Source organism: Lycorma delicatula, chromosome 4, assembly GCF_047948215.1.
Source record: "Lycorma delicatula isolate Av1 chromosome 4, ASM4794821v1, whole genome shotgun sequence".
Classification (NCBI taxonomy): Eukaryota; Metazoa; Arthropoda; class Insecta; order Hemiptera; family Fulgoridae; genus Lycorma; species Lycorma delicatula.
Window position 1 is genome coordinate 7,471,186 of NC_134458.1, and position 240,130 is coordinate 7,711,315.

At 32.2% G+C, this 240,130-nt stretch overlaps 1 protein-coding gene across 1 annotated transcript; it reads left to right on the top strand.

The window, feature by feature from the left end:
* Positions 1 to 18,505: 18,505 nt before the first annotated feature.
* Positions 18,506 to 229,901, top strand: LOC142323080 (tetratricopeptide repeat protein 28). Its single transcript, XM_075362243.1, has 31 exons — positions 18,506 to 18,806; positions 103,088 to 103,345; positions 117,002 to 117,149; positions 118,669 to 118,895; positions 121,999 to 122,203; positions 123,555 to 123,763; positions 126,380 to 126,565; positions 133,700 to 133,939; positions 136,969 to 137,247; positions 140,609 to 140,837; positions 141,246 to 141,478; positions 143,199 to 143,489; positions 146,692 to 147,026; positions 153,485 to 153,771; positions 156,063 to 156,340; positions 161,010 to 161,268; positions 168,033 to 168,165; positions 169,294 to 169,470; positions 173,641 to 173,822; positions 175,987 to 176,170; positions 180,057 to 180,243; positions 184,927 to 185,103; positions 186,833 to 187,093; positions 189,674 to 189,883; positions 191,149 to 191,226; positions 194,876 to 195,029; positions 196,059 to 196,253; positions 200,885 to 200,992; positions 211,742 to 211,974; positions 214,452 to 215,350; positions 221,359 to 229,901. The coding sequence occupies exons 1-31, from the start codon at positions 18,783 to 18,785 to the stop codon at positions 221,732 to 221,734; spliced, it is 7,242 nt and encodes a 2,413-aa protein (XP_075218358.1). The 5' UTR covers positions 18,506 to 18,782; the 3' UTR covers positions 221,735 to 229,901.
* The last annotated feature ends 10,229 nt before the right edge of the window (positions 229,902 to 240,130 follow it).

The window sequence follows — 240,130 nt, forward strand, 5'->3', positions numbered from 1 at the left end:
ATTTTGAAATGGTGAGTTCATGAAGGTGTGAAATTAAGTTATGAAGCCTGTTTAAAAATGTATTTTGTTTATTTGGTTAAAATTTGTTACATTGTCCAGTAGTACCTAATCTACCTACCTGTGCCAACATATTATTTCAGAAGAATGAGTATGTGTGTCTACTCATTTACAGATAAAAATCTCCTAGTGTGGTAAAAATAAAAGCCCAGACTAAACAAAGTCCAAGCTTTAAAAATGAAGCTATCAGGTGATGTGTAATATTTTATTTGTTAACATGAAGAATTTTATAATTCTTTAATCTTACAGCTTTAAAAATATTAAATACTAAATTACTCTCTTTCAAAACATACTGTGATTTTTCCTTCCACAAATCCTTTTCTCCCTAATTAGTAATATCTTCTTTAGTGGATCCACCGATCCTCCAGTGAAAAAGATGCTATTACCTCTGAAAGCCCCTTTGGAAGAAAAAGTTCCAGAATTCAGAAACTAAAGTATTTAATAATTTTTATATGCTCGTTTTCTGGCACATAATTATGTATGAATGTATTTCTACAATGATACACATTACTGTTCTTGAGATGTTTTTGTAGAAGTTTATCTTTTCACAGAATGCTAAAGTGTCAGGGATGACAATGATAGTGACAATGTTTTATCCTGATTCTGAAATCGGTGCTGGTTTTATGTATGAGTTAGAATTTAGATTTATTCCTGTACAGTAGTAAATTTAGAGTTAGAATTTAGATTTCTTTCCATGTTATTTGAATATTTATTGAATTTTTGGCTAGATACTCTGATAATTTTTATATTTTCTTTTTATATTACAATAAATTGGGATGAAAGTTGCTCACAAATGAAAAAAAAAAAAAACAGGATATAATTTTAGAACAAAAAACAAGGCAAATGAAACTTTCAGTTACATAATATATTTGATAGGAAAACACAATGCTCCTCCAGCATTTTCTTTATAAACTATACTGATCCAATTGCATTAAAGCCATATACTGGACAAAGAAGATGTCATTTCAAAGCTAAACAAACAATTCACAACTATACTAGCTGTACATTTACCAACAACCTTAATAAAATAGATCACAAATACAATAACATAAATAGTAATGTAGAAATTCTGTACTCGCACAAAAAATACAACATCTCAAAGTTATGAATAGTAAGAAATATAAGAAAAATACAAAATAGTGATATAACAAACAGACAAAAATTCAGATTTAAAGTATTTTAAAGTATTTGTCATCCTATTTTAAAAAACCAAAATTAATAATAATAACTGGAATTTAAATCATAATATAACAATTTCACTAGTTATTGACAAGAGCTACCCATTCATAACCAAAAATATTTTGATTTGATTAAACCAACAATACATTTAAAATCTGACTTTTTTTTTAAGTAATAAAAAAATTACATTACTTCCACCACTGACTACCATAGACAATAAAATTTTAATTTTCTAGTTAGTCTTCCTTTATTTTCTAGTTCCACATTTTCTTTGGTAGTGAGACATAAGGAATTAATAGGGTGAATGAAAAAAAAGTAAAACACAGGATTATATAGTTAACAGATTTTTTTCTATCAGGGTTTGAATAAGATTTGTCGTAAATTGTTGATTTTCAATAAAATGTGAATAACAGTCCATCTACATGTGTACTTCCATGGCTTTTAAATTTTATATATATTCCATCATCATTTTCCTTAACAAATCTCATTTTAGCATCATGTATTCTACTTATTCCTCCTGGGCTCATTACCCACAACTTTATTAAACAAAAATCTATGAACTAATGATGTACTTTATGTAGCACTAATTTGCACTTTATGAGTTGAAGCACCTATTATTTAATATTGATTGAATGTGCTTGTATTTTGTATCCTAACACGCTTCATTTCCTATCATACCTTTCCCTAGAAAATATAATCAAATATGGTGGCAGATTTAATAGCGAACAAATAGGAAAATGTCTATAAAATACCAAAGCCTACTGGGCCCCTTTTGATATGAAGACAGGGCCATGAAAATTTATCTCAGGGAAGCTTTGGTTTTCATGAATGTGAGTGATGAAGTGTAATGAAGCTCAACATCTGCATCATATAATATAAATACTCGTACAAGAAAATTTTCTTAGCCTCTCTCACTTTAACTTCAATAATTAACTTGTATGATATTCTCTTATTGTCTCGAGTAACCCAGGGAAAGGTTTGGGTAACTGATCGCAGAAGGAAAGTAGGTCAGTAGCAGATTTGTGTTGGGTGGCAGGGGATGACTTTTTGTTACCTCAGTTTTTTCCTTTTAACCTGATAATCTAGACAGTCTTAGATGTCTCAGGGAGTAGTGACCTTATCATTATTTTCCTCAAATTGGAATTATGAAATGAGATACAGAGGAAAATCTGAAATCCAGTTATTGTGGGATATTGTGAGAAGAGCTTCTCCTCTGAGTAGTTACATTATAGGATTTCATGTGGATTGAATTTTTATCAAAATTCAATGTATGAAAAAAGTAATAAATTAATCAAAATGTTAGTAGTCCAAAAAAAAATTGTTCGAATAACTGTGCCTAAGCGCACCTTCCATTATTCAGAACTTATGCCGCTGGATCACTAATATCTTTAAATAAAGTCCTTGTTAGTGTGATCAATACATATTTTATTTATATTTAATTTATAACACATTTAGATATATTTTCACTTATTTAAATATTATATTATTAGTAACTTATTTCACATTGTTGAGTTTAAAAATATGTACATATACAATATTTATGTTTAAAAAGTATTATAATTAATGCATTCATATTTAGTTTCACATTTTAAGTTACATCTTATACTGTTTTATTTACACTAACAAGACTATTATAAAGACAAAATATATAATACAAAACAGCTGATGAACTCAACTAGATTAATAAATTTATATGATTTATATAATTAAGAAGAAAAGAGTTACATAGTTTATTTATCATTAATAAGGAAGACATGAAACTGAACATAGCTGCCCATCAAAAACCCCGAGGATTTTTCCTTTATAATACTGAAATGAAATATTACAAGTAATAACATGAAATAATATAAATAATCTTTGTTTGTAATCTCAATAAGTTTAACAGTATAATTATAAATATGTATTATACAAAGAAAGATAATATAAGATGCTGTATAATAACATGATTATTGAAGAAAAGTTACAGCTAATAACATGAAATAATAAATGATTATAAATGTATATTATACAATATGATATAAATATCAGAAAAAAAAAGGTTAATTATACATATTACTTAAGTAAATTATTGAATCAAGTTTCAAATTATGTTCACATTGATTGTACATAATACAATAATAAATACTAATGAATAACTATAATCATAGAGCTTGGATATATGATAAGTTGCTTTATCAAAAATATTTTCTTTGTAACAAGTAAGTGCATATATATATATATCTTAATAATCATCTTTACTAGTAAATCGGGTAATCTATACCGCTTATTGTACCTAACTCATATAGATTAGGATATCTTTAAAAGTGTTGTTCGTGAGTTCTTATGACAGGTGTATTCATTGGCGAGCATCTCACTCCAATGAAGATTTAGCGTAAATAATGCATAAATATCAGAAATCTATTCCGATTAGGATCAATAATCTGCTAAAATAAATAAATAATACATAAATATCAGAATATATTCTGATTGGGATTGATAAACTACTAGAAATGAACATATGTACATGTTGTCTGTACGTTCATATTTGTTTTGTATGTATGTATGCATGTTGTGCTTGTTTGTACATGTATGTAGTAAACAACCAGTCTGTAAATTGTTTAAAAGTGTAGAGCAATATGAACGTATATAGAGCAATAATTACATTAAAATGCATCTGGCTTATAACAATAATACACTAATCAACAGATTAAATCATAACATGAGGTTACAATTATAACATGAAATTACAATAATAAGATAAAGTATAAGTATTAAATCAAATAATATATCTTGAAAATATCATTTAAAATATCTAATTATTTATTTAAATAATAAAATTTATGTAAATCCTTAAAAGTTGGTAAAAACCATAATTTATGTCTCTTTAGCGAACTATTAGCTGTGTGTACATCCACAACTCTGACCAAATTGTCAGAACCTGGATAAACGTGGGTTACAACTCCATGCTTCCAATGCATGGGTCAAATATTTTCGTTGTTGATCAGAACTGGATCTTCAACTGAAAGGTTACGGGTGGAAAAACACCATTTCTTGCATTGTTGAAGATAGTGCAGATAGTCCTTTGACCATCATTTCCAAATGGACTGTATAAGTCTTTGGGGTAGTTGCCATTACCTATTCACGTAATTTCAACTCTTTGATAACTGGTTTCAGGTAAAGATGTGAGAGGACATCCAATAAGAAAAATGTCCTGTTCAAAGTGATACTGGATCTTTATAGTCTGTGGAAATAGCAAAAATAGGGCGAGAGTTAAGACAAGCCTCAATTTGTGTCAACACTGTATAAAATTCCTCAAAGTTGAGAATTGTTTTTCCTATTACACAACATATATGATATTTGGCACTTTTGATTGAACTTTCCCATAAACCACCAAAATGGGGCGATGAAGGAGGAATAAATGACCAAGTAATTCCTTGTAATGTTGAAAAGGTCTGAATATTTGTTTTAAAATTTGTCTGACTAAAAGTTGATACAAGTTGTACAAAATATTTCTAGCAGAATGAAAAAGTTAGCACCGTTATCAGAAAATATTTTAGCAGGTATACCTCTGCATGAAATGCAGAAAAGGCGGAAATAAATGATTGCGAAGTCAAATCAGAAAGTAACTGTAAATGAATAACCTTAGTGGCTAAACATATAAAAAGATTTACTCAATGTTTTAGATCTCTGCCAGCCATGACAAATTACAACACTGATAAACATCATTTTTGTTTCCTAACATGTGATACGTGATTTTAATCGTTTTTTGATGCTGAAAACGAATATGAACTCAGAATCATTCTATCGCCCACCATTTTTGAAAAATTTTTAAACTTTAATTATAGGATTTTTTTTATTTTTCAACATATAGCATTCTAAGCTCCTATATTGTATTTTGTTAGCCCATTTTTTATTGTTTATCTTTGTTAATGTAATTTGTAAGCTATAAATAAACAATACTAGACAAAGAATTAAATCATATCATAGTCACATATTATTACATCATATCTAATACTGAATGAATTAATTTTGTTTAGTCTTATTGCTGTCTTAAGTTTGTTAACAGTGCAGTGTCATAATGCCTCGAAATTGTGTAAATGATGTGGATGCCTTTTGTTATTATGTGGTGAGTTTACCATAAAATCAAATAGAAAAATCATTACACCTTTAATTAAAAAAGCATATCATTTGTACTTTCAGTATAAAATTGGTGATCAGGATAAGACGTGGGCTCCTCATATAATATGCACTAATTACTCTGTATATTTAAGTGGATGACTGAAAAGTACACTGAAGGCTTTGCCGTTTGGTGTACCTATGGTTTGGCTTGAACCAAAGGATCATGTAATTGATTGCTATTCTTGTTTAGCAAGTGCGTCTGGAATTTCTAAAAAATCTAGACATACTGTAAAATATCCTTCATTGCAATCTACAATCAGGCCTGTACCTCACCGTGAAATTATTCCATTTCTTGAGCCACCTGTGAATGTATGTTTCGAAAGTAGCGATGAAGAATCAGGCAGTACTGCAGAAGACAAAAATGATTTTAATTTTGATTTTGAATTATCTTCCAATAAGCCACTTCTTATATCATAAGGTGAATTAAATTACTTGGTTAGGGATTTCAATTTATCAAAAAATCAAGCTGAACTGTTAGGATCAAGACTGCAAGGTTGGAATTTAATTAAAAAAATACAAAAATTTTGGGCTTTCGAAGCCAACTAAAAGAACTTTCTCAGTACTTTATTGACAAAAATAATTTGGTTTATTACACAAATATTGATGAGCTTATGTTGCACTTAGAAGAAGTTCATAAACCTGAGAGCTGGTGTCTTTTCATACATTCATCCAAGTATAGTTTAAAAGTGGTTCAACTACACAACAGTAACAAATATCCTTCGATACCAATTGCTTATGGTATTAATTTGAAAGAAACATATGATGAAAGATGTTCTTGAAAAAATAAATTATAAAAAACATACCTGGAACATATGTGGTGATTTGAAAGTTATAGTTATTTTGTTTGGCTACACTAAGTACATGTGTTTTCTTTGCGAATGGGACAGCCGAGCTAGGGATAAACATTATGTTACCAAAGATTGGAAGAAACGAGACAACTTAACTCCAAATGGGAAAAATATTATCCATGAGCCCTTAGTTGAACCCAAAAAAAATATTTTTACCCCCCTCCATATCAAGCTAGGAGTAGTGAAAAATTTTGTAAAAGCAATGATGAAGGATAGTCCTGGATTTTTGTACATCAGGCAGAAATTTCTGAATGTAACTGAAGGAAAAATATAAGAAGGAATATTTGTTGGTCCTCAAATAAGAGAGTTGGTCAAAGATGATGTATTTAACTCAATGTTAAATAATGTAGAAAGTGCAGCTTGGACTTCAGTTAAAAACGTTTGCAAAAGATTTTTCGGCAAACAAAAATCTGACAATTACCACGATATTGTTAATCAACTTCTTACTTCATACAGAATTATGGGATGTAATATGTCTCTGAAAATACATTTCCTCCGCTCACATCTGAATTTTTCCCTGACTACCTCAGAGAAGTAAGTGTAACACGTTCACCGTGTTTGTCACGGTGAACGTGACAAACACGGTGAACGTTTCCACCAAGACATTTCAGTGATAAAAGGCTGCTATAAAGGGAAATGGAATACTAACATGCTAGTCAATTACTGTTGAACATTAATTCAGGATGTGCCTGAGGCTATTTATAAAAGAAAAGTACCAGTGAAATCATTCTAACAGGTATGCCCATGAAAAATTATATATTTTACAGATTTTAACTATTTTTTCCCTTTTTTTTTTGAAGCGTAATTTATTTAAAAGTAAGGGTGGTAGAAAAATTGTATTTACAGATCTGTAATGTACGCAAAAAAGCAATTCAATAAATGGCATCACACTTAGAGAAACATTAAAAAAGTTTTTTTTGTCTATCAGTGTAATTGGGCCACTATAATCTACTGTGCAAGAAGAGAATGTATGGGAAGGAATCACTCTAACAGGTAGTAATTGACCAAGTTGTTGGGATTGAGGTTTTGCATCAAACCTAAAGTAAGTTAAACACTTATGAATGATTGACAAAATGATTCTATTTGCATTTATTATCCAGTATCTATGTTGCAGTGAATGATGTGTTAATTGTACACCAGAGTGTAAGAATCTTCAGTCTTCAGAGTTGATAACTAATTTCATAATGTTTGCACTAGGGTGTAAAATGATAGCATGTTTAACATGATATTCTAGGAAAGAATGTTGAAGTCTAACTCCTACACAAATTAAACCTAAATCATCCAAGAATGGATCTAGAGAACTAAGCTTACTTTGTTTATCAATAACCTGATTATTTTTAAGATTCTTTATCTCATTATTGAAATACATTGATTGTGACTGACATATAAATAAGTAAAGAATATGATCTAATTCCTTAGTGGTTAGAATACCAAAGTTACACTCAGACGGTTTTGATTTAATATTGTGAATGAATCTGAAACAGAAGCTAAGTGTTCGTAATAAAGCATGTAAAATTGAAAACTTTTATTTGTAATCAGATACAACATTAGATACACATGAAATTAAAATAGTTTTATGTCTTTCCAATAAGCATTCAGGATTTAAATTATCATCATTAAATGCAATATTACGATCCGTTGGCCAGTGGGAAGAAGATTGTAATAGCCAAGGAGGACCATGCCACCACCATGACATATCAAGTAATTTGGTTGGTGAGCAACCTGTAGACAGTACATCTGCTGGATTAGCAGAGAATTTGATGTAATGCCAATTGGTAATTGAAGTGTTTTACTGAATTTCAGCAACTTGGTCAGTTACCACCTTTAGAGTGATTCCTTTCCAAACATTCTCTTTTTGTGCATTAGATTATAGTGGCCCAATTTTAATTCGTCATGGTGGGCACAGAAATCTAAAACATTGACTTTATTCCTTTCTAAGGAATAAATTTACTCAACCAATTAAAATAAGGATGAGAAATGGAAAATGGTTTAGATTACTGGAATATGGAATTTAATTTCATTAACTCGTAAAAAGCTGGAAATAATACAAATGATGAAGTAAAAAATATGTATTCTAGGAATTTGTGATCAGTGATGGAATGGGAGGAACATACTAAAAAATTAGAGGAAAGGAAAGAATTTGCAACAGTCACTAATGCTTGCAACAGCTGCAAGTGCTGGCTCCAAATCCGAATGAATTAAGGACGTTTATTGATGTCCCAATACTACAAGGGAGAAGGTATAGGTACAGAAGATATGTGAAGACAAACATTTTTTTAAGGAAAATATTGAAGATGATAAAGGGATGGAAACAAAATTTAGAGTTTGGTGTGTTGGTCAGTAGAGGAGCCTGACTAGTACATTTTTCTAAAATTGACAATCACTGGTTATATTCTCATAAATAAAAATGAAACATTTTTTTTTTTTGTCTTTGTTAATAGAGATTCCAGAATACTTATAGATTAATGTTATGACATTTGTTAACATACTTTTGATCATAGGTAGATCATTTCAAAATATTATATATACATAATTATCATTAACTAATTAAAATTATGTATATCAAATGGTAGTAATTTTATAAAAATACACCCCTCTCCCACATATTTAATGTATTTAATAGAAAATGATGATGAAATTGCCATCTGCATCCAAAATAACTTGAAACATTATACATTACTTTATAGAAAATACTATTTTCAACTTTTCTAATACTTTTCGATTTAGTTAAAGGAAGTCAGTTTAAAAATCAATGTTAGGATTGAATACCATACTCAGAAAATTTCATGAAGTGTTTTATGACACTCCATTACAAACTACAATAATTTTTTTCTATGTATACCTCCATCCCCACTTTTTTTAGGTCTACGTGGAGTAATATTTCAAAAAGTAATGTGAAATTTGGCTTCTTTATCCTAATTATTCTGTGAAATAATGTATATATTCGTGCCAAATGTTGTTGATGCTATAGAATAATATTTTTGCCCACCTACCTTTTGATCAACAGTAAAAAATTATGATCAATTAAAAAAAGTAACAACTAATTTAATTCAGTGTTTCAAAATGTATTAATATTTATAAAAAAATACCCAATTTGCTCATAAAAAAAGATCTGTATTTGGAGATTAATGTAAATATTATTATGAAATTTAATTTCACATTCTAAAACTGATACATTATTAAACAGCACATATTTTTTTTTTTTTTTTTTTTTTTTTTTTTTTTAAGAACTACCCAAATTTTCTGTATTGGATCTTATTACATACTGTTTAGTAATATAAAAGAAAAGTAAACTAAAAACAATTTTGTCCCCCATTCTTTTCAGCAAATTATGTATTTATCCTTATCTTCAATAAAATTTCATATACATAAATTAAATAATTTATGGAGATGAAAGTTAAAGATTGATGATTTTCACCTTTCTTTGGCTCTCAATAACTGTTTTTGAAAACTTTTTTCATTTTCTTTCTTTTAACTTGGCTTTGTAACAAATTTTAGGTTATTATCCCAAATAATTAGTTATATATAGAAAGAGTTGAGGGAAACCTTTATTCCCATTTCAAACTCCAGCAGGTAATACGTTTTTTTAAATTCCTTTCTTAGAAAGTTTTAAATATCAAATAAAGGTCTCTACTGAGTTTCAAGCCTTTACTGTAAAGTGTTACTGATATATATATATATATATATATATATATATATATATATATATATATATATATATAACTGAGGTGGTGAGGAGGTAATGTCTCAAATCAATTATTAATGAAAATTAAAATACCAGACAAATGGAATTCTTGTGAAATAAATGGAAATTATTACTTAAAGCTCTGGCTTTATTACATAAAAATTATTTTCTTACTACATTGTAAAGAAAGTTTTTTAATAATGAATTCATTAATATTTTCTTTTGTATTAATGTAAGCAATAATTAATTATTTTTTACTAGTTTTCTGCTTGAATGAATTAATAACAGTGCAAAAAACATTTATCTCTAAAACTAAATACATGTTTAAAATAATATCTTCTATAAAGTCGAAGGGAAATTGTAAACAGTATAGTTAAAAATTGTAAGTTTTATCATACAGCCATAAAATTGGCAGCGTAATTACAAATTATTAATAGAAGTTACCGCGCAGTTATTACTGACATATTCCCAATATCTTGGTTGAACAAATTCGTGAATTAAAGGCTAGCAGCCTAACGTGTTTGTGTACACATGTTCGTTCACGTTAATTCTGAAAATATCTCGACCGCTTCCTTTATCTTAATCTGGATCTTCCGGTCTTCCCGCTGTTTTATTTCCTTTTTCACTCATCAGTTAGCGATACGTAGAGGATAGATTATTATGTCGGGAGTTAATGTATCTAAAGTGTAAAAACGTATTTGGTAAAAACAAATTACTAAAATTTTGAACTAAAAATGTGAAATCCTGTTTTTTTTTAAGCTGTTTCTTTATCTAAATTTAGGCCGCTCTCTAAAAGTAATAAATATATGAATATACGCTATTATAAAATCATTATTATAATCTTGGTATTTCCTTGCAGTAAAACATATTTCTGAACTAACGCAAAGAATAGAATATTTCAAGGACGCTTGTCCACCAAATATCACTATTACGTACATCGCATACAACTTTCAGTTAAACAAATAATTGGATGTAATAAAACGGATTCATCGTTCCCACAATTAATAATTTGCACGTTCGACTACGTTTTTAAGTAACAGTGTACTTTTAAATTTCTTCATTAGCCGGCGTCGTAAATCTTATCAACATTCTACTTTAATATTTTGTTAACGGTTTCGCCTTTCTATCATCTGTATTTAATAAACATTTTTATCGATTCGTACGCCACGCTCGCAAGTTATAGGATCGGTAAGGAAGTGAAGAAGTTCGGTGTGGAACTAGAACTTTCTTTACTTTGTCTTAAATTTACTATTTACTTGTTAAAGCCCCGTAATCGTTGTAGACGACCTGGCATGATTCGCTCCCGAAAATTAAATAGCCATTCTCTAGAAAAATAAGTACCCTAAGCCAGATTTATTAAGGAAAATGAGCAGAGATATCTTATTATCTTCCCGAGCAAGTTAAATATACGGTTACACATAGTATCAGCCCTAAGAATGAACATTCACCAAATAATTAACTATATAATGAATATCATTACTCTCAGAGAAAGTAATTTTAATCGAAGACTTTTGCGTCAGATGTTTTACACGCATTACAACTACTGAATAGCAAAAGTTTAGTTACCCTTTTCTGTTATAAAATAATGCATTAAATGCGCCGCTTCAGCACAATAGAAGATGTAAACTGATTGTTCCACCTTACACCGAGAAAATAATTTATATTAGTAATTAGTGAGGAGTAACCGTGACGTATTCTTTTCCTTTTATTAGTTTAGAAAAAGCTTTAACTCAGTTTATTAATCGTATCGTTTGTAAATCCAAGTTGTAATCGGAAAGCCATCTTTTGTAACGTTAGAATATTTTTAATATTTAAAAAAATATTATTCAGTACTAAAATATTTTTCATTTATTTAAATTTTAAACTGTTTGGCTTTGCTCGATTCGTTCCAAGAACAGTAAGATATGAATTGTCGTTTAAGCGTTGATGTCATATAAACGAATATAACGATTATTTGGAAGAAAGTCAATTAAACAGAATTTAACTGTTATTGAAAATGAATTCCAGCACTACTGCAATTTGCGATTCGCTTCAGTTTTACAGATTATATTATAGTCGATCCCGTGCTACAGGTTCATATTATTATTATTTAAGTTCTTTTTTATTTTTTAGTTCTTTTTTTTAATATCGAATTATAAGTTATTTTCAGCCATAAACGCTTAAATACTGAGTACCTGTATTTGTATACACGCTTACAATTATAAATGCATTATATAGATATATAGATAGATAAAATTATACAGAATGTGACCCATGAAGAGGTCTCTGATTGGCTGTAGGTCATTTGTTTACCAACCGACTTCATATGAAGTTTTACAAGAATACTAAAATAAGTCACAAAAATTAAACCAAAATAAATCAGCTTTGCCTTCTGTATTTTTGCATAAAAAAATTTTGTGACATTTCTTAAAATAAAATTCCAGTTTTTAGTATTTGAAGAAACCTATCTTACAGTGAAAAACTATATTATTATAAGCTAATGTTTTTCCATAATTATAAAAATAGATATTTTATCCTGACTGGTATATAATAATAATAATAATCGCATCATTATAAGATAAAAAGTAGTTGTGATTAAAGTTCATATTAATAATAAAAAAAAAACACACAATTAGTAATGTTAAGCTATACACATAAAATATAAAAGAGATTACAAAAAATTTATTCACACTTCAAAAGGCGCTGTTGAAAATTATTTGAGCATTTATTTATGTACACTTTGAACAGGATGAGAAAATTACGTTTATTGAAGTAGTTTAATTATTATTTTAACATTTATTGGCAATATCTTTTCTGTAAAAGAAAATCTTTTAATTTTATTTTAAGTAAATTTGTGGGAAAAATTTTTAAACGGTTCGGCAATTTATTAAAATTGGCAACAGAAGCATAATAAGGCCCTTCTCGTAAGTCGAAGTATTATGTTAAGTCGATGGGAAAACTGCTTCGGTAGAAGTTGATACTGTTACGTTTTAAGAGTAAGAGATAGTTTGTTTTAATAAAGATTTCAGATTCATAATATATAAACACTAGGATTAGTTATCGTATCCAGTTTTCTAAGTATGTCTATGCGATAAATAAATACAAATAAAACATTTTAATAATAACAGAATAAGAATCTCTAGTCAAACTGAAGTTATCCACAGATGCACATTAACAACGCAAAAAAACAAAAAAAAAAAAAACAAAAAACGGTGAAAGGATGCCTAAACATATCCTCAGCAAGATTTCCATAAATTCTTTTTCGATGACCTTGTTTAAGTCATCGTCAATATTTATAGTAGGAAGATACATCTATTCCTTCAAATAACTCCATAAAAAGGAGTTAAATCTCGACATTAATAGCACGATCTATAGATTACATCGACATTACTGTGTCTGCCTATATTGACATTTTTATAGAAAATATATTAAAAAAGTTGTTTTACTGAAATAAACAGTAAGAGTTCAAAAACCGTAAAAAAATAATAATTAAAATATAAAACTAATATTTTTTTTTTTAATTTTATTAAGTTTTCTTATTTTCCATTTTAGAAATGCTTAGAGAAATACAGCAATCGATTTAAAAAAAAATAAATTATAGTAATTAGTAATTCAAACTGTCATAAAAAAAAAACAAAGTATTTACGTTTCTTTTATAAAACGCATGAAAAAATGTGAAATTACTATTGCAGTTTAATCATTTAAGACATTAATAATTCTTTATTATGCTTAATTGAAAAAAATATGTACAGAAATATAAACATAAGACAAACTCGAACTGAAGCTGGTAAGTTACAAATCTTTTTTTCACTTCTCGGATTTATGAAGAAAATAAAAAATAAAAGGTTAAATAATAATAATAATACGATTCAGAAGGTTCTCTCTTTTAAACACGGATGTAATTGTAAAATCTTTAAAAAAACCTGGAAGAACGATTCCAACAAAGATGACAACGGTGATCGACTGAGCCTACCCGTGATGAAGCTTTCACTGCGTTACTGTAAATTCTTAACCGGCTAGTTACGACCGTTAACCTAAATCGTGTCTGATACTATTCTACTAAAAGTAAGTTAGAAACTTTCAACAGTGAAACCGAATTAAAAGGTTTACGGCAAAAAATAAGCGGTTATTTCAAATAACCTTTCATTTTCGGCGTAAAAAATCATTATATTTAGCCTATGAAAAAAAACATGTTTTTACCATTAAAAAAAATTTTGTCCAGTATTTCTAAAAGGATTTTTACAAATTATTATTCCTACGGGCTTAACTTCTAATTTTTTTTTTTGCCTAAAAAAAACATATTAGTAAGACTGAAGTAATAACTATTATTTTACCGCTATTAACGTTTATGTTTTAACGGTCTAGTTAGTTCAGATTATTGAAGTTTTACTGTAGAATTTTCTGGTTGAAAGAGAACAAGAATTGGTTACTGTAAGAATGTATTATATTTTCTATTCCATTTTTAGCCTTTTCTGAACAGGTATTTTTATAAAATTAAATAAGGTGAAAACTAATGTTAATATGTTAGGAATCATTCGAATAGAATTTCAAGGAAGTAGCAGATTCTACGATTAGAATAGATTTTCCATAAAAATTCTACTTTTATTTTTTCATAAAAAATAGGCATTTTATATGCGCTTTCATAACAACGCGCTTATTAATTGCTTTCATAACAACGGTATTTTAACACTTTTCTCTAACCAGAGATTAAACCTAGATTTGTGTAATAGATGGATAACTTTAGAATTTCTTTTTAACCAAACTCGAGTAATATGTAATCTGTCAACGTAAATATCAATCAACATTGAAATCTACTTTTTTCGCGCTAAAAAAGGCCTGTTTCCATTATCTTAGAATTTTGAAATTTGGCGTACGATCTAAATGTCACCAAAATTGGATCGATTGTTAACATTAGCGATAAAAAATATCTTTAGATTTTTATAATAGAGTTCGCCTAAAAATTAGGATTTTCCAAAATGTTTAATTTTTAAAAATCAGACTTATTTTAAATTTAAAAAAATTTTAATTGTAACGAAGAATTTATTTTTACTTATTAAAATCAAATAAGAAGCATATCTGATAAAAATACGTTATACGAAGTAAAAACCTTAATAAAATAACGAATAAAAAAAATGAAAGAAGAGATTTAAAAAAATTAAAACTAACTAGTCGAGCGTTTCGAATGTTATCGTTCTCAGGAATTACTTTTACTAAAATAAATACAAAACGTGAAAATAAAACAACATGAATGAATAAAATTAAAATAAATTATTAAAAATCAAAAGTCAAAGAACTAAAAGAAAAACTACTCAGTTTATAAATAAAAGTTTATAAATAAAACCAAAGCCTGGAAAATACACGTTTAAAAAAACAACTGAGCTGTATACAGTAAAATTAAAAACAAAAAGGCTAATTACCACAAATTTAATTTTTTCCCTAGACCGGTAGGTAAATTCCGTTTAATACCCCTTAAATTCAGATAAGGTTTATATGAAGACGGACGTAAGTAGGAAATTCAGTAATCGTGCAAATATAACCTCATTAAAATAAAATTGATAAAACAACTTTAATAGAGAAACCATTACGATTTTTTTTGTTTTATTTTTTATTCCATAATAAAAAAAATTATAATAATTAGTTTTCGGTTAAATAACAGAAATAAACTGTCTGTCATTCATAGGTCTTGGGTACCAAAGGATATCATATTAGACATATTAAAATACACAGGTGTTTGTTTGGAATAGAACACTAATTTTTCATAAAAATAAAAAATATATTTAGAACTTGCAGCCGAGAAATTTAAATCGGTAATTAGTATCATCTAGAAAATAGCCGGATTTAAGCAAGACGCCTCTGCCTACATCATTAGTGCATCTTTGCTTTGCACACCTACAAAATATTACAATATTGTTTGTCGTATTAGCTTACATGCATAAAAATTTGACTCTATAGGTCTCAGTAGCGTTATTTAAAAAATGATACCGTTAGGTCGGCTTCAAGTCTTAAATACATCGGTTTAAAGTATTTGAGAAAAGTGGAGTCTTTATGAAGGGTTTTGACTAATATAGGGTTTGTAAGGGACAAAGCTTCCTTTACTGATTTGTAATGAAATATAAAAAACAATACAAGAGTGTCTGCTTTTTGGCAAACCTCCGTAATTACCTATATAGTTTCTTAAAAGGAACATAACATCCGACTTAAGGAAAACTTGAAGAAGTTTTATACTTCTCTCCCTTATCACTTCTCTCCCTATCACAAGTTTTAAAATCACTAAATCGATCTTAAAATCTCCTGGATTTTTATTCCCTAGTTTCATCAGAAGTAACGCTTATATTTAGATTATTATCAGCGAAGATAATCGTGGAAGCGGTTGTAGTAAAAAAAATCTAAATTTAAGTTTTATCAATTCTTAGGGTAAGGCCGTACATACAGGCGAAACGCTGAGTGTTAAGAAAACATTTTAAATATATGTATGTCTGCGGCGTTACGGATACAGGACTGAGGCGAAGCGACAAACGACACAGATTCTGTTTTATGTTTTAATTAAATAGTGAGCGGTGAATGCAAACGAATTTGATGAATTTTTGCGCGTACCTTAATGCTACAACAAATTGTTCTGAGCCGATGGATCTTCTCCAGTTTTTTAGATGATGATATTCTCCGTAAGTATATCGACACCTATTAATCGAATGTACTCGTACTTTCTTTTTCTTCGGCCGAACACTAAAACAAATGCTTTTATCCGATTTTAAGAAAGGAGTTCTCATCGAACCGATCTCGGCAACGGTATACCGACGACTGAACTAAAAATTGTGACGATTTTTGCCGTTTACGAGATACTGGCTTGCCGCTCAGCATTTCTACCGCTCCGCAGTATATCCTTAGCCGTATAGAACGATTTTTTCAACTCGAATGAAATAACAGGTTGCACCGCTATCGATTATAAAATAAATTTTCTCGCTATGCTAAAATACCTATTTTAATATCATATAAAATCATATCAAAACAAAATTAACATATTTAATTTTCTTCATCGGGAAATTGAGGTTTAAGTTGTGACTATTGTTTTAATAATTTTACCTCTTACATCTGAACGAATGAAAGAAAATTTATTCGTATACAATTCACATCCAAGTCGTTTAGTTTGTAAGGGAAGAAGGTACCATTAAGCATTTAACTTTATACATAAAAATTATGATAGTACAACTTTTTTTTTGTCTAATTTTGTTTAATTTAAGATATATTTCTATACATAATAAATCTGGTTACCTTTGGTCTTTATCTTATCAATATATAATGTAAATGGAACTGAATAGAGCATGGTGACCAATCTAGTGTTTTATTGGTATTCACTAGCCTTTTCCTTTTTACTCATACTGTAATTTGTTTTTCATACATTTTTACAATTTTAATTCTTATTTGTTTTATTTCATAAATAAAAGAAGTATTTTTTCAGTTTTTTTCACGAATCTATTTTTCTTTAAATTTATCCATTTTAATTTTGTTTTGTGCATTTATGATTATTTTTTTATCTACTAAGAATGACTGCGTAACTGTCGAAATTCTCATAAAATTATGCATTTATATGTATATAAAAAGTATAAAAACTTTAATATTTAAAAAAAAAAGTATATAAAAGTATATACTAAGTAAAAAGATAAAAGATATACTAAGTAAAGTAGATAAAGTATATAAAAGTATAAAAAGTATAATATATAAAATATATTAAAAGTATATATATATATATATATATATATATATATATATATATATATACTTTCATGAAAGATTTTCATTCTAAATATATAGAATGAAAATTTAGCTTTTTCCCATTTAGTTGACTCGGTTGTTTTAATTTCTCCACAGCATAGAAAAAATTGAGGTTATTAAAAAATTGTTATTTCGTCTGCGTTTTCTCTAAGCAGATTTGCTTAGGCGTTTGGACGCCTAAGCAAATGAATTACTACTATTTGCCATTAAATGTATTTGTATTTGGTTATGAGTAAATCTTACTTACTCGAGCAAATTAAATATTGTATAAAAAGAAATCAGAAATTAAGTGACTAGCGGTAGCTTAATTGACACCTTCAACTTTATGAGACCGAATGATTATGAAATAGTGTAACTCACAAACGTGTATGAAAACACACACACATTAACAAAGCACAAACATTAACACGCCAAAGAAAGAGTGAATGAGAGAGAAAGGATTGTCATGTTTGTGTTCGTATATATATATATATATATATATATATTAAAATGTGTATGCACTCGGCAGAGGGTTGCTAGTAATAGCATGTACCTCTTGTTTGCTGTAAGCGATTGAACTTTCGTTCCAGCAATATCGATTGTTATTTTGCTTAATAATTCTGTTGTTTTATAACCTTCATTCCTACCTGGTTCTTTCCTTCTCAAGGCTTTTGGGGAGTGTGTTCATGTCGGAGCAGCGTCTGAGAGAGGAGTAGGATAGAGTACTGAGGAGGAGGTGAGGAGAAAAGAAGGAAGATGGCCAGTCACCGCATTCCAAGATGGCTGCCGTGCTGGAATGCGGTGGGTGCTGCGATAGTAGGGTATACTTCAATCGGTAGAGCGTCCGTCGTTGTGTTTGGTTGTGTTGTGTACTGTTCGTTGTCGTTGCGATATGTCGAGTGGTATCGTTCGTCGTATTGCGTTTGAAAATGAGTTCTTTAACGACAAATTTTTTTCCAATGAGTTTATCGTTTATAATTAAACCGTACAGACTTTAGAGCCGTTTCTGTAAAAGAAAGGAGTCGATAGAAGGGCTGGAAACAGTGATGAAGTGGAGGTAAGACAGCAGGAGCCGCAGTCATGTTACAAGGATATTATCTAACTGGACGAGGAAGGACTGTACAGAAATGTCACAACGGGATCTCTCAGAGGTGAGTGTTTTTATAATTTTGGTATAGTTTTTCTTCAAAAGTAGCCTTATTTTTTTTTTAATGTACCTGTATGGCTACTCGCCTAATCGTTACCTAGTAGGGATAAGTTTACTTACGTAATGTTTTACAAAATGAATTGTAGTGTTTACTTATTCGAGAGCGTTCAGATTTTAAGTACTTTAATACGGGAAAATAATGAATTTTGAAAGGTAAACGATTAAATCAAGTTTTCGCGTAATCCACTCCATCTCGTTTTACTCTGGTAATGCCGACCGACATTATATCTGCACGTCCGATAGTGGAAACCTCATGGAGTCGCTTTCGTTGTATTTTAATATCATTCAGACAGTTTAATCCGTGCAAAACTTAGTCTAGAGTAATTTTGTATCTGATAACCGCTGTAGGGAACAGGTTTATCATAGTCTCTGTGGTGGTTATGAGTTATTAAAACATATAACTTCAGTTTCGTTTATATTATATTTTATATAACCTAGTCGTTAATACGGTCTGTATATACGTATTCACGTATATACAGATACGTACACACGTATAACACGATCGTCGAGTTTGCGATTTTTAATTCAAATCTATTATAATTATTTCCTTAATTCTTACAATCCTGCGACGTTAAAATAATATTCTATCGAGATTTTAATAGTAGATATTACTGAAGATTTTTTTTAATGTGTAAAATGTTACTTAATAATTTCAAAAGAATAACTTAACTTTTCGTTACGTTAAAGTCGTTTATATTCTTTAGTTCTGACCTAGTCAATCATTTTGACCGGCGTTTGCATGAAATTTTAGGTAATGAAATAATTTCTGTTTTAGTCATAAATATATCGTTCAACGATTATTCAAAACTTATTCTATCGTCGAAATAAAGTGAAACATTTACAAGTCTCTAACATCGATAACCATTGATAACGGTTAACTAGTGATTTGTACACGATTAAAATATCTTGTGAACTGTATTAATATAGCCATTATTATATCGATAAACCGTATACTTTTGACTTTAGAAGGAACCATCTCATTACTCTTAGCTTATTATGCCTCATTAAAGATAAAATTTTGGTAACTTTGGACGCTTAATCTTTCGTCGATAAGATTTACATTCCACGTATGTTTTAACCGATTTTCCGATTCGGCTGTTGTAAGCTTATTATTTATAGAAAAATTAATTTAATTTTTTGTTTGGCTTTTTATTTTACAAAATTCATCAGTTTTATATAGGCCTATAGCCTACTCGATTTAGTCTAGATTTACCGCCTCGACCGGTGAAGTAAAAAAAAATTAAAACCGGTCGTGTTTAATTATTTAGTTTTCCGGTTTAATGTATTTTGTAATAATTTGTTATTAAAATATTGATTATTCCTGCAAAATATTACGGTATAATTTTATTACACTTTTTCTTTTTTCTTTACTTCGTTATAATGAAAGTGAAGCCGGCCTCCGTTATTTATAAATGTCATTTTATAATAAATTATTCGGCGCAGTTAAAAATCGGGAACTTAAAAATAACGCGACAGTATTTTATAGTATTAAAATTACATCGGTCTGATGAATTTGTAAATCGTTTATTTTTAGATCGGCAATATAAACAATTTATAAAATAAAAAAGACTCGGTATGATGTAAGAAGTATATATGTATATTATGTCACTTCTGCTACATCGAGCATTATTTCTTTTCAAGGGTGCTGTTAATCCGTCGACTATTGTACTGTGAATCGGCTGACCGGCAGCAAAGCAGCTCGTTTTGATGTCTATTAATTAATACGTCACATTTGAATTAACGTCGCGATTTATTTTGGTCGTTTATCTTCGATTGTTTTCTTACAGCGTATTAATTTGTGTTTATTACTGTTGAAAATGAGATTGATTGGTGGTCGTTCGTAATATCGTTTGCACGTACGGGGTTTCGATGTGTGAGGGCTTGAATATCAGGATACAGAAATCGGTGGTTTTTAGTCGTATATTTAAGGTGGTTGTGTAATTGTTATAAAAAAAATATATTAGGCTGTAAATATTGACTTAATAATACTGGCATATTCAATTTTCAGTACAGGTCGATGATAGGATGTAAAGATCTAAGCGGGTTTGAAATATAATATTCATTATTTTATTATTCGTAATATAACATCGCATTTTCTCTTTTAATATATCAAAATAATTTTATTTAAGTAATTTATTATGAATTATTTATTCAACTTTATTATTCGATATCGTTTTAATATTTTAATATTTATTGATTTACTAATGTCGGGTTTAAGTGGTGTATGCGATGCATTAATTCATTATACATTAATTAATCACTACTATCTGCCCCAGACTTCCTTACAGTTGCATCTCGTACGTAAAGTATCAGATGTACAAACTTTACGATTCGGAGATGATCTCTGTCAGAGTAATGTTGCTCGTTATACAGGTAGTCCCTGCAGCGGGTAAAGTGAAGTTGTTAATCGTAGGCCTGAATATCACCTGCGTTTCGGAGGGCTTATCCTGTGCTGATATGCGACTATTTATTCGGCTCGATGCAGAATGTAACGAGAAAACGCTTAACTCCTTACTTTTGCGATTAAGCTCTGTACGGGATACGTGTCGGTTAGTTCAGTGCCGTCGTCCGGGCGGCCGGTGTCTCGTCGCGCTTCATCTATATCCGTTACATTTGGATTTAAAATACATACATTATTGTTTAATTTTAAGAAATACATATCTGCGGTAGGACCGTATCGAGAATTTTACGGCCCAGAGGCCGTTATCGTAAGTTATCGACGAGCTTGTTTCGATAAGTACCTTTTAGTACGCCTTAGCGCTCCCTTTTGGATTGTAATTTTAAAAATTGTTTACTTTTAAAAGTATTCTTTTATTGAGAAAAGTATTCCTGTAAGCGATGCTGTATGGGAGGGGGATGTAGTCGAACGAATTATAAATTATACGATCGGTTTTTAATTATAATGAAATGAAACAAAAAGATGATTCCGGTTTTATCTGAACATTTATTACTGTAATAATATCCAGCCGGTGACAGACTTTATCGTATAAAATTGAAAAAAAAAGAAGAGTCGTTCAAATGAGGCTGCTACGAAAGGTGAGACCAGGTCCTTCTCACCGCGATGTACTTAATCTGCGTTATATATGATATTTACAGAATTTGCGTATCGCTTAAAATGTAACCCCTCCGCAGAAGGTAAACGTCGAGAATTATATTATCGCCCGTACGATTTTATTTACTTATTTTCTTATCGGATGAAAATTAATATATATTAAAAATAAAAAAAATCTGTAACGATTTTGTTAAACCGATATAAATTTATACGGTTTATCGTAAATTAATTCCTGTGCTCTATTTTAATGCATCGTAAACGGTGCCTAAAAGTACTTCAAATAACGATATTTTCAATTATTTTAACGCGAAAGATACGTCTTTTTAATTTATCTTCTACTTACAGAGGTAGAGGACTTTATCGCAAAATAAAAGTTGAACGTTATTTCCGTTCTGCCAGCTTATCGTTTCGAAAAAGTAATGAAATTATGTCGACTGGTTGGAAGTATAAAAAAAAAGATAAAACTCTGTATTTAGGTGAATTATAATTCTCAAACTCTCCGGTAAGGTCTAAAAATACATTGACTTCGTCTTGTTTAGAAAATATTGTTTAGAGAATTTTAAATTGATAGAAATTTCAGCCTATCGATTTATGTTGTATAGCATCTAGTACGTTATTTTGATCTCGGTCTTTTTTACGACCGAGTTCAAATTAATATCGTCTGCGGTAAAATATCGCTACTAATGAAAGTTACTTTCTATAAGAGGAGTAATTTATTCGTATACGTTATACATCGTATTATAAAGATGTCGCATATCGCCTTAAATATCTGCGTTTCAACGGGTTAGTAATGCTGAAGGTGGGTCATTTCATGTCAAGTGGACCAGTTTTGAAAATCGTCCCCAGTTGACCATTTCTAAATATCATAAAATTTTTGGTAGAGGTTCCCCAAGGTCTGAAATGCCACTTTACTAAATCGCAGCTCTTTATCTGCCATGGCTGATTTTTTGTGGCCTATTGAAAAAGAGGTACTTACTTATAGTTTGTGGACACATGTAATAGTTGTTATCTTTGACTAACAATTTTGACGGCAATAATAAAGATACAGATTCGAATTTTGATACTGTTGGTTAACTTTTTATGCTATATCCGAGTATGTTAGTCACAAGTTTCTGTTGGAACCTGGTTTTGAGATATAGCAGCTGAAATTCAGCCAAAAAATTTGTCGCAACATTTTAGAAGTCGAAGTTTGAGATTATAAATTTCCTTATCTAATTCCAGTGGCGGCTCGTAGCTAAAATTTGTGGGGGTGCTGCTCCAGAAAATTATTTTCTGGGCCTTTTAAAGGCCATGGTTAGTTTTCTATAAAATTAAAGAACCGAATACAAATGAATCAAATAGAATAGCTGGAAGCAGGATAATAATCTAATTCTAAACTTTACCATATTCAAGAATATGGTACATGGTTTTCAAGCACATTGTGCTTAAAAACCGTATTCGGTTTAACCGAATAAATAATAAAATGTCAATACAGATAATATTTTTTAGTATTATTAGATAATAACTTAATAAAACGTCCGCTTAAAACTCTGTAGTCCAATGGTGCTTAATTAAAATTTGTATGTACACAGAAACAAAAACTTAATTATTTTTTTACTAATTATCTTCTCTTTCACCCTTCCAGCGTGTTTTTGGACAGATTTGGCAATCAAAGACCTCTTGCTTTCCGCCATCTTCTAGCACTACTGAAAAAACCGTTTTCATATTCCTTCCACCGACTAAACTAGAAAAGGCAACGAACAAGGAACGTTCCATACACACGCTGTATAAAATAAAACTACCTTCCACATCGGCACTCCAGGGTCGGCACGGGAGCGACAGTGCTCTCTTTCCTCGCAGCCTCGCGTGCAGCTTTCTGTGTGTGTGCATGCGCACAACAGCCAAACACCACGCCGCTGGAACTGTGAAGTGCACAGTTCCATATAAAGATTTTTGTATCTTTTTCATAAACTGGGGGATGGTTACTGACATTAAGCTTGAGGATAATATATTATACACCTATAAAGTAGGAATTAAAGAAAAAAGTACTTATTATATGACATTTTATCGATAATATCAAGTGGAAATAGGGGGTGCTGCTGTTCCACAGTCGGAATGAGACTTCGTAATTTGAAAAAGGGAATAATTGTGTGTAGAATCCTTTAGTTTCAAAGCAACTGGAATCTTATGTCAGGAGAAATCCATCACCAAATTTGGTCAAAAGGTTTTTATCATGATTTTTGGTCCATCTTCTAAGGCTTATACAGGGTCATTCACGGGAACCGGATGTTTTTAAAATAATCATAAAAAATTAAATATTTACTTTAAAAAGTTTTATTGGTACTGAAACACTTGTTAAATCAAAGCATTTGTTACTTACTCATGAACGAAAAATTATGTCCGGCAAGTGATGTCCATTTTGGGCAATACATTGTTGTAACCTTTCACGGTAACTGGCCTCAATTCTTTGCAGCAAGTCTATATCAATCTGGGTGACATGATGACGAATCTTTAGGGGGATCTTTAGGTCCTTCAATGTACGCGGTTTATTGCCGTACACACGCGATTTCAGAAACCCCCACAGAAAAAAATCACAACTACTCAAGTCGGGGGACCGAGGGGGCCAAGGAATGTCGCCGAATCTGAAAACGATCCGTCCCGGAAACAAGTTACGGAGAACAGCCATCGTTGCCCTCGCTGTGTGCGCTGTAGCTCCATCCTGCTGGAATAACACATTTTGAAAATCGATTCCCCGGTTTCGTAACTCAGGGATGAAAACGTATTCAACATCGTAATGTAACTATCAGCTGTTACAGTTACGGCAGCGTCATTTTCTTCAAAAAAATATGGTCCAATAACACCGACCTTAGCTATTGCACACCAGACAGTCACCTTTGGGCTATGAAGTGGTCTCTCGTGAAGCTGATGTGGGTTTCTTTCTGCCCAATACCGGCAATTCTGTTTGTTGACGAAGCCATTCAGATGAAAATGGGCTTCGTCACTCATTAACAATAACAAATTTTCATTTTCTTTGTAAACGGTAAGCATTTGTCGACAAAATTGTAATCGCTGCGTGAAACCTTGCTCGTTTACTGCTGCACGACGGCTATCTTGTAAGGATGGAAATGCAGGTCTGTATGCAGAATTCGTCTTACCGTACTTGTGCTCATTTGAAGCGCTGCTGAATGCCTCTGAATAGAGCGGCGTGGGCTTCTGACAATGGCTTCCCTTACTCGTTTGATGTTCTCCGGAGTGCTAGCATTTCGTCGGGGACCCGGTGGTTTTTTCTTCAATATTGAACCGCTTGTTCGAAGGTTGTTTACCCATCGCAATATTGTGTTACGAGAAGGGACACTTGCATTACGATGAATATTAAACTGATGGCAAAAATCTCGCTGAACAGCAGTTACGGATTCGTCATTTCGCACAAAACTGTCATACGCGTACAGGCGTTGGTCTAGCGTCCACGGCTCCATCTCAACAACTAAAATGTAAATGCTATGAACAAAGGAAACGTCAGACACCAGCCACGTTCCCCTCCCACCACGAACGCCCGAGTACAACCCACTTCAATAACATCCGGTTCCCGTGGATGACTCTGTATCTCAGGTATACCTTCTCAGATTTTGTTTTTGACCCGTGTATTATAGTAGGTAAGAAAGATTTTCAAAGATAATTAATCTTTTGCATGTGACAGATTTTTAATCAGTGGACATTTCTATTTGATTAAAACAGCTGAAGGTGGAAAAACATTCAATGTTTCAGAAAATTATTAGATTTTTTAAAGAATGTTCTAAAACTTACAATATCTTGAAAAAAATTTGCAGTGTTCCAGAAAAGTTTGGACTATTGTAGAACTTTCTTGGCTGATCTGGGGAAAAAATCCATTTTCTAGAAATTTCTAGAGTATTCTGAAAAACTTCATTCTATAGAGCATTATAGAAAGTTTTGGAATATTCTGGAAAACTCCATTCTCCATAACATTCTAGAAATTTCTGGAAAATTCTATTCTTCTAGAACATTCTAGAATGTTCTTTATTTTGAAGAAAGGGTAGTATGTAAGCATCAAGTTTTTTTTTTGAATTATTGAATAACCTCTACAATCAGTTGTGACATTTACTGTTTATCTTCAACTATGTTTTGAATTGTTTTAAAATGATTGAAGTTCTTGGCTTCTGTCATTTTGGCAAGCATGATGGCTCTGAATGCCACAAGTCTTTAACATTTAATTATGGAAAAACGTTTTCGTTGTCTGTGAAAGAACTATCAGTAATGGACAAAGAACGTTTACAGCGGTGATCTGGAATAAGCTTTACTGAAGATGCTGACATACGAGGGACGATCAGAAAGTAAGTTACACCCCCTCTATAAAACAAACATATACTTATAAGACAATTTTTTTTTATTGAACAAAAAACTGCATATTTTTATCTATTTTTCGACATAATCACCAAGTTTTTCTAAACACTTTTCATACCTTGTGACAAGTTTTTCAATTCCACTCTCATAAAAGTTTCATCCAATTTCCTTCAACTATTTCAGGACAGCTTCCTTCAGTTCATCATCGTTAGCGAAACGCTGCCCTCCCATGTCTCGCTTGAGAGGACCAAACAGGTGGTAGTCGCAGGATGCTAGATCAGGACTGTAAGGCGGATGAGACTACACATCCCACTTGAATTACTGCAGTAACTCCGTTGTCACATGAACTGAATTAGGAGTAGCGTTGTAGTGAAGAAAAACGACTCCATCGCTCAATCTTCCGGGTCTTCGATCTTTAATGGCTTTACGCAATTGTTTTAAACTCACAGTAAGATTCGGCATTGATTTTTGTTCCTCGGGGCATAAATTTACTGTAAACAACTCCCTCAGAATCGAAAAAGACTGTCAGCATAACCTTTCGAACATGTGGGGATGTTTTCACTATTTTTGGCTGTGACAAATTTTTGTCTCCAATTATGTGATGCTCATTTAGTCTCGGGAGTGTAATGAAGCACGCAACTCTTATTCCCTGTAATGATTTGTTTAAAAAACTAGAACCGTCCTGGAATAACGTTGAAGAAAAGAAAGAGCAGACGCAAAACGTTGATGTTTGTGGTTGTCGGTCAACATATGTTGCACCTATCGTGCACACATCTTACGGTAACCAAGCTGATCGTGAATAATCGCAAACACACTACCATAACTGATGTTAAGTTCACTTGTAATCTCTCTAATTTTAAAGCGCCGGTTACTCAAGATCATTTCATTCACGCGTTCCGTGTTACCCGTCGTGTTTGCAGTTGAAGGACGCCTAGCACGCAGTTCGTCACTCACATTTGTTCTTCCGTTTTTGAACATTTGGCACCATTTTGTGATCATGGGGCGTGACATTGCATTCTCACCGTATACCTCAACAATTTGGCGATGAATTTCACAACAATTGTAATTTTTTGCCCACAAAAATTGGACTACTGAACGCACTTCAATGCTGGACGAAACTTCTAAAGGACACGCCATATTGACAACGACACTACACACGTACTGAATGTCCCTCAGGACATTGCTCCCTCAGGAGCAATTCTGTACGACATTCATAAACGTGAAGACAACATAAACCAGTGTTGTCACCACAAGACATTAATTATCCCTTTCAGTTCAAGAACAAAGCAAGGGTGTAACTTATTTTTTGATCCACCTCTCGTATGTTCCTATCATAAAGCTGTTTTGCTGATGAAGTTGAATTCCCACAGAAGAACTGCTGTAATCCATTTGGAAAAGAGTCGCACAAAGCCAGAAAAGGATTGTGGTCTATTGATATTGATTCTACTGATCAATTAAAAGCTTTAACAAATTATAACTTCAAGCGAGTTCAAAGGTTTTCACGATTTAGGCAAGAATTGGCTCAAAGAGAGATTCACCCAAAGGATGATTAACTAGAATCAGAATCTAGTGATGTGAAAATGCTAGAGGCTTCTGTAAGAATGGATGCCTCACTGTCACCACTTGTAATCTCTTCTTTGAAGCTTAAATAAATATGTCAGCAAACGGGATTCAAAAGGCTACCTGTAGCAGAAGGTAAGAAGAACACAAGATACTATTGCTACTACAGCAACAGTAATAGTAGGTTTGAGTGTTAATGTAATGCAAGCATTAAAGAGTAAGCAGTGTCAAGGATGTAAAGATCTGGATAATATCCTGATTGAAGAGCTCGAAGCCAAACTTTGAATCTCAACTCACCCACAACAAGTTATACTCCAGTAGCTGGCGTATTGAGAAAACAGCTGATGAATTCCAGGTTTCAATGTAAATAGTGAAGCAGGCCAGGAAGCTCAAATTTGAAGTTGGTTATTTTGGGGACACCAGAAAAAAGGAGGAAAAATTGAAGGATGATATTAGATCAGATTCTCAAATGTCTTGAAGATGATGAATTTTCCCGAATCTCCAGGAAAGAAAGATTTTTTTTCAGTTAAGATCACTGGTGAAAAGTCCACATGCAGAAACGTTTACTTCTGTGCAATTTAAAAGAGATTTCCGTAGCTTATTGCACACATTAAGGCCGTGAAATTGACTGCTCAAACTTTTGTGAACTTAGGCCAAAATAGTGCAATACAGTTGGTTCTGCTGGCACACATTCAGTTTGTATTTGTCATTCATCAAAATGTTAAGCTTATGATAGCTGCAGTATCCATCAAGGATGACAGCAAGGCAATGATTGAGAAAACTGTCTGCAGCTTAGAATCTAAGGATTGCACGCTACAACATTGTGAACAGTGTCCTGGAAAAACTTGATTGGAGTCCTATTTATTAGATGAGCTTAAAGGTTATGACTTGGAGGAATTAATAGAATATAAGGCAGATCATACAGACAGCGACACATTGGAGACGCAGCAGGCGACTTCGGAGAATTTTATTAAAGAGCATTCCTTAAAGATTCTTTGCCTGACTAACCAGCATTTTGTTTCAAAACCTCAAACTTCATATATAAAAAACTGAAGGAAAATTTAAATGATATTCATATCATTATCCTATTGGATTTAACTGAGAATTATTCTTTTGTTGTGCAAGATGCTGTATAGAGATTCCATTGGGGAAACAGCCAAGCTACACTGTAGCCATTCATAGTTTATTCGACCTGATCAGAAAAGCCGGCTAAGCAGTCGTCACAGAATTGCTGGAACGAGAGAGAACCACCATTTTAAGCCGGTTAGCAAAGCTAAAATTCCAAGTCAGCAGTCTTATATACTTCAGTATTTGAAGCTGATGTTTATGAAACTGATAAACCTACTCAAGGCATACCACCTACCATCTTGCAACCAGGCCAATATGTGGCTTGCATGTATGACAATGCTTGGTGGATTGGAAATATATGTGATACATCATTTGAAGAACATGATGCCCTCATTAGTTTTATGCACACTCATGGTGCAGCTCGTTCTTATCATTGGTCCCCTAGAAAGGACACTTGCTGGATTCCAGAACAGCATATTTTTACTACTCTTGAAACACCATCAACCACATCATCAGGACAATATATGTATCCAGAATACATTCCAGTCTATGATTGAGAAACAATTTAAGCGCTAAAGTGGAATTAAAAGTATTGTGCTAAACGTTTCTAACTACTTTAGATATTTTCATTTTATTTTAAACTACTGTGTGTACTACTACGGCTATATTTCATTTTGTTTATGATTTTAGCATTTTTGTGTATGTGTAATACATATTTTTAAAAATTGTGCTTACCGTAGCACATATAATTAGTTGAAACTGTCTCTGCATTCAATAGGATGCAAGGTACAGATAATACAGTTAACAACTTTGTATTAACAGGGAACAAAACGGATGATATTAGTTAATAAAAAATTACTTTCTACTAGAGAGTTATTCATTTAATTCAAAAACATTACGGAAAACTAGCTCCTTTTGTGAAACGTGCATCTTTAAACTTTTTTTTTGACATTTATAAACTACAGGTCAATAAACAAACTGCATGGATTTTTTAATTTAAAAAGGCTCTTTTTAGCTCTTATAGAAATAACAAAATCTAATAAGGTATACCTGAGATATAAGCTTTCAAAGGTAGGTCAAAAATCGAACTAAAATATTTTTGACTAAATTTGATGATGAATATCCCCTTAGCCTGCAGTCGCTTTGAAACTTTAGGTTGTTACACACAATTATGCTGTTTTTCAGGTTAAAATGTCTCGTTCCGATTAAAGTACTAGATAAGGAATTATACAAATTCAAACTTTGGCTTACAAAATGTCGCAGCAACTTTTTAGCTGAATTTCAGCTGCTATATATCAAAACCAGGTGCTAAAAGAAACTTGTGAACAAGATATTTGAATTCAGCATAAAATGTTAACCGAAAGTATTAAAACTCAAACGTATAGCTTTCAAAATTATAAGTCAAAATTATAATTTTTTGCATGTACGCGCGAACTACCAGTAAGTACCCTTTTTTTAAGAGATCACAGAAAATCAGCAATAGCAGATATAGAACTACAATTTGGTTAAATTGCATTTAATACCACAGCGAATTTCCACGCAAAATTTGATGAAGTTTGGAGATGGTCGACTGGGGACCCCTGCTCCACTTGACAGAGAATGACCCATGTAATATGTACGGTTCGTCGAATATGGTTATGGAAAAGCACTTTCTCTAATAACTTAATGTAAAATAATGTAGTCGATAATTTGAGATTGTAATAGTTTGACAAATTATAAAAATTATGTTTCTAGGTGCATTTATAAAAAAAGTAATTTAAATGAATAATAACATTTTTTTTAAAATGTTGTATTACTCGTATTTCTGATTGTATTTTTTGCGTTAAGCCAAAAACGTGTATGTATTATTTTCTGATAGCCAACAAAAAAATCTACGTCGAGATTAAGCATTCCCTTATAAAAGAAAAAATCTCAGTACATAAACCAGACTGAATTTTGTAATTACAAATTAAATAGTTTTTGAGATATAAAGCTGATATATAAAAAACAACACACGCGCGCGCACAACACGTGCACCTTATAAATTATTTAAAAAGAAAATTCCAACATCTCATCACACTTCAAATAACCTCTCTGTTATTAATTTACTTTACATAGCTCTCATAATAATGGTGTGATTTTTCATGTACTGAATATATGTGAAAATAAAGGCTTGAAATAATTGTATACACACAGTAGAAAGTTGATTTTACTAAACAAGTTCATACATTGAAAGTTAAATTTTATAAATAATTTCTTTTTTTTTTGTAAATATATATATATTTAGAGAGAGAGAGAGAGAGAGAGAGAGAGAGAGAGAGAATGTTTTAGAGTTTTTAGTATTTCTTTATTCAAGGGACGTTATTACCGCCGAGAAAATGTAAAAATCCGAAGAGGTGTTATTTTTGACAAATAATTGTTTACTTCAGTTATCTTATATAACAGCGGGAAAAGAATGCATAACCACCGTTATTAAGATTACCCAATATAATTTAGTTTAAATTGTAAAAATTTAAGTTAAATTATTTAGCAGTCTAGTGTGTGTGTGTGTGTGTGTGTGTGTGTGTTCGCGTGCGGAATGGTCTACGTGATGTACTTTTTATTCACTCTTATTACGAAAAAAAGATAGGATTTTTTTACCAATTTTATTTGGGTTTTACAAATTCCAAAATAACACAATATACTGAGTGTTCTAAAAGAGTGTTTTAGAGTATACTGAGTGTTTTAAAAGAGGCCCTAACCTCATTAGTTTAGTCTATAAATAATAGTATATTGGCAAACATTTAACGTAATAATTTACAAAAGGTGTTAAATAATTACAAAATGATGTTTATCCGCTTCTATGCACTTGTCAACACGTTTGACCACGTTCCTAGCTACTCTTGTTAGCTGTGCCCTACCTATTTCCTGGATGGCATCGGTAATGTTTGTATTTGATTCCTGCAGAGTGTGTGGATCGTTCCTATAAAAACTTCAAGTAACCCCGCAGGAAGAAGTCTGGACTGGCCAGATCAGGGAATCTCGGTGGCCGTAATCCGTTAGAAGCATTCTTCCACCGAGAAAATCCTGTAGCATCTCCGTGTAGAGAGTGATGTATGGGAAGCGGCGCTGTCTGCTGTTGCAACCGGCAGCCACGCCCATCGTCTCGCAGTAAGGCTATGAACTGTTGGATGATTTCTTGGTAGACAGCAGCATCCACAGTTTTTTTTTTTTTTAAACAGGGTCCTATTCGTCGTCTTGAAACCGAACACCATGTAGATCAGGGGTACTGAGAACCAGGGGTTTTCAGTACCCCTGATCTGGTAATTCTGACTATTACCATACCCCCGAGGTGAAACCACGCTTTATCTGTGAAAAACAGTCGATCTAAAATACCGATGTTGCCTCTAATGAAGTTCTTGAATCACCGACAGTAGTGAACCCTTTCAGCCGAGTCGGCATTAGTTAGCTTATAGAAAACCTGCATTCGATACTGATAACTTTTCAGCTTTCTCCCCTTGCAGTGTAGGCTGAAACTAGTGAATTGCTGTTTTCCCAGCTTAGTCTCAGTTTTGACCGTGTTCCTGGCTACTCTTGTTAGCTGTACCCTGTCTGTTTCCCGGATGGCATCGTAATGTTTATCTTCAATTCCGACAGAGTGTGTGGATCGTTTCTGTAGCTATTGCTTTTAAGTAACCCCACAGAAAGAAGTCTCGCAAAGATTTACGAGGTTGAAATCGCCTCTTAATGTCCTGTACGATCTGCCTCGTACATCCTCGTACGATCTGCATTGTATCCTGCGTCGTATCTTTTATTACTCAATGTGCAGGCAATAAACAGTTATTTATTTTTTGTTAACGATGAGTCGGAGAGATACCATTTACGTTCCCCTCACACAAGTGGGGGAGTGTCGGACTCGCACGGGTTCGGCTAGATGTTGTTAGAAGCCTATGTGTACCCGCACCCTACCGACTAAAACTCCTCTTTCACCCCTGGCTCCTCACCCTTCCTGGAACAGCTTAAGCAAGCACTACATCTAGAAGGTGGGGGAGTAGTACACCCATACACTCATTCATACACCGTACATAGTAATGCGTAGGTTACTCACAACTGAACAGTATAGTAACATCATACAAAACAAGACCAAAGGTTATGCTGCAAGAACACATACTATAATTAGAACATATTCAGTAAGCATCTAATCACGGACCATAGGGTCACGCCATCATGCATACTCAGTAATGCATTGGTCAATCACAGAGATAAAAACTTAAACTAAAAGACAAACAAATGTTCACCAAAATACATACAGGCTCAAAACATACTGCAATACATGTTCAACACTCATCTATCAGTCATCAGACTCTCGTCAGTATACTAGACAACCGTAAAACAAAACTAACTTAACAAAGTTAAATGTCAAATACAAATTAATAAATATTATACAACGCACAAAATGCAATCAGAGCAGTAAAAATGATCTTGTAGTAAAAAAAACAACGGAGGGTGCGTGGTCTGTCCTCCACGCGCCTTCCGGCCCGGTGCTCCATTTCGGTTCTCCTCATATGCATGTAGCTTTCTCATCACTGTCTTGACGAAGTCTTCCACTGCCCTCCATTGCGCCTCATCCTGCGTGAGGATCCTTTGTGTTTCCTCAGGGTGAAACATGTGATCGATGTTTAGTTTTTCAAGCATCTCGCTCCTTTCATCGGTGAATCTTGGGCATGCAAAAAATACGTGAAGGGGGTTCTCCTCCGCGTCACATTCGGGGCAGGTGTCCGCGTGGTCAAGCCTAAATCTGTATAGGTAAAATCTAAAACCTCCATGACCCGCCAGGAACTGTGTTATCTTGTATCCCAGCCAGCCATGTCTCCTATTACTCCAATGTTTAACATTGCTTATGAGCTGATGGGTCCATCTGCCCTTCTTAGACCGGTCCCTCCGCTCCTGCCACATTTCCATCAGCTCATCTTGAATTTCCTTTTTTATTCTTTTCCGCTGCAGACAGTGGTCCTAGTTTCAAGAGCCTGCGACGCTATATAATTTCTAAATTTATAGGCAGGAGTCCGGCTAAAACCAGGTATTTGATCGCTGGCTGTTATACTACCTGTTTTCCGTTCAGGATCACCCTCAATGTTGGTCTTCTTTTAGTAGCAGTAACAACGACCAGCTCCGTCTTCTCTGGTGCCAGAACAAGAACTGCGGCCGTTATGACGAAGGAAGAGCCGGATCCTTTTCAGGCTTCGGCACTAATACCGGTCTCTGTCCTTTCCATATACTCAGGAAGACTCCTTCTCTCAAGCATGCGTTGTAGGTTTCGAGAAAGACCTCCGGCGCAGCCCGGGCCGCTACCTTAACCGCCTTGTTCGGCAGTAGATCCGGGCCAGGTGCCTTAGCAGATGATTTCTTATGATCGCCCCATTCAGTTCCTCGTTGGTAAATAACGGAGGGACCTCAAGATCGGGGACGTTCTCAGTCACTTCTCGCGGGGAAAAAGTCCATTTACGATGTCAGCAGTCTCGTGTCCAGTTGTTGTGTGCGGTGCCCTAGGTCTGATGGCACTCTTGACCAATATGGCGTAAGGATAGGTTGATACTTACGATCCAATTATAAATTACGCTAAGATTTTACTATATGCGACCGACTGTATTACTTTTGTGACCGACTACTTTACTTTTGTAAAATCAATTATTTAATACTAGATATTTAACAGTTATTAAACCTATAAAATGAAATAAAATTAAATGAAATTTAGCGTGTTTGTAGTCACTTATAAAATTAAAAATATACGCAGTTGTAACTAAGACCGACTGTGTTACTCTATGGCCGTTTATGTTACTAATTTCGACCTACTAAGTTACTATTTAAAGTTGATTATTAAGTTAATTTTAAAACGTAAAATATTTAACACTATTGAATTCACCTATTTAAACCCTAAAAGATTAGTTTATTTCTTTTATCATTCACTTATAAATATAAAATATACGTAATTGTAACTAAGACCGACTGTGTTACTACCTATGACCAAATTACTAATATTGACCTACTAAGTTACTATTCAAACTTGTTTATTAAATTAATTTTAAAACTTGTAATATTTAACACTATTGAATTCACTTATTTAAACTCTAAAAAATTATTTTATTTCACTTATTTAAATTAGCACACCTCTAAATTTTGTGGGAGTGGACCGAGCTACTATATTACCTTGTTATATCGCGTCAAAAATGTCGGTGTTGGTATTTTACTTAACCTAACGTTTTTTTTTTTCACTTAATTAATTTTAAGACTATCTTTATAATTTTGTTTACTTTTTAAATACTTCCTAAGTGTATTTTATACTAAAAAACAATCACTTTAACAACTAATATCCTAAAAATACTGATTTAAAGCACTATCCGTAATCACTGCTAACGCTATACTACTAGTCCGTCCAACTCGTTTACTAAAATTTTAATAACTTAAAAAACTACAAAAGGTTTCGAACTCCGCACTTGTACGATTGTTAAATAGTCATTCTTGTATAGTTTAACACCCAAATCACTGCGATAAATTCAATATAGCACCTTGTAGAGATAAATATTACTAGAAGTGGCAAATGGCCGCCATCCGTCACTAAAACTCAACCTAGCCGTCAGGCAATAAACAGCCCTATTGTACCGACATCTTTTACATTATTTTATCCATCACACACCAGTATATAAATTGTAATAATAATACGCATTTAATATGAACTACTGAGTGATGGGGCCTCTTTTAAGTTGAACACTCTGTACTTGGATGATAAATAGGTCAGGTTGCGTATTCTTTATTTTTTTAGAAATATACATCACCAAATAACTGACATTCTAGGATTAAGAATACATCATACACTGTGTTCAGCGTAAGAGCTAACCTAGTTGTCTGTAGTAATGAAATTTTAGTGCACCGTGTGCGATTGCGTTTGTGCAGTAATGTACCGGCTATCACCGGGTTAGTCTAGTGGTGAACGCGTCTTCGCAAATCAGCTGATTTTGAAGTCTAGAGTTCCAACATTCAAATCGTGATAAAGGCAGTTACTTTTATACGGATTTGAATACTAGATCCGTGGATAGCGCTGTTCTTTGGTGGTTGGGTTTCAATTAACCACACGTCTCAGAAACGGTCGACCTGAGACTGTACAACAGGGGTGGCCAACAAGTCGATCGCGATTGACCGGTCGATCGCGAGGCCAATTTTGGTCGATCGTCGATCGCTCGCAATGTCTCGGATGGAATTCCGTGTACCATGGACTTTGAAGCGATTGTAGAAGACAAAACCTTTTAGGATTTGTTTAATGCATTCTGGGAATTTGACAAAGTCATAAATTCCTAGAATTCTGACAGCCTGACACTGTGATCATTTTAAGTTAGTAAAAATTATCTAGGAAAAGTGTCGGAAAATCGAATTTTTTAGGTACCGCATGCACGGAATGCTGCTATCAAAAGTTGGGTCTGGAAATTTATTTTCTTCATGAGCCTATATCTCGAAAACTTAATAAGCGATTTAAAAAATAATATATTTTACTTATCTACCCATACCTCGCTGTAATGCACCTTATATTGAAACACAGTGTATAAACATAGAATGCATTTCACACCACTTCTTCACCCTTAGACTACGCCTATGACAACGAGTCGATCGCGACTCACTTTTTAAGTCGATCTTACATACAGAAAAGTTGGCCACCCCTGCTGTACAAGACTACACTTCACTTACACTCATACCATCCTCATTCATCCTCGGAAGTAATACCTGACGGTGATTCCCGGAGGCTAAACAGGAAAAAAGTATCGGCTGACTCAGTTTGTTATTCCTCACCGATATTTATATAATATTTTATCGTCTATCGTGTTTTTGTCAACAGCGATATAACTTTAAATTTAGCTGCCGTGTAATTTATTCGTACATAACTCGAATCAGTTGGCGCCAAATAAAAATATCAAACATAAATCATATAATTTGTACGCGTAACTTTCCACACAGTCTATTACAATGCCACACGTTTTGTTTACAAGATAGCTCTAAAGTTAAACTAGTATAAACAAAGTCATGTAAAATGTATTTTTAATATATCTTGCATTAATACTGCCGTTGCGATTCTGATCGACACAGTAATTGGCAATTGGCAAGGAGCCGACTAGAAGTTGGTGATCACTACTTTGTTATAGCCGATCTAATTACCGAATTTTAGTGATACAGATCCCTGTTCACTTGAATCTCAAGCAATAACAATTTTTTTTTTATAATTCTCTTTATAAAATATAACATATATATACACTTTGGTTACTTTTTATAACTTTGGTTGTTGAGTAAAATATAAGAAATTTTAAACATTTACAGAACATACATTTCTTCAGCCAAATTAAAAAAAAAAATTAAAAAACATCTACCAAAAATTAGAATTAAAACTGTTTTACTAATATACCAAAATTTATTTAAAATTTCTTCCAATATGTTGTTTTATGTAATATTAGTACAGTACTGTCAATACTGTATTAAATACAGAACATAAAACATATTGAAAGAAATTTAAAAAAATTTTTGGTAAATTAATAAAAACGTTTTAATTCTAATTTTTAGTAGATGTTTTTAATTTTTTTTTAAAATTTTGGCTAAAGAAATATATGTTCTATAAATGTTTAAAATTTCTTACATTTTACTCAATAACCAAAGTTATAAAAAGTAACCAAAATGTAAAGGTGTTGGAGAATAGTTATATGTGTAAATGTAAATGAAGATAAATCAGAAAACATTACTGAAGATGGGTTTATGCCCGAAAGTGCTCTAATGTAGTGAAAATAAAGGTAATTCTGTACTTGGCGGATTCAATATATGTATAGTTAAAATTTAACGTACAAAGGAATTATGGACTATAAAAAGTTTAATTTAAATAAATGCATTTATATCGAAAAAACGGAAAGAATTTCATTCAGGGCGTAATAAATAAAAAGGTTCATGTAAACCTCATAAAAGTTGAAGTAAATTTGACCAAACTAAAGTAAAATTTTTTAAGCTATTCTCCATGTTTCGTTGACGTAATTTCATAAATTTTGTTAGAATTAAGCCCACTACAAATTTTTTTGTGAAGGGCTTAAATAATTTCGTTTTAAAAATGTATTTGTTTACTGTTAATTTAACGAAGTTATACGTTAAAAATAAACAATCTTTTTCTGTGAGATACCGTTTTTTTGTGATTTACAATACTTTCTCGTAAATTACAAGAGATACAGTTCTAGGGCCTGTGTGATTCAGTTTTTCAGGTCAAAAACTATAATTGTACCGTAATTTAAGTTCCAAGAAGTTCCAAGAATTTCAGTACTGGTCCATTTTGTCCGTGGAAGAGAAATCAAGATGAAAATATTTCGCAAGCTACAACTTGAAAACTAAGCGTTTCCGAACTCATGTTTTTATGAAGTTTCTCTCCTTATTTTCAGTTGTAAAACATGTCCAGTAATTCTTTCCGTTTCTTTGTGAGACACTCTTTGTGTGTGTGGGAACGCGCGCGTGCGAATGTATTACCCGCGCTCAAACTGTTAATATCTTTTCTTTTCTTTTTTTTTCTTTTTCCTGTTTAGCCTCCGGTAACTACCGTTTTTAGATAATTCTTCAGAGGATGAATGAGGATGATATGTATGAGTGTAAATGAAGTGTAGTCTTGTACATTCTCAGTTCGACCATTCCTGAGATGTGTGGTTAATTGAAACCCAACCACCAAAGAACACCGGTATCCAGGATCTAGTATTCAAATCCGTGTAAAAATAACTGGCTTTACTAGGACTTGAACGCTGGAACTCTCGGCTTCCAAATCAGCTGATTTGGGAAGACGCGTTCACCACAAGACCAATCCGGTGGGTTAAACTGTTAATATCTATTTATCATAATCGATATTCAAGGAAAGGTACTTACCAACTGAAAAAATAATGAAACGTTTATCCCCATGTTATCGAAAGTCTGCATTTGTCTGGTTTTTAATGTTTCTACCTGAATGGCTCTCAGAGTGGTCGGTCTACTTGTGTCGAGCACTCGTAAGGGACAGTACCGTAGAGATAGTACCGTAGATAAGGAATAGGTACATGTTTTCTTATCGGTTTAGTATCTAAGATGAAATAATGTGGTACTTATACTGTAGAATATATGGATAAATGCTAATTTATAATTCCAAAATTTCAACAAAAAACATTACTGAAAATGTGGATAGTCTACAAAGATGTTAGGATATATTATTAACAATTCTGCACTTTATTATATTGAAAATTATTTACTCTGTCTCTCTCTCTCCCTATGTCTGTCTGTGTGTGTGTGTGTGTGTGTGTGTGTGTGTGTGCGCGTGTGTGTGTGTGTGTGTGCGTGTGTGTGTGTGCGTGCGCGTTCGTATCGTTTAATGAAAAGCTATTTCGGGATTCATATTAATTCCCTGATGTACTCTAGATATTTTTAAACAAAATTTAATACCGATCGCTGTTTAGAATGATAATTTAAAAAAAATAAAATCTATATTTAAATAATTGCAGTTAAAATATTAGATTAAAAATTGTTGAATTTTAATTTTTAGTTAAATTATTTTAAGATTCTTTACAAATAAATTTTGCACAAAAATTAGGGATGTAGGATTCGTATTTGTATCTGAAATAGATATCTAAATGCACATAGCTAACTCAGTACATAACATATAATAAATTAACACTGTTTGAAAGCGGGTAACTTAGAAAATTCGAGGATACTAAGGCATGTTCGGAATAATTCTGACTAAGATTTTGTATTGTCCCGCAATTACATTTTTGCTACGCGTGTTTCTTAACAATAATTACAGACTTCTAATATCGATTTTTCATAGTAAGTCTTTTCTAACTTAAGACTTCTTTGCCGTTTCAGGATTTTAGAGACTTTTAAGCTCCCGTTTTTTTTTTTTACTCTTTATTAAAAAAAAAAATATGACTTGTCAATTCGATTTTTGAGTACCACCAAACAAGTAAATCGTGTACAATATAAATGTACTTAAAAGTTCAAATTCGTTTTTGAATGGTGGAATCACGGATGTAATTTTCTAGTTAAGATCGTTGCTGTGAAAATGCTTGTTAATGAAATTATAAGCTGGCAGTATAAATGAATTATGTGCTTAGAAAGTGGTACCTGCAATCAGAATATTGTTACATTAATTCGTCACGTTGGATTTTCTCGAGGTTTAGGCCTTCGGGGAGTTTAGTAAAAGTAAGCAAAATATTAGTTTTCAATTATGGTCCTGCCATTTCTTGATCGCAGTAATCTTTGATATAAAATAACTATAAAACTAGTTTTACGTAACAGTGTGTTTTATTATCATTTAATTTTATTGTCATTTAATATCAGTTACTTGTGATTGTCTTGTTGATTAAATGAATTATAGAATTCTGAAATATGTGATAACATGATAGGCAATAATAAAACAAACGTAATGACGACTTTTTTAGGAGAAGTTTAGAAGATGCAATTGTATTTTGCTAACATGATCAAAATCAAAAGAGTATTGTTGTTTAATCGTTTGTCGTTTTAATTGTTGTTATTATTTTTAAATTATGAAAAAAAGTCAATTTTACTGAGGAATTTAAATTAATAAATAAAGATCATTTTAAAATTTAAATGGAATTTTTCTCAACGTTTTGTTCATTTAGCTACGATCATAACAGAAAAGGCTGGGATAATATCGCATAAATTATTATAATTTAAGCCTGTTCGATCTTATGGGTACACGTGTATATTATATCGTTTTTGTATAATTTATGTTGGATCCTAACGATTTATCGACTAACGATACTGCCAAAAAATAATATTCATAACAACGCTGTATCCTTATAGATCGACTCGATATATCGGTAAAACAAGCGAATCGATTATACATCCGGTCGGAAGAAAGGATATAATATAACAGTTGTTGTTGTTTAGACTGTGTTCTATTTTAGAATAGTAACTTTATAGTCTATAATTATGTTTATATTTGCCGAAAATAAGTGAACATATAATAATTCTGATGAATCTGCTATAAATATTTTCGTGCGTTAAAATGTAGTATGTAGTTTTGCGGTATGTAAGCAACTATGGGTTTTTACCTGGTATTATGGGATTTAGGTCGATGGAAGTTCTAATAAGCGTACCGCACTTGGAAGTTACCTATCGCCGCAGGTGGGTCACCTTCCACTATGAAAGTATACGAACTGTGTTTAGATAAGAAAACGTTTAATAAGAGAGTACCTCTTAAAGTAACTTACATTCATCGCCCGATAAAAAATGATAAATATATTTATCTATATTTTCACAGAAGTTATTTAAGTTAATATCGCGGTAATTTTCTTTTCAAATAAATTTCGTCTGATTTTTTGTAGATATGCTTCCTATTAATCTTTTTTAACGATCAAAAAAGTTATAAATGGTCGCTAACAGTAAGTGACAAAACAGAATTGTACAAGTGGGCGGGTACATATTTCCCGATTAAATTTTTGAACGGGTTCCTGAAGGCGTGTTATTTCCACTGATTTTAATCGTATAATTTTAATGCTCACTGTACCCACCGGTTTTATATTTTAGCTAAAGAGAAGGGGCTAGCGGGTAATTTTTCACTTTAACCTGACAACGTCGCGTTAGTAATTAATTTTTACTACAGTACGTGCACTGTTGTAAAAATTAATCTGAATAGGACATTACTTATATAAAGATTGTAAAATAAAGGCAAACAATACGTTGGTTACTTAAGTAGTAGCAACAAAAAAAAATTTGCCTTGAAAATTTATTCGTGCCACACAACAGGACAGAAGAAATAGTGTGTGTATCTCCGCTTGCCGATCCATTCGTTTCTTTCAATAATATTGATCTTTTAATAATTTGAATATTAAATGCGTACATTTAGAATGATTAAAACTAAAATTTTCGAACAAAAACCATTTTTTGTTTTGTTTTAATCAATCGTACTAATGTGTTATACGAATTAAGTTCAGTGAAAATAACTAAGAAATCTGCTTAATAAACACACATTCATCAGCGAGTTATCTTTTGGCTTTGCATTTTTACTTACGAGGATTTTCACGTCGAGTCGTTTTTAGGTTACACACAAAAGTACAGTGGGCATAGGCGTAACCACGGTGAGGCAGGGTGGAGCGCTTGCCCCCTTTGGCTCATGGTCAAACGGAACATTATAGGTCAATATCAATGATAATAGTGCTGCGCCCCAAGAAAGCAAGCTTGAATCGGGGCGGGGGCGCTCACTAGTAGAGTGGGAAACTGGTGGTTCAAGGTCTGGATGGTCATGGTAAAACTCGAGGATTATAGAACGTTCCAGGTTGAATTTAGCGGAAAAGTTTCAGTACCTTCTGTTCCCTACTTAAGCGCTGCAATCAGTGCGAGCGAGTCAGTTGAGTGAGTTTGAGCGAGTTCAGACCGCAATCCCGTTAACAATACAGCAATCTAAAATGGATATTGAAACTTTTTTAGCACGAAAGTCATGTATCTATTATTTTCATTTGAGTCGATGAATTGCAAAACCTAAAAATGAATTAAAGCAACCTTAAATGTTCAGGAAATGCGAAGACTGTGTATTTGTTTGTAATAATAGTGATTTTGATGTTGTCTTTATTAGTGAAATTTTAAGAAAAATCATACAATACTAAAAAAGGAAATAATAACAAGTATTGCACGCTCCAATAATTTTAAATAACCGCTGAAATTGTAATAGCTACTTTTGCAGCAGTTTTGCTTAATTAGATGGTTTTGAATTTTGAAATAGTTGATTTTACAACTAGTTACTTCTGCTGGTTGCAAATAATAAAACAGATTTGTACAGAATATTAAAGGTTTATTAAAAATACCATCATTCAATAATAAAAAAAAAAAAAAAAAAACATTGATAGCTAATATAAATAGTGAATGGTTCAAATTTCATAACAGTCCAGTTTTTGTTGTGATCAAGTTCAATCACTACAAAATTTGTTATGTTAAACACAACACAATCTTGACACAAAAATTTCTAACCTCAAATCAGAACCGCGCTGGTTCACATTAATTTCATTCTTTACATAGCCACAGCCTGTTAAGATTTGACCATTCCATCAGTTTCTTTGTGCTTTTTATACTTATTTCACTAATACGCTTTCCTAGAAATGAAAAAATTTACTTTCGTAAATTTGAAAAAAATTACAATAGATGGTTTTGAAACTCATCCACTCATTAGGTTGAGAACATGTTACACGAACAAAAAAAAAAGTTCTTTCTGATTTTCAAAACCCTGTAACTTTGTTAAAAATGATTGTATGGAGACAATAAAAAAACATTTTTAAGCTTGAATTTTCTAGTTGAGAGTCCGTTCAGAAGCGTAAATTCTTAATTGCTTTAACTTTTGTGGGAATTGTAGTAGTAGTTATTTATTTTCTTTTAGGGAGACAGAAGAGGAAGCAACTAGATAAAAGTAGTAGCTAAAGTGATAATGGCGGAGAAGAAAAATCGAAGCAGAATGTTGGTGAAAAATCGTGCGGATTTTCGCTACCATCTGGTTCTGGTGTACAGGATCAAACGTATTGATAATGATTAACTGGCTTCGTTGAGTATGATCTCATCTCAAAAAAAGGAAGTTTTAAAAAATTGTTTGTCACCACCTCCAAGTTATGTTGCTAGGGATGCTGTGCAATTAAAAAGAAAATTCCAATACAGCTGTTTGGCGGATTATGCTCCTCGGCTGGCGTAATCCAAGAAATTAAAGGGCGCGTTGTTCATTTACTGTGTGTTGTTTCCATCAACTAATGTGCATGGTGTTTTGGGTTCTTTCACAGTGAGGCCCTTTAGTTGCTGTAAAGACGCACGAATTCACGAAATCTCACACGTCATCTCAGTGGCACAAATCGGCGGCCACAGCAGCAAAATATTTTGTTGAAAATATACCCGTTGATGTGCAGCTGATTTCTATCCACCAATAAGAAACAGAAGCCAACAAGAAAATTGTTGCATCAATAATTTCGACTGTGATGTTTTGTGGTACACATGACCTACCTTGAGGGGCAAAGAAAATCATGAAGGTGTTTTTGAAAACTAGATCAAACTCAAAATTGACGCTGGTGACCACATCTTAAAAAGAGCACATAGAAAAAGGCGCAAAAAATGCCACTTACTTGTCACCACTGATTCAAAGTGATGTAATCAGTTATGTGACGACGTCGTTAGAGACATCACTACTGACGTAAAAAAAGCGTGTTCTTAAAGTATCCTGGCAGACGAGAACAGTGACATATCAGGGAAAGAGCAAATTTCCATTGGGATTAGATTTTTTGACGAAGAAAAGATATGGTTCGTGAAAAATTTCTAGGTTTTGTAGAGTTGACTGACGTAAATGCAAAATCTGTATCATCTGCAATTAACAACTTTGTAGAAAAGATAGGCCTTGGTCCAGAAATGTGCGTCGGACAAGGATACAATGGGTGATCCAGTATGGTAGGAAAGGATGGTGGTATCCAGAAAATTTTTTGACAAAATTATACGAGAGCGTTATACTTTCACTGTGCTAGTCACAAACTGAACTTAGTTGTAAACGACTTAAACGAAATAACAGTGATTCTAAATACGGTCCCCACAATAATAGAAATAATAAGATTCTTTCGAGAATCGGCCCTTCATCGAAAATGCATACCGAATATAACAATGCTCTGACCAATACCCATTGGTCTCAAAGGTATAAAAGTATCGCTACATTCAAGAAACAAGTGCAAATCGTTATGGCGCTTGAAAAACTATTAATAGACTGTAACAATGCAACGAGAAAAACTGCTTTTCAAATGCATTGCGCTGCTACAAAATCAGAATTCATTATTAGTTTTTGTCTCATAGCAAAATATTCGGTACTCTTGCAACTGGTGGTAAATGCTCTTCACTCAACAAGTGTGTACTTAGTTCAGTATGCAAGTCACATAAAAAATAATCCCTTTTGGCACGCCGGAAGTCGGAGGTAGACTTCACCGGTGCTAAGTAGGGAATAAAAAATATTTCCACCTTTAAGTTAAGAAAAAACTTCAAATTTACTGAATACGACAATGGTTGCATGTGAAAAAAGTTTCACATGTTTGACATACGACAATCCCCATCTTCTTACAATTCCAGCAACATTTTGGTCATTCCTTGCCGTAAGGGTTGGTTATATCAAAAATTGTTTGAGATAAACGTTTTAGGTAATGTTTAGAGGACTAACGACCACTTTATACCGATTCGATACTGTGCCTAATAAGGGAGGTACAATTTCTTATCTCTTCAAAACTCCATTTTTTCCACCCCCTGGGCCAATGGTTGGTGATATCAAAACACTTTGCTTACATAAGTTTTAGGCCCTTATCCAAAGAATAGTAGGAACTTTAAACGAATTCGATATTTTACTTAATAAGAAAGTTTTAACGATATTTTGTTTTTTCGAAAAAGCCCCCCCCCATTTCCACCCCAAAGGTTCGATTTTGTCTATTAACGAATTCGACCGAGATTTTGGGTCGTTATATTTTATGTATCAATTTGAAAGTGATTGGAGGAAAATTACTGCAGCTATCGTGTCTACAAGAAAGTGAAATATATATGTATATATACTTATATATATATGTACATATAACCTTTGAACTGACGGTGGTGTTGGGGTCTGGGGGATGTGAAACGCGAAAATATGTTGAAATTTTCCGGAAGCAAATCATGGTACCCAATTCAACAGGTAGCTTTCTAATGAAATCTACCTAAGATCACAGACATCATGAGAAAACATCGTGGAAATGCGGTTGTTGAAACTGAAAGTGTTATAGCAGAGGCTGAAACAATCGCCGAACATCTTGGAACAGATTTCAATGTGCCGCGAGTCTTAAATCAGCAGAAACATCGTGCGAATCCACCAGCACAGACTCCATCTAGCCTTTAATGGATCTATATTAATGTGTTTATAACTTAATCATAGTACGTACGTCAAATTTTTAAACGGTGATTTATTATTTATTGAATTTTGACAGTTTCTACCTTGACCAATCTTCTTGATGTAATCCCTTTACTTAAAATTTAAGGCATAATTTTTTATTCTTATAAAAAAAATTGTTACTAGGTTTTTAAAAAATAACGTAATCTAATTTTTGAGTCTTCTATTCCATTTATAATGTTTCTGTAATCTTCTATAATGTGTCATGTTCGATAGTTATACTTCCTGTTGCATAAAAGTCGTATAATGCTATTAATAATTAATTAATTTAATTAATAATTAAATGAATTTAATGCGTCGACGCAATTTAATTTAATCTCGACGCAATACTAAACTACTCTTTAAAGCAAACGTTCACTGTTATTTATTTGTGTACAATTATTAGTAAAACGAAAATGGTCCTCCGAATTCGTTTGTAAAAAAATAAAATTCTGAATTTAGATACGCATTTCAATTGTTAAAACGATTATCATCAGTAGATTCAGGGCGGTTAGTAAATGTATATTCTAATATAAAAACACCACTTAAAAATAAATAAATAAATGTAAAAGAAATATTGAAAAGTAAACTAAACATAACTTTCGAAACTCAACAGAAAATAGCATGTGTTTTCTTTTTTGTAAGTTGATGTATTTACAGTTTTTCAAAAGTATTGATTTTGTTATTTATTGCTATTATTTTTTTAAGTGTTTTTTTTACAATAATTTACTAATTCACCCGTATCTACTGGTGATGATTGTTGTAACGACAGAAATGCGTATTTAAATTAAGAATTTTATTTTGTTAATGTTTTTTAAGCGATTATAAATTCCGTCTCGTGTCGATTTTATTTTAATAACCGTTTAGCGCATCTCATTACTTTTAACAATCTTTATTGAGAAAAATTAAAAACAAGTGGAAGAACATGTGACGTGATGTGTCCCAGGATTTTAATGACTTACTGCCACCTTCTTAAGTTTTTAATTTGTTCATATGTATGTGGGGTAAATGAATGAAAATTTACTATATTACCTCCCTTTGTTTTTTTGGTTGTAATGTTCGTCTACAACGAGAATAGAGCTCCAAAGAATGTAGTAGCGGTGAGCTACTATAGAAGTGAAAACATTATCCAGTAGTAGTAATTCAAAACCGACTGCTATTATTTATTAATTACTGTATGTTAACCATTTTTTAAATTTAATTTTAATCTCTTCATTTAAAAAGTTTATCTGTATAATTATTATAACCCATGAAATACATTTTACGCCTTTAATTACTTAAAAATCTAAAACATTACTAAATAAAATTTAATGACATTGTTAGTTGAAATAAAATAATTTAAATAAAAATTATCATATTAAATGAAATGAATTTTGAAATATGTAACTTTAAAAAATTTAATCAGTTGCTTTTCGTTGCAGAATCATTAAATAAAAATTCACAGTTCTCAAAACAAATTTCTAATAAAAGAACATTCTATAATTAAGTTAAATAATTCGTTATTTTACAGAGTTTATCTTATTAACACGTTTGCAGTATTTCATATAATAAAATTATGAACGTAATTATAAACAAACTGAACTTTAGCGTTGTAACGGAACATGAAAAACGTCTAGTCAACTGAGGGTGATGCTAGATCTGAATCTGATGTCTCACCTGCAGTGTAATCACTCGCATTAGAATCTTGTTCACAGTCTTCACCAATATTAATTGTAATAGAATCTGTTGCATCTTCTAAAACCATATTTTTTCCAGTATTCTTCCTCTACTTTTATTGTGTTTTATGTAACCTTTCCGGTTATCCTTCGTCACACTCATCATTGCATTATCTCTTGTAATTCAGTTAGATTTAAACTAGCAGTGACGTTATGATCTCTTATCAGTCATTTCACCTTAGCCCTTGGCGATTCAGTGGCGTTCGGATCACACATATAAGGAGGAATCCGCTGAACTTCGTGTCCATGCTCCCGCAGTAATTTGTCAATTTTGAACTATTTTTCAATTAATTTAAACAAATCAACTTTTCTCTTTTTCGAATTACACGCAACATTTTTCTTTCTAACCACGAGATCACATCTTTCTTCAGCGAACTGGTGGGTGCCTTATCTACTTGTTTAATGGGTATGACTCATTGTCCGATACCACAACTGAATGTGAAGGTAAGTTCGGTATTAGCTTCTCCTGAAATTACTTTTCAAAATTTGTAGCATTCATCTGACCGTGATAGTCACCCGATGTTGTTCCTGCTTTAAATAGGAGTGCCGAATTCTGTTAAACCCCGTTGACTGACCCGACGGTAATAATAATCAAACGATTGCCTCCTCCTATTATGAGTTAAGATACCCGGAACGTCAACGGTTTGCCAGCATTTTTGGAACGTTGTTACTGTCTACCAGACTTTCATTCATATAAAATATTATTCGGCCTTCGCTGAAATTCTGTAATGTACTGAAGTTATTCAGCCCTCCAATTTACAATATCTTGCCTTTCAATAAGAAATTTTCTCTTTTTAATGCATTTTTTCCACTTAAATCCCATTTCATGCAGTACCTTTCTTAAAATTTATTTCCCCCTTGGAAAATGTGTTTTCTCTGACAATTAACAAAGCTTTTTACAAGATGGAATACTTCGTTCTCGCAGGTAGTAGTCCGAAATAGTATTTCTAATTACGCCCCTATCAAAATCATCCACGGTCACATTACGAGAATCAGGACGTTTTCCTGGTGTAGAGAGCTTCTCACTCTCATTAGAATCTATACATTTTTTGTTTTGAAACGCCTGAAAGTAGCTGTTTTTTCGGAAGCCATTTAGCGGTAAAGAAAGTGTTGTTTTTTTGCTTCTTCATAGCACATTTTAATTATCCGGGAAATAACATTTCATTCGAGGTTATGTACAGTCGCGCCTTTTTTACGAAGAGACATTTTTAAAAAAGCCCGTAATAAAAAAAAAAAGAAAGGAATACGGTCTAACAAAATGAAACAGAAATTTGACAGTAGTTCTATACCCGAACAGCGAATCACAATAATCTGCAAAAAAATTGTTTTTCTATTAAAACTGTTTTGTACTGTACTAAACGTAGACTGTTCGCGGTCGGAGATGACCTGAACAGTTTATTTCTGTATCGTAGGCCTATATTTGTTGTTGGTATTAGTAGTCTTACTCATTATCGTGCTGTCATTTTTGTTATTTATTAATCATCGAAACGATTGTATGTATGTAGCAGTAATATAAACCGGTTATGACATTGTCACTTGCCCGTATTTGTTACTATAGTTTTAATTTTTTTATTTTGGTGGTTATACATACATATTAAATCCCTAATGAGATGTACGTGATATTTAATGAATTTGTTTACCGTAACAAAACAGAAGAAAATGAAATGTATTTTAATTTATATTCATCTGTAAGCAATTTTTTTATTCGATCAGTTAATTCAACATTTCTTATATTTATAATTCAGGCATATATGTTATTACATGTTATCAGAACGTGTGTTGATAAAAAATAATGAAATATTAAGTAATAAAAAAGTAAACCAAAGTTGTTGATACAAATGATGTTTTTATTGTGAATATTACGTACGTGTGTGTGAGAGACAGATTGACGAAGGGGATTGCTACTTCCCTCCGCATGCCTCATACCGCATCATTATTCTCGGGCTGGCTAAACATTAGCTTAGCAGCGTATTAAATATTCATACGCTTGGTGTTTAATAAAGAATTAGAACAATTAAAACCGTTTCAGAGTTGGTTTAACAATTTGTGGAAACAAAAAATTGTATTATTATTTGTTAATAATCTATAAAAGTGAGAATTAACTAAAATGAACGGTTTTCGAAAAAAAAAAATTGTAAGAAACTAAATTTTTGCCACCATTTTGGAAAATGTTGGCTCATATAGTCTTGTATGCAATTGAATTTTTATCATTTCAATCATGAGGCAAGGGAAAATGTAGCTTTATAGTCTCTTGCTCCCATGATTTTTTTTTAATATTATTTTTGGACGTGTAATGATTTTACTACAAAAGAATTCTGATAATATTAAATGAAAATATTTTATAATGTTTCTTCTTTTTTCTACCTCTAAAATCGTAAAACACCTCACTTAGAACCGATTTTCCCCAATATATTATTATTTATTTATTTCATTCGTTTTAAAATATTAAATATTTGGTGCAGCAGCAATAATAAAAAAAACCTTATTGGATAACTATATCTAATTTATAGGGATAAAGAAAGGTATATATTTATTAAAGGGGATTATTTTTTTCTGTATTAATAGCTAGCTGAACTAAAATTCACCAACCGGGTGAAATCTGAACTTTCCTGGGTCAAAACAGCAAAATGATAGACGACACGACCTTGGCCCTGAAAACCCCGCTCGACCGAGTAGTAATGAAGCAGAGAAAGAATGCAAATACTTTCTTTATTTTTCTTTCCAAACGGTGTTTTTTTTCTGTTCCCTTTTTAATACTTATCAATTCTTGTGTTTGTTTATTACTACGAATTTGTATGTTGTCGAGGAATTATTTATAAATACAGGCTATGAGCTAAAATATTAGAGACCTATAGTTGTTTTTTATTGATGAAAATAGACTAGCGAATATTTCACTTATAGCAGAAACACTATTAGATCGCTTCCAAATCTAGTCCAAGGTATAAAACAAGGGGAATGAATATTGAATATTCGATCTAAATAATTTGTTTCCCCGAAGTTGGAAATCTGCAGGAAAGAATATTTAGTCGATTGATGTTTTTGCGCTTAGTTGCCAGAACACTGTCTATATGTACAAGCAGCAGCTTATATAGCTGACAGTAGTACAAGCTACTGTTTTGTAAAACTTCTTACATTTTTTTCCGTTATATAACTGAATAGAGTATTTATTTATACGCTAAATTTAATTTGTAATTTACAAAAGTGTATAGCGATAGTTATAATGGAGTTATATGCCGTGGTAAAAAAAAAAAACGAAACAAACGTGATTTAAATATTAAGGTTAATTCAAATGGCAAGAGAAATTTGTTGACGCATGTAAAACTGATATAACCTAAAAATTAAAAATGGATTGAAAAACCTAACTTGAAATCAGATTGGTGTATGAAAAGTGAACCGAAATGTAGGCAGTCTTTTAAAAACGTTTTTAGAAAAAGAAACTTGTTATATCTTTACGGTTTAATTCTAGATTGTAATTGCCGGTTTTCTTTTATATTAATATTTCAAACGCCTTATAGTAAAAAAGGAACAACCCGTAATTGTACTAGGTAAGAAAATGCGCATTTTGTTTGATTACTTAGTATAATACCTGTTATGCCGGATGAAAAATTATTTTAGGTTGTGTACTGAATAGAAAAAAATAAATTTTTTTTCAAAACCAATCATATGAAGTACGAATTTATCTAAAATATTATTTTATGAATCTTCTTTTACGGTTTATTCTAATTTAATTTGTAAATGTTTACTTTGTAAAACGCGCGCGCGCGCGCACACACACTTACATATTCATCTGTATTTTGTTTAATATTTATATATAATTTTTTTTTTCTTTCAGTTGAAGTACCTGGAAACGATCGTAAATTTCAATATCTTCAGAAAAATCAGGGTTTTTTGGGGTGCGGGAGAAGTTGGATCCCTAATTCGAAAAAAATTCCATTCTTTGTATCGTTAAATAGTTACTTTTTGTTTTTTGTGTGCGGTCTTTTTTAATGTTTCTATTTTACACGTTAATAATTTCAACGCATCACTCGTTTATTAAAAATTTAAAAATATTTTGAAATTGAGTGGGCAAAACTCGTTTTTGGTGTATAAAATTTATTACTATATTTAGTGATACGAAAATAGCTGTTGTTTGGCCATTTTAAATTTGCATATCTTAAATTTTTAATTTTACAAATTTACAAATTGTTCAATTTAAATTTACAAATCATACATTTTTTTTATTAACATAACGTATTGTAATGCAATTTTTTTTGTAGATTAGAAATACGTTTGTTAATGTTGATTTTGTATTTTCATTTGTTTGAATGGTTTCAAACACGTATTATTAGTCTCTTTTATGTTCTGTGAAATTTTTAACATCATAAACTTTGGTAAATCCTTATAATCTCAGTTATGTATTTTTCTTTACGCTGAATAAATACGTTTTATTATCGCAAACAATAAATTGCGATCTTAAAATATTTTGATCGATAAACCGATCAAGACTTTCACCGGTCGACTGCTAAATATAAAAAATCATTATCGCGTATATTTAAAAATTTACTTGCAAGAATCAGGTAGCCCTTAAGTGAACCTGATTTGACCTTACCAGGACAAAAATGTCACACGCATTGTGACATTGTATGAAGAAGCCGTAATAAATTTTAATTAAATAGGAGAGTTAAAATTAAAACTTTTTATCCTTTTTGGGTTTTTCGAAAATAATACAGAAATCAATTTATAGAAAAATATCCAGATCGTTATAAAAAGTTTTAAAAGCTAAGTTACTTTTATGATTTTTTTGTCCTTTTTTCATTGTTATAAGTTCTATTTCATCAAAGAAAACGTAAATAAATATTTTATTTTTATCGGTTCGTAACAGTAAGTTGTATACATCAAGTCAGGAATCGGTAGGTGTGCTGCTTCATAGATAAAAAAGAACCGTTCCGCAATTTGTTTGCACTGTGATTATAGCATCCCAAAACATTAATTATAAAATAAAAATAACAATTAAAGTTTACGTTGATAATTAAAAATAATAGTAAAGTAATAGTGGATGCACTAAATAAATAAACTACAAAATAATTGACAAGTGTTAATTAAAATTATTTTTACACAAGTTGAATATTTAAAAACTTATCTACAGAGAGTGTTACTTCTTCAAAAGAAGATCGTCTAAATTGATTTATAAATAAAATCGGGAGGAAAGATTTTGCATTTATTTATTAAAAATGACAACGGAAGTATAATAAGATCCTTTCTCGTATGCCGAACTATTGTTACACAAGAACAGTTTGATGTATGGCTTTGTTTTATTTTTTTCTTTTAGTAATATGGTAGCGCATTTGTCAATTGTAACGTGATGATAAATTAATATCTTTAATTCATTAAATATCGGTCTATGTAATACATAACTATGGGCGCCACTTTAGGATTTTGAAGATGCGTACCGATTTCTGGAGGAAGCCTAAAGAAATTATATATTATATTTCTGAACGGAATACATTGTAAAAGCATAATAAATATGTGATAATGATGACGTTGTTTATTAAGATGTTTCAAAACAAAATAGTACGGTTTTTATTTGTTGCGAGCAAAATCAATTTCATCGTTCCTCGAGAATTTGTCATATAACAAAACACACAAAAATTTTATATTAGCAAACAGATATACATACCATCGTTGGGACTAATACCGAAACGGAATAATTTTCATGCGATTAGCAATTTTACGTCGATATGAAACGTATAACTTAAATTGAAAAATGTAGGTCCAGATATGTTCAAAAATTTTAAAAAAGGTGTTTTTTGCCTTGACATGAATTTCCCTTTTGATTTTCATATTGTTCACAGAAAAATTTCTATTTTCATCTCGAATGAAAGAATTTTGCAGACATTTTTATACGTAGCTTATCGGGCAAATTCGTAATTCTAATTCACTGCGTGTGCCTTACGTTTCATTAACTTTTCGATACCCTTTTAATTTACGAGGGTAAGTCAATTATTATCCGCAATTTACTTATATTTTTGTTTATGTTGGTAGTACTGTCGTCTTGCGTAAATAATGCATGCGTGGTTTAATTGTTGTTATGTCTGTGCAGGTTTGATGGTGCTAGGTTAGTTCCATTATCGCTGCCCTGCCGTTAACCATGGCTGCTCCGTTTTCTGTTTCCACCAAAGAAGAGCAGTGTTCAGCGATCTGTTCTTTGTGGTCGGAAAGTGTATCAGGGGCCGAAATTCATCGAAGACTTTCGGTACAGTACGGGAACAGTGTGTTGCCGCAACGGAGTGTCTACAAATGGTTGAAAAATTCAAAATTGGTCGCACAAGTGTTACGCACGACGAAGGAGCCGGACGACCGTTTACCGCCACAAATGAGGAAAATACTGAGCGTGCACGTGACATAGTTTTCTTAGACAGACGAGTAAGTATTGAAGTGGCACATTGTCTGCAAATTAGTCACAGTTCTGCCTACGAAATCATCCACAACAGAGTTGGGTGTCATAAAGTCTGTGCACGATGGGTCCCAAAACAACTCGCACAGTTGCATAAACAAACACACTTGGACATCTGCCAAAAACATTTGGATCTCTGTGGTAATCTTCTTAGACAGAATTATCACTGGCAACGAAACATGGATCCATCATTACAAGTCGGAGAGTAAACGGCAGAGTATGGAATGGAAACATCGAAATTCGCCCTGCAAAAAAAAAGGTTCAAGACCCAACCGTCCGCAGGAAAACTGATGCTTACGGGTTTTTGGGATTCACAAGGCCCAGTACTGGAATATTATGAGGAAAGGGGCACGACAATAAATAGTGCGCATTACATTGAGATGCTTACTGCCAAGGTGAAGCCTGCGATTCGAAATAAACGCCGAGGACTGCTGTCGAAAGGTGTTGTGTTGTTGCACGACAATGCCCGTCCACATACTGCTGCCCACACTACTGAAACTCCACTTTGAAGTACCGGCTCATCCTCCGTATAATCCTGATGTTGCCCCTTCTGACTACCACTTGTTTGGTCCATTCAAAGAGGCATTAAAGGGCCGTCGATTTACCTCGGACGAAACGGTGAAAGAAGCGGTGCATTCCTGGTTCGCAGCTCAACCGAAACCTTCTTTTATGAGGGCATCATAAAGCTTGTGCAACGATGGACCAAGTGCGTTGAAATTGAAGGGGTAAATGCGGATAATAATTGACTTACCCTCGTATAATTGACGGTCGACCCCTGAGGGTATGTAGCTTCCAACAGTCAAATCACAAACAAGAGCTGCAATATATTTTTGTGTGAATTACCACAAAATATATTAAGCATAATGTTTTAAAGGACGCTTTTTCTGTGGATTGCGGAACAAGATTTTGTGTTGTTTAGCTATCGATATATTTTTGGTTATCGTTCGAAGCACGGCACGCATTCAGCACGCTCATCCAAGGGACGCACGAATCAATCCTTCCCCCGTTCAGAACGGTTCAACAGTGACAGTAACGATTTTTCGACAGGGACGAACCCGGTTCGGGCTCATCGTTTTCTACAGAGACGCCCAAACTATTCCCGTGGAATAAACCGACTCCAGTCAATTCACCGCGTGAGGCGGAGTCACTCCACCGATGAGCAACCCGCAACGAGAATTAAACCCGGCCCGGATCCACCTGCATGTGGTGGACTCACCCGGTGTAGTGTCCAGGTCTGACTGTATAGGCCTCCGTCCAGTTAGGTCGAAATACAAGAAGGTTGCGTTTTCAAACCTTGGGCAGAGCAGAACCCGCACCGGATTTGAAAATGCAATTTTTCTGCTTGTTCTAATTAATAAAGGCCATCAGATTCTCCGCTACTAGAGTTTCAGCCGGCTGACAGAGAAGTTTTTGTATTATATTATCTTCTTGTCACTGGGGAGCTTAACAGTGTCCCGTGTTACCAGAAACCGATCGGTTTTCGTACATCTACAGCCGACCCGATTGCTTTCCGAATTTAGTCTTTCACGGTACAAGGTTCCGGAAAACCCGGTATGTGGACATTTATTGCAATTGAAATTATGGTATACATAGGTTGAAACTTCAGTATCTTATCTGCTTTTGTGTTTCTCTGCCTTAAAACGCTACAATCCACAAATGCTTTAGAACTTTTTCTTTTTTCAGAATCTTCGTTTGAAACTAGTAGATTTCCTTTCTGTTTCGTATACTTTTGGTTTTATTATTATTACTCTGAATTGTACGCTTCAATTTTTTAAAGTTTTACTACGTAACGGTATATGTTCTTTTTTTTACCAGATAAATATAATTTATTTAAAATTTAAAATTATGTATGATAATTTTTAAAAATTTTAACCCGCTGTATTTTGTATGGTAAATTAAAAAACAATTTTTTTTCTGGCTGTGCACAGGTGTATTTTATATTTTATACAATACATATGTGTCTTTTTTTTACTGCAGTTAATGTTCTTGTATCGTGACGCATTTTTTTGGCGATCAGAATCAGACAGGTGCTTCTTACCATCATTACCTAACATCTTCAACCGGTTGAGTCTCCTTTCTACTTTTTGAAGGTCTGGAGAGTCCTTGTGGGGGACTCAACTGACGATGGACGTCCTCCTCTGGCATTTTACCAAATAATATAAAACCTCTCCTAGGTATTGGCGAAAATGAATTAGGTGTAAAACTTCTTTCTTATTTATTTTTAATTTTTCTGCCTGTAATTTATATTGTAACCGTGCGTTAGCGACAGCTAAATCAATATATGTGTAAATATTCCGACGACGACAGCTGTTGACACGGTTACACGGTGTTTTATTATTTTTGTTTTTATAATTTGTTATATGTTGCCGTGAAATGATATCTCGTTATGCTTGGTTGTCGCAAAACATAAATATTTGTGTCAGTTTGTTTTTAAATTTTTCAAAAACGCAACTTACAAATGATATCTTTCATCTAGTAGCGGCATAAGACACGGAAAAAAAGCAATTTGATACTATACTAGTGGACATTTTCCTTCAAGTTAATCGGGCAGCCTTGGAAAAGTCGCTGTAATATTATTATGGCAATCGACTTGTTAAATTTATTATCTGTAAAATTTAAGAGAAAGCTTGAGCGAAAGCTAAACTGTTTTCTTGTCCGACCGGGTTATCTATCCTCTTACTAACGATGATGCAAACGTTCCGAACCTCTCGTTTCACACACTAGTTTTGTGTTGGTACGAAAAGAAATTATATAACCCTTACTCTCGGGAAAGTTTATTGACCCCTCTGCACTACGATTTCCGTTTTTTTGTTTGTTTTCTTTTAACCTGTTAAATTCGTCTTATTATTTAGAGTATTCATTCAAATGTTTGACAACTCTTTATTTAACGGTCGTTTCAGTTAGAATATTAGAATATTTTTATTTTATTTTTTAAATAAAAATACCGCGCTCTTGTTCTGAATCGTGAAATGTTATTGCAATTCTTTAAGCTTTTCACTTTATAGAAGTGTTATTTCATTTCTTCATCGGAAACTTTTATTCCGGTTCACCGATTTCTTGTACGTTCTTCTTGAGCTTTAATCACGTCTTGCATTACGTTTGTAAGGCGAGATTTGTTTTTCTTTCATCGTACCCGTTTTCCTTACTCTTAAATTTTTTTGGTTTTATTCTAAAAAAACATTAATGTTTTCATGAAATCGTTCAGCGTTTGTTGTTATATTCTACGATGTGTTTTTGTTTACCGTTGGCATTGCTTTATATAATATTTTTTTACGCTTCATTTCTTTTACGATACAATAATCTTATTGATATTTTCTCCTGCGTTGTCTTACCGGATGAGACTCCTATTTTTCTATTTCAATCATTATCGTCGAGGGTATCCATCCGTACCTATTCCATCAAATTTATTTGCCGCACACAGCAATTTTTTTTTTATATGTGCATTGAAGCGTATTTATCTACTTCAACGATTATTTTTTCTTTTTACTTGAGGAAGGATGAAAAAAAAATATTTTAATTCTATAGTATGTTTATATTTTGTCGCTTCTAATTTGCAATAATTGCTTTTACCTTTAATAAAACGTAAAATTTCAAAAAACCCCTTACAATTTTTAACGTTTCTGTAATTGTTTTTCACTGAACGGTCAAAATAAATTTTTATCTATTTGAATTGCGAAGCTTATTTCGTTTAAAAGGACTTCTCCAATTATTTTATCCGTATAAATCAAGAAATTTTTTATTCTAAATTCGTTATTTAAGATTTAATTCTAGAACAGCTTCTTTGATTGATTTTAAAAAAACTGTTTTTTATTTAATGCGTTTTTCTTTGAAAAATGCATTCCTTTGACTCCTTTGTGAATATTTTAACGGTTCTTTCAGCGAAAATAAACAAATTTTTGTACTGTTGTAATATCTCTTGTTTAGTTTATGTTATTATTAATAAAAATAAAATTAATGCTGTATATAAAGTAAAAACTTCTTTGATCGATAAATAATTAAAACTTTTTAACATTTTATGATATTAAGACTTCTTATTTATTGTTGTTTGTGGGCTATTATATATATATATATATATAATTTAATTTGTATTAATTAAGAATAAAGGTATCAAAAAAGAAATAATTTAATTAATGAGAAATTAATAAATTTAAACTTCTTGTAAATTACTTGTTAATAATATATTATTTACAATCAGAATGACGAATCCGCCACGGTTAATTATGTTAGCAGGTGTATTACCTAGAATGTTTTGCAAGTATATTAATGTTTCCGTAATTAAAAAAAAATTACAATAATGTTTAAAACGAAAAATCAAGCGTCCTCCTATTTCACGCTATTCTCAGTTTTAACGTGTTGTATTTGTTACCTCTTAAATTATTTACATCGTTTATTAATAATCGCGTGTAAAAATTATATAATAATAAATTGCGATGAAGTAATTTAAAATAGTTTAATTAAAATAAAATTAGAAGTTTCTGAATACGATTTCCCGTAGCTGATATTTTTCAAGTAGGATATTTCGTATTTTTAAATACTTTTTCTAATCTTGTGATAGAATTTTGTGATTTGTTTTTACTTTTTAATGCGATCAAAATACAATTTTATATTTTTTGAGTCGCATAAAAAATAAAATAATAATATATTAAAATAAAATAAAATAATTTTATATTTTTTGAGTCGCTGTAATACATGTCCATAACAATCGTGAAGTAGTTTAATTTACTGTAACTTTGAAAGAAAAATTTATGGATGCATCAAGGAGTTCATTTTAAGCACCGAGAGGTTTGCCGAACTCATCGATGCGGTAATTCAGTTCCTGACATTCACTACGGAGAATCGGACTGATAAATCTTATTACTTCCGTGATCCGCTGTCTCAGTTTTTGGATACTATGTAGGCATTTCCTTCGTAAAACCAGTTGAGTAAACGTTCAGCGTTGTAAAATCGATGGAAAATATTACTATCCACCTCTCATGATCCATCGCTAGAAAAATGTATTATTGAGAAAATCATTGGACGCGCGTTTACTTAATGCGAAAGGGATTGCCGTGTTTAAAATGATATTATCATCTTCTGTTTGGTTAGAGAAACGGGTAAAGGCATCTACAGGCACTAAAACATTTTCGTTGTTGCCGATCGTGTTGAGAATATCGGTAGCGAACTCATATACTCGTATACTTCTACGTTATCGCCTGAACGTAAATAGTGCAGTATCTGGAGTCTGTATACTGATAAGTTAAGATGCTTTTTGAAGTAGTTTATCAATAGACGTGTTTACAAAGATAACACGAATTTAAGTCAGTCCGAGTCGACGAACTTATTTGCACACGTATTATTTTCTGGGAATACATAGATATCTTTCGAATGTTTTCTTTGCTTTCATCACCGGGCGATGGCGCAGCTGTAGATTTTCAACCGGTTGAAAATCCACCGGTGAACTTTCTTTCAACTGGTGATCTGAACGACTGATATTTCGATTTGATCAAACTCTCTTTGCAACAGAGCCACGGATTCAAATCATGGTAGTCGCTACACGCATTGAATCCTCTTCCGTACAATTACCGTCTCGGACGGTCGTTCACCGTGTTAAGAGCGCACCTTTCTCTGCGCTTGAAAATGATGTCCATACACTTCTATGCACCTGTCAACGCGTTTGACCACATTCCTGGCTATTCTTGTTAGCTGTACTCTGTTTCTCCCGGATGGCATCGGTAATGTTTGTATTCAATTTCTGCAGGGTGTGTGGATCGGTCCTACAAACAATTTCTTTTAAGTCACTCCCCGCAGAAAGAAGTCTGGATTAGTCAGATCAGGGGATCTTGATGGTCACAATCCTTTAGAAATGATTCGCCCACCGGAAGAATCCTGTAGCATCTCCACAGTAGAGCAAGATGTCTGGCAAATGGCGCTGTCCTGTTGCAACCAGCAGCCACGCCCATCTTTTTGCAGTAAGGCTATGAACTGTTGGATGATTTGTTGGTAGACGGCAGCATCCACAGATTTTCAAAAAACAGAGTCCTATTCGTCGTCTTGAAACCGCACACCTTTTTTGTGGGTATAGGGGAAATTCAAAGAAATGTACGGGTTTTCAGTACCCCTGTCCGGTAGTTCTGACTATTACCATACCCACCGAGATGAAACCACGCTTCATCTGTGAAAATTTTAACAAAAACAACACACGATTATGCTACGTTGTTCAAAAGCCAATGCTCGATACAGACTGGCAATTCCCAAATGTGCAGGCAATAAACAGTCCTCCCTGCTCCAGGTTTTGTCGTACCAACATCTGTTACATTATTTATCCATTTCACACCGATATTTACATTTTAACTAAAATATGCATTCGATACAGTGTGGACGCGAATTTAGAGATTATGGGTTTTTTTTTAACACGAGCTTGTACATGTGGACAAGATCCTAAAAATTTAATTAACGGAAGTATAATGAATTAATTATTTGGTTCTGATCATAAAATGGAAATCTTAAAATTTGTTTATAAATACTCTTAATAAATAAAATGTTTCTGTTAATAGAGGGGCATTTATTTAATATTGAAAGAATATTATGAAATGAATTATAATTCGGACTACATTGAACGGATTTATACTATGTACCATAAATTCAGCGTAAAAATCGTTGTAAAAAAATCGTTTTTTTTGTTTCTAAAAAATCTTCCCCGGCCTAAAATAACATAACTTTTCTTAATTAGTTTATTAAAATAAAAATTAGTATATAAATTAATATTTTATTAAATGAAATCGACAATCATGATAATATTGATAAATGTTGTCTAACATTTTTATTATTCGTAGAAAAATATTTTTTCATCTACGTTAAGCTTTTAAAACATGAATTTTGATATAACTTTTTGAAAGCGCTATGTTTGATTTTTCAAATCTTTAATCAAAGGAAAGTTACTTGTATCCTTAAAATGGAACATCAAATTTGATGAATAAAAAATCAATATGAAATATAGTTTTTTTTTTAGACTGGTTAGTTAAGTATCTCATATAGAACACTATTCTGTTACACACTTAAAATACCTTTATTTATAAAACCTTTCTTAGTTCTAAAAGAATAGATTAAAATTCTAAAACGACATTATTGATTGTAAAAGGTTTTTTGTTAAATATAATTCGATTTTGATTAACATTTGAGTTAAAACGAATTCAAAATTTTGATCCAGGCGCAGGAATTATTGTTGCGGTCGTGTCATATCATCCGGAATAATTTTTTTAACGGGCAAATTTAACTTTTTTTTTTTTTTTTGAGATTACGGGGTGATTTAGAGGAAGAATTTCGGTTTTTATTCCTATCATTACTGTGAGCCCGATATTAGTAAAATGAACTGTTTGCTACCGTTCTACGGTATTCCTAAATCAGAACATTTCTATTTCAGTATTATTTTAATACTTAAAAAATGATATATAGAGATTTTGTATAATTTATTTGTGTGTGTATGTGTGTGCGCGCGCGCCAGCGTGTGTGTAAGACGTAAAAACTTATCACCGTTTATCGCATGGTGAACTCTTCTTTTATCATTTGGGTAGCCTATTACAAAAACGAGGGTTGAAATCTAATTTTATATATATATATATATATATGTGTGTGTGTGTGTGTGTGTGTGTGTGTGTGTAGAATTTGATCGTTGTGGAATTAGAAGGTTACAAAGAGGTTCACAGGAAATCTGTGGACTTGCTGTCGATCGTCGAGAACTAATGGAGTTCACCTCGCTAGGGATCTCGATTAGTAATGAAACTCGCCGTGGTTTTATCAAGGACAAGCCGTTTCACAGTCTGCGTGGTTTTATTATACGTAATGGATTATATGGGAGGGAATTTAATTTTCTTTACTTTGACGAAAGAAAAAAACGTGCGAGACTCAAGTGGTAAAGAAGTGATTATTAAAGCCGGATTGCTATTATTATGATCATTTGTTGCCGGTTATTTTCAGAATTGAAGGCAACTGATTTTAAAATTACCTTTAAACTGATCATTATAAATAAAATGAATTAAATAATTTTTTTTCAAGTAATTGTGTTCAGTAAAATTGTAGTTTCAAATTAATTAACTTTTTTCACATCGCTTCAAAGAGATATGAAATACGTACAAAATTATGAAATAAACGTTGACTGTAATTAAGAAATTTGAAAAATAGTACGTAATATAAAGTATAGCTAGTGCTAGACTAAACGTCATGAAATTCCCCAGGTTTTATTACACTAAATCGGTGATTGACGCTTCTGTACTTGAATATTGCAAGCTAGTATTGATAACAGGTTCCCGAACTAAAATTTACGTTTAGTTAAACAAACGATTGAAAGCACAAATGTATTCTCATTTTAAGAAAGGTATAAGTTTTCCTTAATAATTTCAAAATATAATTTTATTTACGTTTTGTGTTTAGATTACTCACAATAATTACGGTTTTCATTATCGGCAATTTAATTTTTGTATTTTACACAGGTTATTCTTACGCAAATAATCCTTTTATCTCCAGCTATGGCTTTTCGTTTATATTTTTATCCCTTTATGATAAGAATGGTAGAAACGATTTTAATTCAAATTCTAGAAATCTTTTTAAATTTTAATTTGACTTTTAACTGTTCTAACTTAAAATATGTATAGAAGTCTCTCTGCTTCATCTTAAAAAATAAATAAACATTTTTTTCATTAAAACGGGCAAAAAATAAAAGCTATGTAATAAAGATAAAAGTCGTATACAAGAAAAACGAGAGACCGGTAATAAAAATAAATAAATAAAAAAAAAAGAGTTGTAAAAAGAAAAGTACTGTTGAGAAACACAATGTAAAGACTACTACCGAACTTAGGTATTTTAAGGTTGCTAGAATTTTGAGATATATTTTAACATAAGTTTTCCGATTAATAATTTGTACTTTTATAGAAAACCTGCGACACAACTTGTTCCTTTAAATCGGTAGCCTTATCGAACGAATTTCTTCATTCTTTGTTAGTTTACGTGCCACTTCATTATTTCACCTTTTAAGATCACGGGCAATTTAGTTACCGGCTGCTACACGGCGACTTCCGGCGGCTAAGTGTTTCTTGTTGCGTCGAGTATTTTATGGAACGGGTTGTCATTCCCTATCGTGTGACGTCACATGAATTAGGCGAAGTAGGTTTCCTAGTGGCGCCTGGCTGTTCCCCTGCGCCTTTTATTTCGCCATTTCAGAGACCTCCGAGCGTTCAACGATTTACGTACGAGCACCATCGTCAGGATCAACGAAACGGTAGGATGATTCACAGTACAATGGCGGAACCCTTCCGTTTCCAGCGTATCGGTTCGGTACGCACGCCAGGAATCCGAAATTACTTTTATCTTATCATTTCTCTTCGAAGCATTTATTTAAGTAACATTCCTATATCGTTAAAAATAAGTAAACAGGGCATTTGAACAAGTAATCAGTGTCGCCGGAATTTTATAAAAGTACTGATAATCTTTTTTTTGTGTTTTCACGAAAAAATTCTTTTAATTTCAGAATGACATTATGTTTTAAAGATGCAATATTAAGCGATCTTGACGACAAATTTGTAAAGTATTTTCAGATCGTCTATGTAGGTAATGTATTTTTCGTTTAAAAATATCTTTCATTCGTTATTAGGTAAACATTTGCGGTTAAATCAGAAATAAAAGTTTTCTTCAAATTAAAATGAAAAGCACACAGAAAAAACACCGATCGAATGAGAACATTCTCCTTTATTGGATTCAGTTTTAAACGTATTTTATTATAAGTAATCGATTTTTGTTGTAGAATAATTTAGTGCAAATATTGGTTATTTATAACATGTAAACTATCAGCAGACCTATTCGTGTATCCGTAAAATCATACAACTTTAGAAAAAAGTAATTCAATGCTGTTATTTAAAATTTTATTCTGTAATATATATATATTAATTAATTAATTAAAACATATATGCACTTATATATGTTTTAATTAAGACTATTTTTAATTTGAATTATTAACACCAAAGTATACAGAAAAAATTGTAAATCCTGTGTATTGCGTTTTAAAAACAATTCATTCCGTATTTTAACTAAAAGTAAACTTTCTAAAAAATATTTTAGCATAAAAATGTACGTTTCCTTTGTTATTTAAAATTCTGTAAACTAATATAATTTAAAACAATGAAACGTCGAAAGATAGATTTTTAAAAATTATATTACGGTGATTCCGTTTACATTGAAAAAAAAAATGTTTAAACTTAACATTTTCCTTCAGCTACCCTTTTTCAGATAACATATTCTAGTTTTATAAATAATCTTTAAAACATTCCGAATTAATTTGTATTGGAAAAGACAGGTAAATGCAATACTTCATACTCAACATTGATTTTTGCAAAAAAAAAACTTTGAAGTGATAAAACCTAAACCGTATAAAATTTTTAAGTTTCATATTATTTAATTTGCAATCAGAGGTTTTCCTCACATTAATAAATAAGAATCGACAAATCGGGAAGTACCTATCGGTTAATTGTGATCGATTAATTAAAGGAAACTTGACGGTGTTCAAAACTTATCGATTTAATTAAGATTCGAGCAGAACAAATTTTCGTGGTATTTTGATAACTTCGGCACAGATGTTATAATGGGAAAAAAAAATAAACTTTATAATTTGTTCCCACGAGGTAAAAAAACAATTCAACCGAATTTGAGTTAATGAATGAATAAAGAGAAGATAACACCGAGTAAAATAAAGTGCGAGTAAGAAAAAAATCGAGTTTATTAACAGACTGAATTAAATCATTCATAAAGTGCACAGATTAATAATGCAGCAAACATTGTGCATTTAGTAATGTAATTGTAAGCGATTTATATTCCTTCCGATCTAAATTTAGTGTTATGTTTAATTTTTTTTATAAAGAACAAGTATTTTCTTTCCTACAATAATATGAGCACTCTTTTGTTTATAGAAAAAAATTCTTGTATTTTAAACATTAAATTTTCCAGCTAATAAAGATCACCAATGGAAACATTTCAGCGGGAGTACATTCGGTAACTTGCATTGTTAATTTGTGTATATCATTAATTCTATTGTTCATCATCACCTTCACAAATGCCAGTCTAAATGATTTATTAAAAAAACAAATTATGGTTTAAATCTAACTCAATTTTACGATCGTTCCACACTTATTTGAAGTGGAATGAATAAAAATGGCACTCATTAACTTTTTCTTAGCCTGTTTTTTCTTCTTAATAGAAGAATTCCAATAGCGAAATTAAAATTAATAGATTAACAGAAAATTAATTAGAAAGTAAAATAAAATCATCCTCGATATTTTTTGCCTTAATTTTGAAGTAGGTTAACTGTAAAAAATTGGCTAATGTATTACGCAACCAGAATAAATTGTTTTACATTGTTATCAGAAATAATAAACAAAAATTGTTCGCCATTTACACATGCATATGCGCGCGCGCACACACACAAACACAATTATATATATATATATATAGAGAGAGAGAGAGAGAGAGACAGAGACAGAGACAGAGACTCACACACAGTCCCGAGAGGTGTTGGCCAAACTTGAGGGACTTACTCAGGACTTGAAAATAAAAAAAAAAGGTTATTGTAGATAAATGCCCTATTTCTATTCATTTTCCCCTTGTTCTGTCATCATTCTGTTTATTTTTTTCATGGGGTTCATGGCACACGTAGAGAGGTGTGCAAGAAGGCTGGAAGGGTCACCTCGGCGGTAACCAGATTGATGATGAATGTCAGTGGCCCTAGAACCTCTAAGAGGAAAGTTGTAGTGGCCACGGTGACCTCCGTCATGATGTACGCGGCACCGATGTGGTACGGAGCCCTAAGATTAAGCGCAACAGGCAATGGGTGCACAGTATCTATCGGAGACTCGCACTGACAGTAATCCAGGCATACAGGTCGGTGTCCCTTGTGATCGCAGGAATGCTACCTGTGGATCTCAAGGCGAAAGAACGTTTAGCTAAACACGAAAGCAGGGATCCCACGGAGGCTAGGAGGGACTTGGTAGTTTAATTGCAAAAGAGGTGGGAAGGTGGTCGCATCGTCTAATACCATGATGGGAGTCGAAGGATGTTGGAGTAGATGTTCGACTTGGCTTCGAAGAGTACTCTCGAAGAAGTTTGAGGAGGAAGAAGTCTGAACACAGGGTAGTGCTTGGCCTCGAAGTGAGGGCGAAAGGTCAACCTTTAGGGGTGGGCTGCGGGTCCAACAGGATCGCCGTTTCTGGGTGCCCCCGGGGAACGCTGGATGCCCTCACGGAAGGGCAGCACGGGAAGTGCCCGTACGACGTTTTTTTTACGTCGCGATGGCGATGTATATCTGGGGTTAGTACCGTTGCCGCGTGCTGGGAGGGTTTTTAGTGGGTCCCTGCTGCGGCAGGAAACCCGACACAACCAGCAGTACGGGCGTCTGGTTGCAGATTTTCCCTCCTCGTACGTAAAAAAAAAAAAAAGGTTTGACAACTTTGTGCCTCTTCTACTATTACTAATAATAAAAATTATTATTAATATGTGTGTGTGTTGTGTGTATACACGTGTGCGCACACACAAAATACAATTATTTTATGCATACACACACACACACACACACACACACACCCATGTATATATATATAAGATGTTGTTCCCTATTCATCATGAACGCCCAGCAAAAACTGCTCAAGATAAATTGAAAACTTTTATACACATTCGTCTAACGGTGTAAGTGCGTATAAAGAAAAGATTTTTTGAAATTCCTAGTTTAAAGCGCGAAAATGGAGTAACGTTAAATTTTACATTTTTTTTTTTATTTCTCTGTAACAAACGAAGAAATCAACTTGATTTTTGGTGTGTGTAATTTTCATGTGAATGTCTAAAAACCCATTTCTATATTTTTTTAGATTTGAACTTGAAAGAGGTGATGGTAAATAATTTCGAACAATGAGTACAAAATTTCCCGTTTCCTACTAAATTAAACAAGATATTCACTCGATTTGGACTCGGCACCGTTTACTCTTCAGATAAATATCTAAAAACCATTTTCGAATTTTTGAATTTTAATATTTTAAAGGATAAAAGAACATAAATAGTTTTTTACATTTTTACCGTTTTATGCTACCGCTGTTGAATCGGTCTTTATGAGATTTGATAACATTGTGATGGTAATTTATATTTGTAATTTTGACTGTGTATTTCGTGAGTGAAGCCGCGACAGGAAATCTAAAAACCAAACTGCTGCTCTGAAGAAATTGCATTACACTGATAGTTTTTTAAACTGAACAGGCTTTAATTTTTATTTTTCATCATTATTTTCACAAGCATGAGTTTAATGAACAAAGGGAGAGCCCCTGGCAAGACGGGAAGGGCGAACGAAGCGAGCCCTGCCCGGCTATCTTTCTATTTTTATTTTTTCAACTAGTGCACATTTCGTATTATTTTTGTTAATTTCTTTTGTTAAGATACTTTGTATTTTTGATTAATTACTCGTTTTTTGTATTTCAAAAATAAATAATTTTGGCGTTGAGGAATTAATTTTTGTATTCATGTTCAAATCTGATCGTGTATTTCACGAGTGAAGCCGCGACGTAAAATGTTAATAAACGATATCAATGGATCACAAATTTACATTGCGTAGGAAATTTCTAATTTCTTAACAGAACATATACAGTTTTACTTCATGTCATGTAATTTTAAAATTATATTTTTAACAAGTTCTTTCTGTTCTTTGTACAGTGAAAACTATTAACTGATAACTGTTAGCCTTACTTAAATCCGCTCTAATCTTAGTATTATAAATTACGTTTCATCGTTTCATTTTAAACATTCTAACCTTACTTTTAATTAGTTATTTCGTTAGTTCAAGTTTAACAGAGATTTTGAGCAGTCTGAATGAGTTTAAACGAATTAACTTTCATTTTTTGGGATTACTACTGAAAAGTTTATCGTAAATTAATTTATTTTTTTTTTTTACATAAAATTCAAATTGGCATTCAGTGAGTTAGTTTGCGGTAAAAGAAAAATTTTCCTACTGTAGTATTAACATAGATCCTAGTAAGAAGGTGAAGACATCACCAGTGAGGGTTGAATAAATTACGCGGTTCTTATTGACCTCCGAAAATGAAAATGAAGAAGGAAAGGAATATTTTTTTCAACGGGGCTCAGTTGAATATTTTAAGAGTAGCACAAAATTTTACCTTAAAGAAAAATTTTGATTTTATTCATTTTAATTAATAAAAGAGGTAGTTTATCGATACCAATTTCCAGTTGCGGAACATTTATCTGGTTTCAGTTAAAATTTGTTTTAAAAACGATCTTCAATGATACTGGTCGAATGAATTTCTGAATTTCATAAATTTACTAACTACAAATACGATAAAATTATCACAGCGTTTTAATAATTAAAATGAAATAGGCAAAGTGTAGTGGTAGGCGGTCGCTGCTGATTTCCTTACGGTTTGTTTAAATTAGTCCCAAATAATAGAAGTAATGCATCAGAGTTATTAAATTCCGGGTTATAAGTCAAGATTTTGGAACCCAAAGTATTAACGATAATTCAAGGGTCGATGCTTAATTAAAATAGTTTAATTTTTCAGAATTAGTGTATAGAAATAAAAATTATGTTAACACAGTAACGGCACTTCTTAAAAATAAAAAAGAATGGTTATTTATCAAAATATTTTTAAACCGTGGTATTAATAATATTATTACTCACAATTAAAAAAAAAAAATTATTGTCGCTCGTAAATTGTCAGCCTTAAGAAGCCTGAAAATTGAATAACTAATCTCCTACAGTTATATTTAGACAATTTTATTTCTTCAACGGCCTGCGTTATAAGATGACATTTTTAGAAAATTATTTATGAATTGTTTCATTTTAATTTCTTGTAATATATGCGATAGCAAGGTTTTTCATTCATTAATGAGGAAAACCTCATTCAAGGTTTTTCTTCGCATAATCTCTAACTTCATCAATTCTTTTGGCAAAAACATATAAAAATTATCCTTTTCAGACTTGGGTGCGTTCTCTGTTGCAGGATTTGCATCAGTGATACTTTCTCTTTCAACTCTAAATCTGCTCTAAGTATTCTAGAACCAATGGGCTCCTACTTAACCAACTTCTTGTATATAGTTTCTTTTAAAATTTATACCAACCCCTTCTTTTGTCTTACAACCTTTCTCAATCCCTGACTAAATAATATGACCTTTTTCCAGATTAAACTCCCCAACGCCTTTCTTCTTCGTCTCATTAACCCTTAATACACCAGTTATGAATCTCCATCTCATCCTCAATCTCGCAATTCTTCCCAGTAAAAGAGGTCGTATTCCATATGTTCCAAAAGTCAGTATTTCTTTGTTCATTCTAGTGCGATTCCGTTTATCCGGCCCGGCTACTTCTATTTGTTCTTTGTGAATAATTTAAATTCGTACAACGCGGGTTATTAGCCCTGCGGTAGAATATCCAGGTAATGGGGCTCTTAAAACGTCCTGGCCAGCCTGATTGTGGGTTATCCCTTTTCCTCATTTCACAACAATTATGTTCTAGGTCGTTATGTTAGGCTCTTGTATGCGTTTAATGGCAAACGTTTGATTAAAAGTGGAAGTTCAGCCGTCAGGAAATGTAAATATTTTTTCACCATTGAGCCCTTTCAAGTAAAAAACGGATATATAAGTGGTCACCCAAAATAACAGCTCATACGTTTAAAGAAAACTGATATTGGTGAATTCTCAGAAACGACTTGAGGGTTTTCAATTGACCACATGTGCATGTTGGAAGTGTTAAGAATGGCCGATTTTTTAAATTTGGCTTATCGGTAAAGAATATACCATTAAAAAAATTGTTATAAGTACATTTTCGGATAAGCCGTTGGCAAAGCTGAACACGGTGAGTGTAATATAGCTTTTATACGGTAAAATAGCTTTTATTCGTTAATAATGATAGGCATGGAGTTGCCGCTCGTGCAAAATCTTCCAAACTGTTGCATTATTAACAATAAACTCAAAGGCCAGTTCTCTAGTACTTTTTCGGGATGTTAGATATTTCATCTTGCACACCCTTCTTGAATTCGGCTGTATATATATATATATATATATATATATATATATCACATCAATATTGATGTGGTCGTCCTGATTTACCACGTTTTTCAGGTTTTAACCTTCCTGTGTCTTTCAGCCGTCTATGAATGGATGAAAACATTGTGCGAGTAGCTAAAACTTGATTGAGAAAGTGATCCTAATAATAATAGTCGTCTCGTCTCAGGAGTGTTGCAACGTGTGAAACCGTAGATTAAGTGCATATCAGCTATTTATAAGTTAATATAAAGTGATTCACAGCACGGTGAGTAAGATAATGGTAAAAAAAAAAAAAAAAATAGTAAACTCGTACAACACAGATAAATGTACTCACTTGGTCAATCAGTTATAAAAGACCAGTTGGGTATTAGTTTTTTTTCTTTACATTTACGACAATTATTTGTTGTTTACAACATCTGTTTTAAACCATATTATTTTTAATTATTGAAAAATAAGAACTGCGCACAAGAATCTAAATGGTATCGAGAGGATTCAACAGAAACCTGGTATCTTTGAAAGAGTCCGGCAGTCAATGAAAAAAACGTCTGGTTGCTTGTATTTTGAATGAGGGCCGCGATTTTGAACAGCTACTGTAGTTTATTTTATTAATGTTTTATTATCTGATACAATAATATTTATTGTTGTTAAATAAATTTTAATCGGATAAAAACAGTGTTTAATAACCAGTGTCTGTTTATTAAACGAAAAACATGTAATGCAAATTATTTTTCAATATTTATATTATTTATTATTATAATATTTTTCCTGATTTCAATAATATTTTTTTTGTCATATTTTCAGTATTATGAATTATTACAATTTATTACATGATAAAATTAATAAAATTATTCCGGTTGAGATCGTGTCCAGTTATTTAATTTTATTTGGAAGGAAATAAAAACTGTTTTTTTAATTTAGAGTAACTCACGTCAAGAATGTCTGCCATAACTTTGTTATGTGTGAGCTGATGTGAATAAATAAGGTACCATTTTCTTTGTCATAAAACGCTTACTTTACACTTGTTTGTAAACATAACAATTAAATGACCAAGCGGTTGCAAAGATATTAACGATTAAAAAGTTTACATGAATTGAGAGATCAGGTTCAATATTTTAATACAAGTGAACTTCTACCCTACATACGAAATTTCAGCTCGATACAATTAATTATTCCTGAGAAATAATTTTTATATAAATGATACAAAATGGCGGATAGTGGGTAAAGTAATCGTTCCGGTCATATGTTGATGTAAAGTTCTTTTCATTATTTCAATGTGAGAAACCATCCCTTGAATTTTTGAAACGGTTTTTATAAACACTCTGTATATATAATACTGTTTGCCGTTTGTAAATGTATTTCTAATGCACTATAGTAAAAAACCAAATAAAACAACCTTGTAAATATGACTCATTTGGTTTAATTGCAAATGCGCAAACCTTGAACTCCTTAACCGTAGTCTACTTGACCGTAGCTATCTCTCTTTACAAGTGCCGAGCTTCACATCGCTTGTTATACTTAATATATTTTCGTCACATTTTCGTAGTATTTGAATGATAGTGCAAGGTTAGTCGCTCCTCATATCTGTATACGCTAAAACCTGTTGCTTGCAAAATTGTCGCGTGTCCATATTATTTCTTGGACATCTAAAAACATTTTAACAAAGTGTAATCGAAAGAAATATTTGCCGGTTGAAAATGGAAAATATTCATCTGTTATTGCATTTTATTAGTTTATACATAGTGATACTAGTTTCATTTTTCTTCTATACATGAGAATACTAATATCAAACTCGGCTATCTCCACCCGAGTGAATTTTTCAGGAGAGCATAAAAACTGTTTAGCTATTAAGCAGGTGATATAAAACATTGAAATTTTAGCACTAGTTTTTCCTATGGTCACCGATATGGAATGGAATTCAAAAGTGGCGGGAGTTTAACAAATTCTCCCTTCGATTCGCAGAGCCTGGACAGTCCCTTGCTGCTGTATGATTCTGTAATCGGGCGTGTTTCTAAAGTTTATTTTAATGTCGGGTCTAAGTTTCAAGTTTTGTTATATTTTATGGACGGATTTGTGAATAGCATTCCATATCCGTTTGGACCAGCGTTCTCAAACCCATTTCTGGGTCCGACCGCAGGAGACTAGGCTGTTTAAAACTATGCCTCCGACGTAATTCCCCTTCAGACCGTCCGCTGAAGTCCTTTCGGTACTAGCGCTTCATAGGCTAGCAGGAATACGGCACTACGGGGCCCTCACCGATATCATATCACTTACATCTGCATAATTAGTTTGAGAGGTTATTGTAGGAATACAGATTGAATTATAGAGATAATCTTGTTTGATTCTCACTCGTGGATATAGCCACGTTTGATCTGAACTTTGTTCCAGTCATACGGCTTCAAAAATACTAATTCTTTACTTAGTAATATGTTTTAAAATATTACATGCGGTCAAAGTAAAGTGTTTCTTTCTTAATTTCATTAGTTTAATAGCTACTTTCTAGGAATATAGAAGAAAATTTCTAGAATATCCGCTAAAGAGTTCACCAGACTACCAAAAGAAAATATCAATATTTGTTCAACAAATTTATTACTTTGAAAAAATAAATTTGTTTACAAACAAAAAAAGTAAAACTAGTAACACAATTAACACCGTGTATAAAAAGAGTTACTTTTTATATTCCGTGAATTATTGTCAAATAAAACCACAGGAAAATAAACCAGAAACAACATATTCAAGAGATCCATTTTATTTGTTTATTCAAAGCAAACCAAGAAACTAACTAATAGCAAAACTTAATACTGGAAAATAAATAATTAATTGTAAAGAATCTAAACATAGAGGCAATTTATTTCATCTTCATTATACGGTTCACAGAATTGTTCTTCTGGGGGAGGGTTGACCCTGGGTAGGTAGATAATTTTTTTCAACGTCAACATAATACTGAAATGTTTCGATCTCTCGCCGATTTTCCCCGTAGTGCGTCTCCAACAAATTATTCAGGTGTTTGATCTCTCCAGGTTTTATGTTCTCTTAATTTCCTATAGTTATTTCATTAGGCTGGATATCATCAGTCGACGAGTCTTCTTAGAAATGGATTTGTACCGACCACATGATGTGTTATAAAACTGTTCACCTCGAATTAAAACTGTACGTGAAATCTTTGACCTTTTCAGAAAAAAAGTGTTTACATAAGGAATTCTTAAAATTTTACGAACTAGTATTCTTGAATACTCGTAAGGCCTCACTCTTCCAGTCATTTACTATAAAATCATTACCAAATTTTTGACGGGAAGAAGTGCTAATTATATTTTCATGTTGGTATGGAGAATCAATTATTTGCTTCTTTTTAATTTTATTTTCAATATTACTAAAAACTCTGTCGGGGGAAGAAATGAATGCCCCTGACAGGAAATTGTGAAGCATTAAGAAGCCATTTGGAGCACACACAAAATTATTCGATTCTTGTTCCCTCCCGCACGTGCATCTACTACTAGTCTTATCTATAGAGTTTAGTTTATGAAATACTGCAGATGCTATCTGGTTTGAGCATTTTGTAGAAGTATCTTCCGTCCAACAGTACCTTGTACAGTTTGCAGGATTTACTTCACTTTTCCAATGACCTTGCACAATAGTAAAATTGTGAAGGTAAAGTTGACGCGAATAGTACGCTTGTTGGTCCGGTACTTTAGGGAGGCGAATATGTTTTTTGTAGGTCATAAGATAGAATAAGAAGATCGCGATCAGTATCCTTTAGTAGCTTGTAAAAGGCCTTGGCTCTAAGCTTATGGACTCTTTTAGTAATAATCAATTCTTGCTTCTTTTTAAGATCTTTTCCCATCTTCATTTGCTGGGTGAGCACGATACAAGTTGAACACATTTCAGACCTGGGACTTTTAAAACTCAGATTAAAACATCCGTTAAATGAGCACGAGTCATCTTTAAATCTTCACATATTTGCGCGATGTACATTTTAAAAAGTTTGTGCTCAGATCTGATGACAGATATTTCCTTACAGAACATCCTCGGCAATAATGAGACTCAATACACGGTAGTGAGCAGATAAACATTTTAATAGCGTCCGTTTTAGGTCGATGTATAGCTATTTTTCTATCACCTCCACGTTTTTCTGTGGCCACGTTGCCTGTTGCAACAAATGTTTTAGCAACATAATCGACCGAATCTCGTTTAGTTTGGAGAACATTAAGAATTGTAGGTTTGCATACAGGGATGTACTTTTACCGTTCTGACATAAAATTTTAACTGTAGACTTAACCGGGAACCGGGTAAGTCCTGATCTATCTGTACTTTACTACTATAAAAACGGTTATGAAATGATAAAATGTCTTTCATTATTGAAATTCAACACTTCAACACGTTGGTGCCATGTTTACACGTCGGGTACTGAGACAAGAATGATAGTGAGTATTTGTAAAGAAAAAGAAAGAAAGGTATATCAAGCCGTTTTGTATAAACACCCCTTATTTTGACCGCTGCAAAAAATTAAAAATTGCATCTCGGTAGTGAATTTTGAATTATTAGGCCTACAGAAACAAAAATAAAATAACAGCCTAACTAACCTCAGTTGTTTTGCCACATTTCTCTTCCACTTCTCAGGTTGATGAATTCTCTTCCTGGCTTTCGTTGGAGAAACTGCCGTTACTGATTCTTCCATATTATAATTCAAACAACTTTAAGGGGACCACTTGGTCCTATACTTGGAATATCAATAAAAGTTCATTTTCTAGGTAACTATCGTAACTGTCAACATGATTTCTGTTTTGTTTTAAAGAACACATCTGTTTACATATATTGAACTAAAAACATAAAATTAGTGTTTTATAATGTTTTTAATTTTTTTTTTTTACAAACGTCTAATTTTTTTAGAAGTTCTTTGTGCTGCATTTTGAAATTTTATGCTGTATTTTAATACTAATATTGTTAGTTCCACTTGTTCAGTTTTTTGTGCTGAACAAGCTAAAACAAAATTGAAGGTGATATCTCTAATAGTTTCTGAAAAAAAGTAATAAAACTACTGAAAAAGTAAATTTACGGAAAACGCAAAAACAAAAAATAAATAAATAGGGGCCTATCTCGTTTAGTGCATTCTTGCTACATATGATGGATTTTCACCTTCCTCAATCGGTTCTTCTAACCTCCATTTTACAACGTGCCTATCCTTCCTAATTTTTTTCTCAAGTTCTAACTGATCTTTTTCCGCCTGCTTTATTCGTCGTAGGTCCAACGACCTCATCACACTGAAATAATTTTTACCAGGTTCCAGTTCAATTTTTTCAAGCGGTTTACATTTTTCAATACGTCCATCATTGAAATGTATTACTGCTTGAGATACACCAAATTTCAATGTAGTTGTTTCGTTTAAAATTTTGTAATATAAATTCATGTTTCTAGCGGACTAATTTGATGATTCATCCGTCGGGAGGATAAATAATTTTTACAATGTGGTGTTGAAAGCATTATATTTTAAACGTAACTGAATACATTCATAATGTTCATAAAAAAGAATAAAAAATACACAATTGTTGCAACGTATGTGAACGCTTGTCGTTCGAGAGGAGAGAAAAGAGACCAAGCGGCCATAGGAAGAACTAAATAGTTCCTACGTCATAATAGTGTAGAAATACTCCAAACAGTAGTTCGTTGTACAAATGTGTTCTTGGGCACATAACTCCAAATTACGTAATTTAGCGACTCGTTAACGTTTTGTGTTTTTGCTGGAAGGCATTTTTCAGTAGCTCAGGGTTGCTAAATCTTGAAAAACCGGTTTTATAAATTGCATTATTTTTTGGGGCAAATTGAAATTATCATTATTATATTTTTCTCTTCTTTTCATGGCTTGTTCTAACTTGCACAAAGTTTTGTCATCTTTTGGACACAACTTATGTAGTAGATTCTCGTTCGATGAAATTTCGTGAAAATACTCTGCCAAAACTGATTGTTTTAAATCATTAACGGTTTTATTGGTGTTTCTTCTAATTGCCAGTCCATAGTAGATCTGTAGTTGCAGGATGGCAGCATCAGTTATATTGTCTACCTCCAACGGGAGTCCCATCAGGTAGTTTCTTGGTTTTCTTTTTGAGGTTTTTAATCTGGAGCTCATACGCTTCTGAAAGTGTCCTATGCATTCGATTTTATTTAACGCTACATCATTCCCAAAAGGTTGGCATGAAGATACTTCAGCAAATGCCTTGCTATCACCATCGCCAAGAAATTCGGTATAACGAACACTGTAAGACGGTACTGATCGTAGCTCACCTAATTCCATTATTCCCACTTTATCCTGAATAATTTGCAATGCATTTATTGTTGTGAGTATTGTTCATTTTATCATACAGATACAGCATTTTGAAATTATTTCAATATCTACAACTTTTCCAGTTATTAAGGACGATGCAGAAACTACTTCATTCAGGGAAGTGTGTCCACGCTTCTGCCACGTCCCGTTAATAGCTACTGCAAATTCTCTATTGTTATCAGTTTGTAAAACCGTTTCTCCGACGGCATTTCTCAAAAAATCTTTGCGCACAAGTTTGAAATAGATTGTAAATAGTCGGAATGTATGAGAAACAAATTCACAGGAGGACAGATTCATAATAGCACATAGTTTCTCAGCTGCCGCTCTGCCTTTCCCTATAATTCGTATACCATAAACTAAACTAAGGTTTAAGTTATAGAATTTTTTTATTTCATCATTGACTGTAGTTTCTATAACATCACAGTTTTCAGAAACCACTTTTACGTTGCATTTATCATTAACACAACACCAAATTTACATACCGCAATATTATCCAGTAATTGTTCTAACTTATTCAAATTAACAATTTCGTATAGCCAATCACGTACACTGTCTTGTTTATCAAATTTTAAATGTGGACTTTCTGTGGTAATCGAAGATGATGAATAATTATCACAACTTTTTTCTTGACGGTTAGGATCGGTATCAGAAATAGGCTGTAGTTTTGAAGGTCTTATCGTAAATTTGTCCCTATTGAACTTTATTATTTTTTTACGCATTCTAACGATGGACACACAGAACACACGTAAAAATCAAACAACTCCATAACTCTGTCTACGAAAAGCTAACCAACACAAAGCCCAAGGCAAAACAGTAGATAATCAGCTGTTATAAATAAACAGAGTTCTACAAAGTGTTCAAGCTAGCCGACTTGAGATTACAAAAACATCAGAAATATAGAAAATCCCCCTAAAAAAATTATTTACTGTTAGAACTACGCTGTACGAACCGGAATTAGAATTTTTCGACAAATATGCATGTAGAAATTTTTTTTTTCCACACTTCTTTGCCATTTTAAAGAGCTAATTCTTCTGTATAATTATCCGTAAAAAAGACAAAAATCAATTGAAAAAAAAAAATGTTTACCAAGTGGTCCCCTTAAACTAAACTATAGACTTTAATCGAAACAAAAGACGTATTTTCTGAGCCAACTTCAGCAATAAAAAAAACATAACCTTATAGAACAAAATTCCAGCTGTTGTGTCATGTGACCTCAAAATGCTCACTCATTGGCTGCTTTAGAGGTGGCCTTGTTTTAAATCGTGGTGGAGATAGCCGACTTTGTTCTGAACATTAATTTTTAAATTACAATTTAACTAGATTTTATTCGAGATTGAATTCAACTCGCTGTTTATTCTTATAGATATTTTTTTATCAAGGATTCTCATATAAACTCAATTTGGAAAAATATTGGATTTAGCCGACTTTGATACTAGTAGTCTTACATTTAAAAAAAATAGGATCACAAAATACCGCGCAATATATCTGTGATTATTGTAAAAAGGTCAGTAAAATTTCTCAGTAATTAATTGCATGACCTCATTTTACCTCTTTTCAATCTTTCACACATTTGATCATTACTAATGTATTTTAATAATATAATTATAATTACACGGACTCCGTTCGCTTGCTTCTATTTATCAGGAGAATACATTTACATTATGCGATTTTTTTGTGTAGTATTTAATAAAAAATATTTTTAAAAAATTGTAAAACCACTCTTATATTGAATGCACTAAAATGTACAAAATAAAAAAAATATGTAAAAAAAATTGAGTATGCTACTTCTTAAATTAAACGCAGTAAAAGGTAAAAAATAATTTTAGGTCGGGATTTAAAAACGGATTCGGCAAACAAACTTTGTTGGTGATATGTAAAATTATGTGACAGCGTCAAATTAAAAATTGATGTTTTTGCCAATTTTTTCATATGCGTGGTGAATGGCCTAAAGAGTTAGGAGCAAAGATTTGTGCTTTGACATGAGCTCCCCACTCTTTAGGCCATTGATCACGCATATTAAAAAATTGGCAAAAACATCAAATTTTTAATTTGAGGCGATGACTTTCACATATTCTTACATATTATCATTAAAGCTTGTCAAATCCATTCTGAGACACCGTCCTAAAATTATTTTTTACCTTTTAGTGCGTTTAATTTAAGAATGGTTTTAAATTTTTTTTTTACATATTTTTTTATCTTCTACTTTTTAATGCATTTAATATGAGTGGTTTTTAAAAAAATTCTTTTTAATATATGTTTTATTTTCTCAATTTTTAGTCTTAATAAGATTATACTTCACAGCTGCGCTAGCGCACAGGTTTGAGCGATTCTTCAAAGTTTTGAATTCCGGATTTCCAAACTCCAGTCATAATTTAACAACAGTTGCGAGCAATTTTTTCTCACCGTGTGTGCGGTCGCGTGTTCAAGTTCTGTCGGTAGCAAAATTACTTTTTTGATTTTTTTTCTCAGTTTTAAGGTGATTTTGATAGTTTGTAATTTACGCGGGAAAAATGAGCACTTCTTACTTATGATCGAAGAGGAGTAATGACTTATTTACTAGCTCACAAGTATCATGAATCATGAGACATAAATACTGAATGTAACGGCTGTATGAAATTTGAATTTTTTCCTCAGCCGTAGAAAAATTACTTGCGTTCAATTTAATCAATTGAAACGACAATATCAACAGCGGATAATTCTTTCGCTAAGAAAATATGAATGTAAACAAGGTTGCATAAGTTCAAGGGACTTTTTTTCTCTTTATTAAGGGGTATTTTTCCACTTATTAACGCATCTTAGCGACTTGAAAATGTTGCTAAAATGTGTTGTCATCAGGAGCAAACCTGTATGCAAAATTTCAGAGCGAATGAATAAGTGGAAGTGCTTCAAAATTCGACTGAAAAGTTGCGTACCATGAATCTCGGATACGTAGTTCAAGAGCGAGTTAATATAAGAATGGTAGTAATAAAAACAGATTATTTTTTAACGAGTATCTTAAAAATATCATTTTAGAATTTTATTTCAATTTTCTTGTTTTTCAATTTCATCTCAAAACAGCTTCTTTTCATAATTAATTACATCATACGGAATGTCCCGTGAGTTGTCCAAACGTTAGGGATTGATTCAGGACATCAAAATAAATAAAAAAAGTTCATATAGACAAATGCTCTATCTCGCTTCTTTTTCCCCTCTTTTTGCCATTCTGTATTTTTTCTTAATTAAAAATTTTTATCTTGAGAACGGATTGGTATATTTTAATAAAATTTTGTATGTCCATCTACAAAATAGATTTTGAAAATTTCAAAATGGCGGCGAATAAATGTTTTTAATTGTTAATAGCTCTGTAAATATTTGCTTTATGGAATTATATTTTTAACGTATAAAATGTTAAGCCTTTATTATAAACACAATGACACGTCATTTGTTCTAATCGATTGATGAACGGTCGAGATACGGCTGAAATTGTGAAATAGATAGCAAGAATTGTGCAGTCTTGACATCTTTACAGTGGGTTCGGAAAATTGCTGTGCACTGGAATGATTTAAGTGTAATGACAAAACCCCCTTAATTATTACTTTGTATTGTTTTTTCTTTATTTTATAGAAACTGATGTTACAATAACTTGAATAGCTTATAAAAGGTGTTGAAAATGACCTCCTCCGACATCAATACAACACTGCACACGTTTCAGTATTGTTTTCAAACACTTTAACCGGCTGATATACTGGAATGTCTCGTACGTATGCCGTAATTGCGGTTTTTAGTCCCGTCCATTCTGCGCGATCTGTTGCGATACATTGTTTGTTTCACTGCCCCCCGTAGAAAGTAATTTGAGGGCAGTCAGATCGGGTGATCTTGCAGGCCACAAACCCCCTCGAAATGATTCGCTCACCGAAGTTATTTCGTAAAAAAGTCATCGACCTGTTAGCTGTGTGCGCTGTGGCGCCATCTTGTTAGAACCGACCGTGATTGATTCCCAGTTCTATTAACCGACTGATGAAGACTGTTAAAACAGCACAATTACGATTATTAACTTTATTTTCAAAAAAGGTTGGACCCACAACGCTCATTCTACTCGCACCGACCCAGACGACAGTTTTCGCTTCGTATAGAAATTGTTCGTGTAATTCACGGGGGTTAGTTATCAAAATCGTGTATTTTGTGAATTAATATACCCTCCTAGATGAAACCACGCTTCATCTGTAAAAAATCGTAATGTCGAGGATACATACGGAATCTTGGTCCGTAAAACGTTGATAATAATTTAGTCTTTCGGCATAATTTGAAGATTTCAGTTTTTGAATACGCATTACTTTGAAGGGGAAAATTTTCAGTTATTTTCTTACGGTTTTATATTCGGTAGCAAATCCTAACGCATTGACTTCGGTGAACCTTCGGCCATAGTATCCGAAATATGAAGAAGCTTCTGTTCGATTAGTTTAGGTGGTCTTCCGTTTCGATCGGCGTCTTCGACAGAGCCTATTACCCGAAAAGTTCGAACTGCATTGCGGTGAGGAACAGGAGTATTTCGAAACCTTTTGGAAAACTAAATCGGTTTACTTGTCGCACCTTCACGAAAGATGTGTTCGACGAGAAAAATGTGTTTCTCTATCGAAAGAACCGTTACGTTTGTTGCGACTATTGATTCCGATAAACGAAACAACACGAAGCACGTTAAGTTACAACTCATCAACTGACGTCTTGGTTTATTACTGAGCGACGCCCAAAGCCCGACGAACCCACAGGGCAACCGATCTAATGCCTAAAGAAAAGAATGCACCGCATAATTCTAAAGCATACTGCACAGCGAATTCCCGAACGCATTGACACTGAACAACAAAATTATTTTTTTCGTCTGGATGAAAAAATATGTGATCATGATAGAACTTTTCAAAGAACGTTCTCTACTTTTTCGATTGAATTATGTAAATAAATTTTCTGCATCACCCGTTGGGTTTTTTGTGATACGTAGGTAAACTTTGTTTGAACTCTTAGTAATAATTATTAATAATAAAGATTATTAGTAATTTATTTTAATTTTGTTAGTGAAGGAAGTGAAAACCGGTACAAAATTATCATCTGCATAATGTTTGCGATCCAGTTAATCTCAGTCATATCGCTGCTGTTTTCAACCGATTTTAACTAATGAGCTGCCATTTTGTTTTATAATAAAAGGCTTAACACTTTAGGTAATAAAACGTAATTCGATGAAACTAATATTTAAAAAATTTTAACGGCCGCCATTTTAGAATTTTCAAAGGTAAAATTTTTAAACATATTTATGTCGAAGACGTTATTTAAGATGTAATTTGGGTACAAGTACGCCTAAGTTTTATAAGATATCTCAATCCGTTCTTAATATATAGTTTTTTATTAAAAAAACTGATTACAACTAATGAGGTGTCATGTGTTTTTTTTTTTTATTATCATCTTTTATGGCCGCATAGGATCACTTTAGTCAAACCGTTATCCAAGTCCCTTCGAAGGAACTGTTCGGACCTTGTGGTCCTCCCGGTACTTTTTCATGCGTTCCGACCTTCGTGCCCTTGTTTTTATTGCGAGTTTATTTCTTGTGAGTGTGAAGCGAGTGTTTTTGTCTTTGATTTTTTCGTTTAATTTTATCCTGTCTGTGGTGTCTTCTGGTGTAAGGCCAGTTGCCTTCAGACCCTCTCTTATTTACTCTGATCCATCTGCATTCTGTCTTAGTGTTTTTGAGTCGATATTGTATTGTATTGTCAGAAGTCTCGAATCTTGCATCCTCTTGATGTGTCCAAAGAATCTTAGTCTCCTCTTATACACGGTATCAGTGGTGGGTTCTAACTCTTTGTACACGACTTTGTTGGGCACAATCCACCACTACCCATCTTTTTGGTACTTTTTGCTGATGTAGGTTCTTCCAGTTGTTCTTTCGATTTTCTGGAGTCTGTTGGTCTTTGATTGTTCGTTCAGGTAAAAGAATGTTTCTGCTGTATATGAGGCTTCCGGTTTTATAAATGTTTTGTAGCGTCTTATTTTTGGTTTTATCGATAAACATTTTTTACTGTAGGTGTATCAGGTTAATTTTTGTGCATTAACTAGTTTTTTGTTCTTGTCTGGATTGAGGTTTTTCGTTTAGCTTGTTTGTTATTATTTCTCCGTGGTATTTAAATCGGGTTACTATTTTGACTTTTTTACTGTTTATGTTTACTTCTTTTAATTGTGTTGGATTTTGAGACATAATTTCTGTCTTTTCAAATCATATTTTGAGGAAAATTTTATTTGCAAAGTTTTGAAGTTCTAATATCTACGTTTTTAGTTTCGTCGATGTAGTTTACTGTCAGTGCCAAGTCGTCGGCGAAACCGAGGAAGTTTGTTTTGATTTTTTGGCTTATTTTTATTTTTGGAGGACATTGTTTTAGCCATTCCCTCATTACCATTTCCAGAGCGCAGTTGAATAGTTGCGTTGAGAGTCCGTCGCCTTGGTGCACTTCTTTTTTGATCTCAAGTGGTTCCGAGAATTCGTCTGTGGATTTCACTTTTGACTTACTGTTTTTGAGGGTAAGTTTTATCGTGTTTATTTATTTGATATTTAGATCGAGGTGTGTTTGAATTTTTAGTAGGAATTTTCTGTGGATGCAGTCGTATGCTTTCTTAAAGTTTACAAATGTTATCACCATGTCTCGTCTTCTTTTTCTGTAGTTATCCATTATTAGCTTGAGACTCGTGATCTGGTCTGGACAGCTGCTCCAGGGTCTGAAACTTCTGTGGTATTCTCGTAGTTCTTTCTCGAGTTGCGAATCGATCCTGTTGAGTATGATTCTTGAAAAGGTTTTGTATATTGTGTCTAAGAGTGAGATTCCTCCGTAGCTGTTAGAGTGTGTTTTGTTGGCTTTTTTTTGTATGGCGGATGGATAAGGGCTGTCGTCCAGTATTCTGGTAGTTCTACAATCCAGATGTTGACAAGCTGTTAATGAAGAGCGATTTTTGCTGGTATTACTGTATCTTTCCAGATCTCTACAATGATCTTATCTTCTGCTGCTGCTTTGTAATTTTTCATCTCGCCCAACGCTTGGTAGACTTCTTTTATTGTGAGAGGGTTGATGTTTTCCGGTGGTGGTGTTATTGGAGTTCTGGTGTCGAATTTGGGAGTTCTGTCAGTTCTTCCAAATTTAGGAGTTTGTTGAAATATTTAGCTAGGATTTTCGCGTTGTCTTTATTGTTACGGGCGATTATGGTTTTCATCCTTCATTAGTGGGGTTAGGGGTTCGTATTCTTGAAGTTGATTTTTGAAGGTTTTGTGGTAGTCTCTCGACTGCGTTTTGTTGAATTATTCTGTTGATTTCAGTGCGTCTGTATGGGTGTTGTCTTTTTATTTTCCTTAGGTTTCGGGTGATTTCTTTGTTTAACTTGATTTTGGAGGATGGTTCTGATTTTGGGGATCAGTGTAATAGCCACGCCTAATGTTTCTTCTCCACTGTTTCATCGCATTCGCTGTTCCATCGTTGATGCTTTTTATGTGGTTTTATTGGGGCCAATTCTTCTGCGATTTGTTTGTAGTTGTCGACTAGGTCTTCGAGTTTATCCGTAGTTTTTTTGTTTGATTTTTGGTAATTTTCATTCTCGATTAGTTGGGTAGGGTCTATTTTTATTTTAGTTTTAGGGGCTTAGTTTTTTTGCTTCCTTTGGGGAGTCAATTTAATTTTAATCTTAACTACGTAGCGAACTGAGCGTATGTCTACTCCTCGGAGGACTTTTTACTTGTAGAGCTCTTTTCGGTCGTGTTTGTCAAAGAAGACATGATCTAGTTGTTCGAATAACTATACCTTACTGCGCTGGATCTTTTATACCTTTAAATAAATTGATTGTTATTCTGTTGAAAACATGTTTATTTTGTAAATAATTTAACACGTATTTATATTGATTATAACATATTTACACAGGATATCCTTTACAGTTTATATTAGATTATATTACGTTTAACTAGTGCACATGTAATCGATTATGTGTTTTTTATTAGAATAATATATTTATTAAGAGTAAAGTTAAGGCGGCAGGCTTCAGTATTCATTTGCTATCGTTATTAAAAAGCGACTGTCATCGGGCATAAGCCTAGTTTTTCTAAATTTAATAAATAAGTAAATGAATATAAACGTGTAATATAATACAAGAACTTTAATGTACGGTTTAAGTATTAATCTAACATTTTGTAATTTATGTTTTCAGTTAAAACATGTTTTGTTTTCAGTTTTTAAAATAAACATTTTGTTTTATTCAGTCTATTTTTCATCCGCGATGGAAAGAAAAAGTTATAAAACAAAATATATCTAATGATGATTTTACTGAAGTTTTTATATAGATATGTTTCCACAAGCCATACGTTCCGGGAACGGGGAATTTTGTTCCGTTAAGAATCTTTACTCGGGTGATTCTTTTCAATTTTAAAGAAAACAATTCTTTGTTTACTTTTATTTTTCAGCTGTTGTCGCAAAATTGTTGATAAAAATGTGCGCTTCCATCCCGGGTAAAAATTCTTCGTCCTTCTGAGGGTTTGTAGCCGAAGATGGAAGCAGGTTGCTTTGAGATTTCGTCTTATCGAGGTCGTTCGTATCTTACTGTATTTCCACCGAGAGTAAATCTCCTTTATCACCACCTATCTATCTTCCTTGTCCTTGATTCCTTCCTTCTCATTTTCGGTTCTTTTATATATCGATCGTGTTAATTTCTTTCTGAGGATACTGAGATTTTAGAGTAAACGCTACGGTCTGATCTGTCGAGGGCAGCCTGTGGATCGTACCTGGAACTCGTGTTTTCTGTTCAGTTGTTATGTCTAATGAGACTTAAGCGCCTGTCCGATGTAATCAGGGCTCTAAATGCTTCTTAAAATACAAATTACTATAGAGCACCAAAACCGGTTCATCGTATACAAACGAGCAAAACTCTGTAAAAGTTCAGATTAAACGAATATTTAATTCCTCCTCGGGTAGCGTCTTTATGAAAGAATCATTCACCACTACCTACTGTTAATTTATCTTTTGTTATTTGCCGTCGTATAAGAAGACGGAAAGAAAATATATTGAAAGAGGAAGATAAACAGACGGAACGTTTTTCAAAATATGTAATTTTTGATATGCGGGGAATACATTAATATAAAAACTTGTAAATCGTTAAAATTTCTATAAAAGTAAAGATAAACGATTATTTAAAAGCTCGATAAAGAAAATTTCTGTCGATAATTTGTTCTATTCGATCGGTGATGTATTACTTTTCAACGGAAACATCCTGTTAACGTAGTATGTTAAAGTATAACTGTGTTTACCTCTACAGCCCAACCGTTTTATCTTGATGGTTGCTGTCTATCGATCCCGGAGTGCATACTATCCACCTTGAATAAATCGAATTAACTTTTTTCTCTTTTACGTTATTCATTATAACGACAAATTAGATTTTGTTTTATATCCGTAACATCTACTGTTATGCACTAAAACATGAAAACGGGTGATAATATTTAAACGGTGGTAGGTGATATTTTAAATTATATATTATAACGCTGATGTACAAACGATTAATAACTTCATTAGGTCGGTACGATAAATTATTTTCATCGACCGCTTTAATGTAAAGCGTAGTAGTAAAGTTTAGTTTTAATTTAGAAAGTCTATGTCGATTAGTTTTCACGAATTAATCCAGTAATCGTGTACAAAGTCTGTAAGGAGATAAATTATTTATACTTCGGTGAATTATGTAAATAAAATGTTATCGCTTTTTTTTTATAGGCCTAGTTTAATTTGGGTGTTCTATTAAATTATTATTTTTGAATCGTGAGTGTTTATTGACATCCACTGTCTGCGCTAAAGCTCGTCTTCTTAATGAATCTTAGGAGTTAGCAAACAAACTTTTTCTATTCTTTATATCTGTTAATATCCAAATTTCTATACCTAATCCCTAATATACTTCTTGACAGCTACATTTGAGTAACCGTCAAATTCTCCTTCACTCCCTCTACGGTTATCCAAACGTGTGAAATATTGCTGGGTTTAAACACACCTTCGAAGTCTAACCCTTCAGCTTGAAATCCATTCGATCTACTTTCTTTACACTTCTATATTTCTTCCCGACTAATGCCAATTCTTTTTGCAATCTCTATTTTTAGGGGTTTTTGAAAGACAACCTTTTTCTCGGTCAGACAAACTCGTTTAAATGTTCAACAATTTTTTCTCGTACGGTGTTGAATTTGTCATTACTTTTATCTTATCAGAATTAAGTCTCGATCAAGCTATGCTCTTTCTTTTATATATTTAGTCGGCATATCTTCAAATTTTTCCGATTTTGAAGCAATCAAAACTTCATCTGCAGATTACAAGTCGTTCTTCTGCAGATAAACGTTCTTCCGTTTATCTTTATCTTGAGCTTTTTCCCCGATTTATCTCTTTAAAAATATTATTCGAAAACCAATTGCAAATCACCGGAGGAAGAAAACCAAATCTGTCTATCTCCTGCTCTTTCAACCTCTTCCAAAATGTTTAAAAATATCTTACGGAAAGCTAATGTATAACAATAAATATGCTCGTATCGGGTTATAATTATAACTTCAGAATAATTATATAACATGATTTATGTTACGCTAAAGATGGTGAATAAGTATGTATAATATCGTATGTATAAGTATGTATATCGTATTAGCTTTAGTAGGTAATATGTTTTTAATGTTAATGTGAAATTTGCTGAAATGTTTTTTCTCTTAAAAAAAAATATCCGCACAATATATATTTCCTTTGCTAATTTTATCATATACTATGATGTCGGATGGGAAATAATTGTCAAGATAAAGCGAGATGCCTTTACTTTTGGTAACCGTTATACTTAATGAGTTTTAGAATCCTTTAATTTAAAGAGAATTGCGTGAAATGTGACCCGAATTTCTTGTTTTATTGATCGGTTTTTCATCAATTCGGCCAAGTAGCTACCTAAATTGAGGTAGGCAGTTTAATTTTAACGATCAAACAAGTTATTTCTCGAAATTCGTTGTTTTTTTGTACCTGAATCACGATCTAAGAAATTACATTTACGGTTTACTTCGAAAGAACAATACCCAGAGTTGTAACTAACCCGTCAAAATTATACTCCTCGTAATGAGATATAATTATTATACTACCAGCAGTTCTGTTTTTCATGTCGTACAAAATATCTGTAACCTACTCGAGAAAAATTTCCTTTGTTTTGGAATAAACCTCTTTTAAAGGAAATTCATACTTTTATATAGCGAGGGAGTAGTTAAATATCGATCCCCTAATCGACTATTTAAGAAATAATCTTTTAAAACGATAAATTTTTACAATCCAGCTGAGATAAATCTATTCCAAAATTGCAAATTTAACGGTATAATTAGCGTTTCGAATATCTATTTTCAATTCATCATCTTGTGGTATTTTTATCACAGACTTCTCTGTAATAATCGCGTTAAGAAAAATACGGGATACGCAAATTGCAAATCTTAGCTGATATTTAAATTTATTCGTAAAAACGGGGTAAACGCGGGTCGATAAATCGGGAGTCATATACAGGGCGTTTCGTAATGTTCTTCGGAGTTTCGAAAATTCATTAACAAAAGCTATTTCACTCATAAGGATAAAACAAGTACTGTGCGAAAGAGTACTTCAAATAGTTTTTTCCACGTATACTAGACAGTTAGTAAACCATTTGCTCGCTAGGCGTCGACAGTAGAGAAAATGGCTGCCACGGGAAGCGAGAAGTCGTTTTGTGTGTTAGAATTTCACTTGTCAAGTCAGTAATTTCTGTGCAGCGTGCGTTTCGGTCGAAATTTCATAAGGAGCCACCAAGTGACAATTCAGTTCGTGCATGATATAAATAATTCAGTGAAACCGGTTGCTTGTGCAAGCGAAAATGAACTGGTCGTCCATCAACCTCAGAAGTCAATATCGAACGTTTGCGTGCAAGTTTCATTCGCAGCCCGTCAAAATCGACTGCGGCTGCAGGCAGAGAATTAGGAATTCCGAAAACAACAGTGTGGAGAGTTCTCCGTAAACGTTTATTATGCAAGACCGTACCGTCTTCAATTAATCCAGCGTCTTTCTGATGGAGACAAAACACGTAGGCTCGATTTTTGTTTAGTTACAGAAAAAGATGTTGTTAGATGAAGGTTTTGTAAACAAGATAATTTTCAGCGATGAAGCTACTTTCATATTAGCGGCAAAGTAAACCGTCATAACGTGCGAGTTTGGGGAACTGAATACCCACACGCTTATGTGCAACACATTCTGGATTCTCCGAAAGTAAACGTTTTTTGTGCGATCTCTCGTGAGCCAGTGTATGGGCAGTGGTTTTTTATGGAAACGACAGTAACCGTCATGATATATCTGGATATGTTACAATTATGGCTTATACCTCAGCTACTCAACGACTTCATTTTCCAGCAAGATGGCTGTCCTGCCCATTTTCATAACGAGGTTCGACAGTACCTTAACACAACATTACCTCGGCGCTGGATAGGACGTGCGTCTGAAGAAGACCAACACATTATGCTGTGGCCACCAAGATCACCAGACCTCACGCCATGTGATTTCTTTCTCTGGGGATACGTGAAAGATAAGGTATTTATCCCACCGATGCCGCACGATATCGCTGAGCTAAAGGATCGCATAATCAATGCGATCAACTCTATCGAAAATGACATGTTAAAACGAGTTTGGCAAGAGCTAAACTTGATGTACGCCGTGTCACCAGAGTAGCACATATTGAACATTTATAGATTTTAACAAAAACTGTTTTTAGTCCCTGCATCAAATCGTACAATTTTCATTTAGGTAAGTGAAATACTTTTTTTTGTACTGAATTTTTGTAACTCCTAAGAGCATTATGAAACGCCCTGTAATATTCGCTCTGTTCATTAAAAAAAGTAGCTGTACTTGGAAACGATCAGCTGTGTATAAAATTCTTGGAAAATTTTAAGGAAATTTCTATTATTAACATTCCTCATAAAAAAAGTTTATAATTTCAAAAACACATCGTATTATTTTCTTAAAAAAGATAAAGTGATTTTTAATGCAGTCGATAAGAATTTTTTGCGGACCAGAATTGAATTATGATTTAACGCGTCTATAAAATGGTACCGTGCATCATCACTCAGAATATAACATTAACGATTTTGTTCTGTCGATGTTATCCCAGAGTTAAAATCGTGCATATATCTTTGTTATTATGAGTATTCGTAAGTATTATTATAAGTATTTAAACTGAAATAATCCAAATTTTATATTTTACCATTATCTTTGATAGGCTTTGTCATCGACACAAAAATTAAAAAATTATACTTTATTTTTTACTCGTTTAACATTTAAATATCAAAATCCTAAACTCGGTAGGGTAAAAAATGTGTAAATTAAAACCGTATCTACTTTTCCCCTGGTCGTAAGCTTATCAAACGATATGTTTTAGTTAGAAATTGATGGAAGTATATTTTACTGTTAACGCCCCAATATTTTATTCGTCTAATTTACCCTAAATTTATTTGGAAAAACTTTCTACTAAGGTGGAAAGGATCTGTCTGATAACTGTTACTATTTAGTGAAGGTATCATTGCTATACTTTCTGGATATGTACAGGTTAACCGGTTTGTGGTAACGTTGAAATAAATCAAACCAGATTTCGGACTTCCCACTTCCGACGTAAAAAAAAAAGAAAAGATTTCGAGCTGTCGACCGTACGTACGTACAATAATAATTTATATTATTAGTAGTATTACAAATTATCGTAGTTTTATATCAATTTAATTATAATTTGTTTGTGTAAAACAACTGATTTAAAGTAATTAGCGGTAATAATTATTCGGTTTCAAAATTATCGAGGATTTACATCTTCATCTAAAATTATTTGATTTTAAACAGCAATTTATTATAAAACATTGGTAAAGACACGTGTTGGCGCCAGTCAAAGAAAATTTAAAATGATAATAATGATCGCGTTCTTATTCGTGCCTGTCCGCAATATGAACAAATATAATGTTATTTATTAGACTGTTATTATTTCTTATCTTATTTATCGACTGTTGTCCCTTCTGAAAAACTTTAAAAAGGATGATACAAATTAGCCCTTTTGTAATGTCGTAGGTAGAACCCTTAGTTCAGGAAAAGTACTCGTTACACCTACCTGCCTCGTCTGCTCGTGTTGTAAATCTCGTTATATTAGTTTTTCGATTTTTAAGTCTACTCCAAATCTGCATACGGACTGATCAAAAACTGGCTATTTAATTACCAAATATTTTATTTATTTATTAGTACTGAAACGTTCGAATTTGTATCTTTTGGTTAATATATAAAACAGGGTAACTGCATCTTTACAAATCGGTAGTTCTGTTATATCTGAACCCTCATAGGAAGTGTCGTCGTACGGATTGAAGGTAAAATATCAGTGTCGGCTATATAAGAATTATAGCCGAAGACAAGCTGAATCAAATTAAATAACGTCGCGTAAGTTTATAGCAGTTGAATTGATAAAACGTAATTTTACCAATTAATAGTACCCAATTTTGAATTTTATGGTGCTGGGAGCACATTATTTATTCAGTATTAATTATATTTAGTAAGTATTGAATATTGTTTTCCATTTATTAATAGTGAATGAATTATTTAAACGTAAAAATAAATATTAAACGTTTTATATATATATATATATAAAACGTTTAATTATACTGTTTTATGATTCTTTATATTTGTTTGATTATATTATTTTAATTTTATTATTAATATATGTTATTTATAACACGTCTACTTAGTTTGTGTGTGCGTGTGCGCGCACGATTAAATTATAGAAATAAAATCGAAATTCTTCTTCATCTTTTAACCGGATTTTTCTTTTATTTTATACTTTTTCTACATCTCTATTAGATGATCTAAATGTATAGAATAATTAATTTTTCCAGCAGTTTGTAATTACCTAGCTATCGATCGATCTATCCCCATGTTTTTTCAAAGGAATTCCTCCTTTGAAACTTAGCTACTTCTCTTACAATTTAAATAAATAATTCAGTTTCGTAGTTAGTATTTTGTTTAATAACTTTAATGAAGCGTTTAAAAAATGAATTCCTTTATAATTTTCTAGCCTTATTTTATCATTCTGTTTTCAAAAGAGCTAATAGAAAAGTATTTCAATCCTGTAACACAAGATTCATTCATAAAGATCCTGATTAAAGCGTCAGTATCGTGTAAATCTTGGTTATCTATCGAAGAACGCCGGTCTATTCGCAGATAGGTGACTGCAGAGAGCTCACACATAACTATTTATGGACGACTGTCACGTTTATAAACGGGCAGACGAAACAAATAGCCTTGTGGCGACGTAACAAGAGTACTACTTTTAAAGAAAAGCATTCTTTATATTTTTTTCATATTTTATCGAATTGTATCGATAGACTTTTGTATCTGTAATAGAATGTATGTCGCGATGAAATCGCCTTGTTTTTGCTGCTTTGATTATAAAAATTTATTTTTTATAAGTTTTAGAGCTAACTTATTCCAAACGTATATTTACGGTTAATAATTATGTAATTTATAAACGGTTTAAAATATTTATAATTCAGTTATTGATTGCGGAATAACTTTTCAGTTATCACAACTTTGGATTTCTATACGTATAACTTAAATAATTCAATATATAATAAAACTGGTTAAGCTAAATATAGAATAAATAAATCGTCGAGAAGTAATTGTCGAGGTAATATCCGCCTTGGTGTAGTACCTTAGTTAGGGTAATTACTCTATGTATTTACCGCTAGTTCAAATAATAAATAAATATAGACATTTATCGCTTCATAATTAGATATGATCCTTTAATATTTGAATGAATAATACAAGATTATGTATAAGTGTATATAAATGCTTTTAATGATTCCATAAATGATACGTTGTTGAGTCCATGAAAATTGATAGAAGAAGGCTGGAAGAAGACTGACTGAGACTACGGCCACACGAGCGTTTTTTTCATGCTGTAAAGGCAGATTCTTCTCACGCAGCTTGAAATCCATACACAGCTGGCCACACGTGCGTGTTTTTGTAATGCGAGCTCAGTCGTTTGTTTATGCTCTCCAGTACAACATGAATTCATTTTCAATAAATAAAAATGCTGTTAACACGTTAAGTGCCTTATTAATTGTTCGCCTAAGACGTCGTCGACGTCAAAGAACGTACTGGGTACATCCTATTCTAAGTGACCGATCAGTTATGGGAAAAATTTACACTTCTACATAGTAAGCTGAAAGGATACCCAGACAAGTTTTTTTGAGTATCTTAGAATGTCCATATCTTCATTTGAAACACTATCTAAGGTAAGATGAAATTAGAAAAAGTGACATTTGTAATGGGGAACAGTATAAGTGCACAAGAAAAGCTAGCAGTAACTTTAAGGTTAGTGTTAATTTTTTACAACATATTTTTACGATGTAGTTTATTTTTCATAAGATTATAATTATCAGTTAATTTTAAGTATTAAGAAAAGACAACATCCTCATCTTCATACAACTGTCTACCTACTATTGATGGTGCCTTGGATGTGGCCGATATCGATGACAGGGTGCTGTTAACAGAGGATGGAGTTGATTTGGAAGTACTCTGGGAAGAATTACGATTCGGATAGCTGTACGCCTGGATAAGTTGCATAAATTGAATTTGAAACTGAAGCTTGTAACTTGGGGTTTCGTCTTTTTTATATGTGGCAACTGTGACATCAGAATCATTTCATCTGGGCCCTGCATTACTTTTCTAAATTTTTCTACAGGATATTGAGAATTTCTCTTTCAAAAGGATCTGACTTTCGCTTGTTTGGCATGCGTGAACATAGTCCAGCAACAATAGCTGGCTCTTCGGTTTTTACTGCTGGTGCTTCACTTGCTTCAGTATTCATCCTTTCATGATCAGTATCAATGTTCCCCAAAGTCCTCTTAAAAAAAAATTCAAATAACCTCCAAAAAATGAAAATACGTCCAAAAACTTAAGAAAGAGTTTTTTTAAGAATACTAATTAAAGATTATATTCGTTTTGTACAAAATGAAGAGACAAAACACTTACGATCAGTTTTGGTAGTGATGAAAGGAGAGTGCATGGGAGCCAGTTGTAGAAGAGTGGAAGACAATCGGTGATCAAAACGAAAAAGTTTAAATTTCCCTCATTGCTTGGGAGCAATTGATGGCAAATATATAAGTTATAAAATCGTGGGGTTCAGTTAATATTTTAATTACAAGAAGTTTTTTCTATTGTGTTAATGGTTGTAGTTGATTCTAACTATTATTTGCGATATATCGATGAAGGAGACTCAAATATATTGAAAGCAACTGAGCTAGGTAAAAAGGTTTACCTAACTTTAAACTTGCCTCAGCCTGTAGCTTTGCCTAACGATCCGTCTGGACAACCAATTCCCTACGTTTTTGTAGCTGACGAAGCTACTTATAACTTATAACTTAAAAATAAAATTTAATTTTTATTACTACTTACTAACATTAGATTTTGTGTTTACGTCCATTTGGTCCCATTTTTCACCAATAACATTCTTAGTTACATCGATCCAAGCATCCCTTTTCAGTTTACGGTTTTTGAAATCATTATGCCTTGTACCGTAAAGATATGGATATTTTTCAATTTCAAGAATGATAAGCTTACAATCCAAGTAGTATTCCACGATATAATTATTTTTGTAAAATCAAATTTTTATTTTTTAGGAATTATGAAGGAGTCTTCGCTTTTCAGATACCATATATATATATATATATACAGGGTGTCCCATATAAAACGCAACCCAACCTTATATTGGTAGATATTGAAATAATAAAAAAGGCATGTGTAATGTAAATGTAATTTTTATTATTACCATCCATTACCTTACATTTAGAGTAAATGTTGGAAGTGGCCGCCATCTTCTTGAATAGAAGCTTCAATTCTTTTTACAGCGTTTCTTGCAACTTTTTTCTAAGTTTGTGGCTGAATATTTAATACAGCTTGTTCAATATTGACTTTCAATTGTTCAAGTGTTCGCGGTTTGTTGCTGTAGGCTTTTTCTTTGAGGTTACCCCGTAGAAAAAAATCCGCCGCAGTCAACTCTGGAGATCTTGGTGGCCACAAGCCTCGACCGATAACACGATTACCAAAGAATTCCTCAACGAAATCAGAAGTTGAACCTGCGTAGTGCGATGTCGCACCGTCATGTTGTAGCCAGCAGTGTCTGTCTTCCTCTTCCAAGAGTGCGATGAACTGAAATAAAATATCCTGATATCGTTCTGTATTAATGGTGTACTCGAAAAAAAATAGGACCGATTATTTTCTTCAGCGATATCGCGCGCCACACGCCCAACTTCTCCGGGTGTAATTGTTTTTCGTGATAAACGTGGAGATTTTCAGCACTCCAAATTCTACTGTTTTGGCTGTTTACGTAGCCATCCAAATGAAACAGTGCTTCATCTGTTAAAAATAACGAATCCATAACATTAATTCCCTCACGCAGAAATCGACGGAACCGTTGACAATATTGAAGCCGTTTTTCTTTGTCGGGCTCAAAAAGTTGATGAACCGTTTGAATGCGATAAGGTCGTAATTGAAATTGTTTGGTCGCCCGATGAACAGTCGATTAAGACAAATTAATTTCAGCAGACAAACGTCTGATCGATTTATTTGGCGAGGCGAGTAATCGGTCTTTGATTTCAGTGACTGTATCTGTATTCAACACTGACGCAGATCTTTTGTGTTCCTTGTTATTAACAGAACCGGTGTCTCTAAATTTTGCAACTAACCTTAATACTGATGTTTTGTTAGGAGCTGGTTTATGTGGGTACTTATGGCGAAACAAATCTTGCACTGCAACCACTGATTTCGTACTGAAGTACGACTCGACAATGAAAACACGTTCATCTAGCGAAAACACCATCTTGTCTCTAGCAATACACTGAACGTTATGATTGCATTGTTGTTACTATCGGTAGTATTCTACTGCGTCGCCGCGATGTTCAGATGTTGGACGAATCTATTTCAGTAACGAGTAGGGGAGTAAGCTTGACTTTTGAAATTTCATGGATGAGTGATTGATGGGTTGCGTTTTATATGGGACGCTTTGTATATGCTTAGATTGAGGAATATTCTCTTGAGATAACTTACGGGATCTATTTTGATAGTGTCATCTCGTAGCGACAGACAGTTATGATTATCATCGATATTTGAATGATCTAGTTTATTGTTAGAATATTGTGGGTACTGTTTATTATTATTGTAAAATTATTTGATCGATACCTTAGGTTGTGGTTTCTCAGTAACAAAATGTCTTTTTACGATCGATCCCTGTTGTCTCATCTGGATTTGTTGCCCAGAATAGCATGAATCAGGTTCTTTCAACTTTCCTTCGATTATTTTTTTCTAATTATATGTATGATTACCAATAATCATATGTATGATTGAACGCTACCAGTTTTTCTCTGTGACTGATTCTTAGATAAGTATTAATTTCAGAGTTACTACTTTCTAATTTAGAATCATTAAATTTGACCATATGGATGAGTGTATTGCGTTTCTTAGCGCAAATCTTACATCGATTTTTTGAATAACATTGATTAATGGAATGCCTTTACGCAAACAATTAGAACAACAGTTATTATTTTCCATAAAGGCTTTACGATCATCAACAGGACAAGTTTAAAAATTCCTTACGTTGATATAAGTAATGATTTGAATTACAGAATTAACATTGGTTAAAGTTAAATTTTGAATAAAAATAGACATTTTTCTTTCATGATTTAAAGTAAAGCATTTCGTAAAAAGTTTAGTTGAGTTATTGTAGCGATTTACTTTGACATTGTTTCCTGAATATATTTGCTTATTTGAAGTGACTACGTTAACGTTTTCTAGAAGTTGTCTTCTCATTTTGAGAAATTCTACAGTCTTTAAAGTTGCGAAACCTTTGATTTGACAATTTCTTATTCCATAATCTTAAAGTGTTATAATCCAGTTTAGATCCTAGAAATTGGATTAACAGGAAGTTGCATTGTTTTAAGTGAATTTACATGTGAGGATATTTTGTTAATAAAATTTGAAAAAGTATCTACAGATTGTCTTTTTATGGAATCTGAACTTACGATGAAATTAGCATTATGAAATGCGATTAAATATTTGTTGTCAAATCGTACCTTTAATAATTCTAGAGCAATAATATAATTTTCGTTAGTTATTGGCAAATTTTTAATGATGCCTAATCCTTCATTTTTTAATAAAGCATGTAAATAATGATGTAGTTTTTGTAAATTTGTTAAATCAGTATTATTATTTATTAAGTCGATAAATATTTTATAAAAATGCTGCCACTCTAACACATTACATCTAAATATACCTGCATATACCAACATACCTATATTGATTGGTTGTAATTGTGTTTGTTTAAATATTGTATTTGAATTAATTTCTTTATTAGATGATTTTTGATTATTATTATTACCATTTATTAAATGTTGCAATTTGTGTTCTGTAATGCACAAGTCTTGTTCGAATTGTTCACGATCCAAAAATAAATCATCATCATCAAATTCCATTTCAATTTTTGATTGAATGATGTTATATCTGTCTTGCAAATCAAGAAGATTCCTTAACTTAATTTGTAAGTCAATTTAATCAGTAAAGCTGCGAATTCTCGTTATAGAGGCCTTTACTGACCCTCTTTGTCATATTACATAGATCATGAATAAATTACGAATTATGAAGAAAATACGCTAATAAATTATTACATAAATGATGAAACAATGGTAAATTAAATGTAATAATAAATTAAGAAAGATGTTACGTTAATGATCTGCATGCTGTGAGATCTTTATGCAGCAGATTGTTAAATATGAAGATTCTTCAGTGATGTTTCTTGAAATTGAAGATTTTATCCGCAGTTGTGGTAGATAAAATGATGAATCCTTCAAAGTGTAGATTACACATATCTGCGGTCGGAGGACCAAAAAATATATGTCGAATATGAACTGTACGGAGCCGAGTGCATTCGAAAGGAGCTGTGTGAACTTATAGAAAGACCTTTAAATTTTAAAGTCCTTCTTAAATAAACTTTTAATGACATGCACTGAGTCTGAACAGTAATTTCAAAATTAAAACATACTGTTATTATTTCTGTTTAGGAATTCAGTCAAATAAATATAGTGAGTACGCTGTAAAAATATATGAAGTTTTTATCGTATCATTTATGCATTACATTTTGTTCTTACCTGTACTTTAAATTCCACAAGGAACGTACTGAAGATTGCGGGTCCGGAAGAGCATGCGGATAGTTAGTAACAAATGCGCACGCGTAGACCGACGCTGTTGACAATTCAGTCGGCCTGTATCGATGCATGGCCTCCAGTACTTCAACATTTTATTACTAATTCCATTTCCTTCAGTTGATTTTTATTACTTATCAATTTAATCGCTTTTTAACTTCTTAATAAGTTTCAGCATTTTTTTCTTCCTCACATATATCATGTTTTTTCCCCCTGAAAGAACTAGGGGTGTAGTCGACTCATGTATGTATTTCGATATTCTCAAAGGTTATTTACTTGTTCGCTTTTGTCTTCTGATGATGCAGCAACCACCACATTATTTTTTTTGAGCTCCTGAAAAGTCAGGTTCCATATCTAGAAAATTTTTCCAGAAGTTATTTTTAATATTTTTTATTTTGGATTTACAGTCCGGGTAACGAAATAAAGTAGAATTAAAATCTTTCAATTTTATATTATTTTTTTAAGAACTGGTCTAAACAGCATGAAATGCGTCATTTTCATAAACCACTAGAAAAAGCTGTTTTTTTCGTTCCTTTTTGTATAACAGTTCTGTTAAATATTTAGTTACCTTTATCAATACTTCAGAATCCCAAAAAATCGCAAACTTGTTAAGACCCATAAGTACTTGTCCTTATAAGGAGGAGAGCCCTTACAATTCTTAGTCGGTACACAGGGCTGTCCCCCTTCTCTCTTTGGGTGTGCTCGGTTACAGGACCGTCTTGGGCGATGCCGCTGTATCTCCTCTTTCGGAATAGGGAGGCAGTGTACAAGGGGAAAATAAGGCGGCTGCGTAGGCCTCACTTGTTCGCAGGCGGCAGGACAGATGGGATCGGTCGACGAAGGGTAGACGGACCTACACACTGATCCCGGACCTCCAGAAACGGCTGAACGCAAGGAAGAGAAACTGGAGTACGAGTCCATTCGGTTTCTGACCGGTCACGGTCACTTTAAAGCATATCTGTGCGCGCAGACATTGAGACCCTTCGCGGAGTGCGATTATTACGGAAGGGTAGACGCCTCAGAACACACGATGTTCGAGTGCGACCGGTTCTTGCTGCACAAGGAAATATGCTCGAGAATATCGGCACGTTTATCCCAGATAACATCATGGGACCTATGCTGAAGACCGAACGGGAACGGCATACCTGTCGAAGATGTTGGTCAGGATTATCCGCACAAAGAAGTGGCGGAGGAAGTACAGGGGCCTTCTGACTTTTTCTTTATTTAAATCAGCTCCAGCCCCGAAGAAAAGAAATTAAAATAAAAAAAGTGAAAAAAATAGTAGTCCGTATGAGGAAGTTGCGCTGTTGAGAGCATGCTACCGAGTAATCTTATTTGCCTGGTGCCGGGCAACAACTGCTTTTAAATTACTTTGAACAAATAAATATTTCATTCTCATCGATACATTATATATATATTTATTTATCGATACATTAATGGGTAGGTGTACTACTTCACGGATAAATAAAGGGAATGGATGGATCAAAGGAAAACATAGTTAAACTAAAATCTTGATCAGATAGTTCAAAATACACAGATAATAATAATATTAAAAAATAGATGTATTTAAATTTATATTAATTATATAAATATAAACACAAAATAACGTTAAGGTAAATACATGAAGATACTAAATATTAAAAATAAATGAAAAACAATTAATTCAGAAAGCTTTAATGAAAATTATTTTAGCGCGTAATAATGTACAAGCTGAAAGGAGATGCAAAATATTTTACGATTTATAAAAAAAAAAATAGTATTTAAGAACTCATGGGTTATATTGCTTCTTTAAAGAATTTTTTTGATTTTATTTAAAATAAATTTGTGGAAAGATTATATCGAAATGCTTCGGTTTTTTTTTTAACGGCGACGGAAAAAGGGCACTTCTTCTACATTAAAGCAATAATTTAGCAACTTCCGATTCAAAAATCGTATATCTTCGGGCGACTTTTGATTTTGTTTTGTACACAAAAACGTGTTGTCTGGTGTGGTTTTTTGTTTTAGGAGTAAGTGATTATTATCTTTTCCAGAAATTTTATACGTTCGTAAATAAAATTTCTTGGGCGAAGTAAAACTTTTAACTTAACTAAATATCAGCCAACACGATTCATATTTACGAGCACCAAACAATAATCTGAATCCATTTTTTATTTTTAATCTTTAAAACTAGTTATGATATTTTTCTGGGAACCTCCAGAAATGATATATTCTGACAGGAATATACGTAGGCATAATAAATATTTAATAATGATGACAAGTTTAACGTTTTTTAAAGACTTTTCAAAACTGAACGGCACACGGTATCATCATCTTATTGCTAACGAAATCAATTTGATCGAAAATTTGGTAACAGAAATATTATCGTCATCATTAATGGAAATATAGATATACTATCCTCGTGATTAGCAGTGTGATGTCAGTTTGACGGTTTTATCCATATTTAAATTTAAAAAGTTATAATCCATCCGGTGAATAATTTTTTTAAACTGCTAATGTAGAATTTAAAAAAATTATCTTTGGATATAGATGCGATTGTATAATCTGCAAAAAGGGTTACGTTGAACGATTCATTGTTAGAATCAAAATGTTCTGTTCATTCATTAATTATTATTAAAGAAAACGTTCCTCTCCCTCTCCAATAATAATAATTAGTGTATATTGTTATAAGCTTTAGATTAGATTTAATTTCAAATCTTGAATCACCCTATACTCAGTACTGAGTCCCCAGGGAGATAAAAGAAGTAAATAAATGAAAATTTTGATTACATTGCGATAGATAAACGACTACTTCCCCGAACAGAGTAACAAGTCCAGGTTCTGCAGTTCATAGGTGGAACCATTTGATTTAGTTTTGTTCTCAATGTGAAATTGGTTTTTGAAAAGTGCATGGAAGATAAATTTCAGTGTTAAGGATATATTGAAACAATTTGTAAATATATATAAAATCTTGAATTTTCATTCTTATATGGAGAATTCAGATCTTTTTTTTTAAAAGAAGAAGAAAAGTCGGGTATCATTAATTGTTTTTTTAACCAATCCTCTTTTTGGTTGAGATCAAATGGGTTAATTTAATAGACAAAATATGAAATTTATTTTCCGAAGTCAGTGTAGATGGAAAAAAGGTTAATTATAACATTTTAAATTCCTTGTCGACAAGACTGTTCTTTGTTTTTCTCTGGCTTTATGCTGGGTTAATGGTAACATTTTTTTTGATCAGATACCTTTCCTCACAGCTACTATGAAATGCCTGCAGTACGTGGTGTAAATACACAATTTATTAATCATACCCAATGATATCACTGATATTACCCGATGAAATTACTGCTGTGTAATTTGGAAACTGAAATACTCAACATTTACTTGATCGAATCTGGTCATAAGTTGAATCTGTTAATTTCATGTAACTGATGAAAAGTCTTATCTGATGTTTTATATGTTAAGTGAATTTGTCAGGTTATCATTATTATTCGCTAAAATGTTCAATCATGAAAATGCCGGAGTCCTTGAATAGGGAAATAGTTTCCCTGGCCTGGTTGATGTAATTCCCTGATGAAAATCCTTGTATTATATATAATATTTTGTAAAACACATTAAAAATTAGAAATACCTTTATACACCCATGTACCATGCACATCTAGGTTTAGAAAATTGAAGAAAGTAAAAAAAAAAATATTGTTACTTTTTTGCATTTTATTAAAAAAATCACAATACAAGATTGAACATAAAATAGGACTACATCTGTAGCCTCTTATATATTGTCAAATAAATAAATTTTACCTAAAAAACAAATAGTTAAAGACTTTTTTTAAAATAATTTGATAAAGAATTGTCAAATAAATTTTGAAAGTTGACTCAAATTTCATGAATTTCCTTTGAAATACTATAGTAAAATGGATTTTGAATGGGTAAAAAACAGAAATATTTCATCAAGAAAGCCCCAACTATTCATCAAGAACCTCTACCTATTCAAGGAAAACCCTAAAAAATGTAAAAGATTTATGGACCAATGAATTTCATAAGCAAGGGATTTTATTATTTCAGTTTTTTGGGAAAGTAAATTTTATTAATGCAGTAATAAAAATGTACATTAAAAAAATTTTCTTCAAGAGGAAGACAACACATCCTATAACTATTTTAACTAAAAGACTATTTAAGTTAAGTTTACAATGTAGCTTTTTTAAACGGTTCAACTGCTCTTATAAAGTGAATGAATTGACAGATAAATATAAATCAGTGTAGTCAATTTTAGTATGATATTAAAAGGTAATCTTGAAGTAATAGTATTTTGAGCAGTATATAGGCAATATTACAATTTTATTTATATAGATTTGAAGGTTTGTACTCTGACAGCCTTTGCCTTTCATCCAGATTGCTGTGGCTTTGAATCCTGATCAGGTTAAGCATTTTTCACTGATTAAAAAATTCTATACTTATCAATAAAAAAAAATTTTTTAAAAGTGGTTTGGGTAGCTGTAATTGTGTAATTACCCGAGGGAGAATAAATAAATAAAAATTTAGATTTCATCTGTAATTGCCAGAATATCCATTCTTATATCATTTTGTGTATAAATAAAAAAAAATTAACTCATGGTTTTAATTAAAGTCTACAAGAATGTGTGTGTGTCAAGGTTTTTGTTTTAATTTTGCAATAGACTTCCACAAACTGGGGAGATACACAATTATTTCTCATGAGAATGAGTTGATATACTGTTTCTAATTATTTATGTTTAATTATGTATTATTAATAAATTCAGTCTAAATTGTGAGAATAGTAAAATTTAATTAGTATTGAAAAAAGTTTTAAAAATCAAAGATGGTACACATGTATATTTATAAAAACTTCACCTGCTCGTGAGTCAGCTGTCACTCATACAGTAAGCTTCTCAGAAACTGTTGCCTGGAGTACTGAATTTTGTGTTATTGTTGCGTGTAACATTGGTTTTGAATTTGGTTTTAAAATATCTTTGATGTTTACGGTCTAAAAGTGTGTATAATTTAAATTGTGTTTGTTCATTTAGAACGTTATGTTTCTGGGCTTTTATATTATGATTCACTCAAGGATTCCTAGTTTGTGTTGTTTGTTGTATATATGTACAGTACAGTTTCTGTATTATTGATATCACTATGTTGGATCATTGCTATTTGGCTTGTTTCAGTGAGGTCATTTGCAAAAGTGTTTCAGTGAGGTAGTCATCTGATTTTATGAGTTTTTTTGAATAAATTTTATGAACAAACAAGATGCATCCTGTAATATTTTACATACATATCATTGTAAACAAATATGGCAGTAACATTGTTAACACAATTACAGTGTTGTAAATACACTATTCTGTATTAATGCAGTAGGTACAGTATAAAAATTTATATATTCCAAATCATTATTGAGGTGGAATTTCTGTAATTGAGGTTAGATTTGGTTTGGAGGTACAAACATGATTGTATATGTTTGATAAAGTATATAGTAGCTTAGTAACCTAATATGAAAATGAGTGTTTTATTAAATTTTATTTTTCTAGGTGGAGCCAGAGGGAACGTCGGAGTTACCAGCTGCTAGTAAAGCATTGTTCTTGGAGAAGGTGCGGCAGTCAAATGCAGCATGCCAAGGTGGAGACTATGCAAAGGCTGTTGCATTATATGCAGATGCATTGCAGTTGGACCCTACTAACCATATTCTCTATTCAAATCGATCGGCTGCACTGGTCAAAATGGGACAGTTCCAGCAAGCACTCCAAGATGCTACTCGTGCTAGAGAACTTAATCCAAAATGGCCAAAGGTAAAACTATAATCCATATTTCAAAATACTGAATTATTATCAATTTTTATGAGTAAATAGCTTCCTGTAATTAATTTTAAATAATGAGCATAAAAAAATTGTGAATAAGTAGATATAAATAAATTTCTGTCAGCATGAGTTGCCAAACCGCTTAGTATTAACATTATTGAAGTATTTTTCACTGGCTCTGCTTTTTTCAGAATTTAATAACAGAATTACATTAAGATCATTTTATTATTTTTATAAGCATGTTGTTCTAACATTCTTCTAAAAATTGATACTATTAAAGTAAACCAACTGTATTTCCTGATTATTCACTATAATTCAGACGATAACCATTTTTTCTGTTACTTTTACTGATTTACAGTCATTTTACTGATTTATTCTATTCTCTGTCCCTTTTTGTTTTGACCTAATCTTTTAACCTCAGCCTATTTGTTAAATCTTACATCCGTAATTATCTTTTATTATATAGTCCATTTTTGTCTTCCAGTAAAGTTTTACCTTCTAGTTATCCATCTCTTTCATTGAACTGACCAAATCAGGATGACTTAACTTATGGTCAACCAGCCTAGTACATCTTTCAGATTCTGTTTCAGTTTCTTTATTCTTCTATTTATGTTAAGGCTTCTTAATTTTGTACTTAACTACCTATTTTTCAAGATCCTCCCAAAACACAGCATTTTAAAAGACTATTTTTTCCTTTTGAATCTTCCTGTGGTCCATGTTTCACCACTGCAAAGCATTATAGTCTGCACAGATATTTTCAGTAATTTTCCCCTAATTCTATTTGTACTTATTATACTAAACATTTTTTTTTTGTATGAAAATTTTCCTTGTAACAGTGTTGATTCTAAAACCTAAAAATATTCATTTAGTGGACTGTATTTCCAAGAGTGATTCATCCGTGGGGTGTATAATAAATAATGTGTGTAATTGGTCAAAAATATTATTATGATTGTTCATTGAAAAACCATTAATAGCTTAATGTTAACTAATCTTACAATCGTGAATGTTATATGTCGACATGAATTCTCTTGATTTACGAAGCATACGATTATAAAGAAGAAATCAAAACATAATTTTTTTTTTGTCTTCAGTCATTTGACTGGTTTGATGCAGCTCTCCAAGATTCCCCATCTAGTGCTAGTCGTTTCATTTCAGTATACCCTCTACATCCCTAACAATTTGTTTTACATATTCGAAACGTGGCCTGCCTACACAATTTTTCCCTTCTACCTGTCCTTCCAATATTAAAGCGACTATTCCAGGATGCCTTAGTATGTGGCCTATAAGTCTGTCTCTTCTTTTAACTATATTTTTCCAAATGCTTCTTTCTTCAAGAACAATTTAGATTCGGAGTAACAGTACAAGGTGAAAAGATAAAGATGCTAAGATTTGCTGATGATATAGTAATTCTAGCCGAGAGTAAAAAGGATTTAGAAGAAACAATGAACGGCATAGATGAAGTCCTACGCAAGAACTATCGCATGAAAATAAACAAGAAGAAAACAAAAGTAATGAAATGTAGTAGAAATAACAAAGATGGACCACTGAATGTGAAAATAGGAGGAGAAAAGATTATGGAGGTAGAAGAATTTTGTTATTTGGGAAGTAGAATTACTAAAGATGGACGAAACAGGTGCGATATAAAATGCTGAATAGCACAAGCTAAACGAGCCTTCAGTAAGAAATATAATTTGTTTACATCAAAAATTAATTTAAATGTCAGGAAAAGATTTTTGAAAGTGCATGTTTGGAGTGTCGCTTTTATATGGAAGTGAATCTTGGACAATCGGAGTATCTGAGAAGAAAAGATTAGAAGCTTTTGAAATGTGGTGCTATAGGAGAATGTTAAAAATCAGATGGGTGGATAAAGTGACAAATGAAGAGGTATTGCGGCAAATAGATGAAGAAAGAAGCATTTGGATAATATAGTTAAAAGAAGAGACAGACTTATAGGCCACATACTAAGGCATCCTGGAATAGTAGCTTTAATATTGGAAGGACAGGTAGAAGGGAAAAATTGCGTAGGCAGGCCACGTTTGGAATATGCAAAACAAATTGTTAGGGATGTAGGATGTAGAGGGTATACTGAAATGAAACGACTAGCACTAGCTAGGGAATCTTGGAGAGCTGCATCAAACCAGTCAAATGACTGAAGACAAAAAAAAAAGAAGATTTTTCATTCAGGTGGAAGAGTGTTTCTGCTGCATATGAGGCTTCCGGTTTTATAACTGTGTTGTAGTGTCTTATTTTTGCATTTATAGATAGACTTTTTTACAGTAGGTGACCAGGTTAATTTTGTACTTCAGCTACTTTTGTGCTTTTGTTATTTTAATATAAACATACATATTTTTAAAATATAGTAAATGATAATATAAGCATTTTGAAATTTTGTTCATTTTCAGTTTAGTACAATTAGTATGTCTCATCAGAATTTTTTGTAAGCTTGTTAAAAGTAGATGGTTCAGGATTACAATATACATTTTTAATTATTATATATTAATTTATTATAGTTTTTAATGATTTTTATTTTTTGAATCCTATTAAAATATTTTAAATATGCTACTATGTAAAAAAGCTTTTGTCAGTATTGTTTTGCTAGTTTACTTAATTGATGTTATATTTAATTGACTTATTTTATACTTTTATTTCTTAAATTATCAGTTTCTTTTTACTTTTATGCCGATAACTCTTACTTTAAAATTATCACTTTCTATATATATACATATATATATAAGTTTGCTCCTTGAAGGAGCAACTACCAGAGCAATGTGTGCAACTGTACGTTAACATATGAAACATTATGTTCAGTTTAAATCTGATCTGTACAAAACAATTAATAGGAAGCAGACTATACACCAACAAAAAAACCTTGGGCAGCAAATTTGCCCTAGGTATACATATCTTAAGCTACGTAGATGGTCAGTCAAAAAAGAACTGACATATTTCAAAATACAATGGTTTTTTAGGTAGATTTCATAAGAAAGCTACCTTTTATAATAGGTACCATGATTCGACTTCTAGAAAATTTCTACATATCTTCGGGTTTCACATCCCCCAGACCCCAAACCATCATCAGTTCAAAAGTTTATATATATATATATATATATATTTCACTTTCTTGTGGACACAATAGCTGCTGTAATTTTGCGCCAATCACTTTCAAATTTATACATAAAATATAATGACCCAAAATCTCAGTCGAGTTCATTAATGGGAAAATCAGACCACGAAGGGTGGAATGGGGGGGCTTTTTCGAAAAAAACAAAATATTGCTATAACTTTCTTATTAAGTAAAATATCGCATTCGTTCAAAGTTCCTACTATTCTTTGGATAAGGGCTTAAAACTTATCTAAGTAAAGTCTTTTGATATCACCAACCATTGGCCCAGGGTGTGGAAAAATGGGGTTTTGAAGACCAAAAAATCATACCTCCCTTAATAGGATCAGTAACAAATCAGTTTAAAGTGGTCGTTAGTCCTCTAAACATTACCTAAAACTTTTGTGTGAAACAATTTTTGATATGACCAACCCTTACGACAAGGGATCACCAAAATGTTGCTGGAATTGTAAGAAGATGGGGCTTGTTGTATGCTAAACATGTGAAACTTTTTTCACATGCAACCATTGTCGTATTGAGTAAATTAGAAGTTTTTCTTAACTTTAAGGTGGAAATTTGTTTATTCCCTACTTAGCACCAGTGAAATCTACCTCCGCCTTCCGGTGTGCGAAAGGGATTTTTTTTATTTTACACTGATATATATATATATAGTTTGAACAGCAAATTTGGGAGATTTTGTTAGCTATGATTTAAAAATTGTATGCTTTAAATGTCCTCCTTTCATGTTGATGTATTACAAACTATGTATAAAATAGTCCATGACACTTTGAGGAAGTATCCAGTGTGATGTTAATTTCATGGCAGATTTTCTCTTTCATTTTGTTTTTCATTCCAGGTTTGTTGAAAAAATTCTACTTTTGAAATATCCTTATAGAAAACAGTCATCAGCTGAAAAATCTGGAGAGCAAGCTAGCTGGAAAATATTGCCAAAATTGAAACAGGTTATATAAAATAAACAAGATCTGTCAGGCAGCGTGGTTAATTCCCCAACTTCTTACAGTAGTGATCGGCTGTAACTGTTATGCTTGCCCTTCATCATCCAAAGAAATATGAACCTACAATTTTAAATGCTGAAATTCCACCCCTTAGGGTTATTGATGGGTTTGCCATTGGTTATCACTCAGGATTGATAGTTTTGTTTATTTATTTACGTTTAATATTAAAATGAGTTCCATCACTCATTTTAATGTAAAAATGAGTTCCATCACTCATGAAATGTATTTTAGAAATATTGAAATCACATCTTTCAATTCAAAAGAATTTCTACAAAAATCTAAGTGGTTATTCTTAATATCGTCATGTGTGGTTGCTGTCTTGTACGGGTGCAGTTTAAAAATCATGTAATTTATGCTTAATATTAAGCTCTGAAAATCTAGGGGCCTGAGGTGATTTTTTAACTGAGCATCTAGAAAATCCTGTTGAACTGATACTTACACACAAACAGTATTGAGGAGTTCTCATGTTTTGTGTCTTATGGGAGGTTTGTCATCCAAAACCAGCCCAGAAGAATGGAATTTTTACTTGTAAAGAAGTGAGTTATAACTACTTGCACTATGATTATTAAAACACACAGTAAATTGCCTTTGGGTTGCAATTTTTTTAATTTTTGTAAAAAAAACTCCACACAATGACATGATTCATTCATATTCCATTGATTGATCTCGAAAGCTATGATGCCTGTGTTTTTGGTTATACTACTTTATGAATCAGTTTGACCAACCATACATAAATTATATTAGAAAGAAATGTCTGTTACTTTTGACTGATCATATATGTGTGTGTGTGCACGCGTGTAAACCATTGAATGACAAGTAGTCAAGTAGTAGAAAATGCTTCACACAAACACATATTTTTACGAATATGGTACTTAAACTGAGGTATAGGCTGTAGCATTAATAAAAATAATGGGCAAAATTTAAGAAATTGATTTTTATACAGGTTGACTTCATAGAAACTAAACTAATCAAATTTTCATATGTTTAGATGTTTCATGGTGTTGTTTTTATGGATTTGACACCTGTAGCATAACTCTTATTTTATAAATTTAATAGCAAGGAACTGCCATAAATATTAAAAACTTAACATTAAATTCTCTTTTATGTTTCTATTTTTAAAATAATTAATTGATTTTAAACAATCAAGAAACTGGAAAACACATTTTTTATTGGAAAAAATAAAATATGTAATTCTGAATGAGATAAGTTTTAACATTATTTAAAAAATACAGTCAACACTATTAAAACACTAATTTATTACAATAATACTATTAAAATATGTTATAGATCTATAAAATAGATAACAGAAAATTTTTAGTTTTCTTTTTTAGTTACATATTTAGATAAATGTACAAAGGAATCAATTTATAAAAAAAAGATTGCAACTACATTTAAAATTAGTAATTCAGTAAAGACCAGAATATTATATCTGTTAACTCTACTGGCTGTTTATTATACTGAGTTCAGGGTTCAATAACCAATATGGATGGAAATAAACTGTAAATCAGGTGGTATCTACCTGATTAGACCTTAGTAAAGGGATTTATTAAAATTCTTTTGAAATGACTAATGATGTACACAATAGGATTTTTTAAATTATTGTAATTTATAATTTTTTTATATACTGACATCAAGCTGGTAAAATATCTGTTTATTGTACATGCTTCAAGGTACAAAATAGCTATTAATTGTTGTTGTTATATTTATTATAACTTACTTTTTATTTATGAAAGATCTTTAATCATTTCTGTGAATTGTACTTTTTTTTAAGTGGCATCAACTGTTATGGTCATTAACCATTAAGAAATAAAAAACAGTACACGTTGAAACTGCACCCAACAATGTTTAACTTTGGTGATCTATGGGAATGGTAACCAGTTTATTAAATTTAAACTGGCACCCATTGACGGCTTCAGCTGTTGGCATTTTATGGTTATTTTACACCTTTCATTTTTCATAATGCTATTCCTGGAGATTATGTGTTTCAGAACCAAATCGTTAAAGAAGGTACAGTTTAATATCACATGCTTGGAAATCCTGTGAGTAATATTAAAAATGTGTCTAATTTATTGAAACCATAAAAAAGGAACCATTAGATTTAAAATCATTATTTTTAATTTGATGTAAATTATTAAAATTTAGTTTACTAAAAATGTTAGATTTAACTAATTGTTAACAAAGTCCCGGGAAAAGTGTTAAACTAATCCAATCAACCCCACCAAGGGGTCGTCATTCTGTGGGTTAGTTGTCCTCTATCTCTTCCTGCCCTTCCTTACTTCCCTGAACAAATGCCACAAGAATGGATCAATAGTTTTGGTTCCATCTGGTTCAATATTAGCATCTTCCGATAGCTGGTAGGGCAGCTGCTTCTTCTTTAGAAATTACTGGGGTAATGACCTTGTGTGTCTGGAACTGATCAAGGACTTTTTTCCTACTAGTTTTTGTTTTATAAAAAGCCCAGATAGTGCCTGAGGTGTCTTTTTGGTAAAGGCAGACTTCCCATTCCTGACAGTATACATTCAATTATTTATTAACAGATTCATTTTAATTATTTCTGGTTTTATTATTTTTTGATTGTTAAAGTAATTAAAAAGTTCAAAATTTTGTAATTAATTAGGTTCAAAAGTAGCAAAAAAAATTACCCCTCGTACATATTTTTAAATGTTTTTAGGTCCTCTGAATTAAAAAATATTTTGCTATAATAATTATAATAAATGTGTTTAAAGGTAAACAGAATACAATCATTTGAAACATACAATAAACAAAAATAAATTTATCCATAATATCAACATAAAATTAATATTACTTTATTACAGAGAAAAAAAAAAAATTATAATCTTCTACACTTACACTGAGGACTAAATTAAATCTGGTCACTGAATTGCCTTCGGAGGTAGGTGACACCTGCAGTTTGAGCAACGTCAGCAGAGTCCATGTGATTGACGACGACGAGTCCAGAAGACCTAAATACAAGGCTGGAGATATCTTAAAAGACGAGCAATCTGTATTGGGTGAACAAACAGAGGTGAGATGAAGCAAGTATAGAATATTTTATGATTCTAACATGGATGACAAAAATACAATGTATATTATATTAAAAGCTCTGAGGAGAATCTCAAGTAATACTACTAATTTGTCCTATATAGTGCCGAACAATAAGATCGGCAATTATATGAAGAAGATTGTATCGTACTTGAATAGGGAAAAAGAGGACACGATAAAAGTTTTGACCCTACATACTGATGGGGCTGCCACGCAGGTCAGGCCTGGACAAATACGTATCAAGAAGGCTACTCCACCTGCGGAGGATAGTAGGACAATAGTAGTTAAGTCTGAGGGCAAAACATATGCAGAGCTCCTGGGAGCAATGAAGACGGCTGTAGGTAGAGACGACGTTAAAGATGTAATCTCATTAAAAAAGGGAAAAAACGAAGAGGTTCTGGTCAGAATACAGGGCTCAAAACGTGCTGCAGAGTTTTTGAGTATACTGAAAGATAAGGTGGCGGATCTAAAAGTGGATCTGAAGACTAGAGCTGATTGGTGTACGACTGTTCATATTAGGGATGTCGAGAGCGACACCACTGAGGAGGAGATTTTGGCCGTAATTACAAGGATTGGCGATACTGACGAGGTTAAGATCTCTTCTAGAAGACCAGGTTTTGCTGAAACCAAAAATGTGACGGTGATTACATCTTACAAGGCAGCCTGTAAAATGGTAGAACAACGGTTACGAATAGGCTGGGTAAATTGTAGAGCTTTTATACGTGAAGAAGGGGAGAAATGTTTTAGATGGTGGGGCACTGGCCATCGACGTCAGGATTGTAAAGGCCCGCATAGAACTAACCTCTGCTTTAATTGTGGTGGAAAAAGGCACCTGATAGCTAACTGCCAGGAACCTAAGAAATGTCTTACATGTAATAGTCAAGAACACAGAACAGGGGCTTGGCAGTGTATTAAAAACCAGAATGCTTAGAATACTGCAGGCTAACGTCAACAGGAGTACACTGTCTCACAATCTAGTCTCCAGAATAGTTGCGGAAAAGAATGCTGACTTTTTGGTTAGCCGAATATCTATGAGGCTGCAAGATCCGGATGGCAGACAGACACGGAGGGAGACGTAGCTTTTAAGGATATCAGCCACAGAATTGCATGGAGACTAAGTTACAGAGGCAAGGGCATAGTGACGGTAGAGACGTCTATGGCGCTAATTGTGGGTGTATATATATATCACCTAATGTTGATTGTAGAGTATTTAACAGTTCACTTGATGTGCTGCAAAATGTAGTTAACAACACAGATAAAAAGATTATTATGCTTGGTGATTTCAACAGCAGATTGGTGGCAACCGGCGGTCGACGCATGAATAAAAGAGGAGAATTGTTAACTGAACTTATGGAGACCGTTGGTTGCCATTGCATAAATGATGATACACCAACCTTTGAGGCCAGGGGTCACACCTCCATTCTTGACCTAGCAATTTTGGATAACAGATGGAGGAGCCAACAGTGGAACTGGGAGATCTTCCAGCAGGACATAGCAAGCGACCATTATGCCACGATGTTGATTCTAGAGGACATTAGTTTCAAGAGTAATGATCAAACTCCTGTACTTAGATTTTCCGTTGATCAAATAGACGTGATAACCAACAGAGTGGCTGCCAGACTGTCAACGATGGAGAACTTGCGCCAGAAGCATTGTCTAACGTTATCAAGCAGGAAATGGACAGGGAGTCACGTAATGGAGTCAAAAAGCATATGGTTTATTGGTGGACAAGAGAGATAGCGTACCTAAGGCAGACGTTACAAGCTAAAAGACGCATCAAACAAAGACTCAGACTAGTAGGTGGGCAGAGATATCAGGAAGCATCCATTAAATACATTGATGCTAGAAGAGCCCTTAATAGAACAATAAGGAGAGAAAAAAGAGAGCATTGAGCTAGGTTATGTGCTGATTTAGATAACGAACCATGGGGGATGGCCTACAAAATTATTACTAAAAGATTTGGAAGATGTCTCCCCGTTCTTACAAAAGAATGTACCGAAGCACAAATACCCAGTCTTTTTCCTCGCATGATGGTTGAGGAGAGTATCCCTACTGAGTGTGACAGTAGACGATTTGCCTTAAGTGAGCTGCAATGTGCTGGGGGCATGTTGGCCGTTAAGAAAAGTCCAGGACCGGACAAGATTCCAGCGGCAATCATCAAGAGCCTTATTAAAAAAGCGCCATGGGAAATGCTTGAGGTGGCCAGCCACGGGCTGATTAATAAATCTTTCCCGGAGTGTTGGAAGGAGGCTAGGGTTGTCTTCTTGCCGAAGAACACAGGTAATGGGGGACAACTGACCTTCAGACCTTTGAGCCTTCTCAACACGATGGGGAAGGTTGTCGAAAAAATGCTGGCTGGCCGCATTGTGCAGGAGGTGGAGGAGGGTGCTGGAATTAGTGCAAATCAATATGGTTTTTGGAGAGGTAGATCCACCGTACATGCTATCAACAGAGTAGTGAACTGGGCTGATGAAGCTAGAAGCGGCACTAGGCGGACGAGAAGTATTCCTCTACTTGTTTCTCTTGATGTAAAGAATGCATTTGGATCCATCGCATGGAAACATATAAATACAGCACTGGTAGAGAAAGGAATTAGTCCATACTTGTGGAGACAGGTAGAGGAGTATCTCAGAGATTGAAGGTGTGCAGTCAGTGCACAAGAAGAAGAGGTACTTTTTAGCATGTGCAGTGGTGTGCCACAAGGCTCAGTGCTCGGTCCACTGTTATGGGTCCTGGCCTTTGATGGAGTCCTCCAGCAGACATACCCTGAAGGGGTTCAGCTTTTGGCTTACGCTGACGACTTGGCAGTACTCATTCAGGCCAAAACAATTGATGAGGTAAAAGATAAGGCAAATTCAGCACTCGAAATAGTTGGTAGATGGCTGCATTCAAGAGGACTACAGCTCTCGGTGGATAAGTGCAAATATATCAAATTTACCGGTAGAAGGGTGTTGGAACCAGTGGATATATATATAGAAGGTAATAACATTGCTGAAGTTCAGGTATTGAGATACTTGGGAGTTACTCTGCAAAGAAATTGTTGTTTCACTGAACATGTGTTGAACGTCTGTCATAGCGCAGAGAAAACGATTAAAAGCTTGAACGTTATTATTTCAAAGCACAGAGCACAGCTCCTAGGGTATCGAAAAGGAGACTACTTGTGACAACCGTAGTCTCATCGATTTTGTATGTGGTTCCTGCATGGTGGCCTGCTATGACTATTAACAGGAACAAGGACAAATTAAAAAAGATACACAGGAAGGTATTGCTTGGAGTAGCATCCGCTTACAGAACGGTCTCGTGGCCCTCTGTGTGCTTTCTGGTGTGCCCACTATTGATCTCATTGCTAGACACAGGGTTGAGAGGTTTTTAGGACGTGTGGATAATGAAGTCAGACAAGATATTAAAAATATATGGCAGGAAAGATGGCTGCAGGCTGGGGTAGCCAGATGGACCAGATCCTTGATCCCTGATATAGTTAGATGGACAGGTGACGCCACGGAGAAATAGATTACCACGTCACACAGTTGTTAACTGGCCATGGGTGCTTTAATGAATACTTCCACAAAGTTGGCAAAAGAGATCAACCTATGTGCATGTATTGTAACGAACGTGACGATGTAGAGCATACTTTCCTGAATTGCCAAAAATGGCAAATGCTAAGATACAATGCTGGTATTGACGGAAAGACTCCGAGAGAGATAATAGATCATATGCTCAGTAGGGTAGAGAATTGGAGAAAGGTTGTAGAGTTCATAAGGTCAGTTCTTAAACAAAAAATTATAGATGAAAGGAATATGGGTTTTTAGATTGTGGTTTGGGTGGACAGCCTCAGCGGTGAGAGCCAGCATGCTGAGGTGTGCTGGTTTCGATGAGCCGCTGAAGACTCCTTGGGTTGACTGTTAGGTTTTCTTAACTAAGTTAAAAAAGGGAAAAAAAATCTCAACTGATAGGCCTGACCTGCCATGCCGGTATATAGCCGGTAGGTGGGGAGGGCCTATTAGAGTAACGGACACTCCCCTGGGTGGCGTAATACCATCAAGTCGGTCCGGCCCAGGGGAGTAGAGAAGTTAAAAAAAAAAAAGTTGGTAAATACATATGCATTTCCCCAAGAAAAACTACAAAGGGAGAACCATATCCTTTCCTTCTCCCAGAAAAACGAAACAAAGCAGATAATTCTTTATAACTTAAAAAATCTGTTACTTTTCTTTTAAATACAAAAGATAAATAAAGCACTATTTCATCCCTCCAAGAAAAATAAAATAAAAATAAAACTACAAGAAGACTATTGGATGTGCCTAATAATCAAATGTTCAGACTAGTTGTCTTCTATACAGTGTGGTCATTTTTACACAACAGTTTTATCTAATCTAGCTCATTCAAGTATTTCATCAACTCATCCTGTTCCAAAAGAAGTATATTGAACCATACCGTCCTACCTGAGATCAAATACAAACATCTACCAGTAAAGTATAACAAATCTGTTTCGAAGTAAACAGATATTATAGGGTAGTATTAGCGTAGACTAAACAATTTAAAAAATATTTTTGAATACTCTCCAAGTCCTTTTGACTTCTGGTAGTTCTAGATATCGCTTCATATCAGTTTTGATTGCAGCGTTAGATTGCCATATTTTCTGAGTATTACTTAAAATTAGTCCCTTCCAGATGCTTATTAAAACAAATTTCATGGCTGTCAGTTTTTATCGTAAATATGGGTACATCAACAAAGGTGTAAATATAACTTCTAAATATTTGCATCTATTTACAGTTAATCTGTTCTATTTACAATTATCTGTTTACAACTTTATACAAAAGAAATAGTTTTACACTTGCCACTGTAAAACTATTTCTTTCTATTTCCTGTTTAGCCTCCGAGAATCACCGTTCAGGTATTACTTCAGAGGATGAATGAGGATGATATGTATGACTGTAAATAGTCTCACTTCTACCATTCCTGAGATGTATGGTTAATTGAATCCCAACCACCAAAGAACACTGGTATCCACGATCTAGTATTCAAATCCATATTAAAGTAACTGCTTTTACTAGGACTTGAATGCTGGAACTCTCGACTTCCAAATCAGCTGATTTCAGAAGACGCATTCACCGCTAGACCAACCTGGTGGGTTACTGTAAAACTATGTACAGTTAATTTTCCTTACTGTTCAAAACTCTTCTCTCACATAATGATTCTAGATTTGGGATTAAATCCCTCTTGTCACAGTACTCCTTGATCTTACCTATCATCTTTTGTAGACATTTTGAAACAATTGCAAGAACCAAGCCATCTGCATATAGCAGAATCTTAATATTAATATTATCTGTTCATAGACCTTCCCTGATCTCATTATGAAGATTATTAATGAACAGAGCAAATAACAAAGAAAGTAGGCAGTGATGAGAAAGGAATGATTAAGGTCTCTGTTACACCATGCGAATGGTTTGATTATATAAATTCATCAAAACTGTTATGAATTTATCACTTAAACCTACATTATACAATTTATAAAACAATGCCTGCCTGCCTAACCTTAAAAAAGCTGCTTTGAAGTCAATAAAAAAACAATAAACTTTTTTCCACATTTCCTTACCTTTAAATTAGATTGTACAGATTAAAAATATTATTTGTTGCTGAATATCCTATGGTGTGTTACTTCATAATTAAAAAGGAACTGCCCCAGAATTTGCTTGAACAGATCAAGGGAAACTAGATAAAATTTTTATTAGAGTAGCATCACAAAATACACAGTTAATTATAAGAAAAAAAAGCTAAGTTGTTAAAGTCCATATTTATACTTAATTAATAAAATAAGTACAAGAAAATTTAAATGGATCAGTCAGTTTTTAAAAAATCTTTTAATTTTATTTTAAATAAATTGGTGGAAAGATCTTTTAAATGAAATATGGAAGGAAGTTTATTAAAAATAACAATATTAACATGATAAGGCTGTTATTGAATGTCAAAGTATTTTGGTTAGTAGCATGAAAACAGTCCATTTTTGGATGGATATTATGGATTATTTATTTTCTTACTTTAATAGGGATCAGTGACTTATTTTTACAAAAGTAAAAGAAAAATATTCAAGCATTGTTGACAGGTTTTTATTTTCAGTTAGGTTATAATTTAATTGTTGATTCTGCTGTGATGATTGAAGTGAAATTTCTTTAATGATACTTTACCGTGGTATTTTTTTTGAAATACTGTATTTTTAATTTTAAATATTTGAAGTAATAAAAAAGTGGTTGTCAGTCTGTTCAATATAATGTTAATAATAAGCTATTTCTACCGAGGATGGAACGACAATATTGAAGAGATGATGTGATTTCTCAATATTTTTCAGCTAGGCTTTCATATCAAAATAGATGGATGTAATGGGGGATACATTCTTCTTTAATTATACTTGATGATGGTGTGTGAATATAAATGCAGTATAATGCAATGGTATGCAGTACTATCGTGTAGAAATAAAACTTTGTTTTTTTTTTGCAGGCATATTACCGGCAAGGCGTAGCATTGCAGTGCCTGGGCAGGCATGGTGATGCTTTGGCAGCTTTCAGCTCAGGCCTAGCCCAGGAACCAAAGTCTACACAGCTTTTAGCCGGATTAGTAGAAGCTTCAATCAAGTCTCCTTTACGAAGTATGTTATAAATTTCTTTGAATGTTTTTTATTTATCTATGTATATATTGTCACAAAAGTGTAATCACAATATATACACATCTATTTGTGGTTGTAGGTGATTTGTCAAACACATGATAATGTGTACTTTAACATGTCATCAAATGTACAACTAATTGGGACGTACTTGGGTATGTGGTATTTGATTATATGTAGTTATAGATTAGTAGTTGTCTTTTATGACACTGTGATTTATTATGCATTTTTTTTATTATGTAGGCTGTCACATGAAGAAATGGAAGACTGATAAAATTCATCATAGTTATTCAAAAACAAAAAAAAGGCTATTCTCTTTCAATTTTTCCACAGGCCATAATCAACAAGCAAAAATATAAAAAAATTCACATAAAAAATACAAATAAAAAATATTTCTTCATCATTTATTCTGAGAAAAATCATGGAAACATTAATGTTTGCTGTATTACTGTAAAAGATTTGCATTTTAAAAATATTTTCTATATTTTTGTATACCTGAAATTTTTTTATAGACCTCTATTTATGAAAAACATAAAAAAAATAATTTTCCATTTGATTTCTAGTCTGTGGTCAGTTACTGAACTTTAAATGTTGAAGTAACCCACATGTTGGTCTAGTGGAGAACTCATCGTAAATCAGCTGATTTCAAAGTCGAGAGTTCTAAGGTTCAGATCCTAGTAAAGGCAGTTACTTTTATAAGGATTTGAATACTAGATCATGGATAATGTGTTATTTGGTGGTTGGGTTTCAGTTAACCACACATCTCAGAAATGGTCGACCTGAGACTGTACAAGACTACACTTTATTTACATTCATATGTATTCTCATTCATCCTCTGAAGTAATACCTGGACTACGATGGTTCCGAAGGGTAAACAGAAAAAAGAAAAAAATTTCTGAAGAAACTTAGTATATTAATTACATTTATTTTTCCAAGGTACTACATAACCCTTTCAATGTAGTTTTTTATAACCTTAATTTTCCTTTCACAACTGACATAAAAATGGAATGTATTAATTAAATCTTGAATAAATCAAGATTCTTGGCCCAATTGGCTTTGGAATAGAAATGATCTATTGACTTGTAGTTAAATAATTTAATAATTTACTCAAAGAATTGTTTAGATTGCTTCTTATTTTGTTTTCTTTGATCAAGGATTAATTTTTTTTGGAGGATCTGCAAAACATAACTTAACTGCATTGCCTGCTATGTAACATCCTAAATTAAAAAAAGGATAGGAAAGCAGCATAAAATCCATATTTCCAAATCCTTGTTTAATGAATCAGTTTCTATAATCGCACACTTAAACTAACATTGGATGCAGCTTTCCTTCTAGTACATTACTACCATTTTTTTTCTTTTGGCAGTTAATGTTTGTAATTTTAAAAACAATATTTAAATAAATTCATTTTGTGTCAAAGAAGAGCTTGAGTGGATTAGTTTATTCTGAATTTCTTGTTTACTTTTTTAATTACAAAAATTTTATAGCTGATTAATTTTTACAGATGCGCTGGAACCGACATTTCATCAGTTAGAAGCTATGAAATTAGATAAGTCTCCATTTGTGATAATATCTGTTGTTGGACAAGAGTTGCTTGGTGCTGGTCAATATGCAGCAGCTGTTGTTGTTCTTGAAGCTGCTTTAAGGATTGGAACTTGCAGTTTAAAATTACGTGGCTCTGTATTTTCAGCACTTTCATCTGCTTATTGGGCTCTTAACTCACTAGATAAGGTTTGTAAATGAAATAATTATCTTTAAAATATGAATGGAAACACATACACACAGTGTGGCCATGCATATGCACACCCACAAAAGACAAGTTTCTAAATGTTTAGTAAAATCTAAACAAACAACAGATAGTTGTAGCTTTAATATGCAGATAGTAATCTTTAAACTAAAGTAAGTACATTAACCAGTTAAATGAATCTCTTTTTGTCTAAGTAGAATAACAAGTATTTATTTATACATTTTTATATACATAAAAACATTTACTACTTTTTAGTTTAAGTTTTGTATTTAGATTTTTTTAAAAAGAATCACAATTAGTGTTTTGGCTATTGGGTATTTTTAATTTGATGGATCTAAGGGAAAAACCATTATTTGATGGTTGAAAATTTTTGAAAATTAAAATAATTCAACATATTGACTATTGTGCTAGTTAAATTCAGAAAACAACTTAACCACTAAAGTAACAGAAAAACTTTAAAAAAAAACTAATACCAGTAGTCCACTTTTTCAGGATCCTGCATCATCATTCAGTACATAATTCTATAATTTCATCAGCAAATAACAAAAAAGAAATAAAAACTTAAAAAAATTATAAAACATAAAACACTAAAAACCACAAAATTTATAACAAACAACTCAACTGCCATTACTAATTCCAGTAAGTTTTCATTTTTAGTTCAGCACAACAGAAGTAAAAATCACATTCTATTTATATCCCACATTTGTTGTATCATTTTTTATAATCATACCAGCACTTTCCATTTATTCTCATGTAAAATCACAGCAAACATTTTATTAATAACAAACAACTGTAATTATGTAAAAAACCTAATTATATAATAAATAACCTACCATACTTAGTTAATAACAGTAAAAATGATCAATAAAAATTCTAACAAAAGCAGTTCAGTTTTAAATGATGCATAAGTTATAATGAACACTCTTTGTTATACTAAACAACATAACCATACTTTGTTATTACTACAGTGAGAACTTTTAAAAAGTAACTAAAAAAACATTCTGAGAAAAATGTCATTTTATATGCAGAGATTACATTTTTATGTAGAAAGTATTATTAGTTTTTAATCAGAAAGGGAATAAATTCATTTTAAGGAAATAGAAACAAAAATCAGAAAAACAAAAATAAAACAAGATATAGAAACATTTTAAAATGTAAACTGTCTAATGACAGTTTTCCAGTCATCAATAGTCATCTTGTTCTTTTTTGGCGTCAGGTTCTGTCAGTCTGTCTTCAATACTACCCAGTGTTGAAGTCGTTCTAAAATTTGTGGTATCCTGTTGGAATTATGTGATCATTGCAGAGCTGTAACAAGTCATTTTTCTTATGTTTCAAAATAAAAAGCTTATGCTCATAAGGAGAAATCAAATTTCTTGAAAGGCTGTGACTCTTTTTTCCTTTCGAAATCAATTTTTCAAATTCCTTATTGTAACTTGTTTTTACAAACACATCGGTAATTTCTGGTTTTCTATATTGAAACCATTCAGTCATTAATTGAGAATAGCTCAACCTTTTTGTTGCTCTGCCTTTTTTTTTCATTATTTTCAGGTATGGATAAAATTTCTTCTTTGGAAGATTTATTTTTCATTATTTTACCTTTTCAGACATCTTTCTCTTACTTTCTCTCTCTTTTTGTTCATTAACAATTAAAAAGTTATTAGGATTGAAAAGTAAAAAATTGTCATGCAATAGTTTGTTAACTTCAAAAGGATTAGGTTTATCTTGAGACAAACAGATTATCCCCAAGCCTAATCTTCAGAAGTATAAACTGCAGTGTTATTTTTATTTTGATTTTGTTTTGGAATGTGGGAGTCACATTCCTTTTAGAAATGTTAAGGATCAAAAAAGATGTGATCTATCATTTGTAATTTTTTGTGAGTGTTTACAGCATGTACGCACAAAATACTAAAGTTACAGTTATTTGCTTGTGCACCACAGCTGTCTATCATTCTTACATGAGTAACATGAGAATGTGACATGATATATTAATAAATACATGAGAAAATGTCAAGATACTCCCCATATTCCCTTTCATTTCATCCAAAGTAAAACAAAAGACATCTATGTTTTCTAGGTTGTAAATGGTTAAATTATATATTGCAAGTTTTCTTGATTAAAAAAATGGCCCAACTGCACCTTTGGTTTTCAGAACAGCCTCCAGATTAAAGTTCAAAACTAGAACAGTATCTTTATTATCTTGTGCCATTGCCATTATCCTTGCTCCTGGGTCAATCCATTTGAAGTGTGCCAAAAAAACATAAGCTAATTGCTTGACCAGTTCAAAAAAAATTGAAACTTACCCACTAGTTTCCTACATGTTTCAGGATCTTAAAACCATTCTTTTTTTAATTTTTTATTTAAGCAGTTTACTTGTGGCGGCCATTTTTATTACAGTGTGTAACCTATTTTTGTGATTGTAAGGATTTATGGAAAATATCATAACTAAAAGCCTATTGGTCCTGGAAGGAGGAAACAATAAGCAGCAATTTATGCATGCTTTCTCAAGGTAAAAGATTGGTCTACTGGTTTGTTTACCTATCTCTCTTCTTTCTATGAGAAAATTACCAATAAAGTTGCACAACTTAAGTGTTTTTGTAGCTGTTTATGACAAATAAAAAAGTGTCTTGTGTATTGTACTAATAAAAAGTTATAACCTCAAAAATCAAGAAAAACCTGTTAAAAAAGCGATACCTTTTTGACTCACTAAATAAGTGCTCCTACGGGGTTTCTTGTCTTCGTGGCACTTTAATATTTTTATACTTATTACTATAGTTGAAATAGACTAATGTTCAAGATTTTGTGTGTGTGCGCGTGTGCACGCATTTGCAGAGGGGGTAACTGTAAGTACTAAATAGGGTTACTATTTTACTCTAACTTACAGCCTAGTTGTTTAATGTTTTTCACCCTCAGTTTATATTGATGTTACCACTGGTAAGCTTATAAAATTCCCTACTACTTTATTGAAAGTATATATATATATATATATACATAATGTTGCAGTAAACTTAAGTGAGTTGTTAAGGAAGTTTTATCCTAGCTGAATCTACAATTTATTGTATGATAATATGATATTTTTTTTGCTTGTAGGCTATCAGTTATATGCAGCAAGACCTAGCTGTTGCAAAGTCTTTGGGTGATATCTCTGGTGAGTGCCGTGCTCATGGAAATCTTGGTTCTGCATATTTCAGTAAAGGTAGTTACAAGGAAGCGTTAACCTCGCATCGTTATCAATTAGTGCTCGCTATGAAGTGTAAGGATACGCAGGCTGCAGCTTCAGCCCTAACTAGTTTAGGTAAGAGCTAAATTTGAATTTAGTTCAGTCACATATGAAATTATAAGATCATGAAGTTGACAAATGTGAGGCAGTTCCCAAAGCAATGTATGTTAGTTCACTTATGATCCTTCATTACAAGATTTAGATCTTTCCCATCTAGATATTATTCATTAATACTGTTTGTCTTGAGGTTATTTATGTCAGTCAGTTTTTCAAAATGCCTTTCATTGAAAACTCATCTTATGTAAAAGTGTGACTAGTTATTGGATTTCTGAATCAAAAAAAGACACTATTGGAAAAATCATAAATAATTTGTTAAATTATATAATGAGAGAGTAATTTATCCAAGATCTGCATCACTGTGATGTCAATTTAAAGAAGGGAGGACATTGGTTAATGAATGAAACTCTCCATACTGCTGGGAGAGCATGTCAGAAAACTGATCAAATTGGTAAGGAAAATTCCGTGAGAGTACTTCTTTATAGATTGATTTCAACTTGTTCACAAAGTTTAAGGACTATAACTACTTTTGTTTAATGAAGAAATGAAAGTGAGACCATCATCTGGCTAACATCTGTGGTTGTAACTTTTTTATGCAGAGCATATTTTGAGAATGGTGTCATGTGGAGGGGAACCCATTTAAACTGATTTGGTAATTATTTTGAAAAATAAATCTGAAGTAAACTTATTTTTTATGTAATGAAATGAAATGTTGACGTTTGTAACTGTACTTTATTTTTGGAGGTGTCATTGCACATAATACAGTAGTGAAATCATTTCCTACAATTATATATTGTCTTTTACAGTCTTAATTATGTGACTAACAGGAAAACTTATTTATCTGCTTTAAAAATTAATTTAATTTCATTTTTCTCTTTGTATGCAATCTGTGCACCAAAAAATATGTAATATTCTCAGTACTGTGTACAAATTATACTAGAAACATTAAGGTTATTTTTTAATTATATTTTATAAAAGTGACTGGATTACCTTATATAACTATATAATATTCTGATTTAAGTTAACTGCTTAACTCTCTGTAAAAACATAATATATTGTATCTTTGATTTAAGATTTATCTTTGGTAGATTGTTTATAAATATAAATGCTTCTTTAGTAAACTAATAACAATACAAATGTTGCCTATTAAAGAAAATTCTTGACCTTACTGTAAAATCGTATTTCCATCTGTATTTCTTCTTACATTTTGGAAAAATCAAATCATATTTACAAAAGATTTTCTGTCTTATTTTATTTTATATAATGAATTTTCTATGTGTGAGAGAAATGGGTCAGTATTTGAAACATTGTATATCATTTTTAAATTTAAATTCGAAAGTCAAGTATATCTAAATATTTCTCGTTTTAGGTCATGTGTATACAGCGATCGGAGATTATCCTAATGCATTAGCATCACATAAACAGTGTGTACAGTTAGTAAAACAGATGGGTGATAAACTACAAGAAGCAAGAGAAATTGGAAATGTAGGAGCTGTTTACCTAGCAATGGGGGAATTTGAGAGTGCTGTTGATTGTCATACACAACATCTCAGACTAGCTCGCCGTCTTGGAAATCAAGTAAATTATTTTATTTGTCATTACTTTTAACTGCTATATTTAAAAAATTTCAGTGAATCGGATGTAAACTCATAATAATTATGCACATGTAGATTTTGAAGGGGAAGCATTATATTTTATTTTTATACTGTTAATGAAGATTTTATAAAATTGTATCCTGCTACCTCACGAACAATTTATAAGTTAATTAAGTTTTGCTTATATTTTTATTAGCTGCTGTTAAATATGTTGTATACTATAACTTATGTGTTTCCAAAAAGTACTCATCATTATCAGAGGTTAAACAATTTTTTTTTAAATATTTAATTGTCTTCCTAGGTCAGTATGTATCTTATCTGATGTCAGAAGTCAACAGTTTGCCTTTAGTGCAGGAAAATTACTAGTGCAAGATTCAAGAAAAAATCCTCTACATCTTGCCTACTAGTTTCTGATCACCATCCCAAAAGCCCTTTCTTTGATTTTGTAGCCAACCAGCAGTTTTTCCTATGTCTAAAACCACTGATGCATCATTTTAGAAAATTATTTTAACCTCATTTGCAATATATTTTTTTTAGTAATATAGATTCCTTGGGTTATCCTAAATTAAATAAATTTTAATCTGTCAGAAACCTCATGGCGAAAATGTGATTAAAAACTATTTTGCTTGGGAAAAATTCCCAAAATATTTTCAGATTTGGACTAGAACAGTCTTCAGAATTGAAACTAAACATTTTTTTTTTACTTATTCTAAGTTATGTATACAGAATGGGTTTGAATGACTGGGACTGCTTTTATCCAGCATGGGTTGTTGCTTAAGAACTACAGCTGGTTCCAGATTAATACCTCAGTGGGTGGAATCATTTAAAATCTAATTTGAACCTCAGCCATAAGCACTTAGAATGAAAAGTGATGAGATAATACTTAATGGAATAATAGGAAACCTGCAGAAAAATTAAAATGTACACATTTGAATATTCAATTATTTATTTTTGTCATTATTTGTTTTTCAATTCACAGTGTGGGAAGATATCTTAAAGACTGTCTTGAGGTATTCTGGTTGATGAATACAAGCTATTACTGGAATAAATTACAGGATCTTTTTTGTCTAGCTATTGTTTAAACATTTAAAATAGCAACAAAATTTTAATTACGAACCAGCTGCTGCAGTAAAATTGTAAAATAAAATATTGAAATTTACTTTTCAAAAGTATGTAAAAGAAAATCTCCAAAATGGATACATGACACTTTCCTTACCCTACAATTATTTTTTTCTCTAGTAGCCAACTGTTTCAGAGAATTTTATACATATAAAAATTTATAAAAAATGTTAATATTTTTAATATAGCATTATGCTTATTAATTTAATTTAAAAAAATGTTTAGATAATTATTGTGATATTGAAAAAAACATTATCTTTAGAAATCATTTTTTGGAAAAAAAGTGGAAACTTTTCTTTTTTAAAAATATATTTCATTTTTCCTAAAAATGGCTTCCTGTTGTTTTAAAAATATGAAACAAATTTATTCAAAAGCATAATATTTATGTTTTTTCAAATTTATGAGTTTAATGAATATTTTATAGGAAACGTCTATGAATAAATAAATGAAAACAAAACAATTATATGGTAATTAATTGTAACAATCATCCATTATGACAATTTTTGCAATTATATTACTGAAAATTATTGATAGGTAAAAGAGAGAATAGACTATAACCCCTCAATTGTAAACAAATATTGTGACAATTAAGTGTGAATTAATGATCAAAATATTAACATTGTAATTGGCCCTAATTGGCTATACAACTTGTTTTCTAACAGAGCTGTTTACAAAAAAAGTAATCTCTAAAAACAATCAGCTAACATTTTACGATTAATTCCGGTTTAAACCAAGAAAGTAAATTTTATACATTTTGTAGATGATGGTTTCTGTCTTGTGGTGGAGGATCTTCACCCCATTAAATGAATCAAGTAATTTTTTTTATTAGAATAGTAAATTGTTTTTTTCTTATTTTTATGTTTTTTATTGGTTATTTGAAGTTATATGTTGTGTAAATTTTATGGTATTAAAATATTTAAACAGTTTTATTTATTATTAACAGATTGATGATTTCAGCTTTTCTCGTTGCATACAGTACCGACAGCATTATGTTAACCATCCAAAAGCAAACTACGCTGAATGTTGTTTAACGTTGTTGATCTATGGAAATTGACTTATTAAATGTAGCTGCAGATATTATTTTGATTTTACATTTTCCAAAATGCTGCTCTTTGAAATATACCAAGTTTGTGGGATCATTAGGTTGTGAATGACTAGTTAAGAATCAGATGATTGGTTACTTTTTCCAGTAATTTATATGGTTAATTCCCAAGAAATGTTATTTATTTTTCTTCATTCAGTACCTACCTGTTATGAAACAGACTTATAGAAAGGCTGTTGTTACTACAATAGTGATTTTTATGTACTTAATAAAGAGTCAAATAATGGGAACAATTATTTCTTAGGTATTACCTTAAAAAATTCTCTTTATATTGTGGATAAGTATCAGTTTTAATTATATTTACAGTATTGTATATTTTATTTTAAAATTATTTATTTTTGTACAGAAATGTTACATCAGTTGTTTTATTTTTGTTAGGTGGAAGAAGCACGTGCTTACAGTAACCTTGGATCTTCTCACCATTATAGACGCAACTTTGCTCAAGCCATTGTTTTTCATGAGAATGTTCTTCGGATAGCTCAAGAGCTTGGTGATAGAGCAGTAGAAGCTCGTGCTTTTGCAGGTCTTGGCCATGCAGCTCGCTGTGCTGGAGACTATAACCAGGTAAATTGTACTGCCAGCCTCCACGGCATGAGTGGTAGCGTCTCAGCCTTTCTTCTGGAGGTCCCAGGTTGGAATCCCAGTCAGGCATGGCATTTTCACACACTGTAAAAATTGCCATTCATCTCATCCTCTGAAATAATACCTGATGGTGGTCCTGAAGGTTAAAAAAAAAAAATAATAAAATAAATCCTTTTATAGGATATATTAGTTTTTAATCAGAATATTACAGTAGTATTAAGTTAATTAGTGTAATGTTCTGACTGGCTATTTGGAGTAATGGTAAGCATGCCAGCCTCTTTATTCATCCAATACATGTTTTAGGCTGTACATTTCCATCATCCAAAGTAAAAAAAAGTATATTATCACAATCCATGTTTATTATATATTTCATCATGTTTATTAATTTGTTATGTAGTCTGAGGTGTCTTATCATTTTTTGTTGGGATTCTCTGTGGATGCAGTCATAAGCTTTCTTGAAATCTACGATTGTTATCCCATGTCTCTGTTTCATTCCTTTTGTAATCCATTATTAATTTGAGACACATGATCTGGTCTGGACAGCTCCTCCAGGGTCTGAAATCTTCCTGGTATTCTCATAGTTCTTTCTTGAGTTTTGAATCGTTCCTGTTGAGGATGATTCTGGAAAGAATTTTGTTTGTTGTGTCTAGGAGTGAGATTCATTCCTCTGTAATTGATACGGTCTGCTTTGTTCCTTTTTTTGTGTAGTGGATGGATGAGGGCTGTTGTCCAGTGTTCTAGGAGTTCTTTGATCCAGATGTTGTCAAGCTGCTGATGAAGGGTAATTTTTGCAGATATTCCTGTATGTTTCCAATCTCTACAAAAGTCTGATTTTCTCCCACTGCTTTGTAATTTTTCATCTCACTCAGTGCTTGGTAAACATTTTTTATTGTGGGAGGGCTGATGTTTTCTGGTGGTGTTGGTGTTGAAGTTAGGAATTCTGTCAGTTCTTTGCAATTTAGAAGTTTGTTGAAATATTTATCTAGTATTTCTACATTGTCTTTATTGTTATGGGCCAGTTTACCGTTTTCAATCTTTATTAGTAGGGTTGGGGGTTCATATTTTTGGAGCTGTGTTTGTTTTTAAGGTTTTGTAGTAGTCATTCGATTGTGTTGTTTTGAATTCTTCTTCTGTTGACTTCAGTGTGTCTTTATGGTATTGTGTTTTTATTTTCCTTAGGGTTCGGGTGGTTTGTTTTCTTTGTTTTACTAGATTTTGGAAGGATGTTTCTGATTTTTGGGATGGTGAAATAACCATGCTTGATGTCTTTTCTCTATAGTTTTGTCACATTCGTTGTTCCACCATTGATGTTTTTTACGGGATTTTATTGCGGCTACTTCTGCGATTTATTTAAGGTTGTTGACTGACTAGATCTTTGAGTTTATCCGTGATTGTTATTTTTTGGGTCTTTTGGTAATCTTTAGTCTTAATCAGTTGGGTTGGGTCCATTTTTCTTTTAGTTTTAGGAGCTTGGTTTTGTTGCTTTCTTTGGGGAGTAAATGTAATTTTAATTTTTACTGTATAGTGATCTGAGCCTGTGTCAACTCCTCGGAGGACTTTTACATTGTTGATCTCCTTGTGGTGATGTTTGTCCATGAAGACATAGTCTAGTTGCTATTCTCCTTTAGTGTAGTGGGGGTGTTTCCAGGTTTTAATTTTTTGGAGCTTTCCTCTTGAAATATGTGAATTTCAAGATTTGGTTGTGGTTTCTGCAGAGATCGATGAGTCTCTGTCCATTTTTGTTTGTTTTCTTTTATGCAGGTCATTTTCCGATGATGCTGCGGTATCTTCTTTCTCTGCCTAGTTGAGCATTGAAGTTTCTGATTAATTGTTTAACATTGTTTTTGGAATGTTATTTACAGCCAGGTGTAGTAGATCTCAGAACATATCTGATTTTTGGAAAGTTTTCTGTTTTTGTTTTTTGTTTCTGTCTTTTGGAGAGTTATTTTCATTATTAGTAGGTGCATGGGCATTTAACCCACCGGGTTGGTTTAATGGTGAACGCGTCTTCCCATATCAGCTGATTTGGAAGTCGAGAGTTCCAGCATTCAAGTCCTAGTGAAGTTGGTTATTTTTACACAGATTTGAATCCTAGATCGTGGATACCGGTGTTCTTTGGTGGTTGGGTTTCAATTAACCACACATCCCAGGAATGGTCGAACTGAAACTGTACAAGACTACACTTCATTTACACTCATACATATCATCCTCATTCATCCTGTGAAGTATTATCTGAAAGGTAATTACTATAGGGTAAACAGGAAAAAGAAAGAAACGTGCATGGGAATTTATTATAATGTAAATTTTATTAAATGCTTTTAGAGTGAGTTGAGATTTTTGGGGATTGTGACTTGAATTATTGTATGGAGTTTATTAGTTTAAGTCTGAATAAGAAGCCTGTTCCTAATTTTGGGACATTTTTATCACTCTCTTCCCAGGTATACTTATGTAGAGCCTATTTCCTTGAGATTTCATGGCGTCCTGGTTGGTTTCTTATTAGATATTTATATATATTTAATATTATATAAAATACAAACCACCAGACACAATAATTAGATAAGTTAGACTTACCTTATTAATCTTCAATAACTAATTTTCCTGATGTTTTCAGTTGGTATTAAATTCTATTTTTATAATATTAAAACTTATAATTTTTAATAATTTATCATGTTATGAAAATTGTAATATATTTCCACTCTCATAGTTTTAATAATATTGTAAAAGTACATGTACTGTGCTGTTTAATACCAGAATAATCTAATCTTTAAATTGTAGTGTTTTCTTTTAATTCTATTGTTGTTGTCAACTGTTAGATTGTAGTTTTATTATATTGTTTATTAAATCATCATCCACAAATGTGATCTGGTGGTTCATCATTTTGTATGTATGTTTATATTTATAAATGAAATATTTATCTAGTATATTCAGTTTTTTTCATTATCACGAATCTCCAAAATCTCTATGTGGGTTTTTACAATCTGTAATATTGTGTTTACATTCTAACAGATAGTCAGCTACATTAGATAAACATCTTTTTCTATTTCTGTATGCTGTCTAATGATTTGTAAATTCTAAAAAATGATGTGTTGATTTTACCTATATAAATAGTGTTACATTCATTGCATTTAATTTTATATAGTCCTAATTCCTCTTTATTATTTTTATTATTGTTATTTTTTTTAAAATATTTTATAATGTGATTACTTAGTTTATATGCGTTTTTATATTTATTTTTATCAAGTACATTAATAATTTTTTCTATTATTTTATTTGTGTAATTGTGTTTTAGTTTTAAACTATTATTAATCTTTGTGTTATTTTTTTGTTGTATTTTGGTATTTTTTTTATATTTCTTATGCTGCTTTTTATAAACTTTTTCTGTAATTTCATCATCAAAACCATTAAATACTATTTTATATATAAAGGGTGCCCCATATAAAACGCAACCCATCAATCACTCATCCATGAAATTTCAAGTCAAGCTTACTCCCCTACTCACTACTGAAATGGACTCGTCCAACATCTGAACATCGCGGCAACGCAGTAGAACACTACCGATAGTAACAACAATGCAATCATAACGTTCAGTGTATTGCTAGAGACAAGATGGTGTTTTCGCTAGATGAACGTGTTTTCATTGTAGAGTCGTACTTCAGTACGAAATCAGTGGTTGCAGTGCAAGATTTGTTTCGCCATAAGTACCCAGATAAACCAGCTCCTAACAAAACATCAGTATTAAGGTTAGTCGCAAAATTTAGAGAGACCGGTTCTGTTAATAACAAGGAACACAAAAGATCTGCGTCAGTGTTGAATACTGATACAGTCACTGAAATCAAAGACCGATTACTCGCCTCGCCAAATAAATCGATCAGACGTTTGTCTGCTGAAATTAATTTGTCTAAATCGACTGTTCATCGGGCGACCAAACAATTTCAATTACGACCTTATCGCATTCAAACGGTTCATCAACTTCTTGAGCCAATTGAACAAGTCAATATTGAACAAGCTGTATTAAATATTTAGCCACAAACTTTGAAAAAAGTTGCAAGAAACGCTGTAAAAAGAATTGAAGCTTGTATTCAAGAAGATGGCAGCCACTTCCAACATTTACTCTAAATGTAAGGTAATGGATGGCAATAATAAAAATTACATTTATATTTACACATGCCTTTTTATTATTTCAATACCTACCAGTATAAGGTTGGGTTGCGTTTTATATGGGACATCCTGTATATATTGAGTCTAGTTTTATTGTTTTAAGTATAATAAATTGCTATAAATATACAAGATTCCTTATAAATTTTAATTATAATATTAATTTATTATACATATTGTACAAATTTTATCATTGGTATAAAAATTACTATAAATAAATATCTGAATTTATGAATAAATTTGTTAGTTTTAAAATAATTAATTACACAGGTCAACAAAAAAAAATAATTTGGAACTGAGATAAAAGTAGGTGAATTAGAATGTATTTTTTATGCTGAATCTTAAAATGAAATCAATTTTTCTTCACTACCCCCAGAGTTTTAGTTATGACTTAAATATATTGAGACTTCTTAATAGAATATAATATAATATAAAAATAATAGCTTAACTTAAAAATAATAAGGTTTTACTTAATTGTGAAAAAACCTCAGCTAAATATTTAAAGCTGTCTCCATATTTATCTAATTCTTTTATAGAATTCTTCATCATGCCTAGTTTTATGTGTAAAGGTGGTAAAATAATACGATCTACTTCGACAAGGGGAATATTGACAACATTTTCCTTTCCTGGGGGGGGGTAGACTGATTTCTTTTTAGCCTGTCTTTAACTGTGTAATGTTTATTTGTTGCCCGACTATCCTAAAAACACAAGTAACACATATTTTGTGAAGCCACTCTGGAGACTGAGAAGAAACACTGTAACTTTCAGGTCAGTTATGATTCGGCATCAGTGTTCATCATACTTAATAGCTTTTAAAATTTTTGACAAAATTGATTTTCATATGTTTCTTTCATTCCTGCAGCATGTGCTACCGGTATAGAAGAAAACTTATTCAAATATGCAACAACACTGCCTTTAAGCTTCTTTTTGATGAGTCTATAAATAAACACTAGTCATGAATAACATATTCAATGTCCAGTTCAGACAGCACTCTAACATCATGACAGGAACAAATTAAACCTTCTCTTCTAAACTATTTCAGTAAATTTTTGTATACTGAAATTTTAGTATCCTTGTTTAATAAATTCCATTCTTTCAGACGTGAACCTAGGAGCTCTGCATGTTGTTTCAACAAATACAAGTCACGAATTAGGTCACTCAGTTCTGCTTGTGTTATGAGGTGAGGTTCAATATTTGATTTTCTGGAATTTAATTAATGTCTAATGAAGTTGATTCAGCAGTTGAATCTACTGGGAAATCAGAGATTTCTTTCCAAGAAGTTGGAGCAATTGGAACGGTAAATCAGCATCATAAAGTACTGGTCTCATAGCTGAACAAAGATTTGGGTATGCAATATTACTGCTTTTATTGTTTGAATTGAAACCAGTAACATTTGTTAAGCAAAAATAGCAGTCATCATAATGGTTAGTACGCTCTCGCCAAATCATGGGTACACCAAAAGGCAAATGTCCTTTTTTCCTTCTACTACCAGGTTAGTTTAACGTAGCACTTAGATGCTACAGGTTTATCTTGGATTTTACTTACCCTGGATTTATCTTGTTCTCCCAAGAGACAGTCAAAATAATGTTTGTAAGCAGTTTTCAGCAGATTCAATACTGGTTTTTGTTGTCTTTTCATGGTGAATTCTCTGTAAACGTAACAAAAAACATTTGGAGAATTTTTACAAGCCCGATTTTTATTCATTGTAAAATTCAGAATGTTTTAATGAATGAAAGTAAACTGAAATATTACAGAAATACTATGTAATATAAAACTAATTAACTTTTAATTTGTAAATACTTAATTACTTAAAATACTTAATAAAATTGTTTCTCTGTGCAGTAAAACACAGTAAAACACTGCATAAAACATACACACACACACACACCTTACCAAATCTTGATTTTCAATAAAATAGTACCAAAAGTTTTTCTGTCATAAAAATCATTCACTAAATTTACAGCATCACTTATAAAACAGTCTTTATATTATGTACACGATAAAATCACTACTGCAACTAAAGAACACAGCAAGTCATACCAAGGGCTGAACTCATACTGAATAAAATTTCATCACTTTGAATTACTCATTACTTGACTTGCTAACATGTCTGGCTTGACATGAAATGACATCATTTGACTGTTATGTATCAAATATAGGTCTACAGCATGCATCACAATATAAATCAGATGTGAATAAGCAAACATACTGATGTACTTATTTGTATTGTTTGTTCTACGACTGATGGAACAAATAAATAAAGGGGTTGTAACTTAAGAACATTATATGATGGGTTGTTTCGAACTACATATTCAGATTCAACATATAAAATACTACATAAAACACCTACTCCCTTTTCAGTTCCAAATTTTATGTTGACTAGTGTTATTAGATTATTTACCATCAAATTGATGAAATTTTTATTATAAAGGCCTTTTTGGAAGTAATTGTAAGTTTCTCTTTAATGTAGTATCATATACAACACCTCTAAAGAAGGAGTTATAATTAGCTGCAAAAGGCCTGTGGAAGAAAGCTTTCAATTAATTTGAAAGCGAGTTGTTTAATATTCAATAATTTTAAAGGGTCATGTTTTGTCAACTGTTTAAAAAATAAGCTGCAGGTAAAAATATGACTTAATTTTTGTCGTAATAGTTACTGATATTATTTGTATATTTGTATATATATGCTCTTTTTTTTTTAAGTGGCATTAACTATTATGATCATCAGTAGTTGTTTCATTGCACTATCTTCAGGAGTGTACCAATAGGGTTTGCTACAACCCGAGATATTTCAGTTGTTGTAAAACCATTAGTAAATGCAGTTTTATAATGTAACAGAGTAATTACAATATTATACAGCTGAAACATATTTACTGTGTTGAGTTACATTTGTTTTATAAATAAAACATTCACTGAGAATATTTCATTTTCCTTTACAGAGATTTATTATTCATTGTTACAGGCAAAGAGGTGGCATGAAAGACAGCTGGATATGGCGTTGAGTTCAAGAGATCGTGTTGGAGAAGGCCGAGCATGTTCTAATCTAGGAATTGTTTACCAGTTATTAGGAGAACATGATGCTGCATTAAAACTCCATCAAGCACATCTAAGTATAGCTCGAGCACTAGGTGATCGTGCTGGAATGGGCAGAGCTTATGGCAATATTGGAAATGCTTTTAGTGCTATGGGGTATTATGAACAGGTATTTTAAAAAAATGTTATTTTTGTGTCCTAAACCGTTGATAAATTCCCTTGCCAAAAGTAAATTCATCTTACAGTTATTATTGTCCTTTGTCTAGATCTTACAGTCTGAGAACAATTATTCCAAAGACTGATTTGATACAGACATTGGCATGTTCCTCTGCCTAAATCAAATCATTATTCCCACTGATAATTGTGGAGAAATTTTTTTATTTTGTGTCATCATTTTTTTAAATTTTTTTGTAATTTTATTTTCTGATTTGTTTGGTTGCAATAAGACAGTGTGGTTTCAAATTCAAGAAGGAAAGAGGCACGTGGGATATGCAATTGAACTGGTAGGAACTATGATGAAATGTATATAAAAAAGAACAGGTTAAGATCTAAGTGTATGCTTAATATTTATATTTTGTAACAAGATCAGTATAATGGACCTGAGTAACAGATTCCTGCCAATTAAAAAGAAAGTAGTAGAAAATAACAAAAAAGGGTTCTTGTATTCCAGTTTGTAAATTTTATTTATATCTTATGATTGGTTAAAAAACTGTGATTGTGATTGGTTGGAATTTACTGCCTAATAATTAGTTGGTTCCTTTTACAGTTGTGATTGGTTTGAAGTAGTAATCTTTTGATTGGTCAATCATATTCATACTTGTGATTGGTTAGGAAAATACAGTTTTCTGATTAGTTAATTAGTGAAGTAATCTGTGGGGAGGTGAAACTTAAATGTAATCTGCGATATGCAAGGATAAATGTGTATTGTCATTGGTTTATTTTTTATCGGCTTTGTTTTGGCTGGATAAGAATTGTGTTTGGGGTCATATTTCATTCTTTTTATACACGTTAGATGACTGTTATGAAGGAGGAAAAGTTAAATAAATTTTCACCAAATTGCACTATTATTAAAAACTAGTGGATGCCAGTATCTTAATATATTACATATTCTTAAATTTACTTCTGCAATTTTAAATTTCATACAAAAATGATTCATTTTGTATGTATGTATTTTTACAATTACCCATTAAAATATACTTGCATTTAGTATAGTTGCATAGAATACAGTATACTTGCATAGAAGTAAAATGATCTAACGTATCGTGAAACGTTACCTGATTGGAAAATTTTATAAAGGTATAAATATTTACTGTGGAATTTCATTAATTAGTATAATTTATTTCAGATAATGACTTTCAGAATATACCGTCCAGTTTGTTATCACGTTTGTTTTTAATATTGTCGCCTAATGGCTTCGACAGCACGTGTCGCTTACTAACCTTATGGTGGCCCTGAAAAGGGCCGTCTTTGTCATTGATTGGCTTCGACAGTTCGTTGTAATTGCTAACCTTAGGGTAGCCCTGAGAATGGTTGTTGTCGAATGGCTTCGACGGAACGTAATCCATAACCTTGTGGTGGCCCTGAAAAGGGCTGTTTTTTGCGTTAGTTCTGAGAAGAGCTGTCGGGTCCTAAAACTGGTCTCCGGTGAAGTTGGGGAATTGCGGCTCATCCATTGAAGTCCGACCGGGCTTTTCCTCAGCGGCAGTTGGGTCCCCACTACAGCATGGCAATGGTGGCCCCAAGAGCCCTGCAGTGTCGGTCGTCCTTCGCTGGCACAGCCGAGGCAGTTCTTCCCTAGAACGATCCCACGCTGGGCCAGCTACTGCTGCCGAGTTCGCCGGCCAGGGCAATTGAAGCCCGGCGAGCTCTGGAGCTGGAACTGGAAGGTAGCGTCTGCGTCCAGCAACTCCCTCGATGGGCCGGCCAGGCCTGCTGCTCCGGTGGGGATGTTGGCATCCGCTGGGAGGACCCACATTGAGCCGGCCAGGGAACTTCTGTCTTCTTCCATCTTCTCCAGGTGATGGTTGACGATGAATTTCATTCACTTTCGTGGGTAACGCTCATTTATTGGAGCCTGAGAGTGGTGGAGTACAGCGCGTCCGTATACTGTGCACCTGTTCACATCTGAGTTGCTATACCATGTTCGGCCGCCAATATTTAATTAGGCATATATGTGGTAACAATATAAAAAACCATAACATTTGCAAAGTGATTTGTTGTTTTTAAATAGAAATTTATGAGATATTGTTTCTGTATTTACAGAGATGCCATTGTGTTTTAATAATAAAACAATAATATTAGTCCGTATTGATAAATAAATAAAACAAATTTGTATACTTGTCTTTAAAATAAATATTTATAATATTTTCACATATTTCTCTGCAAAAGTCCTAATATTTCTCTGTGTTTATCCATGATATGTTTTTGAAAATATTGATTGTTAACATCACCCATTTACTAGTGAAGTAATTGATAACACTTTTCTAAAAATAAAGTTTAAACTAAGGAAGAGAGGTATAAACTAACACAAGACAAATTATATTATGCACTTTTATGTAAAAAAAAAAACTTACACTTAATCCTGATTTGTTTTGAAAACAGAAGGTTGAATATTCATGTATGAGAAAAAATTTGCTTTATTATTAATCAGTTGTGCCAGACCTATCATTCAGTTAAAATTTTATTGACACTAACCAACACAGTCTTATTTAAAACCAAATGATTTTACTATATAAACAAGTAGTTATTTGTAATATACTATTTAGATGACAGTAAAGTTTTCAGTGATCGTAAAAATCGTTTAAAAAGTGAAGGTACTAATTAAAAATCAGGTTATGGTAAATTTTTCTTAAATCGACATCCGATTCTGTGGAATGTAATATAAAACCAGATTAAAATTTTAACTTTTAACCAGTGGATTGACTTTATATTCTTTAAAATTATATCTCATATATAAATTTCTGATTATTATTATTATTATTAATTGAAAAATGTGTTAAATAAATCATTACTCTTATGGAGTTCAAAATTAATTATGACAATGGGTAATTTAAACCCTTAAGCAGTTAGATTTATATGTTACTATCAGGTATTTTTTTAAATAAATGTCATCTAGATATCAATTTCATACTGTAACTTGTATTAATAAATATAAATTGATTTACTTGTTTCTTTATAATATGTATTATTTTTTTTCAGGCAATTAAATATCATAAACAGGAACTGACTATATCCAAGGAAGTTAAAGATAGAAGTTCAGAAGCATCTACACACGGTAATCTTGCTGTTGCCTATCAAGCTTTAGGTGCACATGAAATGGCGCTGATGCATTATAGAGCTCATTTGAATATTGCGAGGGAATTAAAAGATACTGCCGGTGAGGCATGTGCTCTTTTAAACTTAGGGAATTGTCTTAGTTCTCGTGCTGAATTTTCACAAGCAGTTCCATATTATGAAAACTACCTCATGCTTTCTCAGGTATATGTACTTGCTGTATTGTAATTGCCCCATGTATAAGTTATATTGTAGTTGCAGTCAAATTTATTGTTTATTAATAATTTTACAGTTAAATAAAGAAATCAGTTTGATAGCTTAAAATAAGGATAACAACCATCTAAAAATGATGGTTGCAATTGAAATAAATTATTTCTATGTGAAAGAATAAATAAGTCAGAAGTGAAATGGAAGCATTAAAAAAAAAAAAGGTTTGACAACTGGTTAGTAGGTTGCATTGATCACTGGGCTACACAGAGAGATGTAAAGATGTAAAATTTGGGAGAATGAAAGGAAATACCTGATTATGAGGGATCAAAAGAACATTTATTTTTTCATAGTTTCTTTTATCTCATTTACAGTTGTAGTTATGATCCACTAATCTTAACGTATTAAAGTTTAAGTTCTGTCCATTCACCTTTTGAACACCTAATATACGTAGATCACTATAAATATGAAACATACCACGGTGTAAAGATATTTTGTGCAACTATCAACAATAAAAAAAAAGATAATTTTCTAAAGCAAGATCTGAAATAATCTTGAAATTATTATTTTTATCTCAGACAAACAATGTTTCCTTCTTCTTGCAAAGTTAAATAATATTGATTTTCAGCCATTGGATCTTCTTTATATTATTCTTCTTTTTTTTTATTTAATGGTGTTTGAGATTTAATAGCTTTGAAGAATAATTTGAATCTAATTGTTGTGAGTTGTGTAAAGTCTCAAGTTTTGAGCCTTTTAGAAAATTTAACTTTTGTATATTTTTCATTTCTTTTAGTATAAGAAATTATCATACAATGTTACATAATGCTTAATCTCACTACTATGCAAAGAGATGTCATTTTCGTTTGTTCCCATTAACCATGAAAACTATTGAACTGATCATTATGAAATTTTAACTGTAGCTTTCTTATGATCCCTGGAATGTTTACTGAGTTTATACTTCATCACTCTCACTACTATATAAATCATAAATAAAAAAAGAAGTATAAATAAATAACCTAGAACTTCTTTTATTAAATTGAATGACATTTTCTCTAATGATCATTGTATGTGTCAGTATCGACTTCTTCAGACAGTTATGTGATTTATTAAATTTATTGTCTTTGTCTATAAAAGATTTATTTATATTGTTTTCATAATATACATAAAAACAAATTAGTTTGGTAATAAAATTAAAGGGACTGTTTTCAATTTAATGATTGAAAAGTTATTATTTATCCAAATTAATCTATTTTATCTAATAAGTTGTGAATAGCAATAACTCTGAGAGCAACAGCTCACACATAATTACTAAAAAAATATTTCCAGTTTTTGAAATTCTATACATATGTAGTGTGGCCGAAACCACAGCCGGGAATGCTAGTAAATAAAATGTGATAAATATGTAAAATGCATAGTAAATTATGATAAAATATGAAAGATAATTTACATTCATATATGCTATAAATTGTCTGAAAAAAGGATAGTGCACAAAGAAAGTGCTCATATTAAAAAAAGGAGAAAAAAACAGAAAAGTGAGTAAAACTAAATGCTTGGTTATATTTATATTCAGTTGCATATTATTGTTGTTTATTTCTTTATAAATAACTAATCAGTAAAACAACTAATCACCACAAAGTGTTGGAAGTGCTTTTGAACCAGGGCAATATATATCCTTGGACAGATATTACAAACCGTATTAGTTGCATTAAAAATAAAAAAAATAAAAAAAAAATATATATATATATATACAGTGTGTAAAATATATATATATATATAATGTGTAAAGAGGATGTCCAATATTTTGGTAGTGTGTTCCTAACTTCAGTATAGGAAAAAAGCTATAACATACGTCCAGAAGTCTCCTGTTATCAGTTTGTCTGCCAATCTGTGTTTTTAAATAAAAATTTATGTCTTCAGATTAGATTGAGCTAATTCATTGAAATTTCTTACATCTCAACAAATATTCTCTAAAAAATAATAAATACAGAGATTTTATGCGCATAAATTTCAAAATGGCAACCATCATAATTTTTTTCACTTCACAGTAGCTAACGAAGTACTAGTGTTAGGGTGATTTTTTTTTTTTTTTTTTAGCTAAAATTGGGGGTTTAGATGATAATCTAACTCTTCCCAGGTGTTTAGGAGCATCTGCAGTGTTATTAGACCAACAGCTTCAACAATTCTCTGTTTTAAATTGTCCAATCTCAAACTTTTCTTTGTTAAACACAACTTTAAATAAATCCCCTAACAAAAATGTCCGAAGGAGTGGTATTTAAAGATCTAGGTGCCCACGCAGTTGGACCTTCTCATCTAATCCAACATCTGGGGAAAGTGTTAGAGAACATAGTAACATCTCAGTGAAAATGTGGTGGGTCACCATCTTCTTGGGAAGTGAAGTCTGCAGGATTGGAGGAACAGCAAAGTTCTCAAGCATATCAAGGTACGTGTATCCTGTCACAGTGAGCTCCATGAAAAAACCAACTGATAATGTCATTTTTGTGCAGTCCTAACCAGACATTAACTTGCGGTGTGTTCCTTTCATTTTCTATGTATGAGGGTTTTCAGTATTCTGAATACGACAAATGTGTCTGTTAACTTTCCCACATGTATGAAAGGTTGACTCATCACTAAATAAAAACATATCAGTATAATTAGGATTGTTTTTATTCTGTCCATTACCTCTGCAGCAAACTGATACCATAGGCGGCAATCGTTTGGTTTAATGTGATGAAGGATTTGAACTTATATGCTTGCAAACAGAACCGCTTATGAAGAGTGAAATGAGGAGTTTGCAGTTCATAACTGGTCTGCCTAATTGACTTTCCAGGGCTGGCAGTGAATGCATCACTTACATGATCCACACAGTCTTGTCACTAACTGAAACTTGTGGATGATTTCCAGTTTGTGAAACCAAGCTTCCAGTCTCTCTTAAAGTTGTATCCCACCGACAAATAGACTTGGATGAGGAGGAATGATATTCCATTCAGTTCATACCTGCCATTGAACACACATAACTGATAGAAACTCTGCTAACCAAAACATGCACTGAACCTTCTGTTGTGAAATCCACATCTCAACTGACTACAAATGTATTGTGAGTTGGCTTGCCTGTGCATGTGTATTCTGCTTACCTTGAGAGTATACAAAACAAACCTTGAAGATATTTCCTGTCAATTGAGCCTACGTTTAAGAGATGACGATGTCTGGTTTTATAGGGCATTATTTTTGGATACCTTTAGCCCATACTTTTAGTTATCTTGTATTTAATATGAAATATATATATTAATTCACCTAAATAGTGTAATATGCTTGAGTCTGTATAGCAATACAAATGCTTTTTAATTTAATCTTTTTACAGGAGCTCCACGATGTAGAAGGTGAAGCAAAAGCTTGTCATTTTTTGGGTTATGCTCATTATTGTCTTGGTAATTTTCGAGAAGCTGTACGTTATTATGATCAAGACCTTGCTTTAGCCAAAGATCTTCAGGATAAAATGAATATGGGAAGAGCATATTGTAATTTAGGACTTGCTCATCTTGCCCTTGGTAATCTTGAAACTGCCCTGGAGTGCCAAAAATATTTCTTAGGTATATTTTTCTTATTTAGTCTCTTATAAAAACAATTGAAAAGTGCAAGCTAACTGAGACTGTCAAAAGTAATTATTAAATGATTTTATATACTGAAGATGTGACTGCAAATACCTACCTCTTATTAAAAAAGTATTTATGATTATCTTTAGTATTGTGTATTTATTAATGAAAATGTTGTACAGGCTATATATACCTTAATGTTAGCCCACAAATTACATATTTTCTCAGTCAGAAATTCAGTCACCTTATAATTCATTTCAAAAGGTTTTGTTTGTATATACTTTTCTTATTTAATGTGCTTACATAATTATGTTTAGAATTTTTTTTAGTAAACTACATTAAATAACTAGCTGTATTCTTGTTATATATTTACTGAATGTTAAATTATTTATTTACTTTTTTTAGCCATAGCACATATGACTAAACATCTACCTGGGAAATTTCGAGCACTAGGCAATATAGGAGATGTTTTAATTAAGATGGGTGATATTGAAGAAGCAGTTAAAATGTATCAACGACAGTTGAGCTTTGCTAGGCAGAGTCGTGACAGAGGTCTTGAAGCTACCGCATATGGTGCTCTTGGTCTCGGACACAGACTACTTCGTTGTTTTGATAAAGCATTGGGTTACCACACTCAGGCAAGTTATAATTCATTAAAATGAATGTAAATTAGAGTTTATCTATCCTTATAAAATATTTTTATTAATTAGAAAAGGTGTTTTATGCATTCTTCTTTTACTCCTGATGAACTTGCTTAGATCTTGATATTGAGCTTTTGTCCCACTTTATGCTTAAGAATGAATTTGCTTATAAGCTTGTTTTGTAATTATTTATTTTTAGCTTGTGCTTGCTTTTTATGATTTTAATTCTATCGTGCATCTTTCAGTCAGAAAAACAGCTAAAAATCCTCGCACAATTGTATTACAACTTGTTTATTTTTTACTATAGCTCTCAGTTACTCTATGTTTACTGATAAAATAAATACTGCACATCATACAGATAAGTTCACAATTTTGTGTGATGGCATAACTGTTTTTCAGTAAGTGAATAACATTTTTTAGTTTTAAATTTTCCACTGAGAAAATATGCATATTGATATGACATTATATTCATTACTTAAAATCAACAGTTAAAAGTAAATATTTGTGATTTTTTTCACGTGAATGAGTATGCTTTCCATATTTTAAACAGTTTTCTTTGATGTTAACTTTTTTTGTTCTAATGGTATGAGGAAAAATAATGCTCCAAGATTGAATTATTCTGCTATATGTTCTGTAGCCTTCTTAATTGCTAGCATATATTACAAATTCATTTCTAAATTCTTTAATTATATTAAGAAACAATTTTTATTAGTGTCCTATCATATAAATAATTACCATTTTACATTTAGTAGCAATCATTGTGTTACTTTTAATATCCACCATCATTCTTTTGACCTTTTTTTAATAGATTTTATGTGGTATTGACTCATTTCTTTTTGCCATTTATAAATTCACACAGCATGAAGCTAAAATTGTACCCCTCATTGGTTTAACTTCTCTTATCTATGAGAATTAGGTAATGGATTACTATGTAGCTGTGTCTGATGACATTTTACTTAATATCATTAAATTTCCAGGATTTCAGCTGTTGCAGAACCATCAGTTTACAAGAGAAACAATTTGTCATAACAAAGATTAATTACTCTCTTATCAGTTCATATAATTTATTCTTTAATCTTTTAATAAAAGTGATTAAAGAATTGACAAATAAAAGACTGAGTCTTTTGTTTGAAAAATTAAGGCCTTTTTAAATCATTTTTAAAATTAGACTCATTTTTTTATTTGTCAATTCTTTTTTTTAAATTTAGTTCTTAACTGCAGTATTTAAAGAAGGTAAAGATTAAATGACTTTAGAATAAAGTTTTTGATTGACTTTGACATGATGTTTTATCTAGATTAGTAGTTTTGCAAGTGTTTTTTATGTTTTTAAAAATACTTTTACACCTTCTTACCTTTAATTAATCTCTTCAAAAAATGTATTATTTTACATTTAAATTCAACATTTGAGGTATTTATATACAGTATTATATAAAAAAAATAAAAATAACAGTTTTTTTTTTAGTGATACTTATATATTTATAGCTTTTATTTAAAAGGATATAATGCAATTTCATTTTTATAATATTTCATGCTGTATTAACTTTATTCACTGATAATAAAACATATTTGTGGCAGACATTGTAAATATAATGAAAAGGCGCCTGTCTACTAGAGAGAATTGCATGGAAATTTATCAACAGATGCTAACCACAATATGTTAATTCTTTGTTATTATTTATTTTACTGAGATGTATAATATTAATTAAATATTCTGCAGGAGCTTACTGTAAGGCAAGAAATGGGTGATCTGAAAGGTGAATGTCGAGCTCATGGTCATTTAGGAGCTGTCCATATGTCTTTAGGAAATTATACTAATGCAATTAAATGCTATCAGGAGCAACTTGAAAGAGCAAAAGAACTAAGAGAAAGTGCTGTTGAAGCTCAAGCGTTTGGTAACTTAGGAATTGCTAGACTAAATATGGCTCATTATGAGGATGCAATAGGATATTTTGAACAACAGTTGGCAACATTAGAACAACTTTCTACTCCAACTGCTTTGATGGATAAGGTATTCTGTTTCCTAATCGTAACTCATTAAAATGTATATAAATTTATTGAATTGTTACTATTTAGTTTGAAACAAAATTTAGTATAAAAGTATAACATTTTGTGAATGTTAATTGTTCTGTTTCTTTTTCATAAATTAATTTTTATTATATTATACATACTCCTACCTAATGTGTTGTATCAGTCAGCTTAAATTGATAAAATAACACTTGTATATGAAAATATGTATATTATACTGCACGTTATTGATTTTATTATTGATCTCAGATAATAAACTGATTGTTATGTAGTTATTTTTATACACAGAAGAAGCAACTTTCAATTTTTCACCAGATATGATGTTCAACGTAAAACTGTCAGAAAATCAACATTTCTTTTAATTGTACTGTAATAAGTAATGAAGAACATTATTAGATATAATGGTGGTAATTATATACAGGATGTCCATAAAGTCTTTCCATGATTACAAAAATTCGGTACATAAAACTATACAGTTACAGCTGTGTGGTTTGTGGCAAAAGAAAGAAAAAATTATCAAGTTTTTTTATATTAGTTTGTTGCAGGTAGAGGCAGAGTAGAGTAGAGAGCACTATGATCAATTTTTTATAGGCGTCAATTCAGGAGAAAGCGCAATGTGTGTTGTGGAATCACGAGTCGAAGTCACTGATTACTGTGCAGCAAAATTTAGAAGGGAATACGGATGACCAGCACCTGATAGCAATAGTATCGTTGCGTGGTATGCAAAATTTAAGGAAAGTGGAGGTGTTGTTGACCTGCAAAGTGGGCGGCCATCTGTTAGTGAATAGAAGGTTGAGGTTGTGTTGCAAGCATTTTTGTCCAAATCTAACCATCATAAGGGCTCACAAGGACTTGTGCAGCAAGCCCTTCCAAATCTACCCATTATGTATCTCATGAACTAGGGATTCCCCGTGCACAAAATTTCACAGAAGAAACTAAGTTTGCACGCGTATAAAGTTCAGATATTGCAACATCTACAGCCAGAAGATGACCCTTGTCGTGCTGCCTTTGCGACTGAGATTTTACAACAGATTGATAATGACAATTAGTACCTGTAGTGTGTGTATTATTTTTCAGACAAAGCTACTTTCCACACTTCAGGGACAGTAAACAGGCATAATGTGAGAATATGGGGCTCAGAAAATCCGTACTTTACCCGGGAAAAAATGAGAGATTTCCCTAAAGTGAATGTTTGGTGCGGTTTGAGCACAACAGAATCACTGCTCCCTGTTTTTTCATTGAGCAATGAATAATGACTAACATTTACCTGGATATGTTGCAACACTTTGCTGTACCTCAACTAAATGACTTGCAACCTAGGATGGTTTTCCAACAGGATGACACACCACCAGATTGAGGATTACTAGTTAAGATTTTCTGAATGAATCATTTCATGGCAGATGGATTGGGTACACAGTGGTCCCAATCTCTGGCCACCATTATCACCAGACGTAACTCCCTTTGTCTTTTTCCTCTGGGATTATGTTAAGCACAGAGTGTATGCAATACCCGTAGCTGATCTGGACACATTGTGATGGAGAATAACTGAAGCTGTTGGTAGTGTTACCAAAGAAATGTTGACCTACACATGGTGTGAAATTGGTTATCAGTTGGACATTCTACGAGCGACAAAAGGCACACATGTTCAAGTTTATCGACATGGTAAAAACAAAACTTGTTAATTTTTTCTTTCTTTTGCCACAAACCACACAGCTGTAACTGTAATAGTTTTTTTGAAATCATAGAAAGACTTTATGGACACTGTACAATTATGGAATCACCTTTGATTTTGATGACATTTTTTAAGATACCTTATTTAGGACCTAAGTTATTTGTTAAAATTTAAATTATTTATTAGAAATACCGTTCACCTGAGTTACGTCCCTCTTAAGTAACACAGTACACTCATCAAAAATTTTGTAATTCAGTACTGTACAAGTGTGATACACATTACTTTCAGACTAATAATTTGGTTTCAGTGAAATTAAGTTAAGAATAAGATTATATTTACTTAAGAATATATTAAGTTAGATTATGCTTTAGGTGTGTATGAGTTCTGGTAAATGTGCAATACGCATTATTTACAGAGTAAATAGCTTTATTTAAGTTAGGTTTTGATCAAGGTTAGGTTAGGTAACTAAAGATTCTGTGTACTGAACTTTGTACAATATCGGTAAACATAACCTAATGTTTGCTTTGCTTGCTAACCTCATCTCAGTAGCCTTTATTATTAAATTACTGATTGTTAAACCAAGCCCACAATTGTACGCCGTTACCACGTTGGTATATGTGGTATATGCTTTGTTATATTTAACATCAGTTGAGTACACCATTATCAATGTATCAATATTATTTTGTGTATTTTAATGTTTTGAAAATTTACTGTGACAGCCATTGATCATACAAACTAACTTACATTTTGTGTAGAGTTATCTTGATACTTGTAATATGGTAAGTTATATTTTGGTTCTTTGTTGATGATGATTTTAATTGCTAATGATTCAGTTATGAATTGCATATTACTTCTGAATGCATTTCAAGTGATTTATTGGATAACATTAAGAATTTATGTGCTTACAATAAAAGTAAATTCCCATAAAAGCTTACCCATAGAGCAAGGCGAGTAAGATAAACTTAGATTTTAGTGCAAGAAGTATGTCCTATAAATATAACACTGCAAAATTTTTCTGCTCTTTATTAAAATTTATTTTCTATCACTCGGTTCTGAAATTTGAGGTAAATAATCATTTAAACATGCTCATTCAGTAAAAAGTATATTTCGTTGTTATAACTTCGTTTCTAAAAACAAATTATTTCAGACATTTTTTGTCGTTTTACTGTCGCAGTTCTAATAGATTTGATATTAAATTTTCATTGTTATTATTACAAAAATATTTCAGAACATTATGTTAAAAATTATAAAAAATACTTAGGATTATGATTAAATAACTTATAATTATCTCTAAAACAATCCAAATGACTAAAAAAAAAACTTCTGCAACATTCATTAAATAGACTGACCTACCAGTATGGAACTTTACTATATAACTTAACAGGTTATGTCCTATTAGAAAAATTTCTGTTGGAACACAATTAAAAAAAAAAAAGAAAAAACAACTATCAGTATAAAATTTTGTCTTTCAAAATGAAATTTAATATTCTATTAATTGTTATTTATTTTTTAGGGTAGGGCGTTTGGTAACTTAGGAGACTGTTATGATGCATTAGGTGATTTAGAGGAAGCAGTTAAATGTCACGAACAGCATTTAGCAATAGGTCTAAAATTAAAAAGCTCAAGAGATTTAGAGAGAGCATACAGAGGATTAGGACATTCTCATAAACGATTAGGGAATTTACAGCAAGCTTTGGTATGTTTCGAAAAAAGACTGGTTGTAGCTCATGAATTAAATAATTCTGAAGCAAAAGCTTCAGCGTATGGAGAATTGGGTCATATTCATACAACTCTTGGAAATTTTGAACAAGCTATTTCTTGTTTGGAACATCAACTTTCTATGGCAAGGTAATGGTAGATTTATGCATTAATTTAAATTAAATTGCAATTTTCTTATCTTATTTAAATTAAGTTTTATATTTTTTCAGTAGTCCAAACACATCCTTTTTTTTAATCTTGTATTACAATAGGTCATTCAGTCATTTCTCAGTTTTTCTTCCTTATTGTATCCTTCACCTACTTAGTTTTCACTCTATCCTTGGTATTCTACTTTCTTGCAAAATTTCTATTCTTTTATTGTTTCAACCACCTTTTTTTGGTTTTTCTTTTTATTGCACCACCTTTTATTGGCTTTGATCTTAAATTGATTTACTTTTCATAAGTCCTGTATTTAAATAATACAGACTGCCACATTGCATCCAGCATTTTTCCCTGAAGAGGCTCATACAAATTTCATTTCACTTACTCATCTAAACCTCCACTCTTTCACAAACCAAGCTTCTGTCTACTGCATAAAGACTTGTATACTCTTTTACATCTAGAGTTTGCTCCATGGTGTATTTTTTCACTACCAATTGTACAAAAGTAGGTGTGTTTTCTTCTTTCAAGCTGTTTGAAGTTTCAATTTGTTTCTCCATTCACTGTACTGGTACACATAGATGCGTGAAAATTTAGAAAGCAATAATGATTTTCTAGCCAGTGATTATTTTTCATTAATTATCTCTATTTTAACCTTTCTTTCTCACTCTTGCCCTTTCATTTCTTGTTTGATTTGATTTCATTTCATTTCTTTGTACAGATACAGTTTAAATTAAAAATACTTATATTTAACTTGTTGTATTAGTGTAAATTATTTTAGAATGTATGAAGGTGCAGATATTGATTTCATTTTCTTTTGGTTGACAATACTTAATTCATTAAATTTTATTTTTTTATGTCCAGCCTGAATTTCATAACTGTATTGTAATTGTTTAATTCTTTCTCTGAATTTAAATGAAATTATATAAAATAGCAAATTGCTTTACAACTTATATTTTTTTTATTTCCTTTTTATACAAAACATCATTACATTTCCATTACTTAGGTTTTTGGATTATATATATTAAATAAAATTTGATGGATAGTTACAACATGGTTAAAAAAATTCAACAGGATTCTTTTGAACTTGAAATAGTTCATGAAGCAACTATTCTGTTACACTTCTCGTCAAAATCACTAACTTTAGAAAATTGTTTGGCTAAAAGCTTTCTCATTCTAAAAGCTTATTTATGAAGTATAAGCTGTAGCCTATTACTTCTCAGGTATTTTGTTGTCTTTTAAGTGAGTGTTCTTCCACAGCTAGAATGTGGAATAAATGGCAATTACATTTTTAGTGTTTGTCCCTGGTGTTGATCTACCTAATTCATTATCTACACTGATCAAATTTCCTTTTCTAAAACTCTCATATTGTTTTTTAACTGTTAAGTGGGAAGGCTGCTTGTTACCTATTGTAACTAAATATCTTGAATTTGTTTGACAAAAATTCACCATTAAGAAAAGGTATTACATCATTATTTAGTACTCTTTTTCAGTGAAATGTATGTTACTTTATAGCATTTTCATTACAGACATATGCTACACTCATACCAATAAAAATTATGTTTTACGCAACACAGAAATTCAGACCTACACCCAATTAAGTCGACCAATTTAGGTTACCTAACAAGGGGAACGCAACCTCATTCCGGTCTGCACAGGAACCGAGGACAAACTCTGCACCCCCACCCGGTCCCATCATGATGTCTCGCATGGCATACCAAGTCATGGTCATGACCACCACCGGCGGAGGGAAGCCACACCTTTGGTCGCATGGGTTAACATACCCCAGCGACGTGGCCACCCCCACCAGTGTAAGCCCCAAAGTGAATCACAAACAATACCAATATAACTGTGGCATGATACCAATGCGCCTACCTTCAACCAATCTAGTGCCTAAGCTGGAACCCTAGCCACCCGTGCTGGATCCTACCACGATCAAGTACCTCGATTAAACTCCCTCTACAGACCTACACACCACAAGGGCGCGAAGAAAACCAGCTACTATAGACCACTCCTCGCAGATAATCCAATTAATATGGAGATCCAGAAAGGAATGTATTCTCTCAAGTTCCCTAACAGCTCGTGTACGTTCGACCTCATATTGGGGACAGATGTAGAGGATGTGATCCACTGTATCATCAGTCCCACAATCCAGGCATTGACTTGAATCCACCAAACGAAGCCTAGCCAAACTCATCCAGAACTGTGTTATACCGATTGGGGGAGATCCATCTAATCGCACCTAAATCAGACACTATAGGAAATATACCATTCATGTAGTGACCTGTGGGGGATTCGTCCCACCTGACCTGCCAAGACGCAAGGCCCCGGTCTTCAATCTCCTGCTTTTGTTCTGACTTCAATAGGTTATTTACCTTGGAAATGTAACATTCCTTATGCTCATTAACCAAGATATCCATTGATTTGACCACGGCTATAACACAAACTGCCTCCCGCAAGACTGTTCTGTACTGCCTATAACAGCCAGCAAGAGGAGTCGTTAGGCCCACAGCAAAATTTCCATGCAATACCTAAAAGCCATGCGGTGAGCCCAGACAGGCGCAGCATACAGAATAATAGTTTTGTTGATACCTTCGTAAAGGATACGCATAGTACGGTAATTCAATCGCCAATCGGGATGAATGGCCCTATGGATTCCATAAAAAGCATCAATGGCCTTTTTTGCTATATACTGTAGATGTTCCCTGAAATGAAAATTCTCATCAAGGATAACACCCAGGTATTTTTGAGTCGTAACGTACTGAATAGGGAGACGGGCCATCCGAACCCGGATTCGTTGGGAAGCAGCCAGTTGACCTTTAAGCAAAATCATTGTGGTTTTCTCTGAGGAAGCTACATCCATCACCTCTAGTATGGCATCCGCAGTGCTCTTGCCTGATCGGAATCCACAGTGGTCCATTAGCAGATGATCAGTGGCCAATCTAACATTAATATGCAAATATAGAACCTCAAAAACCTTGCCAATCATGGGCAAGAGTATTAGTGGATGGTCAGAGGAACTAACAGTAGAATCTTTGTCACCACCTTTGAACAGCAACACCAAGTCTCCATGCTTCCAACACGCCAGAAAGTGGCTGGCAAAGAGCAACCTACTATACATTCTAGTTAGAGGACCAAGGACTACTGGAAGTGCTTGGATGAGGAGCTCCACTGTGATACAGTCATATCCGGGAGCCTTGTGCCGTGCCATGCTACAGATCACCTGGTGCACTTCCGCCTCGGTGATCTCAGATTTTATGTCGGTCTCGAAAATTGTGACTTCCCGCCTGACACGCCAGTGGTATGAAACCTCACCCACCATAGTGTCATCTGGGAGCAAATCATTCAGCAAAATATTAAGGACACAGTCCTTATCAATATTACCATACCCTTGTGGGTTGACAAAGCTGACATGAGGACATCTTTCCTGCGCGTATGTCCAAGGGCTCTATACACAACGCCCCAAGGGTATCTATTCCCTTGCTCCTGAACAAAGGAGCGCCAGGAATTACGCTTGGAGGACCTAATGCTATGAAAGAAACTGCAATAATCTGTAGTTAGGGCCGCACACTGATTGGGATCACCCTCTTGTGCAGCCCTTCTGAGTCGGTTCACAGACTGCTTTATTGCTGTCAGATTCCAAGACCATCAACCAGACATTCCCGGCCAGTTCCTTTAGGAATGGCTTCAGCCACCACCACCACTGCAAAGTGAAATTTTCTGCCAGGACATCTAATGGCAGACCGTCAAGGTTTTGAGAAAAAATCTCCAACAAAGAGGAGAATTTCAGTCAGTCCGCCCTTCTATGCAGGAAGTGCCCCCGGTAAACAGGAGAGTGTCCCTCATGGCCATCGCGCAGCTCATCCGCTATTTCAAATACTATCAACCGATGATCGCTAGAACAGTTGTCAACCACAGACCTGTCAGGGACCGCCAGGAATGTCCCTACCAATGGTGCCTTTGTCCGTTAACCGTACCAATGTAAATGGACAGCTGGTCTGTAAAATTAAAGACCTCAAAATTTTGCTGCACGATGAAACTTGTCAATTAGGCCACCGCCATGATCAGTGATCCCACTGTCCCAGAAAAGCGACTTCACATTAACATTGGCACCAGTTAGGATTGGACCATTACCCACAATACAAAGGATCCTATCCTATCTTGCTAGGTGTTCCTCAGTGGGTACCCTGTATTGGAAATATGAACTAGCAACTGTAAGGTCCTGTCCACAAATGGCAAGTCTGACCACAACATGATGCACGTCAGAAACCTGCCGTATAAAGACACTATTAAGTTACTTCCTGTACAGAATAGCAGACATACAGGTATGTCCTACACAAAACGTTTTCCAGCTGTGAAAGCCTGACAGATCACCCTAATTATATATGGGTGCTGCAGAAGGACAAAATCGAGGCTCCGTCTCTCTACATTCTCATCTAACCCAACCTGGACTACATAAGCACCCTGGGCATTTAGTTGACCGAACCTAACCATCTAATGCATTAAAGTATAGTGCAATGGCCCTTACATAACAGTCGCACTCCTTACAACAACTGGGTGCTCATGATTCTTGTGCAACCTCTTACACTTAGCATAGGCTAGTGCCTCGGACCTATGCAAACATTCATCACGTTTGTGGCCTGCCTCACCACAGTGGGCACACACCAAGGCAAACTTACAAAATTTAGTCCTGTGACAATATCTGCAGCACTTGAAACATCTTTGGACGTCCATGTACTCTTTTAGTCGGCAGGATCAGTAAATAGTCTGGCTGCAAACATAAATTTTTGAAAGAGACCAGAACTTATCTCAAAGACTCCATGATATTTCTGAGGTTACAGTCAATATCATAGACTATAATACGGAGCCTACGCATTCTCTTCTGATCTATTTTCACATTCAATCACTTAACTGCCGTGGAATCTCTAACTGCGTGAATGGTCTCTGTGTCATCCACTACCACAACTAATCCCTTGCCAGTCTCTTTAATGTTCCAGATTTTAAGACCTTTCCGGTCACCCCAAAGGGCAACCTGGAGGTCTTTCTTCAGGTGACTGCTGGACACAGTCGAGCCCTCTGCCCTATTAACAAATGCAACCTCAGGTTTCTTAGAGGACTGGCTGGTTCCATGTCTGCCTCTGACCACCTCAGCATACCTACGTGGTTGCATCGGGGCCAGGGCCGGTATCTCAGCTATAGTTACTTCTTGAGGCCGTGCGGCATAATTTTCAAACCCCTCAACGAGAGCTGTGATAGCCGCTTGGAAGAATTTGAGTTGGGGCAATAATCTCCTCTTGGTAGCAGCACTATTACACTTGAGGTTCGCTAAATAGGAAGATAAGCCACTCAGTTCTGCCAAAACATCACAGGCAAAGGAGCAGAGCTGCCAGGCCTGCCCCTGGCTTGCAAAAACTCTTTGATAAGTGGGGTCATACCCTCCCGGATGGTCACCCCTGTATCTATCACTGAACTATTGTTATCAGGTCCAGTGTTTGAGGAGGTTGAAGGATAAGGCTCCAGTCCCCTCTTCCGGTTAGGCTTAGGCTTCTTACCTACCTCACTAACATCTGTCATGGTCAGAGATGCCCTGACCTAACAGTATACGAAACAAAATGCTTGCTGTATTCCTTCTACTAAGATGTTGGGCACAAGCCAACAAGCGTGATGACTACCCGCAGTGAACCACAGGCAGCAGGAGGCCATTTGTATTCTCCTGTCACTCTTTGCACCTCTTTGCCTTTACTGGATCAAATGTGTGAAATCAGAGATCAACACACATTTACAGATTATGGCCCCCACTCTAAAAGAACGCGAACAGGACTAAGAGTAAAGGCCCCTTTGCTTATAACAGGGACTTGCGACCAGGAGTCATTGCCACTCTTTTCACCGCGATGAGGAGGGTGCCCAAACAAATCCTGCACCAAAATCTCTGAATCCCCGTGAAAAGGAGTATGAATCGTCTTAACAATAAGGGCTCAAAACCGTTGTAACAGTTCTAGTTCTCAGACAGCAAGATTGTGAAACTGGGGAAGGTAGACACTCAACCACCAGCTCAAAAATAGCACTGAAAAAGACTTTATACAATCTTTGCTCATGAAAAGAGACCGTAGATGTGTAAAGCAATAAATTAATGTACCGCTTTTTGTTGTAACAATGAGTTATTTTCACTACTTCGCTGTGGTAGGGGAGATACTCATCAAGCTTTAGGCATACAAATTAATAATCAGCTACAGTTGAAGAAAAGTTTGGGGTCAGAAACATACAAAACAATAAACTATAATGTAATAAAATTATCAAACTAGAAGTACAGGAATGGGGAAGCGCCAGACAGTTAACACCCTCTCATAACATTCTTGTGCATTACATGTTGAGTTATTAAGTTTGATTTATAACATGAGTTTTGTTTATTCATTTGTTTATTAATTATTTTTCTACATGTAATATTTAAGAGACCTAAAAGATAGGCTTGGAGAAGCAGATGCTGCATGTGGACTGGGTCAGGTTTATCAGCAAATGGGAGAATACTCAAAAGCTCTTCGTTACCATCAAGCCGATTTGGATATTGCTGAGGAGCTCGGATTAGCACAATTGCAGGGACGTGCATGTGGTAATTTAGGTACTGTTCATGAATCTCTTGGCAATTTAGAAGATGCTGTTAAGTACCAAGAACAGCACCTTTCAGTTGCTGCACAAACTAATGACAAGTTAGCCAAAACAATGGCATATAGTAGTTTAGGTAAGCATCATCATTAAAAACAATATTTTACTATTTTATGATATAAGTTTCTGTTTTTTAATTAATCAATAAGTGTTTTTTTTTTTGTTTTTTTAAAGAACATTAAAACTTAATTCAGCCACAATTAATGTTAAAGAGTGATCATTTCTATATAAGAATTTTCAGTAAATCTTGATATTGAAAATATGTTTAGAATTGTAGCCTCTATGTCAAAACAAAATTAAAAATTTGAATCTTATTCATAAATTTTTTTTTTAATTGAAATTGTTACAAAAGTTAAAAAAAACCACACCTATGATTGGAAACATTTTGAAAGATTACTTTTTAAATGATTTTATACTCTTTTAAGTTAATTTTGAATCAGTATTGTGAAATTTGTTGATATAGCCTTAATAATTTTGCTTTATTTGTAAAATTGCTTTGCTTCAAAACAATTTAGAAGATAAATTAATTATAATTCCTGATTAGTTTATTGATTATATAATCAACTTTCTCCCATAGTGATATGAATAACATACTTTTGGAGTTTAAATTTTGACTATATGAAATATTTCATCAAGTAATAATTCTAAACATCATCAGAGATAAAAGCATTTATTTTAACACAGTTAGCAAGTTTCAAAATATTATTATTATTTTTTTATAATGTATTTTCTGAGTTGTAAAGATAACTTGTTATAAAACTCTCCTTCAGAAATCCTAGGTAGCAGTTAAAATTTATTCAATAACAATGATTGTCTAATTTGTAGCCTTCTTAAAAGTAAGAACAAATGACGTCATGTTTCAGTAAAACTAATCAGAGTCTTCAATTATCTGTTATTAGTAATGATTTATTATGTACTTGTATATGAGATCTGTTCAAAAAATAACCTAACTTTTTTAATTATGCGCCAACGGAGATATTTAGTGACGTTTGGTTGGCAGCATTGTGTTTCATTTAACCTCCTCTGTAATCACATCTTCTTGAATTGTTGATATTTCGTTTAGGTTTTGTGTTATTGTTGTTTGAGTACAACATGTTTAAGTGTTAGTAGTGGTTTTTGTAATGTGTAATTTTTTGATGATTGAATTTTTGTTTCAACATTGTAGCTGTAAACCCAACTTTCATTTTCTGTTATGATCCTTTGCATGAATGTTTCATTGTCATTGGCTTGTTCAAGGAGTTGCCGGCAGTTGTCCACTTGATGTTCTTTCTGCTTTTCAGTCATCAGAAGAGGAACTAACTTTGCTGCAACTCGATGCATTCAGTCAAAATTTCATGGCATGATCCAATCGAGATGGTAACCCTTTCTGCAAGTTCTCTGACAGTCAATCAGCGATTTGCATCCACCAGATTGTTGATTTTCTGAATGTGTATTTAATCAGTTGAAGTCAAAGGCCTTCTTGATCGAGGGTCATCTTCAATCGACTGACAAGCACTTTTAAATCATGAAAACCATTCATAGCATTGCATACAACCCAGAACACCATCTTAATAAGCTAGTTTCAAAACTTGGAAAGTTTTCTCCAGTTTCATGCCAAATTTTACATTGTATCACTCCCAAAAAACACACATTACAAAAATTTTGCTACTAATACTTAAACACACTGCACTCAGATAATAATAACACTAAATAAAACTAAATGAAATAAGAATCCAAGAACATGTAGTTTCAGAGGAGGCTATGCGGAACACAATCCGCTGCTAATTGCACGTCACTAAATATTTCCATTGGCGCATAATTAAAAAATCTTGGTTATTTTCTGAACAGACCTAGAAAGTGATAATGATAGTGACGAATCATTTATGTTCACAAGATTAAGACTAAGAGAGGCATCTGTATATAAATTTTAAATTAAGTTAAAGAGATTAATTGGTTGGAAGCTTACTTCTGTGTGTAGAAGGTCAACAGTTTGAGTGCTAGTTATGACATTTAAATTTTAATGGTATTGTCTCCTTAATTCAGTTGCCCAGTCACTATTTATTGTTGGATTCTGATTAACAAAATACCTTGGTGAAACTAGAATGTAATCACTATCATTTTTATAAATAAGCAATTTAATTACTTGTAAGCCCCAGTTAAATAAAGTTGCACAGTATTCCTGGAGACTTCTCAGTTATCATATGACTCTCTCACTTATTTTAGGTGTTAGTATATGCTTTTCAATTGTCCAAGTATTTTAATTACAAAGTTGGTCCTGGGTATGACAGTTAATATAAACTACTATATAAACTGTTATATTGTGAAGTCTAACTTCTAGTTATGCAGTTATAAATTAGTGGAAATAACATTGTAAATCTTATGTTTCAGGAAGAATACATCACGCACTGGGTAACACTAGTCAAGCAGTAGCATATCTTCAACAAGGACTTCAAATAGCTGAGGCATTAGGTCGTAGGGAAGAAGAGGCTCGCATAAGACATCGTCTTGGATTAGCGTTATGGGGTAATGGGCAGTTAGATCCAGCTCAGACACAACTTGAACAGGCAGCACATCTTCTAGAATCTATTCGGAGAGAGACAAGAGGGTCAAGTGATTATAAGCTTTCATTGTTTGATTTGCAGACAGCTTCTTATCAGGCTTTGCAGGTTTGTAATTGTAATAATTACACTGATGGACAAAAAAAAGTTTTTTATTGTTTTTCTAAGTGTGATACCATTTCTTGAATTGCTTTTTTGTTTATATTACAGATCTGTAAATACAATTTTTCTATCACCCTTAGTTTTAAATAAATTACGCTTAAAAAAAAAATTAAGGAAAAATATAGTTAAAATCTATAAAATTTATGATTTTGCATGGCCATACCTGTGTTAGAATGAATTCGCTGATGCGATAGCCTCTGGCACATCCCGAATTAATGTCCAACAGTATCTGGCTACATGTTAGTATTCCAATTCCTTTTATAGCAGCTTTCCATCACCGAAATGTGTTGGTGGAAACGTTCACTGTGTTTGTCACTTACATCTCCAAGGTTGTCCAGGAAAAAATCCAAATTTGAGTGGAGGAAATGTATTTTCAAAGACATATTATTTCCCATAGCTCTGTATGAAGTAAGAAGTTGATTAACAGTATGGCAGTAATTATCGGAGTTTTGTTTGCTGAGAAAATTTTTGCAAATGTCTTTAAATGAAGCCCAAGCTGCACTTTCTACATTATTTAACATCAAGTTAATTAAATCATCTTTGACCAACTCTTTTATTTGAGGACCAACATATATTCCTTCTTTAATTTTTCCTTCACTTACATTTGGAAATTTCTGCCTGATGTACAAAAATCCGGGACTATCCTTCATCATTGCTTTTACAAAATTTTTCATTAGTCCTAGCTTTATATGGAGAAGGGGTAAAAATATTTTTTGGGTACAACTAAGGGTGCATGAATAATATTTTTCCTGTATAGAGTTAAGTTGTCTTGTTTCTTCCACGCTTTGGTAACATTGTTTATCCCTATTTCGGCTGTCCCATTCGCAAAGAAAACACATGTACTTAGTATAGCCTAACTGCATGCCTAATAAAATAGCTATAACTTTCAAATCAGTACATATGTTCCAGCTCTGTTTTTTATAGAACATTTTTTCAAGAACATCTTTCATCACATCGTATGTCTCTTTCAAATTAATACCATAAGTGATTGGTATCGATGGATATATGTTATTGTTGTGTAGTAGAACAACTTTTAAACTATACTTGGACGAATCTATGAAAAGGCTCCAGTCCTCAGGTTTATGAACTTTTCCTAAGTGCAACATAAGCTCATCAATATTTGTGCAATAAACCAAATTATTTTCATCAATAAAGTACTGAGGAAATTCTTTTTGTTGGCTTCAAAAGCCTGAAATGTTTGTATTTTTTTGAAGAAAATTCCAACCTTGCAGTCTTGATCCTAACAGTTCAGCTTGATTTTTTTATAAATTTAAATCCCTAACCAAGTCATTTAATTCACCTTCTGTTATAAGATGTGGCTTATTGGAAGATAATTCAAAATCAAAATCATTGTTGTCTTCTTCAGTACTACCTGATTCTTCATCGCTGCTTTTGAAATATACATTCACAGGTGGCTCAGGAACTGGAATAATTTCACTGTGAGGTACAGGCCTGATTGCAGATTGCAATAAAAAAATATTTTACAGTATGTTTAGATTTTTTAGAAATTCCAGACACACTTGTTAAACAAAAGTAACAATTGGTTGCATGATCCTTTGGTTCACACCAAATGGCAAAGCCTTCCATGTACCTTTCAGCCATCCTCTTAAATATTCAGAACAATTAGTGCATACTATATGAGGAGCCCACATCTTATCCTGATCACCAATTTTACACTGAAAGCACAAATGATATGCTTTTTTAAATATATAATTTAAATATATCAAATTAACAGCATGCATCATTTCGAATACCTATTATACTAATTGCTGTTACAGCAGTAATATTTTTTAATACTGCTCTGAAAAAAAAGAAGAAGCTGTCAAGTAAACATTAACAATCTACATGTGGGGTTGTTTATATATAGGTCCTGGAAAAGATGGATAAACGACCTGTCCAACTCCATTCAGAGGGAGTCTGCCTTGGGTTGATCATACCCTTCCTCTACCCTTTAAACTCTTTAATTTTCATCCATTCTTCCTTGGATAGGTATCATGGGAATCAGCTACTGCCTGGGCTCCATCTTTGTTTGGAATCTTGCTGGCACATTCTATTAGTTATTGAAGCACCCAGTTATTTAATAGAGCTCAGAGGGATTGTAACTTCCTCTGGGACTATAAAGGGTTTTTATTTGCTATGAGGGTGGGCCCCAAAATTCAGATTAGAGCTGAGATGCTGACAGGTAATGCTGAGGCCCTTCTGCTCTTCCTAAAACCAAAATAAATGTATCAGTCTACGAGTCATTTGAATTGGTTTCAAAATATGCTTGCATTCATTAGCAAATCGCTAACAAAGATGTCTACATTATATGTTTTGTTTTTTCCTGTTTTCCTTTTTTATATTCATTATTTTATAATTGAACTCATTTTTATATTTTATTTGTTATTTTATGTTTTACCAATTATTTTAAGGTATAATTTCTATTACAGTTATTATTTAATAATACACACACACACACACACACACACACACACACACACACACACACACACACACACACACACACACACACACACATATATATATATATAATTCCAATTATGGATACACAATACATACTAAATTGAAGAATTTATCATAAAGTTTTTTATTTGGATATTACAGAACTTGAAGAAGAATTAGTAGAGCTATGTAAAAAATAAAAAAGTAAATGATTAAGCTTATAAAAATTTTGTTGTGAAAAGATTCAGGCAATACACGGCAGTTTACACAAAGAATTTAAGAAGATAGAACAACCAATGTGTGAAATGGGTGTTTGCATTGATAATATTTCCGTTTTTTTTCTTTCATCTAAATGTAATAAAACATAAAAAATAGCACTGTTCATTCACAAATAATTTTTTAAATCTCCTGAAAATCAGTATTATCTACCCTAAATTTTTTTTAGTAAATTAATATTGCCATCTTGTTTTTTTAACCATTTCCTTTGATTTACATGTTTTTGATGTTCATTATCTAATTTTTTTTATAGCAAATGCTTTTTTCTTTTTACTGCTTAATAAGCTCATTGTATCACTCGACTTTATTTCTTACTATACAACCAATTCTATTGCACAAAGCTAAAAACAACTAATAAAAATACAGCTTGTCAAACATTGAGTACTTTAAACTGGATGGAATTCTTATTATGTACACTTGAAACATGTAAAATGTGAAGTTTCTGTCCATAAATAAATGCCCATGTATTTTCCATTCCAAGTGAATAAGTTTGGCATATCTGTTTTAAACTACATTTGTGGGTGATAAAGTATTTAGAACATTGCATTTCAAATTCACAAGTATGTAGCATTCCAAGAATGTGTTCCAGATATCTGTGTTAATGGCCAGCTTTTCCTCAATTTCTATTTTATTTTAATTTTACATTTTTTCCTCCAATTGTCAGACATGTTTTATTAAGTGACATTGCCTTCATTCTTTCATTATAACTTCTTGTTTACCCATTATAGTCAAAGTGAAAGCAGAGAAATGAAGTTTCAAACAAATGTTTCATACATTTACTAGAAAGTATTCAATATGTAAGAACTGTAAACATGTAGAAAAAATGTATCTTTCCCGTGAGGGTTGACCTTCCTACTCATATGCACTATTTTCAAAAATTTGATTTAATTTTTCTGAACTAGACCAAATTTAAAACTTTTTTCTTGGTGTGCAACAGTCAATGCTCAATTCTTTTAAATTTTAAGTAGCATTGACTGCTGTCGTCATTAACTAGTAATTGTTGACCATATACATTGAGATTGTACCCAACATTATTTAACTTTGGCAATCGTATGGAAACCATATATGTAAACGTAGCTTCAAATTTTAATAATTTACCCATGTTTCATATTTTTAATTTCCAGAATATTATAATCTGAGACATTCCAGGTGTTGCAGAACCATCAGTTAGTAAGGAATACAATTTACCATTTTACCCTCTACGTTATTATTTGAATTGTGTATCTATTTTAGTGGTCTAGAACCCACTGATGATCTTTTCAGTAACTTCAGTTACATGAATCCATCACACAAGAAATGTATATTGCTATGAATAACAGGGTGTGTGATTATATGTCTACAATAATTTATTAAGAGAGAAATTTATATTGCCACCTTTGAATCAGCTGCTAGCTATCTATGTAGAATTTTCTAATGTAATCAAGCACCTTCTGCAAAGCTGTTTTCCTTGACATTTTTCTGTTACAAAGAAGGGAGTTTCTGAGGAATCTAATGCCACATTGCTCATAATCAAACATATGCTTCTGCTATCTGTCTTTGTTATAAAATAGGTGTAAGCTATTGTCTAAGGTTTTGTTAGCATGTCACTAGCATATTGGGGAGCAAACTCATCTAAGTCATTAACAATCTAGTCCTCCTAATCCCTTGGAAATATCTACATATTTATCTATTTGAAGAGATTAAAGTAAAAAGCTTCATTATTGTGCTGTATGAATTCATTGCAGCTATTAACTTCCCTGCTGACATGCAACAAAATTATGATGTAAAATATTTCAGTTTTTCCTTTGTTATTTATATTAATGTTTTAATTTTTATGTTGTTATTATTAAATAATGACATTATTTAAAAAAGTAAAAAAAATGTTTATTTATTATTACATTCTTGTGTTTTATTTCAGCACGTCCTGGTAGGTCTTGGAAGGAGAGAAGAAGCTCTTCTTGTTGCTGAAAGAGGGAGAACTCGGGCATTTGTTGATTTGTTGTTAGAGAGACAAGGATATGTTGAATCATCAGCTCATTGTAGTCAGTTGAGATATGATGCTACTCCTACTTCAGTTGATCAGCTTGTTGATATTGTAAATAGACAGCGAGCTTCAGTATTATACTTCAGTCTGGCTGCTGGATTCCTGTATTCATGGTTCATTGTGCCTGGAAAAGGTGTTTTATTTTTAAATTCTACTTGAGGGTAGTAATCCGATTAATAGCAGGTTTCAGTCCTATATATGCTTTAGTATAAGTTTCAAGTCACAGTGGTAATTTAGTTAGTGGGTTGTGACCAATAAATTTCTGTTTTCATGAAATCCAGAAGTAAAGATGGGATTACGTTTAAACAGTACTTTTAATGTAGTAAACATCACAAAAGAGTGGAAAACAATATTTTCATCATTGATAGTACAACTAATTATTAAGCATCACTATAACAAATTATAACAACTTATTAAGAAACAACTTCATTATGATATTAAAATCACAAAAAATAAAATAAAATAAATACAAACATAAACATTAAATAAACTTCATCAGGGATGTAGAAGTAGCAGTAGTTAACTTGACTTATAATCAATATAAGGTTCTGTTTTCTAAAACAACTTAGTAGATTTTAATTATATTTACTCATTCAATATGAAATCTTGTTTGTAGAGTTAATGCGTTTAATACTTGCATAATGAGTACTATATGAAATATGATCTTTAGCTTAAAGGTTCTACATCTAGCAAAAATTATGAATAAGAGCAAAGGAGGTACTAAGTAAAGTGTTGGTAAAAACTTATTCATGATTGACTTAAAAATGCCATATTCAAGGCAAACTATGCAATGAAAGTGTGTTGACTTGAGTTATAGAACCCCCAAATAAGAACATGAAAACTGAGTTAGTGGTTACTGATATATGATGCTGTCCATCTGTACATGCGCATAAGAACCATAAAATATAGTATGATAGTATTCATTCATTCCTTCACTTTTCCTTTTAAAGATATTGTAATATGTATGTTATTAATTTACATGTTAATAAACTAACTGGGTCCTAAGTAGACAGTAAACTTTATATATTCTGGTTGTTCCACAACACTTGAAACATCTCAGGGAGTACCATCTTAGAAATTGAAGGAGTTAAGGTTAAAGTGCCTACAGCCAAAACTATATTTAATAAACCAGTTTCTGTATATCACAGTAAAGCCGGGGTCGGCAACCTGCGGCTCGCAAGCCACATGCGGCTCTTTGTATGTGAAGCTGCGGCTCTTTAGTTCCATACTTAAATATTATTTATTTTATAAAAAAAAAAATTTTTAAATCGTTCTGAATCGATTAATGAGGATTAGGCACCGATTCTATCTTTTTGTCACTTGTACTCGCTTTTCACCGTACCCTTCCCCCGTGACACGCGTTGTCACTGTCATCAGTCAGTCAGAAGCTCTCAAATGACGCCGTCGTCAGATGTTTCTATGTAGGTTTTAATTCGCTTTCGGTGCAAGACAATTTGGCGTCTTCACCAGTGCTTTGGCTGTGACGTATAGTTTGTTGTTTCAAGTAAAAGAGTTAGAAGCGAATTATCTTCTCAAAGTTATATATGTACATATATATAATAATAATAATAAAAAAAACAAAGTAAAGATAGGTAACATAATAAATATTATATTTTTAAAATACATATTATACATATTTTTTCCCAAATAAGATACCTAACTACTTTTTTTAAGTCAATAAGAATTGTCAAAAAAGAAACAAAGTACTACTGTTGGATATTACCGCAAAAGTGTTTTTATTAAAATATATATTTAATAAATTACCGTTTTTATTATTTATCTATTTTATAGCTTTTATTTTTTTAAAAATTAGCATTAAAATAATAATTATAAGTGTAAGTACCTATAAATTGTTATTTAATAAACCTATTTTCGAAAAAATTTTGTGGCTCTTTAAAAACTTAGAAATTTTGTAAATTGTAATTTTTTACTCTTCCGACTCAAAAGGTTGCCGACCCCTGGAGTAAAACAATATTTATCCTAGTTTCATGGCAAACCATAGCAGTCAAAAAACCGCTTAAAAAATTGATTTAAAAATATAATAAAGTAACCTGTTAAAATCAAAATATTCCAATTTAATCCCCATGTATAAGTTGATCCTCTTGATTTTTTTAATTACCATATTTACTTACACTAGGGTGTGTACGACACGTCCTTTTGTAAGACTTAGAGGGCATGTCGTACATGCCCTTGTGTAAGATGCGCACTCAGAAAATAATGGTGTAGTCTTTGGGAAAAAAGTTAACACAAAATTTCAATTGACTTCTATTTATTTTTTGACAATAAAAATTAAAATACTATATTATATACAAAAATTACAGTACATTGATAAACACTGAAAAAATATGGAACTACACATAGGCTAGCAGGCACATTTGAATCAAAGAAAGAACAAAGAGTATTGTAGCAACATCATATGATCATTTTAAAAGGAAAGCAAGTTAAAACACTAATATGGTAAATCTGAAGAAGGATTCTTACCTGTTTTTTTAATCATCATTGCTGTTTGAATCTCCAACTCAGAAGGAGGATTGTTGTCTTTATCATCCCATACAGCAGTCTTCACTTCCATCTGGGCTATTAGAAATACAACTTTTCTTGAAGCTCCTCACAACCAAATCATTTGAAATAAGATCCCATGCAGCCACTTGATCCACTTGCAAATTAATGTCAAACTGCTTTTCCAGTCTTCCTGTAGAAGTCGTTTCATGGACTATAGTCCCAACCACTCTGAATAAGAATGTTTCGAATGGGCTTTGAAACGCCGATTAATACAAACATTGAGTGGTTGGGATAATGACATCATTTCAATAGGAATACAAACTTGGCCTCTCTTTTACCTTCTTAAAGTCTTCGTTTTACATTGTCTGTTACATGTCCACAGAAACTATTCATCACTAACGTACTTTTCAATGTTAAAGGAGCACCAGGTCACCACTCCCACTCACATTTTACCTGCTCATTATCCATCCATCCTTTTTCTTGGCATCTAACAATGACTCCAGTAGGTAATTTTTAACCCTTAGGGAGGGTTTCTCTTTTGAATACAATAAACGGTAGAAGTTTTTCATCTTTGCAAATACTGTCATCATGACTGTACATCTCTGATTTTCATAACTACAAGTATGCAAGCAAACAGTTTTATCACCGACAGGATTAACTGTTGAATCTGCTGGCATGTCGTAGTAAATTGGTGTTCTATTGGCAATTCCTATCTGTCCCATTAAAAAGTTATTTTCTTGTCCCTAACTGAATTACTTGTTACTGGAAGTCCAATAATTTTTCCTCGTAGGAATCTGGCAAACATTGACAAATATATGTGTTTTCTTATTAATAGTTTATACCTATTCATAATACAATTTAATCATCATTGGCGTGCTTTAAAATTTGATATTTGAAGTTCCGTTGAAATTTGTGCGGCTTTTAATTGTGCCATCTCAGTTGAAATAGCAAATCCTTGCTTGTGTGTGTCTTGAATGTAAGAAAACAACTGCTCTTCTACTTGAGGAAACCTCGAATTCCGCTGAAAAATGCTCTTCTACTTTTACTACTATCCATAACCTTCTTTTTTCTTTCTTTTTCCAATCTCTTACATATGTTTCTAGAATATTATATTTACAGCCTGCTACATGATTATCAATTTCCTCAGCTAAGTGAATAACTTATAATTTTTTGCCAACCTTAAATGAACGCAAATGTTTAAAGAACGTTTTTACTAGCTCGCTTAAAGTACAAACTGCAAAAACTTAGAATAAGTATAAACTGAACACATAATCTACCTTCACTCAACTAAAACAGAATGAATACTGTTATGTGTTCAGTTGAGACGATGTGTGTCCTATACAAAAATACAGGATGATGAATAATAACCAGAAATGCAGAGATAAATAAAAATGCTTGTGACAAAAGTTTATTTATAAATAGGCAGTTATGATATAGCCTACGTAATGAATGTGTTTTAAGTTAATGATGTGAAATCAAAAGTAATTAGAATTCTAGCTACAATTTGTATATGTTACTATTGTATATTATATCAGAATATGCAGTACAGTGGTAAAACAGATATTGGACTCTCATTTGTAAATCCTCATGCATGACGCACACCCATAAATTTCATGTTGGTTTTTAAGAAAAAAGGTGCATGTCAAACAAGTAAATACAGTATATTTTGGTCATGAAATCTGATCTTTAAGCCAGAATTTACAGCAATTAACCATAATTTTCTTTTCATCCAAGTCTTCATTAAAATTTGTTACTATTAGTGATTTACTTATTAGATAATCAAAATAAACAGCACAATTTTCATTCATAATTTCTTGAGAATCCTCTCCTGTATCAATATTTTTAATCTTCACCTTTAAATTTTAATTCTCATGGTTTTACATTTTTATGTTTTTTCTATTTATGTTACTTATTTATTTTTTTTAGGAAAGATGGATAGCAAACATTAAATAGTCATTATTTAAATCTGTTGATTGGCATAAATTAAAAGCGAATATTTATACTAGTTTTTCCAGAAAAATAAAGGTTAAAAATTTCTTCACCTGAATCATTGCTTTAAGAGATGAATTCTTCACAAGTTACACTCATTCAAATGTCAAAACAATTTTTTTAAATTGTGATTTAGTTAATTATTTAGTGCATACAAAGGTCCATTAACAACCCTTATCGATATACAAGACATTATTTAATTTAAAAAAAGATCATTCGTAACTCAGTCTAACTTAAAATACTGTTTGCGAACTTTAATTGATATTACAAAATAAAAATAAAAGAATGATGTTATGACTGATTGAAAATTAGTTTTCTATTTATTACTTACTATGCTTAAAAATGTAAGAAAATTTGAATCATAATGATGGGTGGTCCTAACAGAAGAATGTGAAGCAATATCTGTCTATGGTCTAGCATAAGAACTAAAGAAAACTGATAACTTTTGGAATATGAACCCTATTATTAAGAACATTGTATAGGAGCAACAAGGTGTTTAATGAATGATAAAATTGACTCTAAAAAGAATAATTTGTTGTTTAAAAAAAAAAAGGTATGGGTTATTCATAATTAATGTGTATTTATAACTTTTTAAAAAGAAGTACAAGGTCTGTTCAAAAAATACGTAGACTAACGTCATAAAACAAAATGTAGTTTATTTAGAAGTTACTTGTCTGGGTCCCCTTCAAAGTACTTTCCTCCCCGATGCACACATTTATCCCAACGGTGTTTCCACTTTTGGAAACAGTCCTGGAACTGTTCTTCTTCTGTGATGTTCTTCAGTTCCTTTGTCGCATTTGCCTCAATCTCGGGAATTGTCTCAAATCTTCTTCCTTTCAAAGCTCTTTTGAGTTTGGGGAACAAGAAGAAGTCACAAGGAGCGAGGTCAGGTGAGTAGGATGGGTGGGGAAGAACAGTGATTGAGTGTTTGGCCAAAAACTTACGAGTTCTGAGGGCTGAATGGCTGGAGCGTTGTTGTGATGAAAAAACCAGTCACCACTCTCGTAAAATGATCTCAAAATCTCGTAATATGATTCAGCTGATATCCCACACTATTCAGCAAGCTCTTTGATGGTCAGATGTCGATTTGCCCGAACCAGGGTGTTGATTTTATCGAGTCGTCAGTTGACGTGGAAGGATGTCCAGGACACTCATCATCTTCAGTTGACTGACGACCATCTTTAAAACGTCCATGCCACTTAAAACATGTCGCACATTTCCTAGCAACGTCCCCGTAAGCCATCTTGAGTGTATAAAAAGTTTCACTCCCAGATTTTCTGAGTTTGACACAAAATTTCACAGCAACTCTTTGCTCATTCAAGTCATTCTAAAATCCGCCAAACAAAAAAAACACATTTCACAAACAACCACGTAGCTAAGCAACCAATAATGATATTTGCAATAAAAAAAACTGCGTTGTAATCAGCTGATCTGTACAAACATTACGACACCAAGTGGATTTGACTGGAACCAACTGGACCCAAGCAATTCAAACAGTTTACGTATTTCTTGAACAGACCTCGTAACTTGGTAATTAATCAAAGTCATAATTGATGTTACTTCATAAAAGCTTTTTCAAATTGATCTACAACAGTATATATTTTTAAACACAATGACCCGTATTGGGCATTCTCTTTTGGTTGATTTTAGACTCTGTTTTGCTAATTTATTTATATTTTGGAAATAGAAAATATTTCACTTCCAATACATTAACATAAAATTAAAGAAAACTGCTAACAGAAAAGTTATTTTATTTTGATTACTTTTATAATATACTTAGAAAAATAAACTGCATTTATTTGATCTCATATCTTTTGACTTCAGTCTTGCCGAAAATCATTAGCTGAAACTGAAAGGCTAATTCTGAAAATTCCAGACATTAATTTTTCTAAAAAATCATTAAACTGTACGATGTTAAACAATCATCACAATTTACTTATTGAATTAGCGAGAGAATAACTTACTTATTATCAACAAGAGTATTTGCTGTCTGTATGTGTTAGTAACTAACCCCAATTCTTCCAAAATTTTAATGTTGTGCTCTAAACAGAAAGAGGAGGTAGAAGAGATGGTTGCATTAACAAGGTTTTTGTGCCTAACCAGATACACAATGACGGTAGTGATATATCTCCAAACCATTGTGATAAGGGCAATCACCAGAGTCCTGGAATGAAATATATTAGAAAAAAGAAAGTGAAATGATAGCAGAACATTATATATATATACTCATATGCATACATACATATGCTGTATTACAATCCAAAGTCACTGACACTTTATCAAAAACTATACCTGGTTATACTAATAACGAAGAGACTTATTGAAATACTTACTCAGGGATTGATATATTTAAAGATTAAAAGCAGTATAATTTGTGCTGAATTTAATAAATATATACTGTTTCAGGTATTGTAAGATTTCATGAAGTTGCTGTTAGTGAAACTGAAAGAGAAGGTGGTGAGGAAATGTTAACCACAACTGGTTCTTTATTAGAGCATTATGTTCAGAGTGTGAGAGACAGTCTTGGAGTACAATCACAGTAAGTGTAGACTATATCTTTCAATATATATATTCACTATATCTTTCAATATATATATATATATATATATATATATATATATATATATTTGTATGTACTAATATATTGTCCATTTGGGCATTTTCAGCATAAAAGCACATTTTATGTAAGATTAAATAAATTTATGTTTAATAAAAAAATATTTGCATGCGTTTTATTTTTAAGTCACCTGATGTATTTTAGGAATTTTAAAAATAAATTTTTGCACAAATTTTATTTCAAGATTACATTCACAAAGACTCAGCCCAATCACAAATATTTCAGAAATCATTCTCCTGATTCTGCAGTTACTGCCAGTTAGGCTCAGCCTAAACATTTCTGAGATTGGTTTTTATGTCCTCTGTACCAAATAAATACATTACAATTTCTTTTATTTATTTATTAAAGCTAGAATTTTGAAAAATATTTTTCACTGTTAACTTTTTATGCTGTTTAATTTATAATGTACAGTTGAATTAATTAGATTCTGTAAGCAAATAATCGTATTTCAAATTAATTACCAAACATATTCATTCATCAGTCATTGTTAAAACTAAATGTATTTCATCATTTTCACAGGTAGGATTTTAAAAGGAAAATGATTTATTAAAAGAGCTTTTGCTACAGTTTTTAGTAGTTATTCTACTTGAGACTTTTATCATTTATAGAGTTTTTACTATGTAAGACTGCTGTTCTGCATAGTTAGATGTTATTAAAATCAGCCTTTCAGTTTTTGTTATTTCATATTTCAGGGCTAGAAGATGTTTTTTAGACAAAAAAAGCTTGTATAAAAACAGTAAATATCTTTTACACAATGAAAACATATCAGCTAAGTTACCTAAAATTCATCTCAAAATATAAACTTTTACTCAAACATTCCCCTTGAAAAGTATGTAAATAAACTGACATATAATTTTAAACGTTAGCAGTACTTTAAAGATTTTCTTAATATTAATGAGATGTAGTAATGTTTGAACTGCTATAAATTGTTTACAAAAATGTTATCACTGGATTTAGAATAGTGCAATAGTAGGTTCAGTAATTTTGATAAAGTCGTTTTTCTTTACAAAAATGTCTGTTAAATTACATTATTTCACTTATTTTATAAAGGAGTACTGTGGAAACCGGACCAGGAGTAGAGATGGATGGAACAGAGGCGTGGTCACAACACCTTGAAGAATTGGGTGATCGATTGAATCAAGACAGCGATCGTACTAGCTTCTTAAGAATGGTCAATAGGAATCATCTTTTCAATTCTAGCAATTACAGTCTTAGTAGTTTATTCAGGTAATAATAAGTCAAAGCAAAAGTATTTATTTTAAAAGTATGATTAGGTTTTTTTTATGCAAAATGTTTATATGAATAAAGACATATTTAATCAGTAATTATGTGAATATTTTTTTCCTGTTAATATTTGTATCAGAACGGATTTAAAAATTATAAACTTCACTCTTTTTATATAAAAATTTGCTTGAAACATTTAGTTACACTCTAGTATCAAAAGACTTCCCTTTTTATTTTAATTGGTACTTACTGGAATGATCATTACCCAACAATAAATTTCAACAGCACCTTGTAACTTCATTGGTATACAAGGTGCTACTCAAAAGTTCGGGGAATTTTACCATAAAAATAAAATAGCTTACCATAACTTATAATTTCCACTGTCTCCTTCAAAGTAATCTCTTTGGGCATTGATACAGTGATCCCAGCGTTTTTCCGATGATTCCATGCATCACTGGAAGTCTGCAGGTGTAAGTGTTCGAAGCACATTCTGCGTTTCTTCCTGAGTCTCCTCAATTGTGTTAAAACGAAGGCCTTTCAATTGAAATTTTATTTTCGGAAAGAGAAAAAAGTCGCACGGGGCAAGGTCAGGCGAATAGGGTGGTTGGAGCATCACTACTGTCTTTTTGAAAGCCAAGAAATTCGGAACAGCTAGCGATGTGTGTGCGGGCACGTTGTCATGGTGCAGAACCCAGCTGTTGTTACCCCACAGATTTGAACGCTTGCGCCTAATACTTTCACGTAACCCCTTCAAAACTTCACAATAGAACATCCCATTGACAGTTTGACCAAGAGGAACAGATTCCTTATGGATAATGCGTTTGATGTCAAAAAAAAACAATCATCATGGACTTAGCATTGCTGCAAACTTGACGTGCTTTTTTTGGCCACGGTGAACTTGGCAACTTCCATTGTGACGACTGCTGCAATGGAAGTTTGGGAGGTCATACCCGTATTTCCATTTCAGGGTCATACCTGTACACCCATGTCTCATCACCAGTTATAATGTTGGAGATGAAGTGAGGGTCATCTCTTGCTGAATTTTTCAATTCATTACAGACAGCTACGCGATTTTGTTTCTGGTCGCTGTTCAACAGTCTCGGTACGAATTTTGCAGCAATGCGTCTCATGTTCAAATTGTCCGACAAGATGCATTGCACGGACCCGTATGACATTTGTACGATTGCACAAACATCATGGGTTGTTTGTCTACGATCTGCAACAATAGCCTCTCACACTTTCGCAATTTTTTCCGGTGTTGCGCATGTTGATGGTCTTCCTGAACACTCATCGTCATCGACTGTCGTTCGTCCATCTTTGAATCGTTTGTACCACAATAAAGTTTTACTTTTACTCATAGCATTGTCACCAAATGCTTCCACAAGCATGCGATGGGTTTCTGCACCAGTTTTTTTAAGCATGAAGCAAAATTTTATGCAGGTTCTTTGCTCTTTAAAATCTGCCATTTAGAAATTCGCCGAAGCAGTAAAACACAACATTACACAACCGCACGAAAGTCAGCAATGCAGCTTATCACCGTCATAGCTGTTGGAACACTGATTCACAAAGAGTACTGTTAGCCACATCTAGCGGCAGCAGGTCGTACCAGCAATGGTTTGCACACAAAATTCAAATTCCCCGAAGTTTTGGGTAGCAACTCGTATAATTCAATTCAATCTATTACGTGGATTTGGCTATTGTTATTTTATTCTTACACCCTTCAAATTTCAGAATGCCATTCTCTGAGACTAAATGTTGCATAACAGCCAAAACATTGTGAAGATGCTGTTTAATTAATATTAGCCAGGATCCAAAAAAAATTTTTTCAAAGTACAAAAGAATTTTTCTTTTCTAAGTGTAATGAACATTCAAAAAATTTATGATTTTGTACGAGATAATAGGATGATTAAATATTTTTAATGAACAAATTTGTTTTTGGTTCCAGATTGTATATAATCCGTGAAGTTATTCAATATTTATGCACAGTAGTGCATATGAAATAGCATTTCATTTGCAATATAATTTTTTTTAATATTTTTGCAATTTTAAATAGTGTTAAATACTATACAGAGGTTATTTTTATCATTTCATATGATAAACTGAAGGAAATTACTGTGAATGATATTTCCTTCAATGAAGGAAAACAAGGAACATTATAAAACTGTAATAGAACAGAGTTGATTAATTTAATAGTAAAGAAAAAATTAAGTTAAATGAAAAATTTATTAGCATGGTTTAAAATCGTTTAGTCTTATGAAGTTGTTGGGTCTTCAAAATATTATAATTAGTCGTAATATAGTTTTAACTGTTAATGTACATAATAGATTCAAACTTTTTATATTGTTCACTATTTCAGCTTTTAGTTTTTCCATTAAATAGAATCAAGGCTACTAAAAATTGTCAGATGGAAATTTTGGTACTACTCAATGAAGTGTATTCATTAGACATTCCTGAAATTTATAGTGCAATTTTTTCAAATTAATTTATTGATTGTTCTAAAAAATTCATCATGCTTCTGTTTTTTATTCTTGTTGTTGAAAAGCCAACACATTCACTGTTGGCTTTTCAACAATGTATTAACTCTTCATGCTGATTTTTTTTTGTTTCTAGTTATCAACATTTATATATTTCTTGGAATATAAAACTTAGTAAAACTCAAAAAACACAACTACCCGCTAGCTTGTGTTGTGCACAGGAGACAAAAAAGCACTGGATTTATACTATTCATGCAGAACAATCACCATGCATGGTTGAGCATATTGGTAAACTTCTTACTTGTTCATGCTGGCAATTTCTGTTAACTCATTTTCTAGTCTTTTAGTTAAAAATATTTTATTTCTTCATTTAATGAAAAAAGAAAGACCTACTACATTGGTGGGTTTTACTTATAAAAATTCTGTGTTAAATTTACCCGCAATAAATTCTCAATTTATTTTGTATATAAGTAATTGATTTAAAATTTTTTATTTTACTTTGTATCAGTTAGATTAATTTATAGTTTACTTTCATCTGATTTCATCTATTATCTGACTTGTTTAAGGCCTGAAAATTAGTTTTTGTGTTAAGTTCCACTGAACGTTTTACAATAGATGATAAGCAAGTAATGTACTATAATGTTTAGTTTTAAACACTTAATGAAATAATCAATTGTATATTTTAATGTTTTTATTTAAAAGAATAGTAATAAAATAAAAAATATTTATGTAATTTACATTTTATTATAAAGGATAAAATAATCTCCAAAAAGTATTAATTTAAAATGTAAAAAATAGTATCAATATATATTTAGAAAATAAAAGTAAAACATAATTGTCTAATCAATACTAACTAAAACACAAATAATTTTTAAAATAAATTATAAACCTATCCTCTTTCAAAAGTCCTGAAAGTTCATAGAGATTTAAAATTCTACCAAGATGAGCCGGTTCAGTGTAACTACGAACAAACTGCACAGAAACAAAATATCAATGTTTCTGATGCGCTAATATGAGATACCAAATCAATAGTAACATGCTGACCTCCACTAGAAGAGGTAGAAAAGCCACTGTACTGTCACGCACCTGCCAAGTGCTCAGTACTAAACGTGTAGTGGAGTAGTTCTGATAGTCAAACTATGAAGTGTTTAGTAACCGCTTTCCATTTTTTTTCTTTTAATTCTAAAGAAGAGATTAAAGGACATATTTATTTTCAGACTTGACATGCTCATTTTAGTATCACTATTCAATATACTTAAGAGAAAAGTTTCAGATTTTCACAAAATTTAGAATATAATTAATTGAAAGCAGATGCATTCTCCATCTGACATTTTGTTATAACAGGTATTTAGGGTTTTGGTCTGGGTATAATCTGTCATAATTTACCTTTTTCAGAGACATTTCTTATGTGGTTGACATCCTCTTACTTCACCTCATCGCTCCTTTTTCTTTGATAGTAGCCATTAGTATTGTGTTTACTACTATTCTAATTCAATCTTTACCATTATGTTAACACCTTCTAAAGGTTAGCAGGACAGTTAATTGTTTATTATGGTTCAATAGGGTGGCAACTCTACCAGTCAAGAGATTTTATTTCCTATCTGATTGAGGGGATGTACAGGATTAGAAAGAAAGGTGTTTATCATTTTATGATTATTGTATGTAAATGTGTGACATGGACTTTTTTATTTTGTTTCAGTCTGGGTAGTGTTGGTGGTAGTGTTGCTAGCGGTTCAGCAAGTCGACATGGTAGTGTAAGGTCACGTAGACCCAATCACCAATCTTGGCAAGGGCCATCATGTTTGACTGCACTTTACCAATTACTAATTGCACCTTTTGAAGATTGTCTACCTACTGCTTGTACCAAAAACAATGGACCATGTAAGTTACTGATTCGGCATACATTATTAAAGAAAGATTCAGGAAACAATGGAATTTTTGGTTTACATTTTGTTTAGCAGAATGCACGTTACTGAAATAACATCAGTCAAATAGTTGACTTTGATATTATTGTCGGCTGCTGTGTTCACTTATTCAGTCATGTGTTACTCAATGACAATAGTTATTTCATTTAAGTTCTGCTCTCCTAAAGAAATTGTTAAACATATTTATGTCTAACCTATTAGCTTTTGTTAAATCAGTTCTATATTAAGCATGTACCATTTTCCTGATAGTTTTCTCTGATTTGCTGGTTATTCAAAAAATTCATTCCCATCTTTATTATAATTGTCAAGAGAATCTTCTGGTACAAAAGATTAAAGCAATAAATTCCTAACTTTTTCATATTTTATAAAACTTTTAAAGCAAATTTAGATAAGGTAGGAAAAGTGTATACATGACTTGCTGAACATGTCATATGTTCAGAAAACATGTAGCATGCTTTCAAAAAAACTATTTGAAAACATGCCACAGTTATGAAGGGAACTGTAGTTTTTTTTTAACTTAGATAATGTACAGGAATTGGTTTATTAAACTTTACTTTGGTATTGGCTGTTATTATTACTTCATGTTGCTTGATTTTCAGAATTTGAGATCAATTTCTGTGAGATTTTTAAGGTATTGAAGCTAACAGAATGTAAAAAGATGTAATTCATCATCTTTCACTAGACCCAATGCATGAATATTTAACAAAAAATAAATTAAGATTAATTTTTTTTTTAATTTAAATTTATTTTTTTTAAATTTGAATGCCTATGAAATATTAATTTTAAACTTGAGGTCTATGAAAGAAATCCTTGGATTTTTGGCATTAGGCTACAGTATTTAATAAATTTAAATAATTATTCTTAAGATAGCCAATGGATTGGTCTACGATTTCTCAACAATTTATTTAAGTACAGCAGGGAAATCCAGTCCATCAATTCTAATAGTTCTTCAAGTTATTGTATTTTATTTCATTACCCTTTTCAGCATATAATTTAAGGAGAAGGTTAATTGAGAAATTTTACTTAGTATAAGTTCATAATAGATTAGTTTAGACCAGTTCCTGGTAGAATACTTACTTTAGTAAGTAAAAAATTACTTTCCTTAACAAAAAGTTATAGAAACTTGTGGCACAAACAGTATGTAAAATATCAGGGAATAATTTTGAATAATCAGTTGACGATGTTAATATTAAACTTTTTTTTCTTCTAAATATGTGTTTTTTTTAATAAGTCTTAATCTTAACAAGAGAAGGGCGTGTGGAAGTGCTGGATTATTGTTTATTGACAAATGTCCCTGTTTTGTCTGAGGAAACTATTCCATTTTGAGTTGAGAATAGTTTTGGTGTTACCTTCAAATAATAACTTCCTTCAGACCTAAAATTTACTGATGGTATTCACATAACTCTTCATCTGCTGTCCTGCAAGTAAATTCCATTACCACTTTTATAGCTTATCATACATCAGAAAGTTTTTGTATTCATGATAAAAAGCTTTCACCCTCATCCGTAGAATTGCTCATTTCAATGAAAACCTCTCTCATCATGTTTTTCTTTGCAAAATTTTACACTGTCAGAATCTTCATTGTTTAGTTCCTACTAGTTTACAATTTCATCTCTGTTAATTTGGTATGCCAATCCATAACCAGTAGCTGTTGTAAATTTCCAGCATTCAGCTCCTCCGAATCAGTTTATATTTCATCATTATAAAGCAGTCCTTCTCCAAGCATTAGCTACATTCGATATTTCAACATTACTCTTTACTTTTGCCTATTTTAAAATAGATCTATGTCCTTTTCACACAAATAATTTTTTTATGCATGTCCATAAAATTGAGGTCTGCAAAACTAAGAATTTACTTAATATCGGAAAAAGTTTAATTTGCTGTACTTTTTCCCTTTAATGCACATAGTTTTTAACAATATAAAATGAAGTTTTAACAAAATTTTCACCAAAATCTTTTCTGAATTTTGTTTTTCAAACACATACCAAATTTAACACTAGCAAATCCAAATATATGTAATTCTTAACAGAAAAGATGGTTTTCGTCAAAAAAAAATCTAGTACGGCACCATTTCTTTTATAAAGTAATTTTTTGAATATTTTCTTAATTTTTTTTTACAGTACCACATGGCAAAGGCTGTTCTGGTAGGAGAGAACTGCTGCTTGTACTTGAAGGTGATCTTTACTTAGTTCCTTTTCCTGTGCTTAAACCACCTTCAACAAATGATACTCCTGCTGAATATCTTAGTGAAAGATTTAGTCTTCTTGTAGTGCCATCATTAACTTCACTAAAAGCAAATCAAAGGTAAGTTGCTTTTACAGTGAAAAGAAAAGTTATCATGTTATTTAAGGAGTGATTTTAGAATTACTCTACTTGCAAAGAAAAAATCTTATTTGTAGTATTCTTGATTTGGAATTTCAGGTTATGAATGATGAAGTTTATAAACTTTTCACAACCCTTGTGTTTTATTTTTTTAATCAGTTTTTTAATTTTGTGGCTGTTATACTATATAACATAGAGAAGTATTATCTATCTGAAATGGCACTCCTTCATGTTTGAATTTATGATGTTTTAAGGCCCCTGAGTCAAATATACTGAAATCTCAGTTTCAAAATTCTTTGAATGATTATATGGTGGAGTCTAATTGAACTTATATTTGTACAATGGTTTAATTAAAAAATATGAAATTTGGTAAGATTGATTGCAAATTGGAGGATTGATGATAAAAAGTTTTGTGAAAAAATTAGATCAATGGTCTGGGAGACATTTAGAGGGTGCTACACTTTGAAAGGTATTGACCATTATGAAAATATTACTTGTAGTTTATTTACTTATAGAATAATAATATTATCAGGAATTAACTTTTAAAAAATTTCAAAAAACATTCTCTCCCTTAAAAATAGGGATTACATTAACCCCTTGCTGGGTTCATTGTTTCATCATTATTTTTTTATTTTCTTTTTGTAAAAGATCTGGAAAATAATCTGGTCATTTTTAGTAAAGCGTTATCTTTTCATTTATGAGCAAGGTTTAAGAAAATAAAATTTTATTTAATAACTGTATGGTATATTACATTTTTTAAAAATACAGATATACTAATTTGTAGCACTTAAGTACTAATGCAAAAGATACCACTAGCTAATCAAAAAATAATCTTAAATAATGCATAATCCATAAAAAAAAGAGGTTCTAAAGAAACTTAAGTACATTAATTATTAAAATTTGAATGCTTGTAGTGTAATGTTTCTTAACTATGTATAATCTCAGTTCTACATACTATGTTAATATCTATGTACAGATGTTGAAATCTATGATTATGTTTCTTGGTTGCAGTATAATGTTATTTTGGAGATTGCGGTACGATTTCTTTTAGACTTCTGTAAACTTCTAATACCACTAAATCCTCTGTGGAGGATGGAGGATAGTAAAACTATGCTATGAATTCATATATCTAATGACACATAAAATAATATTGCACAAAAAACATTGCAGTTTGTTAATATGACAGGCTCTTTGCCCTTTACAGTGGAATATTAACTCAAAAATCAATTATGAGTTCAACAGTTTTAACTTGATTATCTTGAAATTTTTGTTATTTTTCTTTAAATGAGGTGTTATCATGGTGGCAACAATTTTCAGTCTTATCACAAGAGTATACAGAAATATTCCCATCCCTAAAAAAAAGATATAAATTTTTGTAATTCAAACTATTTCAGCCTACCGACTTGAAACCTATTTTATATAAATATATATTTATTTTTTTTTTTTTTTTTTTTTTTTTTTTTATAAGGCAATGTCAGGATGAGAATAATTTTTTTTTACTTTCATTACAGGATTAGGGGTAATTTTGAAAAAGCTTTTGAAGAAGTCATTTTTTGATCAAATAGAGGAAAATATTATGTTTAATGCATTTTTAACTGCAGCAGTAGATTGAAATAGTTTGAACTTTTTTTGGTTGTACAGATCATTATAACATTTTTTTAATTTATTTACCTGGGATAAAAAATATTTAAGGTTTAAAAAAAAATTTTCAGCCTTATTACTGGAAACCCACCGGGTTGGTCTAGTGGTTAACGCGTCTTCCCAAATCAGCTGATTTGGAAGTCGAGAGTTACAGCGTTCAAGTCCTAGTAAAGCCAGATATTTTTACATGGATTTGAATACTAGATCGTGGATACCGGTGTTCTTTGGTGGTTGGGTTTCAATTAACCACACATCTCAGGAACGGTCGAACTGAGAATGTACAAGACTGCACTTCATTTACACTCATACATATCATCCTCATTCATCCTCTGAAGAATTATCTAAACGGTAGTTACCGGAGGCTAAACAGGAAAAAGAAAGCCTTATTACTGAAGGAGTAATTTGCTCTCTTTTAAGTCAAGTTATTATTTAATTTTACCATCAGTTACAAAAGTCATCTTGATCACTGCTATATGAATTTTTGCCACAAAAACATTAGTGCAAATAAAAAGCATTTACACCATTCAAATTGGTGCCAGTAGAGGGAAAAATATCAGGGAGTGTATTTTGTTTCCCAATACAACATACGAAATCTGATTGAAACCTCAGAATATTTTTTAACAAGTAAATTTTTAAATCTAGATAGATATGCTTTTAAGTATTCTGCTTTAATTGTCAGAATGGGTCTATTGTGACATTGTAAAAAATAAAGTAAAACCCACAATAAGGAGAAGGTGTCCAGGTTCTTCCTCAAAAGATGTAATTTTTGTGCCCAATAATGCCTGCCCCCTGCCACTCAAAAGATTCAGGAAGTAATTCAAAAGTTGGGTCAGGAGGTGTTGCTACATCATCTTAAAGCCCCAATCATTTTTTTTGTTTGGTCCTCTCAAAGAGTTTTTACCTGGTACTGAGTTTTGCAACAATGAGTGTGTCAAGAATGCAGTACAAGAATGGTTCAGACAACAATGTGAACAATTCTTTACTACTAGAATGAAAAAGCTCACAGAAAGATAGGACAATTACCTAAATATAACTAGGGATTATGTTGAAAAGTAGCATTTGTTTCATTGTCATTGAACGTATAATAATTTTTCTATAGTCATTTGTCTCTTTAATAATTGAACGACCTTCAAATATTGCAGTATATTATCCTCCAATATAACACTGCAAGATATTTGTAGAATGACAATCAAAGCAGCCCAAACTCACCCATGCGTACCTTAGGTTCTAATTATTTAGTGAAAAATATTTACTAAGTACTTGAAAGTTCAAAAATTCCTTTTTTTAACCATTGTCGAAGCAAAATTTGCTAATCAATTTTTGTACACTCTTATTCCAGTGAATTTGTAATAAATTTCCTATTTTAAATATTGCCATAACACATTATTATACCTATAAAACCATACTTTAATTTATGTAAGACTATTTATTCACATTAGACAGTAATATTTTATAGCCTGTATTCTCTTAAAATAACTGTGTATAATAAATCTAAACTAATCCATTGCCATTTCAGACATGTACATATTAGTTTATATACCCTATATATATATATATATATATATACAACAAAAAAAAAAGTTGCAGATGATCTGACTTGAAATGAAATATAAGTCAATCCTCAAACATTTTCAAGATAATAAACATCCTATGTCAGACTTATTAAAGGAAGTGAGAATTGAAGTGATTTTCATTGCTGTTGTCAATACATATCTAATGTATGGTAATATATATTATTGTATTTTTTAAATGTATATCTATTTATTTAATTATTGTTGTGAAAAATATTGATTTTAACTTATTGGAGTAAATAAATTTGGATTTTGTTTATTGAATTTAGTATACGTACATTGCAAATACACAATGTTTTTCCTTTTGTGTATGTGTGTGTGTGTGTGTGTGTGTGTGTGTGTGTGTGTGTGTGTGTGTGTGTGTGTGTTGGGAGTTACTGTTAAATATACTTAAAATAATCCAAATGAAATAGTATAATTGTAATGTAATATATAAATTACCAGTGCAAAAATATTTAAGCTAAGTGTACATTTTTTTACACAAGCTACAACAGCAAAATTAGTTTTAAAAAGAGTTTTAGATTAATTAAGAGGATTATCCTTTTTTCCTATCATTTTTCAAATGAATATAAAAATGAACATAACTTTTGTAATACAAAGACTACAAATTTACAGTGAAAGTATTAATTTGTGTGACTTTTTTTCTCATGAATTAGATCTCGAGGATCTGGTGGAGGAAAATCTGCACCAGAACAAGGAAATATGACAGCTTTAGTTGTTGGAAATCCACGTCTTCCATCAACAGTAACTGAACAGTGGGGTTGGAGTGACATCCCACATGCTGAACAGGAAGCAGCAATGGTTGCCGAAATGCTTCAAGCAAAAGCACTGACTGGTTCTCAGGTAAACTGATAGATTTTAATAATTCAGTTTGTTATTTTCAGCTGTTTTATTTGGTAGATGACAAAACCTATTTGTACTTTTAAAGCTATCTTAAAATAAGAAAAAAAAAATCAGGTGGGGCTGTGTCAGTACACATGGCTGTTGGTTTAATGTGAAACGTTACAGACCTTGGATGAAGTTTCTCTTAGCTACAGACCAGCCAACGTATCTGTAGAGTTAAATGGAAGAGTCACCATCATATTTTTTTTTTCAAAACTGAAAGTTTCCAATAGAAAATTTTTGTTCTTTCATGTGGCCAACTTTATGGATAAATTGGTCAGTCTGTATGTCAGGAGTCACTTTTAATGTATTAGATTGAAGTAAAAATGAGACATTGACTGCGTACTAAATTTAATTTTAACGTAAAACAGACACTAAATGGTACATGATATTTGTTTTGACTAATAATGACAATTTTGTTACAAATGCTGCAAGATTGACCAAATGAATTGTTTTCAAATACTGTTTTGAGGTGTTTGTCCACTGCACGCGAATGAATGGTCCTGCATCACATCAATTCGACTGAAGTTACATCCATCAGCTCAGGAACGAGCGCTTCAACAGATGTATCGATGTTATCTACACTTGTTATGTCCATTAGTTCGGGTACAGCAGTGGTGGAGGTATTCATGCTGTCGGCGTTGTTCACTGCATGTGCCGTACCAGCTTTGTGACGCTCCCAAAACAGTCTCGCTCGCTCGGCACTGGACATTGGGGTACCTGTACACAGCCCATAAACTTCCCTTTCTAATGATGTGCATAATTTATATTTCCAACTGGGTTTTGCACGGGCTAAGGCTAACATATTGAATTTTAATACTTTTTTTACAAGTTTACTTTAATTTTTTACACATAAATATTATCCAGAGTACACTTATTATTACTTAAATCAATCTATCTCGATAAACTCTAAACAAACACACGAATCATCATACTGTCACGAATAAGTTGTGAGCTACACTGAATGGAAATGAGTGAGAGCACCAGTTATGGCTGATCTGCGCTGTCGCAGATCAGCCATAACTGGCGAGCGGGTTGGCAAGGAGAGGGCGCCCGCTCGCCAGTGACACAAACTTAAAGTTGTATTGGCGAGCTGTCCATGTAAGTTATAAAATGACACTGCATTTACGTCTCTGAGACTAATAGTTAGGGACTTATTAAGACAGGCCGATATAGACCTTTACGCTATGCCAAAAATTTCTGTTCTGGTACTCATATGTTTCAGTGTGATTTTAAAGACGTTTCACATCGGAAATTAAAGAGAAATAATTCCTCTGTAGAAAGGAAATTGAGGCAGTAAACTCTGGATAAGTATTCTTATTTTGTAATGCAAACTCCTGTTTCACACTTCTTTGTGAACTTTTCCAAGTATAGTTTTTTTCTGTAACCTGTTTCTTGCTTTCAAAGTCTCTAGATCAAGCTGTTACCAAGATTTACCAGTAACCTTTTCTCTATAAATTTTATTGCAGCTTGTCTCTTTCCAATTCTGTTTAAACTATTCATAATCCATTTCTCCCTTTAACCTTTAAGTTGTCTCACTCCTTTAGTATTTTCCTCTACTGCATACAAGGTACTGAAGAGATAACACCTCTTTCAGTATTTAGCATGACAACCCAAGTACTGACTGCAGTTGTTAAACAGTTGTGCGAGGCATCAATACATAACCCCCATATTTCAGTAACACTTCATTATCATAATGTCCTCAGAAAACTCTCACTACACATTAATATGGAAACTCCTGCAATCATGTCTTTTCCATACTTTACCATATATATATGGTAAAGTATACACATATATATGTATATGTATATATATACACATATATGTATATATATACACAAGGGTTGCCTGAAAAGTTTTGAGCCTCAACATGAAAATGGCAGCACTCATCAACAAAAGTTAGGGAATGTATTCGTGCATGCATTGAAAGGTACTCGCTAAAATTTCAGCCATTTTGGACGCTTAGTTGTTTGATAATCATTTGAGTCGTTGTGAGTGTTTTTGTGAAAATTGAAAAAATTGAATATTGTTATGTGATTAAATACTTGCATTTGAAAGGCAATACACCTACGAAAATTAAAACCAAGATGGACGCTGTTTACAGGAACTCTGTCCCATCATTTGCCACCATGAAAAGATGGGCTGCTGAACTTAAGCATGGTCGTACCAGCTTGGTTGATGATGAGCATTTGGGATGGCCAATAATTGCAACCACCACTGATATCATCAAAAAAGTTTATCAAATGGTACTGGACGTAAATTAATTAAGGTTAGAGAGATAGCAGAGGCTATGGGCGTATTGAAAGAATGTGTTTGTCACATATTAACTGAAGAATCAGATATGTGTAAGCTATCTGTGTGTTGGGTGCCGCGTTTGCTCACTTTGGACCAAAAACACATTCAAATGAACATTTCCAAGGCCCTGCTGGAGCAGTTTATACAAAATGATTTTTTTGTCAATTCATAACTGTAGATGAAATGTGGATCCACCACTACAATCCTGAGACGAAACAACAGTCAAAATAGTGGACTGCAATGGATGAACCTGCTCTGAAAAAGTCAAAGATGGTTCCATCGGTTGGGAAGGTGATGGTGATTGTTTTTTGGGATAGTAACAGAATTTTGTTTATTGATTTTCTTCAAAAAGGTAAAACAATAACGGAACAGTATTAGCATCATTACTTGACAAGCTGAAGGCAGAAATTGCAAAAAAAATGACCACATTTGAAGAAGAAAGTGCTTTTCCATAAGGACAGTGCGCCTTCTCACACTTCAACGGTCGCCATGGCTAAAATTCAAGAATTGCACTTTGAATTGGTTGACTACTTACTGTATTCACCAGATCTGGTCCCAAGCAACTTTTTCTTGTTTCCTAACCTTAAAGTTTCGTTTGAAGGAAAGAGATTTTCATCGGAAAAGGAGGTTATCGCATATGTAAATGCCTGTTTTGTGGAGAAAGTTGCCACCTACTATTTGGAAGGGTTAAAGAGGTTAGAGGATCACTGGAAAAAGTGTATCGACTTGAAAGGAGACTGTTGAAAAATAAAACTATATTTGAGAGAAAAAGTATGTCTTTCTATGATATGCTCAAAACTTTTCAGACAACCCTTGTATGCATATATATATATATATATATATATATATATATATATATATATATATATATATATATATGGTACATTTTATCATGCATTGATACAATATACTTAGATACAATTATCAATGCATGATATGGCTGGCAAGAGGTAAATGCAGCCATGAGTTAGTTGGTCATGGCAGGTTGGTGGGTTAAGTTGGAGTTTGGCAAGATCAGATCAGACTTTACAATTAGTTAAAACTTTTATAACCAGTAGAATATATATATATATATATATATCTTCAAGTAAAAAATTGAATTTTTACTTAGACTGTGTATATATTTTTAGGATTACATTATATTTTTAATATTGTTATCTTTAGACGATAAAAATGACATAATACATAGGAATTTCAAACTACAACAGCATGCAAATTAATCCGAACACAGGGAATTATTTTTTTATTTCTATGTTGTGGCTATACTGCTTGACTACACACACCTATTCTTTAAGTTGTTTTTGTTGTGAGGTTATTGTTCTTTGGTTATTTGACAATTTTCATGTCATAAATAGTATTTTGTGAAAATTTATTTCATTTTTAATTAAAAAATAATATTTTTGTTTTGTGTGTCTTGAATCTATAATAATGATATGGCAAGTCCCCAGACTTGCCATATCATTCCCAACTGAAAATGGGCACTGCCCAAACCCAACTGAAAATCTTTGGGCAGTATTAAAAAAATGACTCAAAAATGAATTGTACCAAAAAAATTGACCTCATTAAAGCAATAATATCAGTATTGTTTCATAATGAAGAAATCAAAAAATGTGTAGTACACTTGTTAAATCAGTGCCTAATTGTGTATGTGAAGTATTAAGAATAAAAGAGGACACAATAATTACTAGATTTTCACAAATTGTACAGGTATGATTTTTTTTTTCTAGATAAAGCTACATTTTATTAAATAACATTGTGTCTGGATTAATTTGCACACTAGTATGTATTATTATATTGGTCCAATACAAAGATGCATAAAAATCAGTTATTGTACTTTATCAAGCACTTACTAAAAAAAAAATCTCGGCCTTTTATCTAAGTGTAAATAATGAAACTAACACATTCAGTATGCAAAATAAATGCATTGCAAAAAAAATTATGACCCTAAAAATATATGTATATTTAAGTTCTATAAGTTTGCTTGTCATAAAGACAGTGTATTTAAAAAAAAATAAGGATAATGCACTTGCATGTTACCAAAATATGGCTGGCAAGAAATAAATGGAGCCATGTGTTGGCTGTGGCGGATAAAAAATATTTGTGGTGGGTAAAGTTGGAGTTTGGCAAGATCAGATCAGACTATACAATTAGTTAAAACATTTGTATCAAGTAGAACTGTACCGTATTAAAAAAAAATGTATAATTTCATACAGCTTGCTATGTAACATAAATATTTTATTCAGATAAGTAGATTATAAAAAAATACTTCATAATATTTATAAATGTTAGTTAGAATTTTTATGAGATTGTTGAAATTGTATCAAATAAATATTTTCTTATTTTATTTAGGCAAGCAAGGAATCAGTTTTGCGTCAGATAGGAGAGGCAGAATGTGTTCATCTGGCTACACATGTTTCATGGAAGTTGTCAGCAATCGTTTTATCACCTGGGGATGTTGTTGAACAACAGCCCAAGACCAGACCTTTCTACACAGATCATGCTCAGCCTGATGAAGAAGGATCTGAGGTAATATACAGAGCATAATTATCCGCATACTGGGATCTTCACATCCTGCAACACCCACTTATGATCACTTTATTAGCTTATACAAAATGATTTGATACAGTCATTTGATTAAAATAGCCATTCCAAGGAAAAGTTTATTTTCTCAGTTTTAGCCAGGAAATATTTATCATGATTTTGTTGAGTAGTATATACTCAATTTCTTTTCTTTCTTTAACATTATAATATACTTCTTTTCACCATCATCTTGTGTATTTTAATTTTTCCTGAAAACATTTGAGTCTAGTTTAAGAATTTCTAATGTGTAAATCTTTGGCAAATTTACTGGTAATGACTCTCCATGTAAGTTATTTGGTTGCTCTGTTGTGATATGAGGCAGAAGTTTCAACTGTAAGTTTGTAGTAGGGCAAAGTTAATATATTTAAACATTCTGAACATATGTGTGGGTTGAGGTTATTCCAGTTTCAATTCTTATACAGGTTTTTTTGTATTTATTTTAACACAAACTGAAATTTAACATTTAATAATACTGATGTTTATGTCACTATTTCTGGTAATTAACAGAAAAAAAATAGTTCCTAAGAAGTAAGAATTAAAAAAAGAAAAAGTTTACTCTTCTACTTATTTATAGTATAAAGTATCAAGTTCAGCAGACCACTTTATTCTTTATTTATGGTTAGTATATGATTATTAGATTATGTTATAAGTGTTAATATTACAGATATTATTTGAAGTAGTGCTGTCAGAAGTTTTTTTTTCATGTACTGCAACTTTTACAAATATTACTTGTCTTTCTTTATTATTTATATAATTCTGTTATTTTCTAGGGACTAAAGATTTATAGTAATGAATATATGTAGACTTTCATTCAATTTTAATAATATCTTTATTTGTGGAAAATATTTTGATCACTTTCCTCAATATTATAATTAGTTTCTTTTCAAAATTATGTTTTATTTTACATTTTTTAGTTTAATTCTTAAGTTTTGAAACGTTTAATTTGTATAGACTGATTACACTACTTTAGACCAAAGGATAATGTTTAGTACTTATGTAAGAAAAGTTTACATTTAATTTTTTTTTACATTAGGAAATAATTTTTAAAAGTGTAATAAAGTTTTTTTTTTTTTTTAAATTTGGATTTGTTTTTATTTTAGCATAAACAAAATATATTTTCATATAGTAATGAGAATATTAAGTGAGATTTGCTATAGCAGATCTTGCTGAAATGGCTCATATCATGGTTACCAAAACAAAATTTAATTTATGCTTATATGCAGATATTATTAAGTGAAAATAAATTGAAATTATAAGTGAGATCAAGAAATATATTAAAGAATAATCCAGTTCAGTTATAAATTCCCAAGATACTAAAAATCATATTTGACAGTATATAAGTGTTTGAATAGTAGTAATTCATTTGCAAAGAAATAATAATTTTTTATTATTTTACCTCATTTTTGGACTGTTAATTTTGCTATATTTAAATATCTATGCACTTTACTATTGTTACTATAATATGGAAGATAAAAATATTACTTCCTTGCAAAATTGTAAAATTAATTGAACAAAAATAGTGTTTAGACAGTGACGCCTTTCAGTTAATAATATGAAGACGATGATACGTATTTGTACCAAATATTCAAAATGAGTTTTTGTTTTTTAAAAATTTAACAATCTCTAGAATATTCTTACATATTAAAAATTGTTTTTTATTTTTTTTTATTTCTAGGCTTCATCAACACTGGAGATGCCTTCATTATCAGAATTTCTTTTAACAGCATCAGAGCTTCTTACCTTAAGATTAAGTGCCAGGCTTGTAGTTGTTAGTTGGTCCCATTCTTGTGATGGTTGGGCCACAGCCGATGGTGTTGTTGGTCTTTCAAGAGCACTTCTTGCATCTGGTGCACAATGTGTTCTAGTTTCACTATGGCCTGTTCCTGATACAGCTGCTAAAATCCTGCTGAGAGCATTCTATTCTGCATTGTTACAGGTGATACAATTATATAAATTATTTCTTTTTAATAATTACTACTATTTGGATCATATTATACCAGGTTAGCCAAACAGGTATTTTTGAGGTAAGTGGTACACAGTTGTAACAAGACTTAGAGAATTGATAAATCTTCATATTGTTCAAAATATCCAGTTTACATGACGCTATGGAATTAGTTGTCACTAAGAATCAATAAACCACAAGTATATGTACTTTTACAGTTAAGGTCTTGTATAAAAATAATGAAAATTATGAAACTGCTACAGGGGGATTTTATATATACAGTAGCTTGCAAATTAATCTGAATGCACATGTTATTTAATAAAAAGTAACTTTATTTAGAAAAAAAATCATACCTAGTACAATTTGTGAAAAAATCGTACAGTTTGTGAATATCTAATAATTATTATACCTCCTTTATTCTTAATCACTTCTTGTACACAATTTGGCATCAATTCAACAAGTGTACCACACATTTTTTTGATTTCTTCATCATGAAACCACACCGATATTATTGCTTTAATGAGGTCAATTTTTATGGTACAATTCATTTTTCAGTCTTTTTCTGACTATTGCCCAAAGATTTTCAGTTGGGTTTAAGTCTGGAGAGTTGCCTGGCCACAGGAGCACTTTAATGATTTGTTCTTCAAAAAATTTGTCCATTTGTTGGTAATATGGCATGATGGTAAAACTTGTTGGAACTCTTTGTTGTACTGTGAGAATTATTTTTTAACTACATCACAATCCTTTCCTTCAGAACCTTGATACATCCATCACTTTTCAACATACCATCTATTGGAAGTAATGAACAAAGGCCTTCAGATATGAAAAAAACCCAAAGCCTTTTTTCTGGGGATGTTTTACTGATTGTTGGATATGAGCCGGTGATATATTTTCATCTGATACTTTTCTAACATATGTAACACTTTTTTCCTGAACATAAAAATGTGACCTGTCAGAAAACATAACATTTTCCCAGTTTTCTTTGGTCCAGTTAGCATGTGCTTAAGCCCACAAGAGCCTTTTTTTGTGCATTGCTGGTGTTAAAAGCTGCTTTTTAGCTGGCCAAGGTTTTTGCAAGAAGTTGGCATCTAACAGTTGTCACATATAAATTTGTTCCAATAGCTGCTTATTCTTGATTTAAGTCCACAGCAGATAATATTAGCTTAAGTTTTTACTTTTTTTCACTAATAACCAACCTGTATTGGAGTAGTTTTTTCTTATAGCCACATTTACCTTTCCTTTGAGGTTTAAAGGAATCAGTTTTATTAAATTGTTTTAAAATAGCATTCACTGTTCCTAGTCCATCACTACAATCAGAAGCCATTTGTCATGTCATACTGGTATGCTCTAAAATAGAAACAATTTTCAAATGCTCTCTTGGAGTTATGTCCATTATTATATATTCAAGACACAAAATAAAAAATATTATTTTCTAATGAAAAATGAAATAAACTTTCACAAAACGCTATTTATAAAACAGAATATGTTAAATAATCAAAGAACAATAACCTCACATTACACAGACAACTTAAAGAATGGATTTGGTCAAGAAATGTAGCCACAACATAGAAATAAACAAAAAATTCCCTGTGTTCGGATTAATTTGCACGCTATTGTAATTCTTGCAGAAGTGTCGTATCACAGTATCAATGTTGAAATTGGTAGATTTAGTATCCTCACCTGATCTTTCCAGTAGTCTGAACTAAATAGCCTTTTATAAAGTGTAGCACTGTAATTACCATATATAATAAGCATTATTAAAACATTCATTGGTTCAGCATTAACCATTTATTGATATTGTGACATAAAAAACCCAATTTTGTATAACAGAAGTGGCAATTATGAATATGCTGAAAACATATTTTGATGACTGATGGATCCTGAGTAGAGGGTAGACTATACCAAGGATTTCTATTGAAGCTGTTGTTTAGGCTTTTCCTCATAATTTTTTATCTCTTTCTAAACACTAATGTTGCATTCTAATTACAGTCTGGATGAGTCCTGTGTAGTTCATTGAAATACTTCTGTTCACTGTCACTGTACATGGAACAGGCAATTCAGGTTCTTCAAGAAGACCAAAACCTATACTTTTGGCTCTTTTGTTTATTGGGGAAATACTGTTTACAGCATATTTTATTAGCAACTTGACACAAAAAAAAAATATTTTTTGCAATGGCTTTGAGCAAAATGGGTTGCTTTCGGTTTATAAAAGTGCTTACTTTTAGGTTGAAGTGTTAGTCTAATATCATTATTCTTATTTCTTGAATGTAGTTAGTAATTTTATCTAATGTAGAATTATAATTTGTTCATGAAGAAAGGAATGTTACCCCTAAAAAAAATTATAAGGGTAAAACTTGTATCTCTTATTTGTCTATTTTAATATATTTTGCTGTAATTTATTTCAAAAGATTATATTAATGAACAATTTACATAAAAAGTCAATAAATTCTGAATCAGATACTTAATTAAGCGCCTGATTAATTAGTTGTAACTCGTAATCAATAAATATTCATAAGTCAGGAATAAAATAATGTAATTGTTTTATCTATGAATTTTTTTTTCTGTTTTACTCAGGGTTCAAGAGTGAGTAGGGCTCTTGGAGAAGCTATGCAAACAGTACAACACACAAAACATTTTGCACATCCTGCAAACTGGGCTGGTTTCTTATTAGTTGGTGCTAATGTTAGATTGTCAAATAAGGTAGCTATGATGGGACAGGCTCTTTGTGAACTTCTTAAAACCCCTGATAGATGCCGTGATGCTCTGCGTGTAACACTTCATCTGGTTAGTTGTTTAATTAAGTAGTGTTTACTATTATTATTATTTCAAAATCATTAAAAAATGTAAATGATTTTAAGTAATTGAACTTGTTATTCTTGCAAAGGTATTTTGGAGTTAATTATCAGCACTTTCTTCAACAGAATTTCTGATGTGTAGTTAATGGCACCTGTTTTAAAAAGATTAGGTGGTGTGCAACATTAAAAGAAATAGTGAGTCATGTATAAAATTTAATAGTGAAATTTTACTGATCTTGCTTGATCGGTTATTATTATCTGTACAGTATAAACCTTTTATATCATTAAACTTCTCTTAATTGTGGCTTTAATCTAGAAGTGCAGTTGAGAATTGATACTTTTTTTATGATAAAGAGAACATTAAATGTAAAGTTAAAATTTCTGCCAGATTTGTATTTAGTTTGGTATGGAGGAATTATGTTGTAGATTTAATGTTCTTAATGGCAGATGGAAAAAACTGCAATGTAGTTGATTGTAAAACGATATAAAGATTGTATTATTACAACAAAAAAATAAGATAAAAATCATTATTTCTATTCCATGCATGCAGTCATCATACCAGTCACCTCTGACACACATCATCTGATGATGATCATAAATTTAAGTTCCAAGTATTTGCAGTTCTTATATTCTACACATGCTTATCATAAAGAAAACTTTACATTTTTGAAGTAGATATATAAACGATTTGTACTAGCTTCATTGACATCCAAGTTGGCGAATACAAAACCAGGTGCCCTTTTCAATTTGTTAGTTCTTATGTAAGGGAAGAGTGAAGTAGATTTTTTTCTGAAAATCTTTTCACATTTTTCAATCGTAAAGTAGTGCCATTTTTATTGATAACAGTTTGGATTGATTATTAAAGAAACTGATGAGTTAAGTAAAAATTAAGAGCGTAAATGTAATAAGACTAATTAAGGTAAGAAAAAGAATAACAGAGTAAAGCTGTCTCAAAACCATGGTAACATAAAGGTAAAAAGTCATAATAATTATAAAATATGCTGTCCTCTGTTTTTATTGAAGAACAGTGTTGGTTAATAAAAAAAAACCTTTCAGTATTATATAAAACTGAGGAAAAATAACTGGAATAATATAGTTTAGAGTGCATATTGTTACATTGGTATAAACTGTGTAAAATGATTAAGAACATTGATTAAACTAATATTGTGAGTAGTTAGTGAATTCAAATAATTTGATCTTTATTAAATTCTATTTTATGTTAATGTTTTACATAAGTTGTATTTTGTGTTTCAGGTAGAAAAATCTCTGCAAAGAATTCACAGGGGTCAGAAAAATGCTATGTATACAACACAAAAAAGCATTGAAAATAAAGTAAGCTTTTCATTAAAATTGTTACTATATTGGCATGATCATCTCATATTTTGCCGCGTTCTGATGCACTGGTCATAAAATAATTTCTTAGGTTTATAGATGCTTTTGAGTCATACATATGATTTTTGACCCTAAGGTATCAATTTATTAATTAAGTGCTGCAAAAATGCAACTTCAACAGGAAAGGGTGTCTAAATTAACACAGCTTGTTTTAACTTAATTTTTTATTTATTTTCATCAATCTAAATAAATCTAAACAGATCAGAAATTAGGATACAATATAAATGATATGTTTACATTTATTTCAGTATACAATTAATATATCAAGCTTATTTTTTCTGGTAATCAATAAAACATTTTTGGTGAAGTCCAACTTTGCACTTATTTCATAAAAATGCTGTTGTACTTTTATGTTATCAGTAGCGGATTCTTCTGTTATTTACATTTTTTTTTCAGAAAGATGCTTGTTAACTAAGTGTTGCTGAGTTGTTGCAGTTGAAAGCGTTGGTCGTCCAAGTCTGTTGGTCATTTCTTTTATGTTATTTGCCTTTGATAATAGTGCGATAACAACAAGTCCTAGAAATTTGAGTTGCTCGACTTGTTTTTTGTGGACCTACTGATAAAACTTCCATGAATTTACTAAAGCTACATCTAGAAAGTTTGAAAACAAAGGTCACTACCATTCCTGCCTTTCATTGTTATTCAATAGTTGCTGATACCATTGCCCAGAGAATCAACCCTACCCATATAGCGATTGTATTGCTTGATGAGATTTGGCTGTTGGGTTGAAATTTTCATTTTTTTTTTTTTCATCTTAGAATACCTTTTGACGTTATTCAGAGGTTCAGTGGACTGAAAATTTGTAATTAGAGTAACAGTAACAATTTAACTTTAATAATTTTAAAATAATTTTCTGTATTTTCTCGCAGTGAATTATATTTTGATAAAATGTTTTCCAGGTTGTAGCCAAATTGTATTTTTGGTCTTTTCCCTATATTTTTTCTTGCTTTTTTCACTTACTCTGGAAATTTAAATTACTAGAACTTGTAATGGGTCTTCATATGTTTCATTTGATTTGTTACCTTTAGATTCAAAATGAATTTTAAGAGTGCTAGCTACATCTTTCGGAGTATTTATAATTTCCACATCAAAAATATTTTCATCTGTTTGTTCTTCATCATTGACCTTACCAGGAGGCAATATAACAATCTCGGCCAGACTTTCATTATCATAATGAACAATATTTTCTATAGTAGCACTAATTTCATCAATAATTAAATATTTGTGTTTTGCAAAAGCCATATGGTAAATAAAAAAAAAATTGAAATGAAACTTATCACAACACAAACTGATTCACATAAACTAACCTGAGCACAAAAATAAAATTAAGACTTTGTCAACTAGAAAGCACTGTAATGGAATGACTAACTGTATCAGAGAGCGTGTTTATGTGATGAATAATCATGTCAATAACAATGAGTCCAGGGGTCCTGGGATCAAATCCCAGTCAAGCATGGCATTTTTACATGCTACATAAATTGTCATTCATCTCATCCTCTGAGGTAAATACCTAACGGTGGTCCTGGAGGTTAAAATAAAAACAAAAAAACAATGAGTCATTCTGAATATTCATTGTTGCTGAAGTTGTAAAAACACAACATTAATTTTTTTTCTGCCAAAATATAGACATAATAAATAATTGACGATAAGATACGTCTACGTAGAAAAACTATTGCTATTTTTGAGTACATAATAATCAGTTAAAATAATATTGTACTTCAAAGTTTATTCTTACATAAATTATATGTAGGTTATCTCAGAGGATGCAAAAAATGATTAAATTTATTGAATAATAACTTAAAATATTTATCAACAAAAACGTTTTTGCTTTTATCTAATAATATGTAAAGTTGTTATTAAAACAGACTACATACAGTAAACAAATATTATTTCATGTAATAATAACACAAAACAAATTGCATTGCGTTCTCGAAACTTCAGCTGTATGTGGGTTAACTCAAATTACAATATTTCAATTTTTAAAACTTTATAAACAGTTATAATTACTAATTAATCATTGTAAGATTACCATTATTATAGATATACAACTCTCAACAAGATGAAGAGTGCAAGGTAAAAAACTTTTTTATCATATAGGATATCCTTATTTATAAGAAGTTAAATATGGGTAATAATCTTACAATTTTCTTTTTTTCATTACCAACCAGATTGGTAATACAAAATTACTACCAACGTTACCTTTGTTAAAAAGGAAAATGTGAGAGTACTGTCGTGAGCAATTCTGATCTCTTGAGGGGCTTGTTATTCCTCTGTGGTTTATTACTTCCTTACCTTTCTGTTTTATTATTCTGGATTCCTTTTTATTTGGTTGGTGCCATGGATATTGAGTCGGCCACCACTGACTCCATCTACAAATGGTAGTAGGCAATACATCAGTTGCTTCTTTAATGAAGCTTGCAGAATGGGACCTATCCAGTGAGCTTCTCTGGAAACTTCACTTCTTACCAAGGAGTTTTCATAAAGAACCCAGTTAAATATTATTATAAATGTACAAGAGCTTCATAAAACTAAAAACCATTTTCCTATAAAAATTTATATAATGAATAATATTTTTATCAATCCTGCATTCCTTACTCTACATCTCTTCATAATCGTGCCAACAAAGGGCGTAATTGCTGTCATATTTGGCAGAATTATTTTAGTGTAATTAGCCTGGTATTTGTTATAGTGAGCTTCAAAATAGCCTACTCATATTCATTTGCAAGTTGACCATTTAGCCACTGTTTGACAGCTTATCATCACTTATGAACCATTTACCACCCAAAAAAAATTTCTTTAATGTTTTGAATGGGTGGGAATTACTTGGATTTATCTGTGTTGTATGGTGAACATGTGAAAATGTTCAATCTGAATTTTCCTGATAAACTATGTATCACAGTTGCAGAACGTGGACACGCGTCATTGTGTAATAACATAACACTGTGTGAGCCTTCCCTGTCACTGATTTTAGATATTTTTTTTAAATTCATTATGTCAACACCTCATGGACCAATCAGTTTTTACGTATGTGCTTTAGTCAATATCTTGTTTTGAAAAATCCAAAAATTTATCGCTCCCTGAATTTCATAGTTGGCAGTGTCTTGTTCATTTTAAAATTTTAGCATTGATCATAAAGAGAATAGGAAGTTGATAGTATAGCAAACAGTGATAAAAATTAGTCATTCTTGAATCCTGCAACTATGCCAACCTTTCCAAGAGTAACTACTAAACAGTCGTTATGTTCAACGTAACCCTCATGTTATGCATGTACCGTCTTGTTTATGATTTTTGTCATATTTTTTAAATACTGTTAACCTTTGCATAAAATGTTTCTTTATTTGCTTTTTAGATTCCATATTCCAATAAAAGTAAATGTTTGCTTTTAATTCTATATAGCAAAACAATTTATACTTTGTGCAACAAAAAATGTTGTAGTTTTTTTAATATTGGCATAAAAATGTGTCTGTTTATTATGTATGTACATATACACACACACTTCATATTAATTATGTATCCTGAATGTAATTAATGTATAAATATTGGAAGATTATTTTTAATGAATTTATTTTACTTATATACTTTTTTTGAGGTTGGACATGTTAATGGCTGGAAGGAGTTACTACAGTCAGTTGGATTTCGTTTTGAACCAGCTGCTAATGGGATTCCTTCATCTGTTTTTTTTCCACAGAGTGATCCTGAGGAAAGATTGACTCAGTGTAGTGCTAGTTTACAAGCACTTTTAGGTAATTAAAGTACATTATTAGTTCTTTTGTGTTTTTTTGTTTTTTTTTTCATAAATATATGTAATTTTTTTATTTATTAAATGCATATAACTTTTGACACTCAGTACTAATGAGTGAAGTAGCATTTATCACTAGTTTTATATTAACCATGTGCATCATGCGATAATACTCATCCATACTTAATATTATTATCAGAACAGTTTTATTTGTTGGAAGTTTTAGAATATTCACTTAACTATGATATCAAAACCTTTATTTGTCTTTGACTCTATTTAAGAAAGTATAAACTGGATCGTACTTTACTGTCATCAGCAGTAAGCTAAACAGTGCTTACATGTCTTATATTCTAAGCTTATTTCTTCCTAACTTAAATATCTTCTGTTGGAACCAGTACAATAACTTCAAGAATACTAGTCATGACTATCACTTTGCTAAAAAAATATTTTGATAAGTAAAAACCATTGGTTTTGGTTCAAATTTTGAATATTTTATTTAGTTTTATTCTCTCTACCAAAGTCATAGAAATCATTCAAAGAAGTCTTGTGCAACATTAAAATTTATAAACTATTTATTTATTCAATTAGAATACAATTTTTACTACCTTAAAGAGAATACTTAAAAGTTTATATGATGATTATGAATGTATAAAAAGATTTATTTGTGAAATAAGAATATAGACTGATGATATATCTTTGACTTATCTTTTACATTTGATTACAGATTAGTGGAATGTCATTAACTAGTCTCTAAAAGGTTGAGCTTTGAAGAATACACAACAGAAATTGGTGTTATGTCTAAAAAGATTTTGAAGTTCTATTTCTGACTCGTACAGATTAGGTTTTTTGTTTTTTAAGATGCCACTTGTGTCAGTTTTTCTAATCTAATTAAAAAGTTATAAAAACTTCTTAGTCTCATTTTTCTTTAATAAATAGTGAATGAAAAGAAAACATTAGTCTTTATTGAAGTAAACAATTTATAAAACACTGGATTACTGTAATTGTCCTAATGGTTTTATTCAATATTATTTAGGTCTCACTTCAACCACGTTGGCTGCACTCTCAAAACTTATCAGTAATGTTGAAGTTGCTGATGATATAATTGGTGTAATAAGACTTGTTATTGGACAATTTTCAATGAAAAATGTTGAAACTGAAAGTATTGAAATACCAATCAGCGTGAAACTGTGGCGAGTTCCTGGATGTCATGAACTTCTTGCTTCATTAGGTAAATCATTTCAATACATATATCTCTCGTAATTCATTCACTGTTTAATTTTAATGTTTGTAATACTTATTTTAAGTTTTTCATCTATATTATTAATATCTTTTTTCTTCATGAACATGAATTTTTTAAAGGAATTTTTCAGTGCACATGTTTTCAGTGGGAAATTAGATATAAAATATATCTTAAAAATGCTTAATAATTCTAATAGAATAAATATTTACATACATTTCAGTTTTTCTCATTAATCTTAATTGAGTAAATTTAACAAAATCAGCTATTACATTATAAAGATATATGATATCTAAATACAATATTTTATAACATTGTCATAACCCTACTAATAAAGAATGAAAACTCTAAGCTGGCTAACAATAAAGACAATGCAGAAATCGTAGATAAATATTTCATCAAACTCCTAAATTGCAAAGAACCGACAGAATTTCTAAACTTCCAACACCAACACCCCAACAACTACAACACAACTAGAAAACATCAACCCTCCCACAATAAAAGAAGTTTACCAAGCACTGGATGAGATGAAGAATTACAAAGCAGCAGGAGAAGATCAGACTTTTGTAGAGATCTGGAAACATGTAGGAAGATCAGCAAAAATTGCCCTTCATCAACAGTTTGCCAACATCTGCATCAAAGAAGAACTACCAGAACAGTGGATGACAGCCCTCATCCATACACTATACAAAAAAGGGAACAAAACACAATCTCACTCCTAAACACAACATACAAAATTCTTTCAAGAATCATCCTCAACAGGTTTACAATTCAAGAAAGAAGTAGGAGAATACCAGGGAGGTTTCAGACCCTGGAGGAGCTGTCCAGATCAGATCATGAATCTCAAGCTAATAATGGATTAAAACAGGAAAAGAAACAGAGACATGGTGATAGCATTTGTAAATTTTAGGAAAGCTTTATGACTGCAACTACAGAGAATCCCTACTAAAAATTGTAAGAAATCTCGGACTACATACCAAATTAATAAACATGATAAAACTGACCCTTACAAACACTAAGTCAAAGGTAAAATTCAGAGGCGAGCTCTTGGAACCTTTTGAGATCAAAACAGGGCTGCACCAAGGAGATGGGCACTCACCTCTATTTCTCAGCTGCGCTCTAGATATAGTAATGTGGGAATGAATCAAAAAATACCCCCAAAAGTAAAAATAGGCTGAAAAATCAAAACAAACTGTCTTGACACTGTCTGCGACTTAGCACTGCTAGCAAACGACATTGACGAAGCTAATTTAGAATATTAGAAATTCAAAACATTGCAAATAAAATAAGCCTCAAAATTTCTTTCGATTAGACAGAAATTATGCTGCAAAAACCAACACGATTAAAAGAAGTAAACATAAATGGTAATAAAATCAAAATAATGACCCAATTTAAATACCTTGGAGAAATAGTAACAAACAACATAAATGAAGAACTCAATCCAGACAAGAACAAACAAACTAGTTAATGCACAAAAATTAACCTGATATATCTACAGTAACAAATGTTTATCCATAAACGCAAAAATAAGACACTACAACACATTTATAAAACCGGAAGCCACTTTTGCAGCAAATTTATAAAACTGGAAATAAGAAGAAACAAAAACTAGCTAAAGCTCAAAAATTAACCTGGTACACTTTCAGCAAAAAATTCTTATTAGTAAACGCAAAAATAAGACACTGCAGATGTAAAACCAGAAGCCACTTTTGCAGCAAAAACACCCTTCCACCTGAATGAACAATCAAAGACAGACCAGACTCCAGAAAATCAAAAGCAGAATTGGAAGAACCTGCATCAATAAAAAGTACCAGAAAGTCAGGCGGTAGATTGTGCCTGACAAAGTTCTGTACAATGAGTTAAAAACCATCACTGATACCATGTGTAAGAGGAGACTAGGATTCTTTAGGCATATCATGAGAATGCAAAATTTAAGGCTTCTGAAACAGCTAGTATAGTACAATCTCAACTGAAAAACACCAAGACAGGATGTAGATGGATCAGAAAAATAAGAGAGGATCTGAACGAAATTGACCATACACCGGTAGATATCACAGATAAGACAAAATCAAACAAGAAAATCAAAAACAGAAACACTCGCTTCAGACTCACAAGAAAAAAGATCACAACAAACATTTTCAACACTAGAAAGGGCACAAAGATCGGAACATATCAAAATGTACTTGGAGGACTGCAAGGCCCAAACAGTATCATCGAAGAAACTTGGATAATGGACTGACTAAAGTGTTCCTATGCGGTCATAAAAGATGATAATAATAATAACATTGTCAGTTAATGCCTGCTGTAATGGCAAATTATTGCTATGAATGAAAGCATGAAGTAATAAAAATTAAAATGTAATTTTATACATTTATTATAGCTTAGTATTTATATTCTATTGTTATTTTATTTTATAAAATACCATAAAATGTACAGCCCCAATATAAAAAGGAAAAGTGATACAATGGTATTTTTATACTCATACTGATTATAGTGGAAAATGTTGACTGTATTAGTGCAGACATTAAATGTGTTTTAATATTACGTTAAATTTCGTAATTCTACAAATTTGTGACATATTTGTAAGAAAATGTTTATATGAAATATAAACCACCAAAACACAGTAATTAGATAAATTAAACGTACCATATTGCTTTCCAGTAATCAATTTTTGTGGTATCCTGAATCTTCAGTAGGTACTGAATTTTATAACTATATTCTTTTAATAATTTTTCATTTTATTCTAAATTGTTTTCTGTTTTGAAATTTTGATTTGTGTTATGAATATACATGTAAATTTTGCTGTCCAGTATTGTATATATATTATATATATAAACATAACAAGCACAAAAAACATATGACGCAGAGATTTACGCCTAATGTTTAAAAAAGTAGCTCTAACTGTGAGAATCAAATGGTAACAACATAGCACAAACTCATACCAGCTTACTGCATATGTCACCTACTGTAGTATGTTAATCCTGCTGATTTACATGGCAAGAAATATATAATAAAAAATAAAGGGATTTTTTTGTCAATATTTCAGTTTGAGATATCAACACTTCCTCCTAGCCTTACAGATACCTCACAATGAGATCTTCATTCTTGAATTATTCTCACATACTGCCATGGCTAGTGATACTCCAGTTAGTACTTTGTATCAGCATAATGTTGCTCAGAGTATTTCATTGCTGCACATCTTTCCTCAGTCCCATCTTCTTACCCATTATGTTCTGGGTCCTACTGGCCTTGTGTCCTCTATTATCAGTAATCTTGCTTTTTTCATACAGACTCTTCTTATCTGTGTCCCAGATATCTCGATCTTCTCTTGACATCTATCACTATATCTCAGTTTCTGTATAGTTATCTAATATTTTTGTTGTGTTTTGTTCTCCATTTTCCTTATTAAAAATATTATTCAAAAATTTATTCTTGAAGCTACCTCATTTCTTGTCTGATTGATGATCAAAATAAAATTTTCTACTATTTATAATAAGGCCTTATTAGGCTTATTAATATTTTACTTAGACAGATTTTAGTCTTATGAAATAAAATATTTCAGAACTGATGAGCTTTATTACAAGTATGTAAACATTTATTAGCAGCATTTAGTCTGTTTTGAATCTTCTTTTTTCTGAATTCTTTGTTGATATCAATACCTCTAAACATTTTAATTATTTAAAGATGTACTATTTAGAGTGGAATATTAATTTTTTGCCCTGAAAATTCTGTTTCTTGTTTTAAGATTTCAATTAGCTTGCTCACTTACTTCATTATCTGTGTAAGCAAATGTTTATCCTTGTCAAAATATCAATCCCAAATTTTATTTTCTCAACCTCTGCAATGCTTATATCAAGCATTATTGAAAAGTAATGGAGATAAGAGAGTTATCATATTCCCTTTTCAGTGTTTGAGAGTAGTTTCCCATTTAATTTAAGTTTACATTCTGAATTGATTTGCATAGGCAAATTAATTGTAATAAATTTTCTGATACACCAAACTGTTTCATCCTCTTCCATATTTTTTTCTATTTTAACTATTACACCCTTTGCTGAAATCTACCGGTAGACATTAACAGTTTTTATTGAACTCCCAGCACTTTGTTATAAGTGTTAAGCAGTGATATCCCCGTGGTTACTGCAGTCTTGCATGTACCCTGATTTTTAGTGGAGATTATAATTGCTTTCTCCTATGATTGTAAAGTCAATCTCTGGATTTATTTCCACAATAATTTTGTTGTCATGCTATACTCCTCTAAAAAATCTGTTTTTTGTTACTTCATCCAGTGATGGACTCAAGACTTCGGTCTGTATATATGGTTGTTTCATTGTTCTTCCTAATTGTCCATCACCTTCTGTTGATTAGCTTAGAGAAATCTATAAGCCTTGACTGTTTTGCATCACTATGTGATCTGCTCTATCTTTGACTTCTTACACAATTAGGGAGTCTGTTTTTATAACTTATTGAATGAGAGAAATCTATGGCATTCTTCACTGTTAGGTCTTATTCAGCTTTGTCTTCTAGCAATTTCTACGTTAAGCAGTCTGTTGACTTATTATTGATATACCAAATGTAAGGGTCTTATCTGGAATAATATATATTTTATTAATTTTGTTTCTTAGGATTTGATTTAATGGAAGTCGGTCAAGATGAGGTTACACTTCGGACTGGAAAACAAGCTAACAGACGCAGTATACAATTTGTTCTACAGGCATTGCTTGCCTTATTTGGTAAGTAAGAAATAAGGTTCTTCAATTACATTATTCATGTTTGAATATTTTTTATTACCCCTTTTTTCCCTCACTGGTTGCTGAGCTATCCAGGACTCTCTTAATATGAGATATAACTGGCAGTTTGTGTTTTAAAAAAGTTATTAGTTTACATGTATAACTCACTTTTAATTTTACAGTAGAAAAATTACGATTTTTCTTAAAATTGTATTTAAATCTTTGAAATTATTAGGAAATTTTTAGATTCAAAAAGAGACTAATATACTGGGTGATATTTAAGTATAGAAGTAGCTTTATACTGCATATCTGAGAGGTATTTAGAGGCAGAAGGAAATGGGATTCTACATAGTTAAAAATAATCTGCATTATGGTGAGTTTTTAATTATTGTATGCCATCTTGGATTCTCCATATTGAATAATACTTAATTTTTTAAAATAGGATGTTGGACATATGACACATGATTTTTATTTTTCTTGTAAAATTTTACAATGAAACAATGGTTTCACCATTGTTTTGTTATGTTAGTGCCATCATTATCAAGTAATAAGCATACAAAATTGCAATGACAGAAAAATCATGTTAACAATAAAACAAGGTAAAAGACGCTGCATGAACAATTTTATTGCATTTTACATTCATAATACATACAATAATGAACTTTAATAATTAACAACACAACAGCAAATGAAATGTCTATATCAACTGATATTATTTACTTTAAATATTACAATATTTATTTTAAAATTTTAAATAAATGTTTTCGATCATAAATTACTAGTGAAATACATTTTGAAAGTATACTGTTCTATAATAAATGTTCAAAATGCTTCCCCTCTACAGCTTGGTAGTGTGCTAACCTCAAGTAACTTGTATCCATGTCTGGTGGTACATGAGCAGATTCGTCAATTCTTCTTTTCAATTCATCAATGTCTGCAGGTTTTGTTTTGTAAAAATTATGTTTCAGGTATCCCCAAAAATGAGGTGGTGCCCCATCTTGCTATAACCACACATTATTTAATTCTTGTCCAATGTTTTCCCAGGTATTTGGTTAAATCCAATTGGCTAACAAGTTGCAGTAAGCATCTTCTGTAAGATTGTCATCTAAAATAAAAGGTTATAATACAATGACAAATGATTTCCACCCAGACATTCACTTTCTGAGGTTTCTATGTACGAGCTTCCAACATTCATCTGGGATTATTATTACTCCAGTATCAACAGTTTTACTTATTCACATAAACATAATGTTAAAACATAAGTTTTACTTATTCACATTTAACATAAAAGTCGCTTTATCAATAAATGTTATTGAATTAGGTGAATTTGCGTCTATCTAATTTTTCCATTGTAATATCACAATACACAACTTGGCATTCAAAATCATCTTCCAAAAGTTCTTGCACCACATGTACAGTGGCGAACTAATTAATCTGAACACAGTATTTTTAAAAGAAAAAGTGTTTAATTGTCAAACTTACTGAGATTTAATAGTTTATGTTCCCTCTTTGTTTTTAATTATCTCATTAATCCTCTGGCATTGATTCCATTAAGGTAGAGCAAAATGATTTTGATTTCTTCACCTCAAAACCAAACCTCTATCACTAAACTAATAAAGTTAGTTTTTTTGCTACAATTCATTTTCTCAAGTCTCCTTTTTAGTATGGCCCATTGATTTTCAATGGGATTCAGGTTGGGGGAGTTCCTGGCCGTGAGACCACTCAATTTTTTTGGTTTTTGAAGAACTCTTGCTTTTTTTGACGTGTGACATGGTGCAAGGTCCTGTTGGAAAATAGATTCTGGGTTCTTCTACATAAGTGGAACTACTTTTCTTTGGCATATGTTAATGTATTATTCTGATTTCATCCTCCCATCCACAGGAATAAGTGCTCCTGGCCCTTCATGTGTAAAACATTTCTAAAACATCTTCTTGGCTGGGTATTTGGGAGCTTGTTGCAGGTATGCTGGCGTAGTAGCTGTCTCATCTGCTGACTTACAACTATAGGCCACTGTCACTCCTTGGATAAAGAAATGAGTCTCATCTGAAAAAATAACTTTTTTCCAAATCTTAAAAGTCCATTCTTTATGTTCCTTTGCCCATTAAAGTCTTTTTGTCTTGTCTTCATAGCCTGTGTCAGTAACTGCTTCTTTTTAGGTTTCCAAATAATCCTTCTTGCTGCCAACAATCTTCTATGAACTGTCATATCAGAAACATTAGTCCACTGGCTCTCAGTCCCTATTAAGGTCAACAGCCGACAATTGTGGATTAATTTTTCTTTTCCTTATTAGTAAGTAATTGATCCTTTGTAGGTGTGGTTTTATTTTTCTGTTCACATTTTCCTTTTCTCTGTGGAGAGATGGAACCTGTTTCCTTAAACCTTTTCATGATTTCATTTACAGTACCTAACCCCCACACTACACTCACTGGCAATCTGTCTTTGAGTCATTTGTGTGTGTTGGGACAGAGCAACAATTTTTGACTGCTTTTGTGGGGTTTTATCCATTGCATTAACTAGAAACTAATAATAAGCTTATAATAGTAACTCAGAAGGTCATCAAAAACTAATTGGCAATGAATTATAATAGCACAAAAACCACTAATTCTGTTTGTATATGAACTAACAGCATAACCTGAAACACCAAACAGTAAGCAGTCTTTTTTTTCTTGTTTAACCTCTGGGTCCACCGTTAGGTATTGCTTCAAAGGCTGAGATGAATGATTTGTAGCGTGTGTGAAAATGCCATGCCTGACCAGGATTTGAACCCAGGACCTCCAAGGTGAAAGGCCAAGACAATAACACTTGCGCCACGGAGGCCGGCAAATAGCAAGCAGTGTACCACAGAATGAATATTCCCTACAACAGAACAAAAATTCTGTTTGTTCAGATTAATTTGTTCGCTACTGTAGCTTAAAAGGGTAAAATTTATTTGTTTTAAGAATTTTTTGAACTGAAAAATAACTGCTGTCATTTGAACAACAGTTTTCCAAATAAATGAATGGAAGGTCTTCATCAAAGGTCTGCAATACATCTAATGACTTTGCTTCAGTTATGAGTTGATATAGCCGTTTAATTTGTTGTTGTGTTGTTAATTATTAGTTACTGTTTATTATTATCAATATTGTAGCACTGTTTAAAGTTCATTATTGTATGCATTATGAATGTAAAATGCAATAAAATTGTTCATGCTGCGCGTTTTACCTCATTTTATTGTAGCATGATTTTTCCGTCAGTGTAATTTTGAATGCTTATAACTTGATAACAAAGGCATTACCAGAAAAACAGGTTTCACATTGTCTGTCTTGTAAAATTTTAAATCAAAATCATGTGTCATATGTCCACCTTATTATTTATTAAAAAAATTAAGTTTGATTCAATAACGCGGAAAATTACTTATTTTTTAATTAAAAACTAGATAAGGGTGATGTATGTAAACAAACGCTACATATATAGAGCATGGTTAGATCATTCACTTTAATCGAATGTGAAATTACTTTAAATGTGTGTTGCAATAACATTTAAGAAGGCAGTTCTTTAAACTATTTATTTAATTCATAAAACTATTACTTATTACTCTTAGATATGATTATAATGTATAAACAAAACTTTGATAATATAGTCAACTTCTGTGTAAAAAAAATACTTTTCAAAAATAAATAAACTAGAATTTAAAAGTGATTTTTTTAAAAAATTAATTTCACTTTATTAATGAATACTATCAAAAATTATTTTGTATTGTTATTGTTAATCAAAAAATTTTTTGTTATGATTACCTTTTAAATCTCTCTCCCCCTCCTACCATCACTGTATTTATATAGGATCATTCATAATTGCACAGCATTCTCTTGGGAGATGATTCTATATATAAAAGTTCATATAAACTTTTGTCAGAAAACGGTTTGTTAGCAAATTTCGACTCGCAGATCATTTAGCCCTGCTTTGTGCTCCCTCTGTGAGATTAAACCATATTAAAATTCTTGGGGTACAAATTGAGGGGTAAATTTGGTGCTTCCTTATGGGTTTTCATCTAAAAAATATAAGAAAAGTGGTCCCAGACCTCTTCCTCACTTAAGTTTTAAGAAAAATGGGGTAAAACATGAAAACATTTTGTCAGAAAATAACGTTAATTTATCAACAACAGATAAAAATTTCTAGTTAATTTTGTAGAGAATTTAATTTTGAGAAAATTGATGTAAATAACATTTATTAAAATTAACACAAATTTGAGAATTCAACTTTAATTAGAAACAAAACACACAAACTGGGTTGGAAAAGTGATATGATTTTAAACAGAGCAATTTACTTACATACATATGCTAAAAATTATTAAAATAAACTTGAAAGACATCCTTCTAAAACATACTTTTTCATAGGATTGCAGTAACAGCTGATCAACAATTAAGTTTGTGTCTAGCACTTCTATATATTCATTTGAGAGGTGTTTGTGTGGTCAGTCATTCATTGATGGAAATGTTGTTAATCTATGGTAATGTTAATAAAAATGGATTGGCTGTTGTGTGTGAATACCAGGAAAACTATCCAAATTGAAGAGTTCCGGATTGTAATACATTTGAGGCTTTGGAAAGGAGAGTTCAAGAAACAAGTATGCTTAAATCACAATTCAATGCTGGTTGTGAACGTTTTGTGAGAAATGCCAATGCTGAAGAAGAATGTGATACAATTATCTCCCACCTCAAGTACCAGAAGGTTGTTAATCGCTTTCATGCGCTTAATAATATCGCTTCTCGGCCTCTGGCCCAGTGCTGTAAAACTTGTATTTACTGCTACCGGTACCGATATATTGCTTCAACAAGTACAGCATGCCTACGTTCATGTCATCGGGGGTGACAACGATCAGTGGCTGTCAGTCATTTTCATAGGTTCATGAAGCCAGTAAACTTTTCTGATCCTCTAGCAGGTTCAGGAAGCGATTTCGCTCCAACCTCAGTGGTGGTCTGTATTAGGAACTTTTAAGCTTTGAATTTTTCAAGCCAGATTGCGTGAGAACAGGCGGCCTTGCTCAGAATAACTAAGCCAAACGCTCACCTGTCTTGTGGTAGGTGTTAGGTTCATTTAAACTGCAGCTGCAGTGCCTGGCAGTGCAGTTGTATTGTTTTAATAAGCTGCGATGGAGCAGTCGGGGGAGATTGCCTCGAGGACTTGGTTGGTTTAGCCAAGGACTTGGTTACCAGTGACCCCTTCCTGCCGAGAAGGTCACTGGGCAGGTCTCCGCCGAGGCCACGGTCCTGTGTTAAGGAGGTCACGAAGGTCTCCACGAGAGGGGAGTGAATGTTCTTTGACGGTTGCTGAACTGGCGTTGAAAATCAAAAACCTACAGGGCGCAAACCAAGCCCTTGATTCGGTCGTTTCTCGACTGTCAGGCAAGGTGAATCAGGTGGAGGAAGAAGTTAAGGACTTCAAACCGGAAACAAGGAGGGTCCTTGGCGAGATCCACACTTCTCTGAAACGGGTGGAGGAGAAGGTAAAAAAATCCGTCTCCTTCGCTGCGATAACAACCGCGCCGGGGCCTAAGCGGGTTAGACCCCCGCCGCCAGTCCGGGCGCCGGCTATCAAAATTAAGCGGGCCACTGTCAAGGTGGTCCCTGTGACGCCTGGGCCGGGGCTTTGTCTGCGATGACGGAGCTGACCCTGAAGAAGGCCCTGGATTCGTGGAAGGAAAGGTTCCAGATTTCCTGGATCACAAAAACAAGGGACCGTGGAGTTGTCTTAGTGGTTGTTAATGAGCAGCAGGTGAAATGGCTGCTGGAGGCCGACGTTCTTAGGAAGAACGGGCTGAAGGCTCAGTTGCTGGCCAAGCGGAGGCCGCAAATATTGATCTACGATTTGCCAAGGGCAACGAGGGTAGAGGAGCCCGAAATCCTCAGGGCTATACACAGTCAAAATCCTGTGTTGGATATGGCTGTCGAGGACTTCCTTAATGGGACCAGGGTGGTCCGGTAGTTGGGGCAGAAAGAGACCCCGAAGAGCGATCTGCTTAGGTGTACAAGTAGTTGGACTGTCTGGCCCGAGGCAAGTGTGAGTGATCATAGGCTTATAACCCATGAAATCTTGTACGGTGGCGGTCCAAGAGCTCCAGATTCGGGTTGCTATAACCTAAGGAGCCTGGATCAACAGAGGCTGCGGCACAAGTGTGCGGCTGCCTTACAGGGGTTGGAATGGCGCATGGAGCAAGGGGAGAAGGTGGAATTGATGGCTAAACAATTCGGCCGGCACATCAAGACTGGCTGCGGTAGGGTCCTACGGCGGCTTCGGCCAATGGACGGACCCTTACGTAGTGACCAGTTCGCTGATCGGAGAGTGCTTTTAGCCGTCATAACCACTGCTTCCGGGGAGCCGTCTGTTAAACGCAGGCAGAAACAAGGGAAAAAGTGGTGGTCCTCTTACCTTTTGTGTGCTGTGCGCTGATGGTCTGCGGATCTACCAGCGCGCCCGTAATGAGTACGTTCATGCCATCATGGAAGCCAAACAATGTACATGGTGTACCGAGGTGTCTTCGAAAGTATGACCCCTTATGCTACGTCCGTTTGGGTGCTAGGTTGGAAAGAAATCAAGCACATTCAAAATTTAAGGAGTGCCCAGCACAGAGCCTTAATTGTATGGGCTGATTGTTTTAAAACAATCTCCTACGAAGCTACTACTGTATTGGTAAAGGCTCTCCCAATCGATTTAGTGGTGAAAGTTCGGGCAGCCATGCGGAAATTGCGAAGAGGCAGCGAGGCCGAGGTATTTGGGATGCGGTTTCAAGCCAGGCCTGTACCGGAGCGGAACACTGAACTCAGTGCACCAGTTCTAAATTTCAAACAGTTATAAACCTACGTCCGTCTCCCACCTGTGGAGGAGGCTTTACAGCCTTACGATGGAAGTATGGCAGCAAGAATGGCACACCACGACTAAGAGAAGGTTCTTGTATAGATTTATACAGGATCTGGGGGATGGTATGCCTCTCCTTTGTTTTTAAGGGCAATGGCAGGCCGAATGTTCGATTGCCGAGCTCCTGGGGGGGGGGGGGACCAGAACTCAGGCCACCCTGGAACTTAGAGGTCAAGGGGAAAATTGGCCACTCACAAACGGCGAGTCAATGTGGCGAGAGCCGCATTGTCAAACCGTGTGGAAGTTCCTTGATGCGGTTGCTTTGTTCAACCCACATCAGTAGTTTACCTAAGGGAAAAGACTCCTACCGCACTGCTGTAGGAAGCTAATTGAGAGATATGGCTGGCTACCAGCCAGATTAAGACTCCAAGCGCTTTAATGGTGCACAGGTACTTGCTGGCATTCAGCGGCCTAGGCGTGACAGTGAATTGCTGTGTTTGACGAGATAAATTAATTATCGATAGATATTTTAGTAGTTGACAGGGTGCACCTACCCATTTTAGTGATATATGACAAGTGGGCGGTGGGACACAAGCGAGTGGTGTATGGTACCACACTTATTCCACTCATGTCTTTAGGTTAGCTCTAGGCGCTAGTTAGGACACTGGTCGCTAAACTGTTTTGTGGCTCAGTAGCCATTTGTGGCACAGATATTCGGTCTTATGCTTTAGAGCAACCAAATGGGGTGGTGGTGGGAGAAATGCCAAGCAAACCAATATCGCTTTCATATTTTGGAGTCAAGTCTGCGGCAAACATAGAGTAGCAACAATTATTCCCATTTACAACATGTGTGCTTGAGTTATTACCACCTGATCTTGATAAACGGATGAAATTCTGTCAATGATTCATTAGAAAATGTGAACATCATCTCTGTTATTTAAGTAATATTTTAATTACTGGTGAATCCTGTTTTACAAGAAATGTCATTTTAAATTATCAAAACACTCACACTTGGGCAGAAGAAATACCCATGAGACTGTTACGAGTCATTTCCAGTGCACTTTTTTGTTTAATGTGTGGTGTAATCCTTTTGGTGATAATGTCTTAGGCACTTTTTTCTTACCACCAAGGGTCAACAGAGAGCGGTACTCGCATTTTTTGCAAACAAATTTGATGGAACTCTTGGATGATATTTCACTTGCAGACAGAGTGCAGATGTGGTTTTTTAATAACGGCGCAGTTTCTCACTACTGTTGTGATGTGACGAATCATTTAAATAACACACTTAGTAAGCAATGGGTTGGTCAGAAGAGACCAGTAAAATAACCTCCTTGATTTCCTGATCTCTTGCCAGCGGACTATTTCCTTTGGGGTCAGATGAAGTCTTTATTCTATTCTGCTCGTATTGGTGCACAAGATTTGAGAGATTTCATAATAGAAGCTGGAGCTACTATTAGGAATAATAATGATGCTATTAGATATGCCCAGCTAGCATGGATTCATTGAGCTGAACTATGCATTGAACAGAATGGTGGCCGCATTGAGCAACTGCTTTGAAGAAATGTTTGCAGCTTTATCAAGTAGCATTTTGATATTTAATTATTTTTAGAAAAAAACAAGAATTATATGATTTTTTTAAAAATTATTTTTTATTCATTTTTCTGTTATTAAGTTTTCTATTTATTTTCATTTACTACATTATGTTGTTCAAGCATTGATGAAAATTGTTCTGTTTAAAATCGTATCACTTTTCCAATCCAGTTTGTGTATTTTGTTTCTAATTAAAGTTGAATTTCTCAAATTTTTATTTAATTTTAATAAACTTTATTTACATCAATTTTTTCAGACTTAAATTCTCTACAAAGTTAACTAGAAATTTTTATTCGTTTATTGTTACATTAATAAAGTTATTTTATTCTAAACCTAAAAAGTGTATTTTCGGACAAAACGTTTTTCATGTTTTACCCTGTTTTTCTTAAAACCTAAGTGAGATAGGATAGAGGACTGGGACCACTTTTATCCAGTTTTTTAAATGAAAAACCATAGAGAAGCACAACTTTACCCCTCAACTTGTACCCCAAAAATTTTAGTATAGTTAAATTTCACTGAGGGAACAGAAAGTTTTGTGAGCCAAAACTCGCTAACGAACTGTTTTCTGACCTGTGTTTACATGAACTTTTTTTCTTATTATTTGCTATAGAATCATTTCTCAAGAGATTGCTGTTTAATTTAGAATCACTCTGTATATCAGAATTTTTTTTTTTTAGTTTAATCTGAGATTTGTCCTTTCAAACACTAGTTTGTCAGTGTGTAACTAATGGCCCATTTTTTTGTGATGGTTATTAGAAAAGATTTAGTAATAAAATTATATTTTTATTTTTAAACCCATAATAAAAGAAAATATTATGAAATTTCATATAATAAAAACAAAGTTACGATATCTTTGGTAAGATAATAAATTGGAACCCTTCCAACCTAGTGGAAACTATAAACTTGGAATGTTTCAAAGAGTGATAGTCTGGAAATTGAAGGATATGAAGTAAAAATAAAATACCAGTGGCTGAAATCACATTTTTAATAAGCTGTAGATACTCAGTAATGAGTGCAGGGGACAACTGCATGCCATTAGCATTTAATAGTAGTGGCTATCAGCTAAAGAAGTCATTCCCATAAAAATTTATTGGTATTAAATACTTTTACTTATAACCTATTTTTAACACACAGCCCCAATAAATTGTTTTTGTTTGAAAATATTTTATAACAAATCCTCCACTTTATTATTAACATATAAATTTTATAATTTTTATTATTTCATTCTTAAAGTTTAATGTTTTATATTACCATCAGTAAAATCTCAATAACTGAAAGGTTAAAACAGATATTAAATTAAAAAGAAAACTACAAATTCTATTTAGAATATTTAAAAAGTATCTAAAAAAAATAATTTCCAAGAGTTTTTCATCATGTATTTAAAAATAAATGTTTTTGTGATTTATTTATATACTATATAAAAAAAAGTATTTGGTAAAAATTTAATTGGTATTAAAAAATATATTTATAATAATGTGTACTATTTAATAAAAACTGAACAGGATGGAAACATAAGTTCTGTCATGTGGTGTACCAAACCATGAAACAGAGAAGCCAAAGCCTCATATTGTACTCCAAAGATCAGGGAAGGGATTAAAAATTTATCATGTATATAGGCTACTCATATTTTTATATAGAAGTAATCTAAGAATAAGTAGTGGCTGGGCAATTGATACATATTGGCTATTTATGAGGTAGTGCTAAAGAATAAATAACAAACTTGAGATATCTTGTTTCTGGAAAGTATCAGGGATCTGGAAAAAATGTTTCCTTTTTATAGCATTTAATTAAGAATTTAATTTCATACCTTTTTTCTTTTTTCTTTATTTTTTATTTCTCATTCTTATCTTTTTTCTCTCATTCAATAACTTTTTAAATTTTTCAAATTTTATTTTGTTTTTTAAGACATATTCCCTGTAGTTATGTCAGTATTTCTTTGTTTTGATATCATTGCATATATATTAAATTGCCTTTTATGGCTGTAAATGCATTTCCTGTTTTGTGGCAAACCAGGCCAGATATTTTCATCTGAATTAAACTACATAACCATTTCTTATTTGATATTATTTCTTTTATGACTGTTAGTATACAGAAGACTGCTGCTGTTAATTGCTGAGCTGTTTTTGATATAAGATTAAGTATGTATTTCTTTTTCCATGTATCATTACTATTTTGAAATGATTATTAAACCATCAGATCGGATGAGATAATATCATGGTTAGAATGGTTTTTTTGTGATATACCTCTTAAAAGAACGAGACGTGTTAAAATCACATGCCTTAGAAATATTTTGATTATATTTTGAATAATGAAGTTTTTCTGGCATTTCAGATACTCAAGAAGCACCAAAGAGTTTGAGTTTGGCTTCCTCAAGTTCATTAGAAAGTTTGGCTTCACTTGAAGACGTAGAAAATATTGCTCATCCACCACCTCCTCTCCCTCGTGGTCCTTTAGTACCAGGTCTCCGACCATCTGGAGCATTTACATCTTATGTCCGCAGGAGAGGTGAACCAGATGGCCATACTGCCTGTACTACAGAGAGCAATTCTAATGTCATTAATAAGGTATTGTTACTTATCTTTTAATTAATTTTATTGCCATTTATTAAAAATGAATTCTTGTTTGGTTCATTTGTTTTTTTAATAACATTTTGACAAATAAATCACTAGATTATTGTAATACAATGAATATCTTTATATTTGGGTTAAATTGATTTGGAATGTGTGTATAAACACTCGTACGAAGTTACTAACTACAACATTCAGAATTTACACATACCATGTAAAAACCAACATTTCAATATTCTTGAATGATATAAATTTTACAGCATTATATTTGTAAAAAACTGTATACTAAATGGACAAATACAACGTAGATTGATCATATTATTTAATTACATATTTAAGGGGTTTCCTATAACTGCCAAAGCAGTTTCCTCATTGAATGAAGATTATACATTTGTAAATTCCTTTGTAATTTATCTTTATACTTTATAATTATGTACTAATCAAAATAAATAATACATTTTTTGTCAGATGTATTTATAAAGTTTTAGAATAAGTCTGAATAGTGATGTATTATACAATATTCTGCTTACATGTCAATATAACCACACATGTGGGTACAGTAACATTCAAATACCTTCAATTTTTCTTGTTTATGTTGGTCATGGTGTATTATGTAGCAAGTTGATTTTTTTTAAGATATGCTGCAACAATACAAAGTGCGACAATAAAGTAATGAGACTGATTTTTCTTTGCAAGATGTGGCAACCCTGCAGCTTGCGTAGGCACACCATCTTTGACCTTGGTCTATATGCTACTTCTAGTTCAAGCGAAACATTGTTGCAACTGCTCAGTCGTGAATTGTGCTGTAATAAGTTAACACGTGTTTGTGTCTCTCATCACAGAAATGAAATCGCAAAATATTGCGCCACAGTATGCCATTTCTTTTTGCGTTAAATTGGGTGAAAACGCGACGACAACTTATGGTAAGCTTCAGAAGGCTTTTGGAGCAGAGGTTATGTCAAGAGCTCAAGTTTTTCGGTGGCATAAGATTTTTAGTGAAAGCAGAACGAATGTTGAAGATGAAGACCGCAGTGGATGACCATTAACCTCACGGACAGATGTCAACTTGACCAGGGTGCGTGAAATCATACAATCTGATCGAAGATTATCTGTGAAAATGATTGCAGAAGAACTCAACATCAATCGAGAAATGGTTCGTTTAATATTAACCGAAGATCTTGGTATGAGAAAGATTTGTGCAAAAATGGTCCCCAAAAATCTCACACAAAAACACGGAAAAATGTGGCAGCCGATCTGTTAGAGCAAACAGAAATCAATCCGAATTTGTTGAGCTGTGTTATCATTGGTGATGAAGGTTGGTTTTTTCAATACGATCCAGAGACAAAACACCAAAGTTCGCAGTGGTGCTCAAAGGGATCACCCAGACCAAAAAAAGCTTGCATGTCAAAGTCAAAAGTGAAATGCATGCTTGTGTGCTTCTTCGATTCCAAGGGAATTGTTCATAAAGAGTGGGTGCCTCCTGCACAAACAGTTAACCAATATTTCTACAAAGAAATTTTAGAAAGACTTCGTAAACGAGTTCTTCATGTCCGTGCCAACATTGCTGATAATTGGATTCTGCATCACGATAATGCGCCTTCCCATACTGCTCTGTCAGTACAGCAATTTTTAACCTCAAAACAAATTTCAGTACTACCACAGCCACCTTATTCACCAGATATCGCTCCGTGCGACTTTTTTCTATTTCCAAGAGTCAAAATGACGGTCAAGGAACACTATTTTCAAACAACACAAGATGTCCAAAAAGCTGTGACGAGGGTCTTGGAGGATATTACAGAAGATGAGTTCCAGAAATGTTACCATCAATGGCAGAAGCGCTGGAATAAGTGTGTGCAATCAGACGGGAACTACTTTGAAGGAGACAACACTAAACATGACTAAAACGGTAAGCAACATTTTTTTCACATCAGTCTCATTACTTTATTGTCACACCTCGTATTCTGGAAATTGAATAAGGTACTGATCCCTTAGCTCTGAAAGGTATTTGGTTGGTTAAGTTTCATTAATCTGAAAGAGTCATTTATCATTATAAATAATTTTAATATGTGTTCTGTTTTGTTACTGTATTCAAAACCAGATGTAATAGTAGTATAATAAAAATTCACAAGATAATTAAAAAATTATATATATAGACCTTCAAAGGTTTTCCTACTGAAAACTATCAGATTAGTAAAAAGTATAAAATTATACATAACTAGAATAAATAAAATAAAATAGTTTCTAAATAAAATAATTAATAACTCAAAATGAATGACAATAAAAATTAAAATAAAAAGAAATTATAGTTCATATTCATAAATTTAGAAATAATAATAGCCCAAGATAAATTCAATATAGGAAGATATTAAATAAATTATTAGAATAAGGTTTTAATTTTCATATTGTCTAATTATATTGTCATTTTTTCAGATCTTAGTAAAGTTAATTAAATATTCATTTATTTGTTTTTTTAGGTTGTTTTTCCGAGTAAGGCTGTTGGTCGTCCAGGTGGAGGTGGTGAAAGTGATGCAGCATTTACACCCAGTCCTCCTGTTGGAGGAGGAGGAGAGCAAAGTTTATCATTAACTTTAGCACATCAGACTCGAATTCGAAGTCTTTATAGTAGTGTTCAGGATGTATCTAGCGATGGGTCTGCTAATCCTGTTGTTGGCCAGAGACGTCCTGATTCATCTAGTTCTGCTAGTTCAGCGACAGATTGGGAAGGTAACGGCCATGCAACTGTGCTAAGAAGGGGTGCTGCAAATATGCCTCATCCTCTACCTCCATTACCTCTACCTCTTGCCAGAAAACCGCCTCCACCACCCGGGCTTTATGATGATCCTCCATTTGAAAGTCATAGTTCTGACTCAGATTTTGGTCAGGGAACTGGTAAAGGAGGTATAGACAGATTAAGTGTTAGAACGGGTCTATCTGGAGCCATTACAAGTTCTGGCTCTAGAAAACCATTGCTCACTTTAACTCCAGGAGAAGAAGCAGGATTGTTTTCTGAAGATCAAGTAACTTCTCCCCGGCTTTTGTATTTTTCACCTCAAATGTCTGAAAATCCAAATCAAGAGCGAGAAACCAGTGGTGGGCAAGCTCCACCTCCAAATAATGGTATTCAGGATCAAATTTTGGCTACACAGTTAAGAAGACTGAATAGGGAATCTACACCTACGATATCAGAAGTCTATCATGAACGTAACATTGGACTAGGATTGGCACCTCCTCTTTCAAAACTTCTTCTCCCAGCTGCAGCTGATGGAGAATCACAAGGAGGAATTCTTGGTGATAGTGTTGCAGAAAATGAAAAGGATCCAGCCACACGTGATTGTAAAGGAAAACCTTGGCTGTCTTCAGCAGCATTACAAAGGTAAATTAATGAAATATTGTATTTCAGTTTATCACTATTAAATTAACCCTCAGACTTGAACATTCTTTAAATTATACGGCTTTTCTATATTAATTCAGTTGTAGAAATAGCATTGAACTCTGGAAGCATTAATTGTCAGCATTCTGAAATATACAGTACAATATAAAAAGCACTGTCAAGAAATCAACTCTTGTTTATTATTTATTGTACTTTTATTACTAGAAGTTATGAATATGTTGGTAGATGTTATGGCATATTTTTAATTTTTAGTCTTAATTTAGCATCCTATTATAGATATATCTGTGTTATGCATATTTTCATATTTTGAAAATGTTATTTTTGGAGCTGTTGAAATATCACTGTACAAATGAACATTTATAGTTTTGTGTACATAATTGTCTTTGTTCTATGACATAATAAATTGTGTTTTTGTACATTTAATTCATAAAAATGTGTAATGAAGCTTAATTAGAAAGTGACATTGTATTTATGTTGATTTGGTATAGTGAAAATAATTCAGTTTTCTTGACATCAGCAAAGATGTCAGTAATGATGCAAATTATGAATCTGATATTACATCTGAATAAATTCCAAATTAGATATCAGACAGCAGTAAGAATTTGTGCAGATAATAATAATAGTATGTGCTGCAAAAAATTTACACTTGGAATAAGGTAATTCCAAAGGGAGAAAATAAACCATCATTTTTTGTATAAGGGGTGTTGGTCTATTAACATGCTATCATTAAACCTTTTATCTTATTATAATCTTTTTTTATGCACTCTAATACTTTAAAAATTAGTTAGTACCCATGCTTTATAAAATGTAAATCTTTTTTCCCTGTTTATATTTTTTTATTTGTATTTTTCCTGTCCTTTTTTATAATTTATGCTCCTTGTTAAACCTTAAATTTGATTTCAAAAACAAATTTTTACTTCTAACTTATCCAAAATAACCAAAACTAGTTAAAATAAAACCAAAGAAAAATTTAATAAATAAGCTACCCAGTACAAAACTATATTAATGCTTCCAGTGTTTAAAAATTAACACTTTTAAGAGTTAAAAAGCATAAGCGGTTCTATCAGAATAAAGTAGAACCTTGCTTATCTGCACTAATGTGGGAATTCCCTAGTGAAAAATTCAAATGAGTTGAGATATCAAAAGATAAGTAATACTTACAGTAAATAGAAATACAAGTATTTTTATTAGAATTATTTAATACTAGTATAATAATACATACATTTGTAAGAAGTTACCTTCTTTATTAGAAAATAATTAATTACATATTTTACCTAATTACCCATCTTTTACATGGTAAAATTAGAGGCTTTTCTCTCTTCTTTTCCACTGTATGATATCATTATTTATTAATAAAATATTAACTAGCATTATTTTTCTTCATAAAAGTCACTGTAGATGTTACATGATTGATACACTCGTATGTCTAATTAAATTAAATACTACATAATAAATAGAATCTAAATATTATTTATATTTCAATAAATAATATTTTTTCTTTATTTTAGCATTCTTATAAGTTGATTTGAATTGTTTCGTGTAATGACTTGATGAATGCTTCTTGAACAGTTTTCTTCTTGGTTGTAACTTGTGAATGTGGTTTCCCCAATGTCTGTTTTCTTTTTATTTTTTTTTTAGCAGTACTCTCTGTTGGTTCATCCTGAATCTCTGTATTTCTTACTGTGAAATTATTTATCTATTTATTTTTTTTTTGTATCTCAAGAGGTTGTACAATTACCCAGTTGGGTTCAAAAATTAAACCAGTATTATTTGCTATCAGTATCACTTCCTGAATCAGATTCTTACATAAAATTACCACATTTCTTTATTTATTTAGTCCAAGTAGAGCAAGAAATATGATCATTTAACTTTTTTTTTGTCTTCAGTCATTTGACTGGTTTGATGCAGCTTTCCAAGATTCCCTATCTAGTGCTAGTCGTTTCATTTCAGTATACCCTCTACATCCTACATCCCTAACAATTTGTTTTAGATATTCCAAACGTGGCCTGCCTACACAATTTTCCCTTTTACCTGTCCTTCCAATATTAAAGCGACTATTCCAGGATGCCTTAGTAAGTGGCCTATAAGTCTGTCTCTTCTTTTAACTACATTTTTCCAAATGCTTCTTTCTTCATCTATTTGCCGCAATACCTCTTCATTTGTCACTTTATCCACCCATCTGATTTTAACATTCTCCTATAGCACCACGTTTCAAAAGCTTCTAATCTTTTCTTCTCAGATACTCCGATTGTCCAAGTTTCACTTCCATATAAAGCGACACTCCAAACATACACTTTCAAAACTCTTTTCCTGACATTTAAATTAATTTTTCATGTAAACAAATTATATTTCTTACGGAAGGCTCGTTTAGCTTGTGCTATTCGGCATTTTATATTGCTCCTGCTTCGTCCATCTTTAGCAATTCTACTTCCCATATAACAAAATTCTTCTACCTCCATAATCTTTTCTCCTCCTATTTTCACATTCAGCGGTCCATCTTTGTTATTTCTACTACATTTCATTACTTTTGTTTTGTTCTTGTTTATTTTCATGCGATAGTTCTTACGTAGGACTTCATCTATGCCGTTCATTGTTTCTTCTAAATCCTTTTTACTCTCGGCTAGAATTACTATATCATCAGCAAATCGTAGCATCTTTATCTTTTCACCTTGTACTGTTACTCCGAATCTAAATTGTTCTTTAACATCATTAACTGCTAGTTCCATGTAAATATTAAAAAGTAACAGAGATAGGGAACATCCTTGTCGGACTCCCTTTCTTATTACGGCTTCTTTCTTATGTTCTTCAATTGTTACTGTTGCTGTTTGGTTCCTGTACATGTTAGCAATTTTTCTTCTATCTCTGTATTTGAACCCTAATTTTTTAAAATGCTGAACATTTTATTCCAGTCTACGTTATCGAGTGCCTTTTCTAGGTCTATGAACGCCAAGTATGTTGGTTTGTTTTTCTTTATTCTTCCTTCTACTATTAATCTGAGGCCTAAAATTGCTTCCCTTGTTCCTATACTTTTCCTGAAACCAAATTGGTCTTCTCCTAACACTTCTTCCACTCTCCTCTCGATTCTTCTGTATAGAATTCTAGTTAAGATTTTTGACTAGTTAAACTAATTGTGCTGTATTCACATTTATCTGCTCCTGCTTTCTTTGGTATCATGACTATAACACTTTTTTTGAAGTCTGACGGAAATTCCCCTTTTTCATAAATATTACATCAATCATTTAATACAATCTTTTAATGCTCTCTTAAATACAGATCTCAGTATTGTTTCTCCCATTTCATACTCCTCAACTTCCTCTTCTTCCTCTATAACACCATTTTCTAATTCATTTCCTCCGTATAACTCTTCAATATATTCCACCCATCTATCGACTTTACCTTTCGTATTATGTATTGGTGTACCATCTTTGTTTAACACATTATTAGATTTTAATTTACATACCCCAAAATTTTCCTTAACTTTCCTGTATGCTCCGTCTATTTTACCAATGTTCATTTCTCTTTCCACTTCTGAACACTTTTCTTTAATCCACTCTTCTTTCGCCAGTTTGCACTTCCTGTTTATAGCATTTCTTAATTGCCGATAGTTCCTTTTACTTTCTTCATCACTATCATTCTTATATTTTCTACGTTCATCCATCAGCTGCAATATATCGTCTGAAACCTAAGGTTTTCTACCAGTTCTCTTTATTCCGCCTAAGTTTGCTTCTGCTGATTTAATAATTTCCTTTTTAGCATTCTCCCATTCTTCTTCTACATTTTCTACCTTATCTTTTTTACTCAGACCTCTTGCGATGTCCTCCTCGAAAATATTCTTTACCTTCTCTTCATCAAGCTTCTCTAAATTCCACCGATTCATCTGACAACTTTTCTTCAGGTTTTTAAACCCAATCTACATTTCATTATCACCAAATTATGGTCGCTATCATGTCTGCTCCAGGGTAAGTTTTGCTGTCAACGAGTTGATTTCTAAATCTTTGCTTAACCATGATATAATCTATCTGATACCTTGCAGTATCGCCTGGCTTTTTCCAAGTGTATATTCTTCTATTATGATTTTTAAATTGGGTGTTGGCAATTACTAAATTATACTTCGTGCAAAACTCTATAAGTCGGTCCCCTCTTTCATTCCTTCTGCCCAGCCCGTATTCACCCACTATATTTCCTTCCTTGCCTTTTCCAATGCTTGCATTCCAATCTCCAACTATTATTAAATTTTCATCTCCTTTTACGTGTTTAATTGCTTCATCAATCTCTTCGTATACACACTCTACCTCATCATCATCATGGGCGCTTGTAGGCATATAGACGTTAACAATCGTTGTCAGTTTAGGTCTTGATTTTATCCTTATTACAATGATTCTATCGCTATGCGTCTTGAAATACTTCACTCTCCTCCCTATCTTCTTGTTCATCATGAAACCTACTTCTGCCTGCCCATTATTTGACACTAAGTTAATTACTCTAAAATTACCTGACCAAAAGTCGCCCTCCTCTTCCCACCGAACCTCACTAATTCCTACTATATCCTCATTCAGCCTATCCATTTCCCTTTTTAAATTTTCTAGCCTACCAACCTTATTTAAGCTTCTAACATTCCACGCTTCGGCTCGTATTTTTAGTTTTCTGGTGACCCCTTCCTTAGTAGTCCCCACCCAGAGATCCGAACGGGGGACTATTTTACCTCCGGAATATTTTACCAAGGAAGGCGCCTCCATTTTTGTTAAACGAAAATGCAGAGAGCTACATTTTCTTGGAAAAAAAACAGCTGTAGTTTTCCATTGCTTTCAGCTGCGCAGTACTCAGAGGACTGAGTGATGTTGATATGGCCGTTTAAGTTATTGTGATTCACGCCCCTAACAACTACTGAAAGAGCTGCTGCCCTCTTTCAGGAATCATTCCTTAGTCTGGCTCTCAACAGATACCTCTCCAATATGGTTGCACCTTCGGTCCAGCTACTCTGTATCCCTGAGCACTCAAGCCCCCTCACCAATGGCAAGTTCTCATGATTCATAGAGGAGGATTTAACAGTCATCTAAATTCAGTGAAAAATCAGACAAATTATTTTCATCAGTTAATAACTCTTAAAAATAATCTTTAAAGTTTTCTTCATTAATTTTATTATAAATAATTACAAATAGAAAAATTTTAAATGTATAGGTTAGTTTCAAAAGACTAAAAGTAGAAAATTTTTCAGTAAAACTATTGTATTTTGGTACAGAGGAAAAGCTTGGAATGTCTGAAAAGTGGTACTTGGTTAAAAAATAATTAAAACAACAAAATAATATATGTTACAATAGACTTGCCTTGCTGATTTCAAATCGGTTAATGGATTGCATCAGAGGTGATTGGCAGAGATATGGTTAGACATCATGTGGTCTGTAATTAATATTAATAATAATTTATTGATTTAAAATAATATTTTATCCTCTTTGTAATTTGTTACTTATCCTTTACCAGAACATTTTACGTATTGCTTCCTTCAAGTATAAATCCGCTTCCAAATCAAAAAAAAATTTGTTTAAATCATATTTCAAACATCTTAAAAGTGGGTGACTAGCTGAAGGTTTTTAATTTTGTTGAATACTTCACATGTCACCCTTCAAGGTATGGGCAAGGGTGTACTCAAGAGAGGAATCTCTTTCATTTTTAGAGGAAAATTTGAGGAAAAAATAATTTTTCCTCAAATCATACTCTTCAGTAATGTGCTAGATAAAACTGTTGCATCTCTTGCTGTACAGTGGAAAGGAGAGGCCTTAAAACTATACTTGAGGTAAGGTTATTTGTCTCATTCTGTGATTCCAGCACAGGTAAATATTTTCTCCATCCATTTTTTTTATTTATTATTATTGATTCTTTTAAGTATGAGATACTTAGAAGACATATGGTGATAGCAGATAACTTCTTTGTGTATAAAACCAGATATTTTATTCTGTTCATGTTATTTTATTACCTTTTATTGGCATGTTTAGATTCTACTCTGAAGGGAATGGAGAAAATGAGACTGCAAAACAACGAGGGGGAGGTTCTCCTTGTAGTGAATTAAGCAGGCGAGATGAGGGTGATGGCAGATCAATTGCTGATTCACAGTGTAGTGCAGGAAGTTATAAGCGAGCTAGCGGTAATGGAACTCTTAGATCAGCAAACCTTCAGGCACCAGCATCATCGAGCCGTTCTTATAATGAACCATCTCATGTTATAAACTTTAATGAAGATAACCTTGTTACTAGTTCTGAAGAACCACCACAACCTGTTGTTCCCCTACCTAGACTTAGAGCAGTCCACCCTCCTCCACCGCCTGTTCCCAACGCTAGAACTACTAAACTTCAGTCCCCTACTGAATGTTAATTAATTTTTCGAAATTTTACATCTTAAAAAACATAGTTCCAGAAGTTATTCATAATTTGCTTAACAATACAATTTTTCTTAGAAAAAGGCTGAATAATTTTTTATAACATTGTGCATTTTTCCGTGCTGAATTATTATTCATTATTATAAATATAACTTCATAACTTTCTCAGTTTAACAATGTATCACAAAAATATAGTTATTGAAAGTTGGTGTTTTAAAATCATATTCACATAAAGTGAAAGTATTTCTACAATAACTTGCTGTGTACACTATAAAAGTTCTGAAAATGGTGATTATTGTCTTTTATTATTATCAAGCAATCCTTTCAAAATATATTTAAAAAAAAGTGAAATAATATATATATTAGGTTTTTTAAAGATTCATAAACCAGTGATAAATTCCCATTTCAGAAGTGAGTTAGCAGTCTGAGTTAAAGTACATACAATATTGCAACCCTGAATTGACCTGCTTTATTTAATTCTGAAGGTTCAGTTGATTAATCTTGCTGATGATACTATGGTTTATATAACTGACCCAACATATTTAGATGTGGCCGAATATTTAAGTACAGTTCAGAGATCATTTAAAAGATCATAAAGGAGTGGTTTTAATGCAATGGTTTGATGATTAACTTAAACAAAACAAGTTTGATCAATTTTCATTTAGTTCATAATAGTGGTAGAAGTCTCTCTGGATTGCCAGTAGATCTGAATTTGGTACCAGAGATTTCATTTCTTAGTATTGTTGTGGATGAAGGACCATCATGGAAGGAACATATAGCCCAGCTTATAAAAAGTCTGAATAAAGCTTATTTTGTAATTTTATCTGTGTCCCATTACTTAAGTATTAGCTCCTTATTAATGGTGTATTATGGTTATGTGTATTCATTATTGTTCTATAGAGTAATTTTTTGGGGTTCATCCATGGACAGTCAAAGTATTTACATTACAAAAAAAGATTTTTCGGTACTTACGTATTACCGCCACCGCAGCTACAGCTTTATTTAAAAACAAAGTAGTCAATCGGATTTTGGTGGAAAATAAACAGTCTCTTTATTAATTTTAATAAATTGTTATTTATATTTATTTATTTTATAAATATAATTTAACCTACGTTCGCTTCACTCGCTAACCTTGGTGACTAATTAACACCGTAATTTTTTGAGTATTTATTTAATAAATTCAGTAATTATTGCAATTATTTATGATTTAAATAATCAAAACACTCCTGTTAATTAGTCAAGGTTAGCGAGCGAAGCGAGCATAGGTTAAGCTTGGTTAAATTATATTTATAAAATAAATAAATATAAATAACCATTTATTAAAATTAATAAAGAGACTGTTTTGAATCTATGTTAAACTCTATATCAGCCCATTTTCCACCGAAATCCGATTGACTACTTTGTTTTTAAATAAAGCTGTAGCTGCGGTGGCGTTAATATGTAAGTACCGATTTTTCATATTAATCGCATCCATTCACAACATTCATGCAAGTCCAGTTTTAGACATTTAAACATAATACAACTTCTGGCATTTATTTATATAATTATGTTTTGCTAGTCAGATCCATCTAAATTTATACCTGTATCTAAAAACCACAATTACAGTGCCTGCCATAGAGATGAATTGTTGTTTCCACTGCACCGAACTGTGCTTTCAAAAAACTCCCTTGTTATGCTGGTATAAAATATTATAATAAACTTTCTCTAAGTATCAGAAAAATTAATTCCATCAGCAATTTCAAAAAACATCTGTTGAGATTTTTTTCAGGAGAAAAGCTATTGTTCAATAAATAAATTTTAGACTTACTACAGCAATTACGGTTGTTGATCTTAAAAGTAATATATGTACGTAGATATATGTATTTTAAATGAATTACCAATAGAAAGTTGTACAGAGTTTGATGTTCTGTGTTGCAACTGGTGATCTTGTGACATACTGATGAGGCAGTTGGTATTTCATCATTTTTGTTTGTCTAAAATGATTTTGATTTTCAATATTTTTTGTATTCTCTTTGTCTGTTTTATTGTTATTAAGTATTTATTGCATTAAAATTTTGTATGCACTATGTTGCTTACTAACCTTTAAGACATGTTATACAACAATAGAATAGAAATAAATAAATTCCTAACATGTGTTTGGGACAATGTATTTAATCCATCAATTTTTAAGAAAGAAAACATCTAACAAGTTGTTAAGAGTTAGTTTAATTTCAATGTTTTAAGTTTATCTCATTCCAAAGTAAAGTGACATAAAATCAGACAATTTTAAAAGTCTATTTTTTCTCCTCTAGTTAACAAAATTAATATTCATATAAAGAATTGAGGAATAATAAGCAAAACATCTGTATATGATTTTTTTTTACCCGGTGGTAATATTTTTACAATGCAAATCACATTAAACATTTTGTAAAAAAAAAGAAAATCTGTTGATACTTCCACTTATACCAATTATAATGTAGGTATATGGTGATCTTTTTTAAAATAATATGTTTATGTTATGAAGTTTTTCTCCAACTAACATGTATTATAGCTGCAAGGGTTACAGAGCTAATGCAGTAAATATTTCAAATTTATTGTAGTCAAATTTTTGCATGTGTATAAATTTCTGCCTTTCAAAACTACGAGGGTAGCTCGAAAAGTAACTTTCGTTTGTCTATAAATAAAAAACCTGTATAGATAAAAATATTTTATGATATACAATTTTTAACTATTTTTCAACATAGTCTCCATTTAAATTCAAGCATTTTACTAATTTACAAATACCTTCATAAAATTCAGCCACCTGGGTACCTAGCCAATCTTTCACAGCATTTTGAAGTTTGTTGTTGTCATCAAAGTGCTGCAACACAAGCAACTACTTCAGCAGTGTACTATGAAACTTTAAAGAAACTTAGGCGAGCCATTCAGAACAAATATTCCAATATGTTGTCATCCGGTGTTATTTTTTTGCATGATAATGCTCATCCACGCCGTGCTCAAAGAACTCAAGAACTTTTGAATCAATCTCAACAGGACATTTTTTATTATCCCCCTTACAGCTCGGACTTGGCGCCAAGTGATTTTCATTGATGACAATGAACTTCAAAATGCCGAGAAAGGTTGGCTAGGTACCCAGGCAGCTGAATTTTTATGAAGGTATTTTTAAATTAGTGAAACAAGCATGACAAATGCTTGAATTTAAATGGCAACTATGTTGAAATATAGTTAAAAGCTGTAGTTTTAAGTTGTATATAAAATATTTTTATCTATGCAGGTTTTTTATTTGCAGCCAAATGGAGATTACTTTCCAACCACCCTTGAACAATAGTAATGATAGAATAGCAGCAGTAACTGCAATAAAAATATAAGTAGTGGGAACGAGCTTTGTTACTGAATGGTGTCAGTGACATTTTGATTTATGTTGTTACAACTTCTCATTTTGTAGTGGTAAGATATTGTATTGAATTTTTGTAGTTATCAATTTTCTTAATTTTTCCATTATTAGAGTTTTAATGTCTTTAGCATACATTCGTTTGTTTCATGTAATTAATTATTCTTGTTTCTAATGCTTCATTTATAGGTTCTATATTAAAATTCATTTTAAGTTTTGTTTTTCATTTCATTTCAGAAATATTTAGCAACCATTGCTTTTGAAGAGTAAAAATGCTAGTAATGAAAATTGAATTATTTTTTTTACAATTTGCAAATTTATCTCTATACGAGGTCTATTCAAAAAATAACCAAACTTTTTTATTTATGCGCCAACAGAGATATTTAGTGGCATGCAGTTGACAGTATTGTGTTCTGCATAACCTCCTCTGTAACCATATGTTCTTGGATTGTTGATATCTCGTTTAGTTTTTGTTGTTTGAGTACAACATGTTTAAGTGTTAGCTATATTTGTAATGTGCGATTTTTTGATGATTGAACTTTTGTCTCAATGTCATAGTTGTAAGCCCAGCTTTCATCTTCCATTACGATCCTTTGCATGAATGTTTCATCGTCATCGGCTTGTTCAAGGAGTTGCCAGCAACTGTCCACTTGATGTTCTTTTTGCTGTTCGGTCATCAAACGAGGAACAAACTTACCTCCAACTCAATGCATGTTCAATTTTTCAGTCAAAATGTCATGGCATGATCCAACAGAGATGCAAACCCTTTCTGCAAGTTCTCTGACAGTCAGTCAGCAATTTGCACGCACCAGATCGTTGATTTTCTGAACATTTGTGTCATTAGTTGAAGTCAAAGGCCTTCTTGGTCGAGGTCATCCTCAATTGACTGACAACCACTTTTAAATCATGAAAACCATTTGCAGCATTGTGTACAACCTAGAGCATCATCTCCGTAAGCTTGTTTCAAAACTGGAAAAGTTTCTGTGAAAGTTTTCCCAGTTTCATGTAAAATTTTACATTGTATCTGGCTCCTGAAAAACAGACATTACAAAAATCGCTACTAACACTTTTCACTCAAATAACAATAACATGAAAACTAAACGAGATATCAACAATCCAAGAGCATGTGGTTATGGAGGAGGTTATGCAAAACACGCTGCTGCCAACCGCACGGCACTAAATATCTTCGTTGGCGCACAATTAAAAAAGTTTGGTTATTTTTTGAACAGACCTCATGTATATATATATATATATATATATATATACTGGGGAACTGTGATTTTCAGTAGTTTATAAACTCTAAAATACAAATTTATAAATTTAACAATTCAAAATATTGGTTGTTAAACTAAATGTATGTTTATGAAATATAGGTACAACAAATATTAGAGAAAATATTATTCAAACATGTGTAAGTACAGAAAGTCTAAAGTTTTGTAAGCTTAGCTTTTGCACAGGTTGGAAGTTAACCATATATCACTCCCTGAAGTTCAAGACATGACGTGATCTCAGAAAGTCTGTGTGACATGACATTGTGAGGGAACTGTACTGTTGAGTATGTGTGCGTCCATGTGTCTTCTGCAGACAGCAGCCTGCAGAGAAAGCCTCTTTCTCATTCCCCACCCCATCCTATATATTCCCACCCACTACACTTACCAACACCAACACGTACCTACAGGCAAGCAAAATTAACTCCTACTGTATCAACTAGCTTCACTTACAAAACTTAGACCTTACTGTATATGTTTGTAATTTTAAAAATGGCCTTTTCCTCAATCTATGTGGCAAAAAAAGGAAAATTCAAAACAATATATTTTACCCTATAATTCTTGAACAATATAAACTAGGTAATTACTGTTCTGAACAAAATATTTAGTATGATTGCACTTGAAAAATATTATTGATGGGTAGGTCTAAATATGACTTTCCTGATTTCTTGATGTCAATTTACGATATGATAACAGGTAACATGATTGTGACTCTGATGGAACATTACATGTTACTGTGACAAAGAGTGCTGATGGACAATTGATGAGTGATGTTGCACTGACAACCATATTATATCCTTAAACTTTCTGCTGAAGTAGTATTCGTTAGCAGTACAGTATTTTGATATTTCTGAAGCAAAAATGTAAATCTCTACATTATTTTCTCGTTTAAAGTTAAAAATGTCATTTTCATTCGAAAGTATAAAAATGATTGCCATATTAAAAAAAAAAATTTTTTTTAAATAGAATAGGTAATATTCACCATTTAAAAATTATTAGTATTAATAAAATTTGAAATTTTTAAGATCAAAATAATGCTATATATAGTATGATGATTATACCATCAAATTCTGTAACTTATATTTTTATGCCTATATATAAAAGGTTTTTTATTTACTTCTACTATGAAACTATTTTTTTTGTATATTTTTGTATCTGAAATATAAAGTTGCTGTCCAAAAAAAAAAGAAGAAATTTTGTTTGCCGTTAATATTATGGTTTTTTTTGACGTCATTCACGTGACTGGTTAAAGATTATGTATTCTAACCTGGTTTCCTTGATATATGGTCTATCAGCTTGGTTTTTCTTCTAAAAAAAATTTACCACGGGCTTCTTTTTTTTCTACTCATCACTTAAGATCTTCATTTCAAAATGTAGCAGTCCACTTAAATTTCAACATATTTCAAGAGCCTCTGTTCTTTTGTTTCTGACTGCCTCATTGTTCATATAAATATTTTTAAAAAGTCTTTCTAATTCATAAAACTGTTTGATATCAGGAGATCTCGTTCCAACAAAGAACCTTTCTTTCCTTTATCAATCTGCTTTTCTCATCTTCCTATCTCATCCATATTTTTGTAATTTGACTGCCTAAATAACAAATTTCTTTAACTTCTAGTGAATAATATCTACTTTTAATATTTAATACACCATTATTTCCCTTTCTGTCAGATTTCATTATATTTGTTTCATTCTTATTTTTCTCCTTGTTGCCCTCTTATACATAAAACTTGAAAAAGCAATGGCAGATATCCTTACAGTTCCATGCCTCTTTCAATTTGACATTATTTTATAAACTGTCCTTTTTGTCTATTCTTATTTTCCTTGTATTTTTATTATATTCAAGAAAAACTTTCATTAAATGAATTCTATTTTTTGGGGTTAAGCAGTTTTGCACGTCTTGGTATTTGAGCTTAAATTTGCTTCAAATGATTATAAGTGATCTAAACAATTTTCATTCCTGAGTATTAGTTGATCATTAGTATAACCACTAACTATTAATAAATGGTTTTTCCAGTCTAGATAATTGTTTATAACATTAATATTTCTGATCACTCATTGCTAATGTACTTTAAAAAATGTATTTGTTAACCAGGTCACAGGTTAACTATTGAACTTTCGAAAAAAGTACATTATCTGATAAATTATTATATCAATTTTTAAAATTTTAATTTTATTATAATAGATTGCATCTGAAAACTTAGTATCATTTTCCTTTCTGTAAACACATTTTGTGTTATTGTGGTAGTTTTGTTTCGTAACATTTATTTTTTATTTCTTTGGTTGCAACACAAGGGTTGATGAACTGCAGTCCTCCATTTCATTCTTCTTTCCGCCATAGTCATTTCCATCTAGTTTGAATATCCAGTAGTTTGAATATTCAGTGCTTATATCCTTTGTCACGTCTTCCTTGTGTATTTCACTGTTAATGATGTCTTTTACATCATCAGAATGCTGATGTAAAAAGTTGAAGACCTAACTTGATCTCACTTCCCTTACTTTAGCTCTTTCAACTTTAAAGAGTTTAATTTTTTTAATAAAATATTTTAATCAGTGTTACTGATTAACAAAAATTGTAATTAATCAATTTATTTTTTATATAGGGTTTTTGTGGAAGCTGTAGATACATTTTTGGAAAATATGTTTATGTCGAGAATGAAATGGGCATATATTTAAATTAATATTTTATTTATCTTTTTATTATCAAAGGGAGTCAGTTAAGCAGATTTAAAAGCAAGATTCAATCATTTTCATGTTGTTCTTAAATAAAATGGGTTAGAAGATAATCTATTTAGTGCTATAGTAATAGTTGTGATTTTTGCAATAAATGTGTACATCCTTAGGTAAGGATGTTGCTATAAAATATACTTCAAATTATTTTATATAATTGTTTATTACTTGCTTATAAAAATATACTTCATCATTCAATGTACCGTAATAAATAATCAAAACAAAGGTGCCTTTTATATATTTTACTTAGTTCATGATTTATAAAATTATTATATGTATTAGGTTTATTTTTTTGGTTTTTTTTTACCAAATCAAAGAGTGCTGTTGTAGACTTAGAATTTATTAGTAGTTTTTAACAGTTTGTTTATTTATATTTTGTGTTTACCACTTATTCTAGTAGTTTAATAATGCAGAGGCCAAAAATTAAAATTCATTCATTGTAAGTTGAAAAATATAAAATTTAATAGAAAAGGTGTTGCATTAATGTTCTGTATCTGCTATTTTCTTGTTGGAGTGATAAGTATATTTATTTATAGACTGGTTTTAATTAATTTTATTTTATGTTAAGTATATATTGTAAAATAGTTAGGTATGGAAAGCACAGTTATTGATTAATCCAAACCAAAATTATTATTTTTTAGATTCTGAATATAATTTATTTTCCTGTATTCAAATTTATTTATGGTATTTGACTTTTTTTTTCATAATTGCTTTAGAATTAATGTATTTATTATTATTTTTTTTTATTATTTTTTTTTTTTGTAGAAATTTGATCAAACCTTATATAAATTAGCAAAATATAATGAAAACTAGCTTTTATATCTGTTTCAATTTAGTTGTGCATTTGTACATGCACAGCTAATTTTTTAATGTTTCATATGTTATTAATTTAAATATGTAGTTCTTGTTTTGTTCTGTAATTATTGTATATATATACATATAAATAGTAGCTTTTTTAAGTTATTGATTTTGTTTATTTTTTTTCCTGGTCGTTGATTCAATTGCATTTAATGACTGTATTAACAATGAATACTTTTCAGTAAATTTAACTAATTTATTATTATTAATTGATTTGTGTAGATTATGCTTTCCATTACTCCATTTTAAACTTCATTTTAATGTATTTGATACAAAGGTAGTTCTAAATGTGAGCAAAACTCTTCTTAAATGCGAGGGTGAGAGATAATTTGGTGCTAATAACATTAAGCACTTCAAGATAATCTTGAAAAATTAGACCTGATTTTCTGTTACAGGCTATTGGGATATAAAATGAAAACTTTAATTATTTTTTCTTTTATATTCTTAACCTTTTCAGATCATGTAGCCTTGGAACTGGTTATGTATGATGTCAGTTTTAAAACTCTGTTACAAAATCATTTTATATAGCATCTAAGTCGGTTATTTTTTTTTATATTCACAAAGGAAGTAGTTTTATTATACAATTTGAACGACGTTTATACAATATAAAATGTTTTATTTAGACTAGAAAGAATATGACTATTTTTTCTCAGAAATGTGTATGTGTGTGTGTGTGACTTGTGTATTATAATTGCTATGAGGATTATGGATTTATTTATTATTTACAAAAAATAGCTTATCTTACTAGCAACATATCGATGTATTGAAACACATAATAAATTATGATATACGGCACACAAAAAAAAAGAAGGAATTTGTGGTCATAAATACGTCACTTTTACTTGAGGTCTATAAATACCTTTTCAGACAAATTATATCGGTAAACATGTAACACATATCGATTCGTAATGAAAACAGTATACAGTAAAAATGGTTTTTTGTCAATCTGAATAGCCTTTTGAGTGGTGGGGATTTCTATAAAACGTAGTTTTCTGAATCTACTTTCACTTATACTAACATATGTTAGTAATCTGTGATTTATGACACAGGTTTTTCACCATATTTTGCCCAATTTCAACCGATTTGCTTGAAAGTATTATTTTTAAAATCAGCAAACAATGTTTCATACACACATAGCAAAAAAAAATTTTGCTAATAAAAAACCCGGTAGAAATGCACAAAAAAATTCTGCAATTAAATTATCGTAATTTTTGTACTGTTTCAATTTTTTTTTTTGTTACAGGCATAAAAAATATCCAATCGTAACGTTTTTTTTTTTTTGTCAGAATCTGTTAAATCTCTTTAATATACTGTAATTTTTTGAAATTTTTTTCATAAGAGGGTAGCATAAGACTATGAAGGGAGGCAATCAGATACCAACATATTTTCGCGGAGCGCTAATCAACCGTGAATCACTGTGATGGGAAAAGGTATATCAAAATTATGTTTTTAGAAGTTTTAAGAATTTAAAAAATCCAAAGTAAAAGTGAATTTATTTTTTAAGGATTTAGAAAACTGGTGACTTAGGAAAAAATTAAAAATACATTCTTCGTTTACTAGAATTTTAAAACTGTTGTTTAAATTAAAACTTAAAAATTAAGTAGCAAAATCGCTAATAACCTTTTTATTCTCTAGCTATTAGAGATTGATAATAAATGAGAACCATTCAGCTATTCTGATGTAATTGGAGAAAATTTCGTTGATGTAGATTCTAAATCAGGATCAACTCACAGCTCTACAGTTACAAGTATTGAACATTATAAAGAAGTTAGATTTCTCCCTCTATGTGTGTGTGTGTGTGTGTGTGTGTGTGTGTGTGTGTGTGTGTGTGTGTGTGTGTGTGTGTGTGTGTGTGTGTGTGTGTGTGTGTGTGTGTGTGTGTGTGTGTATGTGTGTGTGTGTGTGTGTGTGTGTGTGTGTGTGTGTGTGTGTGTGTGTGTGTGTGTGTGTGTGTGTGTGTGTGTGTTAACCTCTTATAGATAATGAGAAACTGTTAATAGATGTACACAACAAACATTTTATTGAGCTATATAAATAATATTAAAAAGTCATTTGTTTTTAAATTATTCAGAACTAGTTACTGTTGTATACAACTTTGTCTGTCATAATATACTTGGCTTCTGGTTAACAGTATATAATAATTTATTATTAAATGGTGTTATCATTAGTAAAAAGAGATTTCTCTCTGTTTACTAATGCAAAAACAAAATGCAAGAAAGTTGATGTTGATGTATATAGTAAGAGACTGGGAAGAATAACATCAAAAATGAGTTTGGAAAATTGCATCGTAGCAGCCAGAATGTAATTATTTTATTAAAAATCAATATTTTCATCCAGTGAAGATTACTTTTGGTGCAGATGTTAATAATCAACTCAAAGCAACAGCAAGTGTTGGATGTCATGAAAGATATGATTTACTTAGTGGTAAGAAAACAATTTCAAAATATCTTTGTTCCCAAAATTATTTGCTGAGCAGAAGCGGTTTGGTTTTAACAAACAGTAATGTGAGCCAAGATGCATTAAGAGAGCTTACTCATTAAAATTTGGGGTCAATTATTCTTGGGTTATTATTCTAGTTCAACAGAATTAATTTTTTGCTTGACATATGTCAAACAAGCTGTCAAATGTATCAAAAAAGCAAATTTTGAAGATTAAAATGAAGTTAGGTAAATGTGTATATTACTGATGAATTATTACAATCAGCCTTTGAAGAAAACACTATACAATTAGTATTGAAAAATAATTATATAAAATAAACATCTGTGGTGAAGAAACTGGAGATCAGTAGGAAACAAAAAAGCATAGAAAAGCTGACTGGAAGAAGGAGAAGCAATTAATTATGCAGCAGGCTATATTGCTTACAGTAAGATAAGGAGATGCTAGCTTATGAAAGGATAGGACAAGACAAATAAAAAAAAACTAAGAACATATCATATGAAGGTTTAACTAGCCATCAGAAGAATAGAGAGAAGCTATGATATAGTTTGAAATTGAGTTCAAAATAATGCATGGTGTGTACCTTTCACCAAGAAAAATATGTTAACCAGTTCTGGTCATAACTTTGAAAAAAAAGTGTCATGAAATAGTTTAGTTACTTTTCCATCTGAGAAAATTTATAAATCTAAGGCATTTAATAAAATTTACTGCAAGCATAATAAAAAAAGAAAAATGGAGAAACGGATTAAATCTTTAAAACATTAAATACCACATATCAAATTTTATTTAGGTTTGGTGCTAAAAGTAAATATTTCAATAATGGTTTACTTTATTTTTAAGCACCATTTTATTTTATTTTATAAAATCCTATTTTTTTATGTAAATATAAAAAATGAGAACTTTAATAAAGTGATAACATGACATAAACTCCAATAAGATAATTAAGCAAAAAAAAAAAACATAAATATGATAAAGATGTGATTCTCTCTCATCTTTCAAGTGAACAGTTACATGAAAATGAATAGACCAGCTTTTTTAATAAATTAGTTTTAAAAAAACTCTTTGTTTCACTTCGCACATGAGATGATAAGGAAAAACAATATTATTTATATCATTGTTAACAAGCACTGTTTATACAGAGTTACACTATGGTGATATCACACTGCTACATTGGAAAGAAGCAGTGTGCTTCTATAGAGCTATGAGCCAACCCTGATCATAAGTATATGGATGGGAGCAAAGTTAGAAGTTTGGATAATGGCATGTTTTATAGACAGTAAATATGTCTTGGAAATACAAACAGTGGTTGTAATCTAAACAAAACACAATGAGAAAGTTAATAAGATGAAAATATAGATAAATCCTAAAGAAAGAAGTGGAAAAATGGTGTAGATTTAGGAATTAGAAAGATATTCTTTAGATCATTTATGTAGGGTGCAATGCTTTATTGAAGTAGAACATGGTCAACATTGGGAAGAAAAAACAAAAAATGGAAAAATTTTAAATGTGTTGCTGGAAAATGTTGAAAGGTAAGCAGGTTGCTAGTTTATTCAGTAAAGAAATTTTAACATAAACTGAAGAAGAGAGAAAATTATGGCAGATTTTTAAAAAAAAGTATAAGTTCAGTTGGGCACAGACAATTACCACATAAGGCAACCAGAATTAGAAATTTGGATTAGAAACCTAAACTTTCATCATGTTATAATGATATATTCCTCAAAATACTAAAATGTCAGCATTAATTGTTGCTCACCTTAGAACCATTAATATTTTTTGTTGAACTAGCCATTTTTCCCAGTAGTCATAAGAAATTAATCAATCCTTGGAAATGCTATTACTATTATGAATTATTTCCAAATTACGTGATTTAAAATTGCATGAATCATACAATTCATTAAATAGAAAATAGTATAATTTTTCTAGACCGGTAATGGCTTAGAAATATATTTATGTGATTTGTTATAAGTGGATTACTATATAGAGTGGTGAAATGAATCTAAGAAGCAGAGGTTTGATTATTTTTTTGGTACATTCTATTGATTTTTTTATGTGTTCTCTGAAAAATCTAAAACTGGATCCAAAGGGAAAAGTAATTAAATGATATACTGAAGAGCTAACCAAGATTAGCATATGATACTTATAGGCCACAAATTGAAGACAACAAATTCCCAGGTAAGTATAATAATAATTACTGTAAGACATTATATATACAGAAGAATGATAAAGACTACAATGAGAGTAGGTAATGCCAACTAATCTGACATGTGTTGTCTGGAAACCAATGCAAGGCTAGTAGACAAGGATGTTCAAGTCAGAAGTGGTAGGAAAAAAATAAAAATTGTCCACTGGATTCAGACTTCCTGAATTTCAGTTTCTTGATTATGGTAAAAGTAATTAGAAGGCAAGCATTTTTGCTGAAGACCACTCCATTGCAAATCAAAATTGATCAAGACCAACATCAAATAGAGGAGAATTGCTTCTGAAAACTTAGTTTCTGAAATTAAAAAATTACTGGTATCATTAGGGTGATAGGTAATCAGGATGATTTCGAAAGATTTGATCTTGTCCTCAAGAAATTATTGGTATAATAAAGGATCCACAGACATGTGCAGTGAAAAATTATTTTATTTAGGGCTGCTTTTCAGTTAAACTTCAATTGTTGTTGCTGTTTTCAAAAAGGAAGACATTAGTGATCCTTAAAAATACTGACCTATTACTACTGCTTTCACCATGTCAAAGCTAATGTAATCAATCCATAATAGCAAATCAGTTGGGCTAATATCTATAGAGAAATGGATTAATTTTAAACTTGCACTTTCTAACAAAAGTGGGAAATGGTAATGTGATCACAGATAACTTTGAATGTTGTTTATTGGAGCAATACTATGCAATCTTCAAAAATCTATGACTAAGCAGTCCATAATTTAGTGGTTGAAAAGTTAATCATATTTGAAATTGAGTTCAGCATAGTCTTTTGTGATTAATAGACATAAGATGGTTATGTAAAAGAAGTAGTGTATAGGATGTGGGGATAGAAATCTGCGTGTTTCAATATTGGTACTTTATAATTTTTTTCTGGGTGATTATGAATGACAAGAAAATTTACTGGCAGAATGACCTTGTATATTAATGATGCTATTATCAGATGGAAGTAAAGTTGATTGTTAGTAAATGGTTTTAAGAAAATAGATTAAAGGTTAAAGAAGAAAAGAAATCAGTGTATGTACTTCAGTCTTAGAAATATTTCAAATGAAATTGACTATGTCAAATGTTTTGGCTTTGAGTACTGCAGAAATTAAATTGGAATGAGCAAACTGGTGTGTAGAAAGACTGTTAGAGTTAACTGCCATGAAAAATACAAACTCTATTCCCAAGGGTATGTGTGAGATTAGACTATGGCTGCACAACTCCAGTCTGAGTACGGTCTTTGAAGTGGCAAAAGGAGGCTGTCTGGAATCTAGTAGCTGTTTTTTTAATAGGAAAGTGCAAAGATCATATTAGGAAACTTAACTTCTTGGCAGTAACTGCTGAATTCATCTTACTTTATTTCAAACTGTTATGTAGAAACAAAAATCTACATATAAGATCTAATATTCACTGTAACAGCAATGAGAAAAAATTAACTTTAGAGTTGCCATAAATCAGACTGGATAAATTGTGAGAAATTTCAGGTATTTATCATGAAGGTTTTGCAACAAGCTGTTCATAATTACAAAACAACTTAAACCTGTAATTTTCAGTTCATTGACACAGAAATTTCCTGTATCAAAGGCTTTCTATAATATAAAGAAGTGTAAATATGCAAGAATGGATGAAATTATGCATGAAATGATTACTTGGTTCTTGTGCAGCATATTGGTTGTAAATTGGACTGTGTAGTCTTGTCATAGAAAAATATTTACATATAGTGATGCTTGACAGCTGCAGTCCATCTTGGTATGGTTTTACTTGATGGCTTATTTATAAAGTAAGAATCATAATATGTCATAACACTCAAAGGTTTTAGTAGGATTTGGTAGCCAGATTAATAAACTGTTAGGGCTTACACAGTATTCCACCTACGTACTTTTTCTGGTGTGTCCACTGCAGTTAGTATGTACATGTGCTTCACACATCTAAACAGGAAAGGTATACATAAAATTATATTGTCTGGAATGCAGGGTGTGCATACACTACATTGTTCTTTGTTCTGCTTATAATTGTAGACCTTTGTACAAGCTACAGAAACATGGTAACTTTTAGCATTTTATTTAAATATAGTAGTAGAAATTTTATTTAAGATGTAGTAGGAATTAGTGAGGTTCGGTGGGAAGAGGAAAACGACTTTTGGTCAGGTGATTTTAGAATAATTAACTCAGCTTCAAATAATGGGCAGGCAGGAGTAGGTTTCGTAATGAACAAGAAGATAGGAAAGAGAGTATTTCAAAATGCATAACGATAGAATCATTGTAATATGGATAAAATCAAAACTTAAACCGACGATTGTTAACATCTATATGCTTACAAGCGGCCATGATGATGATGAGGTAGATTGTGTATACAAAGAGATTGATGAAGCAATTAAACATATAAAAGGAGATGAAAATTTAATAATAGTTGGAGATTGGAATGCAAGCATTGGAAAAGGCAAGGAAGGAAATATAGTGGGTGAATTACAGGCTGGGCAAAAGGAATGAAAGAAGGGACTGACTTATAGAGTTTTGCACGAAGTATAATTTAGTAATTGCCAACACACAGTTTAAAAATCATAATAGAAGAATATACACTTGGAAATAGCCAGGCGATATTGCAAGGTATCAGATAGATTATATCATGGTTAAGCAAAGATTTAGAAATCAACTCGTTGACTGCAAAACTTACTCTGGAGCAGACATTGATAGCGACCATAATATAGTGATAATGAAATGTAGATTGGGTTTAAAAACCTGAAGAAAAGGTGTCAGATGAATCAGTGGAATTTAGAGAAGCTTGAGAAAGAGGAGGTAAAGAAGATTTTTGAGGAGGACATCGCAAGAGGTCTGAGTAAAAAGACCCAGGTCTTTTTACGACCAAGGTAAAAATACCTTGGTCTACCTCACCAAGGTAAGGTAGAAAATGTAGAAGAAGAATGGGAGAATGTTAAAAAGGGAATTCTTAAATCAGCAGAAGCGAACTTAGGCGGAACAAAGAGAACTGGATTAGTGGATTAGAGAACAAAGAGAGTGGATTAAAGAAAAGTGGAAAGTGAAATGAACATTGGCAAAATAGACGGAGCATACAGGAAAGTTAAGGAAAATTTTAGGGTACATAAATTAAAATCCAATAATGTGTTAAATAAAGATGGCACACTGATTTATAATACAAAAGGTAAAGTCGATAGATGGGTGGAATATATTGAAGAGTTATACGGAGGAAATGAATTAGACAATGGTGTTATAGAGGAAGTTGAAGAAGATGAAATGGGAGAAACTATACTGAGATGTGAATTTAAGAGAGCATTAAAAGATTTGAATGGCAGAAAGGCTCTTGGAATAGATGGAATATCTGTAGAATTACTGCGCAGTGCAGGTGAGGAAGTGATTGATAGATTATACAAACTCGTGTGTTTATGAAAAAGGGGAAGTTTTGTCAGACTTCAAAAAAAGTGTTATAGTCATGATACCAAAGAAAGCAGGAGCAGATAAATGTGAATACAGCACAATTAGTTTAACTAGTCAAAAATCTTAACTAGAATTCTATACAGAAGAATCGAGAGGAGAGTGGAAGAAGTGTTAGGAGAAGACCAATTTGGTTTCAGGAAAAGTATAGGAGCAAGGGAAGCAATTTTAGGCCTCAGATTAATAAAACAAACCAACATACTTGGCATTTATAGACCTAGAAAAGGCATTCGATAATGTAGACTGGAATAAAATGTTCAGCATTTTAAAAAAAAAAATTGGGGTTCAAATTCAGAGATAGAAGGATTGCTGACATTTACAGGAACCAAACAGCAACAGTAATATGAACATGCAGATTCTGCTACCAAAGAAGCATGTAACCAGCCTCCTTTCACCACCCGAGTTGCTACTTCTGATTTCATTAACTATGTAAAACAATTACTAAGAGCAAGGTGGCAAGGTGACTGGACGGCTACCGTTGATAATAAACTCCGTCAGATTAAAGATTCTGTGTTACCATGGGACTCCTCATACAGAAAACTCCGGTGTGAGGAAGTAGTTCTCTGTCGATTGCAAATAGGACACACGAGTACCTGTTTACAAGAGGACAAGCACCTCTATGCACACGATGCAACTGCCGCGTGACTGTGCGCCACATACTCGTGGACTGCATATGTTATGCGGCATTGCGTCGTAAATTTAAACTACTCAGAAACATCCGTGGTATCTTGTGTAATGATAAAGAGGATTTAAACCGGATGTTTCTGTTTTTGCGTAGTATAGGGTTAATACAAAAAATTTAACATAATATAAAAATTGAATTACTTTAGTCCTATGTATCGTTTTTGTTATCCGAGTAGTGAGCCTTTTACACTCCCTATCGGAATTTTTTTTTTATATATATATATATATTCATATTTTTTTGTTTTTTTTTGTGTTTTTTAAATTCGTCTAAATCTTTTGTCGTTTTAAATTAGTTGTAAGGTTTTTGTGATATTAGTTGTAAGACTTTAAACATAATAGTTTTAAGTTTTATCTCCTTTTTTAGTTTTAAGTTTTATTTATTTTTAATATGATAGTTTTTAACGTAGTTTTAAGTTACATGTTAGTGTTTTTGTTATCCGAGAATGGGCCTTTTACACCCATTCCGGATTTTGTTTCCTGTGATAATAGTTTTAAGTTTTAATTTTATCTAACAACTTTAGTTACTTTTATTTATTTATTTTCCGGGCGATGATAACGTCCAACCCTTTTTCGCCTAAAAAAAAAAAAAAAAAAAAAAAAAAAAAAGAAAAAAAAGAAAAAAAGCAACAGTAATAATTGAAGAACATAAGAAAGAAGCTGTAATAAGAAAGGGAGTCCAACAATGATGTTCCCTATCCCTGTTACTTTTTAATCTTTACATGGAACTAGCAGTTAATGATGTTAAAGAACAATTTAGATCCGGAGTAACAGTACAAAGTGAAAAGTTAAAGATGCTTCAATTTGCTGATGATATAGTAATTCTAGCTGAGATTAAAAAGGATTTAGAAGAAACAATGAATAGCATGGATGAAGTCCTACGCAACAACTACCACATGAAAATAAACAAGAACAAAATGAAATGTACTAGAAATAACAAAGATGGATCACTGAATGTGAATAAGGAGGAGAAAAGATTATGGAGGTAGAAGATTTTTGTTATTTGGGAAGTAGAATTACTAAAGATGGACAAAGCAGGAGCGATATAAAATGCCAAATAGCACAGATGAAATGAATCTTCAGTCAGAAATATAATTCGTTTACATCAAAAATTAATTTAAATGTCAGGAAAAGATTTTTGAAAGTATATGTTTGGGGCGTCACTTTATATGGATGTGAAACTTGGACGATTGGAGTACCTGAGAAGAAAAGATTAGAAGCTTTTGAAATGAGGTGCTATAGGAGAATGTTAAAAATCAGATGGGTGGATAAAGTGACAAATGAAGAGGTGTTGTGGCAAATAGATGAAAAAAGAAGCATTTGGAAAAATATAGTTAAAATTATGTCATATAAATTAGTTATCTCATAATGAGATAACAGTGAACTACTCTACATCTGTACCCCAAGGTATTTGTG

Excerpts from the sequence above, each read along its gene's own strand:
- LOC142323080 (XM_075362243.1), top strand. The coding sequence starts at position 18,783 with ATGTCACAACGGGATCTCTCAGAG. Across the intron at positions 103,346-117,001 it reads TTAATCCAAAATGGCCAAAG|GCATATTACCGGCAAGGCGT; the intron begins GTAAAACTATAA and ends TTTTTTTTGCAG. Across the intron at positions 168,166-169,293 it reads AGTCTTGGAGTACAATCACA|GAGTACTGTGGAAACCGGAC; the intron begins GTAAGTGTAGAC and ends TATTTTATAAAG.